Source organism: Eumetopias jubatus, unplaced genomic scaffold, assembly GCF_037043125.1.
Source record: "Eumetopias jubatus isolate StellerSeaLion01/CBP00866 unplaced genomic scaffold, mEumJub1_p1.0 scaffold_14, whole genome shotgun sequence".
In the NCBI taxonomy this organism is placed as follows: Eukaryota; Metazoa; Chordata; class Mammalia; order Carnivora; family Otariidae; genus Eumetopias; species Eumetopias jubatus.
Window position 1 is genome coordinate 85538770 of NW_028274820.1, and position 288358 is coordinate 85827127.

The 288358-nt window shown below is 41.1% G+C and overlaps 4 protein-coding genes and 2 pseudogenes across 6 annotated transcripts in view; 4 read left to right on the forward strand and 2 right to left on the reverse strand.

The window, feature by feature from the left end:
- The window catches only part of SMO (smoothened, frizzled class receptor), an 8172-nt gene extending 5163 nt beyond the window's left edge, over positions 1 to 3009 (forward strand). The window contains exons 8-11 of the mRNA XM_028104930.2: positions 1 to 35; positions 483 to 631; positions 1129 to 1263; positions 1509 to 3009. The exon at positions 1 to 35 is cut by the window's left edge and continues 151 nt beyond it. Coding sequence (XP_027960731.1) covers positions 1 to 35; positions 483 to 631; positions 1129 to 1263; positions 1509 to 1942 — 753 coding nt within the window. The 3' untranslated portion in view covers positions 1943 to 3009. The remainder of the gene's footprint in view (positions 36 to 482; positions 632 to 1128; positions 1264 to 1508) is intronic.
- Positions 3010 to 10880: 7871 nt separating this feature from the next.
- Positions 10881 to 175012, forward strand: AHCYL2 (adenosylhomocysteinase like 2). 3 transcript variants are annotated; one of them, XM_028104859.2, is made up of 17 exons: positions 10881 to 11354; positions 129247 to 129358; positions 137892 to 138035; positions 138488 to 138588; positions 146539 to 146641; positions 148062 to 148156; positions 150779 to 150885; positions 152692 to 152808; positions 156132 to 156195; positions 156679 to 156767; positions 159482 to 159552; positions 161742 to 161836; positions 168095 to 168193; positions 169885 to 169953; positions 170060 to 170138; positions 171417 to 171537; positions 171951 to 175012. In XM_028104859.2, the coding sequence occupies exons 1-17, from the start codon at positions 10881 to 10883 to the stop codon at positions 171955 to 171957; spliced, it is 1947 nt and encodes a 648-aa protein (XP_027960660.2). In that variant the 3' UTR covers positions 171958 to 175012. The 3 variants fall into 3 exon arrangements, with proteins under 3 accessions (XP_027960660.2, XP_027960661.2, XP_027960663.1); XM_028104860.2 differs by having other exon boundaries at positions 129250 to 129358; XM_028104862.2 differs by lacking the exon at positions 10881 to 11354 and adding an exon at positions 120559 to 120629 and having other exon boundaries at positions 129250 to 129358.
- On the reverse strand, positions 140819 to 141507 carry LOC114210586 (large ribosomal subunit protein uL1 pseudogene; annotated as a pseudogene).
- A 4578-nt stretch (positions 175013 to 179590) lies between the features above and the next one.
- On the forward strand, positions 179591 to 226642 carry STRIP2 (striatin interacting protein 2). Its single transcript, XM_028104921.2, has 21 exons — positions 179591 to 179719; positions 186219 to 186288; positions 189086 to 189160; positions 190177 to 190311; positions 191681 to 191801; positions 192794 to 192862; positions 193060 to 193166; positions 193904 to 194031; positions 195155 to 195358; positions 196639 to 196874; positions 197139 to 197204; positions 197995 to 198058; positions 198988 to 199059; positions 201996 to 202070; positions 202966 to 203063; positions 203511 to 203637; positions 206634 to 206734; positions 209996 to 210062; positions 220514 to 220618; positions 221453 to 221657; positions 224770 to 226642. Exons 1-21 carry the CDS (start codon positions 179591 to 179593, stop codon positions 225018 to 225020), a joined length of 2505 nt encoding a protein of 834 aa, XP_027960722.1. The 3' UTR covers positions 225021 to 226642.
- A 2746-nt stretch (positions 226643 to 229388) lies between these two features.
- On the forward strand, positions 229389 to 242274 carry SMKR1 (small lysine rich protein 1). The gene is made up of 3 exons (XM_088018376.1): positions 229389 to 229449; positions 234906 to 235003; positions 241774 to 242274. Exons 1-3 carry the CDS (start codon positions 229389 to 229391, stop codon positions 241969 to 241971), a joined length of 357 nt encoding a protein of 118 aa, XP_087874502.1. The 3' UTR covers positions 241972 to 242274.
- A 12666-nt stretch (positions 242275 to 254940) lies between these two features.
- On the reverse strand, positions 254941 to 255431 carry LOC148162535 (ubiquitin-like FUBI-ribosomal protein eS30 fusion protein pseudogene; annotated as a pseudogene).
- Between the last annotated feature and the right edge of the window lie 32927 nt (positions 255432 to 288358).

Below are 288358 nucleotides of genomic sequence, written 5' to 3' on the forward strand. Positions count from 1 at the left end.
GCCACGCTGCTCATCTGGAGGCGCACCTGGTGCAGGTGGGTCAGCAGCCAGCTGATTCTGACCTTGTGGCCTTACTCTCTCAGGCTTGGTGTCCCTACCAATAGGTGTTGTGGGCTCCATCGTCTCCCAGCAGTCTTGGGCAGGCTAGTTTTCTAAGGGTCTGCGCTGAGCTGCCTAAGACCGCCTTCTATGTGGCTCACCACTGCCCCCTGGTGACACCTCCTGTCCTCGGGAGGATGTGTCAAGTGCGGAGCCAACCTCTAAGAGTGGAATGATCTGAATGATTTGAGTATTGGGCATACAGGAGCCCTGAATTCTAGGCCCACTTCTTTGCAGAGGTCTCTATTCCTCAGAGTCCTCGAGGGACTTGGGGCCCTCTGGAGGCTGCTTCCCTGGAGGGAATGGCTTCACTGGTCTTTCCGAAGATTTGGTGGGAAGTAGCTGCTCCTCCACTTCCCCTCCCCCACCTCTTCTGCTCTCAGGTTGACTGGGCAGAGTGATGATGAGCCCAAACGCATCAAGAAGAGCAAAATGATTGCCAAGGCCTTCTCCAAGCGGCGTGAGCTGCTGCAGAACCCAGGCCAGGAACTCTCCTTCAGCATGCACACTGTCTCCCACGATGGGCCTGTGGGTGAGCTTCGGGCCCCTTTCCTCCACGGGAGCCACTCAACACCCACAGTCCCTGGACCCCACCCCCCTAGGCTGCTGTGGACACCTGGACTGTCCAGAAGGCTGGGAGGAATAAAGCACCCCAGCCTCCCCTCACACACTCCAGTCTCTCCAGTCCCCCTCCCATCCCTGGCTACTCTGCCCTCTGTTTCTGCCCCTGGGTCGGCTTGCTGGTACCTTAGTTTCCAAAGGACTCATCTCCCTCTCCCTTCTTCTGTCTTCTCCAGTTGCTCTCCCCGGGCTAGAGTAAGTGAGGGTTCTAGGAACTGGACTTCTGGCCTCTAGTGAGGCCCCACTCTTCAGACTGGGACTGGGTAGATCGCTATGATTACCTGGGTGGGCTTTCTGGGCTCAGTGGATGGAGACGCAGCTGCTGGGAGAAGGTAAATGTGCTGGGTTAGGGAGGAGCCATCATCCAAGGTAGTCATGATTCCTTAGCCTTGCCTTCCATCCTCACAGCGGGTTTGGCCTTTGACCTCAATGAGCCCTCCGCCGACGTGTCCTCTGCCTGGGCCCAGCATGTCACAAAGATGGTGGCTCGGAGAGGAGCCATACTGCCCCAGGATGTGTCTGTCACCCCTGTGGCAACCCCAGGTATGAGGGGTCAGGCCTCTGTAGGAAGGTGGGGAGCATGGGGATGGGGGTTCTTGGGACTGGAGCACCAGCAGCTTCCAGAGGGGAGGAGGAAGGAAAGGCCCTGGAGGGTCTAGAGTGTGGGGCTGAGGCACTAGAGACCTAGAGTTGTGGGTCATAGAGCTCAAAAATAGGGGTCCAAGGAGAGACCAGGTGATGTGGACAGAGCCAGCCTCCCAAGCTTACGTTCTCTCTCCTGCCGTCAGTGCCCCCGGAGGAAAAAGCCAACCTGTGGCTGGTTGAGGCAGAGATCTCCCCAGAGCTGGAGAAGCGCCTGGGCCGGAAGAAGAAGCGGAGGAAGAGGAAGAAGGAGGTGTGCCCCCTGGTGCCACCCCCTGAGCTTCACCACCCTGCCCCAGCCCCTGCAGCCAGCGCTGTTCCTCGCCTGCCTCAGCTGCCCCGGCAGAAGTGCTTGGTGGCCGCAGGTGCCTGGGGAGCTGGGGAATCCTGCCGACAGAGAGCCTGGACCCTGGTCTCCAACCCTTTCTGCCCAGAGCCCGGTCCCCTGCAGGATCCATTTCTGCCCAGTGCCCCGGTTCCCACGGCCTGGGCTCAGGGCTGCCGGCAGGGGCTGGGGCCCATTCACTCCCGCACCAACCTGATGGAGGCAGAGCTAATGGACGCAGATTCAGACTTCTGAGCCTGGAAAGCGGGACCTGGGCTAGGAAAGAGGAGCAAAGACCATTCTGAGGTTCCTCATCCTCCCTGAGAGTGCTTCCCTGGGATCTTGTCTTCCGGAGAACCTGAGGGTGCAGTGCCCTCCTGGGAGGGCTCTTTATGTCTGGCTCATGGCAGCGGGACTGTGGGAAAGGGCCCTGACATCTCCACGGGTAGGCCTCATCCAGGGAAGGGCCCTGGAGCTCGGGGTCCTTGTTTCTGCCCCACCAGCTGGAATCTGGCTGGCAGTATCCATCTGCAGCAGGGTCATGGGATAGGCAGAGCTTGAGGGGGGACAGTAACGGTAGAGGCGGGGCTGACAGTACCCAGAGTGGGCTGTGGTTGCCAATGAGGCAGTCAAAGCCCGGGCCTGGCAGATGAGGGCTGGCTGCCCTTTTCTGGCTCTCTCAGACCAAATGTGTTTATTGGGTCACTAGCCCTTTGTCTAAGTGGGGACAGGGCTCCCTTTTCCTTCTTCCAGATGGTTGTGGAGCTGGAAGTGCCCATTCTCATAGGGGCTATAACCTCTCTTCACAGGCATCCAGTTGGCCCGACCCCAGACCAGTAACCCATCCTGTGCGCTCCTGCAGCCTCCTTCCCCCTTTCCCATTTCAGTTCAACCAGGCCAACCTCCTCCTGTGTCCCGTTTGTTGATTAGGCCCCAGAACTGCTGCAGTAGGAACTCCCCCTCCCCTTTGATGCTGGGCTCCATCTCCAGGTGAGAGATGGGTTCAGCTATGGAGCTTGGCGTGGTGTAGAAACAGTGAGTGACAGGGAGCCTCTGGGCCCCTGAGAGACATGTGTTCTCTCTTTCTCCCATCCATCCAGTGGGGGATGGACCCTCTGACTTGAGGGGCTACCCTGGGAGGCTGCTGGAGCTTCAGCCGGGCAGGAAAGCTACCCTTCAACTGCCACAACTGGGGAGTGAGGAGATTCCCACCTCTCATAACCCCTAACTCTGTCCCCGAGGCCCCAGTTTCAAGAACCAGAAAGCAGGAAGCCTTAGGAGCTGGCTGGGTTCCAGATTGGGGAAGGGATGCGGAGAAGGAATACAAGCAGTAAATAAAAGGTTTTTGTATAAACTCTTGATGTGCTTCTTTTTCACGGGCCCTGGCCTTGGGAGGGGTGCCTGACTGGCTCAGTCAGGAGAGCATGTGACTCTTCATCTCGGGGTCGAGAGTCTGAGGCCCACGTTGGCCATAGAGATCTTAATAAAGTAAAGTAAAATAAAATCCATAGGCCCTGGTCTTGACCTGTTTACCTGGTCCTCACCGTGTTTGTTTCCCACTTCCTCCTCAGGCTATTCTGAAAGGCCAGTTCCCACGGCCTGGGCTCAGGGCTGCCGGCAGGGGCTGTTTACTACCTGTTTACCTGGTCCTCTTGGTACTATTGAGGTCACGACCGACAGATGTCAGGCTGATGTCAGCTTAATGTGCTGGCTGGCCTTCCTGGCCAGTCAGCTCCATAGGGACAGAAACTCTTCTGTGGCCATAGCTGCCTCACTGTGCGCTGCCCATAAGGTGACTGAGCAAGAACATGCCGCTTGCCTCTGCAGGGACGATCGGAAGCAAGGGGCCCCCCGTCTAGTGTAGGTGAGCATGGCTCCGGTGGCAATCCTGGGCCCCACCTCTGGGGGCCTCTTCCTTCTAAAAGGGGTGTCAGGAGGACAATGCTTTCTGATCCATAGCTGGGCAGTCAAAGGAATTCAGACTTCCCCAAGGAAAGCCTGTTAGCCCCACTTCCTCCAAAAAGATGTCAGTAGAAGATTGGGAAGTGGGTTGCAAGGACTCAGGATCATGTGGAAAGGATCTGTGGAGGAAAGGGGGTGATAGCCACAGACTGGGAAGGTATTGTGGAGTACTGACCGGGTTTGTTTATGTGATGCGGACATAAGCATTTTGCCCAGAACTAGATTCCAGGTTCCCTGGAACTAACATACTGAGCTGATCATATTCTAAGTACATTACACACAAATGATTATAATCACAGCTAGCTTGCTAGGCTCTTTTCTAAGCACTTCACATACATTAATTCACTGAATCTCACCACAGATCTGTGAGGCACAGAGAGGTTTGATAGTTCACCCGGGCCACACAGTAAGTGGTCATGCTGGGGTTCTCCCAGGGTATCTGGCTTCAGAGTGGGCTCTTGGCCACTGTGTTTGACTGCTTCTGGTTTAATTCAGAGGGATCAGAGGAGCTAGTTTTTTGAAGAAATAAGTTCAGCAAAGCAAAAGGACTTACGCACAACCTCACAGCTCGTACGTGACAGACCCCGGGCCCAGGGTCTTCCTAACTACCAAGTCCAGACTCTCCAGTCTCAGCTCTGACTCTGGATTTTTCCTCCCCTCCAGGTTTCCTGGGCTGGGTTCCCTCTGGCCTCCCTGCACCCCTCAGTGCCATTTGTGCCTCTCTCAGCAGGGATATAGCTATTTTTAACCTTTATCAACAAGAGTATTCAAAACAGTAAAATGTATCAGTGTGGTCTAATGATCTTTTCTGAAATAAGGGAAAATGTTAACAATTTTCTTTCTTTTCACCTTTGGGGACATTCCCTCCATCCCTTCTTTCTTTAATGGGAAACACTTACATAAAGGATGAGGAATGGGACCGCAGGGGGAGTTGACTGTGGGCTTTATTTTTTTTTAAAGGTTTTATTTATTTATTTGACAGAGACACATCGAGAGAGGGAACACAAGCAGGGGGAGTGGGAGAGGGAGAAACAGGCTTCCCGCGGAGCAGGGAGCCCGATGCCAATGCCGGGCTTGATCCCAGGACCCCGGGATCATGACCTGAGCCGAAGGCAGGTGCTTAATGACTGAGCCACCCAGGTGCCCTAGACTGTGGGCTTTAAAAGCTCAGAAACGTTGCCTTTCTACCTCTGGTCGTGGAGGCTGACAGAGTCTATAACCACGAGAGGGCACTGTGAGCCCACTTTTTGTGAATGCTTACGTTAGGCGGCAGAGAGAGGTCCAGGACCGTGACATTCCCGCAACCAAGAGATCTTGCAGTGTTTTGTTTTGTTTTTTTACAGGAGCACCAGCTCTCATGACTGAGTCACAGTGGTCATTTTTCTACCAAAGCTCCTGAGCTAGATCCCTGGAAGGGCTACCTCGGGGTCCAAAAGGAGCTTGGTTTGGGGGGCTCCCTGTGGCCTGGCTTTTGCCCTGAGAAAACAGAGGTCTCTGAGCATTCAGGGCTGGGGCAGCTCCTCCCTCATCTGCTCCTTTGGATCCCTTGCCACTCTCAGCCTCGTCATCCATCTTCCTAGGTTGGGAGGCCTGCCTCTGTTGGTCCCAACTTCTTTTAAGCAGTCTAGCCACCGCCCCATCCCTTCCTCTGCCTGTGGGAGTTTCATTTTTTTTTCTTTAACCTAAGAAATTGAAAAGCTATAGAAAAGCATAAAGAACAACCTAATAAACACCCAATTCCCACTACTCAGAATTAACTCTTTTTTTTAATCTTTTTGCCATATTTGCTTTCAGCTTTTTTTTTTTTTTTTTAAGAAATAAAGTGTAACAGATTTAGCTAAAGTCCCCTGTGACCAATATCCCTGGTTCTTTTTTCCTCCCAATTTCCCTCTTTGGCAGAAAAACAACTCTTTGAGTTTGGTGGGTTGCCTTCCAGCCCATTATTATACTTTCATATATGCATATGCAGTTATGTATCCATAAACTGTTTATGTATTGCTTCTGCCTGCCTTTAAACTTTTTCTTTTCATCTAAGTTGCACAGGATAGAGTATGAAAAGTCAAATCATTCTATAGGTCTTGTTGATTAACACAGATGTTTTGGGACCTGACTCCTACCAGATACCCCATCATTTCCTGTTCTTGGGAGTCAACCAGTTTATTTTAGACGATTTTTATATTTACTTCCACATGTCTGAACAATATGATACTACCTCTTGAATGTTCATTTTAGGTGTTATCATTTGACTTTTCAATACAAGGGATCAGGATTTAGCTGTCTTTCAATCTTTGCCTCCCGGGAAAACAGAGGAGCAGGGAAAGGAGTCAATAGTAACAGCTTCCAAAGCTGGAGAGTAAATGATGAATGATTATTTAGCAGATTTGAAAGAGCAAAGTTTTAGCCAGCAATAGAGAAAACTTACATTGCAGCATCCCCAGAAGGCTCTGAATTAGAGGTAGTGGGTACTTCAGAAGACAGAAATGAAAACAGGAGGACTAGTCCCTGATCTCCTATCTAACTCTGAGCAGTCAGATGACTGCCCTTCTCACACCTGGCTGATTGTCCGATCATTCTCTAGGGAAGGCAAACAGGGTATTCGAAGGAATTATCTTCTGGCTTCCAGAACTAATTTTAACAAGTTCAATATCTTTCTGACTCTTGAGCTTTTGTAAAATTTTTATTCCTTGACCCACTCCAGACATTTAAAGATCGTCTCTTTGTCCCCAGAATTTTGAAATTTTACAATGATGTATATTAATGTGGGTTTATTTTCATCTGTTGGGCTGGGTACCTAATGACCCCTTTCATTGTGGAAATTCTCATCTTTCAGTTTTGGGAAATTTAAAAAAGTATTTCTTTGATTCACATCCCCCTCCACACACACACTCCATTTTCTCTGTTACCTCATTTTAGCACTCCTATTATTCAGATGTTGGACTTATTGGACTGGTCCTCTAATTCATTTTATTTGCTTGTTTGTTTTTGAGTAATCTGTACACTCAAAGTGAGGCTTGAACTCATGACCCCAAGATCAAGAGTCACACGCTCTTCTGACTGAGCCAGCCAGGAGCCTCTTCTTCTTTTTTTAATTGAAAGAAAAAACTTATTGAAGATCTGAAAAACAATTCCTAAAAGACCAACTTTTCCCCAAAACTGTAGCTAGACAATGCATTCCATCTTTCATGTTAAAACATGCATTAGACACAAATTTAAAAACCATGAAACAAGCCACCATTCTTCAACAATCTGAGTAAAGAGAAAATGCATCTTTCCTGGTTTTAATTTCTTTCTCTTTTTATTTATTGAGTTTTTAGAAATGTCTGCTACATGCTTTTATTTTAAAAGTCTCATGTTTGTTTTCTGACTGTTCACTTCTTAAAATAGCATGTTCTTTCACAAATATAATATCTTAAGTCTCTGAGGATATTAATGATTTTTTTGTTTGTTTTGGTCTTGATTTCTTCTTGATGCATAGTCTCTGTTTCCTCTAAGTTTTTTTATTTTTTTCTCCTTGCTTATGTTGATCTCTGTCTTTTGTATTAAAGGTTTTCTTCATATATCTGAGGACTGTCTATCCGCTCATACTTAAGAGTGTGACATTAAATTGTTCTTCGGAAACAGTGAACATGGGTGGGGTCTTCACCAAGGGTGATCTGGCTGGCCCATTTCCTTGGGAGAACTCTCAATAATGATTATCTTCAAGTTTTTTCTCTTGGGTTGGTCAGATACCTCAGAAGTTCTTCCAATTTCCCACACGGAACATACATTCCTGCTTGCCAGGGTGTGGCAGCTGAATAAGTAGGGAAGAACTGTTATCTAAATATTTCATAAACTGCCTGCGTGGCTACTCCATTCACAAGGGCCGGACGACAGCTCAGTTGTCAGTGAGTGGCCTACGGCATTTGCTTATAGTTGTGATGTTTGTCCCTCAATCCCAAACCTTTCCTGAATGGATTAACAGGAAAGGCAGGGGTGCCTGGGTGGCTCAGTTGGTTAAGTGACTGCCTTCGGCTCAGGCCATGATCCTGGGGTCTTGGGATCCAGTCCCACATCGGGCTCCCTGGGAGCCTGCTTCTCCCTCTTCCACTCCTCCTGCTTGTGCTCTCCCTCCCAAATAAATGAAATCTTAGAACAACAACAACAGGAAAGGCAGTATGGTGAAATCTAAGTTGGGAATGGAGTACAAAGGCTACCTGGTATCTACAGATGGCTATCTATCTGAACATGCAGCTTGCAAACACAGAAGAATTTTTGGTGAAGCATTGGCTGGACATTCGGGTGAAGTTTTAAGATCCTAACCCAGAGGAAGGAGAGTGGCATATAGAAACACAAGGCCCTCCATACCCAGTGGGAAGTCATGGACCACATGTACTCAGTGACTGCCCAATCCCATACTTCTTATCGGTCAGGTAATCTTGCAGTATGAAGAACTTTGACGTCTGGTCCTGAATCTGCTGCTAAATTTGAAGTGACTCTAAGTAAATCATTTTAACTTCAATTATTAATCTCATTATTTTTACAGTGTGAGGATTAGAGGACCCTTCCAATTATATGTAATTCTCTGGGTTTACTATCTCCATTGTTGAGTGAAAGCAGCAAGGCTCCTGGCTACTATTTGTAAGAAGGAGAATACATACATAAATACACAGAATATTTCCAGAAGGATGCGGATGAAACTTAACTGGTTGCATGCAGGGAGAGGAACTGAAGATGCTTTACTTTTCACGAAATACTCTTCTATCTTTTGAACTTTGAAAAACAAACTAACAAATACATATTTCATAAACTTGTGCTTAATCATCCTGTTTCCAGCATGGTATTTCCATCTTCACCTGTGCCTGGTGTCCCTCAGTAACAAAGATGGCAGAAGCAGCAGGTGTGTAGGATGGAGTTGAGAATGGTTGAGGCGTGTACCCTGATGTTTGGTCCTAACCAGCAGAGGGTGCCTGGATAAATAAAGGATGAATATCAGTTTCTTTCCAGCATTCCAACTCCTGAGGTTTTGTAACCACATCCCACTGAGGAATTAATTCCTCTCTTCAGTAATCAATTCTAGTGGCAGTCCAGGTAGGCAGCTGCTGTCTATGAGCTCCAACACATGCCAGGTGGCTCTACCATAGGTCCCTTGTGTATTAAGAGGAAGAAAGAAATCAGTTATAGAGCTGCTAATCTCTGCTCCGACAGCTGGAGGATGAAGCTCTGGGCTGGTTCTTTATAACAGGAAGGAAATTCTGAAAGCCACAGTGTGAAAAGAAACCTTAAGAAGACCTCGGGTCTGGTGGACTTGTGGGCTTTGTGAAACGGCAATGCTCACATGCCTTCCAACACATAGTGTTAGGCATACATTTGAAGACCAGGATACAAAAGACTCCATTCAGGGTAAAACAACTACACAAATGAACAGAATTCCCAAGACAGCTGTAGCACAGGGAAGTAGGAGATAAGACAAATGATTTCTTTCTCTCTTTGCCAGGGAAAATTTACTCTAAAGACTAGATGTCCAGAGGTCTCCTGGGATTATCAGGGCTACTGCTTCCTCTCTGAACAACCATAAACTGTAAGATTCCCCCTTGCCTCAGTTTCCATGAGAATAGAGAAGAAATAACCTAACCCATAATCTGTCACTCAGTCAATTGCATTGTAATGTATTTTTTCTTTATCTTTTTTTAAAGACTTTATTTATTTGAGAGAGTGAGAGAGCACAAGCACAAGAGGTGGGGTAGGGGCAGCGGGAGAGGGAGAGGCAGACTCCCTGCTGAGCAGGGAGTGCGACCCCAGGATTTTGACCTAAGCTGAAGGCAGATACTTAACGGACTGAGTCATCCAGGTGCCTCTAATGTATTTTTTTTTTCAAATGTTACACAGCAAAATCTTACGGATTGTGAAATTTTGTATCCTGCTTTTTAGCATATTATCTTATCATAAACATTTATTTCTCTTCATCATTAAAAAAAGTTTTTGGCAAACTTAATTTTATTTATTTGACAGAGAGAGAGAGACAGTGAGAGAGGGAACACAAGCAGGGGGAACGGGAGAGGGAGAAGCAGGCTCTCGCCGAGCAGGGAGCCCGGCGCGGGGCTCAATCCCAGGACTCTGGGATCATGACCTGAGCGGAAGGCAGACGCTTAACTACTGAGCCACCCAGGTGCCCCTGGCAAACTTAATTTTAAAGGCTGTAACCATTCCCCTATTTCTGGACATTAATTTCAAAATCTTTTTGTTACTAAAAATAAAACCGCTATAGGTTTTTGTGCTTACATCTTTTAAAATAAAACAAAAATTTTATCTGGCAAACCTACTTCGGCATCAATAAACAATCTAAAACCTCGGAAAAAACCCCATAAAACTACAAAGTACAAAGTCATCTCAAATCTCATCACTTAAGGAAATCACTGTTCATGTTTTAGTTAATATGCCTCTCTGCTTATGTATTTATCTGGATTAATAGGTCAGAAGATTTGACCTTACTTAAGGCTATGTGTTTTTCCTTAGTTTTGAAATTTCGACCTAGTGATAGCTACCTTCTTTTTTAGAGTGATTTTAAACTTCCAAACTCAAAACGTGCCAGGATTTGCCACAGCAGGTATGGTCCTATTTTTATTCGTTGTACAAACAAAGCCATTAAAATTCGGAAAAGTGTGTTGGGGTCCCAACTTCACCGAAACGGAAAAACCAAGCCACTTCAAACCTTAGGCCGGCCCTGTCCCCACGTGACGCCTCCGCTTTTCCTTTAAATGCCTGGTCACGTGATCACAGACGTTCACAGACAGAGGAAATTCATGCTGTCAGGGTAGGGAGTCATTCCTCCCCCACCTTTCCCACCCTAGGGTTCCTGGCTTTCCTTTCCCGGAAGCCGGAACTCCTGAAGAGACTTTCTTCCTCATCCTTTACGTCTTGTCACCTAATCTCACTCCTTTCCTTTCCGTTAGTCGCGAGTGCTAGAGCTCCATCTCCCCTAACAGAATCCCACTCGCCAGAGACAGGGCGACTGGGACTACGACTCCCAGGAGACATCGCGGGCCCCGCCCCCGCCGCCTCGCAGTGTAGGTCGGGGGCTGAGGTCCCACGGTCTTCTGGCCGCGTGCTGCCCGGAGCAAGCGCACTACAGGTTCCGTGGCGCCTCGCGCGCTAGCCGATCCAGGTCGGGGCGGGGCGGGGCCGGGCGGGGTGGGGCGGGGGAGGCCTGGGCTGGCCGGCGGGCGGGCGGAGGAAGGGGGTGGGAACGGAGGCGATGGAGGGGAGGAGTGGGGGAATGGGGGAGGGCAGGGGAAGGGAGGCGGGAGGCGGGGCCGAGCTGGAGCCGGAGCTGGAGTCTGAGCCGGCTGTTGCAGTGGAGGCGGTGATGTCGGTGCAGGTCGTGTCAGCAGCGGCTGCCGCGAAGGTGCCTGAGGTGGAGCTGAAGGACCTGAGCCCCTCCGAGGCGGAGCCGCAACTGGGACTGAGCGCCGCGGCTGTGAGCGCCATGACCCCCCCAGCAGGCGGCGGGGACCCCGAGGCTCCAGCTCCCCCCGCGGAGCGGCCCCCGGCCCCTGGCCCGGGCTCGGGGCCCGCCGCCGCTCTCAGCCCTGCCGCCGGGAAAGTGCCTCAGGCGTCGGCCATGAAGCGGAGCGACCCTCATCACCAGCACCAGCGGCACCGCGACGGCGGCGAGGCCCTGGTTAGCCCCGACGGCACCGTCACCGAGGCGCCGCGCACGGTCAAGAAGGTATTGGGGCCGGGCTGCCTCTCGCGGAGAGAGGGAGGAGGGAGGGGAACCGCAGATCCTCGCGGCAAGGCAGCACCACCCTCCACGCCCTCTCTTCCGATCGTACTAGCCGGGAGAGCTCTTTCGCCCTCAAATCCACTCTCTAGAGATGCCCCCACCTGCGCCCAGTGCTGGGGAGCGAAGACTCCAGGTGGCACGGCCGTACTTCGCTGTGAATAACATGGAGGTAGCGCTCTCCGCTACTACTTGGAATAGGCAGGGGAGGAGAGGCACCCAATACTACCCTTCGCCCCCGCATCCAGCACACTCCCCTGTGTTATATTCCAGACTATTCAGGGAGGAGACCCCGATGGTATAGAAACACCTTAGGGCTTTTGAGAGTTCACCCAGCAATAAGGGTGGAAACATCTTTTCTATTTGGAGAACGAGTAAGCAGTAGTTAACCTCGCATTGAAATCCTCAGTCGTCTGGTTTCTGTACAGATGATGACTTTCTGCCTTTCTGTGGCCAGCCGCTTCCGTAGAGCAGTACTGAGGCTGTGCCCTTCATTCCAGATACTGCAGTATCCTTGCATCTTCTCTGAATGTAGAAGGGTAATGGAGAGAGTCTCTTCACTCTTTTCAGATATTCGTCCCCACTGCTTAGTAGTTGGCCACCAGGTTTTTCGACTATGTGTGAAGAGAATGATTGTTTCATTGGTTCCTTTATTATGATCTTGAAGTGTTAGGAAGAATGCTTCCACTTCGGAGAAAGGCAGTCATTGCGAGGCTGCCTGTCTCGTTCGTCAGCTTCTTTCAGACATAGTTTTGAAGAGCCAGTAGTCTCAGAAACACCAAGAAGTGAGCCTAGATGTGTGATACTCCAGTATTACCCTTACACTGGCCATCCGTGGTGTGTCTCTTCTCTCATAAAGCTAAATCAGCCCAGGAATAAAGGGGAAAATGTTGGAAAAGACAGAGGTATGGATCATAAAAAAGGGATTTATGGCTCTAATTTCTAAGGCATTATATGAACACAGTGACTTACTTATTTTTTAATTGTTGTGAATGATTTTTAATTGCTTTGTCAGAACAGCAGTCAAGTGATGAGAAGTCTGCAGTGGTTTCACTGTGTAACGCCTGGCTGAATTGGAACTCTGGATCCAGCCTAAGTTTTGTTGTAATAGTCTCATGATTAAGGTATACAGCAGATAACTGTTTCATTCTAATTCCCTAGGTATACGTGAGAGATGATGTCAGATGCAAGACTGAGGGAATTTGTTTAATTATGCTTTAGGACAGTGTCTGTCTCATTTGCAGTATGAAACTCCTCTGGAAGGAATTACAGGAGGCAGCACAGGTCCTAGGGCTGGTAGTGTCTATGTAGGTGTCCTGAAATCTGAAACATTTCTGACTGGCTGAGTTACTTTATAACTTTGGTCAAATCTTTTTTCTGTGATTAGGGATCTTTCCGTGTAAAATCTGTAATTTGATTAGATCTCTCGAGGGTAATAGTGTTTAACAAATTACTTTTAGGGCATGGAATTTACAGTCAGGCAAATCTGGGTTTCAATACTAGTATCCTCACTAATTAGTGTGACAGTTACAAAATAACTGTCTGAATTCTCTGAATCTTAGTTTCCGCTTGTATAAAATGAGGATATTAATATGATTGAGGATTGGAAATATTTATAAAGGGCTTTAGCGTTGAACTTGGCACATACACTAGGGGCTTAAGAAGTGATAGCTATTGTTGTTAAGGATGATTTTATTTTATTCGTCCTCCCATCATGGTTTAAGTGCATGTCCCTGTGACCTCCCCTGAAAGGGGCGCCCCATTCAGTAGATTCTATATAAAGAAGTTAAAAAATCCCGGGCTACCATATCAGTTTGTTTTTCTTAAATCTAGATGTGCTTCTTGCCCATTTTCCTTGTGCAGAACCACTTTCTTCCTGTTTTTCCAGCATCAAAATGTAGGTTCCGTGATTCTAGATTTACTCAGCAGCCTCAAGGCTATGGAAGACAGGGCTGAGCTTGCCTTACAATGTTAATTGCAACCAGAAAACAACTTTTGCTGGAAGTTAAGCAGTTGAAGCTCCGGGGCAAGGATACAGCTGTATGACACAACTAAAGGCATTGCTGAGCTCCATTTTGGGGACAAAATCTTTAACTTTCTTGATACTGAATTGACTAAATTAAAATAAGTGCAGGAGACCGCCCTTCTTTCCCCAAGTTGAAAGTCACCTCACTAAGGGACTGCAGTGTGACATTTTGATTTGTTGAGTCTTTCTTGATTCTTAGGTTGTGTATTTAAATAATCATTATGACCTCGACACCCTTCTGCTTTCACTGTAGGGAGGGACTGGGAGTACTAGGGCTTGAAATAGCTGCCTTTGTATGTGTAATTGGTGACTACTGCTTTTATTTTGTAACTGTCACAATCAAGCTTATTTATCTTAAGTCACATTTTTGTTGATGGTTTCCCTTACACTATTCATGTATTTGTCATCAGTTTTCTTAGGTCTGTTATTCTGCTTAGCCACACAAGGGAAATAAACTTTTTATAAGAGCCAGAATTCCCAAGTGCAGTAGTTAATAAGAATGAACATATGGTGTGCAGGTTACTTAGTCACATCTTATCTTTGGCTCCTACCTCCATCGTGTAACTTGTGGTGCTATCATAATTTTGTATTAATGTCTTTCTTCATAAACTCATATCACGTGACCCCAACCAAAAATCTCTGTAAGAAGTGATTTGTGAAATAGGCAGATAAATTCCAAATGAATGCAGTAGTAATAGTTGAGAGGGTTTCTTTCCTGTGTTCTTAAAAATAGGATAATAAGAGTGTCATAACACAGCAGGGAAAACAAGTCAGGAGAGGATATATTTCAGGAAAGTTAAAACTTTCTGACAGTAAGGCTGCAAGCCCAAGAACTGCAGCTCGTTTTTGCTTACATCAGTATTGGTAATGACCATGTTCAAGCAGTCTTTTTTTTTTTTTGGCAAACGTATCCACTTTACACTGGATTTGTTTCTGTCAGCAGAGAATGAGTTGAGCCATGTTAGTTCTTTCTTGCCCTGAATTCTTTAAGCTCTTGATTTGGTTAATTATAGATTACTAAAATGGAACCTTTTGGTTATAGGCATGGGAATGTGGGAACAGTATGACTCCTTTTGCCAGTTAGGAAAATACAGCCTTACAAAATGTTCAGTAAGACTGTTGGCAGATTGATCTGAATATGATTTACCATTCATTGGCCTTTTCTATTCCAGGAATTATTATACGCATTTTTCTAATCTTGACAACAACATATTGAGATATAGGTGGCATTATCTCCATTTTACAGATAAAGAAATGAGGTCCTGAGAGATAAAGTGCCTTGCCCAAGGTTATATATCTAGCAGGTTGCAGAGGTAGGACTCAAATCTATTTTAAACCTTTACCTATTTCCAAAGCCCACGTCCTTTTTATTATACCACACTGATTCTTTCTAAATTTTTAGATGCTGGATTCTGGTCTTTGCCCAGAAATCTTTCAGAATACTTAGTGAACTCTAAGGTACGCCTATCTGGCCAAAGGTTTAGGTCGCTCCAAAACCAAAGTGAGGAGGGTCTGAGTCAGGATTCTAGAAATAAGACAGGAAAAAAAAAAAGCACAAATGTAGAACCTCAAAAATTTGTAAAATTATAAGGAAGAAGAGTATCTTATATATAAAAAAGTGTTCCAAAATCAATGATGCATTTTCACATTAATAATTTACTGACAATCTGATAAATTTGTCCTTACTTTAAAAAAAATGTATCCTTATTTTTTTTTTTTTAAAGATTTTGTTTATTTATTTGACAGAGAGAGAGACAGCGAGAGCAGGAACACAAGCAGGGGGAGTGGGAGAGGGAGAAGCAGGTCTCCTGCTGAGCAGGGAGCCTGATGTGGGACTCGATCCCAGGACCCTAGGATCATGACCTGAGCCGAAGGCAGACGCTTAACGACTGAGCCACCCAGGCGCCCAAAATGTATCCTTATTTTTAAAGTTATAAATAAATCTGAAGGACCTAAGAATATGCTCTTCCTTTCTGTCCAGCTAACAATTTTTTCCGTTCTTTAAGTCCTTTCTTTATGAATGAGTCTCTAATTAAGCCTTTTAAATTAGAAGGAGAAGCACACTGCTGTGTATTCCGGCTACATACCAGGCACTGTATTAGAGCCTTGCATACACTATTTTACTTAATCCTTGTAAGAACTCTTGGAGATAGGTAGTATTCACTTTGTTTTATTGAGGAAACAGAATTGAAGAATTAAGGAATTTGTCTTAAGGTTACACATTTAGTAATGTGATGGAACTAACAGAACTCTAATCTGTTTGACTCCAAAGCCTAGACTCTCTTGCTTTTCAGTTGAAGTTTCATTTCTCTGTTCCAAAGCTCAGATTGAACTTTTTAAATCTTAGTTAATTTGTATATTTTTTTGTGGATGTTTTTGTTATTTCACTAACAGGCAATTTCTTTTTATTTGTTGAGCTTGTGTAATGGTCTTACCATATATTTGAACATTTATGAGTTTTCTGAGAAAGTAGCCTGTATTTTGTATTAGCATAATTTGTGAATTCTGTTCTCCTTGGGCCTGGGAAAGATTGAAAATAGAGGTGTTTTGGGAGGTTGGTCAGAGCTGAAGTTGCAGTTGTGTATTTGATGTCTTGTCCAGTTAATTGAAGAAATGGATAATTTGTGAAGAAGGGAGAGTGAGTTTCTTTATTACAGAAAGTGTTTCTCTATCCTGCAATGAAAGGGGAAAAGAAAAGATTTATTGAAAATTTTATTTAGGCTCCTTGTCGAGTTGAGTTTATAAAGAATATACAGTTTCTCTCATGGTAGTCTTTGTTTAAATAATTAAGAGAAGTATAACTGAGGCATATGGGAGAACAATCCTGACAGTTGCCCCGATCCATCACCCTGCCATCGTGTTCAAGTGGTATGCACAATTAGAGGAGCTGAAATTCCATTTACCTAGTAAAAGGTTAAGTAAGCTTGATCAGGTTTCTATGGAATTTGTAGGACCTTTTTATAGTCTGAATGACCTGTGGCCCGAGAGTTAGAGCAGAGCAGAGGAAAAAGTAGATTGAAATTTCCTGTTACAGTTCTGAGTTTAAAGCTATTTTGATAAAATAACTTAAGACATGATATGTATGATTTTTAGCCCCCTCTTCCCCAACTATATCCTGCAACAATTCAGTTAGCCATTTTCCTTCTTGGACACTGGACACTTGGACAGCATTAATAGCTAGTGATTTCCTATTCTTTTCTTTAAGGTTCTATCAGTAGAAATATATTGGTTTGGGGCACCTGGTTTTTCTAAGCTCAGAACCTGTATTTAGGAAGGTATAGAGGTTCTAGAGCTGGTTGACTATAAATCAGGCTTTTCCTTAGAGCCTTTCTGAATACTGCAAAGCTGTCATTGAGAGTTAAGTAACCTGAGGCTAAAACTGACTTCATCTTCCCTATAAACTTATTTCCTGCAGTGCTCCATGTGAACCCTTCTGATCACTCTAACAGCTTTGGTACTGTTCACTACCTTGTCTTGGAAAATTCTCTTGGCTTCAGTTATGACTCTTCACTTATGGCTGCCATTTACTGAATACCTACTCTCTGCCAGACAGCTATCTCATCTCATTTAATCCTCATAACAACTTTATCAGATGAATATTATTCACTTTATTTTACAGATGAGAAAATGTAGACTCAAAGAGAATAACTTGCTCAAGGCTTTGCCAATCTGTGATGCCTTTGGGGTTAGTGAGATGAAACACTGCCCACAGCAACAGTGGGAGGCTTTGTCACACTGCCAACCCCCTCCTTCTCTGACCAAATTCCCATGTGAAATCTGCTTAAGCTCCTGCACCTAGGCTGCTGTGAAGACCACTCTGCAACCTTTTAGATTTCAGAATCTACACTCCTTAGAGAGAAGGCCTAAACCACCATGCCTCACATCTCTGTTTGCCTCATTTACTATCTGATGTCCAGTTATCCATTATCTTCTAATACTCATTTCCTTACCACTCTCCTCATCCTCTCTGCTGATCCAGTTCCCCCGGATCTTTTCACCATGTCCTCTGCAACTTCCCCTTCCATTATCAATAAATCCCCAAGTAGCATCAGCCTCTAGCAGCAAGATAAGTTACAGGGGCAGCAGTGGGGGAGTTGTTAGTGTGGCATCTGATATTCAGAACTATAATGGTGTAACCCAAGCTGCAGCATCTCCTGCTTAACATTAGCAATCAGGTCTTTGCCAACCCCTTTCTGTATATGATTTTGGGTGCTGTTTTTTAGCTTTGTGGCCCTGAAGCAGGTTCTCCAGCCTGAGAGCTGAACCATGGAGCTGAGAGTTGCTAGAGAAAACCAGAAAACCAGGCAGAATGATGTCACTGAATTCATAATTGTCAACCTCATGTGCATAATCAGCATTGCCTAACAATATTAAACATTTCTCTAGTAAGTTCACTTTCCTACCCACTGCAAATGACTGTTTCATACTGTCTCTCTTTCTAATCTCATGTGTTCTTTTTAAACCAGTGATATGCCTTATACTTTAGTATAAAAACAGAAGCCACCAGAAGGGAATTCCTTCATTTCTATACCTCCCAAATCGACAAACCTACCCGCATCTGGGGCTCAGCTTTTTCTCTTTCCCACCTGTTAGATAGAGGAAGCATCCTTCATTCTGTAGAGACCTCTCTACAGGTGCTCTAATCACATTCTCCTGTCCTAAAGAACTTCTTCCTTTGATTATTTCCTCTTTCTACTAAAGCCATTCCTACAGTATTCCAACTTGATTTAATCTCTCCCATTTTGAAAACCCTATCTTCTAAACCCCATATCTCCTCTCTGCTTCTATCCTTTCTACTCCCTTTCACAGCTAAGCTCATTAAAGGAGCTTTCAGCACACAGTATGTACATTTTTTCTTTCCACAAACTCTTTTTTTTTAAATTTTATTTATTTATTTATTTGAGAGAGAGAGAATGAGAGAGAGAGAGAGAGCACATGAGAGGGGGAAGGGTCAGAGGGAGAAGCAGACTCCCTGCTGAGCAGGGAGCCTGATGCGGGACTCGATCCTGAGACTCCAGGATCATGACCTGAGCGAAAAGCAGTCGCTTAACCAACTGAGCCACCCAGGCGCCCTTTCCACAAACTCTTTAACCCACTCCCACCTTAATGCTCTGACCAGGACAAAATCCTCTTGCTAAAGTTGCTAATGTCCCATCAGATTGGGAAACATGGTAGTCTGTTTTTTCAGCCCTCATCAAGACCTTGGTAACATTTGACATCCACTTCTTACCCACTCTCCTCTCTTGCTTCCATGACACGGCTCTTTATTAGTTTTCCTCTTGTTTCTTTGGCCACTTCTTCTTAGTCTCCTTTGTTGGCTCTTTCTCCTTGATCCTGAGCTGTCTGCTCTTTCCATTGTGTTTTCTCCCTAAGTCACCCACACCACTCCTATACCTTTAAGTGTCATCTACATCCCAGCAACTCCCCAGATTATTTCTTTAGCTAAGACCCCTCTTCCAAATGCCAATCTTGTATGTGCCCAACTGCCTACTTGCAGTTGGACTTAAGAATTCACATGTCCAAAGTGGTAGTTTTGTCTTTTTGTCTAATCCCCCAAATATGTTCTTGTTTTCTTCATATCAGTTAAACGGTGTTTACATTATTTTTTCTTTCCCTTAAAAAATTGTTTTTCATTGCATAAGTAATACCTGAACATTTTCTTATAAAATAATTCAGTTTAATAAAGCAGAAGTTCTTCCTTGGTCCTCAGCCAGTCTCATTGCCTTCTCCACAGGCGACTTCTGCTATCTATCAATTTATCTTTCTTGACTTTTTTTTTTTGACTTTACATTCATATTTGCACATAGAAGAATTTGTAGCTTTATAATAACTTTTACATAAATAAAAGCATACTATATATTTGCAGGTTGTTTTTTTTTTCACTTGGAGCTCTTTCCATATCAATATATGTAGATCTATCTTAGTCTTTTTGACACAATTGATTTCCACAGTTCATACTATTGTTGTTTATTAAATCATTCTTCTGCTGATACATATTTAACTTAATTTTTTTCCTTTATAGACAGTGCTATAGTAACTACCTGTATGCATTTGTGTGTGTGTGTGTGTGTGTGTGTGTGTGTGTGCACGCACGCATGTATAAGTGTTTTTCTAGGGTAGATACCTAAAAGCAGAATTCTGGAGTTGAAAGATAATCCACATTTTAAACTTAATGCCTTCAAAAATGTAGTACCATTTTACACATTAACTAACTATAAACAAGACAACCCTTTCACCCACCTTTACCAACCACTGGATATTTTTATGTCTTTTATGAGGAAAATTGTTTACTGTTGTTTTTATTAGCGTTTTTCCTACTTAACAATATTTGTTGAGTGACTACTATGTGCCAAATGCTAGGGGTACAGCAGTGAGCAAAATAGATGAAGATCTCTGCCCTCCTACTGACTTGTGTTTTTCATGTCAGCTTGTAGGAATTCTTTACTATTCTGGATATTTTTTTCTATTTTACTTCTTACTGACACTGACTTGTGACTTTATGATTTTGAAAGTTTTTATGTAGTCAGATTGGGCAGTGTTTTCCTTCATGACTTAAACATTTTGTGTCTTAGAATGGCCTTTTCTACCCCAGTTTATAAACAAATTATTTTATGTTTTCTTCAACTGTTTCTTTGGCTGTGTTTATTATATCTTGGTCCCCAGTCCATCTGGCATGGACTGGAATTCAGCTTTGTTCATAATGTAAGATAGGGACTGTTTGTGATATAAGATAGCTCTATTTGTTCCAAAATAAAATGTAATATTTTACTTTTTCAGGTTTGTTTTCTATTTCTTTTTCTTTAACTTGTCCTTCTCCACTGTTTTTATTTCTTTACTTTTAGCTGGACATATAGATGTAACTTTAGATTGAAGACTATTTAAGTCAAGAATGACACTAAAAATTGCCATCCTGGCAGTACTGAGTGCTTATAGTGAGTTATTCATCGAAGCACTTGCTATTGTCGCAAATTTTACTTATTGTTTATAAATAAACATAATTATAAATGTTTATTATTGTTTAGTGGATCTAAATTTATGTTTTGATAGAAATTGGAGCCTCAGTGATATCTCAAATATACATCCTATTCTGCAGTGGTCTATAGAGGAACTTACCTTCTGCAGTTATACTATGTTGGAAAAATGTGTGGTCCTTTTTCAAAATGACACCTTATTTTTTATAAGGCATTGCCAGGAATTGAGTACATATAATGAGACTGTAGGAAGAAAAAATTTTGCCCTGATTCCATAATTGTGTCCATCTACATTTCATTTTTTTTCTTTCTTTTTTTGTTTCTACATTTCAAAGTTGATATTACCTCCTCTAGGTTGAAGAAAGACTTCTTTTCCTAGCAAGTAAATAAGGTGTCTTCTTCTATAAAATTATTGGATAAAGCTTGACTGAGTCTAGTCTTGGGTGACTCTGCTTTGGGAGACAGAAATGGAATAGGAATTTTTACTACATTCATATCTGTTGTTTCTATAAGGGAGAAAAGATGATGGGTCTAATACTGTCTCCTTCTAAGGGCCTTTGCTGGACTATATTTTAGAAATAGGGAAGCAACTTTACTATTTCTGGATACTTCTCTAATAATCTCCCTAATGTATTGTGAACTTCTTTTGTGCAAAAACCTTGTATGTCCTGTGTGCTAAACACTGCTAAGTGATAGGACTATTAAATCAGCGACATAATCATTCTTGTTCTCAAAAAGAGGGTAGGGAATGCAGATATGAAAATAAATAAATACGATCTGGTTTGATATGAGCAATACTAGAAGCAGTAATTGTTACAGTTTGGAGAGGTCAATACTGAAATTGAGGTGCATCACCTTAGGAAAAGTAGTTGGTTGCCTACTCAAGAGGTTTCACAGTGTAGCAGAACCTTTATGAAATTTCCATGTTCCAACTTTACAAGTTCTGAAATTCACATTTTTAGTACACTTAGAGGTCATTTACCTCTCAGGGCTGGCTCATTCAAACCATACTCACAGGAGACTTGTATACAAAACAAAATGGTAAGTTCTAACTTATCAGATGTAGAACACTCAAGCTGATCTGATACACATGTCAGTCAGAGGGTACTGTGGAAAATCTGCATTTGAAGTCTGGTTAGGAGCAGTGTATTAAGTTTGGAATCCTTTAGATCCTTGCTACTCAAACTGGTCTGTGACCAGAAGCATTGGCATCTCCTGGGAGCTTGTTAGGAATGCACAATCTCGGGCAACTCTGGTTCTGTACTAATGTATACCCACTAGAACCCTAGTTTTTTTTATTCATTGTTGAGTAATACTGGCTTAGCAGTTGGTCTTATTCGTGCTTCTCTTATGAAACCTCACTGTAGAGAGGCAAGAAAATCATTTCAGGGTTTTTTGGAAGGGTAGAAATGTATACTAAAGTTTATTAAAATACTTGTAATAAAATACTTGATAGAGACAATAGAACCACAGACACGCACAGATACACAAAGACAGACAGACATACACAGATCCTTCATAAAACAGAACCCTTCAAAACCCCTCTACCTAAACCCTTTGCAGACATAAACCCATACCCACACCCACAGAGAGACCTCATGTGTCTCATCTCCATAGAGAGTTCCCTACAGGTACCCACGGAGATATCCCACACAGACCACATAAACCCTGGAGCCCACCCTGTGTGTAACAGAGATACACACACACACTGACACCCAACAAGTAATGCTGACAACTCAAATTTTCATAAGACTTGAATAGTTTTTTCCATATTTTTGAGAAGGGACAAGTATACTCTCTAGGGTACTTTTAAATTCTTTTTTTTTAATATTTTATTTATTTATTCATGAGAGACAGAGAGAGAGAGAGAGGGAGAGAGAGAGAGAGAAGCAGAGGGAGAAGCAGGCTCCCAAGGAGCAGGGAGCCCGATGCGGTACTCGATCCCAGGACCCTGGGATCATGACCCGAGCCGAAGGCAGACGCTTAACCATCTGAGCCACCCAGGCGCCCTCTAAGGTACTTTTAACTGAGCCAGAAAATAAAGCAAAAACAGACGGACTGCCATTGGGTCTGCAGAACAGTGAATGTTACAAAGCCAGTTTTATTTGAATTCCTGTTTCTGGAACTGCTTGTTCCTGGGCACCATTTTCAGTTTGATGTACTCATCATGCTTGGATGGACAAGTTATTCTTCTCTTATTTTCTCTCAGGAGCTTGCATTCTAGATTGCTGGTTAAGCAGAGTTCCATGTTCAGTTCCCCTTGGTACTAATGAACACACTCCTTGATGCTATCTGAGTCACATAAATCTGCCCAGGATTGGAAGATCCAGAAATACTGCACCTATGTGGAGGACTCACTACTGAGTCCTCTGTGGGTGTGTGTGGGACTAAAGAATGTAGGGCAGAGAGGGAAAATTATGTTAAAACTAGAAAGAGGTGTAATTTTGGTCTTTTTACTTCTTGGGTCATTCGTAGTATAGGTTTGCATAAGACCTGTGATGAAACTTAAGGATGACTCAGGGGAGTAATTTAGTTGTAGGTTAAAAGATTTTTAAACTATGCTGATTTTGGCTGAGGATGGCACATTGATTGTCGGTTGATAAAGAGATCACTGGTATCAACAAAGCCAGATTTTTTAGTTCCTTGGGCAGCATTTTGTGAGAAGTATCTTGTTAGGGAAAAGGAGACTCTGACACATATAGCATGTTTGTGCCTAAATAGTTGAAAGTTTCTATCACACTAAGGGAATTAGGCACCAGAGAGACATTGCTAGAAGAGTTTTACAAATGTAGGTTACAAAAAGTTAAATATTTTTCTCTTGCTGTCTGGTACATGTATATGTTTTCATTTGACCAAAAGCCTATTAAAATTTTTTTTAAGCATATGGAAGAGTACGGAGAAAATTGTACACGCTGCCCAATTTAACAAATGTTGGCATTTTGCAAAATTTTCTGTAGATAACTTTTAAAGATATAAAACATTGTAGACAAAATTGAAGAGCCTTTTGTACCCCTTCTCTATTTATTCCCTTTCTTCTTTTCTCTCCCTCCATCACAGAGGTAACTGCTGTCCAAACTTTGCAGTTTATTATTCCCCTTCATGTTTTAACACCTTTGCAATATATTATCAATATCAATTGTATATTGATAAACAATATATAGCATTGTTCGTATGTTTGTAAACTTAACGTAAATGGTACCATAGAGCAGATACTATTCTGCAACCTACTTTTTTCACTCAACTTTATTTTGAGTTTTAACTAGTCTGATACATGTAGATTTTCTAGTTGAGTTGTGTTAACCTACTGTGTAGTGCTTCATGGTGTGACTCTACCACAGTTTACCCATTCCCTAGTAATGTTTCCTCTTTTTTTTTGAACTGGAGTGAACATCTTTAAATCATGCTTCCTTATCACGTATATGATAGTTTCTCTAGTGTATATCCCATAAGCAAAATTGCTTGAGGTATACCAACTTTACCAGATACTCCCAAATTGCTTTCTAAAGTGGTTTTATTAACACTTGTTTTCTGAATCCTTAATAATGTGTGGTATTATCAGATATTAAATTTTGTCAATCTGGTAGTTGTGAAATGGTATCTCTGTTTTAATTTGCATTTCTTTGGTTATTAGTGAGACTGAGCATCTTTTAATATGTTTGCAGTCCTTTTGGATTTCCTTATTTGTAAAATGTCTAAGGGGGTGCCTGGGTGGCTCAGTCGGTTAAGTGTCTGCCTTTGGCTCATGTCATGATCCTGGGGTCCTGGGATAGAGCCCCGTGTCCCTGTGGGCCAGGCTCCAGGGAACCTGCTTCTCCCTCCCCTAGCCCACCCCCCACCCCGACTTGTGCTCTCTCTTGCTGTCTCTCAAATAAATAAATAAAATCTTAAAAAAAATAAAATGTCTATATTCATGTCTTTTCCCATTTTTCTGTTGGGATCTCATTGGTTTTCTTATTGATTTTTTAAGAGTTCTTTATGTTTGTTCTAATCCTTTATCAGATATTTGTGTTGCAAATATCCTTTGGTCTATGGCTTGTCTTTATTTACTTATAATGACTTTTATACAGAAGTTAAAATATGTAATGTAAAATTGATCTATTTTTTCTCCATGTGGTTTGTCCGTTTTGATTGTTATTTTAGAAACTTTTCCCTGTCCTGATATGTAATACCACTTTTTGTCACATCCTCTGTATCATCCATTCTGTTTCTGGGTTCTGTATTGTTTTATTGCTCTCTTTGTTGATTTCTTTACCAATACCACACTTTGTTTTTTTATTTTTTTATTTTTATTTTTATTTTTTTTAAAGATTTTATTTATTTATTTGAGAGAGAATGAGAGAGAGCGCACATGAGAGGGGGTAGGGTCAGAGAGAGAAGCAGACTCCCTGCTGAGCAGGGAGCCCGATGCGGGACTCGATCCAGGGACTCCAGGATCATGACCTGAGCCGAAGGCAGTCGCTTAACCAACTGAGCCACCCAGGCGCCCCTCACACTTTGTTTTTTTTAATTTCTAGAACTCTATAATAACTCAGTATTTGCTTGTGTAAGTTCCTCTGAATATATTTTTAAATTTTTAACAGCTTTACTGGGGTAAAATTTACATAGGATAAAATATACCTATTGTAAATTACAATTCAGTGCTGTTAATACATTTGAGCACAGGAGCCCGAGGTAGGGCTCTATCTCATGACCCTGAGATCGTGACCTGAGCCAAAACCGAATCATATGCTTAACCTGCTTAACCGACTGAGCCACCCAGGTGCCCCTCAACCTCCTAATCTTTTTTTTTTTAATTTTTATTTATTTGACAGAGAGAGACAGCGAGAGAGGGAACACAAGTAGGGGGAGTGAGAGAGGGAGAAGCAGGCTTCCCACTGAGCAGGAAGCCTGATGCGGGCTCGATCCCAGAACCCCGGGATCATGAGCTGAGCTGAAGGCAGACGCTTAACGACTGAGCCACTCAGGCGCCCTCAACCTCCTAATCTTAAAGGAGGTTTTTTTGTGCATGTATGTTTGTTTCTTCTCCTCAGACCAGCCAAGGCATTCTACTGTATTTACCCTTTTTCTTTCCTTTTTTTTTCCCAATCTGATCTACTTGTAGGTACCAATAGGACATTTGTTTAGGATGAGTGCCCTCTAAAAATCCTTTTCTTTTTTCTTTTTTTAATATTTTAATTTTTAATAGGATTGAACTTATGACTCTGAGTCGCATGTTCTACCGACTGAGCCAGCCAGGCGCCCCTGAAAAATCCTTTTAGATATAAAAGTCAAACTCTTCAAAGGCATACCTATTTCAGTGTGACTCCAAATCAGCAGACCTTTTTATGGCTTACCTATGGATGCAAGGGGCATCCCCAAAGATGGTGCAAAAGATGCAGACCCCTTTAAGAGCCAGAGTTACTCCCAAAGATAGCCTAAGCAAGTTAAGACTTTTTGTTGTCTTTACTGGTGGTATAAAGAACTCCTTAAGACAAAGGAAACGAAAGACAAAGAGACAGGAAAACAGTGACTTTTTCTGGGAGGTTAAGGATCAATAACCAATGGTATCCAAAACCATATTTATGACAGTCACAGTCCAAAGAACTAATTCTTTTTTTTTTTTTAAAGATTTTATTTATTTGACAGAGAGAGACAGTGAGAGAGGGAGCACAAGCAGGGGGAGTGGGAGAGGGAGAAGGCGGGCTTCCCGTGGAGCAGGGAGCCCGACGCGGGGCTCGATCCCAGGACCCTGGGATCATGACCTGAGGTGAAGGCAGACGCTTAACTGACTGAGCCACCCAGGCGCCCCCAAAGAACTAATTCTTACAAATGTTTTTCTCCTGCTAATCTGAATTTGGAAAAGAAGGCATAAGGAGAAGTTCACCTTCCTTTCTTGACCAGACAAGAGACAAAAATCCAGGAGACTGACTTTTGTAAGAATTCTTACTTTTTGCTGGCCTTTGTCAGTTGCCCCAGGATTTTTAGCTATAGTCTTCAAGGATTGTGAGATGTCTCAGCTGTTCCTTCATGGTCACTAAAACTATAGGGGAAGAAAAAAATATTTTTTCTACTACCCCCTCCTTAGCTTTCTGGCTGGGGCCCTATACATTCGACTGACAAAGACAGATTAACAAGAGAAAAGCACACAGAGTTATTTAATAAAAGTTTTACATGAGATGAGAGCCTTCATAAGAAAATGAAAACCCGAAGAAATCGTTTAACCTGAATTTTTTTTTATTAAGATTTATTTGAGAGAGATAGAGCACGAGCAGGAGGGCCAGAGGGAGAGGGAGAGAGAATCTCAGCAGACTCCATGCTGAGTGTGGAGCCTGATACAGGGCTTACTCTCACAACACGGATATCAGGACCTGAGCCAAAACCAAGAGTCGGATGCTTAACCAACTGCACACCCAGGAGCCCCAAACCTGAATGTTTTTAGGCTAGTTTGATGAAGAGTGGAAAGTTGTGGCAAAATGTGATAGAACAAAAGGGTCTGAGCTAAGGGTAGTAAACTGGGGAAACTAACAGGGCATTAATATTCATTATGCCAAGGTGCCATATTTTGGGACAGCATGTTCTGAACCCCATCAGTGATGATGATAAATCATATAGCTTGATGATGATGATATCCAAAAGTAATTATTTCCAGTATGAATACACCCATTAATCTACATAGCTAATTCTAGATTCTTTTCCTTTTACACTGCCTTCTGAGTTATTATAGTGGCTTATCAATTTTATGGTCTTTATAAAGGATCTTTTGGGTATTCCAGAAGTCATTGATTTTATTTTTTTCTCTTACTCCTTCCCTTAGGTAATGTCTTTAAATCTCCTTTGTTGGTTAGTGGACCAACTTTTTGTTCATTAGGTATTTGGCTTGCTTTTGGTGGATTTTCACAATGTAATGCTAGCACATAATAGGTGCTAAATGTTTGTGGTAATAGAGCTGAGCCCCATCATGAACCATTGATTTGTAACATACTTCTCTCCCTTTATCAGCTCAAGTACCTGTCCCTTGAATGAATGTAACTCCTGATGCAGTCACACACATGAAAACTTTAGTATTTTCAGCTCTTGTATGTAACATTCTTGGTAAGATTCTCTGTCAGATGTTACTGGTAATTAAGCCTTTGGAAAGAGCCCAAGAGTTTTCAGACTGGCTAGACAATAGCAACAAGAACAGTAAGTAGTATATAATGACATGATGATACTTGGCAATTCTAAAGCAATACTGGTTTTATTGAGGAACATCAGGTTAAACCAGTTAAGACTCCTTTGGCTGAAAACCTACTTTGTAGATTTTATACTTTTATTTACTCTTTTTTTCTTCAGAGTTGTTCCTTAAATATGTAGCAGAGATCATGGTAGATAAGTATCCGTACTTAAAGACTGGGATATTCATCGAGCGGGCTGTTGGCTTAAAGGGAGCAAGGATGATGGGTATTTTGGGGTTTGCAGTCAGACTCGTGAAGCCTATGTCCCAATCTTGGGGAAAAAAAGGAAGGGCACCCTAGGAAGATTGGGGCCTTGCCAAAATGTAGCACAGTATCAAAGAATACTCTCTTTAGAGCACTTATAAATATGAATTAGTGCTTACAATAGCACTGTGGTAAGCAATTATAGTTTACAAATGGAAAGGCCAAATAAAATGAAATTCAATTAATGTTTGTTAAATGCCATTAAGCACTCCACTTAGTGTTTGTCCAAGGCTCCAGAGCAGAGAGCTGTAAATGCAAAATCCAAATGCTGCATTTTGCCAAGAGAGCATCTTAGTCTCTATATCTGTAAATATAAATAATTCCCAAATTATAAGGTTGTAATACAGAAATATATATATATTTTTAGATTTTATTTATTTATTTTAGAGAGAGAGGATGCATGTGCTTGCAAGCGAGGGGAGAGGCAGAGGGTGAAGGAGACTCAGACTACGCACTGAGTGCAGAGGCTGACCCTGAGATCATGACCTGAGCCAAAACCAAGAGTCTGATGCTTAACCTACTGAGCCCCCCACCCAGGCACCCCAGAAATATATTCTTTAGCAGAGATAAGAATGCAGATATTTCAAAATATACTTATTTAGATCTTTATGTTTCGTGAATTTTCAAAGGGGTAAAAAATTACAAAAACAAGTAACAAACCTAGTTTATAGTTTTATCTTTTTTGCTAAAGTATTATGATTTAGTCAAATCAAACACAAGGTAAATAACTGAACTTGTTCTTGTTCTATAAATACTTCAACCAAATGCTTATTTGACTGAATCACAATATGAACACTTGGTTAAAGTATTACAGGATAAGAACTCAAGTTTAGCTTTTTTACCTTGTGTTTGAAGTGTTAATATAACATCTAAATGAAGATGTTTTACAGATAGAACTGGTGTCTAAGTGGAAATTGAAGGAGAGCGTCAAGAAATAGCTTTGGAAATTGTTATGAAGGTCCTAATCATAATGGTAGCTATACGTAGAACGATTGTAGGGGGTCTAACAAGATAAGCTTGGGCCAAAGCACCATTAATAGACAGGAAGAAGAAAAAATGTTGGCAAAACTACATTATTATCCTTTAATATAATTTTACCTTTGTATAGCTTTTTATATCTTTTAATTCAGTGAAATCCATCATTTTATTTAATACTGAAATAGAGTTTGAAATATACTGACTTTTTAGTATAACATTAGTTTCAGGGAAACTATTACTGTTTTTTTAAACTATGATTTAAAAAACTAGATACTTACGTTTAATTATTTTGTACATGATTGGTACATTGTTAATATTTTTCAAAGAATAGCAGTTTTGTTGAAACTAGAGCTGAAGTCTTTTAATTTTCTATCTGTATCTCTTTGTTGTACCATACTGCTGTAAAACCATCAGTGTTCATTAAGCCAAAACAGTGTAATCTACAGGCTTTATTTCAAAGATCTAATTTTGGTAAAGAGACTTGAAGACAATATTATAGCTACCCTTTATTTTCTCTGAGCTAGGTCATCAGCTAAGAAGGGGAAGAGAAAAAGGCTTCAGAAGTTTGAGTAAAATGGTGAATATTTGAAGTAGTTTTTTGTGGAGTATGAGCAAGTGAATTAATCAAAAATATAGCAGGGTGTCAGAATTAATCAGAAAGTGTAGAATTAAATTTTCTAAGTCACATTTTAATTAATTAATTAATTTTTAAGTAGGCTCCACACCCAACATGGGGCTCGAGCTCATGACCCCAAGATCAGGAGTCATATGCTTTACTGACTGAGCCAGCTGGGGGCTCCTCTAGTAGTCACATTTTTAAAAGTTAATTAATTTATTTGTGTATTTTTAAGTAAGCTCTATGCACAATGTGGGGCTTGAACTCATGACCCCGAGGATCAAGAGTCTTATCCTCTACCAACTGAGCCAGCCAGGCGCCCCATAGTAGTTACATTTTAAAAAGTAAAAAGCAACAAGTAAAATTAATTTTAATGATATATTGTATTTTATTTATTTATTTATTTATTTGACAGAGAGAGAGACACAGCAAGAGAGGGAACACAAGCAAGGGGAGTGGGAGAGGGAGAAGCAGGCTTCCCCCAGAGCAGGGAGCCCGATGAGGGGCTCAATCCCAGGACCCTGGGATCATGACCTGAGCTGAAGGCAGATGCTTAACAACTGATCCACCCAGGCACCCAATATATTGTATTTAGCCAAACAAATCCAAATGTTATTTCAATATGTGATCAGTATAAAAAATCAGATATTTTGTCCTTTTTAATTTTTATTTTTAAAATTAAAAAAAATTATTTATTTTAGAAAGTGGGGAGGGGCAGAGGGTGAGAGGGAAAGAGAGAATCCCAAGCAGACTTCCTGCTGAGCACAGAACCCTATGCAGGGCTCAGTCTCCCCACCCTGAGATCATGACCTGAGCCAAATTCAAGAGTCAGACACTTAACCAACTGAGCCACCCAGGTGCCCCTTGCCCTTTATTAGACTTAATCTTCAAAATCTAGTGTGTTGTTTTGGCAGCACATTTTAATTTGGACACATTTCAAGTGTCCACCAGCTACATGTGGCTAGTGGCTATCTATTGAATAGTGTCGTTCAAAAGTAAGTAAAAATTAAATTTTGAGCTGCATAGATACTGTCATCTGTTATTTACATGAATATATTATTTTTTCTAACAGTTCCTGGGGATAAGGCAATTCATTTGATACACCTGGCTTGATGAACTCAAGGGAGTTGATCCATTAAAAAAAAAAAAGGTGAGATCCAGTTAGAAGGATGTTCATTCTACAGGAGTAGGCAATGCTAATACTAAATTTAATACCATTATCTAATAGACACGTCCACCTTGCCAGGTGAAAGCTGGCTTCTTGTTACCCTTCAGCTATGTACAAGTGTGTATATCCTTTAAAAATATAGAAAAGGTAGTATACTACGTAACAACATTCTGCATCTTGCTTTTTTCCTACTTAATATATCCTACAGCTGCTTTGTTTTTAAAGTCTATAGTCCGTTGAATGGATGTACCATAATTTATGTAACCAGTTTGCTATTTATGGTTGTTTTCAATATTTTGCCCTTATGAACAATGGCATAATGAATATTTTTGTATATATGTGTTAATGTCTGTAGAATAGATTCTTACAAATAGAATTTCTGGTTCAAAAGGTAGGTATATTTTTTTATTTTATAAATATTGCCAAATGCAATAGAGGTTATACCAGTAAACACTCTCAACTAGTAGTGTGAATAAACTTTTTCTTAAATAGAACTGATTCTCAAAATTTATAATTAAAAAATTTTTATTGTGCTGTTCTAACAGAAGAGGCATAGGTAGGGGCACCTGGGTGGCTCAGTCGGTTAAGCGTCCCGACTCTTGGATTCAGCTTAGGTCGTGATTTCAGGGTCACGAGATCGAGCCCCACATTGGGCTCAATGCTCAGCGCGGAGTCTGCTTGAGATTCTGTCCCTCTCTCTCTGTCCCTTCCGCTTGTGCTTGCTCTTTCTCTCTAAAATAAATAAATAAACCTTTAAAAAAAAAAAAGAAGAGGCATATAGGTAGCCCCCTTTTGTCCTGAGATGATCCTCTTGAGCCATCAGAGTTGGAACCCTTGGGTTCCAGAGTATAGATTGAAAACACCGATTGTAATCTAGCTCCCCTTATTTTTTATGTATGAAGAAAAGGGTTCCAAAGAGATGGAGCTATTCCTCCAAGACTTCCCCAAAGCAGAAAAATAGGAATGGCTCTGAAATGTATGAAAGGAATTTCAGAAAGGAATTTCTTAGTGTTCTCTGTAACAGATAAACCTCAATTAATGACTTTTTGAGAATCAGACCTTTTAAAAATAACATTTTTTTAAAAGATTTTATTTATTTATTTGACAGAGAGAGAGACAGAGTGAGCACAAGCAGGGGGAGTGGCAGGCAGAGGAAGAGGGAGAAGCAGGCTCCCCACAGAAAAGGGGGAGCCCGATGTGGGACTCGATCCCAGGACTCCGGGATCATGACCTGAGCCGAAGGCAGTCGCTTAACCAACTGAGCCACCCAGGTGCCCTAAAAATAACATTTGAAGTTTGATTTTGTTTTCATAAACTTCATGGTTAGTGGAGACATTGGCAGCTCATGGCATAGGAGTAGAGTAGGGAACTTGATAGGGAAAAAGTAAGGGAGGAAGTCCTTGCCTTCATATTTCTGATGTGATGATAGCTGATCTGAAAAGCAAAAGGGGGCAAAGACTAGCTAAGGAAGATGAGGTGGTATAGAAGAAAAAAGATCTAGAGTGCCTAGTCCAGTGCCTGGTCCATAGTAGCTGCTAGTTATGCTAGTTCTGTGTTTGTGGAAGTATAGATTGGTCTAACCATTTTGGAAGGAAGTACTCAGATTATACATTATGTATACCCCATGATCCAGAAGCTCTTTCCCTAGGCGTATATCTGAAAGAAATGCTCACACAGTATATAACTGGTTGTTCATTATGGTGTTATTTGTTTACAGAAAACAAACTTGTCCTACTCTTTCCCTAATGATGGGTAAATTATGACACACTTATCCCGCTAAGAACTGTCTGTCAGTTTGAAGCAGTGGACTAGATGTGCACATGGCAACATGATGTATCTTAAAAACAAGGTACTGAATAAAAACAGAAAGGAACAGACTGGGGGGTGCCTGGGTGGCTCAGTCGTTAAGCGTCTGCCTTCGGCTCAGGTCATGATCCCAGGGTCCTGGGATCGAGCCCCGTTTTGGGCTCCCTGCTCCACGGGAAGCCTGCTTCTCCCTCTCCCACTCCCCCTGCTTGTGTTCCCTCTCTCACTGTGTCTCTCTCTGTCAAATAAATAAATAAAATCTTAAAAAAAAAAAGAAAGGAACAGACTGGGATATGTAATACAATAGCATTTATATAAATTAAAAAATGTATGTAAGTAAAACACATCGCACAGTTTGCAAGAAAATATGTAAGCACATTAAATATATTACAGCGATTGCCTAAATTGAGTGCTAATGGGAGTGGGATAAAAGAGAATAACTAGAATAAAAATATGTAAATGTAAAACTTCATTTCTTCAGTGAGGTGATGTTTGAAGCATCTATTGGTTGACTAGGAGGCTATCTGCAGACCAGTACCCTGTGTCTCCCACTGTTACTACCTTTGGGAGTAATATTTCTGATAACAAATTATCATTGGAACATATTTTATTGTTAATCTAACTATACTTAAAGTGAATATTTGGGGTTCATGTTTCTGAAATCTTCCTCTTTTTTTTTTGGCCTTTATTTCCTCTTCACTTTTTCTGTTACTATGTGTTCTGTTTGGTTGGTACTTTCATATAGAATATACTTGCCTAATTGTTTATGTCTCATTTAGATACTACTTGTATAGCCAGCACTATATGTTGTCATTCTTAGAAGATGATACTGATACTTGGTGATGAGTCGTATGAAACACTCTTCAGTGTCCTCTTAGATAATGGCCTTTTTTTATTAAAGGAAGGGAAAAAATACTTAGAATAAGCACTCACTGGTTTGATCCATTACCCTGTATAGTATTTATGTTATTTATCTAGCTTTTCCTAAGAATCTCTGCTTAGGGCAAATAAAAATAGTGACTCCTAGCAAGTTCTCGGAGGTAGCAGTGAGATCGTGGGTAGAATATAATATAGGAAACAAATGGCCCCTACCTTTCTGCAATTTCTATTGCTAGAACTACTCTTCCTTGTGTAGGTCATGAACTTTTGAGTAGCTTGAGTTTTGAGTTAGCCTTAGTTGAAGTTTTGGTTGTTAATGTGTACCACCCAGTCCCGTGCTCCAGATTAGCAACTAGAAAAAAGAGTGGTGATGGAATTAAAGTAACCTTGGCAACCATTATAATGTAAATGAACCTCCTCGGGAAGGAAGTTGTGAGCGTGGGCACTTGTTAGGACATTCCTTTATAGTTTTTCAACTAGAGCTGACTAGCATTTTGCTATTTTAAAATTCTGGTATAGCTGCTCCTCAGATATCATCGAGTCCTGTGCCACTCTGGCCTTTTTCAATTTTCTGAGAAGCTAATACCATGTTTTAATACATATATAAAACAAAAATGAATCTCCAAACAATGTGCTTATTCTCTTCATATACATGAAGACCTCTTTTTCCTTTACTAACACTACCTTTTTCTCATTGCCTTCTGGCACTAACATTGCTGCAACTCTGCACCAAATCTCTGATGCACAAAGGAAGCCACTTAGGTTTCCGGAGAAACAGTGTGGTGTGCATCTAATAGACCCTGATGGCCAAGATTTGGCTTATGATAGAACTGATAGTGCTAAGGCTAGAACTTAAGTAGCATGAGAGAGACAAATCCTTTGTTTCAAATCTTAATTTTTTGTTTTTTGCCTTTAGGCTTTAAGAAATAAAATTTTTTACGTGTTTTGGAGTTTTAATGCGGACTTACTCTGTGGATTTAGAGATTGGATGACGAAGGGAGTAACAAAAGTGAAACCAAAGTTATTACCAAACTGGGTTGAGTTGCTAAATTAAGTACTGTACTTGTTTACTGCCTCCTAAATGAGTCCAGTGGTTTTAACAGAGTTTATGAGTGAAAAGCTTGGGGTTCTTATTCAAGTTTAACCACTGTTATACTGTTGGTGCTAAGCAAATACTTCCATCAGCCTCAGTTTTCACTTTGTAAAGTAAGATTGAAAACAAGGACTCTTTCGATTGTGGGAAATATTTACAAAAGGGGCCAAAATATAACTAGTGGTGTGGTCAAGAATGTCATCTGATGTAAGACAAATTCTAAATTATAGGATAATAAGCCTTACATATCTTCTTTAGCTTCCTTCAGTAAAGGCTTTTAAAATACTGTTACTTTGATTTTTAAGCCTCCTTCCTCCAACCATACCCTTTTGTTGAGTTGTCATTCAGATCATCTCAGGTACTCCTTTATAACAACTGTCTTTGTTGGCTTAGCCATCAACAGGTGAGTTGATCCTGAACTTCAGATATTTGAGCATTTATTATATGAAAAGCTTAGAACTGTGTGCATGGAGAATAAGTTCAAAATATGTAAAAGCATAATACCTGCCCTTTAATCTAACAGTCATTCAAATACTTGGAAACAGCTCTGATGTTCCTTTTCCTGCCTCAGATCTTATTTGTGGAAATTGTTCCTGATTCTCTTAGTTGTTCTTCATATGATTTAGTTTGCCAGCCCTGTTAACACCTTCCTGGCTATCCTTTTCTGGATTTATTATATGGCCAGGGTTAACCTGTAAGAGTTCACATACCAAATTATGGTTTTAGGCTGTTGCTTGACCTGTAGCAGGTTTTTTTTGTTCAGGTTACTGTGATGTAGGAAAGAACATTTAGGGTTCAAAGCTGACAGCCAAGAAAAAATTCTTGAGACATCCCTGGTGCAAAAAGGTGGTTTTTATTAAAGCCTGGGAACAGGACTGGTGGGCAGAAAGAGCTGCACCAGGGTCATGAGGAGTGGCCCATTATATACTTTCAAGTTGGGAAGGGGTTCAGGGTAGCCTAAGTCTCTAAGGAATTTGGAAGCAAGGTTTCCAGGACCTTGAGGAGGCTAGCTCTTGTTGGGAAAAGGTCATTTATTACTGTCTAATAAAACCTTAGTTATGAGACTCTTCAGATGTATATTGGTGGGCCTTATGCTTGGGGGGCTGTTTGCCAATACGTATCTTGCGGGGTTTAGAGATAAAGGAAATTTCTAAGGAATTTTTATATGTTAAAGTAGTCTTACAGGATCCTGGGGGTGGAGGTTGGGTTAGGATTATCTTTTGCCTTTAGCAAAGTATTAACATGGAGGCAGTTGAGTCCCTCCTAGAGGAATGTCACTCTGCCTGTTTCCAGGACTTGTCAATGGGCTGTAGATAGTAAGGAAATTTAATAATTTTTCTTTTGCTTTTGTTTCCCACATCAACTGTACTGTTATTTGGTAACTGAGTTTGTTTAGACCTCTTAAGCTAATTATGACACTTCATAATGAAGGCTCATTTTGAACTTACACTCAGTTGTTAAAAAGAAATAACAGGTCAAAAATGGAGTCCCTTGTACTAACCCGATGTCACCAAACCGAGATTTAATACTTAACCTAATTGCAGTTTTGACCTTCCTCAGGAATGTAATCTTAACTGGTCAGTCTGGAATTTCCTGGTTAGTCCCAGTGTGGTTATCCTGCCTAATAGACCCTGATTTTCTCCCAAAGGAAGGTGACCTTGCCAGAAATAATTATTTTTTTCATTAATGACCCTTTTCCCATCCCCTCTCTGACTTTAAAAACCTTTATTTTTCTTTTCTTTTTTAAAGATTTTATTTATTTATTTGTTTGTTTGTTTGTTTGTTTATTTATTTGAGAGAGAGTGTGTGTATGTGAGGGGGCCAGGTTGAAGGAGCAGAGAGAGAGGGACAGATTCTGCCTGTGCTGAGTGTGGATCCCATGACCCTGAGATCATGACCCAAGCTGAAACCAAGAGTCAGATGCTTTGACTGAGCCACTCAGGTGCCCCCAAACCTTACCTTTCCTTTCCTTTCGTTTCCTTTTTCCTTTCCTTTCCTTTTCTTTTTTTTTCTTTTTCTTTTTCTTTTTCTCTTTCTTTTTCTTTTTCTCTTTCTTTCTTTCTTTCTTTCTTTCTTTCTTTCCTTCCTTTCTTTCTTTCTTTCTTTCTTTCTTTCTTTCTTTCTTTCTTTCCTTTCTTTCCTTTCTTTCCTTTCTTTCCTTTCTTTCCCTTTCTTTCCCTTTCTTTCCCTTTCTTTCCTTTCTTTCCCTTTCTTTTCTTTCTTTCTTGAGAGAGTATACAAGCAGGGGGAGTGGGAGAGGGAGAAGCAGGCTCCCCACTGAGTGGGAAGCCCAATGCGGGGGTGGGGGGCCCATCCCAGGACCCTGGGACCATGACCTGAGCCTAAGTCAGACACTTAACCAACTGAGCCACCCAGGTGCCCCAACCTTTCCTTTTCTGTAGCTCTTTGGAGCTTCTTTCTGTTTGCTAGATGGGATGCTGTTCAATTCATGAATCGGTAAAGCCAATTTGATTTTTAAATTTACTCAGTTTGAATTTTTGTTATTTAACACAACTAAATTCTCAACTAATCATCAACTGATGTTAAAATTGATGTCTTACCAGTAGAATACTTTTCTTTAGATAACTGCATTTACATTCATTCTTGATAAATTTCATTTTGTATTTTCAGTCCATTGTTCTACCTGTTCAGATATTTATTTTTTTGATTATATCATTCATGGCCTTATCTAATCATCCCAGATTTATATCACTAGCAAAATGTATAAGCTACCTTTTAAATCTTCAGAATGTTGATAAACATCTACCAAAGTAAGGCCAAATACAGAGCCTTGTGATAACATTAGAGCCTACCATCCGGATTGATGTTAAGTCATTGATTAATAATCTGAGGATGGCTGTTTAACCAATTTTAAATCTATTACCTGACTAATATAAGAAATCTTAGCTTGATTTCAGTAAGATGTATTTGACCTACTCTGTTATTTGTCTGATCTCTCAGTCTACTAATTTTGCCAAAAGTAAAATTAGGTCAGCATGACTTTTTTCTTATTGAACCCATTCTGGCTTCTGGTGCTCTCTATACCCCTTCCCTACCCTGCCATAGGCTGACATAGAATTTTTCTGGGAATCCTTGTTAAAATCTTAATCTGTAGTTCCAAGAATTTAGTATGTCTCTCTTTTTTTCCTTTGAAATTGAGAAAATTGAAATAAAATTTTCCTATTTTCCAGTCTTCTTTTAAAAAATTTTTTTAAAGATTTTATTTATTTATTTGAGAGAGAGAGAATGAGAGATAGAGAGCACGAGAGGGAAGAAGGTCAGAGGGAGAAGCAGACTTCCCGCTGAGCAGGGAGCCCGTCACGGGACTCAATCCTGGGACTCCAGGATTATGACCTGAGCCAAAAGCAGTCGCTTAACCAACTGAGCCACTCAGGCACCCTATTTTCTAGTCTTTTAGCTTCTGTTTTCCATGATATATCATGGAGATCTCAACGTTTTAGGCTATAATTTATCTGATTCTAGAGATTTGAATGTATTAAAAAGCTACTGGATGCTCTTTTATTATCTTTTCTTCTGTCTCAGGCTTCAGTTTTCTCTTAACCATATGTGTTCTGCTCTTTCCAATCTGGAAGAGTATTCTTGACAAAGAAATATAGAAGCAAAATAAGAGTGGAATAGGTTAGATTTTTTTTATATTATCTTTTAACATGATGCAAGGCCCTGTCTTATCTTTTTGTATCCAACTTTGCTGGAAAAAGACTATTAGCACTGTATAAGCTTATATTGATCCTCTGTTATATGCCAAGCACTGCATTAGATTCTTGGACTCCAAAGATGAGTAAGACATAGTCTTTTCTCTTAAGGAAGCCACAATGTAGTTGGAGACATACCTATTTATATAAATAGCAAGATAATGGCTAATAGAGGATGTTTAAAATCCTGTGGTGGAGCAACCAGTTGTGTTTAAGGGGACAGGTTTACATGAACCTTCACGGGGAAGCTCTGTTTAAGTGGATCCTTAAAGGAAGTATAGACATTTTGGGTGGATTGGGATAGAACTGGAGAAATAACATTTCTTTTATGAAAAACATGTAAATAAATGAACAGAAGGGCCAACATGATTGAGAAATCTTTTTAAAATAATCTAGTATGGTTGTGGTATGGAATATAAAGGGAGTCCCAGGAAATAAGCCTGGAGAGACAAGCAGGACTGTATCAGAAAGAGCCTTCATAGTATGATAGTGACACATGAGTGTCACTGAAGAGTTAAGCAAGAGATGTGATCAAAACAGGGTAGTCAGAGTCCTTTTTTTGATACATAAGTCAGTTTAGGCTAGGTTATGTTGTGGTAACAAACAATCCCTCAATTTTAGTGGTTTATAATAACCAGGGTTTTTTTTTGCTAATGCTGTGTATTTATCATGGCCCATTTCCAGGACTCGGGCAAGAGATGCAGCTCTTGTCTGGGATATTAACCTTGTGGTAGAGGGAAATGAGACATTACTCTGAAAGCTTCTGTTTAGAAGTAAAATGTGTAATTTCCTCTTATTTCTTTGGCTATAGCAAGTCGTATGGCTAAACCTGACATCAACTGAGCAGGAATGTCTGATCCTCTACCAGGGAGGGGAAATGAATATTTTGAATAAAAATGGCATCTATTTACATGCATCAAATTCTGTTTCTTTACTTTCGGGGATTACCCTGGAGCTGCTGATAGCCATGTTCCCAGTGATTTAAAGTAACCTGAGGGAATGAAGCTAGTAGTGTGCAAAGAAATGGGAGACCTGAAAATGTCCTGGCAGCTTTACTCTCTGCACTCCCTGGGGCTGCCCAGGTTCCTAAAACTTATCTTGGTATTTGTGAGCTAATAGGAGAGTGTCATGGTTGGAATTTTATTTTAGATTACTTTGGATGCAGTATGGAGAATGGGGAGAATGCATTAGAGTAGAAGCAATTAGTACCATATGCAGAAAAGAATGGTTAGTGACCTTTTCAGATATGGAAACACAATCTTGGGCCCTAACGGTGGGATTGGAGAGATGAAGTTGAACTTTTTTAGAGTCACCCCAGAGGTAGAATCAGGTTCTGGTTATTGTAGGGAGGAGTGAAAGAGAGGGAAGACAGTTATGGCCAGTTAGGACATTTGGGTGGATGCTGGTGTCATTCACCAACATAGGAGGTAAAATGCGGTGGGAGAAGATACTTTAATTTTAGACATGTTAAGTTTGAGATGTCTGTGGAACATCTAAATAGGGATGGCTAGTAGGCAAATTGGATATACTGTTATGGGGCTCAGAAGATGTAAAGAGTTATTACAATGGTGATTCATGGGATGTAAGGGTAAGAAATCATGGATAAGAAGGAAAAGGAATAAAAGATGGCCAAGAGATTGAAAGTAAAAGGATCAGTGAGTTAAAGTCAATGTGAGATCAGAGTAGGAGTAACTGAACAAGCAAGCTAAAAGGAGAGGTCAGAGAGCAAATTACCCAAATAAGCTCTTGGAGATGGAATGGTTTCCTGTGATGATAAGATCTGGGGTGCGACCTTGGTAGTAGTTAGCTGAGATAGAATGAAGGAGAACATCATTAGAGATGAAACGAAGGGACTTAAAGGCCAGATCTTCGTGGGCCACCCACATGCACTGTTGAATTCACTCAGTGTTGCACAACTTCTAGTTGTCTACTCAACATCCAGTTTTTATTGCTTCCTTATTAACGGAACCCAGGGCAATGTGCACTGGAAAAACTACTTGGAATTAGATTCAGCTGCATTTGACAGTAACCATCAATAACAGTGGTTTATATGCATATAATACACTATCTTTGTTCATGTAAAATTATTGTTTTACATCTTTTATAGTATTTATGGTATGTATTAGATTCTGAGTAAGTTATATGCATGATTTATTAATTCTACTCACTTGTAACCCTCAGAATGTATTGTAGTTATAAAGAAATACAGAGGTAATAAGTATTACAAGGTTGGCATGGTTACTCTGCAAAGATTGTCATTTTGCTCCATCATTCTTAGTATGTTGCTTCCATCCTTTCATGGTTCAAGATGACTGCTGGAGCTCAAGGCATTATTCCTGTATTATAGCTATCAAGGAGAAAGGGCAAATGGCCAAAAAAAGGGGAGGGGCCTTCCCAGGAGCCCCACCCAACAATTTCCATTTACCTTTGCTCTGCTAAGCCCAGGTTAATGGTGAAATTTAGGATGACTAGAATCTGAGAGAGACTTATTTATTTATTTATAAAGATTTTATTTATTTGACAGAGAGAGACACAGCCAGAGAGGGAACACAAGCAGGGGGAGTGGGAGAGGGCAGGGAGCCCAATGCGGGGCTCGATCCCAGGACTCTGGAATCATGACCTGAGTCGAAGGCAGACGCTTAGCGACAGCCATCCAGGCGCCCCGAGAGATGAATTTAATAGATGGCAGTAGCTAGGAGAGGAATAAATGACATAATTGAATGGCATGACCTTAATGGAGTTGCTTTATATAAGAGTGAGGCAACAGTGTTCTGGCAGAGAGTACAGCAAGTGCAGAGGTTCTGAGGGGCCGTTACACCAGGTGATTTTAAGGAATAGCAAGGAAGCCAGTGTAGCTGGAGTACATTAGTGATGGAGAGTTGTATGGATGAGGCCAGAAGGTAGGGAGACATACCATACATGGTCTTAATTGGTTATATTAAGGATTTTAGGCTTTGGCTATTGTTCTAAATGAGATAGGAAATGATTGGAAAGTTTCAAGCAGAGTGACATGATCTGATCTAAGTTTTAACAAGATGATTCAGGCTGCAAGGTTGAGAATACACTGAAGAGGGTCAGGGATGGTAGTAAGAAGATTAGTTAGGAGGTTACTGCAATGACCAGATAAGAGATGATGATAGTTTGGATCAGATAATAGCAGTGAAGATGGGAGAAGTGGTTAGATTCTGTATATATTTTGAAAGTAGAGCAAATTGAATATGCTAATAAATTCAACTAGTGTTTGAAAGAAAGAGGAGTTAAGGATGACTTCAAAGCCTTTGGCGAGAACAGCTTTTGTGATGAGAGTTAATACGGGAAAAGTTGTCCAAAATGAAGATAATTGTTTTGATATAGCGACCTATTGTCAGTGTAGCTAGTATCTTCCAGTTTCAATATATTCCTGTTTCTTGTCTGTATCCATTTCTTCCTTCTCAGTATACATTTAACTGCCTTTCAGTACATTCATTCACTATTTTGCTCAACAAATGTCTGTTGAGTAATTACAAAGTGTTCCAGCCTTTATCAGTTAGGTTTTCTTTGGTTGCAAGTTGATTTAAGCAAAAAGAGTGGGTAGGGGAAGGAGGATATTATAAGGATAATAAAAGTAACTCACAGAATCAAAGGAAATGCTGAAGAATCATACGTGGGAAGAGCCCTGAGCTAAACTGTCATCTCAGAGAAGTTTAGGTAGCATAATGGACATAATATTTTTATCAGGGTAACTTTTTCTGGATAAATCACTCGTATCATTGAGTACCTATTTAATAATGATACTGAGCTAGATGCTGAGGTAGGAGTGGTGGTGGAGGAGGCATCCAAAGCTTGAATAAAATAAAATAAATATACTCAGAAGGGGGGTGCCTGGGTGGCTCAGTCGCTAAGCGTCTGCCTTCGGCTCAGGTCATGATCCCAGTGTCCTGGGATCGAGCCCCGCATCAGGCTCCCTGTTCCGCAGGAAGCCTGCTTTTCCCTCTCCCACTCCCCCTGCTTGTGTTCCTCTCTCGCTGTGTCTCTCTCTGTCAAATAAATAAAATCTTAAAAAAAAATATATATGTATATACTCAGAAGGTTTTAATAGAGTAGAATTAATAAATCATATAGTAACTTACTCAAATTAGAATGTAATAAATACCATAAAAGATGAAACAAAGATGATTTTATATTAACAAAGATAACATAGTTTTAATTTAATTTTTAAAAGATTTATTTATTTTAGAGAGAGAGAGAGAACATGCAGTGGGGGAGGACCAGAGGGAGAGGGGGAGAGTCTTAAGCAGACTCCATGCTGAGCACGGAGCCCAACACAGAGCTCTATCCCACGACCGTGAGATCATGACCTTAGCTAAAACACCAAGAGTTGGACGGTTAACTGACTGCATCGCCCAGGTACCCCTGTGGTATAATTTTATTTTATTTTATTTTTTTAAGATTTTATTTATTCATTTGAGACACAGATAGAGAGAGAGAGAGCATGAGCTGGGAGGAGGCAGAGGGAGAGGGAGAAGCAGGCTCCCTGCTGAGCCAGGAGCCCAATGTGGGGCTCGATCCCAGGACCCTGGAATCATGACCTGAGCCAAAGGCAGATGCTTAACCCTCTGAGCCACCCAGACGCCCTGCCTCTGTGGCATAATTTTAGATATAGATAGGTTTTAAAGGAAAGATAAGAGAAAACAATGAAGAGAATCTTTTTTGTTTACTATTTAAAGGAAAGATAAGAGAAAACAATGAAGAGAAACTTTTTTGTTTACTAATACAGCATGAGTATATTTTGTTAAGAAGAAATAATAAAATATGGTATGTCCATAGAATGTAATAATATGCAGCCATCAGAAATTATGTTGTACAAGTATACTTAATGAGAAGGGGAATTGGTCATTATGGGTTTTTTTTTAATGATCATTATGTTTTAAGTGAAAACAAAAAATGGATTGTAAAATAACATTAGTAGAAAATGTCAATTTAAAGTAAGAAAGAGAGGATGTGTGTGTGTACATGCATGCTCTCCAGTTTATTGAGTTTACCTTAGCCTTATTAGATTTGGATATTAGTGTGGATAATATATTGGAGGTAGGGGTGAGGGTAGTATTTTTTTTTTTTAAGATTTTATTTATTTGAGAGAGAGAGCACAAGCAGGGGGAGCTGCAGAGAGAGAGGGAGAAGCAGACTCCCCACTGAGCAGGGAGCCAGACATGGGCTCTATCCCAGAATCCTGGTATCATGACCTGAGCTGAAGGCAGATGCTTAACCGACTGAGCCACCCAGGTGCCCCAGGGGTGAGGGTAGTATTGAAGGCAAAGAAAACAGGCTGTTGTAGTTATCTAAGTAAGAGAGGATAAAGGCCTTTCCTATGAGGGGAAATGGAGGAAATCTAATAAGAGAGATATTAAGATGATAGAATTGATGGAATTTGGTGACATTTTTTGTTGGGGTGGATGCTCTGTGTGATGAGAGGAGGATGAGTTTCTAATCTTGTATGGTTGGATGAATGGTAGTACTAATAACTGTTTCTTTTTTTTTTTTTTTTAAGATTTTATTTATTTGTCAGAGAGAGAGAGAGCACAAGCAGGGGGAGCAGCAGGCAGAGGGAGAAGCAGGCTCCCTGCTGAGCAAGAAGCCCGATGCAGGACTTGATCCCAGGACCCTGGTATCATGACCTGAGCCAAAGGCAGACACTTAACCGGCTGAGCCACCCAGGTGTCCCAATTCCTGTTTATTTCATAGTCCCTGTAACATGAAAGTAAGAGCATTGAAAATGTCAAATTATCTGTTTTAAGAAAAAATCGATGAGAGGTGATATGTAGAGAGACAGAGATGAAAATGAGAAATAATTTAAGAATTTTTAGACAAACTTGCCATTTTGATCTACTCCCCTTTTACTTAGTTCTTATTTATTTAATTTATTTATTTAAGATTTTATTTATCTATTAGAGAGAGAGCACACAAGCAGGGAGAGGGGCAGAGGCAGAGGGAGAAGCATGCTTCCCACCAAGCAGGAGCCCAACGCGGGACTTGATCCCAGGACCCTGGGGCAGACGCTTAACCAACTGAGCCACCCAGGCATCCCCTCTTAGTTCTAATTTAACTTTAGCATTTGTGGGATGACTTAAATCCCTGTGCTATCTTTAGGATCTTGTTTTTATCATTCATTTTTATCATAGACCCTAAACTCATTTTATTGTAGACCCTAAAGAAGTTCAGTTCGACAAGAGTATCTTGCCTTTGTTGAAACAAACAAAAATATCTTGAAGATTGCTTGGTGGGCTGAGTTTCTCTTTTGGTAGAATGTTACAACTTTTTGGAAATAAATAGATCTCTTGACTTTTAAAAATAGCTTTATTGAGATATAATTTCATACTGTAAAGCTCACTCATTTAAGGTGTACAATTCAGTCTTTCTTTTATATTTATAGAGTGTGTGACCATCACCATAATCTAATCTTATTTTAGGACATTTTCAGCATCCCAAAAAGAAACCTGTAGTAATCATTCCCCTACTCCTCCCACTTCACTCCGCCCTCACCACCTCTAGGCAACCACTAATCTATTTTCTGTCTCTATAGATTTGCCTGTTCTGGACACTTCATATAAGTGGGATCATACAATACTTATATACCTCTTGACTTTTAAAATGTTTCCCTTCCTCAATTGATTATTTTTGTGTTTTATATTTCTAAAGTTCACTTGAAAGTGTATAGTATTTATAGCTCTATCTTGCCTGATAAATTTGCTTGATTCTTACTTCATATTTGTGTCCTATCATTTAATACAATACTTTGTACATAATATATATCAAATAAATAATTTGTAGTATTTCATGGTTTTTTATGGACATTAAAATATATGCTTTGTTGATATTGTCCCAATGTCTGAATTTCATTTACTGTTTCTTATTTCCATTTTCTCCCCTATTTACTTTTTAGCTGAATAGTGTTTATACTTACATTACTGATGGAAAGTTTTTTATTCCTGCAGATTTATGTAGTTACATAGTACTTGGTAGGACAGAGGACAAAAGTTCACTGAAAAGAAAATGAAGCCCTTTAGGAAATTGTTAGGTTTATCATTTTTTAAAAATCTTTTTTGTATTTAAGTAATCTCTACACCCAACATGGGGCTCAAACTCAATCCCGAGATCAAGAGTTGCATGCTCTACCAACTGAGCTAACCAGGTGCCCCGAAACTGTTAGGTTTATCTTAATACTTCATTTCTCAGTTCCTTTAGATCATTCCTCATTGTATAATCTGGGTCACCCTGATTGAAAGGTTCTGCCTTCCTAGTGTAACATCAGTTGTGTTTGGAACTGCCTTGGTATACCTGCTTGATTGGTGTCCTCTCCATTGTGTTCGTCCTCGCCAGAGCACAAAGAGATTTAAAAGGATGATAGAGTATGTACATTCCTTCAGTTAGAATCTAATTAGTACTAATAACCTTGGATCTATGAGTGCTATCTCCTATGTGTGATAAAAGGCAGAAGATTTTTCTTTTTTTTTTCTTCCTCTTTTTGAGTTTTGCTGCCTATGGCTTTTTTGGATTTTTTTTCCTGTCATATGCTTTACATTTGACAAAAGGTGAAAAGTGCACTTGAGATTCCGGTAAATTGCCAGATAAAATATAACAAACATTATTTTAAATTCCATAACTGAGCTTATAAAAAAAAGTAAGGAAAATCCTCAAGGGCAAAAATGAAGGGGGAATTAAAAACTAAAGTGGTAAGTACATAAATTAAAACTATGGCTGGCCCTGGGTAATGAAGAGGCTTCAGTTTTAACAGCCATACAGGAACAGGAGACTTTCCTGCCTCTCTCCATAAAGCTAGGTTCCTCAAAAGGTGGTCACACCTTTGAAAAGATGATCTAGAAAAACATCTGTCTAGTGATGTGATGTCACACACTGTATGAGTTTGTCCACACTGTATGAGTTCTAGATGAAAAAGTTTTTTTCTGAGAATTTGTTACCATGGGCTTATTCTCCTGTAATTTTGGTTTAGAATGTCCCTCTTTCTCTGCATTTTAGGAAACCCAAAGCTGAGAAATTAATGTGTAAAGTAGTCCTGAATCAGTGACAGTCACATGGCATCAGGCTGAAGCAAATGCAAAACTTCTCTATGGGAATATCTTCAATATAGGCCATACAGGATTCCCACAACCAAAAGTGCTCTAAAGATTTTTTTTTTAAATAGAACTTTAAAAAATACAGTCATCAAAATTTAAAACTCAGTGGACAACATCAATGATAGAATGGATAAATTGTGGCATACTCATACAATGGAATACTATAAAGTAATGGAAATGAATAAATTGTTGCTATGTACAAGATTATGGTCTGATAAAGAATGCTGAATGAAGGAGGCCGGACACAAAGAATATGTACTATATGATTTCATTTACATAAAGCTATGAACTCTCACATATGGTGTTAAAAGTCATGATAGTGAGGGAAAGGACAGTGATTGGGAGGGAGGATGAAGGAGGTTTCTAGAGTGCTGGATTTCTTGACCTGTGTGGTAGTTACATGATTGTTTCACTTGGTGATAATTCATTGAGTTTATGATTTGTGTACTTGCTTAATCTAATAGAAAGCAGGAAAGGAAAGTGTAATATAGAAAAGAAAGGATAAATAGAAGGCATAGTAAAAGATGGTAGAAATTAATTCAAATGCATCAGTAATCATACTAAAGTGAGTGAATTACACTTACCACTTAAAAGACAGATTGTCTTTTATAGTGTGTTTCCAAGATGGCTGATATTAGTTCATTTCCTTTACATGTATGCTATTCTCCCTCCTAAAGGTCAGATTTATTCCTCCACTCATCTTGAATCTGGGCTGGCTTTAGTGACTTGTTTGACCAATGGAAGATACCAGAAGTGACATTTTGGGGACTTTTAAGGCTAGGTCATGAGACGCTTTTGCAGCTTCCATCTATCTTTCAACATTGTTTTTTTGGAACGCTCTCCCATGGAATATAGTCTGGGAACCCAGCTGCCATGCTGTGAGAAGCCCAAGCCAGATGGAGAGGCCCAGCTGAGCTCCCAGCCAGCAACCAGCATCAACTGCCAGCCATGTGAGTGAAGAAGTCATCTTGGATGTTCCAGTCCCAGCAGACATCATATGGAGAAAAACCCAGGCCCCAGACATATGGACCCAGTCTAGCCATCTTCAGCCATTAGAGCCACTCTGCCTGAAGCCCTAGATGTCATGGAGCAGACACAAACTACCCCCTATAGTCTGTCTGAATTCTTGACCCTCAGAGTTATGAGCATAATAAGATGATTGTAGTTTTATGACATTAAGTTTTGGAGTATTTTGTTCATAGCAATAGATAATTGAAAAGAATTTGGTACCTGGAAGTGAGGTGCATCTATAACCTAAAATTTAGGTTGGCTTTGGAACTTGGTGGTGAGTAGAAGCTGAAGGGACCTTGAGGACGCTGTTAGGTCTTTAAACACAGTGAGAAAAGTATTATTGGAGGCTGGATAACAGGGAATCATTGTCATATAAATGGTACAAGGTTTGTTAGCATTGTCAAATGTGGTAACATGGAAGATAGAAAATGTATCCAATGAATTGGATTTATCCAAAGAGATTCCTAGGCAGAATGTTGGCAAGTGTTACCTAGCTGTTTCTAACTGCCTATATAGAGGTGAATGAGGTAAAAAATAAACTATATTCAGTTTTTAAGCAGAACTTAAAGGGGAAATGTTTCTAACCCAGGATCTGTCATGTTTTAAAATAAAACTTTTTCTCATCTCCAGTTGCTCTAGATGGCCAATGACTTAATGAAATGGCTTCAGAGCAAAGGTAAAATTCAAGATTCTACCAATAAAACATGGCCTCAGAGTAAAGATCTCAAGGGTGCAAATATAAATCCCTTTGCTAAGACTTCAAAAAGATATAAGAATAGAATAGAATGTTTTAGCTAGATAAAAAGATGTCCAAAGATCTTAAAGGAATGCCTCTTACACCTTCTCTGTTAAATAATAGGGCTTCTAAGGATCCTAAGGGTGTTTTCTTACTGTAGCCTCAGAACACAGAACTTAAGATAGAGAAGGTTGGTATGGCTGTGTCTTCTGGAGTGAACGCCTGTAAGAGTCATAGGAGATCTACAAGGTGTTTAAACAAATTGTACTAACAGAAGCAGCTTCAGCTTGGATTAAAAAGGAACAGAGACAGTAAAAACTGAAAATAAACCTTTGGACTTCTAATCATCTACAAGCAGGAAGCAGGCTGAGAAGGCTACTCCGTTGCAAACATTAATCATCTCTTATGTGAAAGGAAGGATGACTCGGAGGTGGAGCCGAGAGTTTTGGAGAATCACTCTCAGGGAATAGGATTGGACTGTAATCAAGGAACTGGTGACTTGTGTCTAATTAAATTTCGGAATTGGTATGGACCAGTAACTGCTATGTGTTTCTTGTTCCTTCCCCTTCTTCCTCATATTTTGAATGAGAGTGTAATTGTGGTTATCCTGAGTCAGTCTCACTGTTGTACGTTTGTGTGTTGGGTGTGTGGGAGCAGATAATTTGTTTCTTTATTCAGATCAAGAGGAACTATACTCCAGTAGCTGTACCTGAGGAACTGCATCTGAGGAGCCTCAATCTCACCTGGACCTGAATTAGATAATCAAGATTCTGGACATCAAGCTGATGCCATTATGAGATGAGACTTTTGAAGGTCTTAGAAGAGGGTGAGTGTGTTTTGCATGTGGGAGGGACTTGTTGGGGCCAGAGGGTGGTTATGTGGTAGCTTTTCTCCAAAGTGGCCATTGTTAATTTCTTCCTTGCCATTCAGAGGTGGAGTCTATTGCTCTCCTCCCTTTGAATCTAGGCTGACTTTAGTGACCAGTTGAATGCCACTTTCTAAGACTTCTGAGGCTAGGTTATAAGAAGCCTTGCAGCTTCTGCCTATGCTTTTTGGAATACTCGCACTCAGAACCCAGATGCTGTAAGAGGCCCAAGCCAGATGGAGAGGACACATGTAGGCACTGGTTGATAGCCCCGGTGAGCTACTAACAAATAGCATCAACTAGCTGTCAGCTGTATGAGTGAGTGAAGGAAGTTGGACAGTCCAGCCCTAGCAAAAAGCACCTGGAGAAGAACTGGGGTCTCAGACAAATAGCTCCTGTTGAGACATCCTAGCCATCTTCATCTATTCAAGTCATCCCATCTGAGGTCCCAGACATTGTAGATCAGAGACCTGCTATCTCTGCTATGCCCTGATAGAATTTGTGGCCCACAAAATCGTGAGAAAAACAAAATGATTATTGTTTACCACTAAGTTTTGGGGTAGTTTTTCATGTAGTAATAGATGACTGTAACATCATCAGATTGAATATAAAAGAATTCAGCTCTATGCAGTTTATAAGAGGCATACCTAATAAAACATAAAGAATCAGATTGAAAGTAAGGTATGGAAAAACGTATTCTAAAAGAAAGCTGGTATAGCTGGGCATTAGTAGGCAAAATTAACTTGAAGGCGAAAATCATTAGAATTTTAAAAATCAGTCACTAAAAATTATAAAAGGAATAATTAACTAGGAAGGGATAATAATTCCAAATCCTGTGCCTCCAATACTATGGCCTCAAAATATGTAGATAGAATATAGGAGAAAATAATACATATACAATTATAGGAAAATTGATAAATCTACAAAGTAGGACATTTTAACACATTTTTCTCAGTGATTGCAGGTCAAACAGACAAAAAATTTGAGAAGAGTTGAACAGATGACCAACAAGCTTGATTTGGTGGGCCTCTACAGAGTCCCGCACATAATAGATGAGAATATACTTCCTTTTTAAGCAGTTTTTAGAAAATTGTACAAATACTGAATTCATAAAGCAAGTCTCAACAAAACCAATGAATGGGTATTTAAGCATGAGTATGTTCTCATACTCAATAAAGATTGAAATTAAACTAAAAGATTGAAATTAAACTAAAAGATGTTCTCATACTCAATAAAAATTGAAATTAAAAGATGATCAAAATCACTACATGTTTGGAAATTTAGAGGCATGGCATACTTCTTAGTAACTCATAGGTCAAAGAAGAAATAATAGAAATCAGAAATAAAGCTAACTTACTAAAACTGACTCAAGAAGAAATAAAAACCTGAATAGGCCTATAATCATTACATAAATTAATAAGTAAAAATGTATCGAAGGTGTACAATTTAAAAAGTTTTGGCGTAGGTATACAACTGTGAAACTGTCATCACAGTTAAGATACAAAATCTATCTATCACCTCTAAAGTCTTCTGCCCCTTCCCACCTAACCTCATCCCTAGGCAATTACTGAACTGCTTTATGTTACAATAGATGAGTTGGCATTTTTTTATGAAATCATGCAGTGCATCATTTTTTGGGGGTGGGGTTTATAGTTCTTTCACTTAGCATCATTATTTTGAGATTCATCTGTTGAGTGGTCAGAGGTTCATTCCTTTTACTTCTTAGTAGTATTACATTGTGTGGCTAGACCACACTTTGACTTTTCAACTGCTTTCATAGATATTTGGTTTATTTCCAGTTTGGGGCTCTTAGCCGCTGTGAACATTTGTGTACAAGTGTTTGTAGACATATGCTTTCATTCCTTTGTTAAATATCTAGGAGTGTAATATTTAGATCATATAATTATGTTTAACTTCTAAGAAACTGCCAAACTGTTTTCCAAAATGGTTTTGCTATTTTACATTCCCACCAGAAGTATAGGAGATTTTGAGTTCCTCCACATCCTTGGCAACACCTTGTATGGGCAGTCTTTATTTTTATCCATTCTAGTAAGTGTATAGTACTATACAGCATATAGTTGAGTTTTGCTTTATTAATGCAAATGACAATCTCTATCTTTCAACTGACTATATTTAAAGTGATTATTGATATGGTTAGGTTTAAACCTACTGTCTTGCTGTTTGTTTTCTATTTACCCCATCTGTTCTAGTTTTATTTTTCCTTTCTTTCTGTCTTATTTTGGGTTAATTACCATTCACTCATATTTCTTTGTTGGCATATTTGTTTTATTTAATAGTTGCTTTGGGATTTGTAGTACACATCTTCAGCTTATCATAGTTTGCCTTTAAATGTTATACCACTTTACCTATAGTATAAAAAATTTATAATAAACTGAAAAAAAAGTTTACAATAGTTCTTAGACAATAGAAGAAATATTCCCCTCTCTTCCCTCTCAGATTTTGTGCTATTTTTTTCATATTTTTTCTCCTTTGATTATGAACGCACACCATCTTGTGATTATTTTTATATCAACAGTAAACTATCTTAGAGATTTACATAATAAGAAAAAAAATCTTACACAGATACCCATGTAGTTATTCATTCTGGTGCTCTTCACTCCTTTGTGCAGATTCAGATTTTCATCTGGTGTTATCTTTCTCAAAAGGTTTATTTCAACATTTCTTCTAGTGCAGGCCTACTGGTAATGAGTTCTTTCCTGTATCTGAAAATGTCTTTATTTCACCTTTGTTTTTGAAACATATTTTTTCCTGAGTATAGAATTGTAGGTTGACCATTTTCGCTTTTGCATCCCCTTAAAACTGTTGCTTCACTGTTGACTTGCATTGTTTCTGATGAGAAATCTGCTGTCATCCTTATCTTTGTTCCTCTATATATAGTGTGTCTTTTTTTTCTGGCTGCTTTTAATATTGTCTTTTTATCAGTGGTTTGAACAACTTGATTATGTTATTGATGTAGTTTTTCTTGTGTTCTTCTTCTTGGAGGTTCATTGAACATCTTGAACCTACGGGTTTATTGTTTTTTTTATCAAATTTGGAAAAATTTTTTCAAACTTTTTTTTTTTAAGAGTTTATTTATTTGACAGAGAGAGAGAGAGCACAAGCAGAGGGAGAAGCACGCTCCCCGAGGAGCAGGGCATCTGATGCGGGACTCAGTCCTGGGACCCTGGGATCATGACCTGAGCCGGAGGCAGTTGCTTAGCCAACTGAGCCACCCAGGCACCCCTCCAATTGTTTTTTAAAATACTTTTCTGTCCCTACTCCCTCTCCTTTAAGAAACTCAAATTACAAATATATTAGACAGCTTAAAGTGTTCCCATAACTCGGTGATGATCTTTTTTCCCTTTTTTCCTCTGGTTCATTTTGGACAGTTTCTTTTGTTGTGTCTTCAAGTTCACTCATCTCTTATTTGGTTTTGTCTAGTTTGCTGTTAATCTTATGCAGTGTATTTTTCATCTAAGACATTGTACATTTAATCTCTAGAAGTTTGATTTAGATTTTTTTTATATCTCCTATGTTTCCATTTTTTTTTTGAAAATGGAATACAGGTATTATAACTGTTTTAATGCCCATGTCTACTAATTCTGACATCTGTGTCAATTTTGTATAAGTTTCAGCTGATTCTCCTCTTTATGGGTCATATTTTCCTGTTTCTTTGTGTGTCTTTTAAATTTGTTTGGATTCTAAGCATTGTGAATTTTACCTTGTGGGTATTGGATCTTTTTCTTTTTCTTTGTTTTCTATCACACCTAAGTTATCATTACACTTTGACCCTTCTTGGTCTCCCATTTAGGATTTGTTAGGTTGGGCCAGAGCAGTTTTCCATCCAAGGTAATTTTTCCCCACACCCTTTTGTATACTCTGCCCAGTGCTCTGTAAATTGGGGGCTTTTCCATTCTGATTGGTATTCCTGAATGCCATTCAAGAATAAGCATTATACCTGTTTTATTTGAGTGACAGTGGTCCCTTACATGCAATCACTGATCAGTATTCTGCTGAATACTTGAGGGGCACCCACCACATATTTCCAGAAGGCTTTCTGTGCAGCCTTCTCTTCTCCAGCACTCTGTCCTGCAAACTGTATCTGCCTTGGTCTCCCCACCGACTCTCAGCTCCATCTCCTCAACTAAGATAGTCTGCTGGACTCTACGGGGTTCCTTCATCCTGAGCAGTGCCCTGGAAATGGTCTCAAGGTAGTAAGCTCAGGCATTCGTAGAACTCATTTCACTTGTTTCCTGTCTCTCAGGGATCACTGTCCTTTCTTTCACTGCCTGAACCGTGTCTTCAAAACCATTGTTTCATATATTTTGTCTGTTTTTGTTTGTTTGATTCAGGCAGGTAGGTGAATGTTGTACCTGTTACTCCTTATTGGCTGGAAATGGAAGTCTTCTATTTTCTTTATTTTTTATTTTTAAACATTTTTATTTAAATTCAGTTAATTAACATATAATGTATTATTGGTTGCAGAGGTACAGGCCTGTGCTTCATCAGTCTTTTTTTTTCAATCAGTCTTATATAATACCCAGTGCTCATTATAACACATGCCCTCCTTAATGTCCATCACCCAGTTACCCCATCCCTCCACCCCTCTCCCCTCTAGCAACTCTGTTTGTTTCCTATGATTAAGAGTCTCTTATGGTTTGTCTCCTTCTCTGGTTTTGTCTTGTTTTATTTTTTCCTCTCTTCCCCTATGATCCTCTGTTTTGTTTCTCAAATTCCACATATCAATGAGATCATATGATAATTGTCCTTTTCTGATTGGGAATTCCCCTATTTTCTATACTTTTTATGTACTTAAAATGTATTGGGATAAATACATAAACCAAACAACTATATTTGTCAAAGGTAAAGTAGTGATTAGAATTTTCCAGACTTCAGTTAAACTTGACCTTTTTCCCCTCAAACATTTTGAGAGACTAAAGTTTTATATTATAGGTAGTTCCTTTTTCTTTTTTTTTAGATTTTTATTTATTTATTTGAGAGAGAGCATGAAAGAGAGAGAGAGCACACAAGCAGGGGGAGGGACAAAGGGAGAGGGAGAAGCAGGGGTCGATCCCAGGACCCTGAGATCATGACCTGAGCTGAAGGCAGACGCTTAACCTACTGAGCCACCCAGGCATCCCATTCCTTTTGCTTTGATTCTAGTAGAGTTCAGTGATTATCTTTTTTAAATTTATTTTTTATTTTTATTTATTTTTACTTTTTTTGGTAATCTCTACATCCGACATGGGGCTCGAACTCATGACTGGGAGATCAAGCGTTTCATAACTCTTCCAAATGAGCAAATGAGCTGGCCAGGCACCTCCAGTGATTATCTTTAAAACAAAGAGGTTTATTATATTCTATTATTGTATGAATAGAGCAATACTTCTTTTACTACACGGCCTGAGGCCTGAACTCAGTATTGCTATCTTGTTTCATATTAGCTTCCAAATAGCATCAGGTGGTCATTTTTTACTTTAAAACCAGTCTACTAATGTGGTCTGATTTGATCTTGTGACCTCAGGGAAGAACCTTCTCAGGAATAGAATAAAGAAACACATTACATCTGAGGCTTTAAAAAACAAAATGAAGATCCAAATATTAGAATCATTTTAATATCTTTAAACCCTTCTACAATGGAGTCATTTAAAAAAGAAAAGGAAGCACTGTCCTCTAGCCTAGTTAATGAATTATTTAATTTGAATACTATTTTATTATAAATAATTGATTTCCAAGATTTCCTGAAGTAGGAAGACTGTGTTCTAGTTGAATAGTTTAAGGGAAGTGGTAAGGATGTGAATTCTGCTGCGTGGAAGTAATAAAGGAAAGAAAGATATGGGGTTGGGCTTGATTTTTGAATAAAGAGTGATTCTGAAGTTAAGATGAGCGAGTTTGTCAGTCTTCTCAGAGAAGAAGTAAGGTCATCTGATGAGAGTGAGGAATCGGAGGGACAGAAAAAGCTTGGAGTAGCTGTTTGGGGGCCATCTTGAGTCAATGTGATTTTCACCTTTCTGGGGATGGAAATGAGGAATTCTCTTGGAGGATTCTGACTTGTTACTTTCACTCTTGCTTTCTCTTTTCTATGTTCAGTATGTAATTGTTGATTAATTGAAAAGAAATGGGAATGAAATTTTTTTTAAGATTTATTTTTATTTATCTTTTAAAAAGATTTTATTTATTTATTTGACAGAGACACAGCGAGAGAGGGAACACAAGCAGGGGGAATGGGAGAGGGAGAAGCAGGCTTCCCGCTGAGCAGGGAGCCTGATGCGGGACTTGATCCCAGGACCCTGGGATCATGACCTGAGCTGAAGGCAGACGCTTAACGACTGAGCCACCCAGGTGCCCCGGGAATGAAATTTTTTTAAAAGAATTTTTTTTCAAAGCAGGAAAGTGTATGGAGAAATAAAAAAACCTTCAAATCATTAGTTTCTGGAGCTTTATTTTTGGCCAACTGGAATAGTACAGTTTTTATTGTATCAATTTATAGCTCTAGGAGGGTGGACAAATTTCAGATTTTTTCTACGATATTTTTATAAAAGTGAAATCTAGTTAAAATTTGCCTTGGAGTATAAACGATTAGAAGACATGATACAGAAGGGTCCAGGGCTGCTCAGGAGTTCGTGAGGATGGGATAGCCAACTCTAGGTGTTTACATGTATATGTATGTTTGTGAGTATGTATTTGTAGCCAGCATCAACTGTTTAGAGCTGCAGTCTTCTCTTTCTCTCCCATCTGTTTCCTCCCTGATGTGTGTATTGTATGTATGTATTTACAGCTAGCATCCGCTATGTTCTTTTCTTTTTCTCCTATATGTGGCCTCCATGAGTCATTCTTTCAAGAGCACCCAAATTTATTAAATTGACTTAAACTTCCAAGTTTTTTTTTGGAGAATTGGGCAGAGATCAGTACATAGAGATTCCTGATGGAGAGTCCATAAGGCGAGGAAGTGATGAGCTCTGTGTGTTCTGAGATGACCAGCTTTCCTACCCTGACCAGGAAGGAGTATTTTGCCAAAGTCTTCCTGTGGTGTCAGGGAACAGGAATTGAGGACTCTTAACTTCCAGCCTTGGCAAGTCTTAATGGAAAGGAAAAAAGATCACACAAAAAAGAACTTAGGTCCTTCGACTTAGTGCCAACTTCCCTCCAAAGAGAAATGTTCTTAACTTTGTAGAATCCATGTGATTAAAATTCTTCATATCTTTCTACAGTTGTGAGCAATAATTTCTCTCTTTAAACCAGGACATCACGGCGCCTGGGTGGTTCAGTCGGTTAAGCGACTGCTTTCGGCTCAGGTCATGATCCCAGGGTCCTGGGATCAAGTCCCAAGTCGGGCTCCCTGTTCAGCGGGGAGTCTGCTTCTCCCTCTACCCCTCACCCCTGCTCATGATCTCTGTTTCTCTTGGATAAATAAATAAAATCTTAAGAAGACAACAACAACAAACCAGGGCATCCCCCCAGTAAATTGTAGGCATATCAAACCAACTAGTTTTAAAGATTTTTTTTTAAAGATTTTATTTATTTATTTATTTGACAGAGAGAGAGAGAGAGAGAGAGACACGGTGAGAGAGGGAACACAAGCAGGGGGAGTGGGAGAGGGAGAAGCAGGCTTCCCGCAGAGCAAGGAGCCTGATGCAGGGCTCGATCCCAGGACCCTAGGATCATGACCTGAGTCAAAGGCAGACGCTTAACAACTGAGACACTCAGGTACCCCTAAAGATTTTATTTTTAAAGATTTGTATTTATTTATTTGTCAGAGAGAGAGAGAACACAAGCAGGGGAACTGGCAGGCAGAGGGAGAAGCAGACTGGGCAAGGAGCCTCATGTGGGACTTGATCCCAGGACTCTGGGATCATAACCTCAGCCAAAGGCAGATGCTTAACCGACTGAGCCACCCAGGCATCCCTTAAACCAACTAGTTTTAGAGCAAATACCCTTTGTGGGGTGAAAATGAAAGAATTGAGTCTCCGTAATGTAAAATGGAGTAGTAATGTGAGGTGATGTAGTGACAGACATAATTAGATGGAGTTGTGTGTGTTCTAGAGCAGTAGTTCTCAAACTTCTTGGTCTCAGGACCCTTTTACATTCTTAACAATTTGAGGATCCCAAAGAGTTTTTGTGTATGTGGGTTATAGCTATCAATATTTACTGTATTAGGAATTAAAGTAGAGAACTTTGTTTATAATAACAATAATAAACAGGTTACTATTTCTTTGAAAGTGAGAAATTTTAAAAATATTTATTTTATTTGAAAATAATAAGCCCATTACATGTCAACATAAATAACCATATGAAAAATAACTATATTTTTTCCAAAACAAAACATTTCATGGGAAGAATGGCATTGTTTTGTATTTTTGCAAATCTCTCTGATATCTGGCTTTATTAAAAACAGCTTGAATTTCATATGTGCTTTTGCATTCAGTCTGGTGCATTGTCACACATCATGTATCTTGTGGAAAACTCTACTGTACACTTATGAGATAATGAGAGTAAAAAACACAAATATCGTCTTAGTATTATCACAAAAATACTTGTGATCTCAAGCACCCCCTGAAAGTGTCTCATTATATTCAGGGGTTTTTGAAACACTGTTCCCTAACTATTTATGTGTGTGGGAAAAAGAAACACAAGAGTTTTCTCCATTGAGGGGCACTTGGGTGGCTCAGTCAGTTAAGCGGCTGCCTTTGGCTCAGGTCATGATCTCATGGTCCTGGGATTTGAGCCCTGCACCAGGCTTCTTGCTCAGCGGGGAGTCTGCTCGCCACACCTGCCTCCCCCCCACCCCGCTCATGCTCTCTCTCCTCTCTCAAATAAATATAGTCTTTTAAAAAAAAGTTTTCTCCATTGAGTAAAACAAAATTTTCCATGTGTTTAATCAGTACTGACTGTTTAACCTATTAATTAAGCAGTGTAACATTCAGACTCCAGAATTGAAGTGGGTGTTACAGTCAAAACCTCCAAGCACTGAACTGGGAGTCAATCCCAGTTCATGTGCTTTTTTTTTTTTTTTTTAAAGATTTTATTTATTTGTCACAGAGAGAGAGAGCACGAGCAGGGGTAGTGGCAGGCAGAGGGAGAAGCAGGCTCCCCGCTGAGCAAGGAGCCCTATGTGGGACTCGATCCCAGCACACCGGGATCATGACCCGAGCCAAAGGTAGACGCTCAACCGACTGAGCCACCCAGGTGTCCCCCAGTTCATGTGCTTTTTAAAAGTAGTTGTTTGGTGTTTTTTCAGGCAATTGTTAACCAGTGGGAGAAGAAAATTGAGCCAGATCCCTGGGGAAGAACTAAAGACTTTTAGAGATTAAAAATGACCTTTAAAGATAATCTAGTCATAAAATTTTAGACTTTCAGATTTGGAAAGTGCCTGAGAGTTCATCTAATCCAATCCTTAAGCTTTTGAATAATTACAACTAGTACTTGTGATGTACAGGCTAAGTACTTTATATACAGTCCCTCTCGTTCTCATCATTTTGAACTTTACTGTTTCTTTTTAAAGTTTTTGTAATAGAAAATGTCAAACATATACCCCATTACCTACCTTCAGCAATTGTTAATAATGGCCAAATGTTTCATGTATACCCCTACCCACTCCCCTGAATTATTGGATGCAAGTTCTAGACATTTTATAGTTTTACCTATATACATTTTTCTTTATATCTCTAAAAGATAAGGGTTTTAATAAATAACCACGGTTCCATTATCACACTAAAAACATTAACAATAATTCTTTAATAGCATCAAAACCGCATGGTTTGCATTTCTGATTGTGTCATTCATATATATATTATTTTTTTTTCAGTGTGTTTGGGATACAAATAAATTTTGTTCAGTGCAGTTGGTTGTTTTGTCACTTAAAACTCTTCTGTCTTTTTTTCTTTCTCTTTAATTTTTTGTTACAGAAACTGGGTCATTTGTCTTGACAAAGTTTCCTTGAGTCTGATTTTTGCTGATGGTATCTCTATGATGTCTTTTAATGTGTTCCTTTGTCCTCTGCATTTCCTGTAAATTGGTACTTAGATTTAGAAGTTTGCTCAGACTTCTTCAGAGTGGTGATAACTTTCATCAGGAAGTGTCTAATATCTTTCTTTTTGTGATGTCAGTAGCTATTGATGATTTTTACTTAGGTCCATTAAATCATTAAGAGCTGCAAAATGATGATATTCCGACCTATCATTATTTATTTATTACATGTAATACTTCTATAAAAAAAAAACTTCCCCTTATCTAGTATTTAATTACCCTGTAGTTCATTTGGGAAAGTCAGGATGAATGCTCAGTTTTTCCCTTTTATTTATCAATTTTCAAAATAATGAATTGGTTCACAGCATTATCCAATGGTGACTGATTGGGGTCTTTTTTGTTTTGTTTTTGGTATCATTATGAACTCCTAGATTTTAAATATATATATATATAAAATATATTTTATATATAAGTTTATCTATTTTATAAATAAGTTTTATTTATAAATAATTTTTATAAATTTACTTATATATTTTTATAAATATATAATGATATATATTAAATATATATATTAATTTTTTTAAGTAAACTCTATTCCACACATGGGGCTTGAATTCACAGTCCTGAGATCAAGAGTCCTACATGCTCTACCGAATGAGACAGCCAGGCATCCCTAATATTCTTTAATATATTTCAGTCCTTTGCTGCTATCACATATTATTCCTCTTCTGGTGATTTTACATGTTTGTTTCTTCTAAAAGACTAAGATTGAAGATCAGGGCATGTCTTAGTCATCTTTGTGTCCCTGATGCCTACCTAGTGCATGGCTTTCAATAAATATTTGTCAAATGAATGCATGTTCTGAGCAGCATTTAAAAAATATGAGTTCATTTTGGCGGCATGACAGAGGAACAGTGTTCAAGTATGACATCCCTGCTTGATCTGAAAAAAGATGATATAACAGTGAAAAATATTTTGGGCGACTGTGAAAGAAAAAGATGTTTTTAAAAAGTGAATGTTATTTAATTGCTACTTGTTAGCAGATATGGAGTGGTTTAATCTATTGTTTCCAGTGAATTTTTTCATTGTATTTTTGTTCAAAGGAATAAATAAGAATCTTTGTTTTTCCTTCTGTAGCTATAAGTAACAACTGACCAAGCCACCCAGGCGTTTCTTCTATAAGTAACATTTAAAAGCATCCGCTCTCCTCCCCATTCTTTTTTCCCTTAATATAAATGGCAAAGAACATTCACATCATCACAAACATGTTCCCCACGAGTTTATCCGTTTGTTTTACAACCTCCCCAAATTATAAGAAAGTAAAGCAGAACTAACTTTTAAGTACTCACAATATGCTATTCATATCATTTATTCTTACCACAACCTTATTATGTAGGTAAGATTATTATCATCCTCCCCTTTTTATAGGTGAAGTAATTGAGACACAGACATTAGGTAACTTGCCCAAGGTCACACAACTAGTGAATGATAGAGCCATGATTCAAATTATGCATTCTTTGTCCAGAGCCTTTGCTGTTAAATTGCCTTTAGTGACTTTACCACAGACTCTTTTGCAGGATGGAATGGTGTTCATAAAAGGATTTTATGGTCATATAATAAAATTACTCATTTAGTGTCACAAAGTCTGTCATTTTTTAACAATAAGTAATTATGGCTAAGCCAGTTTTTCTTTTTAAAGATTTTATTTATTTATTTGAGAGAGAGAATGAGAGACAGAGAGCACGAGAGGGAGGAGGGTCAGAGGGAGAAGCAGACTCCCTGCTGAGCAGGGAGCCCGATGCGGGACTCGATCCCGGGACTCCAGGATCATGACCCAAGCCGAAGGCAGTCGCCCAACCAACTGAGCCACCCAGGCGCCCCAGTTTTTTTTTTTTTAAGATGAAACTTTATTCCCAGAAACATGAATTCTATTTTTTTCCTTAGGTCATCATTTTGTAGGTGATATTAAGGCAAATAAATATGAACTGTTAAAGAATAAGTTCTTATTATCCTCTGTGAAAAAATTAGAATTCACAGAATTTTCAAATCTTAAACATTTTTAGGAACAGTGGTAGTAATTTGTTAGCCATCACTTTCCCTGTGATTAGGTGATTATAACTTGCTTTGTGTGGGTACTAAGCATTCATAGCATTCTCATACATGAGCCCCGAAGAGGCACTTGTTCTAGTTTCTTCACTCTCCTCGCTTCCTTCATTATCATGAATTTATGCATGATAAAGAGAAAATATCCCATAAGCACTATAATAATCTGTAATTGTCACAGCTGAGGCTGTAGCATATATAATAGAATTTACTGGTTGTGCAAAATTTCCTGCTGACTGCTATATGTCACTCTTTCTCTCCCACTCAATACGACTGAATGTAATATGAGAATGAAAGTGACATTAGTAGGGAAAACTTTGCATCTAATTTAGTTTCTTCATAAAAAGGTGCTTAAATGTTTTTAGAAATAAGTGTATTTGGGGGATGCCTGGGTGGCTCAGTCGTTAGGTGTCTGCCTTCAGCTCAGGTCATGATCCCAGGGTTCTGGGATCGAGCCCCGCATCAGGCTCCCTGCTCGGCAGGAAGCCTGCTTCTCCCTCTCCCACTCCCCCCTGCTTGTGTTCCCTCTCTCGCTATGTCTCTCTCTGTCAAATAAATAAATAAAAATCTTAAAAAAAAAAGTGTATTTGGGACACTGTTACAACTTGGCTTCTAGATTGAGAAACATTCTTAAAAGCATATTGCTTAGCCACTTTTCTTCAAATTGATATAGCAAAGACATCTAGTAGCATTCTTTTTTTTTTCCCTATCTTTGAAACTTTAGTTTTGGGAAGCTCAGTTTTAATGGTTGAGGAAACGGAATTTTTAAAAAAGGAAACCAAGAAATAACAATGCTACATTTATTATAAGTAGTATTCTGCGGATTCCCCGAGACCAAGAGATAAAAAATATTCTTACAGCACATAAAAGTTATATGCAAATATATGTATGTCCCTTCAACTAATATCACTATCTGGATATGGCTTTGAAAATGTTCTAATAGAAGCCATGAACTGATTATAACCACAGAATAAAACTTACCTGAGGGAATCTAACACACAAAAATTTTTTCAAACAGAAAAACAATAAAAGCAGCAACAACAAATTAAAGTCTTATAGGTCAGGGCTTAACATGTTGAAGTCATTCAAATATTTATAGCAATTGTCCCTTAACTATTGAAATGTAGTATAATCCCAGGAAAGAGATGGCCTAGTATGAATTTATGTGTGGTATTGAGAATAAGTACTCAGATATGATTTGTTCTTTTATTTTTTATTGTTAAGTAGTCTCCACACCCAATGTGGCGCTCAAACTCACAACCCCAAGATCAAGAGTCACATGTTCCACCGTCTGAGCCAGCCAGGTGCCCCAGATATGATTTGTTCTAAACTAAGAAATTCATTTTAGAGACTGTAAATTCACTTTTAGGAACTTATTTCATAGTCAATGTGATTATTCATTTATTTGTTATGAAAAGTGCTTTATCCCATTTGGCTTATTCAGTAGTAGTGTGGAGAAGGATTGTTTAGATTGATGTTCATAATATTTCTCTTTGTATGGATCTAACCAGTTATTCTGTAGGACAAGTAACATTAATTCAGCTCTTCTTTATTCTGACTGGTATAATCTAGCTGGCATTCCAATATATGTTTAGTTGATAGGATAATTAATTACTTCGTGTGCCCATGATAAGTGTTATTTATTTGGATACATTTGCCTTTTCCTATTTTTTTCATAATTGGTTTGACTGCATTTCTAAAATCTGCTCATTAGACTGACAGCCAAAAAAGCCCCACATGTCTGAGGGAAGTGCCAGGAAAGTGTTAACACTCCAATTTCCCTAATCCTCATCCCTGAGTTTTAGGAGTCACTGAAATCAGATGAGTTAGACTCTCAAGAGGCTGGTAATCTGTTTAGGACTATTCTAGTGGAGGGAGTTAACATTTGAGTATCTTTTATGTATCAAGGGCTTAACAGTGTGTTAACTCATTTAATTCTTAGAATTCTGTGAGGTAGATGGTACACCAATTAACCGGTAAGATATTGAGACTAGTTATCAATTTACCCTAAGTTGTACACACCTTAAGTAGAAAAACTGTCATTTGAACCCATCTTAGTCTCCAAATATCTCTTTCTACTACACTATACATCTATGTCCACTATACCACTATATCATCTGAACATGCTGTCTTCTGTTAGTAAATATTTCAATGAATTGGGGCAGATAATGGGATTAGTAGACATACCAAGGAGATTGCAAAGATACATAATGTGTAGGAAATCATAAGACTGTGAGATAACATAGACTTTTAGATCTACCACCTAACGTGTGCATCTTGGGCAAGTGATATATTGCCTTTCTTGCAGTTTCCCTGTGTGTAAAATAAGGATATCTGTTCTACCTTCCCAATGAGGTGTTGAGAGAGAGGGAGGGAGAGAGAGGAATGTGTGTGTGTGTGTGTAAGCTTCAAAAATCATGAAACTTGACAAATGTAAAGTATTCTGTATTATGATTATAGAGAGTCCTGTAGCTTGGTGGATTGGTATCATTCTTTTAACTAAGGAACAATTAGTTGATCTTGGCCATTGGAACTCAAAGAAGTAGCATCTGTCAATCACAGTCATTTCTTGGAAGAATTGAAAAATGCACAGCAGTTATTCTCCTTGACCTCTTTCTCTGAAAGGGAATTTGATTAGGCAAGCTGGTTTCATAATAGAGTAGAGCTTCTCTCTTCTCTCCAGGGAATTGAAGCTGAGCAGCCAGACTTGTTCTGTGAAGCTAGAGCAATCCGGTTTTAAAGAATTTAACTAAATTTATTGTGATTAAGTTTTTATGAGGGATGTACATTGCAGAGCAGCAGCTTTAAAAATGTTACGTATGAGTTAGTCTATATCCCTAGGTTGAGAACAGAAGACTACAACTTGTTTAAGCTAGGGGAATATTCTTCAGCAATTCTATAACATCTTGAAGAGAAACTTAGATTCTGAAAGCAGAAAAAGAGGCAGTATGGGACCAGTTGTATGGACTGTAGAATTGAGTCCTCATCTAGGCATTATTTGGTGTTTCCTTAGACCTTTCTTAGTGGGCAGACTTGTGGGTTTTTTCCGTTACATAGAGAAAGAAAATTAAAACACAACTCTCAACACATAATAAACACATAATAAATATACGAATGTTTAATAAAAACAACTATAGAATTATGCCAATTATGTCTTTAAGATGAAGGCAGTGAATGGCCAGAGGAATGAGTTTCTGTAATTACAGGCATCCCTGGAGGGTTACCACATGCTGTGGTAGAACTCAGATTGTCTCTAGGAATATCTTGCTCTCTCATTTTTCCCAACAGTTGCTGGCCCTGCTGGGGGTTTGTCTGTATATATGTGGAGTTAGAGCCACTGGTTGAAGTAATTAGGCCAAAGTCAGGACAAAAATGGATCAGTCATTTTTTTCTGAAAAAGACTTTCTACATTCCTACTGTTGCCTTTATTTGTTAAATTGATTTTGGAAAAATATATAGTTGATTTAAGACCCCGGAATCTTAGTACCTTGTACCTCAGGCCAGTCTCTTGGTTCTGCTTCAGTCTTGCCTCTTCCAGTATGTGTTATTTAAAGAATCTGATTGGAGACCTGGAAGTGTGGTTACAAGAGTCTTGTTTTGGGGGAATCATTTAGTATTACTCAAAACAGTTACTTGTTGAAAGTAAGAAGTCAAGGAAATAATAGGAAGAGAAGAGGAGAGGCTACATATAGGGAGCCAATGAGGAACCGCTGTATAGGAACCATCAACTATAGACTTCCTTTCCAATTAAGTACTTTCTCAAAAGATCAGAAACATCTAGGGAAGAAAGATAAAATTATTTTTGGTTCCATGTTGGCTTTCACTAGGTTTAAATATTTTGGCTTTCTAGGGAGACATGCAATTGATAGAGAGTAAATGTCTGGGGTTTATTAAAATGGAGAGATTGGGATGCTTATACCTACATTTTACATGATCTGAAAGGTAAAATAAAAATTTCAGGACCTTCTGATACTAGGTGGTTTAGAACAATACTTAAAAGAAATGGTTTCTGAAAATAGCCTTATAAAGACAAATGTGTATTTTCATATTAAATTAAACTTGCTAAGTTAGAGTCTTTACTCTTGCCTGGTGAGTTTTTAGAGGCTTTAGTTTATGTTTTTCTTTCTAAGATTTAGTGTAAGATATGGCAACCTTGCTGAAGTAGGTAGCCAACTTATCAAACTGTATATGTATTGTATGCCTAGCACAATGTGTGACTGTAAGTAAGGTCGTTGGGGATATGACAGGAAAGGATTGTAGAGAGGTGTCTGTTTCAAATAGAGGGAGCTTCTAGAAGACATCACTGTTCATTTATTTCATCTAGAAATTCTTTGTACTAAATATATCCTCTGGGTAGTGATAGTGGCAGGAGTTGCCTGTGAGTCCTTTGCACTTAGTATGCTTTATTTTTTTTTATTTTTTTAAAGATTTTATTTATTTATTTGAGAGAGAGAATGAGAGAGAGAGAGCATGAGAGAGGGGAAGGTCAGAGGGAGAAGCAGACGCTCTGCTGACAGGGAGCCCGATGCGGGACTCGATCCCGGAACTCCAGGATCATGACCTGAGCCGAAGGCAGTTGCTTAACCAACTGAGCCACCCAGGTGCCCCAGTATGCTTTATTTTGAAAATGAGTTTCATCTGGGGCGCCTGAGTAGCTCAGTCGGTTAAGTGTCCGACTCTTGGTTTTGGCTCAGGTCATGATCTCAGGGTTCTGGGATTGAGCCCCACGTTGGTCTCTGAGCTCAGTGCAGAGTCTGCTTCAGATTCTTTCTCCCTCTCCCTCTGCACCTCCCTGCCCACGCTCTCTCTCTCTCAAATGAATAAATAAAATCTTTAAAAAAAATAAGTTTCATCTTAAAACCTGGCAGAGTTGTATATACTACTGAAATTAGAGGTGCTGAAAAAGTGTAGGACAGAGCAACCCCAAAGATAAACCCCTGTGGGAACCTTTGGAAAGCTAGTGAATGCTGGGCACTGAGTGCTTGGGTGGCAGAAGCATCAGGAGTTGAGATAGGAAGTTTACAATGCCTTTTCCTGAGGCCTAATAGAAATAGCCTTCTTTGTCCTGCGTGCTGCTAGAAATTGTCTTGTAGCTCTAGACTAGTGGCCCAGAAATTACAACCACCCTTCTGTTTCTACCATTTGCAGTACATAAAAGATACTTTTTCTTGTTTATAAAATGAGAAAAATCTTTGAGAAGGATATTTTTGTGAGTGAAGGTAAATAGTATTTGATCAGGTGATTTGGAGCTGTCAGCAAAACCATTACCTGCTGAATAGTTATTCCCAGTTTATATAATCAAGTAGCTAGGGAATAGTAGAGAAGAAGGCCTGAGGTTTAATTTGAGAGGAAAGATACTAACCTAATTGAGATTAAATGATCAGAAAATATTCCTGTTCTATTGGCAAGAGAAGTCTTGATTTATTTTAGTCAATAAAGTAGGTTCATATTCTATAGGGAATGGAGTATCCAACGACCAGCTTTTCTATTTTCTGATCCCTTAGTGAAACCTGATTTAGGAAATGGGAGGTAGCCTGGTTATTACTGTTGAACCTAGGGGGGAAAATCACTTTGTCTTATCCAAGTTAACTAAATATTTCAAGGTAAAGACATGAAGATAGTTTAAATTTCCATTGCAACTCAAATTTTGCTACTCTAGTTTTGGTTAGAAACTGTCTCCACCTACTGGCCACAATTCACCTGACATTTCATGAAGACACTTGTTTTTTGTTTTTTCCTGAAACATGGAAATATGATAGCTATGGAAGGTTCCTAGGTAGGGTTGCAGTGATTAAATGCTCTACCTTTAGGTAGACTTTCCTAAAACTCCTAGATGAGTTTTGGAGAATTGTTACTAAAGGTTGCTTGGGGGATAAGTGAAGAGAAGGACCAAATTAAAGAGATGAACTCAGAATTCTAAGTGGTATATTTGCAATAGTGTGTTTGATATCTGCCACTTTGCCAATTTAATTAAGACTAATTTACTTGTAAAACTGTTTAAGCTTTGTTAATTCTAATTGACTATGGTCATCATATTCCAAGTTGCTATTGGTTCAAACTCTTGTGCCCATTCGGAAATAATTGTCAATGTCATCACTGAATTACACAATAAGACTTTTTTGGGGTCAGGGGTCAGACTTTTTTTGGTAAAATGTCAAAGAGTAAGTATTTAAAGCTTTGCAGGCCACACAGTCTTGTTGTAACTACTTAGCTCTGCTGTTGTAGCAAAAAAAGTAGCCATAGACAATACATAAACAAATGAGTGTTTGGGTTTTTTTTTTTCTCTACTAATAAACATTATTTATGGAACTGAAATTTGAATTTTCTATAATTTCTATGTGCCATTATAAATATATATATAATATGTATATATATATTTTTTTAAGTAGGCTCCCTGCCCAGCATGGAGCCCAGTGTGGGGCTTGAACTCACGACCCTGAGATCAAGACCTGAGCCAAATCAAGAGCCAAATCAAGAGTCGGACACTTAACCGACTGAGCCACCCAGGTGTTCCCATGTGCCATGATATATTAAGTTTTTTTAAAAACCTTTTTTTTTTTTTAAGATTTTATTTATTTGTTTGACAGAGAGAGCACAAGCAGGGGGAGCGGCAGAGGGAGAGGGAGAAACAGGCTCCCCGCTGAGCAGGGAACCTGATGCTTTAAATATTTATTTATTTATTTATTTATTTATTTATTTATTTATTTATTTATTTATTTATTTATTTAAAGAGAGGGAGCACTAGCAGGAGGGGCAGAAGGAGAGGGAGAGAGAATCTCAAGCAGACTCCATGCTGAGTGTGGAGCGGAGCTGGTCCTGGGGCTCAATCTCATGACCATGAGATCACAACCTAAGCCGAAGCCAAGAGTCATACATTAAACCAACTGTGCCATCCAGGCACCCCTTAAAAAACCTTTTTATTTTATTTTTATTTTTTTATTTTTATTTTTTTTAAAAGATTTTTATTTATTTATTGAGAGAGAGAGAGAATGGTAGAGAGAGAGCATGAGAGGGAAGAAGGTCAGAGGGAGAAGCAGACTCCCCGATGAGCAGGGAGCCCGATGCGGGACTCGATCCTGGGACTCCAGGATCGTGACCTGAGCCGAAGGCAGTCGCTTAACCGACTGAGCCACCCAGGCGCCCTAAAAAACCTTTTTAAAATGTAGAAACCGGGGCACCTGGTGGCTCAGTCGGTTAAGCATCTGCCTTTGGCTCAGGTCATGATCCCAGGTCCTGGGATTGAGCCCCAGGTTGGGGGGCTGGGGGGGGCTGGGCGGGGAGCAGTCCCTTATCAGCAGGGAGTCTGCTTCTCCCTCTCCCTCTGCTACTCCCCCCTGCCTCCCTCTCTCTTTCTCTCTCTCTCAAATAAATAAATAAAACCTTAAAAAAAAAATAAAATGTAGAAACCATTCTTAGTTTGTGAGCTCTACCAAAATAGGCAATATGCCAAATTGGTCTGCGGGCCATAGTTTGCTGACCTGTGCTTTATATTCAGAAACATTAAAAAATCCACTGATTAGTTCTCATATCCCATGGAGGTGATAGTGTAGAAGAGAATTGCCCAACTTTTACAGGTAATTTCATGCTTTTATGACTTGTCAGGAGAGTGTTGGACCTGTTCGCCACTGTCACCAACCACATAGTGTAGAAGTACACAACTTTGTTTATATAAAACATGATTCTTTATCCACACATATGAATCTGATCTGTTCTGGTTTTGTTGTATTTCTACAGTTTAGATCATTTAAATCCAAAACATTGGAATGACTTTTCTAAAGGATGTTTTAGCACATAATTGTATATACAAGAGAAGAATCTTTGTGTGAGTTTAAAAGCCAGGAACATTCAGATTAATGGAATTATTCTGAAGTTATTTCAAAAAATAAACCATTACTATAATAATTTTACTGTAGTGAGAGGCATGTGGTGTATGGGTTGCACGATATGGGCAGGCTGGTGTGGATCATTACAGACAGTTTCAATGATGTTCTGTTGTCATGTAATGGTTCTCAGTCTGTTACATTTTGGGAGATAAGTATTTTAAAGCATTGTGTTACAAATACTAATTGTTCAAAATGGCTGATCATTTCAGTTAGTCACCTGTAAATACCTCCAACACTTTTGGCTCTTATCCTCTACCAGTTCCCAAATTCCTGGATTACTCCTATAGTCTGCCTTCTCTCTTTCTGTCTGCCTATGTGACTGAGTGCTATGAAGTTATAGAATTGCTGCCTCTTTAAATTCATGTCTCTAAACTTTAACCTCATTTTTTGCTAACAGGCAAGAGTTAACAGATTAGGATAGTATAAAGAGGTCAAGTTTCCAGAAGTATAGTTGAGGTCAAAGATAACAGAAGGGAAGATGAAGTAAATATAATGGAAAAAAATACAGTGAGAGACTTATAAAAAGATTAGCAGTTGTCATCAGAGTTAGGATATCATAGTTCATTGATTTTAGGAGTTGTTGGGTTTTTTCCATTTTGACATCTCTGAAGTTGAGATGTCAGTTTAATTGGTAACATTTTTTTCTTATTGGTATGTGAAATAATGGTGAGTCTTCCAACTTAGTCTTTCTAAGATGATATCTTAGATTTGATGAAATACGGTATTTAAATTGTAGATTCCAGAAGTATAGCAGTTACAGGTACTGCAAGGTTACTAGGGTATGGCCATTGGAGAAGGTATAAAAGGAATTCAGGTCAAGCATCTGATTAGATATTTGCTGAAGAACTTTGAAGATGGAGTCACAAGCTAGTTGTGAGAATTTTCAGCCAGTGAGATGCCTGGAGGTAACTAACAGGTGACAGCACAGAGAGGTAGATTGGAACAGCTTTACATTTAGGCCATTCTACCTATTCATCCTACCTGCAGGTTTCAAATGCCAGTTTCTCAAGAGATCTTCCATTGTATCCCCTTCCCTCAATACTAAATTAAGTTCTCCTCTTATACTGTCTACTGTCATAATACCCTGTACTTTTTCTTTTTTTTTTTTTAAGATTTTATTTATTTATTTGACAGAGAGAGACACAGTGAGAGAGGGAACACAAGTAGGGGGAGTGGGAGAGGGAGAAGCAGGCTTCCTGCTGAGCAGGGACCCTGATGCGGGGCTCGATCCCAGGACCCTGGGACCATGACCTGAGCCGAAGGCAGACGCTTAACGACTGAGCCACCCAGGCGCCCCCCTGTACTTTTTCTTTTATGATTCTTTATTATTTCTAATTACAGATTTTATTGTGGGATTATGTTGTGCCTCTTTTCCACTTGATTGTAAACTCATTGACTGTAATTATTTTTAAGTTTTTTTTGTTTGTTTGTTTGTTTGTTTTTTTTAGTAATCTCAACACCCACTGTGGGGCTCGAACTTACTACTCTGAGATCAAGAGTTGTATGCTCTTCTGACTTAGCCAGCCAGGTGCCCCTCATTGACTGTAGTTATTATGTATAGTGCTAGCACATTCTAGGTACTGATTTGTATTTGCTGAATAAGTGAAATAGAGACAATGAGACTGCTTGTGACTAAGAGTATACTCTGCAATAGTGTTCTGGAAACCACACTGACAGTATTGAGAACATTTTACTAAATTTGACTCTTTTTGGTAATTTATTTGTTGCATTTTTAAGCTTTATTTGTTTTCTCTGAAACTTAGGTTCCTCATTTGTTAGATTAAGATACTAGTATCTGCCTGAAAGGGTTATGGTAATCATTAAACGAGGTAAAATATGGAAAGCACAAAATACAACATCTTCCACATAGTTGATGCTCAGTAAGTGACAGGCTGAAAATAGCCATCTTGATTTTTTTCCTTCTGAAAATTTTCAAATTTAAACCTCTTACATCTCACCTGGCCTATTGCAGCTGACACCTGACTGATTTCCTTCCTTCCTTCCTTCCTTTCTTCCTTCCTTCCTTCCTCCCTCCCTCCCTTCCTCCCTCCCTTCCTCCCTCCCTCCCTCCCTGACCTTTGTTTAAACTTCTTAATTTGGGGGGAGCCTGGGTGGCTCAGTCATTAAGCATCTGCCTCCGGCTCAGGTCATGATCCCAGGGTCCTGGGATCGAGCCCCACATTGGGCTCCCTGCTCCGCGGGAAGCCTGCTTCTTCCTCTCCCACTCCCCCTGCTTGTGTTCCCTCTCTCACTGTCTCTCTCTGTCAAATAAATAAATAAAACCTTTAAAAAAAATAAACTTCTTAATTTGGGATTCAAGGTACTTCAGGGTATAGTACTTTGATTCTTTTCTAATTTCCTATTTTTATTTCCTGCCACTTCTCCCTTACCTGCCCTTTATGTTCCAGCAACATCATGCCACTTGTTTCCCAAGCATTCCACACTATTCAACATTCTTTGCCCTTGTTCCAGAATTTCTGACTGGAATTTCTTCCTCTTCCTTCTGGATCTGATAGATTCCTGTTCATTCTTAGAGTTATCACCTTTCCTGACCTTTGTAGATTGTATGGTTTTTCATTATTGCATTATTACACTATATTATAAATATATATTTACATGTTTTTCTTTCAAACAAGATTGTGAGATGCTTGGAAACAAAAGCAGTATATTCATGTTTGTCACAATACTTTCATGTAGTAGGTGCTTAGTCAAAGTTTATTGAACTGAAGGAACTATGGAAAGTATACAACCTATTTTTTTTTTACCTAAAAGTTACTAAAAGGAAGATATGAGTTTGAGTGAAATTTTATTTTATTATTTTATTTTTATTTTTATTTTTTTATATTTTATTTATTTATTTGACAGAGAGACACAGTGAGAAAGGGAACACAAGCAGGGGCAGCAGGAGAGGGAGAAGCAGGCTTCCCGCGGAGCAGGGAGCCCTGATGCGGGGCTCGATCCCAGGACCCTGGGATCATGACCTGAGCCGAAGGCAGATGCTTAACGACTGAGCCACCCAGGCGCCCCCTTGAGTGAAATTTTAAAAAAAGAAAGATCATAGGAATCCAACAGAGGAGAAAAAGCTTAGTTATGAAAATTATCAATAAGCGATTTCCAGTATTAATATCGGGCCAAAATATGAACAACATTCATTCATCTGGGAAATTAGCATTAGGACACAATTACACTCTTGTTTCTGAGGCTGAAGAGATACGAGAGATCTGACAGGGGGGTAAAAAACTGCAACTCAAGGGCAAGAGAGACTTGACAGTAATGGCAGATAACAAACTTGGTTTGGGCTTGAAATACGATCTGGCAGTCAAAGGAAAGCCAGTGCTATTCTAGGCAGTGAACAAAGAAGAATTGTGCCACAGCATAGGGAGTTGGCAAAAGCCCACTGGGAGTATTACATTTAGCACAGTGTCAGCATGATAGGAACAGAGGATGGTGAGCTCTGAGTGCTGAAAAGAATAAATAGATAAATTTGTGAAGAACAGTTAAGATTTTAAGCATAGAGGGTTAACTGAATTCTGGCAACTACAAGATTTAGGAGAGAGACATTCCTAAATATCTGAAGGGTGTTAATATTAGAGCAAGAAAGGAATTATTTAGCCTGGACTAGGGAACTTTGTAAGAAGGTGAAACTAAGGGCAGACAAATTCATACTTCTCTAAGAAGAATGTCTTGAGGTAGTCATTGGGTCATGGTGTACCTTTATCCCTCAGCACTTTTATAGTAGAAAGCTGTAAGGCCAAAATGTAAGATTTAAGAAGCTCTCCTTTGAAAAATTTCTAAGGAATATTTTGGTCTTATGAATAAAGGGAGTTTTTGCCCTAGAAGGCAGGTTATGGAGGATTGGTTTAGTATTTATTAGCCAACCACAGTATACAGAGCACTATATACAACAAGGCAACATGATTCTTGAGGTTCTAATATAAAACCACTGATCATTATAGGCTCTGTACATTCTCAGTTTGTTTCAATAATTTAAAAACTTTGGCAAATTTCTTAAGACTATCCCTTTGGAACAGAATGGTGTAAAATTTGTAAAATTCGAAAGAAATACAAGTGAAATCTTATTTAATGAATGTTGCCTATCATGAATGGCATACCATCTATCCTTGAGTTGAGATTTTCTTTTGTGATAGGGATGAAGAAGATTGGCCTGATAACATGTTTGTTCTTCAGGATATTTTAAATGCCAGAGATTGGTGCTTTTGCCTTCATTGTTGGCCAGATCTCTCAGTTCAAAACAGGACAAGGAAAAACATGGTGATTCACTTAGAGACTGCTCTGTTTCCTGAGGCAAAGTAATTGAGTGTTCAAGTGAAATAGCTAAAGAGCCCACAGTATACTGAGCTAAAAGAAAACACAATTTGTATCTCGTGTCTGGCTGCATGGCTTCCAACTGCTTGTCTAGAGAAGTCAACCATTATATAGCTTAAACATACTGCTGGGCATGAAGAATGTGGAGTCAAGTCCCATTTAAACAAGTAGCTAATTCTTTCCACAATTAACTAAATTATCTTATGCTCCCTATGCCAGTGTGGATCCTCCCAAGAGGCAGATGTCAAGACAAGCTTAGAGTACAGGCTTTATTGGGGGAAAGCACCTGTGAACTACAAACAGAAAGGAGACAGGAGTAAGTAGGGAGAGCTTTCAGAATGTGATGCAGGTGTAACACCTGTGAAGGAAGACAGGGAAGGAAAGATTGGGTAGGAACAGTCCAGACCATGGTACTATTGAGAAAATCTCAGCCAGGAAGAGGTGGAGTCCCTAAGCAAAAGTTGCCTGTTAGGGTAATCCTATATGGGACAGAATTACCCTTCTAGAAATCCACTCAAGAAAAATAAAAGTGTGTGTGTGTGTATATATATATAGAGAGAGAGAGAGAGAGAGAGAGAGAGTTGTATGTAAATGCTTTTTCTGCACCCATTGAGATGATCATATGATTTTTCTTTTTCAGTTTATTAATATGGTAAATTGCATTGATTTTTGTATGCTACACCAAGCGTCCATTATGGGATAAACCCCACTTGGTTGTGATTCATTATTCTTTTTATACATTGTTGGAATTGATTTTCTAAAAATGTGCTAAGAATTTTTGGATCTGTGTCAGGGAGAAACATTTGTAGTTTTCTAGCTGTGCCTTTGTAGAGTTTGTGTAGAATTTATATTATTTCTTCTTAAATATTTGGTGGGATTTACCAGTTAAGCCATCTGAGCATGGTGTCTTTTGTGTGGCAAGGTTTTTAACCACAAATTCAATTTCTGTAATTCAGATTTATTTGTTTCTTCTTGAGTGAACTTTGTGTCTTTCAAGGAATTTGTTGAATTTATTAGAACAAATTGTTAATATTTTCTTATTAATGTCTGTAGAATTGAAATTTCATCTCTCTCATTCCTGATATTGTTAATTTGGATCTATCTTTGTTATTCCTTATTAGTCTGACTAAATGTTTATCTATTTCATTCATCTTTTCAAAGTACCAGCTTTTGGTTTCACTGAAATCACTTTCCTAGTTTCTATTTTATTGATTTCTGCTCTGATCTTTATTAGTCCTTTCTTTTGTTTACTTTGGGTTTTATTAGCTCTTCTTTTTCTAGTTTCTTAAGGAAGAAGCTGAGGGGTTTTTTTGTTTTGTTTTGAGATTTATTTATTTTAGAGAGAGAGAGAGCATGAGCAGGAGGGGGAGAGGAAGAGAGAATCTCAAGCAGACTCCATGCTGAGTGCGGAGCTCAGGACGCTGAGATCACCATCTGAGCCAAAACCAAGAGTCAGTTGCTCAACCAACCGTGCCACCCAGGTGCTCCAAGAACCTGAGGTTTTTGACTTGAGATCTTTCTTTTTTGTAATAGAAGTGTTTAGTGTTACAAATTTCTAAGTGCTGCTTTAGCTGCAGCCTGCAAATTTTGATATGTTGTGTTTTTAGTCTGCTTAAAATGTGTTCTAACTTCCTTTTTGATTTTTTTCTTCTACTAATGGATTATTTAGAAGTGTTGTATTTAATTTTTAAACATTCAGGGGATTTTCCCGACATCTTTCTGTTGCTATTTTCTAGTTTAATTTCACTGTGTTAGAAAATGTACTTTGTAGGACTTGAGTTCTTTTAAATTTATTTAGACTTGTTTTATGGCCCAAAATATGTTTTATCTTGTTAAATGTTCTGTGTGCACTTGAAAAGAATGTATTTTTTGCTTTCGTTGGATTGAGTATTTGATAAATATTAGTTAGGTCAAAGTGATTGGTAGTGTTATTCAAGTCTTCTATAATCCTTTCTGATCTTCTCTTTGTTCTATCAGTTAATAAGAGGGGTTTGGAAATCTTGGCTAGAATTGTGGATTTGTCTGTTTCTCTTGGCAGTTCTATCAGTATTTTAAAGCTTAGTTATCAGATACAGAACCATTCAAGATTATGTCCTCTTGATGAATTGACCCCTTTATGATTAAGAAATGATACCCTTTATTTCTGGTAATGTACTTTGCTCTGAAATATACTTTACTTGGTATTAATATAGCCGTTTCAACTTTTTTTCAGATTTATTTATTTATTTTAGAGATTGAGAGAAGGGGGGAAGAGAAAGAATGGGGGAGGGGCAGAGGGAGAGAGAGAATCTCAAGCAGACGCCCCGCTGAGCACTGAGCCCAACATGGGGCTGGATCTCACGACTCTGAGCCGAAACCACAAGTCTGACGCTTAACCAACTGAGCCATTCAGGCACCCCTCAACTTTTTTATTTAAAAAAATTTTTTTTTATTTTTTAAGATTTTTATTTATTTATTTGACAGAGAGAGCACAAGTAGGGGAAGCAGCAGGCAAAGGGAGAAGCAGGCTCCCCACTGAGCAGGGAGCCCGATGCAGGGCTCAATCCCAGGACCCTGGAATCATGACCTGAGCTGAAGGCAGATGCTTAACGACTGAGCCACGCAGGTGCCCCATCCCTCAACTTTTTAAGATTAGTATATTATATTGTAATACATATTGTGATATATTATAATAATTATATTTAAAATATAAAAATTATTTTAATTTTTAAAAAACAGGCACACTTTTTTTTTAAAAAGCAGCAAAATAGAAAGTATTTTGAAATAATCATTTGCTTAAATTTACTGAGGGAGGGGTTTTCTGGTTTCTGTATTTCATGAAAGCAGGTTAAAATACACAGGCTCACAGAAGGAATTTACAACTCTGGGATTTTTTTCCCCCAAGAATAATTGCCTGAGGATGGGGTGGGTGGGATTGTGCAGGGATGCCTTTATTACTTAAGTTTGCTAATTTGGGGAGTTATGTACCACTAGGGTGTGAAGCTGAGAGGCATCTAGTTATAGGCAAGGTTTAAATGTTGGTAAGTCATAAAAAATGACATATATAGGGGGAAATGCATCTAACATTTTTCCTTAAGTATGCAGAAAACTTTCTTAAATGGGGCATATAATTTTTAATGACTTTAGGCCTTTCATCTTCAGAAATGAACTAAGTATCATAAATAAGATGGAAGTTGGTGAATTAGTGTCTCATCATCACATCATCAGATTTGAAATTACCTGAGGATACATACGAAAGTTAGTCATTTCAGCTTTCTTTTGATTAGTATTAGCATAGGGTATTTTTCCCCCTCCTTTTTCTTTTGTATCTCTATATTTATGTAAGTGTATTTCTTGTAGGGAGCACATAGGTAGATCTTGCTTTTATCCAATCTGACAATCTCTGCCTTTTAATTGGGGTGTTTAGAGCATCAACATTTGATGTGATTATTCATATGGATAGTTGTAAATCTGCCGTGTTGCAATTTGTTTTCTGTTTTTCTCATCTGTCCTTTGTTCCCCCTTTCCTGTTTCTTTTGTATTAAGTATATTTTAATCATTCAGTTTTATCTCCCAATTAGCTTATTAGCTATAATGCTTTTCTTTTTTTAGTGGTTGTTTTAGGGTTTATAGTATACATCTTTAATTTATCAGAGACTATGTTTATGTCATATGGTACTTTATATATATGGTACATACAGTATGTCAGTCTTATGATAGTATACTTCTACTTCTCCCCTCCCATTTGTATTATTATTTCTGAATATAACTCCATGGTATCTTTTTATTTATATATTTGTTTTAAATAGACTATAAGCCTTTTCAGTACAAACATCTTTACATGTGTTTGGTTTTATATTGAAATATATTTGACATATGGCATTAGTAAATTGAAGGTATATAACATGTTGATTTAATACATTTTTGTATTGCAGTATGATTGCCATTATAGCTTAGCTAGGACCTCTGTCCTGTCACAAAATTATTATTTCTTTTTTTGTGGTGGGAATTAAGATACAGTCTCTTAGAAGGTATGTTTATAATGTGATAATGTTGTCTATAATTACTGTACTATGCATTAGATCACCAGGGCTTAGTTAGCTACTGGTTGCAAGCTTGTACCTTTAAACAACCTTTCTCATAATACCCCACCATCCTACCTCCAGCCCCTGCTAATCACCATTTACTCTGTTTTTATGAATTTGCCTTCTTAAAGATACCATATATAAGTGATATCATACAGCATTTGTCTTTCTCTGTCTCACTTATCTCACTTAGCATAATGTCTCAAGGTCCATCCATGTTGTTGCAAATGGCAGGATATTTTTTCTTTCTCATGACTGAAAAATATTCCTCTGTGTGTGTGTGTGTGTGTGTGTGTATGTGTGTGACATCTTCATTATCTTCATTACCCATTCATCCATTGATGGGCACTTAGGTTGTTTCCATATCTTGGTTATTGTGAATAATGCTGCAATAAACATGGGAATGCTTATATCTCTCTGATATCCTTTTTCTCATATCCTTTGGATATGTACCTAGAAGTGGAATTGCCGGATCATATGGTATTTCTATTTTTAATTTTTTGAGGACCCTCCATCTTGTTTCCCATAGTAGCTGGACCAATTTACATTCCCACCAATGGTGTTCAAGATGTTATTGGAAGAAACTGAAGAAAACACAAGTAAATGGAAATACATCCATGTTCATGATACTGTAAAAATACTGAAAGAAGCCATCAGCGATTATTTTCTAAATATGATATAAAATCCAGAATTCATAAGAGTGATACATTTGACTACATAAAAATCAATTTCCCTCCAAATAGGGAAAAAACTGAAGCAAGGAAAACTTTCACTTCTAACAGTGCTAAAATTACAGAATTTTTTATTGGAATCCTTATCCTTTATCATTTTGAAACATTGATTATAAAAAGATATGTATGATATTTTAAAAATAGTTTTAAATTTTGGTGTGAATGAATGAGTGAGGAAATGTACATTTTTATATATGTAGACGGGAGTGTAAATTGGTACAACTTTTCTGGAGGGCAATTTGGCAATAGAGGGAGAGATCATGTTATTCCTTTTGACTTAGAATTCTACTCTACAAATTTTGTTTTAGGAAAAACAATCACAAACGTGTACAGATTTAGATTTAGTGTTCGTTGCATTGCTATGTATAGTATTATAAATTTAGAAACAACTTTATTTTGACAATAAGGGATTTTTAATAAACTAGGGTATATTCTTCCAGTGGAATAGTAGCCACTTAATAAAATGTTGTAGAAGTACAAAATTTATGCAATGTATTTTATGTTGTTGAGTATTTACAATGTGCTAGATTTGTTCTATCATCTTTATGTAATCCTTAGAATAAGCCTGTGAGTTAGAACTTTCTATTTCAGTTATACATATGGAAACTGAGGCACTAAGAGACATTAAATAACTTGCTTAAAACATTGAGACAGTTATATCTGTCTGACTTCAAAATCCATGCTCTCAGCTATAGTATTTTGATTTTATAGACATGAAATATGTAATATGTTACATGAAAAAAAGGTTATAACATCTCACATTTTTATCAGGAGGATACATACTAAAGTGTCAACAATGATAATAGTTGAGGGTTGGGATTATGGTTGATTTTTGTCTCCTCTTTTGTTTGTTCACAGTGAACAGGAATGGCTTTTATAATTAAAGTTTTAAAAAAGATACTCATTTCATAGCAGAGGGTGGGGTGGATTAAAAAAATAATCATTCCCTCTTTACCTCTGTTGCTAAAGAGATATATTTCTGAGTTTGGGTGTATCCACTGGTGATGTTGCCTGTAATTTCTTTTTGGCACTAGTTTATAAAAACTGGAAGGTTGAAAGAACAGTGTTACTCTGAGATCCAAAGATGTGAACAGATGAAAGATCTTTTTTTTTTTAAGATTTTTTAAGATTTTATTTATTTATTTGACGGGGGGAGTGGCAGGCAAAGGAGAGTGAGAAGCAGGGCTCCATCCCAGGGTCCCCGGATCATGACCTGAGCAGAAGGCAGATGCTTAGCCACCCAGCCACCCAAAAGATCTTTAAATAATAACATAGTAACCATTATTCACCTTCTTCCCTAGATCTAGGGTCATGGCCACTAGGAACAGGATTCAGAAACCAGAAGCACAGTACTTGGAACACCCAGGCCCATCTCTTTCCACTCTCAAGTCTTCCATCACCTCTTTCTCCCGATTCTTTTTGTTAGTTTAAGGGTCTTTTTACCTAGGTGAAAAGAATTTGAACCAATCATAAACAAATAGTTCTCTTTTGTGCCATGTAAACCAAATAAAGCTAGCTGTGAGTAAACCAGCCACTGCCTGCAGCCTCCCTCCCTAGAGGAAGGGAAGGGGTGGTGAAGGTAATTGGAGAGGACTAGAAGAAAAGGTAGAAATTGAGGGAACAGTATTGTGTTTACATTCCTGGTCTTGAATCTCATTCTGTCTCTTTAAGTATGAGATTTGAGTATGTTGCCTCTACCTTTTTGTATTTGGTCCTTAATCATTTTTCCCAGCAGCTAAGAAATATAGCTAATACCTTTTCTCCACTTGTTTGCATGTTGGAAACTGTCAGTATCTGTGAGTGAAATTAATAGATTCTAAGCTGTCTTTCAGGACTAGGAAACCTAGGAAAATGAAAGGTTGTAAGGCATGGTGTAGGATTTATGATTTTTGGTTATAAAGGATTATACTTTGGGAACTGGCATAAAAAAAGTAGTTCCAGGGTGTCTAATTAAATGCATTTGAGGCATTATATGCAAAGACTACGTATAGCTAGTTGGTTAGTAACTTATAAGCATTTACAGTTTTAACTGGATGGGGATTAAGGAGGGCCCTAGTTGTGATGAGCACTGGGTGTTGTATATAAGTGATGAATCACTAAATTCTATACCTGAAACTAGTTAACAAACTGGAATTTAAATAAAAAAAATAACTGGAGGGACAATAACAGCTAAAGCCTAAAACACATGGCACAGAAACTGGTTAAGTACTTGGAATCAGATAGTGAGGTATTTATTTAAATTGTAAATACTGATTAAGGGTTAGTGGAGGTAAGCATTGGGTGATATATTATTGTGGAAAGAGTATGGGTGAGGGTGGCACTTACCTTGTCCAAGCATGAAGAAAAGTCATTTCTGATCTGACGGAGACTGGAAATCAATCAACATCATATATTCGATCCTCAGACCCTATTGTGCCATCCAGTCCTAAATTAAACATTCTCATCCAGATGGTCCAGTTCATCCTTAAGCTAGGAAAGAGCAAAAGTTAAATAAGAAGTACCACTATAACAACCTTAAGTTGTTCCTAGGTAATAAAGTTGATAATGAATTTACACATAAATAGCCCAAAACATTTTTTCTTGGCCTGTTCTTCATTTCTTACTGCTTCGTTATGCAAGTTTAAATAATACATATATTTTCTCCTATCTTTCTTACACAAAAGGGTCACATAATATTAACCTCTTTTTACAGATGTATGATATTCCATTGTTCTAATGTACCTCAGTTTATGTAATCAAAACCCTGTTGATGGACATTTGAGTGGTTTCAAATTGTTTTAAGCTGGAATTTTAGTAACTTTAGGTTTCTTTTATTAACAATCTCACTTTGAGGGCAGGCTATGGAAGTTAATACGCAGAAACCAGTTGAATATAAATGAAAAACTATGACTCTAGCCGTAGTTCTCATCTGGGCTATGGGAAAGATGATTACATAATGTCATAGTTATGCTACCTTCATGCAATCTCCCTGTTTTGTTTTTCTTTCTTTGTTAGCATCTTTATTAGTTTCCCTGGTGCCTTTTGGTTTATTTATTGTCTTTTCTTATTTCTTCCTGGCCCCATCAAATACACCAGCAGCCTCCCTAACTACTAGTTAGACCTTTGTTAGGAATTCATTGGACTTGCAGATGATGTTTGCATTTTATAGTTGTCAAACAATTGCAGTTTTTAATCCAGGTGAGGATGAGATTCCTGTTGTCTTCCTTGTTGGAAGCTTTGTAAGTCTTAGTACTCAGATAATGCCATTCTACTGTCATTGTTCCCCTGTTACCAAGGTAAATTTGCATTCTGTTGGTGATAATCCATACACAATTTATCAACTGCCTCAGGAGGGTGGCACCTTACATTGCTAGAGGCTTAGCAGGAGTAGAGGCAAGCAAGACTGGGAAATGCTCTTTAAATCCTTAAATTATAAATAAGTATGGGCTCTTTGGGGGAGAAGAATAAAAGGGTAATTGACATTATTTTGGCTGCCCTTCTGCCACAAGGAAAAACAGTGGAATAAAGAAAGAAAAAGGGACACCTGGGTGGCTCAGTTGGTTAAGCGTCTGCCTTCAGCTCAGGTCATGATCCCAGGGTTCTGGGATCAAGTTCTGCACCGGGCTCCTTGCTCAGTGGGGAGCCTGCTTCTCCTGCCTGATGCTTCTTCCCCTGTGTGTGTGCTCTCTCTTTCTCTCCCTCTCTCTCTCTCTGACAAATAAATAAATACAATCTTTAAAAAAAAAAAGAAGAAGGGGCACCTGGCTGGCTCAGTCAGTACAGCATGCAACTCTTGATCTTGAGCCAAATGTTGGGTATAGAGATTACTTAAAAATAAAATCTTTTTTAAAAAGTGGAGGGGAGGAAGGAGAAGATACCAAGAAGTTTTGGTTTGGAATAAAAAAGCACTGCATTGAGAATCAAGAAGCATGGGTTTTGATCTGTTTTCTATTACTAATTTGGTCTGTGATTTGTTCTGTGATTTCACTTCTCTGGGCCTAAGTTTCTACACCTATGAAATGAGTGGTTTGGAATGTAAAAAAAAGTCTCTGAAATTCTAAGGCAAGAAGAAAAATATTGACTTCAAATAGTATAAAGTGGAGACCTTGTCCACTACTGTGAAATAACTATTACAGTTAGTAAATTTAAGTAGGTGTTTATACTCCATATTTAGTTGCAGTGGGAAGATAATTCAATGTATTTAGTACTTCATACTGCTGGAAATACAAGTCACATTTACAGGTTACCCTTATAGGTGGAATTAACTAAAAGCATAGCATATAATTCTTTAGTACTACTTACCAGAGGGAGAAGGAAAGTGAAGATACATAGGAAGGAAAGGAGGTGGGCGGTGATAGCAGTACAAGGGGTGGGAGGGGCCTGAGGATGGAAATGGAGGACTGAGTATAAGTAAGTCATTGATAGTAAAAGTGACTGTTGTCCTCAAAGTGCTCTTAGAGAATTCTGTGAATTTCTAGGGTGGGAATCACACACATGATCATCATATAAAATGTATTTTGGGTAAGATAGTGGAAATAAGAAATATAAAATCTATAATCTTAAGAATTTACCAATAGTTGGGAAGATTAAGCAAGGGCTTAAGAGAAGAATGTCAATGTGAAGGAGACTGGGCTGCAAACCAGAGAATGGTACAGGCAATAATTACAGCAGAAATTCAGAAGAATGGATTATCTCCAAGGATATAAAGGTAAAGCTTCAGATAGACTGAGGAACTTGCAAAAGTACAGTGAGGGCCTTACAGGTGTTCCTGGCCCTTAGCAGTTCAGTCATTCACCCTATCAACTGGTAGCAGTGTGGCAGAAACTGGGAGTCTTTTTAAACTCCTCCCTTTGTGTTAATGAAAAGGTAAGATCAAGAAGAAACAAAAGACATTTTGGAAGGAGTGGAAGAGTGAAAATGACTCAAGTTTTGAACCTATAACTATGACAACAGTGGTGTTAAAAAAAATTTTTTTTAATAAAAAAATACAAAATAAAGATTGGGAGGTAGTTTGAAGAAAAAGATGAGGAGACAGACCTCTTCCTTTAGAATAGAAGAAAGAGAAAAGGTAGTGAATATACCAAGAAATTTTTATTAAAAGATGAAGGAGGGGCACCTGGGTGGCTCAGTTGGTTAAACGGCTGGCTCTTGATTTTGGCTCAGGTCATGATCTCAGAGTCCTGGGATCAAGCCCCCATTGGGCTCCGCACTCAGCAGGGAGTCTGCTTCAGGATTCTCTCTCTCCCTCTGCCCCTCCCCCTGCTCATGTTCTCTCTAAAATAAATAAATAAATAAATCTTTAAAAAAAAGATGAAGGAACTTTGAATAATTTCTTCTAAGTAGAAGTCTCATTGGCTTAGTGAGGCTAGTATTCCTCAGAGGTGGAGGTGTATGTAGAATTAGCAAAAGACTTTTGAGACTCAGCAGGAAAGTCTGTTTTTTTTTTTTTTTTTAAAGATTTATTTATTTATTTATTTGACAGAAAGAATGAGAGAGAGATAGAGCACATGAGAAGGGGGAGGGTCAGAGGGAGAAGCAGACTCCCTGCTGAGCAGGGAGCCCGATGCAGGACTCGATTCCAGGACTCCAGGATCATGACCTGAGCCGAAGGCAGTCGCTTAACCAACTGAGCCACCCAGGTGCCCATCAGCAGGAAAGTCTTTAAGATTTACTGGAAAATTATGATACACCATTTAGAAAAATGACTTTATATTTAAGATCGGCACAAGAACCTACTCAATAATGGGTTATTCAGAGAGCAGACATTTTGAATTTCCTCCTTCAGATCGTGGAGGCTTTGTGGGGATATGGAAATATTTAAAGGATTAAATTGTTGAGCAAAATTGATACTGAAAAGTACTTTTAATTTATTGTTTCTCTCCTGCAGTGTTTGAGAATGCTAGAGGTTAAGGTAGCTATGTGCCCTGTGGGACATAACAAGAGTTAATTATATTCAACTGTTGGAACAGACTGTTCTGAACAAAATATTCATTTGCCACCTCTTTGGGGGTTCATGTGTAAGCATATAAAATTTCAATTCGCTGTTTGAAAATAATCGACCTACATTTTAAAAGAGCATTTATTATACATATTTAAAATATATAGATGTATAAATCCTCCCTTTCTCCCTACTCACCCTTGGTCCCCACTGGTAATTGTTGTTGACAGCCTTTTGTGCTCCATCCCAGAAAAATTTGTTCTGTGTGTATAAATATTATTTATTTATATTTAATAAATATTATGTATTGCATTATATAAATTTTTAATTATATATTGTTATATGTTAATATTATATAAATATTAAATAAATACATAAATATAAAGATAGTAACATATACATCTTCACAGTGTGTTTAAACTACCTATCTTGAAACCATTTCATTTATATCCTTGCTCAATTCATTATGTAATATCCTTGCTCCTTTCCTCTGACCTGTGGTCTCCATTTCCTTTGAATATGGAAATATATTATGGGAATATGAATTTCAAACATATATTTTTTCTTTTTATTTATTTTAGAGAGGGGGAGGAGCAAAGAGAAGAAGCGGGGAGAGAGAGAATCTTAAGCAGACTCCCCACTGAGTGCGGAGCTGGAGGTGGGGCTTGAATTCTTGACCCTGAGATCACAATCTGAACCAAGAATTCAGATGCTTCACTGCACTACCCAGGCGCCCCTCAAACACGTTTCATTTTTCTAACCAATTTTCTCTTTCACTGCATTCACATTGGATTTAAATTGCATAAAATAGCAAAACATTTTCCTTTTTATTAAAACATTTTTGTTTTAAAAAGAGTGAGAAGAATAAATAAAAATATTAATCACATTTGTTGGTATTCAGAATTCCTCTGAATAGTTTTGTTAGCCCATCTCTCTCTCATTTGGCATATCCCTACAGTTTCTCCCCACTAGAGGGCACTAAGATATTGTTTGTTTTTAGTGGACTGTATAGTGAATTTATTTTTAAACATAGGGGTTTCTCCTTTTTAAAGATTTTATTTATTTGAGAGAGAGAGAGCATGTGTGAGAGAGAGATCACAAGCAGGGGGTTGGAGTAGTGGGAGAAGCAGACTCCCTGCTGAGCAGGGAGCCCTTTGTGGGACTCGATCGCAGGACTTTGGGATCATGAACAGAGCCAAAGGCAGACACTTAACCGACTGAGCCACCCAGGTGCCGTTACAGTGAATTTAGAAATAAAACTTTCATATTTTTCTTACTTGTCCTGCATTGTAGTATGAATAAAATCTTCATCCTGAGATCATGCTGTGGTTGGCATATATGGACAATTATAGTACCTTCTGTGCTAGCAGTTTTGATTTTGAGGACTATTTTGTGCTAAATGCTTCAAAGAAGAAAAGGAGAAAGAGGGTTTAGAGAAAGGAAAATTTTTTGAAATTTTTTGGACCCCAATTATCACCTTCTGCTCACTCCACAGGAGATACTGACCCTAAAAGGAAAACGGTGGGCATAGGTAGGTCACTGGAACAAAATAGAGAGTCCAGGAATAGACCTACATGTATACAATGAGTTGAGTTTTGACAAAGGAGCCAAAGTAATTCAGTGGGAAAAGGACATTCTTTTTAACAAATGGTGCTGGAACAATTAGGTATTTATTTTGGGAAAAAGTGAAATTTTTACCTTTATCTTATTCCATACATAACAGTTAGCTAAATATGGATCACGGACAATAGGAGAAAATCTTAATGACCTTGGAGTAGGCAAAAGTTTCTTGGTATACAACAAAACAAAAATCCTAAAAGGAAATAATCTTGATAGAGTTCTTCAAAATTAAACTCTTTTCCAAAAGATATAGTTATAAATAAATAAAAAGGCAAGCCACAGAATGGGAAAAAGGTATTCACAATACATACATCAGATAAAGGACTGGGACTTGTATCTAGAATATATGGAGAACTCTTACAACTCCATAAAATAATCCAATTTTTATTATTTATTTATTTTTAATTTTATTACTTTTTTATTATGTTCAATTAGCATATAGTACATCATTAGTTTTTGATGTAGTGTTCAATGACAGTTTTTAAAATGGACAAATGATTTGAACAGACATGCCTCAATAAATGCTATATGAATGCCAATAAGCACATAAGTTACTCAACATCATGAGTCATTAGAGAAATGCAAATTAAAACCACAGTGAGATACTGCACACCCACTAGAGCAGCTAAAATGAAAAGATTGACAGTATATAATATTGATGTGGATATGGATTAATTGGAATGCTTAAACATTATTAGTGGGTAACAGTTTTCCAGTTTGTTATAAATTTACTGTATACTTACCAAATGACCCAGCAGTTTCCAGTCCTACACTATGTCTTTATCCAAGAAAATGAAATCTTGTGTTCACACAAAGACTTGTATACTGGTGTTCATGGCAGTTTAATTCATGATGGCCCCAAGCTGGAAAAAGCACCAAGTATGCACCAACAAGTAAATGGATAAATAAATTATGGTACATCCATGTAAAGGAATACTACTTAGCAATAAAAAAGAATGAACTACACGTGGAACAATATAGACGAATCTCAAAAATATTGTGCTTAAGTGAAAGAAGCTAGACTTCAAAAACTATGTTATATGAGATTCTATAAAAGGCAAATTTGCAGTGACAGCAGATCAGTGGTGGCCTAGGGCCATTGTGGTAGTGGTGGGGAGTCAACTACATAGAGAAATAGACAACTGAGTTAACCAAAAATTGCAAATTATGAAAGAGAGAAGGCATAGACAGCATGTACAAAGACCCTAAAATGAAAAATACTGGTTTTTAGTGGAGTATTGTGAGCAAGAGGGTAAACAGTGGGAGATGGGCTGGAGAGAGAAGTAAGCCCAGACCATGTGGAGTTGAATCCTTAAGAACTTGAGAGAGAATGGACTGTAGAGCACAAGGTGAGACTCTTACTTCAGTGAAAAGTCAGAGGAAGGAGAAGCTCAGGCAAATGAAGTTGGCCTGGTGGTTGGAATGTGAGAATTTGTATCAGGTATTTTCCTGTTCTCTTAAAATTATTCTCTTTTTTTCTCTATAAGATAAGGCTGTCACTTGAAAGTGAAGGTAGAAGAAGTTTGAGGGGACAAACATGAAATATTCTTCCAGGGAGGGGACAGGGGGAATATGTACCACTAAAGAAACTTCATAAGGTAATTGAGGCACTTTTGATGCTCATCTAAGCTTTGGGAACATGAATTTATAGTGAAACCAGTCAGCTTGGTAGCATTTTTTTGTTTATTTTTTGGGTTTTTTTGCAAAATTTAGCTGGAACAGATAGATGATAGGCGCCATTAGGATTGAAGTTTTGCCTGGCAAAATGAAGAAGAGAGAGAGGGGGTGAAGTTATTTTTAAGTCATTTTTAAGGTGGACCAGGAAATCTAGGCTAGGAAAGGAGGGAAGGGAAACTAGGAAAGAGGTTGATGAATTGTGAGAAAATGAAGAGGTCAGTGGACAGAGAACACAGAATTTTTTGAGTTGGGACTAGTTTTGCAAATGAAATGGCAGGATAGGGGGCGCCTGGGTGGCTCAGTTGGTTAAGATCTGACTCTTGATTTCAGCGCCAGTCATGATCTCAGGGGCATGAGATCGAGCCCCATGTTGGGCTCCACACTCAGCTGGGAGTCTGCTTCTCTCCCTCTGTTTCCCTCTGCCCTTCCCCCCAACTCTCAAATAAATAAATAAATAAATAAATAAATCTTTAAAAAATGGTAGGATAGGAAGGGGTGCCTGGGTGGCTCAGTTAAGCATCTGCCTTCGGCTTAGGTCATGATCCCCGGGTCCTGGGATCGAGCCCCACATCGGGCTCCCTGCTCGGCGGGAAGCCTGCTTCTCCCTCTCCTGCTCCCCCTGCTTGTGTTCCCTCTCTCGCTGTGTCTCTCTCTGTCAAATAAATTTTTAAAAAATATATCTTTAAAAAAAATGAAAATAAAAAATGGTAGGATAGGAAGAAGTGTGGTCTTAGGATAACTTCAAGGTTTCTGAAATGGAGATCCATTTATTGAGATAGAGAATTCAGGAACAGGTTCAAGGATAATATGAGGAGTTCAGTTTTGGACAGGCTGTGTTTGAGGAACCCATGGGATGTATAACTAGAGATGTCTAATAGCATTTGACTATGCAGATCTGAGCGGTCTAGGCTATAAATAGTTATAGGAGTTATCAACAGAAAATGAAAATTGGAACATGGCAATCAGTAAGAGATTATCAGAGGGAATTTGTGAGATAAGAGAATGGAAGGCTGTGTGGTTTCCTTTGCTGAGAATTAGAGTGGTTGTGGTGGCTGGTGGTGTTTTGTTTTGTTTTGTTCCCTTCAGTATTCTGCTTTTCCAAATAAATCCTAGTAAATACAGCATGGAGTAGGGGTAAGAAAAGAGGTTAAGTCCTGGCCTTGCCCTTCCTATTGTGTGCCTTGAGCAGGTAAATTTCTCAATCTCAGTTTCTCATCCATTAAAAATAACTATCAAGAGAATGAGAAGACAAGCCACAGACTGGGAGAAAATATTTGCAAAAGACCTATCTGATAAAGGACTATTATTCAAAATGTACAACGAACTCTTAAAACTCAGCAATAAGAAAATGAACAATGTGATTGAAAAACTGGCAAAACCCTTAACAGACACCTCTCCAAAGAAGATATATAAATGGCAAATAAGCATATGAAAAGATGTTCCACATTATATGTCATCATGGAAATGCAAATTGAAACAACCAAATACCACTACACACCTGTTAGAATGGCCAAAATCCAAAACACTGACAACACCAAATGCTGGTGAGAATGTGGAGCAACGGGAACTCTCATTCCTTGCTGGTGGGAATGCAAAATGATATAGCCATTTTGCACTTGATCTTAGCCAAAAGGCCGAGAAGCGATTGATATAGCCATTTTGAAAGACAGTTTCAAAGTTTATTACAAACCTAAGCATACTTTTTCCACACAATCCAGCAACTGCACTCCTTGGTATTTACCCAAATGAGTTGAAACTTCCACACATGGATGTTTATAGTAGTTTTACTCTTAATTGCCAAAAGTTGGAATCAACCGAGATGTCCTTCAGTAAATGAATGAGTAAATAAACTATGGTACATCTAGTCAATGGAATATTACTCAGCATTAAGAAGAAATGAGGTATCAAGCCATGGAAAAACCTTAAATGCATATTATTAAGTGAAAGGAGCCAATCTGAAAAGGCCACATACTCTGATTCCAAATATATGACATTCTATAAAGGGTATAACTCTGGAGACAGTAAAAATATCAGTAGTTTCCAGGGATGGAAGAGTAGCAGAGGTGAATAGGCATCACACAGAGCATTTTTAGGGCAGTGAAACTATTCTGTATGCTAGTATAATAGTGGTGGATGCATGTTATTAAATTATACATTTGTCAAATCCATAGACTACATAAGCCCAAGAATGAACCCTAATGCAGACTGTGCATGTTGGGTGATAATGATGTGTCAATGCAGCTTTTAAATGTCCATTTTAAGACATGTGCCACTCTGGTACAGGATGTTGATAGTGGGGGAGGCTGTGTGTGTTGGGGGCAGGGGATATATGAGAATTCTCTATTTTGCTGTGAACTTAAAACTGCTCTAAATCCATAAAAAAAGGAAAAGAAAAGAAAAAGCCTGTAATAAGAAACTATATGGAGGGGCACCTGAGTGGTTCAGTTGGTTAAGTGTCTGCCTTTGGCTCAGGTCATGGTCCTGGGGTCCTGGGATCTAGTCCCACCCACATTGGGCTCTTTCTCTTTGTCAAATAAATAAATAAAATCTAAAAAAAATAAACAACTATATGGAAACAGGTTAAATAACTCAGGACTACTCATCTAAACTTGAAATGATTGAGCTAGTACTGTTAAGATTCGTAGGTCTTTATTTTCCATTGTTTGCTGCTGCTTAATGGGAAGGTTTTGCTTTCCTTCCTCACCTTCATCACCTCTATCAAGTTTTTCTTTACAGCGATAGTGAACAATTACAATCCTTGGAAAGATATAATTCTAGCGTAATGAATGTAAAAATATAAATTTCTGGATTTTTATATTACCAGGGGGAGAAATGATAAGGGAAAATACCCAAACCCAATAATTAAAAGAAATTTATTTCACAGAACACCTGGGTGGCTCAGTCAGTTAAGCGTCTGCCTTCAGCTTAGGTCATGATCCCAGAGTCCTGGGATCAAGTCCCCCATCAGTCTCCCTGCTCAGCGGGGAGTCTGCTTCTCCTTCTGCCTGCCGTTACCCCTGCTTGTGCTCTCACTCTCTGACAAATAAATAAATATAATCTTTTTAAAAAAATTATTTCAGGGACGCCTGGGTGGCTCAGTCTGTTGAGCGGCTGCCTTCAGCTCAGGTCATGATCCCAGTGCCCTGGGATCGAGTCCCGCATCAGGCTCCTTGCTCAGCGGGGAGCCTGCTTCTCCCTCTGCCTGCAGCTCCCCCTGCTTGTACTCTTGCTCACTCTGTCTCTCACCCACGCTCTCTCTAACAAATAAGTAAATAAAATCTTAAAAAAATAAATAAATAAATTATTTCACTAAGCTAAGGAATATTTGAATCTCCTGTTAGTTGTATTCCTACCTTGTTTGCTTTTACACCTAAGTACCATTTTATACTTGAAAGCTTTTCAAACAGGTACTAAAGGCATATTTCAGAGATATTGTGGATTTGGTTCCAGACCACCACAATAAAGCGAATATTGCAATACAGCGAGTCAAATGAATTTTTTGGTTTCCTAGTGCATATAAAAGTTATGCTTACACTATACTGTGGTTTATTACGTGTACAATAGCACTATGTCTAAAAAGATGTACATACCTTAATTTTAAAATAATTCTTGGCTTTAAAAAATGCTACCCATCCTCTGAGCTTTCAGCAAGTGATAATCTTGCTGGTGGAGGGTCTTGCCTTGATGTTGATGGTTGCTCACTGAATGGGGTGGTGGTTACTGAAGGTCGGAGTGGCTGTGGCAATTTCTTAAAATGGCACAACAATGAAGTTGCTGCATCGACGGACTCCCTTCCACGAATGATTTCTCTAGCATGTGATGCTGTTTGATAGCATTTTACCCATGGTAGAACTTCTTTCAGAATTGGAGTTAATCCTGTTAAACCCTGCCATTGCTTTATTAACTAGGTTTATGTAATATTCTAAATCCTTTGTTGTCAATTCAACAATCTTCACAGCCTCTGTATCAGGAGTAGGTTCCATCTCAAGAAACCATTTTATCAAAAGAGATTGCAGCAATGCAGTCACGTCTTTAAGCTCCACTTCTAATTCTGGTTCTCTTACTCTTTCCATCACATCTGCAGTTACTTCCTCCACTGAAGTCTTGAACCCCTCTAAGTCATCCATGAGTATTGGAATCAACTTCTTCCAAACTCCTGTTCATGTTGGTATTTTTACCTCTTCCCAAGAATCTGAATGCTCTTCATGGAATCTAGAATGGTGAATCCTTTTCAGAAGGTTTTAAAATTTACTTTGTCCAGATCCATCAGAGAAATCATTATCTATGGCAGCTTTAGCCTTATGAAATGTATTTCTTAAATAATAATACTTGGGGGCACCTGGGGGGCTTTGTCGGTTTAAGTGTCCAGCTCTTGATTTCAGCTTAGGTCATGATCTCGGGGTTGTGGGATTGGGCCTTGTGTTGGACCCAGCGCAGAGTCTGCTTGTCCCTCTACCTCTGCTCCTCCCCCACCCCCTGCTCTCTCTCTCTCAAATAAATAAAATCTTTTAAAAAAATAATACTTGGAAGTCAAAATTACTCTTTAATCCATGGACTGCAGAACGTGCATTGTATTAGCAGACATGAAAATGACTTTAATCTTAATTGTACATCTCCATCAGAGCTCTTGGGTGACCAGGTACATTGTCAATGAGCAGTGATATTTTGAAATGAGCAGTAGATCTCAATAGTGGGTTTAAAATGTTCAGTAAGCCATGTTATAAACAGATGTGCTGGGGCGCCTGCGTGGCTCAGTCGTTAAGCGGCTACCTTCAGCTCAGGTCATGATCCCAGGATCCTGGGATCGAGCCCCGCATTGGGTTCCCTGCTCGGCGGGAAGCCTGCTTCTCCCTCTCCCACTCCCCCTGTTTGTGTTCCTTCTCTCGCTGTGTCTGTCAAATAAATAAATAAAATCTTAAAAAAAAAACAAAAAACAAAAAACAGATATGCTGTCATCCAGGCTTTGTTGTTCCATTTACACAGCTCAGGCAGAGTGGATTTAGCATCATTATTAAGGGCCTAAGGATTTTCAGAATAGTAAATGAGCATTGGCTTCAACTTAGTCACCAGCTGCATTACTCCCTAATGAGAGAGTCAGCCTGTCCTTCGAACCTTTGAAACCAGGTATTGACTTCTCCCTAGTTATGAAAGTCCTTGATGGCATCTTTTCCCAGTACAAAACAAAGGCTGTTTTGTCTACATTGAAAATCTGTTGTTTAGTGCAGCCACCTTCATTATTTTAGCTAGCTCTTCTGAATAACTTGCTGTAACTTCTATGTCAACACTTAGATGTTATCAAGACAGCTTCTTTCCCTAAACCTCAGGAACCAACCTCTGCTAGCTTCAAACTTCTCTTCTGCAGCTTCCTCACCTCTCTCAGCCTTCATAGGCTTAAAGAGTCAGGGTCTTGCTCTGGATTAGGCTTTGGTTTAAGGGAATGTTGCAGCTAGTTTGATCGTCTATCCACATCACTAAAGCTTTCTCTGTATCAGCAATAAGTCTCTTTCAGAAACTTTTTTATCGTTTGTGTCACTGGAGTAGCACTTTTAATTTCCTTCAAGAACTTTTCCTTTATTTATTTGAGAGAGAGAGAGAGAGAGAGATAGCAAGAGCAGGAACACAAGCAGGGGGAGTGGGAGAGGGAGAAGCAGGCTCCCCGCTGAGCAGGGAGCCCAATGCGGGGCAGGACCCCGGGACCACGACCCAAGCTGAAGGCAGACTCCCAATGGCTGAGTCACCCAGGCGCCCCAAGAACTTTTCCTTTGTATGACAGCTTGGCTAACTGGCACAAGAGGACTAGCTTTCAGCCTGTCTCAGCTTTGGACCTGCCTTCCTCACTGAGTTTAGTCATTTCTAGTTTTTTATTTAAAGTGAAAGACACGCGACTCTTCCTTTCACTTGAACACTTAGAGGCCATTGTAGGGCTGTTAATTGGCCTAGTTTCAATATTGTTGTGTCTCAGGGAACAGGAAGGCCCAAGAAGAGGGAGAGAGACAGAGGAGCAGCCAGTCAGTAGAGCAGTCTGAACATACACATTTATCAATTCAGTTTCCCATCTCATATGCGTGTAGTTCTTGGCACCCCAAAACAATTACAATGGTAACGTCAAAGATCACTGTGTGCAGATCACCATAACAAGTATAATATAATAATCTTAAGTCAGTTATTTAGCCCATTCATACTTCAGTTTTCTCAGTTGTAAAGTGGTGATGATAATAAAAGTGCCTACCTCATAAGTTACTGTATGGATTAAATGAGTTAATACATGCCAAAACTACATAGGGTTTGGAATATAGAAAGCATTCAATAAATGTAGTCCCTTTTTTCTTATTGTCGTTATTAGAGGTGTGGAGATGCAAAGCACCATGACAGTTTTCGGAGACTTAAAGAGTTAGGTATAATTTATTATTTCTTCAAGACCCAAATCTAGTATTATTTCCCCAGTGAAGCCTTATTCCGCCCGTGTTGAGCTGTGTTCCTGCAACTCTTTGGTTGTTATTGTAATCTCTCTTGCTACTGAAGTATTAGGCCTTCCATGGTAGAAGCTGTATACTTTCAACAAATATATATTATCTGTATGTATCAGACATTATGCTAGGTGAATAATACCAAGAAGGTCCCTGCCTTCTTGAAGCTTAAATTCTAGAAGGTGAAAACAAAGGAAATAAATAAGTAATTTCAGATAGTGGTAAGTGAGTGAAGAAAATAAAATAAGGTAGTGGGTTCAGGGTGGTGGGGCAGGACCAGATAGGATGATCAGGGAAGGCCTTGAAGGGGTAACATTCGAGCTGAGAGGTGAAAAATGAACTCCTTGCACTGTAACACTTTTTAAACTTCAACTCCACCCACTTACAATCTTGATTGTGTTCTTGGTCATTTCCTTCAGGTTACCTTAGAGTGGTAATTGCTAAATTTAGTTTGTCTACCATTAGCTGTTCTGCTTTTCCTCTCTCCCTCCACAAGAGTGAGCTCTTGGGCTGACTGTTTTTAATCTAGCTAGGCAGTTACTACTTTTTTTTTTTAGACAGTTATTCTTTATCTGTTTATGTTTTAATTCAATACACAGGGTTTTATAAATAGAGTACTACCAATCTTAGACATTCCTCTTGGGTATGTGTGCTGTTCACTTCTTTATTATACTATCTCAGTGAGAAAAAAGTATAAAGCAAGCTTCATGGTAAGCACTAGGGATTTATTAGTTGCCATGATAGATGATCTGTAAATTCTAGTCATTTCAGAGATTTCCTAAATATTAGTGACAATAAAAACTTTTGCTGAAGAGAATCTAGTGCTTCCAAAGCTAGGTTGACCTGGTGACTGACATGCTACCTTTTTGTCACATGCTTGGTAGCACAATGATGACTTTCAAATCATTCTTCTTTTGAGAGTTAATCTCTTCTGCTATCCCACAATCAGAATATACTTGATAATTTTGGGAATTGTTTTAAGGAAATGGCCCCTGTTGCACTTAGGTAGAACTCAGTTTCTTAAATTGAAGGACCATTGGAGGGGTGTGTCAAAGTGTACTTTTCTATAAAGAGACGAGGTTCCTTGGATTCCACATTGAGGTGTGAAACAAGTAGATAAGGAGTTGAATAGACTTGTTGATTATCAGAATTAAGAGTCAGTTTTCTCCCAAGATTACTTTTTGCATAAATCCCATAGCAATGACCTCTTTCTGAATGCCCACACCCTCAATTGTTTTCTTGATAGTAAAGGAAGGGGGAAAAAAAGAAAAGAAAAGCAGAACTCAGAATCAGGTCTCAACCACGGGATCTCTGGGCTTTCAGATTACAGTGGCTGCATTGTTCCTCTGTAGGTTGGAATTCACACATTGAAGGGTTACAAGGAATTTTTTTCTTTCCTTGTCAGTTACCTATCTGAATCAGAATTAAAGGAGATTTTTACTGTTTACTAATTATTTCAACAACATTTATAACTCCTAAGAAGACTCTACCTCTAGTCCTAAAGGTTTATCTATCTGTTCTATTCAGTTTTCAGGAAAAGTTCAGGATAACTGTCATTTAAGTGGTGTTCTGGGGTCATTTCATGTTTGTATTGAGTCAGTATTCATGTTGTGTAACATTTTAAAGCGCTCATCTTGTGTCTGTTGAAAATATTTAATAATTCTTTTTCCTTTAAATTATAAATGATTAGTCTCAAAATGATGCTGTAACTTAACTGGCACCATAACACTATTAGAAAACATTCTGTTGTGTATACTTACCACAATGTGCACCGAGTAATGTATAGAATTGTTGAATTACTATACTGTACACCTGAAACTAACATAACACTGTATGTTAACTATACTGGAATTAAAATTAAAAAAAAAATTAAATTTCCCAGTATCCTCTAGAGGGCACAGTAAAAGAAAAAATTCTGTTGCATAAGACAAGATACATTATTGTGTATTATACTATACTATAGATGGTATAGTATAGATAGTGGGTTGAAAAAATGAGTCTTCTAATCTCCTTTTTAAAAGCAAACAATTCATTCTTAAATATAAAAAATATAAATAAATTTTCATTTATTTTACATTATTAAATTATAAAATAACAGCTTTAAATAAAATTTTTAAATTTAGAAAAGTTGAAAAGAGTTTTTTGAATATTATTTTGAAAGAAGTCAGTAATGTTTTCTTATTATTTCTGTTTCCACATAGGCACAAGGAAATCTTTGAGACTTAAAAATAACAATTTATTGGATGATAATGAAGTTATGGAGATTTATAGCAAGTATAACTGAAGATAGAAAGTAGGAGTATAGTAGAAGTAATGAGCTGCAAATTGTCTTTACATTGCTTAAACATGCCAAGGTCTTTCTTACATTGGAGTCTTTGCAGTTACTGTTTACTTACTTTCAGATAGCAAGTTTTCTCTCATCCTTCTGGGCCTACCTCGCGTGTTATCCTCTTAAAAATACTTTCCTTGACTATTCTATCAAAGGTACTTTCTTCCTTTTATACTTGACTTTAGCCTCTTGGTCATTTCCTTTATAGTATTTACCATAAATTTAACTACTTCATCTATTTATTTACTTATTTTTTGTATGTCTCCCTTACTAGAAAAAGTCAGTAAGTGTAGATATGTTGTGCCTATGAGGACATCATAGAGTAAAGCCATCTGGTAGGTCATTGTTCATTTTGAACTGAAGGTCAGAGAGATGTTAGATACAGAGTTTTGGAAGTTATCTGCATATGAATTGTAAATGAAACCATGGATATGGGTAAGAGAATGCTTTTAGTGAAGAGGAAACAGAGGTTAGTATCTTTAAGAATTTCTACATTTTAGGGACCCAAAGTGGGGTAGGAAAGCTACAGAGGAAACTGAGCAGTAAGATATCTTGGAGATCAAAGAAAAGATGGGTATAATGTCATGAAAGCCAAGGGAAGAGAGTCTTTCAAGGAAAAGATATTATCAGTGTCAAGAGGTAAAGTAAGCTGAGAAATCTCCATTAGATTAGCAACAAGGACATGGTGACCTTGGCACAAATAGTTTCAGTGGGTTGGAAGGAGCCAGACTGTACATTGAGGAGTGAATGAAAAGTAAAGAATTGGGGATATAGTAAGCTTAGAAAGCCAAGGAGTTTTGCAGTTTGAAGGTAAGTGAGAGAGCAGTAGTTGAAAGGTGGAAGGTGAGATGATTTATTTATTTTGGGGATGGGAGAAACCTGAAGATACTCTGTGCTGATGGGAAGAAATCATAGAGGGTGAGAGGTTGAAGAAATATGAGTGAAGGGGGATAATTGATAGAGAACAGCCCCTGAGAAGGTGAGAGAGAACTTGATCCAGAGCGCTGGTTGGAAGGACTGAATTTAGTTGGTTTCTCAGTCTACTCAGGCTGCCATAACAAAATGCCACAGACTTGGTGGCTTAAACAACACAAATTTATTTTCTCATGGTTCTGGGGCCTAGAAGTCCAAGATCAAAGGGCTATCAGGGTTGGTTTGTGGTGAGGCCTCTCTGGTTTATAGACAGCTGCCTTCTCTCTGTGTCCTCACATTGCCTTTCCTCTGTGTGCTGCAAAGAGAGAGTGCTGTCTGGTCTCTTTTCCTCTTATTATAAGGATAATAATTCCATGAGATTCAGACCCCACTCTTAATGAGTTCATTTAACTTTAATTGCTTCCCTAAAGGCCCTATTTCCATAGAGTTACACTGGGAATTAGGGCTTCAACATGTGAATTTTGGGGATACAATTTAGTCCATAACAGATGGGAAGAGAGAATCCTTTTCCATTAAGATAGAAAGGAGGTAAGAAAAGATAGATGTGGGTGAGATTGTAGGCTTTGGTATCAAGAAGTTGAAAAAAGGGGCGCCTGAGTGGCTCAGTCGTTAAGCGTCTGCCTTCGGCTCAGGTCATGATCCCAGGGTCCTGGGATCGAGCCCCACATTGGGCTCCCTGCTCACCAGGAAGCCTGCTTCTTCCTCTCCCACTCCCCCAGCTTGTGTTCCTAATCTCGCTGTCTTTCTCTGTCACATAAATAAAATCTTTAAGAAAAAAGAAGTTGAAAAAACATTTTTTTCCAACTAATGGTTTTAGTTTTCCCTGTGAAATAGGACTATAAATAGTGCTCTGAGAGTAAGGGATAGATGTTATAGCTGGACATTTGAGAAGAGTAGAGAACATTTAACAGCTGGTATGGAGATGGGAAGAAAAGCCTGAGTAGGGGAACATGGCAGAACTACTAGTTTTATTGACCTGTCTGCTGGAGTGGTTTTTAGCAGCAGATCAGCCCAAATGTAGGCATAACTATTTAGTTAGTAGCAGGAGTCTTACATATCTGAATATGGCCCCTTGCAAGTCCTCATTGTGTAAGACCTTCTCTTGGAACCAGATGTAGACCCCTGTTAACACTACAATGTCAGCATTGCTTTAAGAAGATTAAATTCTGGTGTTCCGGGGGGCTCAGTTGGTTAAACATCTGCCTTCGGCTCAGGTCATGATCCAAGGGTCCTGGGATTAAGCCCCACATCAGGCTCCCTGCTCATCAGGGGAGCCTGCTTCACTCCCCCTGCTTGTGCATTCTGTCTCTCTCTCTCTCTCTCTCTCTGTCAAATAAATAAAATCTTTTTTAAAAAAAGAAGAAGAAGATTGATTTCTCTTCTACTTTCTTGGCCACTGCCAGACTTGACAGAAGATTTTGACTAGGACATCTTTATCTTATAGAGAACTGCAGTTAGAAGCAAAATTGAGGTTAAAAAAGAAGAAGTAAAATCGAGGTGATTTATGGACCTCAGGAGATACTTATAGCATCTGCAGGCAAAAACTGGCTCATAATTTATAAAATCAGGGCAAATTTGCCTTGGAATCATTTGGAGCAAGTGAATACCACAGCACAGTTGATCCCCATTATTCTCAGATTCTGTATTTGCAAATTTGTCTCCTCGTTAAAATTTATTTGTAGCCCCAAATCAATACTGCCTCTTCTTTCAGTGGTCATTCATGAACATGTGTAGAGTCACCTGACATGTATGTTCCCAGTTGAAGTCAAACAACAGCATTTTGCCTGCTTGTTTAAGCTCTCATACTTTCATCTAAGTATCCTTTTCCTGGTCTGTTTAGTGCCGTGTTTTTTGCATTTCTGTGCTCTTTCTTGGGATTTCATTGTTTAAAATGTCCACCAAATGTAGTGCTAAAATGCTATCTAGTGTTCCTAGGCACAAAAAAGGCTGTGATGTGCTTTATAGAGGAAAATATGTGTGTTAGATAAGTTTCATTCAGGTATGAGTAGTAGTGCTGTTGGCTGTGAGTTCAGTGTTAATGAATCAAGAATATATATTAAATAAGATTTCTTTAAACAAAAACCCACATAAAGAAAGGTTATCTATTAATCATTTAATGAAACTGTTATGACCACAGGCTCACAGGAGCCTAACCCTGTATTTCCCATAGGAGCAATGCTTCGGTATTAGCTGGTTCAGTGTTTGCAGCAACTTTTTAAAACAGAAGTACTACAAATAGTGAGAATCTACTGTATTTTATATATTCTCTTCTCCAAACTTTCAAGTACCTTATAGACATTAACTCATTCATCAATACAACTTCCAAAACTTGGCTGCTAGACAGTGGGTTATTTGTTATATGTAGCATGGCAGTGGGCAATGCACTTAGTAGGTTTTCTTTAATGTTCAAAAGAGTCTAGGACAATTTTTGCTTCTTATCAGGAATCTCTTAAATATATAATATCCTGCCCTTGGATCTAAAAAGATCTGCTTCCAAATCATGGTTATGTTTGATTGATTTGCTTTGGAACTCATTAGAATATTCCTTATTTGACTTTCATGAGGAAAGGTAAAAAAACCAAAAAATTTTATAAAGCAAAAAATTAGAACTTTTTGGCAGAAAAGTGCCAGGTAGGAAAAATAATCATAGTGGTTATTTTCACAGACACAAGGCACTAATGATGTAAGTTGTTGATACACGGAATTTGAATGTAACATGTTGGCAATGACTTTGTGTTGGTGGGAATGTGTGTGTGTGTGTGTGTGTGTGTGTGTGTGTGTGTGTGTGTAAAATAAGAACTTTCCTCCCTTCAATTCTGTGTCCAGGGCTTTGCCTAGATCCTGTTAGTTCTTCCTTTATATAATTTCTCAAATTTGTTCTTTTTCTTTTTCATATAATTGTAATCTGGAAATCCAGACTTTAACATCTTCAAGGTTGACCTTAAAGTTGTCCTCATTTCTTTCAGCCACATTCTCTCTTGAACGCATCTTCTCTAAGCATATTTTTATCATATTATTCTGCAGAGATATTACTGCCCTACTTACAAACTTTCTGTGGCTGCTAGTTGTCTATTTTTAAATTACTATAAACCAATTATCTCTTAATGCTTCACAATTCTCCTGTAGCTCTTCTTCCTCACCCCCTTAATTGATGTTACTATGTCATAATTCATTGTCAGAAGGGGTTCTTAGATGTGTTTCCTTCATCTTATTACCATGATCTATAAAGCTGCAACTATTTCTTCTTTTTTCTTTCTATAACAAAGAAAGTATTCCTAATCCTGACTAAGAACAGTTTCTCCACTTGTGCCCTGGATCCCATTCTCATCTCCTCAGAGACTTTTCTTCTTGGTTTATCCCTAAGGTTGTCAGACTAGGCAACAACAACAACACAAAACACATAATTAAATTTTAAAATCAGATAACAACAAATAATTTTTAGTATAATCATGTCCTATGCAATATTTGGGACACATTTATGTTAAAAAATTATTTGTTGTTTATCTGAAATTCAAATATAACTGGCATACTGATTTTTATCTGACAACCTTATTTAGCTCTCTCTTTCCTTTTTTACACTTCTTAAACACACACATACGCACAAACACACATTCTCATCCTCCCTCTCTTTTGGATCATTTCTTTCAGAGTTCACTCAAGTTCTAATAACCATCTTGTTAAACAAAAGCACACATCACACACACACACACACACACACACACACACACACACACACACACACAATCAATCACTTCCTTTGACTTATAATCCTTTCGTTATTTCCACATCTCTCTGCTCTGCTTCACAGCCCAGTTTTTCAAAAGACTTGTCTGTTCAAACTCCCTCTCCTACTTAACCTCCTGGTCATTCTTCAGTTTTCCCTAATCCCGCTTTCATCCCCCTCTCCCCCACCACCGCTCCCACTCCCCCCACTCCCTGAAGTCACCAGAAACCTCCATGCTGCCTAATCCTAAAAACTATTTTCAGCTATCATCTTACCAAAGTTCCCAGCAGTATTTGAAATAGCTAATCACTCTTTCCTTTTTGAAATAATCTCTTTACTTAATTTCAGTGACACCATTTTCTTTGGATTTTCCTCTTTACTTTTTCAGTGGTTGCTTTTCAAATTTCAGCGGCTGGCTTTTCTTATTCTACTCTATATGGTGGATCAAGGCTCAGATGGGGATCCTGTTTATTTGCTAGTTCCCCTTCTCTAGGCAAATTTATCCATTTCCATGGTTTTGTATATTTGTGTATACATGGGATTTGAATTCTAGAAATGGAAGAAATCAATAACTCCCAATTTTATGCTTCCAGCCCAGACTTTCCTCTGATCTCCAGACTATTCAATTGCTATTTCAAGTCCATTTGCCTATTTCATAGACATCTCAAACCTAACATGACTAAAGTTAAGTCCTGGTATTCTTCTCATACCTATTTTCTCCCTATTCTTCCCCGTTTTAATCAGTAGCATCCCTATTTAACTAGTTGCTTGAGCCAGAAACCTGATTGTCATTCTTGATATCTTTCTCATCCTCAATCTGTTATCAAGTCCTATTGAGTCAACCACCAACATATGTCTTAAATCCATTCACTACCATCATTGCAATCCAAGCTACCATCATCTCTCGTATATTTTAATGACCTTCTAACTAGTCTCATTTCTGTTCATGTTCATTCAGTTTCTTCTCCTTATAGCAGCCACGGTGATCTTTTGAAAACAAAAATCCCTATTAGCATCTTCCTTTTCTCTTTTGTTTTTTTTAAGATTTTATTTTTAAAAAATCTCTATACCCAACATAGGACTCAGACTCACAACCCCAAACAAGAGCTGAATGCTCCACCAACTGAGCCAGCCAGGCACCCCACTTCCTATTATTCTTACAATGAAATTAAAACTTTCCTGTGGCCTGCAAACCCTACATAATAAGCCCCTGCCTACCTCTTCAGTCACGTCTCCCACCACTCTCATTGACAATGCTCTAATCATACAAAGTAAGAATTTGGTAAAAATGCAATCTTATTCCTAAGCAGTTTAAAGAATATTAGTCCCTGTAAGTACAGAATTTAAAAATTTATGAAAATATTGCCAACCAAACCTGAGCATGCATGAGTAGTTATCTGAAAATAATTGAGATATGTAAAATCAAACGCCTAATCTCCCCTGCTCCTTAAAATCTCAGAGGCTTCTTGTTTAATTTTCTATGGCTTAAAACAATACCATTGTATTAACTTACAGTTCTAGAGATCAGAAGTCCAAAATGGGTCTCAGTGGACTAAAATCAATATTAGGAATTTTGCTTAGCTACAAAAATGAATGAAATCCTGCTATTTGTGACAACATGGATGGACCTAGGGTATTATGCTAAGTGAAATAGACAGAGAAAGACAAATACTGTATGATTTCACTTACATGTGAAATCTGAAAAACAAAACAAATGAACAAACAAAACAGAAACAGACTCTTAGGTACAGAAAATGAACTGTTGGTTACCAGAGGGGGAAAGGATTTGGGCAGATGAAATAGAAAGGGATTAAGAGGTACAAACTTCCAGTTGTAAAATAAATAAGGCATGGGGATATAATGTACAGCATAGGGAATATAGTTAATAGTATTGTAATAACTTTGCATGGTGACAGATGGTAACTAGACTTATCATGGGATCATTTAGTAATGTATAAAAATATCAAATCATTATGATATACACCTGAAACTAATAGGATATTGTATGTCCATCATACTTCAACAGTTTTTAAAAACATGTCAGTAGTGCTGTCCATAGCAGAATCCATTTCCTTGTCTTTTCCAGCTTCTGAAGCACCCAGCATTCCTTGGCCTGTGGCCCCTTCCCCCATCCTCACAGATAGCAGTGTAGCATCTTCAAATCTGTCTCTGGCTCTCACTCTTCTGCCTCCCTCTTCTAGTTGTAAGGAACCTTTTGATTATATTGGGTCCACTTGGGTAATTCAGAATAATCTCTCCATCTCAAGGTCAGCCAACTAGCAACCTTAATTCCCTCGGCAGCCTTACCTATGCTGTATATTTACAGGTCTGGAAATTAGAACATGGACCTTTTTGGAGAGGCCATTATTCTGTCTGTAACACATTAAAAATTTTTTTTCTCTTTTTATAAGAGTGATACATTCTCATTCCCAAAAAATTACAAAACGGGCCAGGAATTCAGGAACTGTTTAGGCCCTATTGGTTTCTCTTTTTCATTCTTTTTAATTGAAGTATAGTTGACATATAATGTTATATTAGTTTTGAGCATACAACATAGTGATTGGACAATTTTATACATAATGCAGTATTTACCATGATAAGTGTAGATACCATCTACATCTACCATACAAAGTTATTACAATATTATTGACTATATTCCCTATGCTGAACTTTTCATCCCTGTGACTTATTTATTTTATAAATGAAAGTTTAGGCTCTTTTGATCTCGGAAATAGAGATACTTAGTTCCTGTTGACTAAGAAGAGATAGTCTCTGAACACTTAGGGTATTTGAAGCACTAGAAAAGTTTATTAAAAGCCACAAACAGGGGTGCCCAGGTGGCTCAGCCGGTTACGCATCTGCCTTCAGCTTGGGTCATGATGCCAGGGTCCTAGGATGGAGCCCTGCATCGGGGAGGGGGGGGCGTCCCTGCTCAGTGGGGAGCCTGCTTATCCCCCCCCTCTGCTCCTCCCTGCCCTGCTCGTGCTCTCTCTCTCAAATAAATAAATAAATAGTCTTTAATTAAAAAAAAAGTTACAAACAATAACCAAAGTATGGAAAGAGTCCAGATGTCCATTGACCGACGAATGAATAAAGATGTGGTAGATATATATGATGGAATATTACTCAGCTATCAAAAAAAAATGAAATCTTGCCATTTGCAAGGATCTGGATGGAACTAGAGGGTATTATGCTAAGTGAAATAAGTCAATCAGAGAAAGACAATTATCATATGATTTCATTCATATGTGGAATTTAAGAAACAAACCAGGGGAGCATAGGGAATGGAGGGAAAAACAAGATGAAATCAGAGAGGGAGATAAACCATAAGAGACTCTTAATCATAGGAAACAAACTGAAGGTTGCTGGAGGGGAGAGAGGGGAGGATGAGGTAACTGGGTAATGGACATTAGGAGGGCACGTGATGTAATGAGCACTGGGGTGCTATATAAGACTGATGAATCACTGAACTCTACCTCTGAAACTAATATACTGTATGTTAATTAATTGGATTTAAATTAATTTTAACAAATTTTTAAAAAAGTCACAAACAAGAAAACTATCTGCCAAATAAAATCCGTGGGTAAAAGGAGTACTGTAAGACTTAGGGTAAGCAATTTCTCTAGCTCTTTGCTTCTTTATCTCTAAAATAAGGAAATAAAAAAATAATAAAATAAAATACAAAAATAAAATAAGGAAATCAAATTAACTGATCTTTGACATTATTATCTTTACATATATATAAAGTTGGTATCTACATTCTACTAAAAATCAAGGGTACCCCGGTGGCTCAGTCATTAAGCGTCTGCCTTTGGCTCAGGTCATGATCTCAGGGTCCTGGGATTGAGCCTCGCATCAGGCTCCCTGCTCCGCTGGAAACCTGCTTCTCCCTCTCCCACTCCCCCTGCTTGTGTTCCCTCTCTCGCTGTCTCTCTCTGTATTAAAAAATAAATAAAATCTTAAAAAAATTAATCAAAAAAGATGAATAGATAACATCACAAGAAAAAAGATTTTGTAACTACATGAGGTGATCATGTTAACTAAACTTACTGTGACAATCATTTTGCTATATATACATGTCAAATCATTATGTTGTACACTTTATACTAATACAATGTTCTATATCAATTATATCTCAATAAAGCTGGGGGGACTAAAAAAATAAAAGAGATGAGTAGGTAGTATACAGGGTTTTGTTTTGTTTTGTTTTAATCTGGTCAGTGCATAGCTTTATTCCAGGATTCAGTCAACTACCGTTGTTAGGGTCATGTAAGACAAGGAAGATCTGAGGAATTTTCATAGACTGGAGGAGACTGAGACATGACAACCAAATGCAATGAGGGATCTTGGATTGGATCTTACAACTGAAAAAGGACATTCATGGAAGAACTTGTGAAATCCAAATAAAGTCTGTGGTTTAGTTAATAGTATTATACCAATGTTAATTTCTTAATTTTTTGTAATTGCCCTGGTTTTACAAGCTGTTACATTAGGGTAGCTTGGGCGAAGTGTATATGGGAACTCTGTACTGTTTTTGCTAATTGTTCTAAGTCTAAAATTATTTCAAAATAAAAAATTAAAAAAAAAAGACAACAGCAAGAGAGGAAAAGCAAGCCACAGAGTCAGAAATGTTTGCCAAAGACTCATAACTAGAATATATAAAGAGCTCATACAAATCAATAAGGGAAAGACTGACAATCCAATAGAAAAATAGGCAAAAGATTTGAAAAGTCACTCCACATAAAAGAATATCCAGATGGCCAATAAGGAGATAAAAACGTGCTTGACAGTACACAAAGTTTCCAGTTTCTTCAAGTTGGAACCCTTGCGCCTTGCTGATGGAATGTAAAATGGGGCAGCTTCTATAGAAAGCACAATATGGTTTTTGGTTCCTCAAAAAAAAATAAAAAGAAATTGCAGTATGATCCAGAAATTCCACTTCTGGGTATATACCCCAAAGAATTGAAATTGAAATTGAAAGTAGGTCCTTGAACAAGTATTTGCACATCTATGTTCATAGCAGCACTATTTATAATAGGCAAAAGGTGGAAACAACTCAAATGTCCACCAATGGATGGAAAATGGATAAACAAAAAGTCTATACATATGATGGAATATTATTATTTGGCCCTAAAAAGGGGTGAAATTCTGACACATGCTACAATATGGATGGGCCTTAAAAACATCATACCAAGTGAAACAAGCCAAACACAAAAGGACAAATATTGTATGATTCTACTTGTATGAGATACCTAGAGTAGTCAAATTCAAAGATATAGAAAGGAGAAGAGTGGTTACTAGGGGAGGAGGAAGACGGGGAGTTACTGTTTAATGGGTATAGAGTTTCAGTTTGGGATAATGAAAAAGTTCTGGGGAATAGATGGTGGCTATGGTTGCACAACAGTGTGAATGTATTCAATGTCACTGAATTATACACTTTAAAGTGGTTGGGGCACCTGGCTGGCTCAGTTGGTAGAGCATGCAATTCTTGATCTCAGGGTTATGAGTTCCAGCCCCACACTGGGCATGGAGCCTACTTAAAAAAAAATTGTAAGATGGTTAAAATGGCAAGTCTTATGTATATTTTACCACACATACAAAAGAAAATGTGATAGGCCGATAATTCGTGACAAACATAGATTCAAACTTCCTCAACAAAATATTAGCAAATTAAATACAATAATATATTAAAATGATCATACATCATGATCAAATGGGATATATTCCAGAGATGCAAGGATGGTACAACATTCACAACTCAGTCACTGTGACACAAAATATTAACAAAATGAAGTATAAAAACCATATGATCATCTCAATAGATGCAGAAAAAGCATTTGACAAAATTAAACATCCATTCATGATAAAAGCTCTCAGTAAAATGGATATAGAGGAATTGTACCTCAATATAATAAAGGCCATAAAAAAAAAAAAACTGCTTGGTGGTGATGACAGTGGCAGCTATGAGATACAGATAAAAATCACAATGTGACACCATTACCTAGAATGCCTAAACTGTAAACAGACCAACAGAAGTAAGCACTGGTAAGGATATGAAGCAAATAGAACACTGATACCCTGCTGGCAGGGGTAGACATTAGTATAAGTACTTTGGAAAATTGCTTGACATGACCTACCTAGCTTGAACATATGCATACCCTATAACCCAGCAGTTACATGCCCAGATAAATACCCAACCAGAAATAACTTCATATGGGCACCATACAACATATACAAGAATGTTCATAGCCACATCATTTTTTTTTTATGGGCCTCAAACTAAAAACAGTCTTCAACAGGAGAATGGATTCAAAATATTATGAAATTTATGTGATGGGATACCTTCTGGTAATAAAAATAAATGAAATACTGCTAAATGTGACTGACTTGGATAACTCATAGAAACGTATTGAGCAGAAAATGATGATATTTGATGATATTTATATCAGGTTCAAAAATAGGCAAAACTGATCAGTGGTGGTAGGAATCAGCATAAGCATTACCTATTAGGAGGAGTGAGGGTAATGCCTGAGAGGGGATCTTGGGTGCTCGTCACATTCTCTTTCCTTATCTGGGTAGTGGTTACATAGATGTATTGACTTTTGAAATTTTATCAAACTGTAACTTTTTGATTTGTGTATATTTTTGTAGGTTAATTACACTTCCATAAAAAATTATTTAAAAATTGAAAGAATATAGTAAGAAGTCTGCATTCTACATTTATTTAATGGCATTATGTTTCAGTATTTTACTCTACACCCTTCCCATCCTCTTGTACCCTACCCCTCTCCAGTCTGTGATAAATTCCTTCCTGCTCTTATTCTGGTTGTTTTCAGGTTTAAGATATTTTCAAGTTTTAGCTTGACCTCTCTTTTTTTTAATTTTTTTTTTATTAACATAAGGTATTATTTGTTTCGGGGTACAGGTCTGTGATTCATCAGTCTTACACAATTCACAGCGTTCACCATAGCACAGACCCTTGCCAATGTCCATCATGCAGGCACCCCATCCCTCCTACCCCCCTCCACTCCAGCAACCCTCAGTTTGTTTCCTGAGATTAAGAGTCTTTTATGGTTTGTCTCCCTCTCTGGTTTCATCTTGTTTCATTTTTCCCTCTCTTCCCTTATGATCCTCTGTCTTGTTTCTCTAACTTCTCATATCAGTGAGATCATATACTTGTCTTTCTCTGATTGACTTATTTCACTTAGCATAATACCCTCTAGTTCCATCCATGTCAGTGTGTGTGTGTGTGTGTGTGTGTGTGTGTGTGTGTGTGTGTGTGTGGTGTGTGTGTGTATCACATCTTTATCCATTCATCTGTTGATGGACATCTAGGCTCTTTCCATAGTTTGGCTATTGTGGACATTGCTGCTATAAACATCGGGGTGCACGTGCCCCTTTGGATCCCTACCTTTGTATCTTTGGGGTAAATACCCAGTAGTGCAATTGCTGGGTCGTAGGGTAGCTCTATTTGCAACTTTTTGAGGAACCTCCGTACTGTTTTCCAGAGTGGCTGCACCAGCTTGCATTCCCACCAACAGTGTAGGATGGTTCCCCTTTCTCCACATCCTCACCAACATCTGTCGTTTCTTGACTTGTTAATGTTAGCCATTCTGACTGGTGTGAGGTCGCATCTCATTGAAGTTTTGATTTGGATTTCCCTGATGCCAAGTGATGTTGAGCACTTTTTCATATGTCTGTTGGCCATTTGGATGTCTTCTTTGCAGAAATGTCTGTTCATGTCTTCTGCCCATTTCTTGACTGGATTATTTGTTCTTTGGGTGTTCAGTTTGTTAAGTTCTTAATAGATTTTGGATACTAGCCCTTTATCTGATATGTCATTTGCAAATATCTTCTCCCATTTGGTCGGTTGTCTTTGGTTTTGTTGACTGTTTCCTTTGCTGTGCAAAAGCTTTTTATCTTGATGAAGTCCCAATAGTTCATTTTTACTCTTGCTTCCCTTGCCTTTGGCGATATTTCTAGGAAGAAGTTGCTGCAGCTGACATCGAAGAGGTTGCTGCCTGTGTTCTCCTCAAGGATTTTGATGGATTCCTGTCTCACGTTGAGGTCTTTCATCCATTTTGAGTCTATTTTTGTGTGTGGTGTAAGAGAATGGTCCAGTTTCATTTTTCTGCATGTGGCTGTCCAATTTTCCCAACACCATTTGTTGAAGAGACTGTCTTTTTTCCACTGGACAGTCTTTCCTGCTTTGTTGAAGATTAGTTGACCATAGAGTTGAGGGTCCATTTCTGGGCTCTCTATTCTGTTCCACTGATCTATGTGTCTGTTTTTGTGCCAGTATCATACTGTCTTGGTGATTACAGCTTTGTAATAGAGCTTGAAGTCAGGAATTGTGATGCCACCAGCTTTGCTTTTCTTTTTCAACATTTCTTTGGCTATTTAGAGTCTTTTCTGGTTCCATACAAATTTTAGGATTATTTTTTCCATTCTTTGGAAAAAGTTGATGGTATTTCAATAGGGATTGCATTAAATATGTAGATTGCTCTAGGTAGCACAGACATTTTCACAATATTTGTTTTTCCAATCCATGAGCATGGAACATTTTTCCATTTATTTGTGTCTTCCTCAGTTTCTTTCATGAGTATTCTATAGTTTTCTGAGTATAGATTCTTTGCCTTTTTGGTTAGATTTATTCCTAGGTATCTTATGGTTTGGGGTGCAATTGTAAATGGGATCGATTCCTTAATTTCTCTTTCTGTCTTGTTGGTGTATAATGAGGCAGAAGAGAGAATTAGTGTTATAGAAGACCAAATGATGGAGAATAAAGAAGCTGAGAAAAAGAGATAAACAGGCGCCTGGGTGGCTCAGTTGGTTAAGCAACTGCCTTCAGCCCAGGTCATGATCCCAGGGTCCTGGGATTGAGCCCCGCGTCAGGCTCCATGCTCAGCAGGGAACCTGCTTCTCCTTCTCCCTCTGCCTGCTTGTGTGCTCTCTGTCAAATAAATAAATAAAATAAGTTTTTAAAAAAAGAGATAAACAACTCCTGGATCACGAGGGGAGAATTCGAGAGATAAGTGATACCATAAGATGAAACAATATTAGAATAATTGGGATCCCAGAAGAAAGAGAGAGGGGGCAGAAGGTATATTGGAACAAATTATAGTGGAGAACTTCCCTAATTTGGGGAAGGAAACAGCCATCAAAATCCAGGAGGCACAGAGAACCTCCCTCAAAATCAAAAATAGGTTAACACCCTGATATCTTTTTTTAAGATTTTATTTATTTGACAGAGAGAGAGAGAGAGAGCAGGAACACAAGCAGGGGGACTGGGAGAGGGAGAAGCAGGCTTCCTGCCGAGGAGGGAGCCCAATGCAGGGCTCGATCCCAGGACCCTGGGATCATGACCCGAGCTGAAGGTAGATGCTTAAAAACTGAGCCACCCACACGCCCCAACACCCTGACATCTAATAGTAAAACTTACAAGTCTCAGAGACAAAGGGAAAATTCTGAAAGCAGCTCAGCTCAAGAGGTCTGTAAACTGCAATGGTAGAAACATTAGATTGGCAGCAGACCTATTCACAGAGACCTGGCAGGCCAGAAAGGACTGGCATGATATATTCAGAGCAATAAATGAGAAAAATATGCAATCAAGAATACTGTATCCAGCTAGGCTGTCATTGAAAATAGAAGGAGAGATAAAAAGCTTCCAGGACAAACAAAAACTGAGTTTGCAAACACCAAACCAGTCCTACAAGAAATATTGAAAGGGGTCCTCTAAGCCAAGAGAGAGCCTAAAAGTAACATAGACCAGAAAGGAACAGAGACAATATATAATAACAGTCACCTTACAGGCAATATAATGGCACTAAATTAATATCTTTCAGTAGTTGCCTAGAATGTAAATGGGCTAAATGCCCCAATCCAAAGACATGGTATCAGATTGGATAAAAAAACAAGACCCATCGATATGCTGTCTGCAGGAGACTCATTTTAGACCCAAAGACACCTCCAGATTGAAAGTGAGGGGGTGGAAAACCATTTACCATGCTAATGGACATCAAAAGAAAGCTGGGGTGGCAATCCTTATATCAAACAAATTAAATTTTAAACCAAAGACTATAATAAGAGATGAGGAAGGACACTATATCATACTTAAAGGGTCTGTCCAACAAGAAGATCTAACAATTTTAAATATCTATGCCCCTAACATGGGAGCAGCCAATCATATAAGCCAATTAATAACAAAATCAAAGAAACACATTGACAATAATACAATAATAGTAGGGGACTTTAACACCCCCCCCTCACTGAAGGGGACAGATCATCTAAGCAAAAGATCAACAAGGAAATAAAGGCTTTAAATGACACACTGGACCAGATGGACTTCACAGATATATTCAGAACATTCCATCCCAGAGCAACAGAATACACATTCTTCTCTAGTGCTCATGGAACATTCTCCAGAATAGATCACATCCTGGGTCAAAAATCAGGTCTCAACCAGTACCAAAAGATTGGGATCATTCCCTGCATATTTTTGGACCACAATGCTTTGAAACTAAACTCGATCACAAGAGGAAAGTGGGAAAGAACTCAAATACATGGAGGCCAAAGAGCATCCTACTAAAGAATGAAAGGGTCAACCAGGAAATTAAGGAAGAATTAAAAAAATCCATGGAAACAATGAAAATGAAAACACAACTGGTCAAAATCTTTGGGATGCAGCAAAGGTGGTCTTAAGAGGAAAGTATATAGCAATACAAGCCTTTCTTAAGAACCAAAAAGTTCTCAAATACACAAGCTAACCCTACACCTAAAGGAACTGGAGAAAGAACAGCAAATAAAGCCTAAACCCAGCAGGAGAAGAGAAATAATAAAGATCAGAGCAGAAATCAATGAAATAGAAACCAAAAAACTGTAGAACAGATCAACGAAACTAGGAGCTGGTTCTTTGAAAGAATTAATAAAACTGATAAACTCCTGGCCAGACCTATCAAAAAGAAAAGAGAAAGGACCCAAATAAATAAAATCATGAATGAGAGGAGAGATCACAACCAACACCAAAGAAATACAAACAATTATAAGAACATTATGAGGGCGCCTGGGTGGCTCATTTGGTTAAGCGACTGCCTTCGGCTCAGGTCATGATCCTGGAGTGCCAGGATCGAGTCCCACATTGGGCTCCCTGCTCAGCGGGGAGTCTGCTTCTCCCTCTGACCCTCCCCCCCTCATGCTCTCTCTCTCTCATTCTGTCTCTCAAATAAATAAATAAATAAAATCATAAAAAAAGAACATATTATGAGCAACTATATACCAGCAAATTAGACAATCTGGAAGAAATGGATGCTTTCTAAGAGATGTATAAACTACCAAAACTGAACCAGGAAGAAATAGAAAACCTGAACAGACCCATAACCAGTAAGGAAATTGAAGCAGTAATCAAAAATCTCCCAACAAACGAGAGCCTAGGGCCAGATGGCTTCCCAGGGGAATTCTACCAAACATTTAAAGAAGAATTAAGGGCGCCTGGATGGCTCAGTCATTAAGCGTCTACCTTCGGCTCAGGTCATGATCCCAGAGTCCTGGGATCGAGCCCTGCATCGGGCTCCCTGCTTCTCCCTCTTCCACTCCCCCTGCTTGTGTTCCCTCTCTCACTGTGTCTCTCTGTCAAATAAATAAATAAAATCTTTAAAAAATAAAAAAATAAAAGAAGAATTAATACCTATTCTGAAACTCTTCAAAAAAATAGAAATGGAAGGAAAACTTCCAAACTCATTTTATGAGGCCAGCATTACCTTGATCCCAAAACCAAAGACCCCATCAAAAAGGAGAATTACAGACCAATATCCCTGATGAACATGGATGCAAAAATTCTCACCAAAATACTAGCCAATAGGATCCAACAGTACATTAAAAGGATTATTCACCATGACCAAGTGAGATTTATTCCTGGGCTGCAAGGTTGATTCAACATCCGCAAATCAATCTATGTGATACAATACGTTAATAAAAGAAAGAACAAGAACCATATGATACTCTCAATAGATGCAGAAAAAACATTTGACAGTACAGCATCCTTTCTTGATTTAAACTCTTCACAGTGTAGGGATAGAGGGTTCATACCTCAATATCATAAAAGCCATCTATGAAAAACTCACAGCGAATTATCATTCTTAACGGGGAAAAACTGAGAGCTTTTCCCCCAAGGTCAGGAACACGGCAGGATGTCCACTATCACCACTGCTATTCAACATAGTACTAGAAGTCCTAGCCTCAGCAATCAGACAACACAAATAACTAAAAGGCATCCAAATTGGCAAAGAAGAAGTCAAAGTCTCACTCTTTGCAGATGATATGATACTTTATGTGGAAAACTCAAGAGACTCCACCCCAAAACTGCTAGAACTCATACAGGAATTCAGTAAAGTGGCTGGATAGAAAATGAATGCATGGAAATCAGTTGCATTTCTATACACCAACACCTTGACCTCTCTTTGAGGACAGTTTACCTAGAAGTGCTAACTGCAGCAAACTGAGCTTTGACCTGAGTGGAGCTCTATTCGCTGTGTCAGGGAAATTGAGGATTTACATTCCACACTACACTCCCAGAATCTAGAGGACTTAACAGGGAGTGGAAAAGGTGGCGTGGTGCCTGCTTTAGTGTACTGTAGTCTCTGTATTGCTTAATTATTTATCTGAGAAATGGTGATTGGATTAGTCAGTGGCAGGGAGGTATAGAATTTTATTACAGTGATGTTTCTACTTATGGTTTTGTCAGTTCTTAGTCATACCTGAGTCCCTTTTCTTTTCACCTTTTTTTTTAAGTTTTTTTAAAGATTTATTTATTTGACAGAGAGAGACACAGCGAGAGAGGGAACACAAGCAGGGGGAGAGGGAGAGGGAGAAGCAGGCTTCCCGCTGAGCAGGGAGCCCGATGCAAGGCTCGATCCCAGGACCCCAGGACCATGACCTGAGCTGAAGTCAGATGCTTAATGACTGAGCCACCCAGGCGCCCCTCTTTCTTTTCACCCTTTAGGTGCCTATCCTGTATTTTATTCAGTTGAAGCTTTACTCTGATCTAGCTATTCTTTAAGTCATTTTCTCATTCAGCACATATTCATTGGTTGTTTACTATATGCTAGGCACTTGGAATACAGGAATAAGACACACAATCTCTGCCCTCAAATTGCTTGCAGTTCTAGTTGGAAACATACAAATGATCAGTCTGGGGGATTACTCAGTAATTTACAGAATCAATTCTTAACCTAGACCAGGAGCTGGAAATGTGTACTGTAAGAAGTTACAGCTAAGCTAAATTTTGAAAGGGGTCTGTGTGTTCTCAGTGAGGGTTTGGGGGAATTTTGAGAGCTGAGGCTTGGGAGGTATGCACAAGCTAAATCAGCAGGGTCTTGTGTGTCATGCTAAGGAGTTTGGATTTTATTTTGAAGACGGGAGCTATGGAGGCATTATGAATAAGGAATTGATGTGATCAGCTTTTTAAATGATTGGACTGATGATAATCACATATAAATAAGTTAATTTAACAAATAAGTTCATTTACAATATAGGCATGGAATTATCTAGGCCCTTGTCAAAGTGTAGTCCCAGCATTATTTGCATCATGTGAGAGCTGTTAAAAATGTAGAATCTTGGGGGGCACCTGGGTGGCTCACTTGGTTAAGTGGCTGACTCTTGGTTTTGGCTCAGGTCATGATCTTGGGGTGCTGGGATCAAGCCCACGTCGGGCTCTGCACTCAGCGGGGAGTTTGCTTCAGGATTCTCTCTCTCCCTCTGCCTCTCCCTCCTCGCTCTCTCTCAAATAAATAAATCTTTTAAAAAATATGTAGAATCTTGGGACCTAAAAAAGTATTTTAATAAGATCTCCAAGTAATGTATAGGCACATTCAAGCTTATGAAACACTGATGTAGATGGATGTGATGATGGTCAGGCTTTAGACAGCTGGTATGAAGAAAGGACAGAGTGCAAGAGATATTATGGAGTACATATTCTTCTTTCTATTGGAATACCCTTCTCGATACTCCTCCATGCCAAATACACACCAGGTATCCCCTACTTATCCTTTACCTTTCAGCTTAAACAGAGCTTCTCTCCCAGTATGCATGATTGGCACTCTTACCATATACTCGCATAGCACTCTATACTTACCTTGTCATTTTTCATATTTTTATTGTAATTACTTATTTAATTGGCTGACGGTAAGTACCATGAGAGCAGGGACTGTCTTTCTATGCTGGCTGACACATAATAGGCCCCCAATAAATATCTGTGGTTTGATTGAATGAACTCATCATGTAGAAGATGGATTTGGGTGTGTTTGGGAATAAACATTTAGTCAAATATACAAATATATTTGTAGTAATAGTGAATTTTAAAGTTCCAGGCACTGTTCTAAGTGACATATATATATCACTTATAATATAATATAATATAATATATATAATAGTATAAATATGTGTATACATTTATATGTATATTATTTATTTGATCCTCTCAGCAGTCCTATAAGGTAGATACTTTTAATATCTTCATTTTACAGATAAGAAAACTGAGGCATGGGGAGGATAAGTAAGTTGCCTAAGGTTACATAGTTAGTGTGAGTCAGGTAAACCAGACAGTCTGATACCACTCTGCTATGTCTGGTTTTGGACAAAATAACTTCCTGGCACTTTTTATATATTTCTATGTATTATTTAATTTTGATAACATCAATATGAGGAAGGCATTATTATCCTGTTTTACAGATGAGGAAGCAAGGACTCAAAAAGTTATATAGCTTATATAGTTATATATTTATGTAAAGATACACAAAGGTAGTACGTGGACAGAGCTAGCCTTTAAACCCAAGCCTATCTGGCTCCAAAGCCTGCAGTTTTACCAGTAATGATGATGCCTCCATGTGAAGTCTAAAATACCTGTGGGATATGAGTCTGTTTTGTTTTTTTTTAAGATTTTATTTATTTATTTGACAGAGAGAGACACAGTGAGAGAGGGAACACAAGCAGGGGGAGTGGGAGAGGGAGAAGCAGTCTTCCCGCTGAGCAGGGAGCCCGATGTGGGACTCGATCCCAGGACCCTAGGATCATGACCTGAGCCAAAGGCAGACACTTAACGACTGAGCCACCCAGGCGCCCTGGGATATGAGTCTTAAGGTACTAAGAGGATACCTAACATTTAGGTTGTGGGTAGGGGGAGAATTCAACAATCCTATTTGCTCTGGTAGCATAAGCACTTCCGGTTTGCAGGGGCAGGGGAGTTCTGAGGCCTACTAATTCCAGCCAGCCTCATAACTGACCAGATAGAACTTTGAACTCAGGAGATTAAGAATCTTAGCCTCTACAATAAGCTGTAACTTAGGTGACTAAGGAGTAATCCCTTTTTCTTACAGCCTCAGAGAAACCAGATAGTTTAGAAATACTGAATGTCAGAACTGGAAGGAACCAGTTCTAACCTCCCACAGTCCACTATTCCCCCCCTCCCCCTTGTTTTATAATGAAGAAACTGAAGAAGAGAGTAATTAGGTGATTTGCCAACATCTAATAAAACCATTAGAGACAAACCAGGAATAGAGGACAGGGTCACATTCGTGTATTCTTTGCCCTGTGCCTTATGACTTTCTAGGTTCCAGATTTATCACCTCTTATTTAAAACTGTTCTGCCATTGTAGTTACTTCTTCACCGGGGCGTGGTTCTTTTTGACTCTGTCCCCCTGGAAATACTGACTTGTTTTTTCTCCTCTAGCCAAGCATACACTCACTCTGGCAAGTCACCTGGCTTACCTTCTTTAACAGAGCTGCTATCAGATCACCACTGGCAGGAGCACAACTGGCACGTACAACTTCAAGTTGTTCTTCTTGGAGTGCAAATGAGATTCTTTTGAACTATTCACACACATGGTCAGTTTTGTAAAACTTGAAGGGCCATGGGCGCAAACGTAGTTTGTGTAACTTCTTTTTTTCTGAAGTTGCAAAGTTCTCTTAACCTAAATGTTAAGAGTGCTTATTATAGATAACCATGTGCAGTGGTCTCACTCCTGCCCCTTCTGTATGGTAAAATGAAATTAGATCATAAACAACTTTATAACTAGTACTTACCCCCAGGCCTCATACCATATGCACCCTCACTCCGTTACTAGACCTTCGGTTCCCAAAGGTGGTAACAGCTCCTCTTGTGCTTTTGTTTCACAGTCATTGCAGAAGGATGTAGTGAGGCTGCAGTTTACAAAGGAAGTCTACTTTAGTTAAACCCTACGCTAAGAAAAACAAACAGAGGTGCCTCAGTGGCCCAGTCAGTTGAGTGTCGGACTCTTGGTTTCAGCTCAGGTCCTGATCTCAGGCTCTTGAGATGAACCCAACATTGCCTCTGAGCTCAGCTCCGAGTCCACTTGAGACTTTCTCTTCCCACCCCTCCCTCCCCCGCCCCTCTTGTGCTCTAGCTCTCTCTAAAATAAATAAATGAAATTTTAAAAACAAACAAAAAGTTACAACTAAAATGACAGTTTAGCCTGCAAAAGTGATATATTTTGTGCTTATTCTTTTATTCTCACCCCTGTCTTCTTTAAAAGTCATTTTCTTCCATGTTTTAACATTACCATGAGGGCAGTCATCTTCCATTTATTTAGTAACTGATTATGTAGGAAACATCTACAGGAGCATTGATAATCTAGTAGTTTGCTGATCACTGAAATATTTTCAGGGTTGGACTCCACTCTTTTGGCCTTGATTTGTTCGTAAAAGCTTTATTATGATGCAGATCATAATGGATTACAAATGAGGCAGATCAAGCAATGGAAAGTAGATTATATATTCCTGCAGAGATAATATAACTAAGGATTAAAACCCTATTAAGGACTCACCACAAGTAAGTCCTAGCTGTGGGCAGTAGTGTAACTAAGCCCCTGTATATATAAAATAATGCTCCAAATTCAGTAAAATGGACATAAATATATTGAACACATTGATTATGCAAGTTACTCCAAGAGTACTGTAAGGTGTACATACAGCGTACAAAATTTGATAATTCTTTAAGCCCTTACTGTGTGCCAGACACTGTGGGCAAATCAAACTGACTAAGCCCTTGAAAAGCCTGGAATTTAATGAGAGACAACACACGTACACAGTAGCTTTAATATGAGGAAGGGTGAAAATAGTGATGTGACCAAAGACCAATACTAGAGGAAAGGGAGATTGCTTTTTCTAGGTCATTTTCCATGGCAGTACTATCATTTGAGCAGAACCTTGAGGAATTTGCATAAATGAAGATGATGGAAGTGAAGGCAGAATGAATGCATTTCAGTTTGGGAAAATGGCATGAGCGAAGGCATGAGGTGGGAAAGGACACAGCATAATAATGACATAAGTAAGAGCTACCATTTAGTAAGCCCTTGGTGTATACACACTTTTTAAATCCTTGCATCAATCCTGTGAGGTGGCTATTATTATTATTGCACTGTACGGATTGGAAAACTGGAGGGTAGAGGGAGGTTAACTAAAGGGCAGAGTCAGTGTTCTTACCAGGTCTCTTTAATTCCCAAACCAGGAGTCTTAGCTGCTGTGCTGTGTGGTCTTCACACTCAGAAAATAGTGGGCAATACAGCTTTCCTAGGGATGGAGTATGTACAGGGATATGGAGTGGGAGACCATCCTGGAAAGGATTTATAGAGGGTTTTTAGGAGGCAGTGAAAATGGATAGGGAAGGACAGATGACAGGCTTGGAAGAGGGTTCAAAAACAACTGGCAACATATTGTTCTGGGGACTGGGGAAAGGAGGGAATCAAAGATGACTGAGGTTTGTATTTAGTTGACTGAGGGAATAGAGGTAGAAAAGTGAGAAGAAACTTATTTTGAGGGCTTGGGGTGGGAAGGAAGGATGGAGCAATCATTTTGATTTGGAATATGTTGCATTTAAAACAGATGAAAGATACCATTGGAGATTTAGGCAGCAAATGTAACTTCTCATTATATTAAGTTTGGATTGAAAGGAAGACCAGGGGGTGCCGGGGTGGCTCAGTCGGTTAAGTGTCTGCCTTCAGCTCAGGTCATGATCTCAGGGTCCTGGGATCTAGTTTCACTTGTTCCCTCAACCTCTCTCTCTCTCTCAAATAAGTAAATAAAATCTTAAAAAAAAAAAAAAAAAGGAAGACCAGAGGACAATAACTGGAGGTGGCTAACACCTAAGACTTCATCAGAATCGACACCCTGACCTCAGAGGGCATATTGCTCCTGCATTTCATCGGCCTTCTATATCTTGGCATCCCTCATTGTTTCACTCCATAGCCCCTCTGTGACCATAGCTTCCTTTACTTCCACCTCTGCTGTTCGCTCTTCTTCTTCTTTTTTTTTTTTTTTTAGAGGGAGAAGCAGAAGGAGAGGGAGAGAGAGAGAGAATCTTAAGCAGGCTCCACGCCCGTAGTAGGGCTCAGACTCACAACCCTGAGATCATGACCTGAGCCTCCCAGCCACCCATGCTGTTTTCTCTTCTTACTACATCTGATCTCTACCTGCCCTGTGATCTCTCATCCTTTGACCCTTCTGCATTCACTGGGTCCAACAGGCCCCTTCTGTTTTCAACTGCCTTTCTTTCTAGTCTAGACATCCAGATCAGGTATTTGAACCCTGCCTTCTCTGGCATCTTACAATACCTCTTCCCCTAGACATTACCTTCCTCTCCATTCCACATCCAAAGGATCATTCTCTTAACCAGTGAAGGCCCTAAGGGGCAATGAACCAATAATCCTGATTTTAATATTACAATTATCAGCTCTAGAAAAATTATCCTCTGTGATGGGACTTAACACTGAAAGAATCTCTGGTCCTTGAAAGGGACCAAAGCAGGCATAGCTCATTGGTCTTACTTTGTGCCCGAAATCTATGGTACTCTTACTGGATAATACACTCTAGGAATGGGCAGAGCTGGTAAAATAGGTCAAGCCTCCACCTTTAGTTTTGTCTTATTTCCAAACTTCTGAAGTATGCAGAGAGGAGGGAGCTGGCATAGGAACCTAAAGAGGGAACAGCTTCTGAGGTCCCTTAAGGTGATAATGTATAGGGCTACTGTGTTGGCATCCTGTCTCTTCCCAAAACTAGACTGGTGAGTAAAAACCCGCTTTGGATAGGGACTTGGAGGCAGCACTAGTCTTGATTGGAAACCTTGGCTCCCTCTAAACCTACACTGTGATAGCTCCTGATTATCCTCAGGGATGCCCCTCATTTACAATTGGCACCTATGTTTCTGCCGCTGAAGGCTCTTGGACCTTCATGTATATAGCACAGGGAGCCAGCAGAGGGAGTTGTGGTCCCAGAACTTTCTTTAGAGCTTCTCCTTTCTGATTTTGCAAGAGATCTTCCCTGGCACCATCAGAATCAAATCTCCCTTGCAATAAGAATTTAACTTGAGATATGCCTGCGTTTGGTGCCAGACCCCTAGTGTGAGCAGATGGGGAAGTTCTGCGTAGCTGTTTAAACTTGAAAGCCATAAAGAACTCTTGATTTCAAGGAAACGCCTGTTTACTGTGCAGATCCAAATCAAGCAACTCTTGAGAATGGGAGTGCCTTCTTGACCTCGATCCTTATTGATCTTGGTATCAGTACCTCCAGTGACGTGTCCTGAGGGGCGGGAGAAAATTAACAACTGCCTTACACACAGGGAAAGAGAGGAAGCCTGACTGTTGTGGCAGAAAGTCCCCACTGGGGAGGCAGGGGTTGCGTGTTTGGGTAGCATTAAGCAGTGAGTGTCCTGTGGGAAGTTCATGCCTGGGTACAGAACCTTGCATCAGCTCTGATTTTGAATCAAAAGCAGAAGGTTTGAAGCGGGCCAGTAAGGGACTTGTCAGGCAGTTGACTAATGACCTTAATTTGAATAGAAAGCCTCTGTGAAAGGGGATGCAGCTTCTGCTAGATATTGTAAATTTCTGAATCACTGGGTTTGGTTCTGCTTTTGGGCACTGAAAAAACCCTGGCACTTCCAAACCAGCTTTCCCTTTTGCTTCAGGATATATATTACCCAAGCCTGCACTATGGAGAAGTGGGACGGTAATGAAGGCACCTCAGCTTTTCACGTGCCTGAGTGGATGGTGAGTTCTTTGGTCACTTTGCTTTTCCTTCTGTTTCTTGGTAATGAGGCAACCATTTCTGACAGATGACAGGGATCACCTGGGACAAGTCCCTACCAAGATCTGTGGTTGGGAGAACAGTTATTCCTCTCATTTCTGTTGAGTTCCTGTGTCCTGGATCACCCCTGTTTCTTAATTGCAAGTGAAGCTGAGGAAGGTATGAGAGCTGCCTGGCCAGAGTCAGCGTATTGCCTGGTTGTCTGTGCTGGGCTGGAAGTTCCCCTACTGCTGCTGGTCTACCTCATGGATTGTATTCTGTGATTGCTTCACACTCTCTTTGCAAGCTGATGCTTAGTTTATTTCTCATGAGGGTAAAGAAAAAGAATAGTGGTGGGGGAGGGAAACAGAACTTATGGAAATGGTGGTCTCTCAAGTCTCTGAAAAGATGTAAGATATTTTTTGCCTACCTGCTCATTTTTTCCCTCCAGTCAAAACATTTCCCCAAATATTCTTTATATGTATTATTTCTAAAGGGCAGGAAGTATAGCTCTCTTGGTACTGTTCTTCAAAATGTCATATTTGCCTGATAGATATTTTTAATATAATTTAAATATAAGGACTTGTTTGTTGATAAGAACTAGTACATAAAACCTAGTATTTTAGATCCAGTTTCAACTTTTGATTTAAAAACAGCAACTATCCTCATGTTCCTAACTGTCTGGTCTCTTCTAGGTTTAGCCTGATTTCTTACAGTCTATACCAGCCTTATGTTTATATATATATATATGTATATATGTATGTTTCCCTATGGAAAACTGGTTAGACTATTATATACAGCATATTCCAAATTCTTTTCAGTGTTTCTGGAATTACGGACTTAAATAATCATCTATACCGAGATTGAGTATATAGTAGGCCTGACAGAGGCCCAACTGAAGAGCCCACATTTCAACTCTCACTGTCACAGCTATTGTTTATTATTTCTGTTGGGGTTATTGCTGTTGTTCTTGTTTCAGAACCTTGTGCTCAGTTTTAAAACGTTTGATTTGTGCTGTTTTAAAATGTTTGATGTAAAGAAATCCTATCCATTCACAGGCTTATTTCAAATACTGTAGTGTTTTAAAATTGTTAGAAAGGATTCACATAATAATTCTTGTTGGATTGTAAGTATGTTTTTGAATCTCCAGCCACTCACTAATAAATAAGAATGGGGAGCAAGAATTTTGGTTTTCTTAGGGGAGGGACCACATTAAGATAGTAAACTTTGGTATTTCTTTTTTTTTTTCTTTCTAAACTTTGGTACATTGATAAAGGAATATTACAGAAGAATTCCACAGAACACTAGTGTGTCAACTCAGATTCCATAAAAGTTTTATGGTAACTCTTACTCTCGTAATAGTCCTCACTATTTTATCTGCTTAGCACATGCTCTCCAGAGGAGCTCCTACTGAACTTTTACTACTTCTTTTTATTTATGGGAACAAGAAAACTGTCCTACAAGAGTTAGTGACTTGCTTAAGGGATATGCTCTAGGACTTCCCAACTTTTAGAAAACATTCTTTAGTAAAGCACAACTCTGCTTTGTTTTCAGTATGGCATTCTCACTTAGAGATTTCTTTGCCCTTCTCTCTCAAAAACCAGGAAAATACTTTTGATCAGCAAAAATTTTTTTAACAACAGCAAGAAAGAGTAGGGTGGAGCTTGTCTTCATTAACTCAGTTTCTTCATCTATCTTTTCCTTGCCAAAGATTAACCTCTTGAGGCTTTCTTTCAGGTACCACATAAGTCATTATTTTCTGACCTGGCCTAGAAGTGCTTCATTAGGCTTCCACTGATACCTACTTACCCAGCAAAGTGAGCCATCAAGGACCCTCTAGTGTATACTACCTATAGACTTTACCTATGAAATATTAGAGTGCCTTTTAAACCCCAAGAGAAAAAAACCCTGGAGCCATCTCCTATGTTGGGGGCCAAAATTTCAATTTAAGAAGGTTTTAACCAAATGTCTGACTCATGTTCCACTTTATATATTAATGTAATTAAATTTCCACTGAGACCATCCTTGTCTCCAAAGGAAACGTTACAAGGCTCTCAAACCTTTCAAGAGGAAAATTTAGCAGAGGAGGTACATTATAACATGTCTTTCTTGGTTAATGATCAACAGCAATAAGGGACTTGCATACTCCTTAGAGAATAGAACTCAGACCACACATAGCTGACAGTACTCATCCCTGATTCCCAGCAGGGAAATAAGCCAGGACAAAGTTTGAAGACTCCCTTTCTTGAGAATTGATAAGGTAGACCTTCAAGTTAACATTCCATCAGTCACTGGAAAACTTCTGGAGCCTCTGCTCCTTAGCTGTTTTCATGTGAAAGATTTTTTAGCCTTGTCCAGGAATTTTATAGCTAAAAGATTGGGGAACATATCCTTTTAAAGTCTCTCCTTATTAATGTTTTTACTTCCCTTGAGAAATCTTTAGTCTCTACTGGTAGGTGAAATACCTCCTCTTATGTGCATGGAGACCAGCAGTAACCTCTTTTTAAAGTTTTTACATTTTGATGTTTCCTCCTCCCGTCCAAGCTGTCTGTAGTACTTGGTACTTTTCCGTAGGAAATCTGATTGACTTTCCTGAGTACCCAGCCAGCTGGTTACCCAATTTTCTTTTGGCTAGAAATAATCTCTTTTATAGGTGAAGAATCTGTTCAGGCAACTCATTTAGCTTGGAAGAGAGAAATGTGTCTAAGAATGCTTGAACCATGTCTACTTGGAAGTAAAAGAAAAATCTTTAAGGTATCTGGTAAATGGTGGTAGAGGTAGCTTGACTATAACTCTGGGTCTGGATTGACATTTAAAAGGAGAGACCCATTTGAGAAACTGATGAAAACTATGGGCCCTCTAGCCAGGAAAATATACACATACACAGAATTTTGCATTCTATGTTGGGGGTGGATCGGGACATCCATGGACTCTAGGTGAAGAACTTTTGACCTGAAAGAATAGAAATGTTAATATTTTATACTTACGTATCATTATGTAGTGGCCAAAACCCTCTTATGTACATCATTTTTTAAATTTTCTCAGTGCACATTTGAGATAGGCAAAGGAGCTATTATCGTTCCCATTTTACAAATGAGCATTACCAGTGTTAAGTGCTGAAATGTTAAGAAATGGAGAGAGAGAGAAAACCACTGGTGATCATCCTTTGTAGTACAACTTTATGTGCTTGAAAAGGAATTGTTTTCTCTTGGCCTGATCCTCTTTAGGGTAAATAGATCTTCTGTCCTCCCCAAGAGACCTGTTTTTCTTAATGTATTAACCATCTGTTCTTAACAGCCTTCAATTGTGAAAATCAGATTTAGATCCAGTTCTCTTTATATCCTGTGTTGGGTATAAAGAAATGATCACCCCATTCTATTCTCTGACCTTTCAAATAACCTTTTCTGCCTATGAATATGCCTCCATGGTTGTAGTCACAGGATAAAATGGTTGGCTCAGGAGAGAGTCAAGAGCATTAGGGCTGCTTTATTCATGCTTGGAGTAAGTGTTAGAGCAGTGTTTGAAGCGGAGTGCCCAGACCAGCAGCATTAAATCGCCTGGGAGCTTGTTGAAAATGCAAAATCTTCAGCCCCACCCAGATTTACTAAATCAGAAACTCTGGGGATGGGGCTTAAGAGTGCCTTTTAATAAGCCCTGTGGATGATGTTGGTGTGCACCTAAAGTTTGAGAACTACTTTGTTAGATAAACTAGTTAAGTAGTAAGGCTTTTCCTGTCAGTAATAGTGTCCTTAAATGTCTTCTAGTTGGATTTGGTATAGATCTGCAGCTCCCTCAGGCTCAGGTCTAGTCAGTTAAGCCTTGGACCATCAAGTTCCCTTTCACCTGAGTAAGGAAAATCCAGAACCAGCTGAGAGTGTACTGGGAAGAGCAGAAGTTTAGTGATTCACTCTGCAAGCAGAAAAAGACTGATCTGTCTTATTTTGTGAAATTATGAGTAAGAGATCAGGATTGTCATGGGTGATAGTGAATCATATTTGAGTTCAGTTAATTTCTGTTTTAATTTTTGGTAGTGACATTGGGCAGATTTGCCAATTAAAGAGCTGTTAGAGGGGCACCTGGGTGGCTCAGATGGTTAAGTGTCTGCCTTCAGCTCAGGTCATGATCCCAGGGTCCTGGGATTGAGCCCAGCGTGGGGCTCCTTGCTCAGGGGAGAGCCTCCTTCTCCCTCTCCCTCTGCCCGCTGTTCCCCCTGCTTGTGCTCTCTCTCTCTCTCTGTCAAATAAATAAATAAATAAGTAAGTAAGTAAGAGCTGTAAGATTTCAAATTCTATGAGTAGCCATTTCAGAATTGTTTGATCAGAGCCTCAAGATCATCTGGGCTGATATCATTTCTGAGATCCAATCTGATAAAAAAGTAAATTTAAAGCGTAATTTTATTTATTATTATTTTTTAAAGTGTAATTTTAAATCAAATACGTTTAAGGATAAATTAAGGGGAATGGGATGGGGCTAGTGTACCTAGGATTAGGACCAGGGGACTTTTTCATCTTCTGATTAATATAAGGTGTGGTGTAGTAGAAGGAACTTTAGCTCTGTCATAAACACAGGCTCCTGTTGCAGTCCCATCACTGACTTGCCGTGAGACCTCCAGCAAATAATTTGTTCTGTCAGGGCTGCCCTTCCCTAATTTGTCAGATGGGGATAAGATGTCTGCTTTGTAAGATTCTTGTACTGATTAATAGAAGTAACATATATGCAGGGCTATGCATACACAGTAGGAACTTAATAAATATCAGCCCTCCTCCCTTTATTCCATTCTTCCAGAGATCTTTTCTCTCAAAATAAAGATTACCCTAAAAAAAAAAAAAATCCACCATTTTATGTTCTTTCTTGTGCTCAACAAGCAGTCTCTCTTTTTTAAAGGAAGAATTCAAATCACATTCCCACCCCTGTCTCTGTAACATACGGTCGAATGTAGCTTTCCTATTCACTGGGTCCCTTCCAGAAATCAACAAATAAATAATGTGATTCTTTGACCTTTCATTTGACCCTTTATCTGATATGTAACAAGGTCATTGTGATTCTGAGGACTCTGAGGAAATAGGAAGTTCTCCTTTGTAGTCACACTTCCCACGAAACACACAGTTTTTGAAAAACTTTGGAAAAAAACAGTCACTCACCACCTAATCAGCAACAATCTTGAGATGGGACTAGGAACCATATGTCAAAACCTATGTAAAAGATGCACAGTTTAAAGCAACAGGCTGAGAAAGTTGATTTCCTTGGTGACAAAGCTAAAACCAGTGTCCTCAGCCTGATGAACCCAAGAACACAGGCTGCCTCAGCATTTGGCACCATTTTTTTACCTTCTTAATAAATTCCCTCATTGTTTTAGTGACTCTGTAGTTAATTTTTTTCTAATGAGACTAGGTTAACTAAAATCATCTGACATGGAAAAGGAGGAGGTAAGGTTAAAAAAGAACCTAATTAGCAAGTTAATTATAGCAGGCAAAAAAGTGCACGGGTTATATAAATAAGCTATTGTTATGCGCATGCAAGTTGGGCCTTGTCAAGGGACTTGTTAAGGTTTAGAGGTCAGAGGATCCGTGTAATTAGGTGTTTAGGAAAAAAAAAATAAAAGCAAAACAGCTACCAGAATTAGGAATGGTTGATGAGCCACTAACAGAAATGCCTTATTAAATTGGGCTCTACTGCTGGAGGGGTTGTTGGAGCTGCTTCAGGGATTCCAGGGAAGGGCAGCCCCCCCCCCCCAAAAAAAAGCTAGCTGGAACCAGAGCCAACAGAATTGCTGATGAGGAAAGTTTAAAGGCCTAGCCACAAGGGTCCCTGGACCGGAGAGGTGGCTGTAGGGCTGGTAATGTCACTATGCTGGGCAGCAAGAAGAAATACATTGTCAGTGGCAACTCTGGGATTAAAGCCCAGGTGAGGCTAAGCTCTTATTTAACCAGGCTTGCTGCCGCGATAGCCGTTAGTGTAATAGGCCCGCTGCTTTTTTCCCTCCTTTGCTGCTTTCGTCCCTGCTTCCAGCATAAGGTGAGCTGCCCCTCTCCTAACGGTCTCTTTCCCTCCCTTGCCTGTTGGAATTAGGCAGTTCTCTCTGAAATGGTAAAGGAGGGTTACCTTAAAGGACTCTGATTTCATACAAGGTGGAAAAGACAGGGGTAGAATGTACCAGAGTACCCCCCCTGGGGTGGGTAGATGACTGTATTATGGGGTGAAGAATGTAATGCATTTAAGGCGAATTGAGAATTGGGTACAGAGAGGACCTACTTAAGCCATGTGCTCTGGTCAGTAAAAGATAAACATTTATTTCTTGGGAAAAGTGTATATAACTAATTCTGTATAAGTGGTTAGTCTCTAATATTCTTCTATCTTAAATTTGAGGTCAGTGTCTAATGAGTAAACAAGACTTAGAACCCTATGTTTCTGAGTGGCGAAAGCCCGCATAGCCTAGTCTTCTTTAGTGCCAAAAGACTTGGCGGGAGGAATTACTGTAAATGGAGAAAACTAGAGAAAAGAGAGCTCAGTTTAGGGAAACTGGATTGAGAAGATGAGCAGCCAGATAGCTACACGGTTTTGTGTGATTGGGGTAAAGTGATGTGCACCCACCCACTCCTGATCCTACACATCTAGAGAAGCGGAGTGGCTGGCCCCCTCTAGTGGTGTGTGGGTGGGAGGTGGGGGTGCTGCATATCTGAGGCAGGGTTTATCTATTACTTTTTTTTCAAAGGAGGCACTGCTGAAGTTAGTGACTCATCCTGGTCTTTGGAAAGTCAATTACTGCTCCTTTTCCTAGATGGGCCTCTAGGAAAAAAAAAAAAAATCATTGTCTTGAACAGTGGTGGTGAAATAAAGCCACAGTTTTCAGCTTGACTGCTATTCCCCTCCCCATCTTCTCACCCACCTTCCCCTGCTTAGCTTTTTTTGCCCTGAAAATTCTTTTAGCTTTAGATTTGGCTTATGCTTACCATATTTCCTTAATATTCAACCAAGAACAGACAGTGAAGCTAGAATAGGCTACTTCACATTCATTGTTTCAGCATATCATTGCCTACGGTGTGTCAGGCATTTGTGCCTGAGGATATAAGGGTGAATAAGTTGCACAGGTCCTGCCTTTATGAAGGATACAGATAGATACTTCTATTCAGTGTGATAAGTGCTGTGCTAGGAGAAGGACATGGAAGTTCATGTATATCCCATGGGAGTGCATAGAAAGAGCACTGGATCTTTTTGAAATAAATTGCTACTTTAGCAAAATAGTCAATTTTGCCAATTTTTTACTTTGCAAAGAGCTTCTGATCCAGTGAATTTTCCTATTACTGAAAACAATTTGCAAACCCTAAGGTACTAACAACAGGCTTCATTTGTTGTTATAGCTATGAAAATGCTATGAATTCCCCTAAAAGGCATGCTAAGCTAATGCAGTTGGGCATTAGTCTCCTCATCTCAATATTCAAATGACTCAGTAGTTGCCTCTAACTGCCGTCAGTTGCTGCTTTCACTCTGGTAGGCTGTGTGTTTTGCCCACCAAGAAACCATCTTTTTATCATGAGAGGTAGTTGTCAGGTCTTTGATCCTTCCTGCTTCCATGCCACCTGGGATCTGGAATAATCGAAGCAATTATACATTCAGCTAGAGAGAAAGAAAAAAAATGTCATTTGTTGAATAAATTGTATGAGCTTTGATTTGTAAAATGCTGGAACCTCCAACAGTAGGAGAAAGAGATAAAATTATAAGAAAATCATCAGATATTGGTCCAAAATGCAACCTCCATAGTATTGCTGTCTATACATAGTCCTCTATCTACTCCTTCTACATCTGTTATGTTCAAGTTAACAGGTGATCAGTCTTGTGATTTTTAGGTGTTTTATGATACCAAACATTAAAAATAATAAATTAATGTTTACTATAGGAACAGTGAACTGTAGTAGGAGTGGGAGTCGGGAGTGGATTTATTGAATCTACGCTATGTTTCACAGTTTACATGTATTGTTTCATTTAACCCTCTCTAAAACTTGTGAGGTAAATACTTTTGTCTTTGCTGTATTTATGAGAAAGTGAGGATCACAAAAGCAACTCAACCAACATCACATAGCTAATGAGTGGCATAGGATTTGAATGCAGTTTCAGAAAGTTCTGAGTGGAAAGCCTATTTTTTTTTCATTATAACTGTCCCATTTCCTGAGAATTTTAAAATCTGAAGACAAGTCACTTTACCTTTCTGTACTTTACAGTTTTCTCATCTAGATATGTGAATATTAGAATAAATAGTCTCAAAGATTCTTTCCAGCTTTAATTTTCAGCAAAACTATAGAAAGGAATATGACTCAACTTTCTAAAAATTCATTTTAACCAGAACATCCCATTCTCCTTTTTTTGTCACAATTCTATTGTAAAAGTTATATAGCCATAGAGTTGATTAAAGATTTAAATTTGATAGAAATATAATGTGTAAAGAATGAAAAATCATTCTCTCCAAAAAGTCTTAACATTCCAAATATGGGTAGGTACAATCAGATCAACTGCAAAGGAAGGTTAAGATCCTATAATGTAAGCCTTCAGCTGCTGTCACAAAATGAAGGTTGTTTTCCTTTATATAACTAGAGTACTTTTTCTTAGCAGATCCAATTTGCTGACCAGAAGCAAGAATTCAACAAACGTCCCACCAAAATTGGACGTCGCTCTCTGTCTCGTTCCATTTCTCAGTCATCTACTGACAGCTACAGCTCAGGTGAGTGCTGAGCGCTATGGACCCACCTGCGGAGGCTAATTAAGTGTGATCAGTGGACTCTCCTATTTAAGCACCATCAAACCTGTGTTTTGAAAAAGACACTTTGATTCTCAGTCAAAATTTAGACCAAAATTCTAGATGGAATCTTTGGATTCCTTGAGGATTCGGAGTAGAACCTAATACTGGAATACCGGAAGAAGCCTAATTCTTCCAATAAAGGCAGAAGAGGGTGATTAACAAATCTGATTTCTCATTTATTCAGAGGGTGGGCGTATGTAGCTTATTGATGATGTTCATTGAACAGCGTGTATAAAGACTTACGTTGTTTTCCATTCTTTGAAAATAAAAGAGGAGTTTCCCATTCCTCCAGAACTTGCAGATTAATAGGGAAACCTTAATTGCGTCAAGAAAAAATGGAAACATTCATGTGGGTCCTAGTTCCAGTGAGCCCTTTGCTTTCTCTTCTAAGCTGTGACATTGTATTGCTTGTTACTCCTTCCTTCCTTTGTAGTGTCATTAATTCAAATACATGGGCTCTGGGCGCCTGGGTGGCTCAGTTGGTCGGGCGACTGCCTTCGGCTCAGGTCATGATCCTGGAGTCCCAGGATCGAGTCCCACATCGGGCTTCCTGCTCGGCAGGGAGTCTGCTTCTCCCTCTGACCCTCTTCCCTCTTGTGCTTTCTATCTCTCGTTCTCTCTGTCTCTCAAATAAATAAATAAAATCTTAAAAAAAAAAAATACATGGGCTCTGAAGCTATCATTAATGCCAGATGAGCTATTACCACATAGGACCCCTTAAAGGCATTGGCCATTTGTGCAGCAATGCCTACTATGTATCTGATCTAATATGGAGCTATTTTATTTTGCTCTTATGTTGGAATATAATAGGAAGCTGAATGTTTGCCCTAGTTATCTCTTCACATTATAAATAGTAATATTCTTCAGAAATTTTTCATCGTGACCTGAAATTTTGTTTGTTCTTCACACAAATAGGAAAGTAGTATTTGTTATATAAAGCTGTAGAAAGCTTGTTTGGGAAGCTATAACTTTTAGGTTGGGTGGATTATTATTTACACTTATTACATTTCTCTTTTTACTCTCCCTTACCCCTATAACAGAATGATGTAAATCCCTATGGATTTTGGGTAAAGATATGTGTAAAAATTGGGTACCTATCTTATTCTGCTGAAATAACCAGTGTTGAGAATTCATGAACCAATTAATATAACTCTGGAAGCCATAATAATTGTGAAAATGTGAATTATAAAATGGTGTGTAACATTTTAGACTGTGAGTTTGTATGTATTATTTAAAGATTGATACTAAACAGTAACTATACTAAGTTTTAACGCCAGCTCAGTCTTCTCCCTTCACACTAGATCTACATTTCCAGTTGTGTTCCTGCAGAGAAAACCAATGCCTGCCTTCCTACTGAACCTTTATATTGCCAGGAGGGTACTTATAAAATATTTATTTACCTAGAAAGTGTGACTGATGCCCTTGTTTCTAAGTGAATACATATTTGCTTACTGTAGTTCATTGGTGAGTGGTATTGACTGATGTCACCCTAGAAAACTTGGACCTTTTAGGTTGAGCTATATGAAGTTGCCATTTTTATAGTAAAAAATTGTCAACCGTCTATATCCATTTAAGGATATTAAGTTCAAGAGCATGGAGTCAAACCATTCTGGAAATAGAAAATAACTTAAAATCAATTATTCGGCTTCCCACTGGATGCTAGAATTACCTTGTTGGCATCCCTGACAAATGGCCATCTGGTTTCTTTGGGAGCATTCTAGATGATAGGGTGATTCTTGCTTTATCTGGTTATTTAGCTGTGATAAGCTCTCATATAATCCCTGGAATTTAATGATTTTACATAGAAATTAAAAAATCACCATTTTCATGGCATCCCACTGTCCTGGTTATCCTCATTTGGATAAATTCCAGATTAGGTGTCCTTTTAAAAATATGTCTATAGCTGTAATATTCCATTTATGGTCTGAAATAATCTATAGGAAGTGTTATTTCTATAAACTCAGTGCTTTTAAAATGAAACCTAAGATGATGTTTGCTTCTTTTTTTAAAAATTTATTTATTTATTTTAGAGAGAGAGAGAGAAAGAGAGTGGGGGGGGAAGGGGGGCAGAGGAAGGAGAGAGAATCTCAAGCAGACTCCCCGCTGAGCACAGGGCCCAATCCCTACGACCCCGAGATCATGACCTGAGCTGAAATCAAGAGCCAGATGCTTAACTGACTGAGCCACCCAGGCACCCTGATGTTTGCTTCTTTTGAAGCTGTTTCATATACACTGTTACCTCGTTTTGTTTTTGTTTTTGTTTTTTTCACATGAACAATGGGCAAGCCCTGGAGTGGGAGTTAGGAGAGACCTACTTTCTAGGCTTTGATCCATGTGTGATTTGTTTGTGTGATCTTGGAAAACTTGCAGCCTGTGATGTTCATAAGAGAGCTGCAATGAGAAGTTCACAATGTTCACAATGAGAAGTTAACATGAGTCATACAGAAAATGCTCCATGTCTATCAAATGAAAAGCCAGGAATACAGAATTGACTTGCAGCTTTCTAAATACAGGAAGATATGCAGATGCATGTCAATAAAAGCTTGGAACCCATTTTCAGCATACATTATCATTTAAGTGACTACAGAAAGTAGCATTGGAGAGCCCCAAGACTGATCCTTGGTTCTCCTCTCTGTTTATACTCTCCGCACGTGAGTGCATGCAGCCTCATAGTTTTAAATACTGTGTGTTGACATTTGAGTCTCAGCTTTTACCTCCACCTCAAATCTCTCCCCTACGCACTAGATCCATATATCCAACTGCCTGCTTGGTCCTTTCACTTGGATGTTTTATAGACATCTCCCATGTCTTAAAAACTGAGCTCATGAGTTGAAAGCTTGCCCCTCTTCAGTTTATTCACAGCACTACAGCCAGATTCATTCTCTTGAAATAAGTCAGGGCTTATCAGTTCTCCCCTCCAAACCCTCCAATGTTTCCCAATCTCACTTGGAGTAAAGGCTAAAGTTCTTTTTTTTTTTTTTATCTATTTATTTGAGAGAGAGAGAATGAGAGCTAGAGAGCACGAGAGGGAAGAGGGTCAGAGGGAGAAGCAGACTCCCCGCTGAGCAGGGAGCCCGATGCGGGACTCGATCCCAGGACTCCAGGATCATGACCCGAGCTGAAGGCCGTCGCTCGACCAACTGAGCCACCCAGGCGCCCAAGGCTAAAGTTCTTAAAATGGCCTACACAGCCCTATACCATCCCATTACATTTCTAATCACACTGTTACGTTCCCAAACTTTCCTCCTCTTCCAGCTAGACATTTCACTCCATCCATACTAGGCTTCTTACTGCTGTTCTGTTTCAAAACATGCCAGGCACCCTCCTGCTTTAAGTTCTTTGCATTTGCTATTTCCTTCGCCTGGAGTGCTCTGAGATACCCTGGCTGGGTATCCTGCTCCTTCAGGTCTTAACCAAAGATGATGTTCTCATTGAGGCCAGTCCGGGCTATTCTCAAAATAGTACGAATACCCTACCCAACGTTCCCTATCAAAGTTTCCTCCTTTATTTTTCTCCATGGCACTTATCATCATACAACATACTATGTATTTTACTAATTTATTATTGTTTCTCCCCTTACTTGAATAAGAGATCCATGAGAACAGAGATTTGTTTGTTTTGTACTGTTATATTCCCAGCATTTAGAAATGCTTGACCCATAAAAGGCGCTTGATAAGTAAATATTGGTGAAAGGTGTCCAGAGCCCTATACTTTATATCTTGTTGAGGTCTCTGATATAATGTATGTGAACAGCTAGAAGAATGTTTATGACATTTCAAAAAAAGATACCTCCCTATCCAGAGTGTTTGTTTTGCTGAAGTTACCTGGAGATTTGGGTAGTCTATGGCCTATTTTCCCTGCCTAAAGATACTAGTGCTAAGTTTTGCTCAGCACCTTTCATTTCGGAGCCTCTACCAACCTTTGTCAACCAGGGTTCCTCGTCAGAATCACAGAACACAGAAAAGAATTGGAGATACTGTTTTCTCAGTTCTCCGAAGGATGGTTCATAACTAGTACCCTTCCAGATGGATAGGAGAGAAGTTAATTGATATATTCTATGGATGCTTCAAGACATTAGGACTTTGCAATCCAGGTTGAAAAGGGCTACATTAATTCTTAAAATTCCTTCATTGTTCCTGAAATTGTTTATAAGAAACAAACTTCTAAAAACTCTTTTCTTAAGCACAGAACCTCATAAAAACAAATGAAGAGACTTCTTCAAAGTCAAATCATGCTCAGTGATATATTTCTGAAAAAGCTGCCTTGCAGTGAGTTAATTGGTTAAAGATAAGAAAGGAAGGCTGAAGTCCCTTAGTTCATAATTGGTTCTTATAAAACTTATAAAGTATTTTCAGATTTTTCCAAATAAAGTTTTGTTTGTTCGTATTTTGATTGCTAACATAGCTTTTCACGTATTTTTAGAGCATTATTCATCAATGAAATCTGCTGCACATTGACACACAGGTCCCTACTGTTATTTCCATTGCCAAATGAATAGATTGGGCCTAAGAGGAATTATCTGACTTAAAATAGTCTAATAGGACTAATTCAACCAGGAGTCTGACTGCTTCTTCTCCTAGCAATAACCCACAATATTATTATAGCTGCTAGGAGGTAAGGCTTAATTAAGCTTGAGCCATAGAACATATGTATGCATGTTCTATGGGATAGATTATGGATTAGTGATTCAAGAGTTATATTTTGATTCTGGGTTATCATGAAACAAGAGAACACTCCATGGTAAAGTTATATTGTGCTTTATGTTACTTTTCTGCCTAGAAATTGGACGATTTTTGTACTCTCATTTATTCATGAGATTTTTCTGGTGGTAGTTAGGGGAAGGAGAGAGAGGATCCGTTATACTCCCTATTTTACAGTTGGATAAATTGAAAATTGGTCACAACCAATTAGAGGTAAAGCTAGAGCTCAGGCTCTACTTCAGTTGGTTATTGCCTTATCAGTTGTTCATTTTTAATTGAATTATAGCTCTGGGCTTCAGAGTGTGACAACTGTAAACATTTCAGAAACTATGCAAGCATGGGGCGCCTGGGTGGCTCAGTCGTTAGGCGTCTGCCTTCGGCTCGGGTCATGATCCCAGGGTCCTGGGATCGAGCCCCGCATCGAGCCCTGCATCAAGCCCTGCATCGGGCTCCCTGCTCCGCGGAAAGCCTGCTTCTCCTTCTCCCTCTCCCACTCCCCCTGCTTGTGTTCCCTCTCTCGCTGTGTCTCTCTGTCATATAAATAAATAAAATCTAAAAAAAAAAAGAAACTACGCAAGCATGTATATACATATGTGTTGGGTTTCTCTAAATTTTCTTAGGAAAAAACCTTTGATGCTATCTCAAATATTTTCATGAATGTGCTGCTTTTTTTTTTTTTTTAAGATTTTATTTATTTGACAGAGAGAGACACAGCGAGAGAGGGAACACAAACAGGGGGAGTGGGAGGAGGAGAAGCAGGCTTCCCGATGAGCAAGGAGCCCGATGCAGGGCTCCATCCCAGGACTCTGGGATCATGACCTGAGCCGAAGGCAGACCCTTAACGACTGAGCCACCCAGGCACCCCATGAATGTGCTACTTTAAATATAGTGACAGAAATAAGTGTGGATTCAAAAAACAAATGTCATGCTAGTTCAGGAATAATCTTTCCACTGTGCTTTGCAGAAAAAGCACTTGTATTGGTCTGGGTCTGTCAGCCATTTACATTCACATGTTAGTACAATCTAGACAACTGATACTTTTGTTTCTCACCTGATAACAGGTCTGCACAAAGGACTCTGAAAACAAATCCATTGTGGCTCAAATAAAAACACTGATTGAACTAACTATAACCAGTTGACTACTATGAAAAAAGTAAAATACTGTATTTGGGGAGTTTTTTTAGAGTAGGGAGGTGGTATAATAATTTCTTCTTGAGAGAGAAGAAAACAACTCAAGCCAAAAATTGGAGTACTTCTCCTAAGAGGAAATTTTGGGGGGTTATTTTTGTTGTTGTTGTTGTTTGTGTGGTTTTTTTTACCCTGACTCATCCTTAGAAGCTAGAGAGGCATAGGAGAGGAATGCTATTCTGGGTAGAGTTAGGACTCCAGTCTCAACCTTTTTCATCATTGCCAACCAGCCACCTGCTGCTTGGTTAGATTAGTAGATGACGGAGGTAGGAAAAAAAGAAACTGCTAAATAATATTGTATGCATGTCATTCCTTTCCCATTCAAAATCCTGAAGCTGAGTAAGAACCTTTAAAAATGTTATATCTGGTATCGAATTAAAAATATTTGCAAAAGCCAACAATAATATCAGGTGTCACTTATTGAGTGCTTAATTACTTTATACAAAGCATTGCACTGAGCACTATACTTACATTATCTTATTCAATCTTCTCAACAACTTGACTCTGAAAGTTTTGTCTCCCTATTATACAGTCAGCTTTGTAGCACAACCATAGGAAAAGAAAAACCCCAATTAATTTTGTAATTAGTTATTTCCTGTCTGACTTACCTATTAGACTGAAAACTCCATGAAGATAAAGACAATCCATATTTGTTCTGTATACCCAGCACTTAACACTCTGCCTGGTATACAGTAGACACAAAATAAAAATTTATTGAATGAACAACTGAATGTCTGAATGACTAGATTCATGAACAAATTAATAATTCTATTAATCAGGTTCTGGACCACCTTTTTTATACCCAGAAACAGAGACTGAGATTTCAAAGTCTGTCTGACTCCAGAACACATAACCACTCTATTTAAATAGCCATTGGAGAACATAGAAATCATCATGCCTCTAAGAAAGGATTTGAAATTTTGGGGTATTCTGAATGTAAACACTTTCTTCAAAAGTAATTATGCTGTAAATTATGATCAAGATTAGGGATGGCCATTATCTTTCTTCCCTCAGTTGGTAGAAGCATGGTTCCCCTAAGCCTCCAACACATAAGCTATTTCTGAGTATTGATTAGTGAAATAGATGACTGCCCGGGGAAGCGGTTTCTGGGCTCTGTTGCCAAAGTACTTTGAACTCTTGCTCACCCTAGGAGGGAGAACCACAGACTTTTTATACAGATTAGTTCCTTTCAAGAACAAAAGTCCTTTTGGGGATTTACTAATTCCCTCACCTCCCTTGGTGCCTGTGTTCATTCTTGTTGCCTCGTGTTAGGACTTTGCTCTAGGGCAGTTTTCCAGCTCCAAGAGAGACACTCGAGCCCCTGCTGCCCAAACATTTCGTAGTGCCATGCCCGATTAACTGGGCAAGGTCAGACTTGCCTTTTACAGCCCTCCCAGATATAGATCCTTTGCTAAGAAATCCCAGAAATGCCTTAATTCTCTGGATGTAAGTAGATCAGAGCACCATAGACCTTAAGAGTTCTGAATGTTTGCAGCTTTTCCCCTTGAAAGTGATGGAAGTACTTCTTATCCCATTGAGAGATATGTAATGCCTTATAGACAGAGCTTTATATCCCCCAACCTCCCCTCCCCCTCAAAAATACAAAAACAAACAAACAAAAAACAAAACAAAAAAACCCACAACAAACCTTGAGGACTACTTAGGAAGAAACTATCCTCTGAAACTTAAACATAAATCATGGAGGGAAATTAAATCATCCAGCAAATGATTAGCAACTACAGAATTGTATGACGACTGGAAAGACCTCAGCTAAACGTGTGAGTAGAAGAAGTTGCCTGTTAGCCACAATCAAAATCTGAGACCTTCCACCTTCTAGCATATATTGCTAAATGGATTAATCATCAGAACATTTTAGTATACCAAAGAAGGATTTATCCACTTCTTTGGGAACCTAAAATGCCTATTGCCGGACCCACTGAGGCCAGCAAGAAGGGAGAGCACACTGAATACTTCATTGTCAATATCTAATTGGGTCTGCAGGCGTAGTTCAGCCTCATCAGAGCCAGTCTTAAAAAGAAAGCTCTGTTACAGCAGACAAACACTTTTTGTGTGGTTCTTAATTACTTTCCCATGGTCTTCTTGTTCACTAGGCCTTATCTGTTCAGTTATTGTACTAAAACACAAATTACAACAGGCATCTAAGCAGCAGACAAAGAAGGGTAGCTTGGATCCGAGAAACCCATAGGTTAATGACCATGACCTCGCACGAAGAACGTTAACCTATTGCTACCATGGTGTAACCTCTCTCTTTTTTCTTATTCAAGGAGCACTCATGTTCTGAAGATAGTTAGCCCCAGATTCCAAGTTAATGCTATCCAGGGGTATTGTCTTTGGCAACCTTTCTCCACTTCCTCTTTCTGACCTATGGCTAGCACTTTCCACAGGAGGTGATTGAGCCAGCTCCCCGATGACATTTTAGGTGCCTACCATTTAAGTGTATGTCTGTGTGGTGGTGGATGACCAGAGAAGCCTCAGGTCACTCCATGGTTTGGTATTTTAGAGGAAGCCATTTTTTTCCCTGAGGGTTTTTTATGGTGTCATTTCAGCGGCTTCCTATACAGACAGCTCTGATGATGAGACCTCTCCCAGGGATAAGCAGCAAAAGAATTCTAAGGGGAGCAGTGACTTCTGTGTCAAGAACATCAAACAGGCAGAGTTTGGACGAAGAGAAATTGAAATTGCTGAACAAGGTAAAGAAAGCCAGCACTTTTTCCTTCTCAAGTTGCCTCTGTCTTTTTGTCCATGTTAATCTCTTTTTATGTCCTGGGGTCTAGTAGCTGGTGAAATTTAAGTGTGGTTTTACAGAATACTTAATACAAAAGAAATCTGAACTTAGGAAACACTGTAGGGAGGGAGTAGTGAACTCTGGTGGGTCTAGAAGGAACTCCTATACCAGGAAAAGGGAAAGAGAGTGGGTAAGGAAGACTGGGATACAGGGCATCCGAACTCTGGAATATTTGCCTCTAAAAGTCTCTTAGAATGAAAAATCAGGTTCAATGTCTTGATCCCTTGAGAAGCCCAATCTAACAAAGAACCTGATCAGGGGAAGAGTCTTCTCTCAAGAGAATAAGTTCTTCTGTTTATTCTTTCTCTCTCATTCCCTCCTCTCTAATAGTGCTGTGTATGTATTGTGCCTTTTCAGAAATGCCTGCACTGATGGCTTTGAGGAAGAGAGCTCAAGGAGAAAAACCTTTGGCTGGAGCCAAAATTGTGGGTTGCACACACATCACTGCTCAGACTGCTGTGAGTCCTTTTTCCTTCTCCACATAATAACAGTCAATAATAGCCACCAGCTATTGAGTGTTTGCTACCTGCCAAGCAGCAGGTTAAGAGCAAGTGTTAGTTCATTAATCCTCCTAATGGCCAGGTAAAGCAGGTATTCCTGTTTCTATTTTACAAATGAGGAAGCTGAGGCTCCAAGTGTTTAAGTAGTTTGTCCAAGGTTATATAGCTAGTAAAGTCATAGAATCCAGATTTGAACTTCAATATATCTGAGTCCCAAGTTTATGCTTTCTCTGTGCTGCACAGCCTTCCCCTTATCTTCCCTTCCAGTGTCATTTCTATAAGGCAGCTCTCTTCGGCTGCTTTCAGCTGCAAGTGAGAGAAAACCTGATCCAACCTGGCTCATACATAAAGGGATTTATTATATTACACAGCTAGGAGTCCATAGGTAAGGTGGACTTCAGATGCGGGATCTCAGGGCTCTAATTTCATATGTCTGTGATTTTCTTGGAGCTGCCTTGTCACTTGCTTACTTCATCCTCAGGTTCATAGCAAGATGATTACAGCTCTTTGAGCCATCACAAATTGATGTGAAAAGTAAGGATCATTTCTTCCTCTCCCCCAAGAGCAAGAAAACCTTTCCCAGAAGTCCTCCAGGATATTCCATCATGTGTTGTTGAACTGGGTCACATGCCCATGGCCCACCAGTCCTGCTGAGAGGACTGGTGTTACCATGATTGATTGAGAATAGTGATTCTCACCCCTATCAGATTCAGTGTCTCCTTTTTATAAAAAATATTTTTGCAATGCCCCATATTATCTTAGAATGAAATTCAAATGTAACATACCTCGGTACATATTTTTTTTTAAAGATTTTTTATTTATTTATTTGAGAGAGAGAATGAGGTAGAGAGAGAGAGCATGAGAGGGGGGTAGGGTCAGAGGGAGAAGCAGACTCCCTGCTGAGCAGGGAGCCCGCTGCGGGACTCGATCTGTAATGAAATAATGTGTGTTTCAATATGTAAATGCTTGGGCATAAGCATAGTGAAATACTCAGGTATTTGTACTTCCTCATAACATTAGTTGAATGAGAATGCCACAAATGTAGATAGAAATGTGTTATTGGTTCTAGAGCATCAGAGTGGAATTGCCAAATTATATGATTTTCTGAATCATATTACAATAAACTATAAACAACTTTTTAAATTTCTAAACAGCAAAGAGTATGTGTTTTCTGTTAATTTACACACGTTGCATTCCTGGAAAAGTTACTATTATTTTGTATTAAAACTACAAAAATATTTTTTGTTAACATGTAAAGTAGAATAAGGTTCTAAACTTAGATCATTTTAAAAGGTTTCTCACACATGTGAACATTTGAACATTTGAAAACTGTATTAAATGTGGCGTGGTTTTTGTTGTAAGAGACTGTCTCGTACTTTCAAAATGTCAAAACCTTTGGTCCTGATCACTAAATGCCAAGAGCATTCCCCTCCCAATTACTGTGACAACCAAAAATGCCCCCGCAGTTTTCCAGAGCTCCTCTGTTGAGAACCACTGACTTAGAGCCATCATCAAAGATGTAAGAGATATTGAATTGACAACCATTATGAGACCACTACAGGAAATTGATGTATTGAGAATTGGTCTGAAATCTTTTGTGTGATTTATAAGACTCAGGTCATCTGTATGGTTAGATCAACTTTCAGAAGATTATCTCCTGAAGCATAACACTTATTTATATGGCCGCATTCCTGACTAAGTACAGCAGAGAGCCCTTAAGACCCAGACAGCTACTGTTACCATCTTTACCATGAGACTTCCGGATTACGTGTTCTCTAAGGGAAAAAAATACCTCGACTGCCCAAAATTAATATAATAAATTGAAAAGCTGTCTCTTTTTGGAGCTACAGACTAATGGACCGAGGCAGAAACTCTCTTGGAATCTTTTTTGGGCTTCCCCAGTCAGGGACATGCGACTTAAGTGTGGTGGCTTAAAATAGTAAGTGCTTCTGTACTGTCTCATGTTGCTAAATTGTATCTAGTTTCTTTTTTACCCCCTGGCTCACCAAACATTACCACCTTTCAAGTTCCCTTTCATTTTCTCTTGAAGGGAGTAATCAAAATTAGTTTACCAATTTTAATATTATTTTGTTGTTTCCTCCCCCACGTTTTTTCTTTTTCCTTTAAAAAAATAATTACAAAGGAATTTTGCTTTGTTTTGTTTTGTTTTGTTTTGTTTTTTAAGGGTAGCACTAGGATTTATTGAACTGTGCCTTAGTACAGGCGCTGGGGCTTGCCCATGGTGCTCTTGATGTATAAAGCCCGGATGTTCTGCCAATTCTTCTTGAGCAAAGACACCAGGAAATTGACTGCTAAGTGGATGTTGTACACAAGCTCGTCATCTGTCATCTTCACATGGCCAACAGCCACTGCCAGACACAGCACCTTCTTCATCTGGAATTTGATAGTGGACTTCACTTCATCCACTTTGGCCACCATGTTTTCATTGTGGGTCAGCAAGGAAGGGAACTTGCCAGCCTTATTCAGGCCTGGGCCCAGGATTTGTGGAATCTGCTTGATCAGAGATTCTGAGGCCAAAAAGGCATCATACTTCTTGGCCAACTTCTTAACTAATTTCTTATTCTTGTTGAGTTTCTTCAGTGCCTCAATGTCCATGTGGGGAATATCCACTGCCTTGGCCTCATCACAGTGCTGCTGATCCCCCAAAACACATACGGAGAACTTGGGGCAGGGAGTGGACTTAAGCCTGACGGTGCCCGAGAAGCGTTTGTCCTTCTGACGGTCATAGTTCTTCAGACTGATCTGCAGCTCCACCGTCTCCAAAAACTTCCGGCGCTTGCGCTGGTTCCCGTGCAGGACTTCCCGCACTGCCTCGTACAGGGTGTCGCAGGAGACTTTGCTGCTCATGGTTCTTCGCGCCGCAGTCTTGCTTTGTTTTTAATCTTGATTTTCTTTTTCTGATTACAGAAGTGGTTCATATTCATTTTATAATACTCAATCATTACCCAATCATTAGCATAAAAGGCAGTCTCCTATAATCCCATGTTCCAGAAGCAGCTATCATAGTTAATGGTTTCCCATCCATGTTTCTAATTGACTTGGATCTATTTATATTTTTTAGGCGTGTTTCCATAGTTCCTTCTAATAACCAGATTCCTTTGTTACTCTCTCTAAACAGTGATGATTGAAAGTCAGGTTAAACCAGCTTCTAAGCTCTGTCCTCCTTCCACTCCTACCTGCCTGCCTTCACTCCTGCTTGAGCCCTAACAGCCAGCAGTCTTGGCTTAGAAATCTTTGAACAGTTGTTGTATTCTTGGGCCCAATCACCTTTCTCTTCTAGTTAATTTATATTGCTCTGTAGGTAAGTCTCAGTATCCCTCTTTTGTTTGACAAATTCAAGAATCCTAGCTATAGGAATTCAGAAATTCTTTGAGGTGAAAAATAAAATGAGAGGAGAAAAAATGGGATCAAGTATTGAAAGGTAGTACGGACTGGATATTAAGACATCTGAGTAGTTCTGCTATTAACTTACTATGTGGCCTTGGACAAATTACTTTAGGGGGTTAGCCTAAATTAGTGGAGTTGTTTGCAAGTTGTTTTTTTTTTTAATTAGAACATAATTGGAATTTTTATTTAGCATAGAAATATTAGAAAATAGAAGTTTTACAACATGAAAAGTACAAGTACCCAAGAGTTAACTACTGGGCGCCTGGGTGGCGCAGTCGTTAAGCGTCTGCCTTCGGCTCGGGTCATGATCCTAGGGTCCTGGGATCGAGCCCCACATCGGGCTCCCTGCTCTGCGGGAAGTCTGCCTCTCCCTTTCCCACTCCCCCTGCTTGTGTTCCCTCTCTCGCTGTGTCTCTGTCAAATAAATAAATAAAATCTTAAAAAAAAAAAAAAAGGTTCTGGGGGTACCTGGGTGGCTCAGTCAGTTAAGTGTCTGCCTTTGGCTCAAGTCATGATCCCCAGGGTCCTGGAATCGAGCCCCATGTTGGGCTCCCTGCTCAGCAGGGAGTCTGCTTCTCCCTCTTCCTCTGCTGCTCCCCCTGCTTGTGCTTTTTCTCACTCTCTCTCCTGCTCTCTGCCAAATAAATAAAAATCTGAAAAAAAAAAAAGTAAGGATCAAATCGGTGGAATAAATTTTTTTAAATGATTTTTAGGGGCACCTGGGTGGCTCAGTTGTTAAGTGTCTGCCTTCAGCTTAGGTCATGATCCCAGGGTCCTGGGATTGAGCCCCAGTTGGGCTCCCTGCTCAGCGGGGAGCCTCCTTCTCTCTCCCCCTCTCCCGTATACTCTCTCTCTCTCTCAAGTAAATAAAATCTTTAAAAAACAATTAAAATTAAAAAAATAATATTTTTAAAATTTGAAATAAACACGGATTTATAGATAAGTTGCAAGTATAGTACCAATCACTTTTTTCTTCGCCATTTGAGAGTAAGTTGCCAACTTGATGCTCCTTCACCCACAAAAACTTCAGTGCATATTTTCTACAAACAAGAACATTCACTCATTCAACCAGTACAGCTGTTCAAAATCAGGAAATTAACATTGACTTATATTACCATCTAATCCTCAGACTTCATGTCTCCCATTAATTGTCATCCCCTTTTAGTCTCCTTTAGTCTGGAACAGTTCATCAGTCTTTCTTTGACTTTCATGATCTTGACACTTTTGAAAATTATAGATTAATTCTGTAGAATGTGCTCAATTCCGCTTTTCCTGATGCTTCCTCATTATTAAATTCAGGCCATGCGTTTTTGGTAAGAAATGATGCTGCATTTTTTTCATTGAATCCTATCAGTTGGCATGTTGATTTAGATTTGATTTATCATTTGTCAAAATGATGTTCATTTTGATCCTTTGCTTGAGGTAGTGTCTGCTAGACTTTTTCACTGTAGAAGTTATTTTCCTGCTTTGTAATTAAAAAGTATTTCGTGAGGTAGTAATATGAAACTATGTAAATATCCTATTCTTCATCAAGCTTTCAAATTTATTCATTTATTTACTTTTATTTTTATGAATCATTGTTTCCTATTTTATTTAATGGATTATAATCCATTACTATCACTATTTATCATGATGCTCAAATTATTCCAAACTTGTCCTGAGGGACCCCCTTCCATCTTGCTTCTATGACTTCCTTTTGACATATCCTTTTCATTCTTTGAGCACTTCCTTGGTTCTGGTATATGATTATCTAAGCTTATCTTGTACATTCTCTGCTCTAACCCTGGAATCAGCCCTTTCTCCAAGGAGCCTGGTTCCTTTTAATGGATCTGGACACTGCTGTGTTCTTTGCTATTGGACTATCATTGTTCCTGGGTCCTCTTTAATTTCTTATTTTGGAAAATAATTGCCTGCTAACTCTTCATATGTTTCTTATGCCTTCTTCTCTCCTCCTCCTTCAAGGACTCCAATTACATGTATGTTAGATTTGATAATGTCCCATAGATCTTGGATGCTCTGTTCTGATTTTGATTCTCACTCTTTTTTCTTTCTGTATTTCAATTTGGTAATTTTTATTGATCTATCTTCAAGTTCACTGATTCTATCCTCAGATATGCCCAGTCTGATGATGAATCTGATGAAAGAATTCATAATCTCTAATACTTTTGAAAAATTTTTCTGACATTTCTATTTGACTTGTTTTTATTGTTTCCATCTTTCTGCTAAAATTATCTATCTGTTCATGGGTGTTGTCCATCTTTTCACTAGACCCCTAATGTAAACCTTTTAATTGTAACTAATTTAAAGTTCCTGTCTAATCAAGCATCTAGTTTGTCTTAGAGTCTTGTTCTCTTGAATACTTTATTTCTTGACAACAGTGTGGGGAGGGGGTGGTTTATTCCACCTTTTTGTGTGTCTTAAAATTTTATTATGAATGGTAATTTGTTAGTTTCCGTTATTGTCATAAATTGAGCTGGATTTCAATTCTGTTGCCCTGCACCATAGGCTTCAAATCCCTCCAGTAGCAGGCAGCTATTACATTGTGATTTGAGGTTACCAGAAGGCTCTCCTCAGTGTTCTGGCTTTACTCTCAGCTTTCAGTTGCTTCTACACATGCTTGCCACGGGGGTCGGGGGGAAGGGGGTGTCGTTTCGCTTTTCAAATGCATGCCCCACCTGCTGCACTAGGCTGCTGCTCTTTGTTTCCTAGAGCTAGGCTCATGGTGAGGGCAAGTGGGGTTCTTGGCCCTCCTGGTCCAGCCTCAGTCTTAGGTAGGTCTCTCTGAGGCTAGGCCTTCTTCATTGTTCTTGCCTCTTCTTGCTGTACCAGTCAACTTTGCCTTGTGTCTGTGATAGGTCTTGTGCAGATGATATTTTCCTGCCTCTCCCGGAGAGGTAACAGATCTTTGTCAGTCATACCTTGTTTTATTGAACTTTACAGATAATTGCATTTTTTCTTTTTTTTTACAAAAGGAAGGTTTGTGGTAACCAAGCATCAAGCAAGTCAATCAGCACCATTTTTCTAACAGCATTTGCTTGCTTCATATCTCTGTCACATTTTGGTAATTCTCACAATTATTATTTGTTATGGTGATCTGTAGATCAGTGATTATGACCTGCTGAAAGCTCAGGTGACAGCATTTTTTAGCAACAAAGTACTTTTTAAATTAAAGCATGTACATTGTTTTTTTAGACATTGTGCTATGGCATACTTAATAGACTACAGTATAGTGGAAACATGACTTTTATATGTACTAGGAAACCAAAGCATTCATTTGACTTGCTTTATTGCGATATTCACTTTATTGTCGTGGTCTGGAACCGAACCTGCAGTATCTCTGATGTGTGCTGGTACTTTCTATCAGTGCAGGGTCCTGGGCCCAGGGGGGTTTCCTGCTTCTGTCCAAGGAGCAGGGAGTTTTTGCTTCCACTCTTCCCCAGAAGCAGTGGATCTTTGCTTGGTCCCTGGTGGCAGGCATAATTTCTGCTCCTCTTCCTACAGCTTGAGGCTTTTGCTTCCTATGAGAGAAGAGTGTGGCAAAATGCCCAGGTTTCATGCCTGTCTTGGAGCACAGCTGACCAGGTCCTTTCCCCCAGTCTTTCTTGTGAGCACAGGGTAGAAGCCCCTGGAAAAGAGCTTGCATGTGAGTCTGAAATCTCCTTGTGCCTAGGGCTGTCAGAAATTCCAAGCTGACATACTTTCCAATACTCAGCCTTTACTAGTTCGTTGAAATTCTAGCTCATTTTTTCTTATCCTCATGTGTGGCACCCACATCTTCCTCCCATGCTCTGTCAGAGGTGAAACTGTGTTCCCTCGCTCCTTAAAAGGGATTTGTCACTTTGGAGTTCAGTTCACTTGGTTGCTTTACAACCTCAGCTCTTTGATGGGCTCAAGAAAAGTTATGGCTTTGTAGATTATCTGGCTTTTGTTGTTAGGGTAGGAGCTTCTCTTGCAGCTTTCTACATCTTCAAAAGAAGCAAAACTGTAAATTGGGGGTTTTTAAAAAATGTTTTGGGTCTAAAATCCTTGGCTTAATTAACTCTTATAAGGAAGCCCAAATATATAAAATAGGTAGAAAAAACAGAGCTCAGCTGGAGCCTTCCCCCATGCCTACCCCTACCATTGCCTGCTACTCAAAATACTGAAGAATTTCTGTAGAGCACCATTTGAAAGTCATTAACCTCAGTTATTCCTGATATACTTTCTTTTTTTTTTTAAAGATTTTATTTATTTATTTGTCAGGGGGAGAGAGAGAGAGCACACAAGCAGAGGGAGCGGCAGGCAGAGGGAGAAGCAGACTCCCCGCTGAGCGGGGAGCCTGATGCGGGACTGGATCCCAGGACCCTGGGATCATGACCTGAGCTGAAGGCAGATGCTTAATCGACTGAGCCACCCAGGCGTCCCCCGATATACTTTCTTGTTGTCAAATATATAAACTTAATTTCTTCGACCAATTGTTTGGCTAGCCTTGTTCATCTCCTGCTTTTCTCTTTAATGCAGGTGCTTATGGAAACTCTGGGTGCTCTGGGGGCACAGTGCCGATGGGCAGCCTGCAACATCTATTCCACTCTCAATGAAGTGGCTGCTGCCCTTGCAGAAAGTGGTAAGGTCTTTGGTTTGTCTTCTGTGTCTTTGGCTAAAGTAAGTCTCCAAAACGTCCCAGGGATTCAATATAAATCTTTAAGAAAGATTGACATTAAAGGAGCTGTCTTGGGGGAATGGATCCCTATTCTTGTGTGTTAGCTCTCCTCTGTGCTTCTCTTGTTAAATATGATGTAGGTAACTCTGTTTTACAGGTGGCAAATATCTTCTTATGTGTAATATTCCCTTATTAGTTAATGCTTTGCCTTGACTTGCTAATATTAGAGCACCAGTGAACACTGCTTGTTGTCCAAGGTAATACGGATTAGAAAAGAAAGTGCTTCAGGCATAGTTTTGTGGTCCTGCTGGTTTTTCAGCAGTTTGTCCTGATTTAATGTTTGGTGTTTCTGCTTCAGCAGTAAAAAGGACTTGACCTGGCAGATTAACATTTGATCACAATGGCTACTGACACAGGAAGGACAAAAGAAAGAGAGAAATTTAGACTTTGCCAGTTTCTTGCCTTCCCTCTATGGCAGCACAGTACAGAGCAGGGTACCAAATGCTTTTTGCTTCAGAGCTCTTAAGAAATGCTGGGAAAGCTCTGTGGTGCCTGTATGTCTCTCCTTTTGCTAGCACTGTAGTATTTCATTTGCTTTTCATTTATATTCATTACAAAATTTTTATTAATGTATAAAATATGTATATAAAAGGGCACAAATATTAAATATATAGCCCAGTGAATTGTACATATACATTCTTTTTTTTCCCAACAAATGTTTAATGGCCTACTTTAAGAGATATAAGAACAAATGAGACCATATCTTTGCCCTAAGAATCTTGTATTGTGATCGAGGAGAAAAGACACATATATAAATAATGATAATACAAGGGCATATGTGATAAATGCCACAACAGATCATGAATCTACATATAATGCACCAGCAAGCAGCTTATAAAAGTTCAGATTCCATGAGAGATCACTTGCAGTTAATCAGGCTTCGTTAGGAACATAAAACCTAACTGGCCGATGACAACATTTTAACCGATGGAGCAGAGTGTGAGAGTTCTCCTGATGAAGAAGGTGGGATGACCAAAGTACAGATGCAAGAAAGATCAAAGTGTAGTTGGGAAATGGTGAGACTTCCAGTTTGACTGCATCAAGAAGTCCTCATTTCTGATTTCTTCTTTTTTTCCCTTTAGTCCTATTTGTAGCACCCATCATACTCTTGTCCCTTTTGTTTGTCCTTTTTGATATATCAAGAGCAAAATGACCAACAAAGACAAAGAAGTGGACGAAGGGGCTGAAGACAGTGTTAATCAGTGAAGAAAGCCAATCCAAGGAGTAGAGAGAATTGGAATTGGGGAAAACCAGTATCTTGTGAAAATTTAGGGGCAGCCCTTCTTTCAGGCTTTAATGGTTTCTCTTTGTTCCCTTTTCTCAGGATTCCCTGTTTTTGCCTGGAAAGGAGAGTCAGAAGATGACTTTTGGTGGTGCATTGATAGATGTGTGAATGTGGAGGGCTGGCAGCCAAACATGGTAGGTTAGATTTCTGCTAGCACAATTCTGGAGGAGTCTGGCGGGGACGGAGTCGGGGGCTAGGGCCTGGGAGAGGGTGTCCCAACAGGAAGGAAGGAAAATGCTTCCTTTTCTATCTGATGTATCTGGGCTTCCAGCAGAACTGGTTGCTTATGTTTAGGGTACCCTAAGAATATTGAACTTAGCCTCAAAGTACTAAAATTAATTGGTGCTGATCTTAAGAAACATTTATGTTCATCAGCAGGATTAAAATACTGCTCAGGGTTCACACATGGCTGGTTCAAAAGCAAGGTTAATGAGTTACCATCCCCTACCCGCTTCCCCCCTCCAATAACAGTAATGAAAATGCACACACAAACACACATACACACACAGCTCCTGTGGTACTTAGCTTTTCTCTAGAATCACATGCTAAATTTATAGTAAACCTGAGGAGATTCCAAGTTCAAATTTCTTCTCTTTATTCTCCACTTTAAGGAAGATGCCCAGGCAAAAAGTTTTGGGTTTTTAATTTTGCTTCATTTTATTTTTGTTTCATTTTTTAAAAGATCAAGTTCTTGAAGGCGGATAGCACATTAGATTTGCAGAGAAGCAAAAAGCTGCACAAAGTATGAAGCACTCCTATTTCACAAATATTTTGCATATGAAGGAGACGAGAAATTAGGAATCAACTGAAAAAAGAATCCTTGAAGCTCTAGTCCAACTATTGCTTCTGCTAAAAATTGCAGAGTAGGCCTCATTTGGTACACAAAGAGAGAAACAGCCTCTTTCTGGATTCTGTGATGCAGGTTACATTGTACCTCGTGCTGGTTTGAGGAAGCTGGGTTAATACTCTGAAAGGGAGGGAGGAGTCAGCTGTGAGATGAGTCAGCTCATTCCCAGAGTTTAACAGTAACTGGAAGAAGTATGACTGACAGACCTAAAGGAGATATGCCAGGGGGTTTCTACCGGGAATAAAACATTCGTTTTAGAGTCGAGAACATGGGGAGGACATGGGATTGCAACCAGAGAGCATTTACAGACTATGGGGCCAGCACAAACTGCTGGGAAAGCTGATGAAGAAAATAAGACAAGGATAAAAACCATTGTCAGCCCAGAAAAGAGAGCTCATTCCTCCTGGGATCCTGGCAAAATCTAGTACTTTTATTTGCTTTCCAACCTCAGGTAGATTCCCTGGTGGCAAGAATTTCTGTAATGGAATAACATGGTGGTGAGAATTATGGGTCACATTCATTAAATAAATATTAGGGATAGCAACTACCTGCCTGTATGAGTTACCTCTGCTAAAAGAGAAAAGCAGACAAGGATACGGACTTAAGACCAGAGTTTCCAATTGCTCAGGCTTTTTCATCTCGGATTTTTTTGTGTGGCTAGGGATCAGAGGCTGCAAGGCAGAACTCTATGAGGGATTCCATACATATAGAAAGGGAGAGAGAAACTCTGAGAAGCCTCTTCATTTCTCAGGGCATCTGTTCTAAGGGTTTCTACTGGGAGAAAATGGAGCATTAACCTATAGAATGGAGCAAATGTATTTTAATGAGAGTCTTGCCTTGGATCCCTGCTCTCAAATAAACTTCAGTTGAGTCAGAGAAAAGAGATCAAGAGCACGAGTAGAAGCAAAAAAAAGAGATTAGGTGGTAGACATGAGGTGGGGGATTTTGTGTACCCAGGGGTCACAGGATGGCATTTTGGGCACTTGTAGTAGAGTTGATATTTTATGAGACTGCAAAATGGGTGCATGCCAGTAGGGAGCAACTCAGTTCTGTAGGGACTTCCCAGGTATAATAATTTGGAAAGTCCTGCTAAGCATTTCTGACAGCTAAGTGAAGGGCTGAAATGCCACAGCCTAGTGCCCAAGAGCATTCTAAGCTCGTCTTTCTTTAGCTTATTTATAATTCAGAAACTTTCCTCCGCTGATGAAAGCTCCAGTGGGCACAGTATTGTGTTTATCTTTAATCCCAACCTGAAATAGTGATGAGCTGTTCAGAGGCATGCTTGCACACCTACATGCTGCACAGTTCCCTAGTTATTTTTAATGTGGTTTATCGAGAGTGTGAGGTTTCGCTAGGCAAAACCCTTCAGTGCTGCCTGATATTTTGGGTAGGAGAGTGCCTATGCTTTGGGGGAAGTGAAGGATTAACAAATACAGTTTTATAACCCATTGTTCTGGGAGGGAGACTAATTATCTTGCTTTATTTAAACTAAGCCTTGACTGAATATATTTGAAGTCCTGAATATAACTGGTAGAAATACGCTAATATCGAGGTCAGCCTTTCTGAATATCTACAGTGCATTCGAGAACTAGTTGTCTAGATAACCACTTAAGCTATTAGTTCAGAAGAAAATCCTCATTTTGTTGCTGTGTGTTTTGATATAGTAGATGTGTTATGTGGGAAGGTCATTTGGCTGCGAGAATTACAATTTGGCTTTTCACCCCTCATTGTCTTTTACTTCAGTGTAATGACTGGCCATTATATTGGCTTTAAGTAACTTTGCATAACTATGGGAAATTTGAAATATCTGTAAATTGGCAGTTAGAAATTGGGCTAAAAGACCCAGAGCAACCTGGAAGCCCTGAGCCTTCAGTAAAATAAATGGTATTATTGATGCTTATTATTGCAGATATTGGATGATGGAGGGGATCTTACTCACTGGATTTATAAGAAGTATCCTAATATGTTCAAGAAAATCAAGGGCATAGTAGAGGAGAGTGTTACTGGAGTCCATAGGTAAGATTTGACATGGGCATACTTGGTTTTATGCAGCCTAGATATATATTCTGATAATCACATACCTAGAGGATACAGTGTGTTAAAAATGGGAACATGCTATGAGGTGATGAGATCTGAGTCTGCACACTTTTTTTTTTTTAAAAAAACAATGCAAATAACAAACCTAAAATTGGGAGTGGGGGACAGGTAAGGGAACAAGTGTGGTCCTCGTGTTTTCTAGTTGTTGTAATGAAATGACTGCTTGTCCTTTTTAGATGAATTCGTTCATTCCATAGATATTTATTTAACTTCTACAGTAATCCAGGAACTTCTAGGATCTGTGCTAGGGATCTAGCAGTGGGCAAAAGAGACAAAAACTTGGGTCCTCATAGAGCTTACATTTTTACTTAGAGAACAAGGATTTAGGGTTCTGTTTCTCAAATGAGTAGTAATTCCCTCGGTAAAATTGAAATAATTTCTGTTTACTGTTATTCACTCATCAAGAACTGAAAGTATGAAATGGAAGTTTTAGGGAAGTAAATTCTTTTTTTTTTCCTTTAAATTTTTTATTGCTATGTTAATCACCATACATTACATCATTAGTTTTTGATGTAGTGTTCCATGATTCATTGTTTGTGCATAACACCCAGTGCTCCATGCAGAACGTGCCCTCTTTAATACCCATCACCAGGCTAACCCATCCCCCCACCCCCCTCCCCTCTAGAACCCTCAGTTTGTTTTTCAGAGTCCATCATCTCTTCATGGTTCGTCTCCCCCTCCGATTTACCCCCCTTCATTCTTCCCCTCCAGCTATCTTCTTCCTCTTTTTTTTTCTTAACATATATTGCATTATTTGTTTCAGAGGTACAGATCTGTGATTCAACAGTCTTGCACAATTCACAGCACTCACCATAGCACATACCCTCCCCAATGTCTATCACCCAGCTACCCCATCCCTCCCACCCCACCCTCACTCCAGCATCCCTCAGTTTGTTTCCTGAGATTAAGAATTCCTCATTAGGGAAGTAAATTCTGAATAAGCTACCATCACTGCTTCAATATATTGTGATCTTTTCTGAATATACCATACCTTCAGACTCTTAGAAAGGGATGAATTTTGAATAAAACACCTGGTTCTAATTTTTTAGTTAATTCAACTTAAAATGAAACTCCTGTATGTAGATATACATATTTATAGGATGTATATGTATTGAGATTATAAAATTGAGGCTATTTGAAAGTTAAAATGGTTGCATTAGAGTAGTGGGATTAAAATAGTACTTAAAGTTACTCTTTGTATAATTTAAAAGGGGAATAAAATCAATAAACAATTTAAAACTTCACATTTTAGGGCGCCTGGGTGGCTCAGTTGGTTAAGCGTCTGCCTTCGGCTCAGGTCATGATCCCAGGGTCCTGGGATCGAGTCCCGCATCGGGCTCCCTGCTCAGTGGGGAGCCTGCTTCTCCCTCTCCCTCTGCCTGCCGCTCTGCCTACTTGTGCTCTCTCTATCTCTCTGTCAAATAAATAAAATCTTTTTTAAAAAAATAATAAAAAAATAAAATTTTACATTTTAATCCTTAAAATTTAGAGGTGGGTCAAAGATTTTCCCCACATGCCTTGTAACTAAGATTTTCATTTCTAAACTGGATACAGACTTCAGAAAGGTAGCCTTTATTTCTCTATATATACTTAATGAGATGAAATTAGTGTGTCTCATGCTCTCATGTCTACCCAATGAACATATTTCTGTAATTTGTTATGAAACTGACAGTAGATTGCAGTATCTCATTGTTTTGTGTTCTTCTTGATTTCCCTCATCCTCAGGCTGTACCAGCTATCCAAGGCTGGGAAGCTGTGTGTTCCAGCCATGAACGTCAATGACTCGGTCACCAAACAGAAATTTGACAACCTCTACTGTTGCCGTGAATCAATTCTAGATGGGTAATGTTTTATTATCTTTGGAATTAACTTGAGTTGTTGAATTGAGGTTCTGAGTTTTTTGGCTTTGGTTATTTCTGGAAATGATTCATGTAGCACCTCTTGATCTATCACTACCATCATACTCAATATTTTATAACCCAGATCTACTGTTGCTATCCCTATGACAAGCACATCTATTTTACTTAAAAAAAAAAAATCAGACTAGCCTCTATCTATTGCTGGCAAAGTTTTTACTTTGTGACCCTATCAGGCCTGCAAGTCAGTAACTAAAGTAAGTCATAAACAGCTAAGAATCTTTGATGATTTGGGAAAAGGTTTCCTGGTGTTCCTATTCTAGGTCATGTTACCAGATTTTAAATTCCAACCAGCATATAATTCTCTGGCCATCTGGAAAGTTGTGGTGAGCAAAGAGCCAATCCCAGAGGCATTTGTAGTTTTTTAAATCTGTAATGACTACAAGTCTGACAAAATCTACTTAGGTATATACCAAATGCTATGTTCTTCTAATGCCCAGTTTCTGTTTCTACACTTGCGTCCAGATATTCCTTCATCCTTGTTCAGAAGACTCAGTAATTCCCTATGTCAAACCATTAGGTTGGTTTAGAATATTGCCAAGCCAAATGGTTTCCACCATGTTTAGTTTAATGGAAAAGCTACAAAAGGGCCTGTGGGCCACATTACTAAGCAGTCTGGACCCTAGGCAGTTTGCACCACAGGCGTTAGAGCCAGAAGGCCTGGCTTGGTTTGATTGTTGGCTCTATCATTTAGGTCTTGGAATAGTTGTTTAACCTCTCTGCACCTATTCCCTCATCTCTAAAATGGTGACAATAAGACCTACATCATAGAGTTAGTGGGAGGATTAAATGAGATAAGGTAAGAACCTGGTGTTCAACATTATTAGTTCCCTTGCCCTTCTTTCTAGAACCCTGAACACTAAGTTCTGGATTGAATTCGATCTTAGGGGAAGCTTTTTGCTTTAAAATCTTTTTTGGAGAGGGGCAAATATTCAATGCAAATTCAATTTGTTGGTAATTATTATTTCTATAGAGTCAATAGTATTATCAGATAGATTGGACATTTAAATGAATTCTCAATCCATCAGTCTGTTTATAGACTGTGTCTTGTTTTGGCTACATGAAAGTGTTATAGGTTACGTGAATAGCTTTGATGAATAGCTTTGCACCTGATATCCCTTGGGGAAGAGAGGCAGAAAAGCTCAAGAGTAAAGCAAAGGAAGCTCATAAATAAAATCTATTGATTTTCTTTTCTGTGATAACCATTCCAGGACCATTCTCCTAAACCATGACTTTTGAGTATGATAGTAGCCCAGCCAGACTTACTGTCTTCACTCAACAAGAAATGCCTCTGCACTTAATTGATATATTTTTTAAAATTTATTTATTTATTTGTTTGTTTATTTATTTATTTATTTATGTTAACATACACTGTTACATTAGTTTCAGGTGCCCAATATAGTGATTCAGCAATTCCATACATCACTTGGTGTTCATCACAAGTGCACTCCTTAAGTCTTATCATTTATTTCACCCATCCTCCCACCCACCTTCCCTCTGGTAACGTATCAATTTGTTCTTTGCAGTTACAAGTCTGTTTCTTTAGAAAAGAAAGAAAGTCTGTTTCTAGACATCTCTCTCTCCCTCCCTCTCTCTCTCTCTTTTTTTCCTGTGCTCATTTGTTTTGTTTCTTAAATTCCACATATGAGTGAGATCATATGGTATTTGTTTTTTCCCGACTGGCTTATTTCACTTAGCATTGTGCTCTTCAGCTCCATCCATGTCGTTGAAAATGGCAAGATTCCATTCTTTTTAATGGCTGAATAAGATTTGATACTTATTGAGTTTCACTGGGGCTCATGGAGTTGTACTAGTTCCCATTTAGGAGTTGTCAAATCATTAAAAAGACAAGATTCCTCTTTTATAGACTGTTTTCAACAGGAGAGGTAAACAGATAAGTGAATAGAAAGAGTCACATGGGTGCCTGAGTGGCTCAGGCGGTTAAGCATCTGCCTTCGGCTCAGGTCAGGATCCCAGGGTCTTGGAATCGAGTCCTCACATTGGGCTCCTGCTCAGTGGGGAGTCTGCTTCTCCCTCTCCCTCTGCCCCCTGCTCATGATCTCTCTCTCACACACACTCTGTCTCTCTTGAATAAATAAATAAATAAAATCGTAAAAAAAAAAAAAAGTCACAAATACTTGTAGGAACTGTCTATCTCAGAATAGGCTAGTTTTAGTTGAAAACTTTCTTCTGCCTTGTAAGGGATTCCTAGAGAAGGGACACTGGCTGAAACCAAAGAGAAACCAGAACCTACTCCTACAAGTTCTTCCAAGAGACTCTAAAAACAATAAGGACACAAAAACTAATGATGTAATGTATGGTGATTAACATAACAATAAAAAATTAAAAAAATAAAATAAAGTAAAATGATGAAAGCCTTTGAAAAAAAAAAAACAATAAGGACATTTATTTTAGCTTCATAGAGAATCAGAGACAAAAAAGTAGAGCATGTCTGAGAAAGAATCAGCCCCAGAAAGCTCACTCTCTCATGCAGTCAGTATTGGTGCATTTCTGAGCTCTTCTCCCTCCAGCTGCCCATTACCCTCTGTGTGGAATTAATGAGGGACCTGTTGGCCCTTTTGACGCTGCTAAATGTAGCGCTCATTTATCAGGGTTATCTTCTATTTTTCTGTCTCATTCAGTAAGCTAGAATAATGTTTCCACTAAGCTAGAGCTTTGTCTCCTAAATAAAAAATGTTCTTATTGGGCGCGTGGGTGGCTCAGTTGGTTGAGCGACTGCCTTCGGCTCAGGTCATGATCCTGGAGTCCCGGGATCGAGTCCCGCGTCGGGCTCTCTGCTCAGCAGGGAGTCTGCTTCTCCCTCTGACCCTCTTCCCTCTTGTGCTCTCTATCTCTCATTCTCTCTCTCTCTCAAATAAATAAATAAAATCTTTAATAAAAAATGGTTTTATTTTCTTCTATCTTTTATTTCCAAAAATTATATAATAAATGTATATTGCTTTTTGTTTAAGAGTACTTTACAGTCTACAGCTTCTTCCCTTCCGCACCACTCCCAAGACAAGAGGAAAAAAGAAAAAAAACCCTCTCCTATAGCTGGAATTGATCGGATAGCATAGAGTTAGGAAGTACATATATTCAACCTTTCTTTCTAGTCATTAGATGGCATAGAAACCAGGCTTTCTTTCAGAATGGAACAAACAAACAAACATAAAAACAAAGGGACCCAATCTAATCTTAAAGGAGAAACGGGAGAAGATTTTTCTGATTTAATGGTTTTTCTTCCCCTAGACTTAAAAGGACAACAGACATGATGTTTGGTGGAAAGCAGGTGGTGGTCTGTGGCTATGGAGAGGTAAAGCATAACCTTTCACTTAATGGGTGTATAAAAGGTGACTTTGGTGAAATATACCAGATTCTTTTATTTAATGGATGTGAGAATACATTCACCCACCACTCTAGATGGGAAAAAAGTAACTTTAGAGGCCCTCTGGTTAAAGTACAATCTTTCTTTTTCCCTTTGCATTTTTGCCATTTTTTCTCAAGTTGATTTTCTGACTTATTCCAGTGCACTGTTTGTGATGTTCTCTTAGCTTGTGTTTTGATTATAAATCGTCAGTGTGGGTGTTCTTATGTACATGCATGTGCTAAACAGGGGCTAGGAGTTTGTTTATGAACTGCATTCATTTATTTGTTTTTTTCTTGTTTTTCCCCAAGCATGAATCTATTCAGTGAAATTCCTTTTGGGGGCGGAAAATGGGGTACAGTTTACCAGAAGCTTTGAGATGTTGTTTTCTCACTGACTTTCCTTATTATGTGTACTTTTTCCCCTCTTAAGGTGGGGAAGGGGTGCTGTGCTGCTCTAAAAGCCATGGGCTCTATTGTGTATGTAACTGAGATCGACCCCATCTGTGCTCTTCAAGCCTGGTAAGCGTGCAAAAGGAGACTTGCTTTTTCCTCTATGCCACCATCTATTGGGATCTTGTAACTGCTGCCAAAGAATGGCCTGGTTAATGCCAAATTTTATCTTAGAGGGGCCCAGATCCTGAGAGATGCTGCTATTAACTGTAAGTTCCCCTCTTTCAAAGATCAAGTAGCTCTGCTCCGAGAAAGCAGAGACTATCAGAGAAGCTAAAATTTTTAATTCTTGTGGAAATAATAAGAGGGGATGACTTGAGCCAAAGAACAAGTAGCTCCTTACCTTCTCCATATATAATCCTCCTTTTTTTTTAAAGTAAGCTCTATACCCAGCATGAGGCTTGAGCTCACGACCCCAAGATCAAGAGTTGCATGCTCCACCAGCTGAGCCATCGAGGCACCCCAACCCTTCTCCCTTTGAAAACAATGATCAAAAAAGAAATAAGTTGGCATCAGATCCTCTCTGATGTGATGCACTGAAAAGAACACTTCTGTGATATTCTCCCCCTAAATGTATAACCTGAATCTTATCAGGAGGAAACATCAGGCAAATCCAAATAAAATCTGCTGTCTCTGAGTGAAGGGTATAGGGGAGTTTGTACTATTTTTGTAATTCTTAAGTTTGAAATTATTTCGAAATGAAAGGTTAAAAAATAGTTCCTGTCTCATCCATAAAATGTGGCTAATGATGCCTACCTCAAAGAGTTGCAAAACTTCGGTAAAATAATTACATATGTATTACATATGATTATACATTATATAATAAATATATAATTCTATGAAGTATAGAACTGTTGTCACATAAATGCTCACTAAATGGTAGATATTATTAATATTGCCTCTTGCCATCCTCAGCAGTATGGAAATACCACTGTTCCTGAAAACTATTGCAGAGCTCCGGTGTCTGTAGCCTCCATAACCCACCCCATTCTTTACCATTAACCCTCCAGAGGAAGGTACCCAGGATAGAGTAAGGCATAAAGATTTTGCTATACCCATTTTTTCCTGCTTTCTACTCCTCACACATCCAGCCATAAACCACAAATTTCTCCAATAGAGTTGTTGGCTTTCTCTGAGTCAGGGTTCATTAACATGTTTTAATACTGATTGAGACACTGATTCAAATTAACTTATAGACATGAACTGATCACTTACTGTGTAACAGGTACTGTGCTCTGTGCTTAGGATGAATAAGATGAATATATGAATGAGGCAAGGTCCCACTGTGAGTGGAATAAGTGCTATGATGGGGGTAAACGGTACATGCTTCTGTAGGAGCCAAAGGAGAAATATCTAACTAAAGAGCAAAGACGTAGGGCAGGAAGAGATGTCAATAGAGCTGAGTCCTGAAACTTGTGTAAGTCATTTCTTAGTTTGGAAGTAATTTCCAGGTATAAGGAACATGTCACAAGGAGGGTAGTCCCTGAGGAAGGAGAGAGCATGGCACATTTAAGAAGATGCAAATACTTTAATGTAGCTGGCAGAGAGGATAAATTTGGGGGAATGGTAATATCTAAGGTAGGAATCATTATGTGGATATAATCATATATCTCTATAAATATTTAGGTCTTATCCTGAGAACAGGCAATCTCACTGAAGTATTTTAAGCAAGGAAGTGACATGATCTAAATTGCATGTAGGGAAATTACTCTGCAAAGTAAATTAGAGAGACATAAACCTAGAGATGATGAGATCGGGCCAGGGGCTACTGTAGGAATCCAGGCAAGAGGTAATAAGACCTGAACATACACAAGACCAGCACATACAGAGAGGAGCGGACCAATTCAAGAGATTTTAAAGAATTAAGGAAAACAAACTGGATTTGGTGACAACTTCAATTAGGGAGAGGGAGTAGGCTAGGACATTCTAGTTTATCTGGCTCATACAGTTGGGTGAACAGTAATGCTGTTGATCAAAATAGAAAATATAAAAGAGGAAATAGATTTTAGGAGTACAGAGAAGACAATGAGGTTTTTTTCAAACCCAATAAATTTGAGATTCTTATGGGACATCCAGGAGAAGCTATCCAATAATAATTTGATCCAAGGCTCTGAAGCTTCAGAGAGATCTAAACTAAAGATATATTTGTGCAGTTCAGCCACTAAGAAGAGTCATTTGCAGCCAAGGGAAGGGTATATGGATAAATTCTGAAAGAATAAGAGAGTCAGGGCAGAACTCTACAGAGTACCAACATTTAAAGACTGAGTATCAAGATTGAAAAGGAACAATCAGAAAAGTAGGAGGAAAACCAGGTGAGAACAGTGTCATGGGCTCCAAGGAGTATAGTTTTAAGAAGGTAAATAATGTTTAATATAGGAAATTAAATTATGTAAGAGTCTGTTTTTGTTTTTCGTTTTTCGGTTTTTTTTTTTTTTGTATCCAGAAGATTGTTGATGATCTCGGGAAGAGTAGTTTCAATGGGGTAAGATTCAGGGGCTAAATTGCACTTTCTAGAAACTCCGTTTGGGAATCTCATGGTAACCCCTGGCTCTCTATTTTCAGGAAGAATTAAGTTGCAGTGATGCAAAAAAAAAAACCCTTTATTTCTGTCCTGTATGAACTAAGGAGATGGTTTCAATTTTTCACTGCTAAGAATAATCTAGCTATATCAAGAAGTGACAGTGTCGGTACTGAAGGAACTTGGTAATAGCTTTTGAGGTTCTGTAGCAAAAGGTTCCCAATTGCCTATTATCAGGTTAATTGATCATGCTTTATTTTTACAGTATGGATGGATTTCGACTGGTGAAATTAAATGAGGTCATCCGGCAAGTGGATATTGTTATTACCTGTACAGGTATGATTTTGACACGTACAGTGGAGTGGCACTTGGGAATGCTTTCATGGAAAAAGTGAAAAATGACCGGAAATGTTCTGAATAAAACCACACTCAAAAAGCAGATACAGAGGTCTACAAAACCAGTCAATCTTTCACGTTCTTCCCACCTCTTTAGAACTCTGACCAAAAGTATATACCATCTAGGTCATCCCTAGAGGAAAGTTTCTCTTTAACTGTTCTGTATCTCCATCCATCTCAACTACCAAAGAGATGACTAGAGATAAGTTTTATTTGGGAAACCAGATCTTATATTTGTACATTTGATTTTTTATTTTACTTCCAAAAGTAAAGTATATTTCTCTCTAGTCTCTGTAATTAAAGTAGGCCTAGAGCAAAATTCATAGAGAAAGTGGGAAAGGCAGTTGTATTAATTCCCAAAGAGGTAGATTGGAGTTTTAGAGGGGAATATGCAGAAATGGCTAGTTTCCTTGGACTGAGATACTTTGTCTTTATGGTGAGACCATAAACTGCTAGAACACTGGTTTTTATTTGTAATTATATTTTAGAGGGGGAAAATCAGAATATTTAAGAGTAAAAATATATTTGTAGTCTCAGGGTGAGATGGGGGCACAGAAGAAGGACCATAAGAAACTGTTCTTGCTTCACATCAACCCCTTTATGTCGTTTTTTTATAGCTTTATTGAGATGTGATTCACAAACCATACATTTCACTCATTTTAAGTGTACCTTTCAGTATTTTCTAGCAAATTCACAGGATCATACAACCATCACCACAATCTAATTTTTTTATTGAGATATAATTCATATACCATAAAATTTACCCTTCTAAAATATATAGTTCAGTGGTTTTTAGTGAAGTTGTACAATGTCTGATTCCAGAAACTTCATCACCCCAAAAAAGAATCCCATACCATTAGCAGTTAGTCCTCATTCTTTCACTCTACCTTTCTCCAGCCCTGTGCAACCATTAATTTCTCTGTTTCTGTAGATTTGCCTATTTCTTATCAATGGAATCATACAGTATGTGGTCTTTTGTGACTGGCTTTTTTCACTTAGCATAGTGTTTTCGAGGTTCATCCATACAGTAGTATGTGTTGATATTTCATTCCTTTTTACTGCTGAATTATATTTCATTTTAAGAATAATACCACGTTTTGTTTATCAATTCATTGGTTGGTAGACACTTGGGTTGTTTTCACTTTTTGTCTATTTTGAATAATGTTGCTATGAACATTGTGTACAGTGTTTTTCTGCAAACATGTTTTCCATCCTCATGAATATTTACCTACCTATATATTCCTAGGAACATTGTGTACAGTGTTTTTCTGCAAACATGTTTTCCATCCTCGTGAATATTTACCTACCTATATATTCCTAGGAATGATCCTATTGCTGGATCATATGATGATAACTCTACTTTTAATATTTTGAGGAAATGCCAAGCTTTTCCAAATAGACGGTACCATTTTACAATCCCACCAAGAATGCATGGGGGTTACAATTTTTCCACATCCTCGCCAACACTTGTTATTGTCTGTTGTTTTTTGTATAGCTGTCCTAGTAGGTGTGAAATGGTGTTTCACTGTGGTTTTGTTTTTTAAAGATTTTTATCCAAATAATCTCTACACCCAATATGGGGCTCAAACTCACAACCCCAAGATCAAGAGTCACACACTCCACCGACTGAGCCAGTACACTCCTCATTGTGGTTTTGATTTGCATTTCCCTAATGACTAATAATGTTGAACATCTTTTCATGTACATATTGACACATCTTTTGTACTTCTTCTTTTGAGAAATGTCTATTCAGATCCTTTGCTCATTTTTAAATTGGGTTATTTGCCTTTTTATTATTGAGTTGTTAGAGTTCTTTATAAATTTTGCATACAAGTCCCTTATCAGTTATATGATTTGCAAATATTTTGTCCCATTTGTGGGTTGTCTTTTCACTTTCTTGATGATATCATTTGCAGCACAAGTTTATTTTTTCTTTGGTTGGTTGTACTTTAGGTGTTATATCTAAGAAACCATTGCCTAACCCAAGAACACAAAGATTTATTCCTATGTTCTCTTAAGAGTTTTATAGTTTTAGCTCTTACATTTAGGACAAGTTAAATTTCACATATGGTGTGAAGTAGGGGTCCAACTTCATTTCTTTTCATGTGGATATCTCCTCTATTTTTAAGGTAACAAGAATGTGGTAACCAGAGAGCACTTGGACCGTATGAAGAATAGCTGCATCGTCTGTAACATGGGACATTCCAACACCGAGATTGACGTGGTAAGATTAAGTAACTCATTATTGGGGGCTTTTTTCCTCTCCTTCCCAGGAAATATAAACTGGAAGAGGAAAGAGAAGAGTCACCAGCCATCCTAAACATGAGTGTCCTAACAGAACTGTCCACAGTCTGTTCACTTACTAGCCCTATGATCTGTGCTTGTGGATACCATAAAGCTTCTTCATCTCAATCATTTCAAATGATGATTTTCTTCCACTCAAGCTTGATACCTACTTACACTGTAAGCCATTTTATCTATCGCTTTTGTTCTCTGATTTGATTATATATTCACCCTAAAATTATCCAATCCAACATAACACTTGGTCCTACTATATCGCCCAAGTAATAGTTAATAGAAGTGTTATTTATTTCTTTTCAGACTTACCAAAGTATCTCTCAGTGTGACTTTCACTCTGGTTTTAAATTTTTATGGCATTTTTATGGCACAGCTGTATTTCTCTCTGGGTAAATGGCTCAAGCAAAGCATGCTTTCATCTGCCCTGAGGGCTGCTCTGATTGAGCTTCAGCATTGCCAGGTAAGGATCAGTTGATATATTGAGAGCCTGTTGGATAATATCTGTTTTAAATGGTTTCTCTTTTTAACCCTGCTCTATTCTTCTGTTATTAAAAATAGCTGGAAAAACAACTTAGCAAAGCCTACTTCTACCCTTGAGGTTTCTGAGTGGCATGGCTCCATTACTTTTGTCTTATCAGGTTATTTTCCTTCTAATGAATAATTTCTTTTTTCAGTATTGAAATTTAAATACTGAATGGGTTTGTTTTGTTTTGTTTTGTTTTGTTTTTGGTTAAGTTTCACTTATGTGCCATAATGCCCTTTTACTAAATAGTCAAAGATATTAATATTTCTAAAACTGTCTAGCACATGATTGTCCTTTTCTGAATTAATCTGCTTAGAGAGCCCCCAAATGGGAAAAGCTTAAGGGAAGTAGTCATGCTCTGATATCTAAAGAGAAATCTTCTGAGTAAGGGAAGGGGGAAGGAATTTTCTCTCCTAAACCCTTCAGCTCTTAAATAAAAACAATTCCAAATGTAATCGTGTAATTTTTATATTTTTACTTTATCTCATTTCATCCTCTTGACTATCCCACAAGGCATTATTCTTATTCCTGATTTTCATTTGGAAAACTAAGAACTTAAGTCCATTGTTCAGTCATATACATTGATTCAAAAATGAAATTGGAGCACAAAATTAAGGTTTTGTTTTTTTTTTACTTCTAGTCCAGTTTTTGTTTTGTTTTGTTTTCCTGTATCATTGTACTATTACCTCCTCATGATTTCTAGGTAAGCTTTGAATTGTGATGGTAATCTCTCCTCTAAAGCAATCCAGACATAAGTAATCTCTCAGGATAAAGGCTAGGAGACTCTACCTTCAATCATAAATATTTATTGTGTGATTGCTATATGCCAAGTGCTGTTATAGGTGCTTGGAGTCAGTGAACAAAACAGGCAAAGATTCCTGCCCTCAGAGAGCTTACATTTTAGAGGAGCTTGAGTAGCCATGTGGATTTTTAGGTGAAAACATTTTGTGAACAGTCACAGCAAATGCCCTAAGGCAGGAGTGTGCCTAGTCTGTTTGAGGATCAACAATGTGGCCAGTGTGGTTGGAGCAGAATGAGCATGGGTCAGGGAAGAGTGGAAGATAAGGTCAAAGAAGGAATGAGTCAGATCTTATGGGGTCTCATAGGCCATTGTAAGAACTCCTGATTAGAGTCTGAGAGAAATAGGGTGCCATTGCCAGATTTGTAATAATCCGACTTCTATTTTAAAAGGATGACTTTTATTTTAAAAGGAAAAGGATCACTCTGGCTGCTGTGTTGGTACTAGACCTAGTTTTGCAGGTATTGCTAGGTAGTTCCCTGTATCTTGCACTGACACTAGCCAAGGCGCTCTTTGTGCTCTTCTTTGCAGAAGGTATATGACTAAACTAAATGATCCAGAAGGGGAGAGGCTCAGAAGGGCTTCAGAAAAGTTAAGTTACTCAACCTTTGATGATAGTGTCACAGGACATAGAAAATGAAATTTAAGGAAATAGCAAACTCAACTTATAACTGAAACCAGAATGTTCATTCACTATTTAATTTGTATTGAATAATTGGTCTGTTCTGTGCTGAGTATTTATTGGCTGAAGAAATAGTGAAGAACATCCCTGCTCTTGTGGCACTTATATTCTAGTGCAGGACACAGACAATAAACAAATAGTTTCATCAGTTAGTGCCTAGTATAGAAGAAAAACAGCAAGGTGGGGACATTGAGAATGATATTTTAGTTAAGGTGATGATCAAGGAAGGTCTCTTTGAGGAGATAACATTTGAACAAAAACCTGAATGAGTTGAAGGAATAAGCCATCCGAGCATTCTATTCAGAGAGAATGGTGTGTAAAAGACGCTGAGGTAGAAAAGTGCTTGATGTTTGAGGAACAGAAAAGAGGCCATTGTGGCAGGAACAGAATGGGCACAGGGATGAGAATAAGAGGCAGCTTAAGGAGGGTAGTGGGTTATGTAGGTCTATGTAGGGCCATGAGGACTTCAGATTTTATTCTGGTTATAAGGGAAGCTGTTGGAAGCCATTCCATGGGCGCCTGGCTGGCTCAGTCAGTAGAGCACACAACTCTTTTTTTTTCTTTTTTTTAAAGATTTTATTTATTCATTCGAGACACAGAGATAGAGAGCACGAGCAGAGGGAGAAGCAGGCTCCCCGCTGAGCCAGGAGCCGGATGTGGGGCTCGATCCCAGGACCCTGGGATCATGACCCAAGCCGAAGGCAGATGCTTAACCATCTGAGCCACCCAGGCGCCCCAGAGCACGCAACTTTTGATCTCGGTCCTGAGGTCAAGCCCCACATTGGGCATAGAGATTACTTAAAAAAAAAAAAAAAAAAGGAAGCCATTCCAATGGGAAAGTTTAGACCAGGTAACTGACAAAATCTGATTTGTTTTAACAGATTACTCTGGCTGTGGAATAAAGAAATCACTTCTGGAGCTTGAGTAGTGATAGGGACCATAATAGGAGGCTCTCTCAGTATCTCCAGTGATAGAAGGTGGTAGCCCAGATGACATGGGTAAGCAGTGGAAGTGATGTATTGTGAAGGTAGGACAATTGGGATTTGCTAAATGGCTTGGATGTAGAGAGTGAAAAAGAAGAAAGTCTCTATAAGTTATCTCAGTGAAACAGTGAAGGTGAATGATTCAGTAAGTTTTTCCAGATATTTTTAGCAACCAAAAGTGTAAGGGTTTTTAGTTTTGGGGTTTTTTTTTTGTGTGTGTGTGTGGGAATTTATAGTTTTACCTAACCTTGAGATGTTGACTGCTGCATTTCTAGAAAGGAATAGCTCGTCAAAAGAGTTGGTCATTTAGAAAACTGCAGTTTTTTCTGAGAGAGATTAATGCTATGACTACTTAGGGAACCTGTGATAGGGATTGTGCTCTTAGCTGCCTTTTGGCCATGTCTTTCTTTCACATGTTTCCTTTTCTCTTGAAAACAGACCTGCCTACCCATATGCATCACATAGATGGCCAGTGTGATTGTAAGCTTCACAATTCAAGTGGCTAAACCATTATGTACATATACTTTAAAAGTTTTTGCCAGCAAAAGAATTAGAACCTGCGACTTGCTATTGACTCTTGCACTTCACAGGACTAGAACCACAGTTGTTCTCCCTGAAAAAAATTGATATGCACTATCCAAAATCATATAATACCAATTTGTGCAAGCTAATAATTTATAGTGAGATGTACCCCTTGTTTGGGAACATAGTCACAATAAGGAACCTTTTTCCTGGTAGATTGCTTAGTGATTATAAATCAACAGAAAAGACATTGGGATGTTTTTAAGAGAATTTTTTTTAAGATTTATTTATTTATTTGAGAGAGAGAGAATACATGTGCAGGGGGAGGGGCAGAGGGAGAGGGAGAAAGAATCTCAAGCCGACTCCGTGTGGAGCTGGATTCAGGGCTGGATCTCGTGACCCTGAGATCATTACCTGAGCCAAAATCAAGCATCGGGTGCTTAACTGACTGAGCCAACCCAGGCGCCCCCTTTAAGAGAAATTCTTACACAACCGTGCTGGTCATAGGAAATCCTTCTCTCAAGAAGTGTAACTGTCCGATAAACTTACTAGGGTATGGGAGCTGCCTGGACAGTGCTAGAGATAATGTAACTCAGTTCCTCTTCAAACCCTGTTTTAACTGACCTCAGGTCTTTTGCTAGCACCACAGCCACTCCAGTGCTCCAGCACACTGCCTCAACAAAGCATTGATCATTTTATGATGTTCCTAAGAAGTGTCCCTTCTTTGATTCCACCATATCTTTTTCTCCCAGGGAAGACTTTCCAAGACAGAAGACTCCTTTTATCATGGTGTCACCTTTTTACTCCCAATCACCAAGATTGCTTGTCCTCTGGAAGATTAAGAGTGTGAGACACTAAGAACCTGAACTACTTTAAAGTTCTATCATCTCAATAAAAAAATACCAGTGTCACCAAGCAATATCTTTTGGCTCTACATGGTTATTGCCCTCCATGTTCTTATTTCTAAAGGCTAAGGGATTTACTTTGTATATCCTTAACTTCCCAAAGTGGTCTATTTGTTTAAATTCTTTTTAAGCAGTGTTTATTTATAAAAAAAAATCTTAATTCTAACTTTAAAGTAATGCTTAGTATAAAAATTCAAGCAACGTAAATATGTTTAAAGAAGGAAGTAAAACATTTACAGAATTGGGGTTCTAGTATATTGTTCTGCAACTTTATTTTTTCACTCAACAATAATGAATGGTTTTCATGTTAACACATACAGATGTACTTTTTTTATATAAGAATTGCATAATATTCCATTGTATGAGATTATCCGGATTTACCTAGCCATTCCCTTATTAAATTACATTTTTTGCTATTATAAATAACACTTGATTGAACATTCTTGGGCACTTATATTTCTGAACTTGAGCAAGTGTTTCTATAGGATGGAGTCCTAAAGGTGAAACTGATTGGTCAGAGATTAAGTACATATAAAAATTTGTTAGCTACTACCAAATTGCTCTTTAGATAAAGATTGAATGAAATTATGAAACTTGACATCTCAAGACATTTTCTATTTCTCATCTACCGATTAAAGAAATGGTCTAAAAAAATGGTCTAGATCGTTAATATAGTCCTAAATATACTGAAATATAATTATGTCTGTCTTTCCCACTAGATTGGTAATGAAAAGATGATACAGTCCCTGTCCGTAAATAGCTCACAGTCTAGTAGAGGTGTCCACAGTCTCATCTATAATAGTGTCCTTTACTACATTGCCTGGAATATGATATGTACTCAGCAAATGATTATTGTATAACTAAAGTATTTCTCTATTTGTCTGAAAACTACTGTTTGGCAGAACTTCTCAATTTTACCAACTGAGGCAATGGATGGTTTCAGAATATGGACTCCCTTTCTATTTTAGGCATGGCCTATTGGAAGAAGGAAGTTGTTATCTTAAGTCTAAACCCTGTGACTGTTACTTGATTGCTGCTGTTAATAAACTTAACATTTCTTCTCTTGTTCTCGGAATATATACAGAAATGGAAGGAGGGTGAGCTGTTGGGAGCTTTACTCTGCCATTAAGCATTTCTCTAAAGGCTACCTCACATTTGCACTTAGGTCACAAAGCTTCTGTAACTTTAGGGTGAACCACCGTCATTGAGAAGGTGGAACCTGGGACATGAGGACATGAAGGCAGAACCTTGGGCCCCAGCATGCTATATTTAGGACAGCCAGCCTTCTCTAACAAATCCCACTTAGCTCTGATCCTCCTTTTTTCTGTTTCTCTTCAGCACTTATGTATTCTGTTTGCTCTGTATTAATTTGCACTTGTTTGCATGTTGCTTTATAAGTATTTTAAAGGCCTTTTCCCCCCTCACATATGCATTGTTTTGTGTCCCCAGCTAAAGTATGAGCTTTTTGAAGGCAGAAACCATGTCTGTGGTTTCTTTTGTATTTCCCATAGCACCTTTTACTGTGCTCAGCAGAGAGTGGGCGTACACTATATGTTGTGGAATGACATCCTGAGTGATCCCTCCCTGGCTGGGCCTAAGATTAAATTCCCCGAAATGGAACAGTCCTAACCAACCCGGGACAGGTATTCTCCATCTGGCATGTTGGTTGCTCCTTTCAACTTGCTATTTGAAATGGCTCCCTTCAACATCTTTCCATCCGTGAAGTGGGACAAGTCATGGCTGATGATGTGCTTGCTGTATGTGTTCCAGGCAAGTCTGCGGACACCAGAACTGACCTGGGAGCGAGTGAGATCGCAAGTTGACCATGTAATATGGCCTGATGGCAAGAGGATAGTATTGCTGGCAGAGGTAAGACCTGAGAATGATAAGAGAAATTCACCCCTGACAGGAGAGACTGCAATACCCAGGTCCCCTCCTCCACATGTTCTCTTATATTTTCACCTCCTCTTTAGCACAAGCTGAACTACTTTACCACTGGATTTTACATCTAATTGTGAAAAGGTCTTTTCATTCAGCAATTAAGAAACTATTTTGGTTCCTTACTTTTCACCAATTATCCTGTCTCTCTATGTCACTCCAAAGGTTGAGTCAGATAATGACTATTACTGTGGAAGAATTAACAGATAGAACCAGTGCCACTTTGACTGATGCTTATCAAGAGATAATGTCATTTGTGGGATGGCTTAATCAGTAAGCACAAAGCAGATATTCCTGACAGTTATTAAACTGTCTTAGGCAAGCTCTGGGAAGGTCCTGTCTTTGCTGATAGATTCCAGGTTTTTGAGTGACCATTCCTCTGAATTGAGCCAGAAATGTAGTAGGTACCCAGATATATATGGGTTGTGTGATTAATATTTCCCCATCTTCGCTTCTTCTGGCTCAGACTTAGTCTTCATTTTCATTCCACTTAGCCTTCCATGTCAATGTTTGGCCACTTTTCCTTTTGTGAAAGCTTCTCTTCCCTAGTCTTAGATTCCTGACAGCAATATTGATGTGCCCCCTGTTCTGACCTTGATAGTTTCTCTTCTTCGGAGAAAGATACCAAAATAACAAGGAGATTAATAATACGTTCCTCGAGTTTTGATATTCTGTCAGTTTTCTTTCCTTTTTTTTTTAATTAAAGAAACTGAATATGAAAATGTAAATGATAATACCATCTCCACCTAGGGACCCTTAAATTTGTGTTTGAGTATCCTTACTGTGCTCTTTCTCTTTTTTCACCTCATCCCACCTTCTCAAATACTTTAGGGCATCTGTAAAGCGACTGGATTATTTCTTCACAAGAAAGGAGTGTATACCAGGGAAGGGATGGGCAGGTTGTTAAATATTCATTAATTGCTTTCATATCAGCCAGCTATCTGGTGACTTGTTTCCAGTGGCCCTGGGAGGTCCCATCTAGTAATTTTGGTGACGAAAGCAAGCACCTCAGTTGGTTTTGGCTACTATGTTTGAGCAAAAAAAGTGGTCAGGCTTCCTGGGAAACAAAATAGGAAAGGATAGCATTCTCCAGTAGTCTCTACCTCTTGTATTCTCTGAGTCACCCAGTAAAAATACAAGGCTACCCTTGAATTCAGGAGAACCAAACTAAGGAAGAAGCACAGAAATCATCACAGCTTCCTAAATCCAAAAGTATCTCCCCTCACAACCTGGAGGTGTTGCCCTTGGATTTGACCTCATCCTTGTTTACAACAGTCTTTCAAAGGAATGCCAATATTTCAGGAGGATATTCTCTTGTAGAAAGTAGAAAATTCAAGAGAAATATGCCCTTCCTTGGCATAAGCCTCAGTATCATGTGACCATCTCTATCCCTTTTTACATAATCCCAGAGATCTTTTATTTATTACCTTCATCAAATTTTCCAGAATTTTTAAATTCCACTTAAATGTCAATCAATTCATTCCTATTTATTGAACCCCTGCTTTTTATCCAGCACTGGTAGTTGGGAGGTATTTGGAAAATGGTAGTTGTGCTCGTCCCTCACTCCTCAAAGGCTAGAGACTTTGTCCTAACCCATCTGTGTCTTAACCCTTGCTCTCTAGGGCCGTCTGCTGAACCTAAGCTGCTCCACAGTGCCTACATTTGTGCTCTCAATCACCGCTACTACTCAGGTAGGGCCACCAGAGGGGGAAAGCAGTGGGCTGGCGAGGGTCATTAGACCATCAGGGTTTCACTTGATATTATGGCACATCAGCATCCATCTCTCTGCTTTTCCAGGCTCTTGCCTTGATAGAGCTTTACAATGCTCCTGAGGGTCGTTATAAGCAGGATGTCTACCTGTTGCCCAAGAAAATGGGTAAGCATGTGCTCTTCCATCCCCATCCTTACCAAGGTAGTTCAGAGTCAGAGGCTAAATGAACTTTGGGGCACTAAATTTCTTATGGATGGGGGGAAAAATGATGTCTGTATCTTGCAAAGTAGGAGCTAGGATTCCTAGGTTCCCTCCCTAGCAGATTTATCACATTTTCCACATGAGTTGCCCTATTGAAATCATTACATATTGCTATGACTTGGTTTACCTGCCTGTGAATTTTAAGGATTTTCTGTCTTAAATTATCTTATATGCAAGAACCTCAAAGGAGAAAAAAATCTCCCCCTAACAAGGAGGACTCATCTTCCACCTTGTGACATCTGACTTATTTCATTTCTAGGCTGTTACATAGCCCCTTCCAGACTTTCCTCAGACCAAGAGGACTTCTCATACTACATCTTCTCACTCTGACCTCATTGTCCAGGCCAAAGGAAAGACTGCATAGCTTCTGTTACGACTAGTTTTGTGGGTGTTTCATATAAGAGAAACATTAAACTGTCTTGAATTTTTAAAGAACCTGCCTCAAGCACCTGAACTAATACAGTGTGTTTATAAACTCCTGAGGCAAAGATCAGGGAATAAATCAGCTTCTAGTTTTGTTCTGCTTTAGCCCTAGATGCATAGCAACGGTTAGAAGTTGACATATTTTCCCTTTAATATATCCTTTGGAAGGATATAAAAGAAATAGAACAGTCTATGTTTTGACTGAATGTATAATGAAGTTAGGAAGACCAAACAAATACTTAGAAAATTACATGAAATTCTGAATAATATGTATTCAGGTAATAGAATGTAAACAGAAACCCATAAGAACTAAGGGTACTAAAAGCAAAGCAAACAGTGTAGTGTCATTATTAGACATTCCTTTCCAATATCCTCAGGTGTTCATTTTTCAGAGTAACCCAAAGTATAGAGTGTAAGGCAGAGTGAAGTTCGAGTTTCCCATTTTTTAGTCCCCTGCTACCCCATCCTTTTAGATGCTAAGGACTATTGCTTCTTTCATATCTCCCTTCCTTTCTGGGGAGAAGGAAAGCTTCAAGGACTAGACAGCTAGCAAAAAAGAAGTGTCCTGGCTTTGAAAAACACTTGGCTTGAAATTCAAGCGGTTACTCAGAATTCTGGGCCAGTGAGCCAGTTGAGTATTTTTCTTTCAGTTCTGGGATTTAGAAGGTGTCTTCCAACTTTTTAAGGCCTAGCCTGGAGAGAACAGCAAGACAAAAGGCATGTGAAGGTTTATACCAGGGCTTCTGTGGTCTGTTCCAGATGAGTATGTAGCGAGCCTACACCTGCCCACTTTTGATGCCCACCTGACAGAGCTGACGGATGAACAGGCCAAGTATCTGGGACTCAACAAGAATGGGCCCTTCAAGCCTAATTACTACAGGTGCCTTGCCCCCCCCCCCCGAAAACAGGGAAGCCTGGGTAGAAAAGAGCTTTCTGCACTGGAATTGGACTTTGCATCTTTCACATTTACATGAACTCAGAAAAATAAATCTACTCCCCCTCACTGCCACCCCCAAAGGACTCTTTGAGGCCTTCTCCAGACACTACATAGTGTTCCCTCTTCTGAATTTGCCTTTTTCCATTTCATCTTCTTGATACAATTTTTACCTCTTTATGGAGAAATACTGGTCTTTTTCACTGATGTGAAAAAGCACCGCCAAGTATCTGCCCTCATCCTACACTCCAGAAAAGTCCCTGCCTCCCTGCTGCTATATACCTTTAGGTGGGCTCTTCATGTCCCAGCGTCCTCACAAACTGATAACATCACAGTCTCATCTTTGTTTCTCCCTCTAGGTATTAAGTTCCTGTAATTCAAGCCAGAAGAAGTTTAAGGAATAGAACTCCAAGTCTTTTCTCCACTCCTATACAGGAAAGAACCCAGCAAGCTGCTTCTCCAATCAGCTGCCTGCCGTGCTCACCCTCTATGTTAGGTTACTTATTTATTAAAATCTAGAATCCTGTGCCTGTTGCCTTGGCCCAGAGTGTGGTTACTGCCCCGAGGGCTGTGAGAGCCACAAAGGACAGGCTGAGGAAGGAAGGATATGGGGTAATCCTTCCCAGTGCATCTTCTGCATCATTCCCCATTGACTTGGAATCCTCAGCAGTGGTCATTTGTCTCTTGTCCAGGTTCAGGAGTTAGTCCAGGAATTCCAGACTCCTTGTTCCCTGGGGTTTTCTGGAATAAATTTTCAGCAGTGGCCTTTCTCAGCTTTGGCCCTTCCCCAGGTGAGGCCTTTTGGAAGCCACTGAATTAACATGGCCTGGGTTCCCAGCCTTGACCATCACTATCACTGCCTTCTTTATAAAACGACTAGGAAGGAAGGAGGGTTATGGCTTCAGCAAGCTACACCAAGAACTTAGCTATGCCTGTGCTTACTGGGAGTCTCCTTCCTTACCCAGGATCCCTTTCTTCCTTGAATATTCACGTCTGTTTTAACACTTTCTGGTTCCAAGAGGAATGTGCCTCCATTATTTCCTCAGCAGCTGTAGTGTTTGTCAGACATTTTTTTTTTTTTGCCATCTTTGTAACCCAACAAGCCTGCCCAGGAGGCGAGAGTCAGCCCCACTGGGGTCCATAGTGTTACTTGTCATTTAACTGAACAGTTTCCCGGGAATTTCCCTCTAGACTGGCACTGTCTCAGAAAAGGAGAGCTTGTTGTGAAACTATGCTTCCTGAAATTTCCTCTTATTGCCTAAAACTACTTTTGAAAATGAGCAGGGAAAAATGTACTTTCCAATGGATTTGGGGGTATAGGGCTTTGGAAGTGGTACAGGCCATTCAGGCCCACAGCCTGACATTCTAAAGAAGCAAAATGTATTTGTTTGTCTCCTGGGAAGGGCTTTGCAGCTTAACTGGCTAAGCTATACAGAGATGACACTGTAAACTGTGTCCAGATGATTAAAGCTAGTTTGACTGGTTTGAACCTCCGCAGACATTCATTTCTTTGGCCATTGCCATTGATGAAACTGACATCTGGTGTCTCTATGACTTAGTGTATGGTTTTTCTTCTCTACTGGAATATATTTTTATGTTCTTACCTCTTCCATCTTAGGATTCTATATTTCAGAGGTGGTTTCTTGAGTAACTCCAACATTACAAAAAACTAGTAACGTGAGCAGCCTGAAATTGTATGTCCCACGTAGGAGTTGGATACCTTTTGGAGACTGACCTGTTGGTCTTAAGGGTTTCACTGGGACCAGACTGGTTCTAAGAGTTAAAGTCTGACCCTAGAAATCCTGAATGAAGTGAGTCTCTTTCCCACCTGACAATCTTCTTTAACACTCTCAGGTCTGTTTGTTTGTTTGTTTCTTTTCCCATTTTTTTTCCTACCCTGGTCTGCCTCATAGTCTCACGACCAAGGTGACTCAAGGAAACACCACCAGACCACCCAGGATCACTATAACCTTACCACCCTGATTCTCCTCTCCTACCTCCACCTTCTTCAACTTCTCCTGGTCTTCACATACACTTTCAGATCTAGTCTGGAAGTGACCTTCCTTTTGGTGGTAGGGAGGTGGGCTTGGGGTAAATGGCTATTTGCCTCATTAAATAGTATATAGCCTCAGCCCATAACGTCTGGTTCCTCAGAGGCTGTGTGTCTTAGCACATACTGGAAAAGTGCCACATACATGGCTATATTCTTTCATGAGAAAGATCATAAATGCTGAAAATTCCACTAGGCCACTCAGTTCTTCCTTTTGCCTACTCAGTTCTGAGTTTTGTATTAATTAATTGGATCTCTTTTGTACAAAGATACAGATCTTTGTAACTCATATCAAGGGCAGATTCCATTAGGCAGATATCTGAACTCTAGCCTGTTATGTTCTTAAGCCAAAAATCATAACCTGCTGTTTCTCAGTAAAGCCTGGCTCTCTGTGGAGCAGTATTACTATGTACTGATCCTGACAGAGCATACCCTGCCTTGCTATAGTAAAGAGATCCATTCCAAATAAAAAAGGAGCCAGCTTAGGCCTCTAGGTTAGGTTGCCAATGTTGTTGCCCATGGTGAGGTATTTGTCTCTTGAGTTTCAGATGACTTCTTTTCCTTTGTCTCTGGGGACCCCATGTCAGCAACCATTAAGAAGTAGGAGGCCTAGGCCTCCTGAGTATCTGGGTTCTACCTTAATGTTGGAATTTGGTCTTTCCCTCTACCCTTGGAATCAGAACAAATGTATCTTCTTCCCTCAAGCTCTCACCTGAGATGCATCTTAGGTATCTGGAAGCATGGGAGAGAAGACTAATTATCTGTTTGTATATGGCCCTGGCAGGTAGGGATACCTACCATTTTCTCTACGATGAATTCATGCTAGTTTTCAAGGTCTTTTTTGCCTTCTTAATGGAAAATCAGGGTTGGTTTTTTTTCTCATTAAAGAAAAAAGGTATTGGTCTACCTTCTGTCTGCCCTCCTACCTCCTCATCCTACCCTCCCGTATGAGCACGGTTCCCCTTGGCCACATACTCCTGCAAAGCTTTTTTGCTGCTTGGCTTTTCTCTGAACAGATCTGAAATTGCTGCTCCTGTGGTTTTTTTCAAAATTAACTTTGTCATGGTTTTAAAAAAAAAGAAATCAAAATGCATTGTTGCATTACGCTTTTTTAATAAAGGAAAATTATAGAAAGAAAATAGGCAACACCAGCAAATTATATGTAGATGATAAACTAAACTATATATATAATATATATATTATATATATAAGCATCTAGTTCTCACTGTCATCTTACTGAAAGGAAATAAAACCTCTAAGGATCGCCATTTCTGAGAGGCTCTTGGAAATCTTTATGTCTAAGTGATTGTATTAGATCAGCAATAATGACTATGTAATCTCAAAAGATAAATAAAATATTCTTAAAATGGATTCTTGTCTTGAGAATATTCCTTGCTTCTGTGAACTACGAATTCAGAGATGAGAGATGTTTCTGGGAAAAGGGCTGGAGAGCCTGCTGCAGGGCAAGGATGTAAAAAGCATCTTACCAATAGGCTACCAAAAGTAGCATGTTTAAATGGCCTTAGCGTTGGGTCCCTTATTCCATGGTGGGCCATTCCACTATTTTACCCCCAACCTGCCCCCTGGTTATGTGTGTAAAGAACCTGCTTTCTCAGAACCATCACCCTGGAGGGGCAACTAGGTGACTCAGTTGGTTAAGCATCTGCCTTTGTCTCAGGTCATGATCCCGGGGTCCTGGGATCAAGCCACACGTCTGGCTCCCTGCTCAGCGGGGAGTCTGCTTCTCCCTCTCCCTCTAACCCTCTCTGCCCCCCTGCTCATGCTCTCTTTCTCTCTGTCTCTCCCCACCCTGCCACATACACACACACTTTCTCAAATAAATAAATAAAGTCTCTTAAAAAAAGAAAAGAAGCATCACCCTGGGGAGTAGAGAAGTATAGGCCTAAGGCAGAGAAACGTCTAGTTCTAGGTCCCCCAAATCCTCTCTGTGCTGCCCTTAGCTGGAGAGCACAGGAAGCCAGCATCCATGGTTTGGGATTAAAGTGCCCTGACACCCAGAACCTGACTACATCCAACCAAATGGAAGAAATAATCTGGCAGAGTTTTCTCTCCAAGTCAGCTTTTGCCTAAGTCAGTAACTAGAAGATTAAATCCAACTGCCTCTTTCTCAACTGCCAGTAGAGTGGCCATTTTTGAGTAGCTTTCTGATAGCCACCTTTCTTAGTTGACAGCCTAACCTAGTTCTTCCTGTACGCAAGATGTTTTCTTCCCTCTCAGAATCTTCTGCTACTTTGACTTGTGTTTATCTAAACTAAGAGCTAAAATAGTCTGGGCAGTTGGTAATGACTCAAAGCTGGTGCCACTCCAGTTGAGGAGAAGGAGAACACAGTGGCTAGCGATGAAGCCTGTGAGCCAGCTGGCAGGTTCACTCCCTTAGAGCAGGGCTTGAGTCCTCTTCTGTGAAAGATGGGCGCTTGGGTGCCTGGGTCTTAGTTTCAAGCTCATAGGGTAAGCCCTGACTACCAAGGGTTGTGCAATTTCTCTAGCTTGTGTTCTGTATGGAAAGAGATTGGACTTTGAGTCAGGCTCATTTGACCAGCTCTTCCATTTACAAGTTGTATAATTTGATATATATATATATATAATATAACCAACCACTTGGAACCTTAGTTTTCCTGCCTATGAAATGGTTAATGCTTGTCTCCTAGGGTAAGGATTTAAAGACCTGATTTAATTTTTAAAATGCTGCTTAAAAACCTGGCACACACCATGTGCTACATAAGCATCAATTCCTTATCTCAGTCTAGGGTCCCACAGTCTCTGTTGCCTGTGCCATTGATAGGAGAGGAAAATATTCTGTCCTTTTTCTACTACATCATCCTGGCTGCCCAATGTCCTCAAAAATTAAGTATTGTAAGACTTTTCTGCATCTTATTTTTAAGGGCTCTCTGTAACAGGTGCTATCTATTTAATCTGCTATCTGACCTCCATGGATTAAAGTTGAGTGCTTATATGGGGAAGAGGATATGTTCAGTCCTTGTAACTATACCTATTTATACCTCCAACCCTCTGCTAGCAGCCCCCAAATGCCTGAGTTTTGGGACAAGGAAAAGTGGTAGTGTTGATTTAAAAATAACTCAGCACTGGAGCCATCTCTGCAAGGTGGAAAAACTTGTAGACTAGCCCCTAATTAGCTCCCAGCTATATATGCGGATGCCTCTGTGGTCAATGGTATTGATGGCTATCGCATCTTTGCTGACAAATACGCTTTAAAAAGTTCAGTGTGTGCCCAGTCCATGGCCTATAGTTTCAAAGTTCTCAGTTAGTCCGTGGTTTCTTGTTACCTCTTCCAGGAATTGTTTTCCAGATGTCTTCTTCCTTATGACAAGCTCTGAAAGTCTGGGCCTATAAGGAGCAGACAAATGTCTGGTCTTTACTGTCTCCCATTCCACTGGGTTTTGGAAAAGATAATGAATTGAGGTCTCTTGTGTTGATTCTTTGCAATCTCCCTAACACCAGTTTTTCAAACCCCTTCTCTGAAAGTGAAGCCAGATGGAGCTCCAGGCTCAGCAGTTGGCTTTGCATAGAGGCCAGAGGGGACTTGAAAGCTGTCCTCAGTCCTATTCCCATTTGAAACCTGTTTGCGGTTTTGTTCCTTTGCCCAAGGAATAGACTGGAAAAGGAACAGAGCCTCAAAACTGGCCACTCCTATCTGCCACCACTGTTTGAGAATCCTGCTGATTGACTAGGCTCACAAAAGAAATATGAAGTTCTGGGCATGTCAATCCTAGAACTCTGATTGTTAGAAGGACAGGAATTGGGAAGAGAAAGACAGAATAATTAATTCTTTTATTAAGAAATGTCAATGGGCTGTGGCAGGTTTACCACACTGCAGCAGTGATGAGCTAGGCATGCGTTGTGAATTTGAAAGCAGAGTGTGAATCTTAGAGTTTAACAAATATTACCCTGAAAAAAATTCCAAAATCAAATAGTTTAGGTCTTGACCCATGGACTTCCTTGGAAATTCATATCAATTCAATTCTGTTAAACCAGTAGGTCTCAACTGCAGAAGATTTTGCTCCTCAGGGAACATTTTGCAATATCTGGAGACACTTTTGGTTGTCACAACTTGGGGAAGGTCACTAATACTGCCATCTAGTATGGAGAGGCCAGGGATTCCTACGCGCATGGGACAGCTCCTTACAACAAATAACTTTTCAGTCAGTATTACAGAAACCCTGTGTTAAACATACATATATGAGGTTTACAAAATGAACAAAACTTGGCCTTATTTGAAGGAACTTATATTCAGGTTGCGGGGGATGGGAGAGGAAAGGGACAATGGGTGGATACAGTAAGGAGACCTTGGTAATACAAGAGAAAGGAACTGAGAAAGCTCCAAGGAGTTCTCTTTTTCAACTCTGCCTTGATCTGTCACCTACTGACTAAGCTGAGCAAAGTACAAGGGAGAGATATGCTTAAGAAAGAACAGTTGGGGTGCCTGGTTCACTTAGTCGGTGGCGCATGCAACTCTTGATCTCAGAATTGTAAGTTCGAGCTCCACGTTAGGTGTAGAGATTACTTAAAAATAAAATTTAAAAAAAAAGTATTACTAAGAAAAGAGAGTTGTTCCTAAGATATAGGAAGGGGGAATAATTCCTTTGAGCCTCTTACTTTGGGGTTATAGTAGAAACTATAAGAATTTTGAATCCAAGCAGACTTGGTATGACTCCAACACAGCCTGAGTGGGTTGAGAAGGGTCAAAGGAAGGCTTTCTGGAAGAAGAGGTAATAACGAAATAGAATCTTCACGGAACAATAGAAGTTAGCACTTAGAAGAGCAGAAAGTTTTTTCTAGAGAGAAAGAACTGCAAAGACACAGACAAGATAGAATATGATACCTTGGGAACTGCAAGGAGTAATCTCTGAGTCCTGGTTTTCTCAACAGTAATACAAGATTAGTGAAAACAACCTGTCAGAGTTGAAATACCATGTGATATCTGGAAAGTGTCTAGTGCAATGCCTGGAACAAAGTGGCAGCTCAACAATTCCCCCAATCCCACCCATTTTGTTCCACCCATTCCCCTCAGGCTGCTTGTTTGGGACTTCCAATTACCAACCCAGACAGCTTAAATATTTACTGTAAACCGCTTTTTATATAAATTCGGAGCGGCAGACGACACAGCCTCCTTTGTATAGAGCCCTTAGGAAGGATCTTAGAGGAATGAAGGAAAGGACTGGGGAGCAGGTGGGGGCTTGCTCTCCATTCAACATTTCTCCCTAGCTCACACCTGAGGAAGGTGCCCCACTTCAGAGGAAAAAGACAGATGACCAGGAGCAGCTCTGAAGGGCGCCAGCAATATCAGCGAAGTGAAGACGCCTCACCCGACCCCTCAACCCACTATCTCCTAGCCAAGCCCTCACTCCGGACGGGAGGAGCTCTCAGAGAGCGGGTCCCTGGTTTCCTGCGGTGTCCCTGGCTACCCGGCGTTGCCACGCCTCCCCTGCGACTGACACGGGACTTGGGGCTTAATGCGAGAGGTGGGATAGAGGTCCGTGGTAATGGAGAAAGGGAGACTGCAGTGGAGCAGGAGGCGGAGCCTAGAGCTCCACAAAAAGGTCGCTATTTGGGAGGGGGTGAGTACTGAGTGAGAAGCAAAAAGATAACCCACCAGAACTCAAGGCCCAGAATTCGGGAGGTGGAGCCCGGAGCCTACCCCGGAGCCTAAGACTGACTACCAGCAACGCCGCAGGACCTAAAAAAAAAAAACGGGGGGGGGAAATCCCGTGAATGAGCCCTGCCCCCCCGCCTCCTCCAAGTCCCGCTTCGAGCCGTCGAACAACCAATTGCGCTGCGGGGCGGGGCTGCGGGGCGCGACCGCAGCCAATAGCTGTGGAGGGGGCGGGGCCTGGCTCCCGGCGCGCGGTGGCCGGGTCGCCCCGGGCAGAGATCGCGGAGCCGCTGAGGGGAGCCGCTGACTAGGGCCGCATGGAGGACCCCGCGGCGGCCGGGGCCGGGAGCTCGTCCACCAATAGCAACGGCAACGGCGGCGTCAAAGGGAAGCAGGCGGCGCCCAAGGGCCGGGAAGCGTTCAGAAGCCAGCGGCGGGAGTCGGAGGTGAGGAACCCGGAGAGCTTCAGTTGGGGCCGGGAGACGCCAGCGGGCGGGAAGCGGTAGCTGAGGTGATTCGGCCTGGTCCCCCTCCCCTTCCGGAGTCCCCGATGCGCTTGGGGTCGCCCCTTGGAGCGGGCGCCTGCGGGGTCCGCCGCAGCCTGGACTCTGGGCTCTGCAGCCCGGATCCCTCTTTGCCAGTCTCGTGCCGCGGGTCGGGGGCTTCTTCGCCTTCTGGCCTCTCCTCTGGGGGCGCGAAGATGTAGCGTGATATCGAGCATACCTGATACTTTTCAATGTGTATCTCACTTAATCTCTGCAGCCCCTTGAAGTGGGGATTCGTGTTTTAGATTTACGGGGGAAACGGGCGCGGAGAGGTTAAGTGACTGGCCTGAGGGATGGGGGGGGCCGAGCTCCGCCGCAGTGGATAGAGGCGGGCGTGTGGGCAGCCGCCCCCCCCCCGCCCAGCCCCGGGCTAGCGATCGGATCCAGATGTGCCCAGTGACTTCTGCGCTTCCCCTTCCCCCCGAGTGTTGTTGGCAGGCTCTTTAGGGAGTGCCCTCCACGACCTCAGGACCCCTCCCAGTAAGAGTTAATGAGACAGGCTTCAGGCAGGGGCTGTACAGGAGGGAGTGGATGGAACTGTCCAGGATACAAACCCACAGATAGGAATATGAATGTTTGGGTCACTTCTTCTGAAAAGAAATGCTAACTAGGAGGATGAAAGGAGTGAATTATTAGTCCCCTGCCCCCTCATCCGGCCAGTTTCCATCAACTAGCCAAGAGTAGAATTGGATGTGAGTGGGGATCAGAATAGACCACACGCACACACACAGAATAGACTACAAAATGTCAGATGTGGAAGGATCTGTAGAGATCATCTGTTTTAGCCCCTTGTTTTACAGAAGTAAGAGACAGAAGTAACTTGCCCAGGAGCATACATCTGGCATAGTGGCCAGGAGCACCAACCTTTGGGGTCAATCAGACCTGGTTTTGAATCCTGGCCCTACCATTTACTGTGTGACTTTTGGCAAATTGCCAAACCTCTCTGAGCTCATTTCTTCATCTGTAAAATGAGGTTAATACTACCTACCTCATAAGGTTGTGATAAAGCCAAGTGAGATAACTGAATGTCAAATGTTTAATTTAGTTCAGGCACAGGGCATGTAATTGGTCATGAGCTCACGGGGCCAGAGCTGGTACTAGAAGCCAGGTCTAACTTGTCCCAGCAATGGTTTACCATTTGAATAGTATATCACAGTTTCCAAAGGGATTTCATATATGTTTTCCATTTTGATACAGACAAGGGGGAATCCATCACATTTTCTAAAAAAGAGAAGTGGAGGAGATGAAAAGACTGGCCCAGAGTCACACCACCTTTCGGAGGCAGAGATCAGCCTTACTGTCTTGCTAGCTAGATCAGGGTTCTGTCCATATCATCTCCCTCCCTGCCTCACTGTGAATCTGGCCTTTTATTTTGTTTTACTTATTTAAGATTCATTTATTTATTTTAGAGAGAGAGAGAATCCCCAAGCAGACTCCCTGCTGAGCATGGAGCCCCATGAAGGGCTCTATCCCATAACACATGAGATCACCACTGGAGAGGAACCCAAGAGATGGATGCTCAACCCAGGCACCCCTGAATCTGGCGTTTTAGGGCACCCTGTGCCTCATTCCCCCATAGAGACATTGTTCTTGCTTAAATGTATTTTGGGGGGGGAGATGGTGGGTCATTCATTGATTCAAAAATTATTGAGTGCTTCCTACAAGCCCAGCACTGTTTAGGTGTTAGGAATACAGTGGTGAACAAGATAAGGTCTTTGCTCTGTGGAGCAAACAAACATTCTAGTCAGGGTAGAGAGACAGATAATATGCAAGTAAATAAAATAATTGGTTTCAGAATGAAACCAATTTGGGGGAATTAAAACAAGTAAGGAGGGGTGCCTGGGTGGCTCAGATGGTTGAGCGGCTGCCTTCGGCTCAGGTTGTGATCTCCAGGTCCTGGGATCGAGCCCCATGTCGGGCTCCCACCTCAGTTTGTGGCTTCTGCTCCCTCTCTTCTCCGTCTCCCTCTGCCTCTCCCCTTGCTTGTGCTCTCTCTGTCTCTCTCTCTAATGAATAAATAAAACCTTAAAAAAAAAAAAGGATGTAGGAGGCCTTTTCCCTGCCTATCAAGTCTTCCTTCAAGAAAAGGGCTCTGATAGTACTTTCCTTTTGCCAGTGAATTCAGTATCCAGAGACTCAGAGCTTTCCACCTGCCCCACAGTTTTACCTCCTGGTTGTCTGCAGCTGCACTTTTTATGCTTGAAAATGGACAACTGCAGTGATTCTCTCCATCTGGGCTTATTGCCTGCCAAAAGGCTGGCTGGAAAGATTAGCTTTCCTCCACCTTCCACTGCAGCAGGAAAGCTGCTTTTTACCTGTCAGTACATTCCCTATCACCACAACACTCAGGTGCCAGACGTAGATGACTATCTGCCTTTCCTTCCTTCCCTCCGTTTGCTTTCCTGTGGAAGACAGTCCTCAGAGGAGATGGTTTTGTTTTTGTCTTTCCCCCCACCTCTTGTGCTTCTAAAGGATTACTGGAAGAGAATTACTGTTGGCGCCATTCAAGAGAGTGTCCTCATCCATCATTGTGTTTGTAAGGGACACTGGTTGACCTACCCTCTCTGAATGGCTTAGTGTATGAACATCCCAAGGAAAATAGGAAGCTAGAGAATAATTATTTACTTAATAAGAAGATTCTTTTTTTTAAAGATTTATTTGAGAGAGAGAGACAGAGCGCATGCACGGGCGAGCACAAACTGAGTGGCAGAGGGAGAAGGGCAGAGGCAGAGGGAGAGAGAGAATCCACAAGCAGACATCCCACTGAACCGAGAGCCTGACACAGGGCTCCACATGGGGCTGGATCCCAGGACCCTGAGATCACTACCTGAGCCGAAACCAAGAGTTGGTGGTTTAACTGACTGAGCCACCCAAGAGCCCCTTAATAAGAAGAAGATTCTTAACCAAATGATTCACCTCAGGCCTCTTTAGCCAGATCCCTTGGTTTAATTGGTTTCCAAAGTCCTTGACAAAGTTTTACTGGTTTGTGGCAAAATGAGGAAAATTTGGGGCATTAAAGTGAGTTTTTCATAAAATGTAGTTCAATACAATAAATTTAAAGGATGTATGCAATTTGGGGTGCCTGGCTGGCTCAGTTGGTAGAGCATGCAAACTCTTGATCTCTGGGTCATTAGTTCAAGTCCCATGTTGGGTGTAGAGCTTACTTAATGAATAAATAAAGGATTATGCAATTTATTATTATTTTTTTTACTAAACTTTTTACTTTAGAGTGATTTTAGGTTTACAGAGACGTTGCAGAGATGGTACAGAGGGCTCTTGTACCCCTTGTTCAGTTTCCCCGATGTCAGCTCCTCAGGTTTCCACGGTGCCTTTGTCCAAACTATGGAAGCAACATTGGTCGTTTGACTGATGCAAGGCTGTGTCCCTCGGGCGTCCTTCTCAGGCCCCAGTTATTTTGAGCCTGCTGTGGGCTGTGAGAATTTCTCAGTGAGCCTCCTTCATTCAGGGTCTGTCTGACATAAGGTGAGATTCCAGCCTTTCAGGTAGAAGACCACAGAGGTGACTGTCCTTCTGGTGACATCGTAGCAGGGAACATGTGACATCTTGTCACCGGGATGCTGGCTCTTGACCCTGCTGAAGGACGTATGCAATTTAAAACAGTGTTTTTCAAACATAGGGGGTAATCTGTGAGTTGATACCAACATTTTTTTAAAGAAATAGAATAATAGAAAATATCTACATCACATATAGTGATAGTGATACTATTTTGTTAAACTTTGGTCCAGTTTTGTATGTGTGTGTTGGGACATAATGTAAAGTTTATTTATTCTTTGATTTACAATCCAAAAACTTTGAAAAACATGCTGTTAATGACTCTTTTATTCTAATATTGTATCCTCATTTTGGGAGTATTAAACTATCCTTTTTTGAAATATATATTTTAAGAAGATTTTTAAGTCTCTACTTATCAGAACACCCTAATGTCATTCCCACCCTCCACCTTTTTTTTTTTTTGTCTCTGTAACCTGGAAATATTTGGAAAGCTTTGCTATAGTGGATTTAAATATGATTTGCATTGATGGCAGTGTAAATTGATAAAGTGGTTTTGGAAAACAACTTGTCATATACAAAGAACCATACAAGTGTTCATTCATAAGGTTTGATGCAATTCATTTCCTTTTCAAGAATCTATCCTTAGTTGAAAAAAAAGAATCTATCCTTAGGAAAGTTCCTAAATATGGAAAAATTATAAGTGTATCACAGCTTCATACATATAGTAAAAAAAAAAATTTAAAAACAACTTAAATGTTCAACAATAGTGAACTGGTTAAGAAAACCAGTTATCTGTCCACTTAGCTGTACACTTAGCTGTTTAAAATGATAGTCATGATAATATGAGAATAATGCCTTTATAATATAATATTAAAATTTTAAGTACAATAGGTAAAATTCAAGTAGTATAACTGGGTGCCTGGGTGGCTAAGTCGGTTAAGCATAGCCTTCAGCTCAGGTCATGATCGCAGGACCCTGGGATGAGTCCCACATCCGCCTCCCTGCTCAGCCAGGAGTCTGCTTCTCCCTCTCCCTCTACCCCTCCCCTCTGCTCCAGTGCTCTCTCTCTCTCTCTCAAATAAGTAAATAAAATCTAAAAAAAATAACAAAGTAGTGTAACCATCTACATAGTACTACCAAGTGTTGGGTAGTGTGCTAAATGCTTTTTCTCTATTAACTCATTGAGTCCTTATAATGACCCTATGAATTATCTTCATTTTACAGATAGGAAAACTGAGCACTTCGTTTTCCAGTAATTCCCTGGCACCAATTCAGTTCTGACAGTATCCGTAGTTAGCACAGATACCACAAGTTAAGGGCTCAGTCTCATAAGATAGTCCCCATTTCAGATGCCAGCCACACCTGGGGCCCCCAGGCTACATGCACTTCTACCTGGCCAACTGTAAATTCAGAGGTTCCATGACCACCCCCACCCCTAACCCCGCCATCCCCAGATTCCATAATTTGTTACAGTGACTCACAGAGTTTAAAAAACTGTTCTGCTTATGATTACAATTTTGTTATAAAGGATACAACTCAAGAATAGCCAAATGAAGAAAGGCAAAGAAGAAGGTATATGGGGGTAAGATGGTGCAGAGATTCCACGCCCTCTAGGTTTCACCCTTCTAGCACTTTGGTGTACCCAAACCTAATTGTTTTAGGGCTTTTATGGAGTTTCATTACCTAGGCATGGTTGATTAAACCATTGGCCACTGGTTGAACTCAATCATCAGCCTCCTCCCCTCTCTGGGTGTGTGGCGAGCCCTGAAACTCTTAAAGGCTCACCAGGAGTCACCTCATTAGCATAAACTCAAGTTTAGAAGTTGACTGGGGCTTATGAATTACACTTCTATCAGGAAATTCCAGAGGTTTTAGGAGCTCTGTGCCTGGAATGGGGTCAAAGACCAAATACATTTTTTATACCACACTGAGGCACAGACAGATTAAGTGACTTGCTCAAGATCTCAATATGGGGTAGCTGAGATGCAAAAATTTTAAAATTTATATATACTAATGTATGCTGGTAGGAAATAACTCTAAAATTCTTAAAGAGGTTAGGGGGTGGGATCACATTAAAATATTTTTATATAGTATTATAAATTTATACATACAACATCATAGGAAATCTAGCTTTAAAACAACTTGGAGTAGGGGCACCTGGGTGGCTCAGTCATTAAGCGTCTGTCTCTGGCTCAGGTCATGATCCCAGGGTCCTGGGATCGAGCCCCGCATGGGGCTCCCTGCTCAGTGGGAAGCCTGCTTCTCCCTCTCCCACTCCCCCTGCTTGTGTTCCCTCTCTCGTTGTCGCTCTCTCTGTCAAATAAATAAAATCTTAAAAAAAAAAAAAAAAACAACCTGGAGTAGAAATACTACCTTATTTGACAATCCTAAAGTTGTCAACACTAGACCTGAGGTACTTTTTTTTTTTTTTTTAATAAATGAACTATGATCCAAAAAACGAGATTTGCCCAAAATCATACAGTGGGTTAATGACATAGCTGAAATTAGAATCCAGCTCACCTCTTTTGTTTTAGTTCATCTCATTGTTCTAGAAATCAGCTGCATGCTCTTCTGGTCCATGTTTATGTAGGTCAGATACAGGCACAGATTGCATAGCTTTCATATCTGTTCACAATCCTAGCGCTTTACCCAGATTTTCTGATTTTATATAGGAACCTTCAGCCCTGCCCTGTACTGAGCCTTGGATTTTGGCTTGGAGGAGGGTACCTCTTGGATTAAAGATCCAGATGGGACTCTCCTAGCGGCCTCCCTGATCTAACGTTGGCCTCTAAGAGAAGAAGAAGAGAGTATAATGAGTATTAAATGAGAGTATAATATCCTTTTTCATTCCTTTTCCCAAGTCACTGCAAAGACTTCTCCATTACAGGGCTCTGTGGACTGCCCCACTCTGGAATTTGAGTATGGAGATGCAGATGGGCACGCAGCAGAGTTGTCAGGTATGAGGTAGAGATGGTCTGTGGAGAGTGGAAGGATAGCCAGGAGGAGAGGGCAGGGGTCTGTGATCTCCCCTGGCAGCTTGTCTGTTCTCCACATTCCCTCTTCTCTCCAACCTCCAGCAGTAAATATGTTTGCTTTTACATTTCCTTCTGTGAATTCTCCTTTGGCTACAGTATTCTTCACTTTTATTCTATCACTCTTTTCTGCTCATCCTTTATTCTCTTTTGGTGCACTCTCAAATCTGTTTTCTTTCCACCTTTTCCCTATTCCTCCTGTTTCTTTTCCCATATTCACTCATATCTCTGCATGCATGCCCCCTTCTTTCTGCCACCCTCTCCCTCTCTATCTCTGTCTGGGTTTTAGCTTAGGCTAAGTGTGATCTCCTCACACTAAGAGCCTCCATGTTACATGTGCTATGAATGCCAGTTATTAATAAACGGGCTTTGGGTGGCGATGGTGTGAAAATTAAATATTCTGTCACATGGAAGTGACACTTTGAGACATGCTTTTTCAGAGAAAAGAGACAAGAACTTTTAAAGAAGTTCTTGTGAATAAGCACAGGGAATAAATTTGTGATGAGTGACAAAGAGAGAGCTGAGTTTAATAACCAACAAAGGATTAGAATTCCAGATAATATATTTCATATATGTATGTGTGTGTGTGTGTGTGTGTGTGTGTGTGTGTGTGTAGAAAGAGAAAAGAGAAGAACAACCCAATAGACAAATAATCAAAGAATATGAATAGGAATTCAGAGAATAGAAAACCATATGGTCAATAAATATATGAAAAGATGTTCAACTACATTAGTAAATGAGGAAAAGCAAATTAAAATAATGAGGTATTATTTCATATTCATCGGATGGCAAAACTTAAAAGCCTGAAGTTGGTGAGGGTGCAGAGAAATGAGTACTTTTATACACTGCTTGGCATGAGGGAGCAGAATATAAAATTGGAAAGCAATTTGGTCATATCTAGCAAAGTTGAAGATGCACACATATTATGACACAGTGACTCTAGATGTATCCTTTAAAGAACATTTGGGCACAAGAAAACATGTATAAACATGTTTATTGTGGCCATTGTGAAAAATTTAAAACCACTTAGGGGAATGGATAAACTGTAGCATATCAGTATAGTAGGCTACCACATAGCCGTTAGAATAATTGATCTATATCAATATGTTTCAATATCAATAAATGTTAAAAACGTAGTGTTGAGAGTGAAAGAAGCAGTGACAAAATAATTTATACATGCATCCAAATACTGCTTAAACACACAAACCTAAAAGATATTTCTGGGAAGTCTAGTTGCACACTTGATTAAGAACAGTGTCAGTTAAGTAAATGGATGTGTTCAGTACACTGTCATGTAAAAAACTACTGAAAGACATACTAAGAATTGTTTCTACGAAAAATAATATATATAATATCCTGTTTGGATAAAAGCTTTCAAGCACAACAATGTCATGTTGTTTACAGGTATATACATATGCAGTAAAAGAAAAACAGGCATGTAAAGGATACACACCAATATCATTAAAATGGTTAAGTCTTGAGATGGGAATGAGACTGGGGAGGAAAAGGAAACTTTAGACGTCTGAAGTAAATATAACAAGTGTAAATGTTTGTTTAATCTGGGTAGAAGATACACAGGTTATCTTATGTATTCTGTATCTGTCTATGAAAATTCATGATCTAAAATTTAAAAATAAAAACGAAAATATTTTAGTACCTAACAGCCTTGCTCCCTTCTCTGACTGGGTTCATGCTGTGCTCTTAAAAAACATACATGCACACTACCCACTGAGCGCTGAAGAATATCAGAGTCAGAGATGGGATTTGCTTCTGGTCAATCCAGGATTCTGGAACTCAGGACTCAAAAGCCCTGGCTCCCAGACAAGGTGTTTCTCAACCATTATACAGCTGGCTGGAACATAAGTGAATTTCTCTTTGTGAATTATCTATGACCTAGTTAAATTTCCAGCAAGGGTCTGTTACAGAGTTTTGAGGAAATCTGTTCTGTCACTTATTGACTTCTCAACTTCAAATCTTCATCCTCTGTAAGATGAGGGTACTTCCTGGTATAATGTTCTGGAGTGTGTGTGTCTGTAGGAAAGGCATTTTTATTTCTCATAAACTCTCTGCATTTTGTATTCAGAGGCTATTGTTAACAAAGTTAGATTTTCTTGGGCATAAGCAGCCCTTTGGCAACAATAGCTGCTTCTGTGTTGTTTGATGCTGTGTCTACCTGGGTGGCCATGGGCAGGAACCTAAACTTCTATACCCTTTGAGGAAACTCAGCAGGGAGCGAATGAACAGGCTCCAACCCCAAAGGGCCATCTAACACATACTCTCCAGCCTTTACTCTGGTTCCTTGAATAGCACAAGGATCTTGCCTCTAAATTTCAGGCATTGTGTTGCCCCTCTCTTCCCTAGAGACAGGATAGTTTCAGTCTGGGTTGACAAGCAGAAGGGGTTGCAGCCCTAAGAAACAGGATTGATGACAGTAAGCCCTTTCTGCTTCATCCCTCCTCCTGGCCCTGACCAGTGTTGAAGACTGCCTTCTCTGCTGTAGCAGCCAGCTGGCAGGAGGGGGACAGGTTTGATGGTTTAATCACCCAGGGACACAAGTGGCTATTTTTAACTGCTCCGAAAGGGAGGAAGCTGGCTCTGGATTGAATTGGACACAGGAATGTGTTGGAAGCTTTAGCTCTTTCATGCCACCCTCTCCACCCCAGGCCCCTTCTGTAAGGGTCTGCTGAATGTTTGTGACTCTGTCCTATCTTTCCTGACACAGAATTATATAGCTACACTGAAAACCTGGAATTCACCACTAACAGGAGGTGCTTTGAAGAAGATTTCAAGACTCAAGGTGATCCCAGATTCTTATTCATAGAGACCTGCTTTCCTCCCCCACACCCCATGATATCCCAGCCTGATCTAGAAAAAGCCCAAAACAAAGTATGATTCTTCTTCATCCTCTCCATAACCACTTCTCTATCCCTTCTTGCATATGGGACACAGAGTTTCCTATAGCTCAAGTGGAGAGGCCATGGAATGGAAGCAGGAGAAGCCTGAGCTCGGTCCCTTTCACTGATATAAAGGCCCCAGAGAGCAGAGGGATGGGAACTGGGCTGGTGCCCTGAGGCCTGATTGAACTCTGTTCCTAGTGTAGTCCTTGACTTTAACATTCAATCCCTGCCTCCAACTCTGCCTCACTCCTAATTGCATCTAATAATAATTCCATGTGTCCACACTGATCCTCTCAGACCTCCATCTCCTTACTTGGTCAGTGAATTCAGTTTGCAGCTCAACAGATGTGTGGTGAGAACTGTTTTGTGCGAGATGCGGGGAGCAGGGCTGAAAGTGAATTTGCAGAATCTTCAAAGAGATTATAGTCCAGTGGCAGAGGGGAGGTGTGTACATCACAAAACTTACTGAGGCCAAAAGGAAAGTGGTAAGTATCATAAGAGAAGTAAAAGGTATCTTGGGGGTACTGGAGGCAGGGTAGTATCTTGGGGGACAGAGCTTCTGGCTGGAGCATTAGTGGGAAAGAGGTAATTTAGTATTGGACCTGTAATGATGAATAGGAATTGAATATGTAGGGAGAGAGGGAACTCCTTGGAAAGGCATAGAGATAGGACAGAACAGGCTCTGTGTGGAGAATAAAGGGGATATGGAGGAAGATGAGCTGCAGAGTGGATTCAGCCAGAACTTTGGGGGTCCTTTATTTCTCCAATCTCTTATTCTTTCTCAGCTAAATAAAGAGAGCTTTTGAAGAGAAGAATTTGTTGGGGGTGGGGATCAGAGGTGGGTATGTTATCAGGAGCCTTTCCAGGAAGGGGAGGCAAAAGCTGACACTGGATCTGTATGGCCTTTTTTCCTCAGTGCAGGGCAAGGAGTGGCTGGAGTTGGAGGAAGATGCCCAGAAGGCCTATGTGATGGGACTCCTGGACCGACTGGAGGTGGTCAGTAGGGAACGGCGACTGAAGGTGGCCCGGGCTGTTCTGTACCTGGCCCAAGGCGAGTGGCCACCTTTGCCAGCTTGAGATGGGTGAAAACTAGGGAGAGAAATGGTGTTATCAAGACTAGGATGAGGCAAGCCATGCTAAGAAAGCAAGGTCCTCTCAAGGAGAGATCTTGTCAAGTGCTAGGAGTAACCTGATGCTTATAAGGAAGTTAAGGAGATGGTGGTGGGTACTATCCTGGATCCCTTGGAATTGGCCTTTATCTTGCCAGGCAGGGCAAGATTTCTTATAAAGTTCCTTTTTCCTTCATGTGGGCTATAATCATATGTGGAGTTTTAGTAAGAGAGTCAGTGTGGCTAGAGTTGATGTACCACCAGCTGAGCATGGAGTCTTCTTTCTTCAGCTATGGCACTGACCTCCACTGAGGGGAGGTAGTGTGGTGCCACAGATTCACACATGGACCTTCTGCATTATTTCTCATTGGCATTTAGAGAGTTCAAGCCAGCATAGCAGCAGGAGTGGATGCGGTGTGTAACTGGGATCAGAACTCAGTGAGATTAATTGAGAAAACCTTCCCAGAAGAGACCTATTAGCCAGGTGTTGGAAAGAGAAATGAGATAACCTAACTGGAATAGTAAAAATATGCCCTGAGATCATAATAAGAGGACTATTGGCAGAACCAACTAGCTGGGAGCTAAAACAACAACAACAACGACAAACAAACAAACAAATACAAAAAAACTATAAAAGAAAATAATAAATGGATAGGAATGAGAGTGGTAAAGGGAAGACTACAGCAAACAAGGCAGTGCCTAACCATATCTCTCGGGCCTGGTGCTCTGGCCAACTTCCAACTGCTAGCTAGTACCTTTAACTTTTTACCTGAGGTCTTTCTCTGCAGTCCATATAGGGTAGCCAGGAAGTGCTAGGGAATTAATGTGCTCCCCTAGTCCAGTAGCACTGATCAATGAGTGACAGGAGTTAGTGGATGAATAGCCCAATTGCCTCACCCTTCTTGGGTGGGATGATTCTGAGGGTGTAAAACATATACTGCTTCCCAGAGCTTCCCCAACCTGGGTTCAGCTCCTTAGCTACCTTTTCTTCCCTATCTCACTTCCCCACTTCTCTACTAATGGTTCCTGGGATCATGTCCCAAATAAACTGCTTGCATTTGAATCCTTCTCTCTGGATCTGCTTCCCAGGGAACTCAAACTTAAGACAGGCCAGTGATAAGCACATTGGACCTGACTCTGGAGACTGTTTCTCCTCTTTCCTGCCTCATTCAAGGAAGTTCTGGAGGGCCCTTGCCGTACTTTGTCGGCCTAATTGTTGGGCAAGGTGTTGGAAGATAGACTTAAGATCATGGGGCAGGGTGGAAAGAACTGGATACCCCTCAACCCATATGACACTGTCTGGTTCTTTAGGCACTTTTGGGGAATGTGATTCGGAGGTCGATGTGCTACACTGGTCCAGGTACAACTGCTTCCTGCTCTATCAGATGGGGACCTTCTCAGCCTTCTTGGAGCTACTCCACATGGAAATCGAGTGAGAAACCTTAGGGGAGAGCCGGCCTAGACAACCCCCTTCCTTGAAGTGTGCCTCATGTCCTATGCTGATTCCCTCACTCTAGAGACCTCTGTGGGAGCAGGGTCTATTCACACCTCAGCCCAAAGCTTACTGACACTTCCCCTCTATCCAGCCACGCTCTCTGATAGTCTGTCCTCTTCCCTGAGGTTGGGCTCATCAATAGCTTTTGCCCCACTTAACAGCTTCAGTCCTGGGCTTCAGGGTCCTATCCTAGGTGGGTTCCCTTTATATCTAAACACCTTCTCAACTCAGCCTAACTCTGGAATCCATGAAGGAGACTGTTCTACCTGAGAACATGATCCAAGAGGGACAGGACCAACTTCTGTTGCCGTGCCCAATTTCTTTCCCTCATAGGTCATAGCTCTAGAGGTGGCCTTATCTGCTGCTACCACTATAGTGATCCGTCATTTTATCTCATGCCTGTTACCCAGGAGTTTAAAGAGGGGAGATTGAAAGGGTTCCTTAGGGGTGCCTGGGTGGCTCAGTTGTTAGGCGTCTGCTTCGGCTCAGGTCATGATCTCAGGGTCCTGGAATCAAGCCCTACATCGGGCTCCCTGCTCCACGAGAAGCCTGCTTCTCCCTCTCCTGCTTCCCCTGCTTGTGTTCCCTCTCTCACTGTCTCTTTCTGTGTGTCAAATAAATAAATAAAATCTTTAAAAAAAAGAGAAAAGGGTTGCTTAGCATCTATTTTGTGTTCAGCACAGTGCTAGGCACAGTGTGGATTATAAGTGGAGGGGTTATCAGAGATCCTGCCCTTGCCCATCTTCCCCACAGATAAAGGTTTACTGAGGTGGCAAAGGAATTCAATGGGTTCCTTTACCTTAGACCAATTTCTTTTAGCTACATAGCCAGGGAATAGCAGGTGCTCACGTTTATGTATATGATAAGTAGGGACACAGGGTGTAAAGAGGCCTTATGAGTTCCTGTTCTCTCCCTCCTCCCCATGGCAGCAACAGCCAGGCCTGTAGCAGTGCTCTTCGGAAACCAGCCATCTCCATTGCTGATAGCACAGAACTCAGGTAAGTTGAGCTGGCCCTGGGATTAGAACAAGGGAGAGTTAACAGTGGGTTACCCTTGGCCCAAGTCTCAGATATACCAGACTACTAGTAGTTGCTAATTCCACTGGGTCGGGCTCCCACAGAGATCATCCCCAAGGTCTCTGACTATAGGCTGGGAGCTGCTTTGGGAACCTCTTGTAACCCTTCTATAACCCCAGGGTGCTGCTGAGTGTCATGTACCTATTGGTGGAAAATATCCGCCTGGAGCGAGAGACAGACTCCTGCCGGTGGAGGACAGCACGGGAGACCTTCCGCACTGAATTGAGTAAGAAGTGGCATTTGAGGAAGGGTAGGGATAAGATGCTGATGGTGGAGGGGAAGCATAACTTCTGCGCATCCTCAGAGAAGAGACAAATAGCTTTTCCTTCCTTCCTTGCTTTCTCCCTCCTTCCCTCCTTTTCCTTTCTTCCTCCCTTCCTCTTTCCAAATTAGCATCCATTCTTTTAGGGCAAAGATACTGCGTGGTAGGCGTGAGGACCTGGCTTAACTTCCCTTGTGTCTATGAGTTAGTACCAATCATGTGTCATTTCTGTGCCTTGATTTCCTTGGTTATAAAATGGAAATAGCCATCCATCTCCCATTTCATCATCAATCTCACATGAAATGCTGAGTTGAATCGCCTTGAAAATACTGATGTTGTCATCACACAGGGATAAGATATGAAGGCCTATGGAATTTTTAAAATATATTAGATTGATGTGGGAAAGTGAGTTGTGATCTATGAAATACATTGAGTCCTTTGGCCAAAAAGGAACATCTTTATTACTATTACTTCTAGTTTGGTATCCACCCTCAAGCTTGGGAGCTAAGCCATTTTACCTCCATGGCCTTCCTTCCTGTTCCTTCCCTCTGGGGATTCTCTAAGCCTCCTTCTAAGGAACAGTACTCAAATTCTTGGAGGAGGTAAGAGCCTACCTCATTGCATCCAGAAGCAGGGTTAAAGGGGCAGGGTTTCAGCACTCTCATCCTTACTTTCTCACTTCTCTCTCTCCTCTTCCCCAGGCTTCTCCATGCATAATGAGGAACCTTTTGCCCTTTTGCTTTTCTCCATGGTTACCAAGTTCTGCAGTGGCCTGGCTCCCCACTTCCCCATAAAGAAGGTCCTGCTTTTGCTCTGGAAGGTGGTCATGGTAAGTGGCTGATCCACCCCCTCCTCCCCACGCCCATCTCATCAGATCAGCAATGCCCCTCTGCCACCTCACTTTCTTCTAGTCTGATTCCAGGAGACTGGAGCTAGGCAGAAGAATAGGGAGGGCAGCTGTTAGCCAATGGAGAGAAATCATGTGTTCTGTGTCACAGCAGGTTACCTATTTCTATTGGACTGACGGGAGATGTCACTCTATGAGTTAGGGTGTCATTGCACCTTCCCATGATAGAGCTGACATTTCATGGAAAGAATACTGGTTGAGAGTTGGGAGATCTACCCTCCGCTGATACTGAGGAACCTCAGGCAACTGTCTCTGCCTCAATTTTTCTGGCTATAAAATGGGATTTACTACCTGCCCTTCATCCAAATAAACAGAGGATTTGCTTTAAAAAATAATGAAGTCCTGGGGCACCTGGGTGGCTCAGTCAGTTAAGTGTCTGACTCTTTAATTTTGGCTCAGGTCATTAGCTCAGGGTCGTGGGATCGAGGCTTGTGTTGGACTCTGCGCTCAGTGGGGTATCTGCTTCTCTCTCTCTTTCTCTCTCTCTCTCCTTCTGCCCCTCCCCCTGCTCACATTCTCTCTCTAAAATAAATAAATGAATCTTTAAAAAAAATGAAGTCCTCATAAGTGTATGGTTACAGCTTTGTTACTAATTATTAAATCTGATCCTTCACCTCTGGCTCCCACCCCACAGGACTTCCTGAACAACATACCCTCCAGAGCGAGTTTCATAGGGGGGAACTAACTTTGACTGCAGAAGAAATTGAGTGACTCGGGCTTTATAGCATCTGGTTGTACTCCTTAAAAAGGGGACACAGTTTCCCTTTTTTTTCTCCAGTGGAAGCCCCCAGAAGTCCCTTTCCTAATTCCTGGTGATGTTTCCAGCCCTGAGTCAGTAAATAATGCTTTATCCTGACCCCTGAGCTTCTAAGACTGGGGATAGTAACTACATTTGTCCCTTCCTGTTTTATTACTTCTTAGTTAAGAAGGGAGTACAAGGGGACTGGAGAGTGTGGCTCTTCCTCTCCATTCACATTTCCCTGACCTTGTTCCCTCTGACTTCCCTCTTTTCCTCTCCTCTGCCCCTTTCCTGTTTATACCATAGTTTACCCTTGGTGGATTTGAGCATCTACAGGTTCTCAAGGTACAGAAGCGGGCAGAATTGGGGCTGCCTCCACTGGCTGAAGACAGTATCCAGGTGGTGAAGAGCATGCGTGCTGCCTCCCCGCCCTCTTACACCCTCGACCTGGGGGAGTCTCAGCTGGCACCACCACCCTCTAAGCTGCGAGGCCGCCGTGGTTCTCGAAGGGTACGAACTAAAGCAGACAGTGGTGTTTTGATACTAGTAGGCCAAAAATTAAGATTCTGAGCTACTCTGGATGTGGTAGGAAAAGGCAGTAAATGACGAGGTTCATCCTACCTCTGATTGGCCTTGTGACCAACCTGAAACCTTGGAGTCTGTACTTTGGCTACTGTCTCCCAACTCCAGAAGGCTCCCAGGCTATCATGATGTAACACTGTTCATATTACATCATAGATCCATATCTTGCTACAGGGTCATTGGCCCAGACCTGGTATGCCTGGAGTTATCCTGGCCAACAGTTAGGGCATAATCCTGGAAATAGGGACCCAGATCACCTGAACAGGGCTCCCCGCAAATCCACATGCATGGGGTAAGGCACTTTATCATTTTATTGATAGCAAGGTTTACTCTGAGCCAGCCATGCTCTTGTCTGGCCCTGGAACCAGAGGTTTACATTTAGGAGGTGATTGATTAGTATTCTAGGTATAATCTGCATCCCTCGAAAGGTCAGAATGACAGGTTGCCTTGAGACTTGACCATGTACCCATAAACTCACCTCCCTGAAATACCTGAGTTCACCAATTACAGGTGACAGGACCAGACAGTCATGTTCAGTAATCTAGTCTACATAATCTGCAATGTGATTTTTTTTAACCTTTATTTTTTGTTTTATAAAGTAATGCTTACTCACTGTACAAAATTTGGAGCAAATATAAAAATGTGAAGAAGGGAGGAACAAAGAAAATCACCTACAAGCTTAATAAACCATAGGCAGTCACTGTTAACTTTTTGGCCTATTTCTGTCCAATCTTTTTTTTTTTTGACAAGATTTAAAATTCCAAACTTGCTTCCTTCTGCCTAGCAGCAACCCTCTGTCCTCCCCTTCCTCAGTCAGCCAGCTGGTGTAAGCTCACAGAAGGCAAACTAATTGAATGTTCACCTAAGCAGAGCATAATAAGGAAGGAAAGTGCTGGCAAAAAATAAATAAATAAATAAAATAAAATAAAAAAATCCATGCTTTCTGAAAGCTAAGTAACTGACTTTGGGATTATGTATGCTTTGTTCCCCAGCCATAGGCTTGGTTGCCTGAGAGGTGCTTGTCCTGGGATTGGGCCTGGTGGATATACTAGGGTTAAGGTGGGGTAGGGGATATTCTTATAAGAGCTGGGTTGTTACTCCATGTATCCTAAAGTCTAGTAGCTTATGGGTAGAGGGTGACCTCAGACAAGGATGCTCAGAGTGAGATCTCTGTACACCTTCTCTCCACCCTCCCAACCCCCACCCAGCAACTCCTCACTAAGCAGGACAGCCTGGACATCTACAATGAAAGAGATCTCTTTAAGACTGAGGAACCAGCCACAGAGGAGGAAGAGGAGTCTGCTGGTGATGGAGAACGAACCTTGGATGGAGAATTAGACCTGCTAGAGCAAGACCCTCTGGTGCCACCTCCACCCTCACAGGCATCCCTTTCTGCTGAGCGGGTGGCCTTTCCCAAGGGCCTACCCTGGGCCCCAAAGGTCAGGTAGGTTTGATAACTCCGGGGCCCCTGAATTTTGGGATTAGAATCACTGAAGGCCCACAATGCAGTGGTCTACATGTTCAAGTCTCAGTAAGCTGGGCTAGAAGTCGGAACTCGTGGGTTTGAAGTTTCCTCTGTTAGCTGTTATCTTCCCCCACTGCTCTAATCCTCCAATCAAAGGGTTAGGAGTCCAGAAAGGTTCTGTCTCTCAAGGTTTGCCTTTTTTTTTTTCCTTTTCTGGGAATTGTCTCTCCACTGTCCTCTCAGACAGAAGGACATTGAGCACTTCTTGGAGATGAGCAGGAACAAATTCATCGGATTCACTCTGGGGCAGTAAGTGACTAGATGGTCAGAACTGGCTATACAGTGGTTCTTAGGGGGCCAGAGGAGTGGGTGGCTGGAATGAGAGATGTTGCCTGGTAGTTATGGTGTAACTTAGAGCCACTATGGGCCATCTGCTAGTGACTCTGGGCTGGTGCCATGGAATTTTTTTCCTTCCAGTTTCCTAGAGGAACTCTTATGTTCTTAGCCAGGTGTAGGACCTTGAGTGACAAGTCATTTCCCTCTTGGGCTTCAATTTCTTCAGGAGAGTGTTGGATTAGGTGGTCCCTAGGGGTCCTTCCTGTTTTAATAGGCCAGAATTTTGTGAAGAAGCAACATGGTCAGATCAGATCCAGTCTTCCCCCATATCTCCTCCCTCATGAATCCCTCACACTGGCTGGCCTCTACAAAATGGAGAAGGCCTTGTTCCCATGTTTCACTGTAGTTGGGCTACATGCCCTTTTAAGGAACCTACCACACCCTGACAAAGTAAATCCCCAAAAGACTATACAAAAATCCTAATTTTCAGGAACACTTCTGTGTGGCATTGTTCTTTTTGTGTCCTGAAGCAATAATGGGGGACATGGAAGCTTGCAGAGAAAAATCTAGAATACCGCATGTTGAAAGTGGCATGGTCCATGTAACTCCAGGGGATATCAGTAGTTCTCTATAGTTTTTTTAAATTTAAATTCAGTTAGTTAACATATAATATAATATTAGTTTTAGAGATAGAGGCCAGTGATTAATCAGTAGTTCTCTATAGTTTTGATGCTTATGATCTGGTATATCTCTCATTTCACAGGGACACAGATACCTTGGTTGGATTACCCAGGCCCATCCATGAGAGTGTGAAGACTCTAAAGCAGGTGACCAGGGCGGGCTCTCAGTCTTCAGGGATAGGGAGCCATCATTCAAGTTTGATGACCAAAGTCCTGGTTATTGGCTCTTCTACCAGACACATTCTGTATTTCCCCAGCAGACATTTTGGCCAAAGAGGAAGAAATTAGGTCTCTCCTTATTTAACCATTTTCCTACATTCAGATAGATGAAAAAGTTATCCTTTCTTCCTCTCATGCCTTTTTCCTCCTCCCACCCTTCTTTCTCTCTTCCTCCTCCTCGCTTCCTTTCCTCTCACTTCTTTCTCCCTATAAGGCCACTAACTTCCAAAAGCCCAGGATTAGTAGCAGTCTTCTCTGCATCCAAAGTATATACGAGCACAAAGAGTAAAAATAGTCATCTCTTGCACAGACCCTGAACTCTCCCTCACCCCATCATCACTCCATACACATGCACACAAGCATACTCACACGCAGCAAAACTCTCAGGATAGTGGTCCAGGGACACGGGCCTGTTCTTCACTTCCCCTTGCCCTTTGGTTGAAGGTAAATACTTAACTATTTCTGCTCTTCAACAAATATGGGAACATAGAATAAACAGAAACACTGTATATGAAGCACCGGGCTCAATGTTAAGGGTACAAGGGTAAATAAGACTCCTACCTTCGAAGAGTTCATGTTCTGTTTGGGGTGACAACCCATATACAGGACATTTCGTTATCATTAAGGAAGATAAGCAAGAGGCTGGTACATATGTGGTTGGGGCCCTCAGTATCTTTTTCTTTTTCTTTTTTTTAAGTAATCTCTACACCCAACATGGGGTTCAGACTCACAACCCCAAGATCAAGAGTCATATATTCTTCAGACTGAGCCATCTAGGTGCCCTCCCTTTTTTTTTTAATTAAAAAAAATTTTTTTTAGTAACCTCAGCCTCTTAACTGATATCTTTTCTTCCCCAGCACAAGTACATCTCCATTGCAGATGTTCAGATCAAGAATGAAGAGGATCTGGAGAAGTGCCCCATGTCTTTGGTGAGTCAAGGGGCTCCTGCCCAGGAGAAAGGCAGGAGGAAATCTATCTGCAGTGCTGTCACAGAGCATATGTGCATGCTGTTGGGCTCTTATGATGTGCCAAGCAAGGCAAGGTCCCTACTTTCATGATACATTAGAGTTAGAGAAAAAAGAAAATAAGTAATTAAGGAAACAAGAAGACTATTGAGAATGGGAGATACAATGAAGAAAATTTAAATAGGATGACATGATAGAGGCATCTATCATGTAGGAGACTACTGTCAATTAGGCAGCCAGGATAGGTGGACCTCTGAGAAGGTCAATTAGGCAGCCAGGATAGGTGGACCTCTGAGAAGGTGAGGGTTAAGCTAAACTGTGAGGTACAAGAAGGAGCTGGCCATAGGAATATCGGGGGAAAGAGCATTCTAGGCAGAGGGAATAGCTTTACCAAGGGTGAGAGCAAGCTTGGAGTAGTAGGGGTAGTGAATGAAGGCCTGTGGCTGGAACACAGGGGTGAGGGTTGGGGGTGTATGAGATGGAGTCAGGGAGGTGGCCTGGGGCCACTTTACAAAGGACGTGTAAGCAAAGATAGGGATTGTGAAGTTGTCTCACAATACAGAAGTAAGCCCTTGGAGATTTTAAGCAGGGGAGTGACATGATCTGATTTATATTTTCAAAAGCCACTGGCTGCTGTGTAAAGACTTTACCAGAAAAGAGTAGAAGCAGGGTGAAACATGGGGAGTTCTGTTTCATCAAGAGTTCTATTTTGGTCATACTCAGTTTTAGATATCCATTAAGCAGCCATGCACATGAGCAGCCATGCAATTGAATATATGTCTAGAGTTCTAAGAGAGGACTGGCCTAGAGAAATAAATTTGGGAGCTGTTGGCTTAGTGGACAGTGTTAAAAGCCATAGAACTGGCTGAGATAACCCAGGGAGGGAACAGAGATAGAGGATGGGACCCCGGACAAAGCCTTGGGGCACACCAGTTATGTTGAGGGTGGGATGAATCAGGAAAGGAGCCAGAAAAGAAGAGTAAGAGAAACACTCAGTGAGGTGGGAGAGAATGTGGGAGATTATGATACTATTAAAGCTAAGAAAAATTTTTTCAAGAAGGGAGTGATCAGCTGTGTCAAGTACTGCTGATAAATGGATAAGACCTGAGGTGCCCATTGGATCAGGCAACATGAAAATAACTGGTGACCTTGATAAGAGCAACCTCAAGTGAAGAGGTGGGGCTAGTAGCCTAGTTGGAGTGTGTTGAAAGAGGAATGTAAAGAAAGGAGGTAGATGGTCAACACAGACAACATAGTTTTATTGTAGAGAGGATAGAAATGGGATGGTGGCTGAAGGAGGATGTGGGGTCAGAGGAAACTGTTTTATAGCTAGGAGACACTAGAGGCCCCCTCTATCGGGGGCCCTCCTTCTAAGTAAGTACCCTAGTCCCTCTGAGGCCATGGTCTGTCATGGCCTAGATAGCCTCAGTCTGAGTGGTGAGGATGCTGATGGTCAGGGTTAGAGGAAGGAAAGGGGTAGAGAAGGTGACATCATGCTTATATCTCTCACCTTATTTCTAGGCATTGCCCCTCCCTATTCCTTCCATAATCTTCTTTAGAAATAACAGTCTTGAATGTTGGGATGGTGGCTGAAGGAGGATGTGGGGTCAGAGGACAGTGTTTTATAGCTAGGAGACACTAGAATATGTTTATATCCTAAAAGAGATGATCTGGGAGAGAAGAGACAATTGCAGAACTGATGCATTCGACAAAGCAAAAGCGTGAGAGATCTCCAGCACAAGTGGAGGGTTGGCCTTTAATAGAGCAGAGGCGGTTCATACTTCATGTCAAGAAGGAAGGTAGAGACCCTGGTAGATTTGGTTTTGAGAAGATGAACTCTCTGATTGCCTCTGTTTTCTCCATGAAGTATAAGGCTGGGTTAGCAACTATTGAGGGGGCGAGGGGATTGGTTTGAGGACAGGGGAGAAGAGAAGGTATGAAATAGATCTTTGGGAGAGCATGAAGGCAATCTGCTCTCCCAAAGACCTATTGCCTGAGTTTATTGAATGCCCATTTAAGCAGCAGTTGAGTTATGTGGGATGGCAGGGGCCATGTTATTCCTCCCTGCCTCAGGGTCTCAAGGCAGTCACCCTTGCCCTTGAATAGAGGTACCTTGTGGGAGGAAGAACTGAACTGGCCAAAGATGATGATGGCCTGAATAGCCCCTTGAGCACTGGAGGCCCTGGTACCCCCACTCTGATAAAAGGCTTAGATGGGGTCAACAAAGGACAGAGTTGTGGATGAGGGGGCTGGTCATAAAAGGGGAAGAGATGTGGTAGTGACTACTGGAGAAGGAAAGAAAATAGTTTCTACTTAAAAGCTTCCCTACTAATACTCCTTCCTGCCTCTCCCGGCCATGGGTTACCCAACTCCCTTATCAGCCTTCTCTACTGAGTTAACTACCTCTCACTTCCAAGCATTCCAGAGCTCTTGGATGACCTCAGACTGACACCACAGGAAGTGCTTCTGTGTGGGGTGTCTGTTCTAGTGTCCCATACATACGTGTACCCTGACTTAAGCCCATGCGTGGCCAGAAAAGCAGTGGTTTGAGCCAACTCCTAGGTAGGTGTTCTGACTCCTGATCCAACATGTGATGGGAAAAGAAGAATTCTGTATTGATTCCAGATAATGGGAAAACCAGAATCATAGCTTGTCAGGGCTGGAAGAGCCCTCAGAGGACATCAGCCCGGCCCAGTGATCCTAAAGAAGAGGACACTAAGACCCAGAGAGAGAAAGTAAACTTACCCAAGGTGATATAATGAGTCATTAACACAGCTGGATAGGAACCTAGATCTGACTCCAGCTTAGTGCTCTTTTCATGCCACCCTTCACAACCAAGAAAACATAGCCTTTGGTCAACTGGAAAATGGCCTGGGCAAACTGTGTATTTCCTGCCATAGGGGGAAGAGGTGGTCCCAGAGACGCCGTGTGAAATCCTCTACCAGGGCATGCTCTACAGCCTCCCTCAGTACATGGTAAGGAGATAGCTGGGCCAGAGCTGCCCTTTTCTGCTCCAGGACCAGGCAGCTGAGAACCATTTCAGGCTGACCTGTCCATTATTTGAGCTTGTTCCCTGAGGCTTCACCCCTGAGGGAAAGCATTCTCTAACACATTAGAATTCTGAGCTTTCCTCAGGGGCTTCTCCAAAAGGAAGGAAGACTTGGCCCTACTCCCAAGTCCTTTGGGAGGGCTGGAGAATAAGGTGGGGAACATGCAGAATGTATTGGGGGCCCTCCTTCTAAGTAAGTACCCTAGTCCCTCTGAGGCTATGGTCTGTCATGTCTTAGATAGCCTCAGTCTGAGTGGTGAGGATGCTGATGGTCAGGGTTAGAGGAAGGAAAGGGGTAGAGAAGGTGACATCATGCTTATATCTCTCACCTTATTTCTAGGCATTGCCCCTCTCTATTCCTTCCGTAATCTTCTTTAGAAAAAACAGTCTTGAAGCAGCACAGCCTACAGCTCCCTGGCTCCTTAGAGCCTCACAGGCAGGCCTTCAGGACTAGGCACCTGTTTGCCCTTCTGGAGGCTGGGGAGATTTGGTTATTGAGGAATGAATGTAGAAGAAGGCATTAAAACACTTTTTTTTTTTTTTAAGATTTTATTTATTTATCTGACAGAGAGACACAGCAAGAGAGGGAACACAGCAGGGGGAGTGGGAGAGGGAGAAGCAGGCTTCCCGTGGAGCAGGGAGCCCGATGCGGGGCTTGATCCCAGGACCCTGGGATCATGACCTGAGCCAAAGGCAGACACTTAACGACTGAGCCACCCAGGTGCCCCTAAAACACTTCTCATAGGGCTGTTGAGGTATGGAAAAATAGCCTTGTTGAATGGGATGGGCAGAGATGGATCTCCTCATTTTCTACTTCCTAGATTGCTCTACTTAAGATTCTGCTGGCTGCAGCCCCCACCTCCAAAGCCAAGACAGACTCTATCAATATCCTCGCAGATGTCCTGCCTGAGGAGATGCCGTGAGTGCTTCAACTGGGTTGGCTGCTGAATGCTAGCTGTTTTGTCTATAGCATCTCTCTTGTCCCCACCCCACCTTGATAACAGAGGGATTGTCAGCAAAGAGATCTCCTCTCCCCTTTCCACTGCAATGCTCTCTGTTGGGTTCTTTTTAGCTCAAAACTGATGGTCTACAGGGCATCATCAGTGCCAGTGACTGGTTGCATAGGTATGTGGGTGGACATTGCCAAGAGATGAGCTTGCCAAAGGAGAGAGAAAAACAAAAAGAGCAAAGGAGCTTTTCTCCACACAGGCTCTTAAGTGGGAACCCTGGAGGTTTCCCTAGTACAGAAGTTCAGATCTCCCAAGTTCTGGCTCTCTTGTATACGTTGTCTCTGACCCAAATACCTGGGTCCTTGTAGGCCTCTCTCTAAGGCTACTCTCTGCCCTCACTCCTCTCCCCATTGTAGCATCACTGTTCTCCAGAGCATGAAGTTGGGCATTGATGTGAACAGGCACAAGGAGATCATTGTAAAGAGTATCTCTGCCCTGCTCCTGCTCCTCCTCAAACACTTCAAACTGAACCACATCTACCAGGTGAGCAGCTAGCAGCACTTCTCCACAGGTCTCGGGTGTTCTCCAGGCCCTGTCTCCCAAAGAGGAGCCTAGGGGCCTTTATAGTCCAGTTGAACATCTTTCAGCCTTTTCTTTGTCCTCCTCGGGGAATCCATCTACCTGTTGCACAAGCTTGCGTGGGGGTATGGAGTGGGATGTGAGGAACTGTCCTAGACAGGTGCAGATGTCTGTGTCCTTTGAATGTTATCCAAGGATTGTGGGTAGGAATCCTTGGCTTCTTGGGAATGTGCCCAGCCAGCTTTGAAGCAGTGCAAGACAGGATTCAAGCATTCCACAAAAAAAAGTGAGGAAAAACTATGTAGAAAAACTTTTCTATATGTGAAGCCCTTTTCTAACATTTGAGATATAATCCTAAAATAAGGCATGGTTTTGGCTCTTAAGGACTTTGAAGTCTTGTAAAGGATATGGATATATAAATAGCTAATTATGGAATGGTAAGTGCATGATACAGGTAAGCACTGGCTGGTAATCCAACCTGCAATGGAGAAGAGGTGACTTTTAACCTGAGTCCTAAAGAAACAGATGTGAGTCAGGATATGGGAGTTGTCAGGGAAGGAAGATAGGAAGCATTTCAAGCAGAAATGTTAATCTATGGAAGTCCAGAGGAGAGAGAGCAAAGTACCTTTGGAGACTGTTTAAATGTTGCTGGAGTTCTCCCTGGGGTACGGGGAGATGGGGCGGCCTGGTGATACATGGAGCTGGAGAGGATGGACAGGGAGCAGATCATAATACATATGGTAGTACACAGTTGTTGAGTACTTATAATGTGCCCGGCACTCTCTTAAGTTCATGGGGGATCTCATTTAATTCTCTTAATCCTATGAGGTAGGTCTTATTTTATCCCTGTTTTATAAATGAGGAAGCCGAGCGTAAGAAAGGTTAAGAAGCTGCTTTCCCACGAAGGCATTGTTCACCAGGCTGAGGAGTTTGGACTTGGTACTGTGGGCATTGCCAAATATCAGGGAACCTGGGGGCAGGGAGTGGATGGTCTCTGTGGTGAGAACATGGGGAGGAGAGGAGGCTCCTCATGATTGCCCAGTGTCTTTGCCCCATTTTCCTCCTAAGAAGTCAGAACCAAGCTTGCTGCTAGAACAGCAGATTCTCAGAGTGCACAGAGGCTCCTGCAGGGTCTGTGTCCATACAGGTTTGACTATATAATCAGGGTATTTCTCCACTCTAGTACATTCAGAGACATCTTTGGGTATATTATGGGTGTCCTGGGTGCTCACACTTCTTCTGCCAGTATTTGCTGAGCAACAGCAGGGCTGGGAGGAGTACGGGTGGGTGGGAGATAGTGTTCCTAGTAGAAAGAACAGAGAACCGTGGATATGTTTTTTCTGTCTGCATCTCTTGGTGGGCAGTATGTGGATCAACAGCCAGACAGGTGGGTGGCTTGATGGGCCTTGCCAGTGTGTGTCAGTGTCAGTGAATCCCTACAAGGCTACAGACAAATTTCAAATTGAAAAACATTTTCCATAACTTCATAGTGGGTATGTATTGGCTGCTCCATCTGGAGCTTTGGAAAATACCCCAGGTTGGCTGCCAGGGAGAAAATATTTGAGAGGAGAGAAATGGGCAGCACAAGCTGACTCCCCACCTCTAACCACACACCCAGGGGCAGAGGGCAGCTTGGCTTGCTGCCATGGCTACTTCTTGTGATCAGGAAAAGCTAAGGGATTTAAAACACCACAATTTTCTGGTTTTTCAACCCAGTTTCTGTACTATCCCAGCAGTCTGGGTTCTGGATCTGGAGGCAAACTGTGTCTGATATTCAGTGCGTCACAGGCAAAATCCAGGTGTTGCACTCCAGGACACTGCCCACTAGGTCTTCCCAGACACAAACCCCATCCAAATTCAAGAGAGCAAAATGGAACCCCTATTTCTGGTGTTTATCCCATCAAAGAGATCTTGGACTTAGCCCATCAAAGAAATCTTGGACTTATTCTCAGTGTAGTATCTTTTTTTTTAAGATTTTATTTATTTATTTGACAGAGAGAGAGAGATCACAAGTAGGCAGACAGGCAGGCAGAGGGAGAGGGAGAAGCAGGCTCCCTGCTGAGCAGGGAGCCCGATGCGGACCTCCATCCCAGGACCCTGGGATCATGACCTGAGCCGAAGGCAGACGCTTAACCAACTGAGCCCTCCAGGCACCCCAGTGCAGTATCTGTTGACTGAAGGGCTCTTGTTGATCCATTCATTAAAATACTAATAATGGGGGTGCCTGGGGGCCTCAGTCGGTTAAGTGTCTGCCTTCAGCTCAGGTCATGATCCCAGGGTCCTGTAATCAAGCCCTGCATCGGGCTCCCTGCCCCGGCGGGAAGCCTGCTTCTCCCTCTCCCGCTCCCCCTGCTGTGTCCCCCTCCCCGCCGTTAAATAAATAAATAAAATCTTTAAAAAAATAAAATAAAATACTGATAATGTAAGTACAGGGATAATGCAGTGAACCAGACAGACTCATGCTGGAGTCCACATCCCAGTGGTTCAGCTGGTTGCTATGTGCCTTATCTGTCTGGACTGAACGATGCCAGCAGTTGCTGGGAGTAAGCTGCACCTGTTCCTGCTGTATCAATCACTGCTGAAACACTATGAACCAGAGGTTTGGTATGGAAGACCGCTCCCTCAGGGAGCCTTCCTTTCTTGTTGAGCTTAGGAACAAATATTGCAGCAATTCCTTCTATTTATCTGGAGTGGGATTTTCTTTCTGCCTTGTTTATGTTTTGTGCTTTTGGTCAGGTGTTTACAACATACACACACTGCAGATTATCCCCCTCCATGCAGGATGAGCTGGCTGATGATGCTTCTCCCCACTTCTCAGACAGGAGGACTGATAACACAAGTGGACAGTGGATATTGTTAGGAATGGATATTAGAGTTGTACTTGCCAATCTTATTTTTCATGTGTACTTTCTGTTATCCCCCAAATAAGCAGCCCTTTCTGCTTTGATCTTTTAATTCAGTTTGAATATGTATCACAACATTTGGTATTTGCCAACTGCATTCCATTGATCCTGAAGTTCTTCAATCAAAATATCTTGTCCTACATCACTGCCAAAAACAGGTATGGACTCTGGACAGGTTTATTTCAAAGGTCTGTTTTGGGATGGGTTGGGAAATATACATCATCTCTGAGCCTTTCAGTTCTCCTTGTGTCCCTAGTCCTTTCTATCTTAGAGCTGTCACTGTTAAATTTAATTTCCTTGAAGTGTTAATTGATGGGGTGTGTGGTTTGGCCTCTTCACAGAGGTATTTGTATTTTAATAGTTTTGAAAACTAAAAAATGTCACAACTCAAATAAATAAAACTGCAACAATGAAATTTTAGCCCTATGGCAGAAGGATCCAGAAGATGTTTTTTTGTGAAACAGCCTTCTTATCTGGCCAGCCCTGATCTTAGTATAAATCATAAGTTGTAACAATTATACTACTTTGTAAACTGTAGTGTTATGTAGAATTTGTAACTCAAGGTAATTAACAGACCCTTATTTAGATCAGTTTGTAATAAAACAAATATATGGTATTTTATTTAATCTCCTCAGTAATGGTAAGAGGCATTACAACAAATTTTATTCTCACTTCACCAATTAGTAAACAAATTCAGGGAGGTTAATTACTTGCTCAACATGCTAGTGAGACGACTTAAGTAAGCAGCAGAGGCAGGATCAAAACGCAGATTGTTTTCTGGTCACAATTACTATGAATACAAATTGCTTTTCACTCCTCCAGCCAACTGGGGACTTGGGAGTTACAGAGTAAATCCTTGTTTTTTAGTTTGCTACTTCCACAAGAACTAGAAGCATGTTAACTAGAGTTTACCAGAGGCAGAGTTCCTAAAGTAGAAGGAGGCTGATCTGATTACTTGGGGTGACTAGAGAAGGCCGGGAGACTGGTGCCTCACCAGTCTTAAACTGCCTAAAAGTTCACCATGGAGAGGCAGCCTACTTATATGTAGTTTAAAATACACAGAGGCACCTGGGTGGCTCAGTCAGTTGAGTGTCCGACTCTTGATTTCAGCTCAGGTCATGAGCTCAGCGTCCTGGGATGGAGCCCTGCATTGGGCTCCTCACTCAGCAGGGAGTCTGCTGGAGATTCTTTCTTTCCCTCTCCCTCCACTTGCTCTCTCTCTCTCTCAAATAAATTTTTTTAAAGCTTTTATTCATTTATTTGAGAGAGAGAGCACAAGCAGGGGAAGGAGCAGAGGGAGAGGGAGAAGCAGGCTCCCAACTGAGCAAGGAGCCCCATGAGGGGCTTGATCCCAGGACCCTAGGATCATGACCTGAACTGAAGGCAGACGTATAACTGACTGAGCCACCCAGGTGCCCCTAAATAATCTTTAAAAAATAAAATGAAGTGCACATACACACATGGAACTTGAAGTCATGAGACCTGCAATTTGCTAGCTATGTAATCTCAAGTAAGGACTCTCTGGTTTTTTTGAGCCACACTATTTTTATCTTAAAATTAAAATAATACATTTCCTGACTATATCATAGAGCTTTTATATAAGTATCAGTTAAGATAAACATATGAGAGTCCTGTTCCACATTTCCAGTTAGAGATCCACCCCTGGATCAATCAAGTATGGCCGGGGTTCACGAACTAAATACCCAACCTCCACCATGGGCCTGGAAGGGGAGGAGCAAATAATCTGATAGGTGTCCATTAGGTTCTATTTGGAATTGGAAGAATGGTAGTGCCAGACTACATCATTAACTAAGTTTAGCCTGTATAAGATGGTTCTCTTCTGCACCACCTGCAAGCTTTACTGCGGCATAATCCCTGAGAACTTGGAACACCCATAGCCCCTTATTGCACACTTTGCTCATGGCTCTTACAATATAGAGATATTCCAGAAACTTGTAACTTTATTTTTTGCCCCCTTAGGCTAGAATTCAGTTCACAGAGGATGGAACAAATCTATCTTTGATTTTCTGCCCCCATTTCCTGGTTGCCAGCATCTACTTTGCCATGGGGCTTTGTGGGAGGTGGGTAGATAAGTGGATAAGCCAGCCAAGAATGTTTATACTAATGGAGCAGTAAGTACAGAACTGGCAGCCCTGGGAGAATCCAGTAGAGTGAATTAAGATGATGAGCAATGTTATAGGTAGATCCACTGCCCTCTCTTCTCCTACCTTGGTTATCATTGTGGGTTTCTTGGACAAAGGTAAACATTTCTAGGTAAATATATTGTTGCCTTTTGCTTGGATAGAGTTTTGACTTTAGAAATGTAGAGACAGGTCCAAGAAACCCCATACTCCTCTTTATGGCCCTTGCTTTGCCAACATCCTTGATCCAGTTCAGATAGGTTATAAACGTTATAGAATGTCAGAATCAGAAGGAGCATTAGAGATGAGCTAAATTCTGCCTTGTACCAATGAAAAAGAAAAGGAAAGGAAGAACTGTAATTTTGAGTAACTATGTCCCTGTCATAATGCAGTGCCTCATTTCCCCTACCTACTCTTGCCTGCTTCCCTGGGCTCACCACAGAGCCTCCAGCTCCCTTATAGTCCCCCACTGTCAGTTCTGGGGGCAGATGCTGTTACCATTCCTTTTTTTTTTTTTTTTTTATGAGAGAGAGAGAACATGCATGAGTGCAAGCGGGGGCAAGGAGGGGTGGGCAGAGGGAGAGAGAGAGAGAATCTTAAGCAGGTTCCATGCCCACCACAGAGCCCAACATGGGGCTTGATCTCATGACCCTGAAATCATGACCTGAGGCGAGATCGAGTTGGACTGGACGCTTAACTGACAGAGCCACCCAGATGCCCCAATGCTATTACTATTCTTGAGCTACTAGATTGGCCCTGCTGCAGGAAGCTGCCTCCGTCTTAAGCTTCCTTCAAGAATGGCTTCCGTGATCATTTCCCAGAGCTCCTGGCTTTCAGAAACATTTGGTAAAGGACATAGGAATGGTCTGCATTTCATCCTCACGTCCACAGACTGTTACTAAGTGGGTTAAGTTTGGGCAGCATCTCTGGGAACACAGTTCACACGTATACACAAGCATACACTTAAGTACACAAACAGAAGTGCACCTGTGTCCGGACTCTTTACAGAAGAAAGGAGAGAGGTGGCTATACCAGAGGCTCTCTTGCTGCTTTCTTTTGCATCTGCTAGATGGGGGCTGGCCTGAAGGAACTCTGTGGGTTCCTCTCATGAGGAACCATGTGGTGCCATGGTTGCCTGGCACCACAACCCTGTTTCAGCTGAGGTCACTAAGCAATTTGGGAAATAGATGGGGCCTGCTGGAGAGAAATAATTCCTGTCATTCCAGGTACTGCCATTTCCATTTCCCTAAAGCTTGCCCCTTTCTTTGCATTTTGCAGCATCTCGGTCCTGGATTACCCTTGCTGTACCATCCAGGATTTGCCGGAGCTTACTACAGAGAGTCTGGTAAGCAGAGGGGGATTTGGTAGCTTTTGAAATTGCCAGATGGCAGCAGCTGGTATTTGCTCTTCTGTTTCTTCTCCAGCCTTGTAATGCCCTGGTTTGGGAGTCTCAGATCAATAAAGGCATATTGGCAAGAGCACAGAGGCAGTGGGTGTTTAGAGCTGCTGACCCAGTTGAGAAAAATTTGGGAAAACTGAGCATAGCAATTTGCAGAGAAGAGAAAAGGGTCAGTGACAAACACTAAGGAGGAGAGGGAATTTAGAAAGATAATGGGACTGAAATTGAATGTGAACATCTGTGCTAAATGGCAGAAGAAGCTCTACTGGTCTATTCCAAACAACGATCTGTCTCCTTTCTGCTATGCTATAGGGTATTCACTTTTCATTTTCATATAGATTATAAAACCCAGGAGTGTGTACTTCAGAAGATATCTTGCCTAGGTCTCTTTAAGCCAGAAGTTGGTAACAGCCACAGAAGAATGCCCCAGAAATTTCTTCATCCTGGAAACAACTTTAGGCAAATCAGAAAAGTCCCTCAGAATTACTTTGAATTCCATGAAACTAACTGATCAACAGCATACTGAAGATCAACTGTCTGCCTCCTTAGATATATACTCAAGTCCATACCCTCACCCTGTTGCATTGTACTTGGATATCTATCTGTTCCTCCATTTGACTAAAAACTATTTGAAGGAAGAGATGGTATCATCCTCAGTTTTATATCCCCAGAGTCTAGCACTATGTTTGGTACATGAAAGGAGCTCAAATACTAAATGATTGGATGGTAGCACCCATGTGTCCCACAGCCCTTTGCCCCCCAACTTTAATACCTGTGAAATGTTGCATCAGGAAAGTGTATTAGGCACAAATAGAATGATACCTTCTGTGGTACAGGTTTTATAGAACCATGGGATTCTTGGCTGGAGGGGTCCTGAGAGCCATTTAGCTCAATCCCCTATTTCAAAGATGAGAAACCAGAAGGCCCAATGGATGAAGTGACTTGTCATGGTCCACTCCTCATAAATGATAGATCCTGAATTAGAAAAAGACCCATGTTCTAAGATATTAAGTCTAGCACCCTTTTTAGCATCAGGGCAGAGATTTCCTGTCTCACTTAGATGTAGTGGCCAAGGAAGCTGGGAACTTCTTATCCCTGCAGAGAGAAGTAATAAGTTGTCTAATAACCCTGTTTATGCACATGATGTTATTCAATCTTTAAAATAACTGTATAAGCTTGATATTACTGTTTTATAGATGGAGAGTTAACTGCCAAAACCTTACAGTTGAAAGTAGCAGAGCCAGGGTGGAGACTTACATCCCTGCCATTCAGAGTTAGAATGAAGAATGCACTTTCTCACAGAAAACAGTGGTGAACAGCATTAAAATGCTCCTATTAGTTGGGTATTTCAAAACATAAAGTTAGCTTTTATGGTTGAAATCTATTTCTTGATACAGTACGTTCTCTTTTCTCAATCCCATATGTAGGAAATTGATGGGAACTATACCTTCAAATCTCTTCTGATTTACCTTTGGGGATATGAATATAACATTATTGAAATAATTGTTATGCCTCTGAGAAGATTTTATTGTTATCCTTGAGCAGGTGAAAGCACTAATCTATGCTAAATAAGAAACCAATTGGTGTTAGGTGTTCTTCTCCTTTCTGCAAAGCAACAGTGGCACCTGGTGGTTTCATTTGGTAACTACAGATTTTTTGTTGGCTTAAATTTATGGTGTAAGTACTTCCCCTGAGCCTAATCATGGGCTTAAGTAACTAGCAAGTTTACTCCACATAGGTCCTCAGTATAATGGTTTGTTTATCTAAACTGATGGCTTCTGTACTCAGAGAAGACTAATGTTTATATGAGTAAAATGCGTCTCTTTTCCAGGCTCAGTAAATTAATTGTAAACAGAAAATATACTGGCTTTTATAAATGTGGAGGATTTTCTTTAAATAATATTTCAAGTTTTTTTTTCCTGGTTATAAAATCACTATATACTATTGCAGAAAATTGGATAAATACAGGAAAATATGGGGAAGAAAACAAAAATACCTTAATTATACTACCTACATGTAACGACATGTTAATATTTTCCTATAATCACCATATATATGTACATATTAATTCATATATGTACACACATACATTATTTAAGAAAATAAGGACTTTGTATGTTTCAATTCACATAATAAAATTTAAATGTTCACAATGTGACTTTGAACATATTTGAAAACTTGATTTTTAATAGCTACACATAATATTCTCCTTAATTTTTAAAAATGATTGCTCTCTACTAATGTTGGGCATTTATTTCAATATTCTCTGTGTAACTCCAAATTCTAAAGTCTTCCCATTTTGTCAAAATACTTAGCTCTACAATAGGCCATCCTTACCCATGTACTGAGAAGTTTCCCTAGTATAGGAAGGCTTACAATTTCTGTATCTCCAAATGTCTGTATTCAAATTCAATCCACTAAAGTAGGAAAACATTAAATTCCAAATATGAGGGAAGGATAGTGAATGTATGGTTGTGTGGAAGATGGATAGGGTCTTTGGAAGGAGGTTGCTAGAAAAGGCAGTGGATATGGTTTCAACAAATATTGTGGAATGCTCAGTATTTTGATGGTTTTTTAGGGCAGTGGTATAAAAAGTAGGGTGTGCAAGATAATGCTTTGGGGGATGGAATATTTTGATCTTTTGTATGTATCAATATCCTTTTTACTTTCTATATTTATGTGTATATTAGAACATACGTAATGTCATTACAATAATGCATTTCTAACTTAGAAGTAAATGTGTATATTTAGGCGTACAACAAAAATTATTTACTGAGAGATATGTGCAATAAAAAAAATTTTTTAGAAACCACTACTTTAGAGTATGTTGAAATGAGGGTAAGGTTGTAGGTCTGCTTGCTTTGTGGGCTTATTGGTCCTAAAGAGAAATCATACAGATTACACTCCATCCTCCTTTCCTCTCCTATCTTACAGAGATTCGGGCCAAAAAAAATGTGGAAAATTCTGTGTAAATCTATTGTCACTGCTGCAAAGCCAACCCAGAGTTCAAAATGCTTGTTTTTTACTACAGAATGTGATTTAGCAACAGTAGCTTCACATACAAAGAAGGGCATATTTTGAACAATGTAGATGCTCAAGTAGGCCTATAAATTAAGAATGGAGGAATGAGAAAAAGTAGTATTTATGGAATCACTGAGTATCAGAGCTAGAAGATTCTTAGTATCTTGCCAAATCCCATCCTTTACTGATGAGGAAATGGGTAGAGTGCTGAAGTGTTGTCCAAGGCCTTAATAGCTAGGTAGAGCGAAAACAATGAGTCAGAATTTGCATGACCTAGCCATTTGCAAAGAAACATTTGGCATTTCCTTTTAGATATATGCAAGTGAAATTATTAAGTTAATTTTTAAAAGGCAGTTCATTGCAAAATTCCTCAAATTTGGGTTTGATTTATATTCAGAAAGACTTATAAAAACACATATCGCTTAAATTTATGTACCTGATCCTTTCATCTCTCCTTATTAAATTTTGTTTTTATAACTTCCTAATCCAGATATTTTTGGATATCCCAGAAAACTTTTGTCATTCTTGTTTTGGTTTTTGTTTTCTTATTGGAATATAATCATGTTTAAGTATTAAGGTCTCTAGCATTCATTTCAGGCATTATTTAACCAATGATTTTATGACCTTATTAAATAAAGTCTTCTGACATTCACCATCACTATTTAAAACCAATATTGCCTTTAGCATTATTGTTTCTCTGTTCTAGATATAATGTGAACACATAAGGTATTTATCCATGTTCTATGACATGTCTATATAGAGGAAGGACCATGGATAAATGTTTTTTAACATTTTATCAGTTTTCCTGTTAAGTCACCATTTCTGTAATGGTTGTACTAGAGGAGATGAGAATCTCTGGAATTCTTTTCTTTTTTTTTTTTTTAAGATTTATTTATTTGAGAGAGAGAGCGCATGTGCACACGCTGGCACATGCAAGTAAAAAGAAGAGCAGAGAGGGACGGAGAGAATCTCAAGCAGTCTCCATGCTGCACAGAGCCTGATGCGGGGCTCTATCTCACAAGACTGAGATCACTACCTGAACCGAAACGAAGAGTTGGAGCCACTCAACCGACTGCCCCACCCAGTCGCCCCTCTGGAATGATTTTTCAAACTCACATGCCCAGATCCCTCTCCAGGGCACAAATAGTTTGTCAAAACTCCCCAAATGATTTTGAGATTTTCTCTTCTCTTTCCTTCTTTTTTACTCACACCACTTAAGAATTATAGCTCTCTTTTATGATATCTGGGTCCTTAATCTAGCAGTAACTTAATTGTCAGAAATCCATATGATAAGGGAATTATTCTATAATGATTTGGGAAAAGAAAGTTTAAGCTAAAAATATGAATTAATTTTCAGTTGTGTCAACCATAATAATGGAATGAATCAAAAGAATCATTTACCAAGAAGTGGTTATTATTGTGAGTTTTCAATCAGTAAGTGTTAAAACCTAGCAAATATTTTTTCAAATAGGTTCAAATAAATGCAGGGCTGACATGGCATGAAAATCTGAAGCCTAAAGCAAAGAAATAGACTAGTTTGTAAGTATAGAAAAAGCAGGGGCGCCTGGGTGGCTCAGTCATTAAGCATCTGCCTTCGGCTCAGGTCATGGTCCTAGGGTCCTGGGATCGAGCCCCGCATCAGGCTCCCTGCTCGGTGGGAAGCCTGCTTCTCCCTCTCCCGCTCCCCCTGCTTGTGTTCCTGCTCTCGCTATCTCTCTCTCTCTGTCAAATAAATAAATAAAATCTTAAAAAAAAAAAAAAAAGTATAGGAAAAGCAGACAGAACGACAGCTCTAAGTTATCTTGAGCAAGTTTCCTCTAGGCTATAGGAGTTCCACATATAAAAGGAAGAGGTTGGGCCATCAGATGAGCATAAACTTTTCCAAAACTCCCATGGATTCATTATATAACAACCAAGCTAATATTAGTAATTCTGATTTTCAGTGAAGAGCTGGTTTTCAATCTGAAAATAATAATCATCACTAGGAACTTTAATAAGCCAAGAAGGTTTGAGTTGTATTAGACTTAACACTTAGCAGCACTTCTTTATTTTTTTTAAGTTTTTATTTATTTAAATAATCTCTACCCCCAGCGTGGGGCTGGAACTCAGGACCCTGAGATCAAGAATCGCATGCTTTTCCAACTGAGTCAGCCAGGCACCCCTAGAAGCACTTCTTTAAAAGCTCAGTCTGATCATGGGCTGACCAAACTCAGTCAGATGCTCCCCTTTAATACAGGAACCCTCACTATTTTTGTTGTTGTTTCTGGAAACTGTTATCTTCTGCTTGTTTGAAATAACAATTGTAATAGGACATATAAGAAAGAGCTTCTTTACCATTAGGTCTTGAAGAAGCTGAGAAAGCGGGGGATCAAACCGAATTTTCTCTCAGAATCATCTTCTGTGTTAGGATTCCAAGAGTGCAATAGAAGATGAACAGTAAATAAAGACAGAGTATTATAAATCAGTGAATTACTGGAGATAGAGGTTCAGGCCCTGGTTGGGGCACTTATGTGACCTGAAGCAAGCCCTTCCTTTCCCTGAGCCTCAGGTTTTGCTTCTGTGGATGACAGAATTGGACTAGACTTAGCCAAGTCTAAAAGCTAAGGCTCTTCTAGTGCTCAGATTCTAACCAATCTGATTTCCTCTGTACAAAAGGAAGAAACACTCTGTTCTTCCAGCAGTCATTTGAGTTATTATCCACATAACTGGCATAAGCCTCCGTTTTTATTTGGCTTGGCTCACTCAGCTGGGCTAAGATGGATCTTGAGAACAGAACCCTCGTGGTGCCTTAGAGATGCTATAAACGGGTAGGATGTGATCCCTGAACTGAATATTTAAACACAAGGTGTATGTAAATAATTTTTTTAAGTTTTTAATTTTAATTCCAGTATAGTTAATATGCCGTGTTATATTCATTTCAGGTATACAATATACTGATTCAGCAATTCTATACATTACTCAGTGCTAATCAGAAGTGTACTTTTTTTTTTTAAAGATTTTATTTATTTGAGAGAGAAAGAATGAGAGAGAGTGTGCACATGAGAGGAGGCAGGGTCAGAGGGAGAAGCAGACTCCCTGCTGAGCAGGGAGCCCGATGTGGGACTCAATCCTGGGACTCCAGGATCATGACCTGAGCTGAAGGCAGTCGCTTAAGCAACTGAGCCACCCAGGCACCCATAAGTGTACTCTTTAATCCCCATCGTCTATTTCCCCCATCCACTGCCCCTCTGGTAACCATCAGTTTGTTCTCTGTAGTTAAGAGTCTGTTTCTTGGTTTGTCTTTTCTTTTCTTTGTTCATTTGTTTTGTTTCTTAAATTCCACATGAGTGAAATCATATGGTATTTCTCTTTCTCTGACTGACTTATTTCACTTAGCATTATACTCTCTAACTCCATCCATGTTGTTGCAAAAGGCAAGATTTTATTCTTTATCATGACTGAAAAATACTCCGTTGTATCTATATACCACATCTTCTTTATCCATTCATCTATCAGTGCACACTTGGGCAGCTTCCATAGCTTGGCTATTGTAAATAATGCTGCAATGAACATAGGGGTGCATGTATTCCTTTGAATTAGGGTTTTTGTATTTCTGGGAGGTAAATGCCAAGTAGTGCAATTACTGGATCATAGGGTAGTTCTATTTTTAACTTTTTGAAGAACCAGTTTGCATTCCCACCAACAGTGCAAGAGAGTTCCTTTTTTTCCAAGCACTCACCAATCTTTGTCATTTCCTGTGTTTTTTATTTTAGCCATTCTGACTTGTGTGAGGTAATATCTCATTGTAGTTTTGATTTGCATTTCCCTGGTGATTAGTGACATCGAACATCTTTTCATGTGTCTGTTGGTCATCTGCATATCTTCTTTGGAGAAATGTCTGTTCATGTCTTCTGCCCATTTTTTATTTGGATTATTTGTTTTTTGGGTGTTGTATCAGTTCTTTATATATTTTAGATACTAACCCTTTGTGGGATATGTCATTTGCAAATATCTTCCCCATTCCTAGGTTGCCTTTTAGTTTTGATTGTTTCCTTTGTTGTGCAGAAGATTTTATTTTGATGTAGTCCCAATAATTTATTTTTACTTTTATTTCCCTTGCCTCAGGAGACATATCTAGAAAGAAGTTGCTATGGCCCGATGTCAGAGAAATTACTGCCTGTGCTCTCTTCTAGGATTTTTATGGTTTCAGGTCTCACATGTAGGTGTTTTATCCATTTAGGATTTTTATGGTTTCAGGTCTCACATGTAGGTGTTTTATCCATTTTGAGTTTATTTTTGTGTATGGTGAAAGAAGGTGGTCCAGTTTCATTCTTTTGCATGTAGCTGTCCAGTTTTCCCAACACCATTTGTTGAGGAGACGGTCTTTTTCCCAATGTATATTCTTTCCTCCTTTGTCAAAGATTAATTGACCATATAATTGTGGATTTATTTCTGGGTTTTCTCTTCTGTTCTATTGATCTATATGTCTGTTTTGTGCCAGAACCATATTGTTTTGCTTACTACAGTTTTGTAATAGAACTTGAAGTCTGGAATTGTTATACCCCCAGTTTCGTCTTTCTTTTTCAAAGTGTCTTTACTATTCAGTGTCTTTTGTGGTTTCATGTAAATTTTAATATTGTTTGCTCTAGTTCTGTGAAAAATGCTGTTGGTTTTTTGATACAGATTGCATTAAATTTGTAGACTGTTTTGGGTAATATAGACATTTTAATAATATTCTTTCAATCCATGAGCGTGGAATGCCTTTCCCTTTCTTTGTGTCCTCTTTAATTCTTTCATCATTGTTTTATAGTTTTCAGAGTACAGTTTTCATCCCTTTGGTTAAGTTTATTCATAGGTATTTTATTATTTTTGGTGTAGTTGTAAATGGGATTGTTTTTGTAAACAGATGTTTATGTATGCAAGTGGAACATGGGCAAATGTTTTCTTCTTTCAACTTGCACTGGTAGAAAGTGAGTAAAGGTCTTGCTTTGGATAGTGTAAAGTATCAGACACAAGAGAATATGGCCAAATGCTGCTGTTCACAAGATATATCCCCCCACAGAAGTTTACATTTTACTCAATATGCTGAGTCCTGCCCTCCCAAAAAAAGAGAAAGCAGGCAATTTGCCTTAAATGAACATAAACGAATAAACAAAAAACCCCTCAAATCTGGCAAATCTGAAAAGGCACCCCATGGAGATAAAGGTCTGCTGGAAAATGATTATGTGTTGGGTTGGAAGAAGGCAGAAGTCTTGAGCAGGGCTCCATGTAGAGCATGTTGCTGCAAACTGACAACAAGCCTGGGATCCGCTATCCTGAGACAGCCATGGACAAGCATGTGTTCTATCAGTGCCCACTTCAGGCAACATCTGGTGATGTGGGAAGTGGGGCTAGTTTTAGTTGGTGGGGAAACATTATCAGGAAAAAAAAAGAGAGCAAGGCCCTGGGCACATGAGACTATCTTCAGGAGGGAACTAGGGTGTCTTTCCTAGGACTCCTGAGACTGAGCTTTGAGGAAAAAGCCGCCACGATCAGCTAACATTCACTTAAAACTTCACTTTTGAATCAACTGGAGAAAGTTGAGATAAATCACAGTACTATTAAATGATCAGAGGTGAAAGGATCTTAAAGATGATCTAATTCAACCCCTTACAAGAAACAGGGAAATGACTTATCTACCATCATACAACCAGGGTCAAAGCCATAATCCAGGTTTCCTAGTGTCTACTCCAGTGCTGCTTCTACAAGCCACACCCCTACTCCCATTTTTTTGTGGTTTTTTTTGTTTTTTGTTTTGTTTTGTTTTGTTTTGTTTTCAGGTGAGCTCTACACCCAACATGCGGCTTGAACTCAGACCCTGAGATCAAGAGTCGCATGCTCTACTGACTGAGCTAGCTGACACCCCTCCCATGTTATTTTTTGAGGTGCTAAGGAATGCAAGGCTCTCTCTGCTGTTATTATATTAAAAATCAGGGTAAAGGAAGCTCACAGTGGAGATATACATAGCCTCCCCCATATGTTCTCTGTTTCCCCTGCTTCTTTAAAAAAAAAATAAACATTTAAAAGTCCATTCTTCTGTTAGCCACACAAGATGGAACATCTGTAGAACCTATCTGTAGAACCTATCTCTTTTGGGCAAGCCGACTGGCTGATGCACTAGAGTGGAAACTCTCATGAAAATTTCTCTTAGAAGGAAACAGATGGTTCTCCGGGGACTAGTTCTAAACACAATATTGAACATTTACTATAGAAAGGAGAACATTTTTTCTAATAATATTTCTAAAAAGTTTCCCTGAAACCTTTTGACCTTTAGTCTTATTTATTTCTTAGTAGAGCCTAATACTCTCAAAAATCCTGGATGTTCATTCCACATTAGATGTATGTCTGTCTTGCTTGCTTTGGATTAATTTGATTTGGGAAAGGAAGGGGTAATTTTCCATTCTTCAGACAACAGCTCACTTCTACACATTGTCTCCTACTCTTACATCCTCCTATCAAATTGTAGGCATGAGGAATTTCCAAGATGTTAATTTGGCCACCATGCATGCTCATTGATTTATATAGCTTCTGACTTCAGTATATTTACAGGCCCCCAAATCCAGAAGGGCTCTTATTTTTGTCCCTGAAAGATGTTTCTGTGAGTAGATACCTGTTTCTAAACTGACATCCATCTGTTATCTCTGGTTGGGTGCTCACAAGCTATCAATAAACATACAAGAAAAACACCTGGTTAGAATTTACCATCTGCCATTTTTGCTTCCACGCTGGAGAATTAGGCAATTTACTGCAATCGGGTTTGATAAAGGAGGGTGGAGGATGATTAAAAAATTCAATCATAATGAATATCAGATCCATCCAACATAGTTTGAAATCTACCCGAACAGGGGCATCTGGCTGGCTCAATCAGCAAAGCATGTGACTGGATCTCAGGGTTGTGAGTTCAAGCCCCACGTTGGGTGTAGAGCCTACTTAAGAAAGGAAGGAAGGAAAGGGAAGGGAAGTGAAGGGAAGGGAAAGGATCTACCAGAATAACTCCTAGCAGTTACAAACACAGCTTATATAAGTATAAGCTATATGGGGGTAAAATTCTATCACCTCTTTTCTGATTCTAAAGCAGGAACTTACACAAGAAGGCTTGCTTGAGTGAAGTTCCTATGTTCATGTATCCTCTTTCTAATCAGTACTTGCTCTAGGTGCAGCCATCCAGGATTGACAGCTGTGTGTTTTCATATGAAGAATATTGCATGTTTTGAGACCTTAGTGTGTGAAGAGCAGAATGGTGAGGAGGTAGCATTTCATAAGGAAGGCCTCACCTAAACTGACCAGTGGTGACTTGCAGGCTTCTGTGGGAATGAAAGTCTTATAGGTGTGGTAATGGTGGGCCTGCCTTATTACAGGAAGCTGGAGACAACAACCAGTTCTGTTGGAGGAACCTCTTTTCCTGCATTAACCTTCTGAGGCTGCTCAATAAACTGACCAAATGGAAGCATTCCAGAACCATGGTGAGTGGGGCTTCAGATCATAGAGGTGTCCATCTGACTGACTTTTTTAAATCTTAAATATTTATGGACTTCCTGCTTTGTGAGCTCTATAGATAGACAATGAATGCTACATAAGGTGAACACCTAATTCTGGGTACTTAATCTATATGAGATAATTATTCACCAGTCCATTTCTTTACAAGGAGCTAAATATGGACCCTCCCCCAGGGCCGCTCTGGTTGGAAAGTTAGCATTGTTGTTTGGATTACAAGCACACATCCCAAATGATGCAAGTCTAAGATTATTCATTGCAGCATAAATCATGAACGATTGGAAACAATCTAAAGCCTATTAATACAGGACCAACTGGTTAAATAATTTTGGTACATCCTTATAATAGAATATTATACAACCATTAAAAAGAATGAGGCTGGAAAAAAAAGAATGAGGCAGTTCTATATTGATACGGAATAATTTTTTAAGATATATTGTTAAATAAAAAGCAAGGTATGGAACAATGTGACAGGATATGTAGTTGGCTGTGGTTTTTGTTAATAAAAATATGTGAATATAGAATTATGTATCCAGAAGATACATAAGAAACTGATAACAGTAGAAATGGGATGTGTGTCTGACAAAATTATTTTTCTCTTTATATCACATACTTTGAATATTAGAAACTTTGAATTGTGACATATAATTGTGACATCTAAATATAAATAGAACCTGAACCATAGATTCCCAGGGTATTGAGACCAGTCAGGTTTGGCTTAATTTGTTTGTGAGTTGGAAGTTCCAAGAAACGTTAGATCCTTATCTGCCTTTCTTCACTCTCACCCCTCTTTAAATGGGTAGATGCTGGTGGTATTCAAATCAGCTCCAATCTTAAAGCGAGCCCTCAAGGTCAAACAGGCCATGCTGCAACTTTATGTTCTGAAGCTGCTAAAAATACAGACCAAGTACCTGGGGCGCCAGTGGAGGAAAAGTAACATGAAAACCATGTCAGCCATCTATCAGAAAGTACGCCACCGCATGAATGATGACTGGGCTTATGGGAATGGTGAGTATTTTCAGAGCTCTTGACCTCCAGGAGTTGCCCAGGGTTTAAACAAAACTAAATAAGAGGCACCTGGGTGGCTGCCTTCAGCTCAGGTCCTGATCTCAGGGTCCTGGGATCAAGCCCCTCCCACCCCTCTGTTGGGTTCCATGGTCAGTGGGGAGTCTGCTTCTCCCTCTCCCTTTGCCCCTCCCTCCCCACCTCTTGTGCTTTCTCTCACATGCTCTCTCTCAAATAAATAAAATCTTTAAAAAAATAAAACTAAATAAACATTTATCTTTACTCTTTTGGTATAAATGGTTACACAGTTTAGATGAGAAAATATGTATGTAATTATAGTCAGGTGCTGATATAACAAACTTTAGGGTTACTGCCCCAAATTCTAGCATGTGCCCTGGTCCTATATTAACTATAAAAATCCATTTTAGGGTGGCTCAGTTGGTTTAGCGTCCAACTCTTGGTTTTGGCTCAGGTCATGATCTAATGGCCATGGGATCAAGCCCCATGTGGGACTCCACTCTCAGCAGAGAATCTACTTGAGATTCTCTTCCTCTGCCCCTCCCCCCACTTGCACATGCATGTGTAGGCTCTCTTTAAAATAAATAAATAAATCTTTTTTAAGAATCCATTTTATAGGGGCGCCTGGCCGTCTGGCTCACTCAGTAAAACATGCAACTAGTGATCTCAGGGTTGTGAGTTCGAGCCCCACATTGGGGGTAGAATTTGCTTAAAAAGATTTCCATTTTATAAAACAGGTAAATTAAGAGATAATTACCTCCTTTTGAAAACATTCCTTTAAATGACAGGTTTCTCCAAGAGATTTCTAAAATTAAAATAACCTTTTATTAAAAAGCAGTTAGAAAAAAAAAATAAAAAACAGCTTTCCCTGCTGGCTCATTCGGAAGAGCACATGACTCTTGATCTCAGGGTTGTGAGTTCAAGCCCCAAGTTGAATGTAGAGATTACTTAAATAAATAAACTTAAAAAAAAAAGGCAATTAGAAAATACAAGTCAGAAAACTTTTTACTATATCACCATATTTATGCCTTATTTGTACCACCTGAAGATTGCCACTGTTAACATCTTATTGTATATTTTTCCAGACCTTTTTCTTTGCATATATACACATTTTACTTAAATGATAGCAAATTATACATACTATTTCATCATCTTTTTTCAGTTAACATTGTCTACATCTTTCTATATCAGTATGTTTTCATTTTATCTAGTAAGTCCATATTCAGAATTCCCCAGTTGTCCCAAAATGTTCTCTTTTTGTAAGTTTTATTTATTTAAGTAATCTCTACACCCAATGTGGGGTTCAGTCTCATGACCCCATGACCAAGAGTCACACTCTTCTGACTGAGCCAGCCAGGCACCCCCCAAAATGTTCTTTAAAGCTATTTTTTTCAAGTCATAATCCAACCCAGGGCCACAAATTTCATCTAGTTGTTCTATCCTTTAATTTGTAAAACCTAGCAGTGTTTTGTTTTCACTTTTTTTCCATAATGCTGACTAATTGAAAAACTAGGCCAGTTGTCCTGCTGAATATCCACTTTCTGGATTTAGAAATGGCATCATTTGCCTTATCTCTCTATCTCTAGTGTTACTAGTAAACTGAAAGTTAGATCCAGAGGTTCGATGGATTCAGTTTAAACATTTTCAGCTATAGTACGTTTGAGGTACCATTGGGAATTGCATATTGTCTCACATTAGGAGACATTATAATATCTGGTTGACTACCAAGATATGATAGATTAACCAAGTTTGGAAGAATTTATTTTGGAGAACTTTTTCATTGTACTGACATTTGCTGTAGTGGGATTTGACCATTATTTGCATAACTGTATTTAAGAGTTTTTGGTAAAGATAACTAAAGACTTGTTTTTGCTGAGGTTTGTAACCTGCCTAAATTTTAGAGAATGCTGAAGTAAAAAAACCACAAAAGTAAAGGAAATATATGATTGGCAGGTAGCAAGCCAGGATGCAACTTCTATGAGACATAAAGCCAATTAACTATTTAAATTCTTATAGATTTTTAAAACATATAAATGTTTTATCCTGCAAATGGCGTAACTATTGTCGCTGCCATCATGAAGACAAACCCAATCTACACTTCCTTAAGATAAACCATTAAGGGGCATCTGGCTGGCTCAGTCAGTAGAGCATGTGACCCTTGATCCTGGGGTCATGAATTCAAGCCCCATATTGGATGTAGAGATTACTTAAAAAAATAAAATCTTTATTTTTTTAAAGATTTTTTTATTTGACAGAGAGAGCTCACAAGCAGGGGGAGCAGCAGGCAGAGGGAGAGGGAGAAGCAGGCTCCCCACTGAGCAGGGAATCCAATCCCAGGGCCTGAGTTGAAGACAGATGCTTAGCCAACTGAGCCACTCAGGCACCCCCAAAATAAAATCGTTAAAAAAAAAAAAAGATAAACCATTGAGTGTGGGACATAAGAAATCTGGGAAAGCTGTATCTCTAGCCCTGAAATAAGTGTCTGAGTAGGATAAATAGAAGAAAGCAGATTATCTGTTTTCTGTTTTTACCTTCATGGAAGCTTTCACCTCATAATTTTAACATACGCTGACACATACATTTATCATATGCTGGGAGAGGTCACAGGGAATCAGTAAAGTCTTCAGTAATTGGTCCATTCTGATTCTCCTTGTTGGACCTCTTCTTGCCTCTTTCCATTCCTTGAGAGCTCGTGATTCCAAATGGGTAACTCCCATACCCTAGGAAAGCTCAGTAAAAGGAATTGAGTTGCCATTTTGAAAAATATAATACATATAACTAGTAAGAAAGTGAAATAATGAAAAGGAAGTACAGTAAAAAAAAAAAAGTCCACCTCCCTCAGGGGCCTTATTTCCTTCTCAGTGGTAATCACTGTTAGCAGTTTCTAGACTACCTTTCCAAAGATAGTCTCTGCATATACAAGTGTATTTTTTAAACTGAAGTGACAGCATATTATACACTTACTTTGTACATTGCCCTCCACAAAAAGGAAATTCTGAGCAGTTTCACTGTTCTTATCCCATAGACCATACTCTGTGGTAAGAGGAGCAGAGTCCTGAGTTGTATACATGTTCTTCTTCCTCTCTTCCCCACACAGACATCGATGCCAGGCCATGGGACTTCCAAGCAGAAGAATGCACCTTGAGGACCAACATTGAGGCTTTTAACAGCCGCCGGTATGACAAACCCCAGGACTCTGAATTTTCACCTGTAGATAACTGCTTGCAGAGTGTGCTAGGGCAGAGGTTGGATCTGCCTGAGGATTTCCACTATTCATATGAGCTCTGGCTGGAGAGAGAGGTGTTTTCACAGCCCATCTGTTGGGAGGAGCTGCTCCAGAATCACTGACTGAGCTCTTAACAACAAAACATCTGATAGATGGGCTTAGGCTCCAATAAATGGTGCTCTGCCTACCCTGCCCATTCAGCCTTTGTTTCCAGGTCTGGAAGTGCTGGTCCAGGGGAAAGCTGGGCTAGTCCAAGGACATCCAGTGTATTGCAGGGCCATTCTGGAGGCTTTGGGCCTGGTGATAGTGCAAGGCTAGGATCCTGAGTCACAACAAATTGGTCAACTTGCACTGGGGTCAGTTGGGTGCCCAGTTGGCCTTGAAAATCTACTGGATCAGTCCTGGACAGGCTCTTTAGTGGGACTGCTCCCTGCTTTAGTCTTGTCCAGAACCAGGCTAGCCTTTGCTGACCCCAAGAGTGAGAGTAAGTTTATAATGGCATTTGACCCATGACATTCATCATAGGTAATGGGAGAGACAAGTCATAAAATAGGGAGAACATTTCCTTCTTGCTTACCCTGGATTCCTAGGACTTAAAAGAGGTTTGGCAAAGCCATCTTTGAAATTAAGTCTGTATTTTAAATTAAAAATTTTGACACCTCTTTCTAAAATTATTAGCTCAAAGATGATTTTAGAGCACCTGCACCTTCTTTGTAAAAGATAATGATTTACTATTACCTAAATACTGCATGTTATAGTAAGGTATATTGTGTAAAGTTTTTTTCTCTACTCCTAAAGAGATCTATGTTCAATCTGAAAATTATTTCTCTGTGTATTGTGTATAGGGCATGCAGTGCTCTGCCACAGCCAGTCTGAAATAGGCCTCCTCTAAGGATGTTTCATGCTTTTCTGAAACTACTTCAGTCTTCAAATGACTGAGTACACTGTAAAAAATTATCCTTTTCATCCAATTCATTTTTTAAATGACAAGTAACTACAGGAGGTTTTATTTATTGAGATGGCTATGTCCATTTGTGCTCATGATCGATTTATTTTTTAATTGAATAGCAACAGCATCACAGCTTACCATTTTTCTATGTTGATCAATGATTTTTTTTTTTCCCTTTTTACTGCGAGTACTTTCAAACTGTCGTATGGAGATTTAGCAATATACTGTTCCTACCTAAAAGTATTGCACACTTCTTTGAAAATACAGGGGTTGATAATATCAACCTCTTTAAACTTCTTTTACAGCAGAATCACATATTTGTCAGGGCGCCTGGATGGCTCAGTCAGTTAAGTGTCTGACTCTTGATTTTGACTTGGGTCATGATCTCAGGGTCATGAGCTGGATCTGCATCCCCACATCCTGCTGGGCTCCGCACTCACTGGGGAGTCTGCTTGAGATTCTCTCTCTCTCTTCCTCTGTCCCTCCCCCTACTCCATACATACTCTGTCTCTCTCTAATAAATACATAAATCTTTTAAAAAAAATCACATACTTCTCAACAGAAACAAGGTTTTTAGAAAAGCTTCTGGGGGCGCCTGGGTGGCTCAGTCGGTTAAGCGACTGCCTTCGGCTCAGGTCATGATCCTGGAGTCCTGGGATCGAGTCCCGCGTCGGGCTCCCTGCTCGGCGGGGAGTCTGCTTCTCCCTCTGACCCTCCCCCCGCAATGTGCTTTCTCTCTCTCTCTCATTCTCTCTTTCTCAAAAATAAATAAATAAAAAATCTTAAAAAAAAAAAAAAAAAAAAGCTTCTGATTCGATCAGGATCATTTTATTTCTCTTCTGTCACCACAATTATGTCATCTATATTTTCAAGCTTTTTTATTTTAAGTGCCCTCCCCCCTGATACAGACACTACTGAATCTTTTTTATGATAGCACCAGGCCACTTTAATTGTGCCAGAAGGTCTAGTAAAAAATGGCTTACTCTGTCAACCACAGTCTCATTTGGAAGTCATGGTACAGTTATTAACGATATCTAAAGGAACTAGACCAGAACTCTAACTAAAGCTTGGATTTTACCTTTTTGAGCTTTAAGGTAGCAGGACTTCTGTTTTTATGGAAAGGTAATGAAGAATGTAAGTATGTAATGGATGACACTTCTTAAAATAATTTGTAAATTTTACCTGAGTAGGACAGCTGTCCTCGCTGCAATCAAAGTAATTCACTGAGCCTATCATCTATGAACCCTATTAATCTATTTTAATGTGGTTTAACTGAAAAGACAATTTTCAAGGAAAGAGCAGTCATCAATCTATTTCTCTTAAAGCCATATAGTATTTAGTTTGTGTCAAGAACAAATAAGTTGCCCTTTTAAAAATATGCACATGAATGCTGAGGCATAGAAGTATGCTAAGCTTTAACATTTCATACTTTTTTACAAGTCTTCTCTTAAGGGAAGATTAATTCTCAGTGCAGATGGAGAAACTGAGATACCAAGAAAAGTGATTAGTTTCAAATCACAACCTTTTTTTGCTGACTTGCTGGGATAGCATTCAGGTATTGACAGCCAGCCCCATATGTTAAAGTAACTGATTTGAATCTTCCAATTTGAGAACCCATGTGTGTGGTTAGGAATAAATTCAGATTAACCAACCTCCAATGGTGATTACTGTTACTACTTAGAAGGACATTATTTGAGTGATTTATAGAGGATTTTTATTTGTGAATACTTCAGTAAAGTTTGTGTTGTTGATAACACTGTTTATCTACTGAAAGCACTTTAATAAAAAGAAATTGAACTGGAGTTAGAAATTTGGTCTTTAATTCAACATAAAAGAGTCTTAAAGACAGATATAGAAAGGAATAATATATAAAGAAGATGAATATATAAAATCTTGTGTAGTATTCCCTGGGGGTAGACTAATATAAACACAACCACAAAATCTCAATGGCTTATAACAAACCTTTATTTCTTCTTTCTGGGTCTGGGGATCAGCTGCAGCTCTGCTCCACTCAGGTTAACTTGCTAGATTTAGCTCTGCTCCACACATCATCTTATTCTGGCATGAGGCTGATGGAATAGCTCCTGCCTGGGACAAAATCTCATGGTAAAGGGCAGAAGCAAGCACCAAACCATACCATGCAAGCACCTGGAGGGTGCTTAAAGCTCCTGCTTGGATGTGGCATAAGTCATACTTACATACTTTTTGCTCATACTCCATTGGCAAAAAGCCATTCACATGGGGCAAACCTAACACTGGGCCAGAGAAGTACATTCTACCTACGGAAGGCAGTTGCAACCAGGCATATGGGTAGACAGTGAGTCACAGCAGCTTCTCAGTGAGATTTTGAGATTGGTGGTAGGGCTTTCTTAGAGATTCTTGAGAATTTCCACAGCTCTCCAGTTTGCATTTGAAACCACCCATTTTTCAGTGCTTTATGCTGATATTTTCAGTTGTGACTTTCTTGACTTTTGTGTACATAGTACCCCCAGCTCTTCATCTAATAATAATCTTGGTTCTATAAAGACAATTCTAGAAACGAATGAGTGTTTTGATGGTCTCTTTTTCTCCCACAAGTAGTTGTGATGAGTTTGAAGTCTTTCCTCTAGGCCTTCTTGAGATGACCTATATTTGCAATAAAACTAGCTGAGACTAAATATGCAGCTGTAGTTCTGGAACAAAAATGACACTGGTTCATACAACCATCAGACTTGTGACTTTGATCTCATCAGTGCTATTATTGACGAGCTAAGTAATCACCTTAATATCCAGGCTAGGTCAAGTGTGAACTTGGCAACTCTTTGGCACTCTGCGAAGGTGCTAAGTATGTTTAGGGTAATTTGTGGAAGCAAAGAAAGTCCTGCCACTATCTCAGAAATACTGGGCATGGTCAATTAACATCTGCTCTACGTATACTATAATTCCAGGCCAGACTTTTCTGTAATGGTATGATAAAATGTTTTCTGTAATAAAAATGTCTTACAAAATATTATGGAATTTATAAACAACTTTTGTGAAACACCAGTCAGTTTTAGAGCAGCTACTGCTATTCTTACATGTATTCAATACTAATACATATTTTAATGGATATTTTATATGATGCTTTTCAACACGAGAGATATCAAATACATACATACATACATACATAAAATATATTTTAGAGTAAAAATGTCTACAGCATGATTTTATTCTCTATACATTAAATAAAACTTTTGTCTGCCTCTTGGCCTCCTGCTTTCTCATTTTCTCTCAACCAAAAAAAAAAAAAACAGAAGAATATAGTGATAGTGAAGAAAATTGCCTCCCGTATAATCCCACCACTCAACAGTGAGCTATTTATATGGTGGCAGTTTAACAATATAAGGAATTGTGTAATCTCTAAAATAGGGTAGAGCAAAGGGCTAGATCAAAGCTCTGTCTATATTGGCAGAGCATTTTGTACAGCAACATGCAAATACTTCTGGAAATGTTGGCATGGGTAAGTCCTAATTGGTGGTTTTGGGGAAAGCACATGAGTTATTTTACTCATTTTTTTCCACTAATGAATTTTCAGTGGACTCTGGTATTCCTTCAGAAGTCCTGGTATGGAAAGTTTATAGAAGGTAAGTCCTGAGTACTTTATACTTTCAAACACCTTTTCCGGGTGAATGCACTTTCTAAATGTTTGGCTATTCTAATGTTAGCCTTAAAATGTTAAACCTCAATATTTGGAAGATTTTTCACGGAAATGTATTCTTGCGTTGAAGGGATCAGATCATCTAAGACAATCTCCATCCAACCAAGAATTCCTTTAATTAGTATCAGCTACGTGTTTATCTAGCCTCTAATCTTTTCACTGACAGTAATCTCACTATGTCATAGATTCAGTAGTAATAACTGAAATGTCTACAAAAGAATTAACTACCTCAATACAATCAACTTACAGTATTATTTGAGCCAGAAGAAACATGAATACATTTATGGAATCCAAACAACGGACATTAGCTATTAATTGTACTTTCTTCCCCACGTATTCGTTTCCCAGGGCTGCTGTAACAAGTCACCAGAAACTGGGTGGCTTAAAACAAGAAAAATATATTCTCTCACAGTTACAGGGGCCAGAAGTCTGAAATCAAGGTGTCAGCAGGACTCACTCCCTCCAAAGTCTCTAATCATTTCCTTGCCTCTTCTAGCTTCTGGCAGCTTCTGGCTTCATGTCACTCCAGTTTCTGCCTCCGTGGTCACATGGCTTCCTCTTCTCTCTCAAAAGTCCCTCTGCTTCTCTCTTCTAAGGATACCTCTGACTGATTTGAAGACCCGTCAGGATAATCCCGGGTAAGCTTCTTTTCTCAAGAGGCTTCATTACATCTTTGCCATATAAGGTAATATTCACTCTTTTGCTATTAAGGTAGTATTCACAGTTTTTGAGGATAAGGACATGGACATATCTTTTGGGAGGCCACCATTCAACCCACTACACCCACTAACAATCATCAGACATGTAGTAGCAAAATTGATTAATTTACTTTTATATCATTATTAGAGGTGTAAGGCAAGGCCTGAAGGAAGTTACTTTTATTTGGAAGATGCTTGCAGCTATTGATGTAGTCAAAGAAGATTCAAGTAAAGAAAGTTTCAGGCTTAGGTAAAGGATTGGACATAAGGAAGCAGGTGTAAAATTGAAGAATACATTTAGGTATTGGCATTTTTGGTTTTTTTGTTTTTTTTAAGATTTTATTTATTTATTTGACAGAGAGAGAGACAGCAAGAGAGGGAACACAAGCAGGGGGAGTGGGAGAGGGAGAAGCAGGCTTCCTGCCAAGCAGGAAGCCCAATGTGGGGCTCGATTCCAGAACCCTGGGATCATGACCTGAGCCGAAGGCAGACACTTAACGACTGAGCCACCCAGGTGCCCCCAATATTTTTTTCATACATGGGAGCACAACATATTCTGTCCTATACTTGCTTTTATCATATTTATCCCAGAGACCTATCTTTCCATATTAATATTTTCTTGAATAATATATTTAATAATTAAATCATTCTTCTCTAACACTGCTTTAAAGTATGTTTCAGTTAAGAAGAAAGGGTATAGGTGGGAAGAATGGTGTATGTACGCCCACACATGCCTGTATATGTGTGTGTGGTGGTGGGGATGAGGTCAAGGGAGATTTACTCAGTTCTCATAGCAATAGGCCAAAGCGATTTGAAATATAATTTCCTAACAGAAGCTGTGGACATTCAGACTCCCAGATCCTGTAAAAGTAATGAGATTGTCCCTGAGTGGGCTATGGGGAGGTTTTTAGGCTGTTTGCTCCTTTACCAATTAGCCAGATTTAAATTTCAAAAAGCAAGGACTTTAAATTTTTACTTTTACATATTTTATAGAAAATAACCAAAGTCTTTCTAAGGAACTACAAGAGTACAAAAGTCATCCCATCTCTGCTCAAACACCTTCAGTGACAGTGACTTCCTTACTAAATATGACAATACCATCTGTCCCCTTGCCTCCAAATGGAAACATTAGTTTGAACATTCTGTAACTTTTTGTTCAAATGCTTAATGGAGCTGGCAGGACAAAGATCCTCCATGTGGATGCCTGTGAAAATATGTCTTCACGGTAGATGTGAGATATTTTACCCAGAAAGGCCATACAGCATAACGGCTCAGACTGAGGGTGCTCAACCCAACTTGGTGAGATATGCTATGCAGACTCTGCATTAGCTGTGTGAAGAATGACAAGTTCTTTCCTCTCTCTCTGCCTCAGATTCCCCATCTGTAAAATAAGGATAATACTACTTACCTACCTTCTAGAATTGTAAGGATTAAATGAGTCGATGTGCATATAGTGCTTAGAATAATGCTTGCTAAACACGAGTGTTCAATAATTGCTGATTACTCTTATTTCCCACCTCATTCCTCTCCCTATCAAAGAATACCCAGCAAGAATAATTAATAGCATTTTAATTCTCTAGTCCAGGAGTCAGCAAACTACAGCCCAGGGGCTAAATCTGGCCCACTGGCAGGTTTTATACATACAGCCCATGAGCTCAGTAAGAATGGTTTTTACATTCTTAAATGGCTGGGGGGAAAAATCCATGAAAGAAAAATATTTTATGACACATGAAAATTCTATAAAATTCAAATTCAGTTTCCATGATAGTTTTATTGGAACACAGCCATGCTCACTCGTTTACATGCTGTCTATACATGCTTTCATTCTACATCAGCAGAGTCATTGCAAAAGATGACATAAGGCCTGAAAAGCCTAAAATAGTTACTGAGTTTGCCGACCCTTGCTCTAGATAATTTTGTCTCCTGTCCGCTCCAGCTGGTCTTTATTGCACCCCAAGGTTCTCACTGCTGGGACCCTAGTGGCCGGCCAGAGGAAATTACCTACAAAGAACATTTTATTTTTTCTGTAACTTCCTCTACAATATTAGAGCTATAAAGGATGAAGTGAATGCAGTGCTATACTGTTGAACTTAATGAGATAAAAAGAAAGGAAGAGAGGGAGGGACCAGAGTAGAAAGGAGGAAATCAGAATTTTTAAATGCAACTTCTAAGAAAGATAATCATAGAATATTCTAAGTTTAGATGTTCTAAGAATGCATGCTTCAATTCTGGCAATGTTATTTTTTTTTAAAGAACAGCACAGTTTGTATTACTATTTATAAAGGAGACATAAGGATGTATATTCATAAACAGATAAAATTAAGTAGTACTATTCTTTTTCAGGTTTTTTTTTTTAAGTAAACTCTACACCCAACGTGGGGCTCGAACTCACGACCCCGAGATCGAGTCACATGCTCTTCTGACTGAGCCAGCCAGGTTCCCCACCAGTGCTATTCTAATGTGAATTTGAATAGTTATCTAAATTTAACTCATCTTCCAGTTTACACAGGAAAATTTGTTCAGTTCTTACAGAATAAACAGATAAGATTCTTAAGTCTTAAACATTAAATGATTCTTAAGTGGACTGGTATTTAAGAAAAATGCCTGCATTGTCAACGACTTTTTTTTTTTTTTATTCTAACAGCAACCTGCGCTGTGTTATATAACAAAGTCTGTCTTTCAGCCCCACACCTCAGCAGCCCTCCTCCTTTCCCTGCAGGTGAGTGCGAAGCCTTTCTCTAGTGCAAAGGCTGAAGATCCACTTGATCGATGGAAAATGGTGCTGCCATTGAAGTTGTTCCGATTGTCACTAGACCACTTTATGTTCTGCCTGTTTACTGACAAAGCATGCTTTCTTGTGCTTTATAGCTTTTTGTCCCCCCCCAGCTTTATTGGGGGTATAACTGACAAAACTGTAATATATTTAAAGTGTACACATGATGATTTGACACGCATATACATTGTGAAAGAATTACCACAATTAACACATTCCTCACCTCAGTTTTATATATGAGAACACTTAAGTTCCACTCTTAGCTATTTTCAACTATTCAATACAGTATTATTAACTATAGTCATCATGTTATACATTAGACCTCATTCATCTTATAAGTGGAAGTTTGTACCTTTTTACCAGCCTCTCCCCATTCCATTTTCCCTAATCCACAAATTTATATCCTTTAAAGCAAGGCTTACTGGAGATAACTTTGAATTCACAAAGCATTTTCACCTGCATTCCATCATAAATTCCTTTATGGAGCCTCCCCTTGACATTGTCATCACCTTCACAGTAACCCAAAGCAAGAAAGTGAAGCTCAGAAAATTGCATAACTAATAAGTAGTAAGGCCAAGTTTTGAACCCACATCTTCTGGCCTCACGCCCGGGGTGTCTTCCTGAATGATTTTAGTGTTTAACAGCACCAGCTGGACAGATGGACAGAGCTGGCTTTGACTCTGCTTGTGTGAACTTGGGCAAGTTACTCTTTATGGCCTCGAGCAAACTGGAGAACATAATGGAAACTACCACACTAGTTGTAGGGAAATAATGATGCCATGATGTGTGCAAAGTGCTCAACAAGGGGCTTGACATCAGTGCTCCTTCAGTGTTAACTATTATCTGCAATATGAAATGAAGGTCTAGTTTAGAATGATGACAATGTCAAGGGGAGGTTCCATAATGGAATTTACAGGGGATGCTCATGCCTTGGACTCAGCATTGGAGAGAGGAGTTAGAGATGACGGAGGGCAAGAGACTGGGAGAGCAGTGTGTTGCCACTGACAACAGAAACTGAGCGGCTCACAGAGGGAGAGATGCCCTCAGTCCAGAGAATAGTGTGGCCTGAAGACTGGAGCTCAAATGGAGGCCATTCTTTCTGCTGGGGGCTGTGTCATCCCAAGAGAGGTAGTCGCTGACGTTATCAGATGACCTGTCAGGTAAGGAGACACTGAGGCACAACAGCAGAGAACTAAAGACCGGACTTTGAGATCAGCCAGCACTTGGAATGCAGCAGGAGGCAGACAGACATGAGATGACTAAGTGAAGTCCTGATGAGCAAGGGGCATAATGCACAGATCAGAAGCAAGCGGGGAGACTTAGAGGAGGAGGAGGAGGGGAAGAGGAGAGCAACACTGACTTAGGCTCAGACATCCATGAGAACGAAGAAGTGGCCAGCCTTGCTAGAATGAAGGGGATACTTCTACTGAATCATGGCCATTAGTCCATTAACGTCTCTCACTACCAATGAGGCATACAAAAACGAGTCTAAAAAAGGTTGCTCACCTTGGAGAACACAAGTAAACATCTATCGGGATGAACTCACAAAGTTGGAGACGGAACTGCACCTCCTGTGTAGCCTTCCTTACTCCCGTTCGGGCCTAACAACCTTTTTTCAGGCCTTTACTCTCTTGGGACTGTACCAGGCTCTTTATGAACATTTTCCCGGGATTTTTTTTTTCCCCCACTTCAACTCTCAAAGGCTGTATGTCATTTCCCAAAATAAGGTCCCGGAGTCTTCGACGACTTCTCCAAGGTCAGCCAGTGAGGGGCCCGGCTCCTACGGCGGAACCGGCCCACTCCAACCAAGCCCACGTACCACACCCGCCAGAGCACCGCCCGGTCCCGCCCCCCAGCGCGAGGCTGGGCTTCCGGGCACTCGCGGCCGTCGTCGCCGTCGCGCGAGGTGAGGTGGCCCAGCCAGCGCGGCGAGGCCGGCGCGGGACTACGGACGGACTGCCCCGCCGGGCCCAACGGCTGGGCGCCGGGCCCCGGTGTCCCGGCAACAGGTGAACACCGCGCGGCCCCGCCCCCCACGGCGCGCACCGCCCAGCGTTTGTGCGCGCGGCCCCGCCGGCGCCCGCGAGCCCGGCGCCCCCCCGCCCCGCCCCAGTGCCCGGGGCGTGCTCGCCGTGGGTCACGCGGCCCGCTGCCTCGGTGCGGTGAGTGCGCAGGCTCCGCGTGGGGGCGGCTGGGTGGCGGGCTGCCCCCTCACCCCGCCGGGCTGCCGTGGGCGTCTGGGGCTCTTGAGAAGCGTGGCGAGGTCCCGGGCCTGCGACGGTTCGCTGGCGAGTGCGGAGGCAGCCGGGTAGGCAGCAGGGATGGGCGCGGGGGCGCCGCCCCCAGGCGATGCGGAGAACTGGGCTCTCTCTCTTTATTTCAGGATTGGGAACCCATGCCACGCTCACCTACCTGCTCGACTGAGGAATTACCATGGTAATACACGTCTTATTTAAATATAAGAAGTTCCGAGGCTTTCGCTAAATTAGTTTAATACTGCTCTGCCTCGTTGAAGCACGTTTTACCAAGATTTGTTACCCACGCCACGAGATGGGCACCTCCGTCTCCTGTCGTTGGGGAGGGGGTGTCCAGCCTAGTGATCTGAACACTTGGGGCACAAAGATGACGGGGAGACCGGTTGCCCAGGTGGTCTGCACGCGCCAAAGGGAACAGCGAAGCAGGATGAGGCTGAGCCCTCTTTTTGCGAGTTGGTTAGTTTTCGTTCCTTGGTTCTGTTGAGGCACTTTCATAACCATATATGTGGGAAATAAAGAGAGGCGGGTATCAGGGTGTGAAACCCCAGAGTGCCAGCCCTTTGTCAACAGGGACTGGCCCAGGCACTTACCCCCTGCTGCCGCTGTCCTGGGTCCTGTGCAGGATTCTCCTCTACGGATTTAGAGGCAGAAAACCAGCGCCCGAGCGACCCGGACTGCAGGCTCTAACGAGTGATTCTCTCTTCAAGTCCTAGTTTGAGGAAAGGCTTTGGAGGAAATCTTTTGTGCAGGGAATTCTTGAATTTTATGCCCAGGAAGGCTTGCAACATCCTTAAACTTCCATCTCTTCCCCAAGTCGTTGGTTCACAGAGCTCCATCTTAAGCCAAACCACTCCAACTTCTCACTGGATCTCTCCACCAGAGAGCATTTCCCAACTGTGTTCAAAATCCAGGTCTTTTAACCACTTCCTTCTCTGCACTTTGCAATGGCATGTTCATTCTTCTGGCCTCGAACTCATAAGCACTGCTGTTCCTCAGTCCTCATCCAGTCCCTTCGACCTGCTTCCCACCCTCACTGCCTCTGGCCAAGTCCTGCCCTCCTTACTGCCTGCCTGGACTCTGGCCGTAGTCCACTACCTCTGTCCAGGGGCTCTCCATCTCTTTTGTCCTCCTCCTCCACCAGAATGGCTGTGACCTTGTAACCCCTACCCCAGGACCTCAGGAATTTCCAGTCTGCTCAACTAAGTACCGCTCAGAGCCCAAGGTAAAGGGGCCTCAACCTCTTGAGCTTTATTTGCCATATTAACTTCTCTACTTTAAACAAAATGAACAAAAAACACATCCCTCACTAGACCCACATTCTTCTTGAAGCCTCCTGCACCTGCCCCAACTCAAGTTTTGATCTACTTTTCTTCAACATGGGCCTAGCTCAGAAGTACCTCCTGCTGCCATATTGCTCCCCAAGCCCCCATGACCTTCTACACCTCGCTTACAGGAGCTTTGCCTCACCTTGGAAAGCCTCATTCCTCACCCCCGTTTGCCTCTAGTATAGAAATGTGTTTGGTAAATCTGTGTGTTCCTTCTACTTCATTGCATATAAAAGCACTAAATAGATGTCTCTTGATTTAAATTGTGTCACTCCCCTGGTTACTGTGCGTGCTTGGTACTGTCATTCTCTTTCAGAGCCTAGGGAACTGAAGCAAAAACGGTTTAATAAAGCCATTTAAGCTAATGGATCCCCACTGGCCCTTGGTTAAAATTTAAACACCTTAGCTTCCAAGGCCTGCAGGCCAGAGTTGCACACTGCCTACCTTCCCAGCCTGAACTCATCTGCGCCCCCACCGGGGTTGCCTATAGGCCAGCCACACCTTTTTTGAGAGGTCCCTTCAGTTTGGTCTGTTCCCTCCAGCCTCAGAGCCTTTGCACAAGCTGTTTGCCTGGGAATTCCCTGCTCTTCAGCCCACAGGCTGCTCTTCAGGAACCCTTCTTCCTTCCTGTCCCAGATTAGGTCATTCCCTGTGCATCCTGTGTCATTATAAAGGACCCTGGGCTCTCATTCACAGGAGAATGAGTAAATGTGTTTGCAATTTCTCCCTCACTGGACTATAAGCCTCATGAAGACAGGAGCCTGGAGCTGCAGGTCCTGGTGCTCAGTAGATATTTGTTAAATATTTGTTGAATGAACGAAGGAGTCATCTTAAAATTCACAAGGGCAGATATCTACGTTTGCTTTCTAAGTCCTGAGACTGAATTGCATCTGAGTTGCAATGTACTCACTCAGCAGATACTTTCATACCTACAAATGTGCCAGACATTGGTCTAGGCCCTAGGAATTCGGTGGTGACCTCATAGACAAAATTCTGGCTAGGAAACAATAAATACATGAACAAAATAGCACAATTAAATAGTGGGGTGTGCTTGGGGTCAGGAGCTAGAAAGTAACTGGCTGAGAGGGTTGTTGGGAAACCATCCGTACACCCTCCCTCCTTGCCTGGGACAGCCCCAGTTTATGTTTGTTGAAGTGTCTTGGTTTGGACAATAAATTATATGGTCACCCTAGTTGTAGCTAGAATATAGACACAGTATCTGAGAGAGTTTTCTCAAGAGGTGATATTTGAGCAGAGCCCCGCACAAAGAGAAGTAACAAATGATTTCCCCTGTGAAGGTCTGTGGGAAGAGGCGGGAGCAGGGAGCGGTGGAGCAGGTTTGGGAACTAGAAGGGAGGCCAGTGTGGTAGGAGCCAGTCGTCTTCATTAAGGAGTCTGGAGAGTCTCAAGTCGGGAGGTCTGTGTTCTGGGACCGGAAACAGCCAGGAGCCATGGAGTTGTGTTGAACCGACCCAACCGGCCGAGAAACTGAAAGTTTTCACTCACAAAAATGTCTTAACAGATTTATTGAGGTATAAGTGATGTACAATAAATTGGAGGAAATCTTTTTATTTTAATGTACATATTTTATGTACATATGTAATGCACATATTTTAATGTACAATTTGATAATTGTGGCATCTGTATGCTCCCATTAAGCCATCACTGCGATCAAGGTAACAAACATGTTGATCACGCCTGGAAGCCTCTTTTGTGCTTCTCTGCAATCAGGCCTTTTTTCTTGCTTCTGTGTGTATCGCCCTCCTCCACCCCCCATCCCGGGCAACTGCTGATCTGCCCTGCCTGTATGGATTACTTTGTAATTTATAGGATTTTTTTATATATGGAATTATACAGTATGTAGGGGTTTTTGGTCTTGTATAATTGTTATTATTATTTTAAGATTTTATTTAAGTAATCTCTGCACCAACGTGGGGCTCGAACCCACAGCCCTGAGATCAAGAATCACATGCTCCACTGACTGAGCCAGCCAGACATCCCTCACTTGTAGAATTATTTTTAAATAAATTTTCCCATGTTGTAGTTGTAGCATGCATCAGTAGTCCTTTTTATTGCTGAGTGGTATTCCAGTATACGGTTATACCACAGTTTGTTTATCCGTTCCCTCACTGATGGACTTTTGGGCTCTTTCCAGTTTTTAGCTAGCACAAAGTTACTACAGACATTTCATGTACAAGTTTTAGAACATATATACACTTTTATTTCTCTTGGTAAATACCTAGCAGTGGAATGGCTGGCTCATATGGGAAGTATGTTCTTAACCTTTTAAAGAAACTGCCAAAGTCTTTTCCAGAGTGGCTCTTTCATTTTGGATTCCCACCAGCAGTGTAAGAGAGTGCCAGATCCCCCACATCTTCACCAACACTTGGTCTGGTCAGTGTTTGTAACCTGAGCCGTTCTAATGAGTGTGCCCCAGTATCTCATTGTCGTTTAAGTGGATTTCCCTAATGTTGAGTATCTTCTCATGTGCGCATTGGCCATATGTATATCTTATTTGGGAAAGTATCTGTTCAAATCTTTTGACCATGTTTTATTGTTTTTGTTTGTTTGTTTGTTTTCTGGTGTTTTTACTGTGTTTTGAGAGTCCTTTATCCATTCTGGATATAAGGGCTTTATCAGATATATGATTTGCAAATATTTTCTCCCAGTCTGCTTTTCATTTTCTTAACAATATCTTTTGAAGAGCACAAGTTTTTAATTTTGATGGTGAATTTATCAATTTGTCCTTTCGTGGATTGTGCTTTGGTGTCAGATCCAAGAAATCTTTGTCTAACCTAGGTCATAAAGGTTTTCTCCTGTATTTTCTTCTAGGACTTTTATACTTTTTGGTTTTATATTTAGGTATATGAGCCATTTTGAGTTAATTTTTGCTATGGTAAAAGCATGGATTGAGCTTCCTCTTTTTGCAAATGGATATGCATTGTTCCAGCCCCATTTTTTGAGGAAATTATTGTTGCTGGATTGTTGAGCACGATGGTCGAGAGAGAATTCTTGAGACGTTTTAGGTGCAGCTTAGTAAGTTTATTTAAGTAGCGCAGGGACAGGACCCCTGGGCAGAAAGAGCTGCACATCTGTTGTACAAAGCTGGTGGTTATATGCTTAGTGCTCAGGGGGAGGCGATGTGAGGGGAGTATTAGATCATAAATGTTTTCTTTGAATTTCTACTCATAAAACTACTTTCACAAGATTTCTCTGGTGCTTATCATTCAGCTCAATATTAACTATCGGTGAGATTTACAGATAGTCATGAGACCCTTTAAGGATGTAGCAACCAGTGTGTATTTGATCCTTATGGGAACTATGCAGGCTATAGGTCAGCCTTCTGGGCTAAAGAACATTTTTCTGCTTCTATCCCTCATCAGTTACCCATGCTCTATTGAATTGCTTTTGCACTTTTGTTGGAAAGCAGTTGTTCATCTATGTGTGGACCTATTTTTGCACTCTTTATTCTGTTCCATTGATCCATTTGTCTGTCTTGACACCAATACCATACTGTCTGGATACACTGTAGCTGTATAATAATTCTTGAAGTAAGGTAGCATTCGTCCTTTGACTTTGCTCTTTTTCAAAGTCCTTTGCATTTCCATATGAATTCTAGAGCCAGTTTGCCAATTTCTACAAAAAGATGTGAACTTGGAATAAAAATATCAAACCTTTGTGTTGAGTTTTAGTTAGCAAACTATTTTAGAGATGAAAACACTTTATGGGGGCAGTTATTCCGGGTAAGTCTTAATGGTTGACATGCAAAAAAGTATAAAATCATAAATAAAGCCAAGACCCCCAAATTTTAAGAGCTTATGGATCCTACACTCCAAGGGGATCTTTTATCAGGAGATACAGTTATCATATGGGTTTTCATTTTGCTGTTTTTTTTTTTTAAATTTGGATTTCCACATGAAAGCCAGGCCCCTGTGTTGCAAGATACTTCTCATCTTCATTCCTGAGTTTTTTATCTAGGAGTGTATTCCATTTCACTTAATAAAAATGTATTTTAGTGTTTTTAATACATCGACTATGTTTCTCTTTGTTTAGCCTGGGACATTTTTAAAGTGAGATGCTATCAACATGGCATCGATTTTATACAAATATTTAGCCCTTGCAGGTATTCTTGATAACTTACACATTCCTCTCCTTTCCCTTGCATAGAAGAGACACTTTCTAAATAATACACCTCCATCTCTTACTTTATGGATGGGTCACAGGACATAGAGAAGTCAACTCAGCTTTGTGTGGCCCTAGCAAAACTTCAGATAGTTTATTCCCACGTTAGGATGGTAACCATTCCTTTTCCCAGAAGGCACTGGCCTGGCAGCATGGTCATGGCCAGAGCACAGGTGCTGAGCTGGTAGATGCTGGTTTGCATGGTGACCTTGCTGAGCCTCCACTTTTCCATTTTTAAGACAGGAATAATACCTCTCTCCCTCGAAACTCAGCTTGGAGGATTAGTGGTGATAAAGTGATGGGGACAATCACTTACTGTTTCCTTATGTCAGACACTATGCTAAGTGCCTTGTATTTGTCTCAACCCTCATTACTGCTTAATGAGATAGTGACTACAACATAACAAATGCCAAAATATGTGTTGGCATCCGATTATCTAATGTTTTTAATTAAATTTTTATTATGAAAGTTTCTATACATACACAAAAATAAAATAGTAAAATGAATCCCCATATATCCATTTCTCAAACTCCGAAATTGTCAGGATCTTGCCACATTTGTTTGATCTGTCTTTTGCGGGGGAGTAGGAGAGCTGCAGTATTTTAAAGCAAATCTCAGGCCTTCTTTCAGATTTTAGTGTGCATCTCTGAAACGTGTAAACATTTTCTTCCATGACCCAATGCCATTAACACACCTAACAAAATTAATAATTCCTTGATATTACCAAATGTCCCTGGTTGCCTAAAAATGTCTTTTTACAGTTTGTTCAAATCAGTGCAGACAAGGTCCACCCGACCGTTAGATTAGGTTGGGTCTCTTTTAATCTGGGTGCTTCATACACATTTGTTGAATTAGACTGCATGTGACTTCTCCTCTCACTCCATGCAAAAATTTTTGTTACTGTTACAGTTTTTTGGTTTTCAGGAGTTATTTTTCTTATGTTCAACAGGAAATGTTGAAAATTATTGCAAGGTTATAAAAACTAATTTTTGCCCCGTATATACTTGTCTTTGAAAGCCAGGTAAAGGGAAACGAGGAAAAGGCCGAGGCAAGTCTGGCGGGAAGAAACAGAAGAAACCGGAAGTGGACATTCTCAGCCCCGCTGCCATGCTGAACCTCTACTACATCGCCCACAACGTGGCCGACTGCCTGCAGCTGCGAGGCTTCCGCTGGCCAGGTGCTCCCAAATCAAAGAAAGGGAAAAACAAGACTTAGTAGCATTTCACAGAGAGCAGAACTTGGGGAAGAGAAATCAGGATAACACAACTACTGCAAGCAAAATAGACTTTACTGAAGACAATTTGAGATGCAAGCTAAGTGTGCTTTTCTCTGGTAGTTAATGATAAAGAAATGCATTTTACTTCCCAGCTAAATTCAGCAATAGTTAGCCAATTTGCTTTTTCAGAAGAGGTCAAGGTGGGGGGCAGGGGAGGGGAGTCCGAGTAATTCCTACCAAGCATGGTGGAATTGATAGGACTTTAAAAATTATTATAATTCTGGGTCAGAATAAACTTTGTTCTCAAAAGGCAGTTCTAGCCTGCATGAATTATTTTCTTTTGCCTAAACAGGTTTGTTACATAGAAAAGGCATGCCTGGGGCACCCAGGTAGCTCAGCTGGTTAAGTGCCAGACTCTCCATTTTGGCTCAGGTCTTGATTCCAGGGTGGTGAGTTCAAGCCCCTGCATCAGGCTCCACGCTGGGCATGGAGCCTACTTAAAAAAAAAAAAAAAAAAAGACATGACGAAAAGCACAGGATTTGCTTATGAACAGCCCTCTCTTGGGCACTGTTTCCTTTTTTCATCTTTTTCAGGAAAAATAATGAATACTTTGTTTCTATAATTTTTTCTTCTCAGCAGTCTGACTCTTGGCTGATTTTAATTAGCCAGGGATACCGGTGGAGACAGATCATCACTCCTGCTCTGACCTTTCTAGGGCATATAAGCAAATGACTCAAAGGAGCTGACAGGGGACCGTGTCCCGGTGCCAGGAAAGGGAGCAAATCAGCACACATCTCTCCCTTCTTTCCATTTCACTGGACTCTTCTCCACACTTTTCCTCCACACTTACATCTTCTTTCCACCTTCTGCAGGCTTCCTTCTAAACGTTCTGACCCCGAGTTATAGAACTGGTGCTAGAAACTTGCCATGGGCATTCTGCTGCTATTCCATGATCCACGTAAGAGATAAAACTGCAGTTCTTTCTCTTCAGTCCAAAAGGCCTAAAAGCCCCAAATGTGAAACTTGGAAGGAAAGGCATTTTGAAGTATAAACACCATCTCTGAATCACTTAGCATTCCATCCCTGCTCCCGCTCTGTCTTGCTGGCATGTTGCACCACGTTCCCAAAGCTGACACCTGCACTGTGCTCTGCAGTCGCAGGTGTGGGCCCCAAGCTGATGCCTCTAAGGCAGCACCTGTCCGGGGATGATCTAGTTTGTCTGAATTGCTTGTAATGATGCTGCAGGTTGCCTGGTGAGGATCTCAAAGATTCACGAAGTCTGCTAAGAAACGCTGCAACCTAGGACTCAGGATTTCATAAATATCAGAGGAAAAAAGGCGATCACACGAATCCTTGTACTAGAGAAGTGGGGTGCTCACACCGCACGTGAGCTTGCTGGGAGTGACATTCCTCTAGCTGTCCCACCTGCGCAGGTGAGACCCTGACTAGTTGCCAGAGGAGCCCTCACTCGGGTGAAGGTTGGTGCTGCTCTTAAGCTGAAGGGGGGGCCTCTGGGTTCTCTGTGGACGGGCTTTGGAAAGGGAGCACCTTCCCACTCTGCTAGACACTGCTGGGACGGACCCAAGTGGTTTCTGTGAACGCACTAACTCCAGTTCAGTCCTTCTCAAACCTGAGCAAGCAGCACCCGGAGGACGTGTCAAAGGGTGGGGGTTGGGAATTTGCCTTCCCGCCCCCCACAGCGGTGCCCGCTGCTGGACTGCACCCGGGGAGGAGCTGGGCTCTAGTTAATGCGGCCTAACCAGGGGCTGAAATGCTTGCTGAGTCTTTCAACTTGTGGGATATCTCATGCCCTCCTCTGCCTCGCTTGGTTCGGAGCTTGTATCTGAGCAGTAATGCTTATTGGAATGCTGGGGAGGTAGCACTCGCAGAGGCTTTTTCTGATCTTGTCCCCAGCGTGGATGACATCATCTGGGGAGCTACAGAGACGTGCCGGGTGGCAGACATTTAAAGGCTCAGGAGATCATCTGGAAGTGGAAATGCTTTCTTTTCTTGAGATGGTTAATGATGAGCAGAAAGGCTAGTAAGCACTGGAATAGAGGAAGTACGAATCGGATCGGATGGGCACGGTTTACACTGAGAAGAGGAGGCTGAGGCGCAGGTCCCATCGTGATGGAGGGCAGTTAGTTTCTGTTTCCCCTTCGCTGGTGTGTCTGCCGTGTTATCATGACAGAGACACTGCAGACCAAAAGTCCACAAAGAACATTATCGGGAAAGTGAGGAAAAAATGAATATAGGCTTAAAATAATATTGTATTGATGTAAATTTCTTGGCCATGATAATCTTATTGTGGTTATATGCCAGAACGTTCTTGTCCTCAGGAGCTAAATTATTTAGGTGGAAGGGTAATGATGTATGCAACTTACTTTGAAATGCTTCAGGAAAAAAGTGTGCATATATGTGTGTGTGTATAAAATACATATTTTCACACGTTGCCACATTTGCACTCTTTGCACGTAAGACACACACATATAGTAACTATACTTGTATAATATTCAGGTGTATTATAGAGATCCACAAACTAACATGTTGCCACATTTGCTCACTATGATTACGTGTATAGAGGAAATACATACATCCATATATGTATGTTTACATATGGATACATGTATATACACAGTTTGTGCATGTGCAAATACGACAGAATGTCAGTTCCTGAATCCAGGTCAGTGGTTCTCAACTGGGGGCTATGCTGCCTCCCAAAGGACATTTGGGGATGTCTGAGATATTTTTGGTTGTCTCAGTGGAGGGGATGTCACCAGCATCTAGTGGGTAGAGGTCAGGAATGCAGCTAAACATCCCACAATGCACTGGACAGGCTCCCACAACAACAAATTCTCCCGCCCCAAATGTTATGGTGCCAAGGTTGAGAATGCTGGTCTAGGTAAAGGGTCTGTGTGTTCACTGTACTTTCTTTCAACCTTTCTATAGGTTTGAGATTTAAAAAAAATACAAAAGTGGTGTTTAAAAAGAAGGTGAGAGAGGAAAGATGTGTGACAGAAAAGTGAGGAAGTGAAGAAAAAAGCATAAGCAAATTCTTCCCAGGATCTTGTCTATAAGGGGATGAATTACAGCAAAAAGACAGCACTCCTGTCAACCACGCTAACTGCCCCCCTCCCCGAATCCCATGAAGAATTATCCCGGTGTTCATGTTTAGTAACACCTGACCAGTAATACCAGTCCCGTCCCTCAGGCACAACTGGTTGGACCAGTGGGAGGCTCCTGACCCCTAAAAACTCATCCATTGGCTGCTACGACGAGCCTGGTCTATTTTAAGACCAGGTGGGTCCATCAGAGTCTCCGTCCTGTAAAGACCTGGAGAACGAGGCACGTAGGAAGCTGACGCTTGGAGGAAGCATAGAAAGAGACCACAGGCTACAGCTGCGGCCCCAGGGGTTCCCCACAAGCTAAAGTTGTGGAAAAGCGGAAACCTACAGTAAGCGGACCTCAGGAGGTGGAGGAGAGATGTGTGGAGCCCAGAGAGAGGACACGGCCGTGCCTTAGACCACTTCTCTCCTTCCCGCTCCCCCTCCTTGGCGACTGCACGGGGCGTGGGCACCTGTCTGTAAACCACGAGCGAGGTGAAGCCGGCCTTCTCCCTGGGAGACACGCGGTGGCCGTGGGAAATCCAGGGAGCGGTCCTGCAGGCACCAGGGAATTTGGGACTAGGGCTCAGAGAGACAGGTTGGCCAGGAGTGTAGGTTTAGATGCAGTGTATTCAATGCAAGCTCATGGTTGGAACCAAGGGCTGGTCAGTTGTAGAAATAATAAAGTTGCGCTGAGTCAGGAGCCATGGGGACAGTCTCCTTTCATGGGACAGAAGGAAGAGGAGGGGCTGTCAGAGATGGAGGAGGAGGGTGAGGGAACCTGGAGAAAAGGGGGGTCAGTGGGGCCACACGCTGCAGGGATGTCAGGGAGGGTGAGAGAATGGGAACAGGGATCATGATCTGTTGGATGAGGGGTCCTCCTGCGTCCGGCTTCTCTCTAAAACAGGGAATGAGCGTAAACGTGGAAGGGAGGACCGAGGGGCTTCTGCTGCTGGTGCACAAACGCAAACCTCCTGTCAGAATCCAGGTCTGTCACCGGCCCTGCAGTGTGTTCCTTATCTCCCTCTGGTGGTGGGAGGATGCGGCGTGTATCCCTGAGTTTCTGTGAGAGCCCAGAGATGCCCCAGCTTGAAGCAGGGTCACGGCGGTGGCCACGTGCTCCCGGTGGCTGGCAGCCATGCACGCAGCGCCACCTGCTGTTGGTTTTGGGGGCTGCATCATGTTTTGTCTTGCCGGTCAAAGCCAACTTGGGACTGATTTTCTCCTCACTTGACATTTCTTACTTTGATAATCCTATATTGGCTGTTGCCCTCTAAAAATATGATATGATCATGTGACCCTTCTGCCTCAAACATTCCCATGGTGACCCATTGCTCTTGGGATGAGACCAGACTTCCCACCAAGGTCCACAAGCGCTGGGTGGTCCGGGGCACTCTCTCCTCCCCGCCTCCCAGCACGTCTACGCCCTCTTCTCGGCATTCCAGCCACTCCGGCTCCCTTCTGCCTCAGACATTTTGCTCATATTGTTCCCTCTGTGTGGACACGAGTCTCCCTTTCCCCTGAGTAACTCCCAGCCACCCTTCAGGTCCCAGCTTCATATCTTCTAAGAGAAGTCTCCCGGATCCTGGGCCAAAGCCGGTCATGTGCCCTATGCGCTCTGCGGGGCTCTGTATGTCTCCATACTTTTTTTTTTTTTTTTAGGTTTTATTTATCCACTTGACAGCACAAGCAGGGGCAGCGGCAGGCAGAGGGAGAGGGAGAAGCAGGTTCCTCACCAAGCAGGGAGCCCGATGCGGGGCTCCATCCCAGGACCCTGGGATCATGATCTGAGCCGAAGGCAGACGCTTAACCCACTGAGCCACCCAGGCGCCCCATGTCTCCATACTTTTACAATTAAATGGCTGATTGATTAATGGTTATCTTCCCTGCTAGAATGCAGTTCTCTGCTAACAGGGCTGGTCGGCTTGTTGATGGCTTCCTTGTGCCCTGTGACATAACCAGCACCCTGGCATATAAATATTTGTTGAAGGATTTTTCTAACAAGCTATTTATGCTACAGTAACAACCCCAAAATCTCAGTGGCTTAAAACAACAAAGGTTTATTTCTTATTAAAGCTTTAGTTCCTGGAGGGCTGACCCAAAGGTTTCTTTCTCCCTCGGGCTCCATGTCCATTGAGGGTGGGCTGGGGGCCTGCCTCCAGGGACCCGTGCTTACAGAGCAGCCAGCATTTGGGGTGTTGTAGGCTGTCAGGCAGAGAGAAAGAAAGAAAGAAAGAAATGTAAACTGCACATGGGTTCTTAAGGTTCCCACCCGAAGTGACAGATCACTTCTCATTTTATCAGCCAGAACAAGCCACGTGGCCACACCTCACTTTATGATAGTGGGGAAAAGCAATGCCACACGTGCCCCACGGGGGAACCAGAAATATTTGCTGGATAGTGCTAATAACTATCTGAAGCATGCATTGCTTCTGTAATAAAGAAGACTCAGAAAACAACAAAAAGGCTGAGAAACAAGGGGTCCAGAGAGGCGGCTTCAAGAGGAAACTCACCCTCTGGAGGCTGCAATTGTGCTCTTGTGTTCTGTTTACTAAGCCACCTGTAGAGGTGACCGAGGGTTAGGGTACCTGAGCAAAGCAGAAGTTTTGTTTTGTTTTGTTTTAATATTTATTTATTTGAGAGAGAGAGAGAGAGAGAGCAAGCACAAGTGGGGGAGGGGCAGAGGGAGAGAGAGAATCTCAAGCAGACTCTGCGATGAGTGTGGAGTCCGATGCGGGGCTCGATCCCAGAATCCTGAGATCATGACCTGAGCTGAAACCAAGAGTCTGACGCTCAACCGACTGAGCCACCCAGGCGCCCCTAAAGCAGAGTTTTAAGTCTTAAAACTCTTCTTAGCTCTATCACATCTTCTCCAACTTCTAGAGAAACCATTCAAATAAGATGATTGTTCTTAAATATTTTATTTTGATTAATGTTTAAATTTATCACAATGAAACTCATAATCCAGCAGTTACACTATTTGTATTGAGACTATGCTTCCTGATAGGAAGTGTAAAAAAGAAAGCCCAAGATTTTGTCAGTTGCCAAAAAAAAAAAAAAATCTGAACCCAACCTTTCCATTTGTTGAAGACAGAAGAGCAATGAAAGAGTCCCATGAAGCATGGATTCCTGCTCTGTGCTGTCTTCTTGGTGACCCCCCCTCCCTGGGTCACGGAGCCTTGGCCGTGACCCATCACAGGAACCCTCTCTATAGCCTGCTCTCAGAGCAGCATTTGGCCAGAGGTGGCCTCCTGGTGGGCTTCACCCGGCTCTCCCCTCTGTGTCCATGGCTACAAAAAGGTCCACCAGCTCTGCCCCATGGCAGCCTTACACACTCTGAGAGACGGTTCTTGGTGGAGAGGACATGTGTTCTGCTCCAGGCCAAACACCCCAGTCCCTTCAACCACTTTTTACTTAACATGACTCCTCTTGGTCACCCTATTCTGGATCCTCCAGGGTGTCACGTCTCCTGTAGCTAGGATAGGGCACCCACATTTCACATGCCAGTGAGGCCCTGGCTTTCTGAACGCTAGACTTTAGACCATCTTTCCAGTCCAGGCTGACGTGAGGCTTTTGGAATAGATTCTTCACTTAAATAGCTTAAGGCTTGGTGTGGCCATTGTAGGAAATAATTCGGTGGTTCCTTAAAAAGCTAAACATAGAGTTACCATACGATCCAGCAATTCCACTAACAGGTATGTACCCCAAAGAGTTGAAAGCAGGGAGCCAAACAGATACTTATACACCAACATTCATAGCAGCACTATTCACAACAGCCAAAAGGTGGCAGCAACCTAGGTGTCCATCAACAAGTGAATGGTTAAACGAAATGTGGTCTCTATAGACAATGGAATAGTATTCAGCCTGAAAAAAAGAAGGAAATTCTGGCACAGGCTACAACATGGATGAACCTTGAAAATGTTATGCTACATGAACTAAGCCAGATTCAAAAGGACAAATATGGTATGACTCACTTGCATGAGTTCTCTCGAATAGGTACACTCATGGGGATGGAATGTAGAATAGTGGTTGCCATGGGCTTGGGGGGAGGGCAGAAAGGGAAGCGACTATTTAATGAGTTTCTGTCTGAGATGATGAAAAAAATGTAAATGGACAGTGATGGGAGCACCTGGGTGGCTCAGTCAGTTGGGCATCTAACTCTAGATTTTGGCTCAGGTCATGATCTCAGGGTTGTGAGATTGAGGCCCCATCAGGCTCTGCACTGGGCAGGGAGCCTACCTGGGATTCTCCCTCTCCCTCTACCCCTACCCCCTCCCAAAAGAAAATTTAAAAAATGGGCACTGATGATGGTTGTACAACGTTGTGAATGTACCTAGTGCCACTAAACCAGTTACTTAGAAATGGTTAAAGTGACAAATTTTTTGTTGTGTATATTTTACCACAATAAGAAAACACAAAATCCACCAAGGCTCTTTGTTCTTGATCTCCTGTACGAGTGGGAGCGGGGGACAGCACAGACTTCCCACAAGAGGCTTTCTCTCTGCAAGTGCGCAGTGGTGGGGGGTGGGAAGCAGAAGTGATTCCCCCTGCCCCAGGACTCCTTCCTCACCCGGCTCCCTCCCTCTGCACACAGTCTTATTTCTCCTCCTTTTCTTGTGACTCGGAGAAACCAGGGCACTCTTTCTGGCCTCCTACACAACTCCACTCGAGGCCCCCGAACCACATCACAGGCCACTGCCCCCTGAACCACCCACCCCTTGACCCTCCACCTGCCTTGACCCATTTCCCACAGAAAACACTTCATCCCTGGCCTTGCTTGACATTCCCTGGGTCAGAGTCTGTACTTCCTACCTGCTAATTCTCACCTTGGATCTGTTACTCCGTGAACGGCCTCCCCCAGTTACATCAACCTTGTGTTTTCTCTCCTGGATGAGGATGTAAAATGCATTAACGATAAATGAGGCAGAGAAGCTGCGACTGAGAGGTCAGGCTCATGGCAGGCTCAGCACAAGGCGAGCGTGCAGGACTCTGAAGGCTGGGCAGACTCGGGCCTGCCAGCTCATCAGCTTCAGGCCCCTGCCAGCGGGTGACCCTCAGGCGGTGGCTTCTTGGACCTCCTGGTCCCTGGCTTCTGGGACACCAGTCACCATCGTACAGACCACAGTCGGATTTGCCATGCATGGTCACTGGGAGAGCTTTGAACGGCAGTGTCCTCCCACCCGGGCCCACCTGTTGGCTATGGGAGTTGAATCGCCCAGTGCCATTTGGTCCCTTCTCTGTCTCCAGGTGTCCTTCGGCCTTGACTTCTTTGGCAGTCTGTCCCCAGGTGTGTGCAGCCCATAGGCTTCTGTTCTGTCAGACTGCTGAGCTCCATCTGCACCTCTGAAGTCACCTTCCGAGAACCTACCAAGGATGGCAGCCCGCTGCTGTGTGTGTGTGTGTGCGCGCGCGCCTGTGTGCGTGCGCGTGGTGCGTGCGTGTGTACCGCATTTTCCTTATCCATTCGTCTACTGATCGACACCAAGGTTGCTTCCATACTTTGGCTATTGTAAATAATACTGCCATAACCATAGGAGTGCGTATCTCCTTTTTGAATTAGGGTTTTCATTTTCTTTGGGTAAATACCCAATAGTGAAATTATTAGATCATATGGGATTTCTTTTTTTTGTTTGTTTTTTTTAAGATTTTACTTATTTATTTGAGAGAGAGAGAGCACATGAGGAGGGGAGGGTCAGAGGGAAAAGCAGGCTCCCCTCTGAGCAGGGAGCCCGATGCGGGGGGCTCGATCCCGGGACTCCAGGATCATGACCTGAGCCGAAGGCAGCCGCTTTAACCAACTGAGCCACCCAGGTGCCCTTTATTTTTAATTTTTTGAAGAACTCCCATAGTGTTTTCCACGGTGGCTGCACCAGTTTGCATTCCTACCAACACTGCATGAGGGTTCCTTTTTCTCCACGTCCTCATCAACACTTGTTTTTTCCTATCATTCTGATACTGGCCATTCTAATTGGTGTGAGGTAATATTTCATTGTAGTTTAGATTTGAATTTCCTGATGATGAGTGATGTTGAGCATCTTTTCATGTGTCTGTTGGCCATCTTATTAGACACTAATTAAAAAAAAAGCATTGTCATAGTCTTAGTGAAGGGAGATTTTCAGATGCTGAACTGAATGTTGAATTATAATCTTTTTAATGTATGGTTTCGTTGTCTTCACAGCTGTTTGTTAATAGCTGTGTGGTATTCCATTCACTTGCTGTATTGTAGTTAACCTGAGGATCCATTATAGCGGGATGTTTACAATGCTGCCAATTTTTGCTGTTATATGTAATGCTGGATGAATGCCTTTTTGTGTATAGATTTGTTTTGAATTATTTTCTTAGAACAAATTCCCATGAGTGGGATTATGGGGTCAAAATATAAAATTCTTTTATGGGGCACGCTGTTTTCCGGAGGGACAGGAACTGGTGGACGGGGCCACTGGCAATGACTTGATTCTCTGCCTCGCACTCGAGCCCAGCTTGCTTCTGCTGGAGAAGGCTCGGCAGCGCGCTAATGCACAGGGACCGAACCCAGGGCGTGACCGGTTAAAACATGGTCCCAGCGCCGCTGTCTGCTGCTCGAGTTTGCACAGATGTACAAAGCGCATCCCACTGGCCCCGGATTGAGGATGTCTTTGTAAAAGGTAGGTTTACTGAGCTTGGAGGTCAAGTGCGTGGGCTGTGGAGCAAGGTGCTTTTCATCAAGCCCCAGCTCCACTGGGTAGTTAGGTGTGTGACTTTGGGTCAAGTTGCCTAATACCCATGGCTGTTTTCTCAAAAAATGAAAGCGTAAAGGAGAACGTATAGTGCGAGGATGAAATGAGGTAATACGCGCCACGTGTGCAGCCCAGCGCCCAGCACGTGGTAGGCACGCAATACATGCTGCGAACGTCTAGCCATAGGACTTCGTGAAGAGTGTGTCTTTGACGCAGGCTGCTCTTCAGACTGTGACGCTGGCTTCTTCCTACCTCCGAGTTGGTTCCCACACACAAATCCTCTGAAATGAACTCTTTTAAATTCTCAGCCCAAACTTCATTTTGTACTTGAGAATGGAAAGCTTGAAGTCAAATCAATTAACAAAAAGGACTCTGCAAAGAGTTCTGAAGAAGCATGTGTTATGTCCTTGAACTCAAAAGAGCTTACATTTTTCCAACATTCACCTTTGAAAGAGAGAATCAATGCACAGACCTCGGCTCTGCGATTGCAGGGAACGGCCGATCAGCTGGCACTGCCCGGTCACTGGAGGGTCGAACTGGGGAGGTAGGGATGACTACAGTTGTGTGGCAGGCATGAACAAATCTGTCTTCGAGTCTGAAGGAAGGACTATGCATTTAAAACTAATGTACTGGGGCGCCTGGGTGGCACACTCAGTTAAGTGTCTGACTCTTGGTTTGGGCTCAGGTCATGATCTCAGGGTTGTGAGATCGAGCCCTGCTTGGGGCTCTCACAGGGCACAGAGTCTGCTTGGGATTCTCTCTCTCCCTCTCCTTCTGACCCTTCTCTCTCTCTCTCAAATAAATTAAAAGTAAGTCTTTAAAACTAATGTAATCACTGAAGAGTGACAGTTAATAGAACTGAATCTTTAAAAAAAATACACCTTTTTCTTTTTTTTTTCAAAATAAAATTCAGAGAACCAAGTGAAACTCTTGGTTTCTAGGTCCCATTCCATTGTTAAACTATCAGAGCTCTGCTGAGGCTGTCCCTGTGGACGTGGGTTTTGTTTTGCACATGACACAGAACTGAGCTCCATAAGATTCGCTGTTTAAAGACATTCCTGTTCTCATGGTAACTGATGGTCCATCAGCACCAAAATATATAAAAGGCAGCGGGGCAGCATGAAGATGTTACTACGACAACTGGAATTTAGAGGATACATTTTTAAAGGAGTGTGGGAGGGCTTAATTTCACTTCACTTTCTTCAAGAAAGCCTGGGTAGGATGAGTCAGGCATTTCAGAGAACAGGGGTGCCCTGGGGTCCGGGGTGTGGGCTCACGCAGTCACAGCACTGGCCAGAAGACCGGTGACAACAGAGTGTTGGCTACAGAATTCTGTGAAATCACCTCAGCAAAATGTTGCTCCACCAGAAATCATACAAAGATTTGGTTGTGTTGGGAGTGGGCAGGATTAAGGAGCGAGTATTATAAGAGAACTCTCAATTTTTAGCCTTCATGGAATTTGCAGATAAGAGATGACCAGGAAGGGGCACTGGGGTGGCTGAGTCAGCTAAGCGTCTGCCTTTGGCTCAGGTCATGATCCCGGGGTCCTGGCGTCCAGTCCCATGTGGGGGGGGGGGTCCCTGTTCAGGGGGAGCCTGCTTCTCCCTCTCCCTCTGCTGTTCCCCCTGCTGTGCTCTCTATGTGTCAAATAAATAAATAAAATCTTGGGGTGGGAAATGACCAGGAGCAAATCAACTTGCTTTAAAAAAATGTCCATATTAAAATAAATAAGCAAATAATTCATTCTCCACAGTTTGGAATGTACAGGTACTACTAGGAACTTGAAAAGGAGATGACATTTCCATTTTCCTCCGAGGATGTGAATTTATTTCTCATTCTGGGCCTCACAGAGCTGAAAATGGTCTCTGTCGTGTGAAGTTTTGAACACCTCCAACTTCAGTACTGGGGCTACAGCAGGTCTGTGGACCCAGCCGAGGGATGCCAGCCCTCTGTGTGTGGCAGCAAAAAGAGCTACCCCCACTCTGGGGCTGGTATTTGTGTCCCGGGGCCCTGGTCGCCTGCTTCCAGCGGTTAGTGGTGACCGGCCACCCAGCCTAGCCAGCTTTCCCGGGGTAATGGCTGTGAGATTCAGCTCTGCCCCGGTGTCCCGCTGCTGTTACCAGAACACACTCACTTCTCTTGGTCTTGCTATCTTTTTGCAGTTTACGGAGTGTGGCCCAGGTCACATGAAGGTCTAGGGGGAGCCAGGAAATCGGCATTTCTTTAGCCAGTTCCAGAGAGCTCTCTGAGGCATTTCTACAGCTCACAGAGCCAGGAGCCCAAGTAGAGAAGCTTCTGTCCTCAAATTCCTTTAATTCTGCCAACGATCCTGTTGGGCTCAGAAGGGTGAAGTAACTTCCCCTGGTCACACGGTGGTGCCCAGCCAGGTCTGACCCCAAAGCCAAAGCCTGAGTCCACCCCACGCCGCACCTTCTGGGGGAGAGTGAGAACGTGTTTGCACCACACCAGCCGACTGTCCAAGGGAGCTGTTGCCAGAACTGGGAGCCTCCTGCTTTCACATGGCACTTTGGTCTCTCATGCTCTACCTCCCTGGGTGGGGTTCCCAGCGAGGTTACAGCTCCTCGCAGACCCCCTGATGCTCTGGCACATTCTGACATTCTGCTTTCTATTTTCTGTATTTTGTGATGTTTTGAGGTCTCCGGGGCCTTGCAGGCCCAGAGAGGGACTGCTCCTCCCATGGTTAGCTGCCTTCTAGAAATAGCAGACAACTTGCCTGTGAGCCTACCTTTGATAGGCAACCCAACGAATCTGCCCCTCTCGCCCACATTCGCCTCCTTTTATCAGCTTCCTACAGTCAGGACACTATCCTCCTACCCTAAATCCCCCCAGGGCCAGATATCAGGCCACTGGGGACGCCCCTGGAGCCAGAGCCCACTGAAATTACCCCCACTGTCCCCCTCCTAAACCTGCCCAGCATGCCCACCCTGCCTCGTCTATTCCTTCCAGCAAAAACCCCAATAAAGGCTCTGGCCCCTGCTTTCCCCTCACTCCTGATGCTGAGGCCTGAGTGGCAGTATGGCCCTGCTCTTGGGAGCTATAACAAAGGTGTTTTATCGTTGTTGTTGTTGTTGTTGTTGACGACTGGACTTAGTGGCTTTGTTGGGGAGAGCCAGCATTACAACGGATTTAAGAGTTGGCATCGAGGCCCTTCTTGCCAAAGGTGGGCATGACGTTGACCAAGCGCTGGTTGTCCTGCATCCACTGCGTGGTTCAGCCTGTCTTCTTTTTCTCCTGTTTGGCCACCTTGGGGGTCCGCCCTCTGACTCGGCCAGCACGCGCCAGGGAGCCACGGACTTCACCTCCGCACACGGCCGGCTCCTTCCAGGCTGGCCAAAGCCTCCACTCCACGTTGGCCCAGAGCAGCCTCAGCCTCTACAGGTGTGCCTGTCAAGAGCATGGCGCGGTCTTTGGGAGCGATGCCCTACAGTGAGGCTACACGGGCCTTGCTCTGGGGGCCCGTTTCCCGGCCGGTCACCTCCAGGGTGAGTACCACAGAAGCCGCTACCAGGGAGATGGAGTCAAGAAAGAGAGCAGCAAAGTATTTTGGCAGTGGCAGTCCTCTCCTGACGTTGGCTGGAATAGAAACAACACTCCTGGGCTCGTTTGCAGGAAGACATCCGGAGCTTGGTCCCTACCTGCTGCCCCCCTCACCCTCCTCCCTTGGAGCTCCTCTTCTCCAGCTCCTGCGTCTTCCACCCCTCCCCTGCAGCCCACCGCCAGGCCGGGGTCCGCGGAGGCCGGGCTGGGACCAGATCAAGGACAGAACCTTGACCTCATTTCCTCCATGTCCCTCACTGCGGAAGGGCTGGAGTCTACCAAGGCTCTGGGAAGAACCCATTTGCCTCCAACCAACTTTTTCCGACCACAGGGTGTGAAACTCCTCCCTATGAAGCTGAATCCCCCGGGGCTGTGTGTTCGGCAGCTGGGGCCCAAGGACTCGAGGCTCCACGGCTCCGCCCTAGCTCTCCAGGCCCCCGAGGGACCAGGGACCGGCGGGCGGTCACCCAGCCTGGGGCCCCTGGGGCCCCAGTCCTCTGTCCTGCCTCTGCCTCTGCCTCTCCCCTGTACAGCTAATCTCTGCCCCCTGAACCGTCAGCGTCTTCTGGTCTTGTTTTCCTTGGCTGACCACCTGGAATGTAAGTAAGGGCAACGACCTGACCACACAGGATGCTGGCAACACTGACCCAACCGACAGAGCATGTGATGTGGGCCGGGATTTCAGTCGTGGAGTCACCACACGGAAGACTGCGGCCGGAGCAGGAGGGGCGGCGCGGGGAGGAGAAGGTCAGGTGGAGGCGCCGGCTGGAGAAAGGGCTGCAGGCCCGCGGGCGGGCTTCGGCGGGGCGGGGCGGGGCGGGCTTCGGCGGGGCGGGGCGGCGGGGCGGGGCGGGCTTCGGCGGGGCGGGGCGGCGGGGCGGGGCGGGCTTCGGCGGGGCGGGGCGGCGGGCGGGGCGGGCTTCGGCGGGGCGGGGCGGCGGGGCGGGGCGGCGGGGCGGGGCGGGGCGGCGGGGCGGGGCGGGGCGGCGGGGCGGGGCGGGGCGGCGGGGCGGGGCGGGGCGGCGGGGCGGGGCGGGGCGGGGCGGCGGGGCGGGGCGGGGCGGCGGGGCGGGGCGGCGGGGCGGGGCGGGGCGGGGCGGGGCGGCGGGGCGGGGCGGGGCGGGGCGGGGCGGCGGGGCGGGGCGGGGCGGGGCGGGGCGGCGGGGCGGGGCGGGGCGGCGGGGCGGGGCGGGGCGGCGGGGCGGGGCGGGGCGGCGGGGCGGGGCGGGGCGGCGGGGCGGGGCGGGGCGGCGGGGCGGGGCGGGGCGGCGGGGCGGGGCGGGGCGGCGGGGCGGGGCGGGGCGGCGGGGCGGGGCGGGGCGGCGGGGCGGGGCGGGGCGGCGGGGCGGGGCGGCGGGGCGGGGCGGGGCTCCTGGGCGGGAGGAAGCCGGACGAGGTGCTGCGGAGAGCAGGTGCAGATGGGCCCCTGAACGGGGTGGGGGAGTGGAAAGGAGAGGGACGCCGCGGACGTTACGGGGGGTGGGTGGGTGGGGATGGATCCTTGTCATAGAAGGGGTGCTTTTGCAGTTTCTGGATTCCCTGGTTTTAAAAGCATCACTCCCTGGGCTGAGGTGGGTGGCAGCTGTAGGCTATCCGCTCTCACGCGCTAAATGCTGCCGTTTGGACTCCTGCTGGGGCTTTGCAGAACCTTCTAGGAAACTCCTGACAACACCCTTACCTAGGTGACTGGTGAGCCCATTCCAAATGGCTGGAGGTCTATGGACTTTGGAGTTGCTCCCTTGACCACTTAATTTGTGAATTCCCAAAGACCTCCTATAGTATCATCAAGATTTCGTGATCACCTGGGATGCAGACAGGGAGGTGGTGTCGATCTACTGCTGATTTTCAGCCCCGGTAACTAGGAGGGTAGAGACTTGACCTTGAGGGCTCTGAGGCCGGGCTGGTGATATTTACATGGGCAGTGTTGACAGGAAGCTTCTGGGTACAATAGCCCCTCTGCTCTTCTGCACAAGGCTGACAAGCTATTCACTCCTGTACCTCACACTCTTCATGAGGGAACAAAGGGGAGTCGGCAAAGCTTAGAGTTACTTTCTGGGGTGAAAATTAAGAATCAAAATGTGACAGAAGACATTGGCCAACTAGAGAAAGCAAATAACACAAGGCATTTGTAGCAAGGGTGGCTGAAGACCGGGAACACCCACAAAGCAGTTGACGTGGTCAGACCAGAACCTCAGGGAGACACAAGAGGAACCTTTGCCCCAGTATTGGCAGCACGTGGGAGCGTGTTAGGAATACAGATTCTTGGGTCCTGCCTCACAACTACATTTGAATGAAAAGCAAGTTTCCTCACCTTTTCTGGCTGAGTATCTGCAATCCTTTTGACACCTGCCCGCTCTCCAGGTGTGAAAGCTGCCTGGCTACTTGCTGTGTGCTCACCCCAACCCCACCTGGCCTCCCCAGCCCTACACTTGAGAGAGTTGGTCTTGACCAGACAAATTCCTCCCCAGACTTGATTTTCTTCCAACCTCTCTCAGCCTGGACTTGTGCTCTCTCACTGTTTTGTGTATCCCACCCCCTACACACATTCATAATAATTTTTGTTTAGACTTTTCCATTTAAAGCAGTTTACATTCATCTTCATGTGATCCTACAAAAACTATGTGAGGATGGCAGATCAGCAGTGGTAGGACTACCTTTTTTCCAAGTAAGGGAAGTGAGCCCCAGAGGGCTGGGGACTCGCCCGAGGTCATACAAGGCAGGATCCATATTTGAACCTAGGTCTTCTGACCCCTTTTCAATGCTCTGACTCCAACATCCATGAGCAAAGTTAATGGCATTTTACCTATTTTGAAATATCTTCACACTTATGCCTTTGCCATACCTGGAATGCCTGCCCACCTGCCCAACCCTCTGATCCGCCTACTGCTCATTCCTCCAACCTCCCAACCTGTTGAAATTCTACTTATCCCTCAAACCGTAGCTTAAACATCACCTCCTCAGGAATGGCTTTCCTCCTTACTCAGGGAAAAGCAATCGTGTCATCATTCAAAGTCCGGGACAGGTGCACCTGCTCCATGTGTGCCTAGGACACGGATCCACACCCAGCGGCAGGGGAGCCCCATAAAGGGGGTGTCTGCTTAGCTTCTGTAGTGGGAGGCAGGCTCTACCTGCTGTGGAGGACGCATAAGACAAGGAGTGTCCCCCACCCAGAGAAAGGCTATTCAGGAGCTGGGCAGCTGAGAGGAATGGCAGATGCCCACCAGAGCTCATACCTCTTGCTGCTTGGCGACAACATCAACAATTCTCCCCATTCTTACACTGCGAAAATGAAAATGCCGTCTCGGACACAAGGACACAACCCCGTGTATAATCAAGAGTGTGTGCATCTCCCTCCCCCCAAGCCTCACCCCCCAGAAAGGGAAACAACCCAGAGTCTTGTCAAGTGCCTACTTCCCCTTCTGGCCCAGGATTTCCGGGTGGTGCCCATCCTCCTTTAACGCAGTGCTGCACGACCTTCTTCCACCCCAAGGTCTCTTTGTAAAACCAATATTCTGTAACATCCCCTTTACTACCCTGGAAATGAAAATCAGCGGTAAAATCTCCTAACTGTGTACTGTGTAGTAAAGGGGACACACATAAGTAACTTACAAAAAATAAAATGTATTCAAATAAGTAAATACCCAGGCACAACAAACCTCGGTGCCCTAATAAAAGAGTCAGATGCTTGCAGCTACGTGAATGCAGTCGATCGGCTACCAGGTGGCTGGCTTCCACCTTCCACCTCCCACCCAATGCATAGGTCAGGACCGTGTATACAACCCTGGGGTTATGTCGCTTCTGAGAGACACCGAGTTTCACCCGGTGTTATGCCCCCTAGTGGCGGTGCTGTAGAGGACGACTGCACTGAGTATCACAGGGCGCTGGTGTCTCCCTCCCTCGCACAGTTCTCGATGCCTCTGTGCCCGGCTACTCAGGGTTGCCCACCCCCAACCCCACCCCCCGGTGGAAGCGAGTTAGAAAGCATTCGAACAGAGAGAATTCAAGGCAAGGAACTGATTGCATGTGTGACAGAAGAGCTGGCTGGGAAGCCAAGCGGGCGGACTCGGCAGCAGCCGCGGGAACCACGGCTGCCACTACCCTCAAGGGGACAGAGAGGGGAACCCAAGAGGCCTCGGTGGAAGCTGATGTGACGGAGGAAGCCCATTTGCTGCCAGAGCCGTCACCCGAGGCAGGGAGGGGGTAGGAGAACTACCTCAACTTCCCCCGGCCTCCTGTCTTGCCGCCTCCGCAGTGTCTCCTGTTGGCCACACTGAGCCAGAAGCCCACGGACATGGGAGGCGTGGAAACAGAGCCTTCTGGAAGCAGCACTTCTGTATCACAGAGCAGAGCAAGAGGAGAGCAAAGAACGCATGACACACAGGCCCGGAACTGCACAAAGGCCAAGGGCTCCTTACCAAAAGAATTACTTTTATAAAAGCACTCTTTCAAGCTACTTTTCTCCAGAGTCCTAGACCTTGCCATTATGGTTGCTCCGTGAAGGATCCCGGGCAGTCTCGGACACTTCAAGAAGTGGGTCATCTGGGTCAAGTGACAGAGTTGCTCTCCCTGCAGCCACCACCCGTGACCCCAACCTCTACACTGCGTCATGGCAGCGCCCCCGCCAGTCTCTGGGGACCACACAAGACCTTTCGGGGTGGCACCCTCCTTCCCTCCACCCCCTGCGCCGGGTCACCCCGCTTGGACGGCACCCACTCTTACAGCCACAGTGATCCCGCCTTCCCCGCAAAGCCCAGCCCTGACCTTCAGGATCGGAAACCTCACCTTCAGGGGTCTCACCCTCTCTGCCCGGACACTCTCCCTTTTCCTCCTGCAACGTAATCGGATCATCAGACAATCAGAAGAAAGCCGGTCTTCGCTCCTCATCCGCCCCCTCCGCAAGCAGGACATTTTCCTCTGCGAGTTAGGAATCGGGGAGCCTCACAGCCAGGTCTGGGCAGCGGCTGCTTCAGTTTTACAACCCGCCACGCACCTTTGGCAGACCTGCTTAATGCTTTTTTTTTTCTAATTATAAAAATAATAAGGCACACTGAGACAGTATAGAAAAGTAAGGCAGAAAAAAAAATCCACCTATAATCCTGCCACCCAAAGGCAGTGCCTATTAACGTTTTGATATATTTCCTTTCTAGATTTTAAATGCATTTTTCTGCAGCTGAGATCATACTTGTATACATAATTTCATGCTCTGATTTTTTTTCACGTGTTATAATATTTTTCCCGTATCATTAAAACTTGGTTGAAAACATGAGCATTTTTTCCATATTAGCTTCTTTTTAATTACAGAAGTAACATACACTCGCTGTAAAGAATTAGAACAATTCAGAAATATATAAAGGACAAGGTAAAATTTTCCCTTCCCTCCTCCTTTCTCCCCCCATGCCTCAGAGGTAAACCACTTTTAACAGTTTAGTTTCTATCCTTGCAGACCTTTCTCTACACTCATTCAAAACAGCTCTTTAACTAATGGCCCCCACAATTAGCTTTTTCATGTCACAGTGTAGCTTGGAGACATTTCCTTACTGGTACATAGGGGTCTGCTGCATTTTAAGAAAGCCCAAATAGTTCATCTATAGAAGTACCCTAATGTACTTTGCAGTTCCCGTTAGCAGATATTTATGATGGTTCGATCACTTGTACAATAGTCTTTCTATACCTGCACGAGCATTTCTCCTAGATGGTGTCATAGAAGTATAATTGTGTCACAAACGGGATGTGCATCCTAATGCTGTGAGAGATGCTGGAAATCGCCTCCCTTTTAGAAGGGTCTAATCATGACAGCCCCACCAATAGTGTGCTTGGCTGTGAAAGCTTGCCGTGGTTGTGGCCACAGTGTGTTGTCTGGTAACCTAGGGGTTGCCAGTTGGTTGTAGGACCCAACAGTCTTGGGTTCAAACCCTGGTCAGCTGCCACTGACCAGCCATGTGGTCTTTGCTGAGTGGCTTACTGTGTCTTTATGCTATAGTTTTCTCATCAATAAAATGAAAATGATGATGACAATAGGCCTCTCCTGCTGAGTTTTTAGAGCATTTAAAAAAATGAAATAGTGCATATAAAACACTTAGCATAGTACCTGGTACAGAGTAAAGTGTACAGTAAGTGGTAACTCATTATTACTGTGATTTACTTCAGCCTTCCCCTATTTTGGACATTTAAATGGCTGAAATTCTTTTAACAGGCTTTCTTCGAAGAGCTTTATCAGTTTTTCCCTTTAATTGGACAGCTTTTAAAAGTTTAAATGTTTATTTAATATTCAAAAAACCTGTGGCACCTCGCTGGCTCAGTTAGTGGAACATGTGACTCTTGATCTCTGGGTTCTGAGTTCGAGCCCCACATTAGGTGTAGAGGTTACTTAAAAAATAAAATCTTTAAAAATATATTTAAACAATTTAACAGTAAGAAATACCCATGACCCCTGTCATGTCAATACACACATTTTTCCTTTTTTCAGATCTGAATATGTCTTTATTTTTTTAGAAAATGATTTCCAGGAAGATTAAAAAGCAATACCAGAGGGTATAGGTGCAGAATTGGATGTAGTCACTCAAATCATTCAATTAAGAATATGATGGAGAGCCTGGGTGGCTCAGTTGGTCAAGCATCTGACTCTTGATTTCAGCTCAGGTCATGATCTCAGGGTTGTGAGATCAAGCTCCATGTCGGACTCCACGCTCAGCAGAGGGTCTACTTAAGATTCTCTCTCCTTCTCCCTCTGCCCCTCCCTGTTTGCTTTCTCTCTCTCTCTCTCTCTCTCTCAAAAAAAAAAAAAAGAATATGGCTGGCTCAGTCTGTGGAGTATGAGACTCTTGATCTCAGGGCTGTGAGTTCGAGCCCCACATGGGGTGTAGAGATTACTTAAAAATAAAATCTTAAAAAAATAAAAGAACACACAATACTAATAACTGAAAAGCATCTCTTAGGTGTTTGAAACACAAAGTATATAAGTCTTCCTAACTAACTTGAGCTTTGTAGCATTTCCTAGTCAGGAGAAACAGTTAACATCTGAAAGTCCTGAAAGCTTTTTCCTTGGCTAGTTACATTAGATGGTTTGCCTTTGATCAAATTCCTTCCTTTTTTTTTTTTTTTAAGATTTTTTATTTATTTATTCATGAGAGACAGAGAGAGAGAGAGGCAGAGGGAGAAGCAGGCTCCCGAGGAGGGAGCCCGATGCAGGACTTGATCCTAGGACCATGGATAAAGGACAACACTTCTTATAATTAAGCACATGGCTTACACTGTACATCCATACATATACATAGTTTTTATGACAATGTGTGTGCCAATACCATCACTTATATATCAGTCGCTCTAGGCGCAATTACATGGGTATTTCGGGGCAAAGATGGAGAAAGTTATGACAAAGTGACATCACAGAGCAGGCCCAAGACCACACAGAATTTGAGAAAGTAATATTCATCTGAACAGATGCCATACTGTTTCTTTGCTTTTCCAGGAAGTGACTCCATAGTCTGGGATCTAATGTCGATTTCCGTCACCTTCAGTGCTCTCTCGTGATTTTCCAGATGGATAGTCTCCTGGGCTCCACTTCGGAAGAACTGAGAAAATGCTAGCATCTCAAATTATGCAAGTGAGGGCATGGGGTGGCTTCCTGTATTGCAGAGGCCATTTACGGAGATTGCAAGATGCCACCCAGGGGGGCCAAGTTGGAAACAGAAAGTCAGCCTTGGCATTAGGCTAGCCCGTAACGAGAACAAAATGGTTTGCCAAAGTCACACATGTAAAAAATAACCGAGTTTACAAGCACCCGGGTAGCCTGGCCTCTGACTTCGGGACATGCATCGCCTCAGGCATCTGATTATACGAAAGCTGCGCACAGATGCTCTGCAGCTGAGGCAGGGCTCCCGGAGTTTAGAGGACAGAGAGAAAGCCTCATGCAGCGGAAACATGCCATAAGGGGCTCTGCCAGGGGCTCTACTTCAACGTAAAGCTCAAAAAAGCAAAGCCCACCCCCCCCCTTCCTTGTCACTCTGTTCAGACGGAGGCCTCCGGGCCCACTGCTCTGTTGCTGGTCTGGGCCTCACTAAGATGCCCATGAATTCTGCAGCCAACAGAGAAGGTCGCTGGGAGCTCCTTGCCAGGTGTTTCTTTCCTTAGTGGGTCGACAAAGATTTCCCTCCCATAATTGTCACTATATATGTCAGTACACGATAGCACGTGCCCAGCTGTGTATCCCCAGAAGCAGGCATGGTGCCTGGCATGGAGAGATGCACAAAAATGCCTTTTATAAGCCTTAACGATATTCAAAAATATCTTTCTGAACAATATAGATGCTCAAAAATACCTTCTTTGAAACAGTTTCATGCAATCACACTCGCAGGAAACATCCACACTATTATGGTGTGCTCAAGTGAACTGTAGGGGATTGGGGGACATCTGTGTGGGGCTTGATGGAAAAAGTCATTATGTTTTCTTTATAATTAAAGAAGTATAAAAATAAAATATAAAGTCATTAGAGTACATATTAAATACTGAATTTGTATAAAATTTTCCAAATAAAATCTTCAAATTTTTAATGAGAAACTTGAGCTTGTTTCCATGAACATATTTTAAAAAAATTTTTATAGTATATTTATTTAACTTAATATATCCACAATATTATGATTTCAATATGTCATCAATATAAAATTAAATGAGATATTGTATTAAACAATAATTACATTAATATGAGATATTTTACTTTTTTTAATTTTACATTCTTACTTTCTTACTAAGTCTAGCATGTATTTTCATTTGTAAGTGAAATACAACACGTCTCCATCTGGACAGGCACAGTTCAAGTGCTCAGTGGCCACACATGGGCAGTGGCTGCCTGACGGCCCAGCACTGCTCTGTTGCGAGATAGTAAATATAGCCCGGGCATAATTCTTTTAAACCCTTTTTATATGCCTTGCAATGGTAATAAATAATTGCCGATGGAAATTTTAAAATAATGATCTATTCAAGTTTTTAGTTATCACCATCAATGAGAAATTTTGCCCAAGGAGGAGATAAAAAAATTTTAAAGTGTTTTTATCACCCTTCAAATTTTTACAGCAGTTGAAATTATCTTTAAAGAGTTTAACAGCTCTTATGGAAATTTCTTGTGATAAAGCAAAGGATTTCAAACCCATCAAACTTTTTCACACCAACTATTTCAAGATAACGCTGATGGTCTAGTTAGCAGAACAGGCACGTGTCCTTAGAGCAGTCCCCATACCCCTGGCTTGGCTACAGCTCCAAAGGCACACGGGCCGCAGAAGGACAGATTCCGGCAGGGCGGGGGAAGACAGAGGTCTGGGACCCAGCCCGATGCAGCCCCTCCAGCAGCCGCCCCCTCCCCGCATCCCATTCTCCAGCCTGAGCTGACTGGGGGGGGGCTCCCAGGACATTCGAGACATAAACCCCAGCACTTCCTTGGGCCCCTGCTCCACCTCGTGCAGAGCTGGCACATTTTGGGCATGGGGCATCCAGTGACGGATGTCACTCCTTTCTCTCACTCCCTCTCATACCGGCCCCTCCCCACCCCATGCTGTTACAGCCACTCTCTGAGGCGACCAGATGCCGCTGCTCACAGCCGGAAGGGACTGCCCAGGTGGCTTGCCCACTGCAGGCCCATCGTGCCAATGGACTGGGGTAGTCAGTGCCACTGAGCCCCCACGGTCTGCCTCACGCAGTCAGGAGGCTCTGGTGTAACGGACACTGCACAGATTCCCTTGTCTGCTTCCTTCTTGCTAACGCTGTCCTGCCACTGTGTGCCTCGGTCATCTCGGGCAAGTTATCTAACCTATATGCCTATATGGACTTTACTTTTCTCTTTTTTATTTTATTATTATTATTATTATTATCATTTTGAGAGGGAAGGGGGAAAGGGGCAGAGGGAGAGAGAGAGAGAGAGACTCAAGCAGACTCCATGCTCAGCACGAAGCCCGACGGGGGGCTCAATCCCACGACCCTGAGATCATAACCTGAGCCGAAACCAAGAGTCAGATGCTCAACTGACCGAACCACCCAGGCGCCCCAGTTTTCTCTTTTTTAAAACAGCTTTATGGACGTAGAAGTCACACACCACAAAAGTCACCCGCTTCAGGTGCTCAGTTCAGTAGTTGGCAGTAGATTCACAAAGCTGGGCAAAGACTTCTTGTCTGCAAACCAAGATGATCGTAGAGATTGTTGTAAGGGAGAAACGAGGTACTGACTAGAGAGTGTAGTGCCTGGCACATGGTGAAGTCTCGGTAAGTGGTCACTGGTACTGTGCCGACGACGATGACAAGGCCGGCGGGTGACAGGGGAGCGGCCCAGGATCCCTGCCACGAGGGACGCTGGCAGCCGCTGCGGCCTGGGAATTTGTCCCATGGCTTTGTGGAATCTGGGCAACCCCAGCTCCTCCTGTTCCTTCCACCCCGGACACGAAGCCAACACCCTCCTCATTAGGTGCTCGCAGCCCCCTCTGCATCCGAAGGGGACGTGAGAGCTGCTCAACAGCTGTGCGGGCTGCCGCACAAGTTGAGGCAGGAAGTGGGGACAGATGCCATTTCTTACAGAAAACTGAGGGGGAGAGAAATTCCAGTCAGCAGCAAGAAAATCACTTCCTTCACTTATATTTCATCAACAGCTACCTGCTTTTAATTGGCTAGGACTTTTTTTTTTTTTCCAGAAAACTTTTACTCTTGGGGCGTCTGGCAGGCTCAGTCGTGGAGAATGTGACTCTTGATCTTGGGGTTATGAGTTCGAGCCCCATGCTCGGTGTGGAGATTACTTAAAAATAAAACCTTTCAGGGCCACCTGGGTGGCGCAGTCGGTTAAGCAGCTGACTCTTGATTTTGGCTCAGGTCATGATCTCGGGGTTGTGGGATAGAGCCCCGAGTCAGGCTCTGCGCTCAGTGGGGAGTCTGCTTGGCGCTCCTCCCCCCTCCCTCTGTCCCTCCCCCCTCAAATAAATAAATAAATCTTTAAAAAATAATAATAAAATCCTTTTTTAAAAAAGTTTTACTCTCAAGATTATTATAATAAATATTTATTGTTACTTTTTGGTATAGTCACCTCTCCAGAGGTAGTACTAAAAGTCTGGACTACTTTTAGACTATTTATTTACTTATTAAACATAAAAATGGAGTCATGAGGTGGTTCTATTTGGCAACTCGCTTTTCTTCACTTAAGAATATATCCTGACTACCACTCTATGTTAGTAAACAAAGTTTTAACAATTGCATAGTATTCTTTGGTGTGGATGTACCATTATTTATTTATCAAAACCCCAATAGATAGGCATTGAGATTGTTTCACACCTTTTAACAATTATTATTACTGTAGTGGCTGCTGTGGTGTGCCACCCACGTCCCACCTTTAGGAGGGAGGTGCTCACACCCCCAGGTGCTGGGAGTTGGCCTGCTCTGTCCCTACCTGGACTGGTCCTCAGCCAAGTGGGCTGTCTGACACACAGTGAATGACCAGTCAATGTGTGTGTGGAAAGCAGAGTACGAAAGCCTGACCCCCTTGGCTCAGTGGCATAATTCCAAGGGGCCACTCCAGCTCCAGAACTTTCTGTGGGATTGGGTAAAGACTCACTGCAATGGGGCGCCTGGGTGGCTCAGTCGTTAAGCATCTGCCTTCGGCTCAGGTCATGATCCCAGGGTCCTGGGATCGAGCCCCACGTCGGGCTCCCTGCTCAGCGGGGAGCCTGCTTCTCCCTCTCCCACTCCCCCTGCTTGTGTTCCCTCTCTCGCTGTGTCTCTCTCTGGCAAATAGATAAATAAATAAAATCTTTAAAAAATAAAAATAATAATTAAAAAAAAAGACTCACTGCAAGTGCATGGAAGCTTCACTTCTCCCTCTGTTCAGTCCTGCTTCCCCTGTTCCTTACAGGGGTTGTTCTAAGAGCATGTCCCTTGAAGCCTCCTGCACACAGATCTCTGTTCCAGGGTGTTTTCTGAGTAAGCTGACCTCAGATGATTGAAAATGTAAAAGGCTTAATTTTTTTTCCCCCTGAACAGTTGTCACTAGAGGTTGTCCTCTTAAGAAAGGAGGTGTCTTTTGAGGGAAAAAAACCTTTGCCAAATCTCCTGGAGGTTAGCGTGACCTGTGGGAGTGGAGCTGGCGGAGAGAGGAGAGCAAGAGGCTCTGCATGAAGCAGGGGGAGGAGTTCCTGCCTGGGCTCCTGTAGACAGGAGCCCAGTCAGGAGGGAAGAGGCAAGGGGACCTGAGAAAGACACGGAGAAGAGCCAGAGAGGTGGCGGGAAGCCAGGCTCGGTAAGAGAGGTGATGACACCGTATGGCCTCGAGGCAAACCTCTCTTGTCTCCCCTCAGGTTGTGTGTAAACTCAGCTATGCTAACAAGCTCTGGGGGAGTGGCTGTTTTGTATCAAAGGAGCTCAGTGTCACCTAAGGCACCCTGGACCACTGATGGTGCACAGAAGGACACAGGGGTCCACGACAGAGAGGAGGCTGCATGAGTGGAGTCCCAGGCTCCCAGAGGCATGGGACGCAACGGAGAGGCCAGCCTCAGAGACACCCTGGCCACAGTCTTCAGCTCCAAGCAGGTGTGACTTCAGCGAAGGGTGTATCAGGGCAGGTCTGCAGGTCCCAGGGGAACCCGGGAAAGGAAAAGTTCTATTTTCTGCCCCCTCGCTCCCTTTGGAACCCAGGACACCAAGGCCCCGATGCTCAAAGTGGCACACAGCATGATGACAGCTAAACAGGGCTGTTGCCAGGGAAAGTGGGGGAAAGAATGCCCGGTCCTGGGCGTCCTTTGAGGATCTTACTCAGAACAACTTTACTCACTTCACTCAAATTACCCCCTTACCTAGTTCATATATTGTAGTCATGACTGGCATTTGCCCACAGCCTCAGGTTTTATATGACTATAATCCTGGTGAATGGCAGTTTTGTGCAATACTTTTTATCTTCCTGTCTTCAAGGAAGGATAACATAGTAGGTAAGAGCTTGGGTCCCAAAGTTAGATGGGGCTGGGTTCCAAAACTACTTTCTTTCTTTATTTTTATTTATTTATTCTTAAAGATTTTATTTATTTATTTGAGAGAGAGAGAGAGACAGCACGAGAAGGGGGAGAGGGAGAGGGAGAGGGAGAAGGAGACTCCCCGCCAAGCAGAGAGCCTGATGCGGGGCTCGATCCCAGGACCCTGGGATCACGATCTGAGCCACGCAGGCGCCCCTTTGTTTCTTTTTCAAATCTACTTTCAAATCTAACCTTATAAGGTTTCTGAGCCTCAGTCTCCATACCTGTAAAATGGGCTCCTACTAGGACCTCTCATGGCATTGGTGTAAAGATTAAAGGAGGTAGTGAGATGACATTATGTCTACATAAATTCCATGACTTTAATATTCCCTGTTGTTGGACATTCAGGTGGTTTCTAGTTTTTGTCTATTATAAATAATACTTTTCTTAGGTAGAAATTGGCATATAGGATCATCCAATGCTTTATAAACTGTGTACTCTTTAGCTAACTGATAATAACCTCATAGCATGGTTATGAGAATTAAATGAATACACAGAAAGTGCTTAGAACAGTGCCTGCAAACACAGCATGCTTTGCAGAAGTGTTTGATGGTGTTATTATCCTAATTATTCTTCACCCCTTCACCTGCCCTCTTAAGCCCCCCCCAACTCTACTCTCCCAACTGCATTTTAATGATATGCTGATGCTCTCTTTGCCCTCTACCAAGCACTTATCATTTCCTCCAACTCCTGCAGGGAAAGAATCGGCTTTGCATCATCTAAAAATTCAGCTACTTCAGAACCTGAAATCAAGTGAAAGTAGCCTCCCATGGAGTATCTGAGAAGTCTCAGAGCTGCAAGTTCATTTGCTGCAAACATTTGCAGACCCTCCCCCGCATGGCCTTCAGGGGTGCGAAGCAGACTGATGGAGCCCCTCTCCCAGAGCTGCTGCGGGGGGGAGGGGTTTACCAGTACACCTCACCCCAGCATTCGCTCACTCCTCCGGGGAGGATTACCAAGCTGGTAGCGGACAAAATTGTGAGACTCTAAAGAAACACTACACTTTCCTCCTAGATCTCATTCCTTCCATTTCATTTAGCATTTGCCTTATCATGGAGACACCCCCCCCCCAACAGCGCAGAAAGCCATCCAAGCCCGATGCACCTGCCTCAGACACCTACTGGCTGGGCAGCTGGAACAAGGTATTTAATTTCTTGAGCCTCTGTTTCCTCTTCTGGAAACTAGAAATAATACCTGCCACACAAGGCTGTCGCTGTTCTTTTTAAATTATGGTAAAATACATATAACATTTACCATCTTAACCCTTTTTAAGTATCCAGTTTAGCAGCATTGAACCCACAGGGCTGTTTGTGAGGATTAAAGGAAATAATGTATATAAAGCCTCCAGCACATAAACTAATCACAGTGAACACTCAGTGAACGTAAGTTCCCTTTTAGCATAACTTCTGCCACTGAACACGGCCCACGGCATCGTGAAGCGGAGCAAGAAGGCCTTGGTCGGTTTGGTTTGAAGTTCAAACCCCGTCCCATCCCTCATCCTAGCCCCCAGCCTGCCGCATCCAGGGCTGCTGCTTATCGCTGAGCTGAGTTGGTTCTGGGAGCCAAGCTTGCCTGGTGAGCAAGAGTCAAAGCAGCGGGGCTGGCCCGGAGAGTGCTTCCCGAGAGATCTGCTTCGCACACCTGCTGATGGCACCGGGAGGTGGCAGCAGCCTTCGTGGGGGCTTTCCACGCAGCTGAACGAGGCTGCGGGGGGCAATCACAGAGGGTCATCCCTGCCATCGCCCGTGAAACTAGGACATGGGAGGTAACTGCTCTGGTTTTCGTTTCGTTTTGTTTTTTTCGGTTTTGTCAGAGCAACATGGGCATACGGTCTTAAAAATTACGTGATACTAAAATGCTCATAACAATCAGCAATGCTCTCCTTCGCCACGCCTCGCTCTTGCCATTCAACAGGCTCCTTTCCAGAAGCAACCATGGTCAACTCTTTCAGTTATTTCCACTGGTATTTATCTCCACATTTCCACATAATATGCTTGTTCTCCTATTTATTGTTACCAACTTCAGATGTTTTCTGTTGACTTTCTGTTACGGTAGATGAGGATTTGACATTTTTGCACTACCTCCATGCTCTGACCACAAGTTTCAGTAAAATCAGAATTCAGTGCGTACTTCATTATGATTATGAATCATTCCAGTCTTTGCCAGGCCCTATAAAATCCTACAGGAGCTGGGCTCCCTCTTCCCCTGCCTGTCTCCCTCTCCATCACTCCTCTCCAGCATCAGTGGCCTCCCTAGTTCCTCCAACATGGGACCACGCTGAGTGTACTCCTACCCCAGGGCCTTTACACTTGTTCTTCTAGCTATCAGAATACTCTCCTCCCTGATGTTTGCCTGAAATCCTTCTTATTTCATTCATGGATCCGCCCAAATATCACCTCATCAGAGAAGTCTTTCCAGATTATCCTCCCCCTCCATCTGTTTCCCAGCTTTACTTTTCTTCACCGACTTACCACCTACACACACACACACACACACACACACACACACACCCCTTGACATTATATTATATACTTATTGATGTAAATCCTGATTTTATATTTGTTGAGGGAAGGGACTTTGTTAACCACGGTGTCCCCCAGGGCCTAAGAACATGCCTGGCACATAGAAGGCTTTCAGTAAACACCTGCAGCAACTGAATGCTGAGCCTATTGATTTACTGTGCTTTCATTTCATTGTTTGTACAATTCCCCCCCCCATAGTTAATATCTACCTTCGTTTTTCATTTAATTTGTTTTCTCTGGCACACACCCTCCAAGAGCCTTTCAATCCAATCTTTCATGTAAACGTATCAGATAATCTGCTGTTTAGAATTTCCCTCTTTGGGCTGCTATAACAGAATACCATGGACTGAGTGGTATATATATATTATATACATAATATGTATATATTTTAAGATTTTTATATATATTTAAGATTTTGTTTATTTATTTGAGAGAGAGGGAGCATGAGCGGGGGGAGGAGCAGAGGGAGATGGACAAGCAGACTCCCGGCTGAGCGCAGAGCCCGACTGGGCTCAATCCCACGACCCTGAGATCATGACCTGAGCTAAAATCAAGAGTCAGACACTTAACTGACTGAGCCACCTAGGCGCCCCAGACTGAGTGGTTTATAAAAACAGAAATTTATTTCTTATAGTTCTGAAGACTGGGAAATCCAAAATCAAGGTGCCAACAGATTCGGTGTCTGGCCAGAGACCACTTCCTCATTCGTAGAAGATTATCTTCTCTCTGGGTCTTCACATGGTGGAAGGGTGAGGGAGCTCTCTGGGATCTCTAAGGACACTAATCCCATTCACGGGGACTCCACCTATTATTATTCTTGGGACCTCATCACCTGCCAAAGGCCTTGCCTCCAAGTACCATCCATTAGGGATTCGGGCTTCAACACACGAATTTCAGAGTACACAATATTCAACGCATAGCACCAGATTCACCAATTGTTACACTTTACCCCATTTGCTTTATCATCCTTTTTCCTTATATGTTTATATTGATGCATTTTTTTTCTGATTCCTCTGTAAACTAGAGGCACTATGCTCCTTTTACCCCTAAATCCCCAGGACCTGGGCTTGCCCACAGCCTGTTGGCATCCTGGTGTTTTCACCAAGTGTATCATGTGAGTATATTTCCAAAGAACAAGGGCATTCTCTTACAGTACAATTGTCCATCTGTTTTTTTAAGAAGGTAAAAAAGCAATGGAAAAAGAAAGAATGAAGGAGACTGAGTGGCCCCAGTCTTTTCCTGTGAAAGACTGAGCGAAGGCCCCGGGTAACACAAAAGGTCCCAGATGCCTGGAAGATAAAGCTTCTGAAAGGATATAGCTGAGGGTGGGCCCCCTGAGAACAACAGGCCTCAGGCACCCGATCAGTGGGGCAGGGTGAAAACGGGCAGCACTTCCTGAAGCTCCCTGCCAAGGATATGAAGAAAATCCACTCAGAGGGCCTTTGCCAGAAGCTGCTCAGCAGGATGCTAATGGATTCTGGGTCAGCACAGGGAGCTCAGGTCCCAGAGGACTTCTGGGCTGAGAGGACTGAAATCCCGAAGGGCCTTGCAAGGAAGTGTTTCTTTGAAGAAACCAAGTTAACTAAGAGAGGATGCCTCTGGCCACTGGAGGCGTTGGAGGTCAGCTCCTTGTAGTCTCTGGGAAAAGACAGTCATGCTAGTAGGTCCTTCTGCCCAATAAAGAAGAGTCATGTAAGGCCTTGACCTTCTAGAAAACTGCTTGATGGTACAAATTATGAGGGAGTGGGACAGCAGGAGAGTAAGAACTCTCAAAAACCCAAACAGATAAACAAAATGCGGTATACACATACAGTGGAATATTATACAGCTTAAAAAGGGAGAATATTTGGGTGCCTGGGTGGCCCAGTCGGTTGAGCATCCAACTCTGGATTTCTGCTCAGGTCATGATCCCAGGGTCCTGAGACTGAGCCCCGTGTTGGGCTCCACACTGGGCGTGGAGCCTGCTTGAGCTTCTCCCTCTCTCTCTCCCTCTGCCCCTCCCCCTCTTAAATAAAAAGGAAAAATAAATAAAAAGAACATTCTGACACATGCTACAACATGGATGAACTTTAAGGATATTATGCTTAGTAAAATAAGTCAGTCACAAAAGGACACATACTGTATGATCCCACTTCTTCGAGGTACTTAGAGTGGTCACATTCATAGAAACAGAAAGTAGAATGGTAGTTGCCAGGGCCTGGCGGGAAGAGGGGAGGAGGAGGTAGCGTTTAAAGGGGACAGTCTCCATTGTGTAACGTGAAGAGTTCCGGGTCTGGATGGTGGTGACAGTAACATAGCACATGAATGGACTCAGTGCCGCTGAGCTGTGCACTTAAACACGGTTAAGCTACAAACTGTACATTACATGTACCTTCTGAATGTTGGACCATGTCAATGTACTATCTAAAACACTAAAAACCCGGGCGCCTGGGTGGCTCAGTTGGTTACACAACTGCCTTCGGCTCAGGTCATGATCCTGGAGTCCCAGGATCGAGCCCCACATCGGGCTCCCTGCTCAGCGGGGAGTCTGCTTCTCCCTCTGACCCTCCCCCATCTCGTGTTCTCTCTCTCATTCTCTCTCTCTCTCAAATAAATAAATAAAATCTTAAAAATAAATAAAATAAAAAATAAATAAAATAAAACACTAAAAACCCAAAAGTCTTGTCTTCTACGTGAATTCTTTTCTGACTACCCTAGGGAAGAGTGAGGCCTTTTCTGTCTGGCTTCCTGTTCACTAGGTCAGGCATTTAGTGATCTTCCTGATGGTGTTGATCCCCCTTCTCTGTGTAAATGTCTGGCTCTCTCCCCGGGGCCTTAGCACGTCAAGGGAAAGGACTGTGTCTCCCACAGTCCCCACAACGGGGCCTTGCAGGTATGATGTTCAATGTTGGGTGACTCGTTACTTAAACAAGAATTAGATACCAGAAAACCACAACTGAAGAAGAGTTGAATGAAGCTGAAGAAGAACATAGAGCATCTTGTTTGGTAAACGAAAACATCAAATTATTTTAAGAACTTGAAGGTGGGGAGTTGTGTTAGTTGAGTCTCTTTAGACTGAGTTGTAGGAAAAAAAACCCCTAAAATTAGAGTAAGTGAAGAAGAGGAAAAGAGGGGGAGGGAAGAGAGAAAGAGAAGGAGCAAATGATGAAGTTGTTCTTGACACACATAACCTCTTGGATTTAGGCGAGATTGGATTCAGGCGCTCCTTCACATCATTCTCCATCTCTCGGCCCTGCTTTCCCCGGGACTGGAGGATTCCCAGGCAGCTCTTACCCTCGGTAGCAGAGAAGGCTACTCTGGCAGCTCCCGACTGGTTTGATTCTTATACCGTACAATCTCAGAGAAAAGAGAGGACTTCATTTCTGCTCTCTTTAGCGAAAAGCCCATGGATGCTTTCCCTTGACCCAGCTTGTGACCTCTCCTCTGAATTAATCAGTGTGGACTTGGATTGGAAGACTCTGTGCCCTGTCTTGGAATTACAAGGTTATGAGATGCTAGCACAGTTCCTGAGAAAGAGGCACCTTCATCTGTCGGTGGGGAGAGTGTAAACTGGAACAACGTCTCAGGGAATTTGTCAGTATCTGGTCGAGGAAACCCCTCGACTTCACATTTCCACTTCAGGAAATTTATCCCACAATTACAGTCACAGGTAAAATGCCATTCACATAAGATTACTTTTTGTAGTATTATTTATAATAGTGAAAGACTAAAAACAAACAAAATGTCCCTCACCGAGCTAATTAAATGATGATACATATATGTAATAGAATACTATGCAGCCATAAGAAGGATAGGGAATCTCTTTTGCATTATTACAGGAAAATATTTAAGATATGTTGTTAAGTTTAAAAAAGCAAGGTGCAGAGGAGTGTATAGAAATACTATCATTGTAAAAAAAGTGAAAAATATATTTTCATGGTAGCTTATACATGCATTAAAAATATCTGAAAGAAAGATAAGAAACTAATGGCACTAGTTACCTCTTAGGGTAGATGGAAATTAAATAAATGGGTCAACATTTGCATAACTTTGTATACATGTTAATGTTTGAGCCACAAATATATATGACATACTCAAAAACTTGAAAAAAAAATGTAAAATTAAGTGGCTGATACCTCCCACCTCTGGGCACATGGCGCTAGGAGCTGTGAGGCGCGTGTGCCCCCGCCAGCTGTCCCTGTCTGCCACTGTGGCCTGCGGTGGGGTGGGGAGGGGGGGGAGGGGGGTGCTGAGGGCCAGGCCATCCGAACGCTGTGCTCACGGTCCACTCCGCTCTCCGTGCGCAAATTCACAGCCGAACACGAATGGGTAACAACAGAAAATGGTATTAGAACAATGGGAATCAGTAATTTTGCACAGCAACTTTGTACAGAAGTTGTTTACTGTAGTCTGCCTAAAGTTGGGACAAAATGGAACAAACAAGATGAGTTTGGTGCTTTGGAAAGTGTGAAAGCTGCTAGTGAACTCTCTATCAGGAGAAGTAACTGAAATTAATGAAGCTCTTGTAGAAAAACCAGGACTTGCCCTCAAATCTTGTTATGAAGATGGTTGGCCGACCAAGATAACACTCAGTCATCCTTCAGAACTGGATGAATGAATGAATGAGTGAAGAAGCGTATGAGAAGTACATAAAATCTATTGAGGAGTGAAAACGGAACCCCTAAATAAACCAATATGAAACAAAACACAACAAAACAAAGGGGCTGATACTTCCCTCCAAAGATACTAACCAAAGTTGAATTCCACATGTCATATCCTAGTACATTTAAACGATGAAACGTATGCTGTTTTTGGAATCTAAATATTATTTGTATATAAAATGCTTTGTAGACAAATACATTTCTAATAAAGCATTCTAACCTTTGTTGGAATAATTTTATTTTTTTAAAAGATTTTATTTATTTATTTGGCAGAGAGATACAGAGAGAGAACAAGTAGGCAGAGAGGCAGGCAGGGGGAGAGGGAGAAGCAGGCTCCCCGCCGAGCAGGGAGCCCGACGCGGGGCTCGATCCCAGGACCCTGGGATCATGACCTGAGCCGAAGGCAGCCGCCTAACCGACTGAGCCACCCAGGCGCCCCTGTTGGAATAATTTTAAAAGATTATACTCAAAGCTTAGTGCCTTAAACAGTTGGCACCAAGCACCTCAGTGGAGAATTATTTTGAGGTTTGCTGGATTTGACCTCCGCACCCCTTACTCTATAATAATCTATAGAACTAAAAAAAAAATTAGGGCGCCTGGGTGGCTCAGCTGGTTAAGTGACTGCCTTTGGCTCAGGTCATGATCCTGGAGTCCCAGGATCGAGTCCCACATCGGGCTCCCTGCTCGGCGGGGGGGTCTGCTTCTCCCTCTGACCCTCTTCCCTCATGCTCTCTGTTTCTCATTCTCTCTCTCTCAAATAAATAAATAAAAAAATCTAAAAAAAAAAAAATCTTTAAAAAAATAAAAAAAATTAAGTGGCTGATGGTTTTGAATGTTTGTTTTTAAAAAGAAAAACAGACAACTTTGAAATTAAAGCAAATAAAATGGTAATACATTTTTTAATTTATATATATTTATAATGAATGCCCCTAAACTTTCCCTTTCTCCCTCTGTCTTTCATGAATTAAAAAATCTGTGAAGTTCTTTGGCACAGAATAGAGAGCCCAAATCCAGAAACAGTCTCACATATATACAATCACTTGTTTTAGGGGCGCCTGGGTGGCTCAGTCGGTTAAGCGTCTGCCTTTGGCTCAGGTCATGATCCCAGGGTCTTGGGATCGAGTCCCGCGTCGGGCTCCCTTCTCTTTGGGAGCCTGTTTCTCCCTCTGCCTCTCTCTCTCTCTGTCTCTCATGAATAAATAAATAAAAATCTTTAAAAAAATAAAATAAAATAAAATAAATCTTAAAAAACAAAACAAAGCAGGGCGCCTGGGTGGCTCAGTTGGTTAAGCGACTGCCTTCGGCTCAGGTCATGATCCCGGAGTCCCAGGATCGAGTCCCACATCAGGCTCCCTGCTCAGTGGGGGGTCTGCTTCTTCCTCTGACCCTCTTCCCTCTCATGCTCTCTGTCTTTCATTCTCTCTCTCTCAAATAAATAAATAAAATCTTAAAAAAAAAACAAAAAACAAAAAAAACCAATCACTTGTTTTATGTGTTGGCAAAGCAGAATAGTGTAGAAAGGACAGTCATCAGTAAATGATGCTGGGTCCAGTGAATAGCCTTACGTTAAAAAAAAAAAGGCAGCTTGACCTTTACTTCACATCATAACACAAATATATATTCCATGTACATGATAGATTAAATGTGAAAATTTAAATCATACAATTTCAAGAAGATAATAGAGGAAACTACCTTCATGATCTTAGGGTAGGCAAAGATCTCTTAAACAGGACACACAAAGCACTAACCATTAAGAAAAAAAATTTATTTTGGGGCGCCTGGGTGGCTCAGTCGTTAAGCGTCTGCCTTCGGCTCAGGTCATGAGCCCCACATCTGGCTCCCTGCTCGGCGGGAAGCCTGCTTCTCCCTCTCCCACTCCCCGCCCCCCGCTTGTGTTCCCTCTCCCGCTGTGTCTCTCTCTCTGTCAAATAAATAGATAAAATCTTTAAAAAAAAAAAATTTTATTTTGTTTATCAAAATTCACCACAAAGAGAGTGAAGTGACAATCACAGAGTGGGAGAACATATATGCAGGATATATAACCCACAAAGGACTGGCATCCAGAATATATAACGACTCCTACAAATCAATAAGAAAAAGATACAATTCGATAGAATACTGAGCAAAAGTCTTCAGCAGACATTTCATAAGATATACAGATGGTTAATAAGATGAAAAAAGGTGCTTAATCTCTTTAGTCAAGAAGGAAAGACAAATTGAAACCATCACGAGATACCACACCTGCCCACCAGAATGGCAGCAATGAGAAAACACCAAGTACTGACAAAGACCAACTACAACTTTCACACGCTGCTGGTGGGGGTGGAAATTGGTATGACCTCCTTAGAAAACAGAGAATATTTACTAAAACTGAACATAACACCTACCCAATGATCTAGAACTCCCCCATTCCTGGGTATTTCCTTAATATAACTGCGTATCTATATGTGCATCCAGAGACACACACGAGACTATACAAACATTATTAATAATAATACCAACCTGGAAACATCTCAAATACCCAGAAGGTACAACACACAAACTGTGGTACAGTCGTAAACTGTGGGAAGGAGCTATACTTTACATGTGACATGGTTAATCTCACAAACTATGCTGAACTGGGACACAAAAGAATTCATAATGCAAATTTCCATTTACATAAACTTCAGAAACAGCCAAACGAATCTATGACATTAGAAATCAGGCTGATGGTTGCCTTTGGGGAGGACTGGGTGGTAATGACTGGGAGGGAGCACGAGGTGGGATTCTGGGGTCCGGGGGTGTTCTAGCTCTCCAACGGGACGGTTGTTACACAGGTGAGTTGACTGAAGTTTCACTGAGCTCTTTATGTCCAATTTTTGCACTTTTATATTACACGTCATTTAAAAATTTATTAAAAAGACACTTTAATCTATGAGGAGACCCTGCTTAACAACCAGTGGCTGACAAAATTTTGCACAGTTGTTTTCTGAGTCTTCTTTTCCTATTGTGGAAGTTTCAAATTAAATAAGCAGACAGCTGAATATCAAAGCAGCTCTTCTTTAATTAGACCTTGTGTTGTCTGCTTCTGCGAACTTTCTTCTAAAATATTGTATTCATTATGAAAATAATGTAGTCATACAAACAAAGTTTTGATAAACAGAAACCAACAAAACTCCTAACCTATCTTATCAATTTATATACAAATTACTTTATAATTTTAATACATGTTCTTCTAATCTTTTTTCCTTCACAAACATTTAGCTGGTCTTAAATTCAGTGAGACAATTTTTTCTCACTCAGAGTTTTAGTCACTTTCTTTATAATCTAAAAATATATTTAAATTTTATATGTACCCAGCATTTAAGGTCATCTCTAAAATACTCAGCAATGTGAATGTATGTCAAGTAAAAATACAAAGTAAACTTCACCTAGCTGTTCAAAAAATAGCATAACAATATATCTTGAATTCCAAATACCTCAAAGCAGTTTATACTCTTATTTGCATAAAAGGGACGATGTTTTATTTGCTCTACTCTTTTGGTACAAAAAACATGACACATGGTCAATTGATAATGGGGCCACAACTACATTGCAAGTTTTCCTGTCCTGCTCCTGCATAACAGTGGGCCTGGTCAACAAAATATCAAATATCCAACTTAAAGAACTCTACCTCAGGGCGCCTGGGTGGCTCAGTTGGTTGAGCAACTGCCTTCGGCTCAGGTCATGATCCAGGAGTCCTGGGATCGAGTCCCACGTCGGGCTCCCTGCTCAGCGGGGAGTCTGCTTCTCCCTCTGACCCTCCCCACTCTCATGCTCTCTCTCTCTCTCATTGTCTCTCTCAAATAAATAAATAAAATCTTTAAAAAAAAAAAAAAGAACTCTACCTCATGTAAATCTTCCAGTCTCTGCTCTCCAAATACATCAAATGACTGGCTATTTAGATAATATAAATACACTGCTAAAACGTTGTCTTTAGGTTCATGCTTGAAAACACCTTATAGATGGGGCAATTCTTTTTTCAAATCTTCCTCTATCATAGAAGTAATACATCATAATGAATATACCTAGAGGTACTAGTTGGGTACCTCTGAAAGCAATCTTGTGGCCAAGGATTACAGGGCGAGGCTTTTATTTGGGAAGTGATCCCAGGAAGCCCTGTTGGAAATGGGCAAGTGAGACGGGGAAGGGAAGGAAGGCAACAGAAGGTATGTGATACAACAGGCGCCTGTTGTGGGCATCGAGGCTGGATCCCACAGAAGAACTCTGGGAAACAATATAGAACATGCCTCATGGGGTCCCAACCAAGGAGTGAGGAAGCTGGGGTTCTTACCCTCCAGCTCCCACCCATTTGCTGATGGAGGGCTATTGTTGGGGGTCTAACTCCCTGTGATTTCTGGCCCATCCTTAGCTGGAGCAGGGCCAAGAGAGCCAATATGAATACACTGTTATTAATGTTGGGGACTTCTCAGTTTGCTGCTTCAGCTCTTTTTTTCTCTTCCTTTCTCTTTTTTCTCCTTCTGGTATTTCATTGATGTGTACATTCCACCTTTTGTAATAGTCCGACGGTTCTTGGATATCCTGTTCTGTGTTGTTTCTTTTTTTTTCAATATTTTTTTCTCTTTGCATTTCAGTTTTGGACATTTCTATTGAACTATATCTTCAAGCCCACTAATTCTTTCCACATCTGTGTCCAGTGTACCATCTACTCTATCAAAGCCATTCATTTTCATAAGGGTGTTTTTGATTTCTAGCATTTCTTTTTGATTGTTTCTTAGAATTTCCATCTCTCTGCTTACATTACTTATTTGTTTTTACATGTTGTCTATTTTTGCCATGAGAGTCCTTAGCATAGTAATCATAGTTATTTTAAATTCTGGTCTGATAATTCTAGTATCCTTGCCATATCTGAGTCTGGTTCTGATGCTTGAGTTGTGGGGGACAGGGGAAATATTATAAGGCATGATGATTAGATCTCAGTGTTTTAGTGAGCCTGTGCTCCTGGGCTGTGACCTTTATGAGTGCTACTTAATCTCTTCACCCTCCCTTTAGGTGAGACAGAAAGGCTAGAGGGGGTTAGAGTTCAGTATTTTCTTTTCCTCAGGTCAGTTAGGCTCTGGTGAAATAGTCTGTCTTAAGGGCAGGCCTTGTTAGGAGAAGAAAAGATTCTGGGCAAATTTAAAAATGGCACCCCACCCCCCAACACACACCCCCAAAAGCATGAGGGAATTTTTCTCCGCCCCCTTTTTTTTAAGTAGGCTCCACACCCAGCATGGAGCCCAACGTGGGGCTTGAACTCACAACCCTGAGATCAAGACCTGGAGATCAAGACCTGAGCTGAGATCAGGGGTAAAATGCTTAGGAGCGCCTGGGTGGCTCAGTCATCAAGCGCGTCTGCCTTCAGCTCAGGTCATGATCCCAGGGTCCTGGGATCTCGCGTTGTCTCTCTCTGTCAAATAAATAAATAAAATCTTAAAAAAAAAGAGTCAAATGCTTAGCCAACTGAGCCACCCAGGCGCCCCAATTCTTATTTTCAATGTGAGAATCTGGTGGAGGTAAAATACACAAAAACATGGGGATCCCTAATTACTGGGCCCCCTAGAGTTTATAACTCTCAGATTTGTCCACACTGAGCCTCCAGCAATTTGTTAGTTACAGTTTAGGTTTCCCTACCACATCTTCACCAGCAACTGGTATTGGTTTTTTTTTGGATTTTAGCTATTCTAATAGGTATGTAGTGGTATTTCATTATTGTTTTAATTTGCATTTCCCTAATGACATATGATGTTGAACGTTTTCATATGCTTCCCTCTCATTTTAAAATTCACTATAAATATAGTTCACTGTTAAAGAAAATAGGATAATTTACCGCGATGTTTATAACATACATAGAAGAAAAACCTATGACAAAGATAGAAGAAAGGATAGGCATCCAGAAATGAATTTAGATTGTAGTTGAGTTCTTATGTTAAACATGGAGTGATATAATATCAAATGAAGGTAGACTGTGATAAATTAAAGGCACATATTTGTAAAATCTAGAGCAACCTGTGCTGGAGCTGGACTCTGGAGAAGGGTCCTTGAAGGAAAGGACAGTGTCGGCGAGTGAGGAGACACAGACACAGGATCAGGCGGTAAGCATCTCCTCACTCGCCGACGCCGTCCTTTCCTTCAAGGACCCTTCCCCTGCTGGAGCTGGGCTCCGGCAAACCTGAAAAAAATAAACAAAGAGGTCAAACTAATAAGTGCATAGCTGAGATAAAGTGGAATCATAAAAGAAAAATAAATCCTCAACCCAAAAGAAGATGGGCAAATATAAAAAGGGAGCAAAACCCACATGGAACAGTATACACTTTACAAGATGATAAATTTAAACCAACCATACTGATAATCACATTAAATGGAAATGGTCTAAACACCCCAATTAAAAGGCACAGATTATCAGACTAGAACAAAAAGCAAATTTCAAGTATTTGCTATCTAGAAGAAATACACTTCAAATATAAAGAAATAGCATTATCATAGAATTATCCATTGAAGATGACAACCCAATAGCAATGATTACTCCTAGTATCTAGATTGTGGTCCCTAAATACCCTTCCCCACTAATAGGAATGGCTGATTACTAGTATGTGGCAGGAATGAGCCTAAGAAATTTTATTTGGCCCTGGGATATCTTCTTACTATAGAAAGCAAGTGAGACTCACAAGCCATAATGAATATGTAAATAAAACAAAACACTTAACTATACACTTAAAAATGGTTAAGATAATAAACTTTTTATTATATACATGTTATGGGTTGACTTGCATCCCCTTGAAATTCATATGTTGAAGTCTTAACTCCCAGCACCTCAGAATGCTGGGAGTTAAGTCACAGGGAGTGACTGTATTTGGAGATAAGGTCTTTTAAGAAGTAATTAAGTTAAATGGGGTTGTTAGGGTGGCCCTAACATGACCAGTGTCCTTAGAAGAAGAGGAAACTTGGACACAGAGAAAGAGAGATAGCAAACAGCTACATGCATAGAGAGATGACCATACGAATACACATCGAGAAGGTGGCCGTCAGCAAGCCAAGGAGAGAGGCATCAGAAGCAACCAAACCTGCTGACATCTTGAGCTCATACTCCTAGTCTACAGAACTGTAAGAAAATAAAGTTCTGTTGTGTAAGCTACCCAGTCTGTGGTATTTTGATAATGGCAGCCTGAGCAAACCAGTAGAGTGTATTTTACCACAGTTAAAAATAAACAAACCTAAGTTGACTCTCAAGAAAAGAGAAAGCCCAAAACAAGGAAACAAAACTATGTATTGGCCACCTGAGTGTCTGTGGGCTGCTATGGAAAGTCACAGAAAGTGCTCTATGAGTCATGTTGATTGGTGTCATCATATTTGTGTGGGGCCTCATTTCAGTTGGGCTCTTGACACTAGTGGTCAGCCTCTTGTCTGCCCTTGCATGGTGCTTTCTCCCTAAGCAAGGCCTCTTCTACATCTTCACCATTGCTCTGGAGCTATTGATTGCTGGGTCCCCTTTTCAGCAGATGACTTAGTCCCCTGCCTCACAGAGAAAACAGGACAAACCAGCTTGAATCCTCTCTCCCTCGTGAATCCCCTATAGACACTCACATCTACAGCCTCATCCATCCTTCCTTCTTGACCCTCTGGCTTCTCTGAAATGTGAAGTTGCCCCACCTCCTTTCAGCCTCATCCCACTCTTGTGCTTTCTCTCCTCCTTGGGGTCCTTGCTCCATCAATTCCTCCCTCTTCCTGTACTCTCAACCTTTCTCTTTCTACTGGCTCCTCTCCAGAAGCCTAAAAATATGTTCAATGCTCCCTCATTCTACCTTGACTTTCTCTCTCTCTAGCTACCACAACCTCTCCATTACTCCTTTTTATCCATCATTCTTAAATGAATAGCCTACTCTAGCTACCTCTCATCTCCCATTTCCCCTTTATTCGGCTACCCATGAATTCTGGTTCGTTCCTTCCTTCCTTCCTTCCTTCTTTCCTTCTTAATTTTATTTATTTATTTTTTAAAGAGTTTCTTTTTTTTAAGATTTTTTTAAATTTCTTGATTTTGACTGACAGAGACATAGCGAGAGAGAGAGCACAAGCAGGGGGGAGTGGGAGAGGGAGAAGCAGGCTTCCCGCTGAGCAGGGAGCCCGATGCGGGGCTCGATCCCAGGACCCTGGGATCATGACCTGAGCCGAAGGCAGACGCTTAATGACTGAGCCACCCAGGCGCCCCTCTTAATTTTATTTTTAAGTAGTCTCTACACCCAACATGGGGCTTGAACTTACAACCCTGAGATCAAGAGTCACACGCTCTACAGACTGAGCCAGCCAGGCACCCCCTGAATTCTGGTTTCTGTTTGCACCATTACAGTGACTATTCTGGCAAAGTTCTTTCATGACCTTGTGTTGCTTAGCTCTCCCCTCCTCCACTGCTAGCTGAATGCCTCCAACTAGATGTATATACAACTGGCATCCCGGTCTCAGTATGTCAGAATTGAAACACATCATTTTTTTTCTCACATGAACTTCCCTTCCTGTCTTTATTTTTGTTAATGGAGCTGCTATCACCAGCTCCATACTTCAGCCTCATCTTTGGGCTTTGGGGTTGTTTTTGTTCAGTAATTTTAAGGAACTGTTTTTTTACCAGGTAATACACACCGAAATGATTCAAAATTCAAAAGGTTCATTGACGTACATTGAAAAGGCTCTCCCACTACTGAACACCAATTATCCACCTCCCCTCTTAACAGGCCAGTAATGTCAAAGTTTTGTATGTATTTCTTTAGGGATATATGCCTATATTTTGCATATGTAAGAAGTATTTTTATTTACATTTTTTCCCTTTTAAAAATACAAATGATGGGGGAAGGGGCTGGGAGGTGGGCGAAATGGGTGAAGGGGGTCAAGAGGTACAAACCTCCTTATTTGTTATAAAACAAATAAGTCACGGGGATGTAATTTACAGCATGGTAACTATAGTCAATAACATTGTAATGCATATTTGACAGTTGCTAAGAAAATAAATCTTAAAAATTCTCATCACAAGAAAAAAATTGTTTTTAACTTTTGTACGGTAACAGATGGTAACTAGACTTATTGTGGTGACCATTGTGCAATGTATACAAATATCAAATCATTATGCTGTATACCTAAAACTAATATAATGATATAGGTCAATTATACCTCGACAGCAACAACAAAAACAACAAAAACCCAGGCAAAATAAAAAAAAAAAATAGCATACCATATACACAGTTCTACTTGCATTTTTCATGTATATATTTTGGACATCATTTCATCAGCTGCTTTTTCATCCTTCCTTATAGCTGCACAGAGTTTAGCAGTATTTCGAATTCCTCTCTTCCTTCGTCTCCAACATCCAATCAATTGTCAAGTTGTATTAATTGTGTATTATTTTTCCTACAGTCTCTCCATTCCTGGTGCCAATTTGTTTAGACTTTCACCTTTCTGCCTGGATTAAAACAATAGCCTCTAAATGTTTGCCTTGACCTTAGCCCATCCTTTTTAGTTCAAGCCATTCTGTTCAATTAATCTTCCTAAGTACCGCTCTGATTATGTCACTTCCAAGTTTTTAACAGTCACCACTATTTTCTTGTTGCCTGCAGAGTCTCACTCTATGTTCCCTCCTTTTTTCTTACTGTGCCCTCCTTCCTCACGCTCTGGATACTTAAGTCATACTCATGAGTCTGATGATTCTAGAGCAATCCTTTTGTGTTCTCACGGGAGTATTTTTGATAATGTTAACTTTACCTTGAGTTATATGACCTTGCCACCAAGTCCAACTCCTTCCTCCCCAAGGTCCAGCTCAGGTACTAACTTCCCTATGAAGTCCTCCTGACCCTCACTATTAGCCAGGGCAAGACGTGGGATGAGCCCAGAAAGGTGCCTAAGGTGCAAAATTTAAGGAGGCACGCTCTCTCGGGGTTGTGGAAGCACCAAGCTTGCACTCACATAACCCTGAGAGTCAGTGGCTCCTTGCTTGCCTCATTCTAGTCCAGTCCTGCTGTTAGGAGTTCTGGGCCTCCTGTAAGTCCCCAAAGAGCTTGCTTTGTATATCTCTAGTGGATTTTCTCTTCTTACCTGTATCATAGTTATTGATAACAGAATTTCTCTTCTCCTCACTACTCTGAGCAAATTGAGTACAGGACCCCAAGCCTGCTCCATAATGGATCTGTGTTGTCTTGCCCAGAGCCTCATACACACAGATATACATTCACTAGAACTCTTTAGGTTGGGAGTGCCTACCCATCAGAAACTTCAACTCAAAGTCCTTTAGGCAAAAAAGGTAATTTATTAGGAGAATATTCAGGAACTTAGGAAACCCATCGGCAGGGATCCTGTGAATACCAGGAATCGAACTAGGGACTAGAGCACTGTGGGGACCCTGGGAAATTCTCTCTTGTGTCTTCTTCTCTCACTGCTGATGGACTGTCTCTGTTCCCCAGTTGATTTGGTGGAAAATGGTTCTGCTTACAGCTCCCAAAGTTAAAAAAAAAAAAAAAAAAGTTGTAAAGTTAGAGAGAGAGAGGGAGAGATCTCAATTCCAATTTCAAAATCTCCAGGAAATGATCTGATTAGCCAACTTGAGTCAGGTACCTCTTTCCAGACTAATCATCTGTGGCCAGAAGGTACTAGAGGGATAGTGCAGCCTTGGGGACCTCAGTGGTATTCATGGATTTTTTTCTCTAACTCCACCATTAATGTGACTCAGCTCTAGCATGATTCCAGTCTGTATCTCTTAGTCAAACATGCTAAACTCCCAGGACAGAGAATATACTTGGCATAGTATATATAAACTTGGGTCAAGTTCATGCCTGAGTCAGTCAGCAATGGGGGATGAGGGTTTTGAAGCATAGGAGGGACTTCCGGGGGCCATTTCTGTGAACGGGGGCAGTTTCCAGAGAAGGGGAATCTCTTGAGTTAGCAAGTCACACTCACAGGTGACTGTTACAAGGTATTTGTTGAATAAGTTGAATAAGTAAATGAGCAAATGATACTTAAAAAGAGCAACTGTCTAAAGCTATTAGGTAAGTATTAGGGAGTTACTGGACAACTCACTTGCTCTATCACCCTCAAGATCTAATCAGTCTCCAAACCCCTATTAAGCTTTCTTCCAGATGTCTCCCAAATCCCTCCCTCCCTTCTATGCCACGGGCACCACCAGTTTGCATTCATGCCTGATTGCTCTGCCTCAGCCTTCCCCACCTCCACTCCATGCTGCTGCCTGTGCCCAGAGTAATCTTCCCAAAACATATGGCTTCCCTGTTGCCACCCGTCACTCAATCTGTCTGAAACCAAACACATCCTCTTTCCATCTAAATTGGCTGTCCCTTTAGATGACTGTCAAACACACCACCATCTTTCTGTCATTTAGTTCTTAAAACCTTGGAATTACCTCTGACTTTTGCCCTCCTAGTCCCTCAGTATTTCATTAGTTACCAAGCAGTGTTGAATTTTCCTTTATTTCCCCCGTTGGTTTTTCTTTTTATTTCTTTTAAACATTTCCAGACTAATTTTGGTCTGTTACGGAGTTCAGAATATCTTCCAAGGACTGTTATTAAGATGATATGGAGAAGATATCTTGTTGGAGATCTGGGAATGCCTAAATCCTGTCTAGGCCAGCCATCTCCCTTTCCCGAGAGGTCACTAGGGGAAATATAAGGAAAGGGAACAATGACACAACTAGGCAAAAGAGAACTTTATTATTAGCTGGGTATTTAGCCTCAAACCACAATGCAGAAGTCAGGAAAGACAGGCTGGACTCTGGTCATCTCTGTCTATTCCCCCCCACTTGATGCCCAAACATGAGTCTTGGAACTTTACTTCCTAGTGGCACGAAAAGCCACCCTCACCAGAGAAATTGGACAGAAAGACAAATCTGCAGCTTCTTTGCCCAAAGGCTGGGGCTGTCCAATCCATCATAGGTGGGGCTGTAGCCCCAGGGCCTGGAGACTTCCTAGAAGGAGAAAAGAGAAGATGCTGGCTTGGGTGCCTCCAAGGAGGGCAAGGAGAGCCTGTTACCACTCAGGATATGTTGACAGTAGAAGGGAGACCACACCCATCCTGAACCTCCTACCTTTTAAAGTCTCTACCCCTAGAAAATGTACGTTAAGCCATATTCTCCAATTTCAGGTAGTTTTTCTTCTTTTGTGGATATGGGTATGACTTTGGGGTAGGGTGAAATTTCTCGCTCACCATCACCATCCTGACTCCACCCTAAAGAGAGTGAAAAAGTGGCGAGCCTTGAGTGCCTTCTAGGGATCAGTGGCTCAATTTATTTGGATTCCTGGTGAATCTACACTATTCTGACTTTGTAAGTGTCTTGCTCAAAATCGTCAAAAGCCAACTGTTGCCCCGAACTAAGAACCAATTCCTAAGAAGTCCATTAGAACCCTCTACGGCCTGGCCCAATCTACCTTTTTTCTTGTCATTAGGAATGACCTTGGGATTGTGGCAGACAGGTCAAGAATAGGAAAAGGATGCCAAATGTAATCATCCAATGAAGAGATCAGTTGGATCTAATCAAGAGAAGAAGGAACTTGATTGTTACCAGAATTTTATCTACCTCATAACCTGATCAATGGGTCCAGAAAGAACTAGGTTACGCACCAGGGGGAATCTAATCCGTAGGGTAGGGCAGGATCTAGGAGAACTCTGTTCACATAGATTATATTGAAGGGACTTGGCGTGTTCACAGTGGTGGCAGAAGAATCTCTCTGAAAAATCTTGGCCAAAAAGCACTCTCAGCCTACTGAGATGGGAATCCCCATTCTCCTACAGAGGCAAGTCAATTGGCTGGCTTGAGG

What these genes read in the sequence shown, in the direction of transcription:
- AHCYL2 (XM_028104859.2), top strand. Translation starts at nt 10,881, where the DNA reads ATGGAGGGGAGGAGTGGGGGAATGGGGGAGGGCAGGGGAAGGGAGGCG. An exon ending in AATTGAAATTGCTGAACAAG is followed by an intron (nt 138,036 to 138,487) that starts GTAAAGAAAGCC and finishes GTGCCTTTTCAG; the next exon opens with AAATGCCTGCACTGATGGCT. An exon ending in ACATCACTGCTCAGACTGCT is followed by an intron (nt 138,589 to 146,538) that starts GTGAGTCCTTTT and finishes TCTTTAATGCAG; the next exon opens with GTGCTTATGGAAACTCTGGG.
- SMKR1 (XM_088018376.1), top strand. Translation starts at nt 229,389, where the DNA reads ATGAATTTTCAGTGGACTCTGGTATTCCTTCAGAAGTCCTGGTATGGA. An exon ending in GTATGGAAAGTTTATAGAAG is followed by an intron (nt 229,450 to 234,905) that starts GTAAGTCCTGAG and finishes GCGCGAGGTGAG; the next exon opens with GTGGCCCAGCCAGCGCGGCG. An exon ending in CCCCGGTGTCCCGGCAACAG is followed by an intron (nt 235,004 to 241,773) that starts GTGAACACCGCG and finishes TGTCTTTGAAAG; the next exon opens with CCAGGTAAAGGGAAACGAGG.
- STRIP2 (XM_028104921.2), top strand. Translation starts at nt 179,591, where the DNA reads ATGGAGGACCCCGCGGCGGCCGGGGCCGGGAGCTCGTCCACCAATAGC. An exon ending in ATCGGATTCACTCTGGGGCA is followed by an intron (nt 197,205 to 197,994) that starts GTAAGTGACTAG and finishes CTCATTTCACAG; the next exon opens with GGACACAGATACCTTGGTTG. An exon ending in AGAAGTGCCCCATGTCTTTG is followed by an intron (nt 199,060 to 201,995) that starts GTGAGTCAAGGG and finishes TTCCTGCCATAG; the next exon opens with GGGGAAGAGGTGGTCCCAGA.